We start from the raw sequence: 272,615 nt of genomic DNA, 5'->3' as shown, positions 1-272,615 counted from the left end.
AATACTCACGAAATCAGATTGTATGACTTGCATAGGGTCGCCTTTATGCTCATCATGGAGTACATTCAAGTCGAAGAAGGTCCATCCAAAGCAGTTGTCATCCCCAGAGCAAACATTGATAGCATTGGGAATGGTAACCTGATATTTGTCAATTTAGATAACATCTCATTAGTTGTCATTAGTAAGGGCATTTAGCACCTTACAAGGGAGGAACAAAATATCAACAGCTTTCCAAGACAGCCCGAAGAGAATGAGCATAATCTTGACCAAGACAGCTTAGTTCGAGTAATTACTATGCATTCAAGAGTTTTAGTATACTTCATAACATGCCCCTATTTAGCAAAAACAAGAAATCATCACACTTGGAGACCTTTGTTAATCATGTGAGGACTCTACTTGTCTTAATATCAAAGGCAGAATGCGATGCCGAGGGTGGACAAAATTCCCTAATTCACTGATTAACTGTCCATGTTTCCTCCCCTTTATTGGGTAACTTTTAATATAAATCAGAAATGTTAGCAGAAAGCTGGAGATTTTACAACGAAGAAATCTGTTAGCACTTACTTTCCCATCAAGTCGAAGCTTAACACTGAGTGCATCAACACCGGCCAAGTTCATGACTCTCAGAAACTCATTCCTTGTGCATAATACTGAGCTACACAGAACTCGACATGAAGTTAAAAAAAATCACAGAAGAATATAATGCTAAAATCAGAGATCCAACATGAATAGACTTACTTTAATTTATAATAGTGAAAGAATACGCATTATCTCAAGTAGCATTGATTTTGAAAACAAAGAGAACCGAGTTTTACAAAGCAAAACATGTTTGACTAGTTCTACGACATAGAAACTTTCGCTCATCTGTAAGAGTGAAGAGTTGAGTAATATTAACAGGGTCAGCTTATTAATGCTAACGAAATGACACAAACAGCAAAAAATTGCAGATTGAATGAGAAAAGGAGCAATATATGCTAAAAGTTCAGATAATTAATTGATTTGACTACCAAATATTTGAAGAGAGAACAAGAATCACCTGTTCTTAATAATCTCCTGAAGCGTGGAGATTCTGACGGCTAGGATGAATGCATCTGCATTAAGGGTCTCTCCCCCACAAGCTATTCCTGATATGCAGCCTGTCACCTCATCGAACAATAAGTCTGTCACCCTTCGACCCTCCAAAAACACACAACCTTGAGTCCTCATGAAATCCTTCCACGGCTTGAAGATCTTTTCTTTGACTGTCCCCTGACACCACACAGCATCAAAATCTTTCTGCATCCAAAACAAAAGGAGAGATTTACCCTTTGATGTGCCCAAAACATAAACATGAATGCAATTGTCCGTCAGAACGGCCTGGTGCACTTAGACACTATGTAAAAGCCCGGTTAAAGGACCACATCATCCATCTTGATAATAATTACACCAATGCTGCACAATCAATAGGCCAAGATGGCTGACAAATAGCTTCTTCTTCTTTTTCCAGTAACTTCACATAATAGGAGATATCTCGTATTTCCCTTGCTTCCAGATAATCATATTGAACTGCCCTTGATCAAGTGCACGTATTACAGATGAGGTCTAGAGAAGAGAGCCAAAAGACCTGGTGAGCAAGGATGAGGTAATAAAGCATTGCCAGAGTTGCAGCGGCACTGCACTGCTCCGGGGGCACAAAGAGACCCACTTGAAGCATTGGACGAAATACATTCTGATAAAGCTTTTCTGAGCAGCCAAACTGTCTGAAGAGCTCCCTGGCAGTAACTACCAGTTGAATATATCATAAGAATTTGTCTGATGAACTTTGGCTAGTGATGAAGTTCATCCATAGACAGATTTTCGTTTAACAAATGTGGTTGGATCTTTACTTGGATCATACTTTCTCCAGGCAGTATCAGTATTGTCAAAGTCCACCACTGCAAGCATTAGGCACACATTAGCTGTTGGATCTTTGTTTGGTGCTAACTTGTAGGTTGGGGGTGGGGAGAGGGGTAGAAGTCAAGGGAGATCTATCTGCAAATACTACAAATACACTTATGTCCCACGATAACTAGCTGGAAAGTTCTTCACAACCCAAACCGATGAAATTATGCAGTCCACAGAGTAAACATAATGTTATTAGCCAACGCACGCTGTAAATTAAATGCATGAGACTTAGCAGCGTATCGCATGCTCCATTTACTTTTTTCATTATTCATAGAAGAGGACATTACAATAGGTCAATCAAATCAAGTTGTTTCTTCATTAATTTGTTCACATATGCCATGCTATATGCTTCATTTACTCAAATACTTGACTGAGAAGCCTTAACATGCCTGCAGCCATTAGAGAAACTGACGTCAGTCTATCCACCAAGTCCAGTCGAAGAAACTGCGTGTCACAAAGAATGATTTAACATCAGCAGAGTCATCTGTTTGGTCAAGCTTTAATATATATTATATTAGGAAACAGTGTCACATAGCTTCATCATGATGCGTACTTGAGTATGAACTAAGGCTCCCAAGGGAGAAGGCAACTGAGGCAGATCTTGGTATATCGGAAACTCAACCTGCATGAGTATAAATTTTACATTGAGAAACCTAAAACTAAGGGTCTCCAGATATGCAAGACATATGCACTTGTCATACCCACTTAAGGACCACCAAAATTTAACAGCAGAGAAGCCAGTGCCACATGTAAATTTGAATGGCTCCATTCAATAGCATAAGATTTGCAGGAACTTCACCATCCAAAACATACAAAACGTATTTTTTCTTTTTTATGTCAAGTACCTCTAGCCCCTCACGTGAATAGAGAGCAGACTTCATCGAATTTGTAAAGGGCTTGATCCCGAGCTCATCGACGAGGCTGAAGATGTTCTGGTAAGGGTTCCAAAAGCCTGCATGTTCAAAGAACTCTGTTTATTTTCTTTTTCAACTACTAAGTTGAGGGAGACACCTCTGCATATGATGCAATTCGAAAGGCCATTTTGCTGGCCCAACCATGGATAGGACAAGTTGGTGCTTATCAATTCTTGATCATCCTTAGTGAATACTCACAAGTAATGGGGAGACATGGACGCCCACATGACATCTCTGCCTTTAGCAGAATTATCTCTTGAACTGACAGTATCCACTAACCATATAATCATTCACTTATATGAACAACAACAATAAACGTAAACAGCGTGCCTGAATATGCAATTCATATATTAATATCCAAATGAGTTTCCTTCTCTCATTTAGCAAATGAGTTTATACAATTGTACAAACATATAAAAAAAAACGTCTTAAACCAAATCTCACAACCAATCTAATTTGACTAGCCAGTCCAACCCGGTCCTACATTAGCATCTACGAGATTAGCATAAGCTATCAACATAATTACCAACAACCCAGACGAAGAACCAACTAAATTCTCTTCACACGAAAGAGTGACTTCAAGTACCCTGAATACCGATCTCGACGGGACTGCCATAACCATCCGCATCTTCAAGAACTGTCACATCAAAACCCTGAAAAAGAAGGAGGGAAAAAAACACGCAGAAGGCACTCCATTCGAATTCAAACCTAAAAAATTCCGCGCAATCACCAACTGAACACAATCTAAACCCAGTCACACATTCAATTCAACGACCGAAAGAAAGTATAAGATGAAGGAGGACCTGCTTGCAGAGATGGTGCGCCGCACCGAGGCCGGCCCAACCGGAGCCAACGATCACCACCTTCTTATTCCTTTTCTTCCCGTCCTCGCCATTGTCGTTGCTCTCTGTGGTACCATGGGCAACAAAAGACGAACCGGCTCTGTTCCGATTCGGTCTTTTGGAGAGATTAAATGGAGAAGAAGGTGAGAGTGTGGGACTCTGCCTCCAACTCCAAGGGGAAGATAACATGGTTCAACTGTTTTCACTTCACACACACACGCTCACTCACTCTCTCTCTCTCTCTTTCCTGGTAATTGGAAAACGGTTGAGGTCGGTTGATTGGCGGAGGTGGCAACCGGCAGACCAAGCGCGCCAGATTTTTCTTATTGGTGGCCTAAACTTGATCTTGGGCGGGCCTAGCCGCCCATTACACCGCATCCAGCCCGCCCAAGCCGGAAATGCCAATGGAGGGGTCGGGCTTGCAGGTTTTCCTTCTTAGGTCCGAAAAGCAACCCACCTTTTCTTTTTTCCAAATCTCACTCATACAATGGCTGGCTCGGGCCGGCGACGAGTCCAAATAAGCCCAAGTCCCGCAAACTACTTTACCTAAAAAATTAGGGGTGAGCATGGTCTACCCTGGAATCAGAAAACCGGACCGGTGAGAGCCTGTCCAGTTTAAGATTTTCGGTATGCATGACGGCTTTCAGGTTCCAAAAATTGGAAGATATGTTTTGACGAGTAGGTTCCATGTAGAACAAGTTTTTGTGTTTTTCTTGGTTCATGTCTTCGCAATCTTGTATATTCCATGACGTCTGATGATGAGTGTATAATTTAAAACCACTAGTCTGAGTTTCCGTTTTATGACCGACACTTTTACTATATTAATGTTTCATATTTTTCATGTCTAAATATAAGTTGTGGTTGCTGCATTATAGCATCAAGTGGTGATGATAAAAAGTAATTCACTGCAATATTTCAATTGATAATACAGGTAGAACCTGGATAAATTTTGGAACCGACTTTAAAACCTGTGACAAGATAGGTTACAGGTTCCAAAAAATGAATAACCTATTCTAATAGGTACGTTCCAGGATCCATGCGGAATCTAAAACCGCTCACCCCTACAAAAAAATTGGAGGAACTAATGTGAGAGAGAGAGAAGAAACATCTCTATAGAAATAACACTTCATCTTCTTGAGGGAGCTCCATCAGTAGATTTTCAGTTTGACCATCAACAAACAATAGCCCAACTTAGCTCAGATATATTTGCATGTAACAATGCCAGAGAGCAGGCAAAACTCTCCTAACACGTATTTGCCAATAAACAATTAACGAAGGGGTGGCCATAAGGGACCACCAAGGACATCTTAATAACCGTCCTTAACCAAGACCTACCAAGTAAAAAGAGAGAGAAAACAAGCACACAAATCAAGTCTCAGCAAGGCGCTTCGACTCGACCCGGTAATATACAGCCACAACCACGATAAGCTTAGACCTCCGATCGTCACTATTAAGTCCAACCATTATCTCCTTTCGCCGTCTCCTCCGGCTTGGGAGCCTTCTAGACGTGTTACGCTTTCGGCTTTCTCTGCTTGGGAGCCTTCTAGACATGTTATGCTTTCGGCTTTCTCTGCGCTCTCGCGGTAAGAAACAAGATCATTGTACAATTTCTGAGAAGCCTCGGAGAACTCCGTCAGGGACTTGAAGATCACCGAGAGCCCGGTCTGAAACCCGTTCAGAGTGATCCTCTGCGTTTCTTGCATGCAATTATGATGCCTCTCCTTCTCCGCTTCCAACTTCCTCCTCAACGTGTCCAAGTAGTCCCCCTTGTCTGTCGCGAGCTCGGGATGGTCGATTTCGAGCTCAGTTTTGTCCTCGCTCGGCCTGAACTCTAGAAACCGGGTCTCCGCCTTGTGGAATGATGGCGACATTGTCCTCCTCTCGACTTCCTTTGCCAGCGCATCCACTTTCCTCTTCTGGCGCTGCTCCTCCCCTTGTTGGGCCCAAAGAGCTCTCACGTCCTTTGCAAAGCTTTTCAATGCAAACACCACAGCCTTATCCGGCAACTTATCCAGAGAGGCCGACCAGTCGTGGCAGATCGGTAACAACAGGGGACCATTGACACGGTAAGGCGCGGAAGAACTCCTGCCGTTGGAGCAAAATTCGACTTCGGGCGCTAGGAACTTGGCAAGCCAACCATGAAGCGCTTCGACATATGCCTTTTGTGATGTGATGTAGTCGGTGAAGGATGAACGCCAGTTCTGGAGCTCAGCTTCGAGCTGGAGCGTCGCGAGCCGGTGGGAGTCATTGCAGAACTTTCCATACGTGGGGCAAGCAAAGTTACCGACTTCGAGAAGAATCTTATTCTGGGTCTCGTGAGACTCCAGCATAATTTTCCAGGTTTGAGTAAGGCTGCACGATGGGAACAGAATGACAAATCAAGGAGCGAGACCATGAAGTTCTGAAAATAGACTTAATTAAATTCATGTGACAGATGTCCATTGACGAGAATCAGAGCCAACACGAAAAGATGTACACTTTTGGAACTTGAAAACAGGGTTTTTCCTAGGTGTTCGCTTACCCTTTCAAAAGCTCAAGAATTTGAGGCTGCAGTTCGTCGTCGCAAAGCTTCTGAATCTTTTTAGAAATTGACTCGGCACTGCGAATCGCAACCAAGATCCTAGCATATAAATCTTTCACTGCAGCTCTGGTTTTGTCCATCATCAGTCCATCATCTCCTCTGACGTCTTGGTTTCTCAGACGCGTACACTTCCTCTCGTACAATTTTCTTATGTTGTCTCCAGCCTGGACATATAGGATTGAAATTATCAAGTCGAAATAAATGAAAGTAAACTAGATGAAAGTCCCTAATCATAATATACAGATAATACAGAAATCAACTCAATTGTCAAGATTTCATCTTTTAACACGAAGTAAGAGACATTTTCAAGGGCATACCATGTTCAGGTGAGACGTGAAGACATAGGAGATTTGCCTTTCACAGTATGAAACCAGGAAAGCAGGTAAAAAGTAGCTAATGAGCAAAAAGGAACCAGAAGATATCAAATACAGTGAGATTATATGATTTGAGTAGTTCTTATTTCTCAACTTCATCCATGACAATGCGGAGAACTCCTTCATAGTAGCTAATCAAGCGCGTGGAGTTTTGACAGATGCAGCTTTACCTTAACTTCTTCGTAGAGCTTCTTCTCCCATGCATATAGTCTTTCCAACGTGAGCGAATGGCTTCCTGAAACCATCCCTCCATAGTCATCAAACAATTCATTCGTATACGAGGTCCATGTAGAGGATCCCTTTGAACTTGAGGCCACCAGACTTTTGCATGATGTAGGCTTAGATGAAGTTGATCGGTGCCACGTTAACGATTGGATAAGTTTTGTGGAATTTTCTACATTAGAATTAGAAGTTAGAGAACGCCAATAGATCACCAAAATACAGAATATCGGATCCATGCACCAAATCCAAAAGATGTGGCACTTCTGATTTATCTCTTAAGGAAGAAAACAACGAGTCATTATCCCTCATCAAGAAAATGTTGCCTTACATAGTAAATAGAAATGAAGAAGGGTGAATGGTGAATGGTACGAAATTCTAGAACTTGCAAGAAAGAGGTTATTTAAAAGAGAGAACCTGAGAGAAAAGGCCGAGACTAAAATGATTTACAAAGCTCCTATAAGAACATGAATGGTGATCGTAAGAAATTCACTTATACAATAAAGAAATACAAAGAGCTTAATACAAATGTTAAAGACAATGTCCCCTGCAATATATTCAAAGACAAAGTAACTTCCAAATTGTTTCTCCTCTCCCTCTGGTTTGCATTGAAATGGGTTGAATCCACCAGAGTGAAATTAAGTTCTCCTCAGGTTGGTCCGGAGCGAGCACATTTTAAAGCCTAGGCAAAACTATAAGACAGCATTGTGGTCCTCATTAGCTACTGGGACAAGATAAGCCCTACCAACGATCTTTATTGAGAAGAGAAGAAAGAATGCAGCAACAACATGAAAGGGGCCACCAATAAAAGTGAAACCACAACACCCAGAAGATGTCGGGCGCCAATTTTGCGATTTATCCCGGCAAGTAAAACAACAACCTTTTGGGACCTAGGATAGAGATTTTCGAGATTAGATGAAAAATGCCAACTTTTTAGATGGGTTTAGAAATCCGAATCGCTGAAAGGAAGAAGGAAAAGTAAAGTTGAGTTACCTAGGTCACGACTGAACCAGCAAAACTAGCAAATCCGTTAATAGGAACGTGAGAACCCAAGGTCACAACAGAGACAGGATTACACAGCAAGTTCCCCCAACGCTTACCAGTTATACATGAACTAAGAAATTGGTCTGAAATGCATGCAAACAAGGTGACTTTATCTATGAAATGATTTTTAAGCTGCCTTCTGCTCATAATTTAGTAGGAGACAAAATAGTTACTTTGGGGTTGCAGTAAGATTTGATTCATTAACATTGTAACGTGGCAGTAAAATCTACCAACCCGGAAAACCCTAATCTCACCTTTTATTTCCTCTAATCCAGATTGCAGATGCACTCTGTTAGCTTCCAACATCCTAGAGACATCCTTGCCAGAATCATAAGCCCTTATGAAATGATCTTCAATGTCCTTCAATGCTTCCAAAAGCTCTCTACCCTTCTCAGGCATGTCAATCACTGTTAAGCCCTTGTGCTCACCCTGGCCCAAACAGCCGCCACCGTCCACCACCTTCACCATTTCAACCGAATCACTCTCTTCCTTAGCCTCCCCTCCACTCACAACATTCTCTTCAACAACCACCACCTTTTTCTCTTCTTCAACCCCATTCTCTTCAGCTTCTTCTTCCTCTTCTTCCAGCTCTGGTATTCCTTCCTGTTCCCTCACAACCCTCAGATCATCCTCAGAGTTCTGCCTATACCCACTCATGACGTCCGGCCGCATGCCATAGAAAGGGTTGAAGAAGTCCCACCCAAAATCCCTCTGAGGAGATGGCATGGGTGGTGGCATTTGCATATAATAGTACCCGCAGACTGGTTTTTGTTCTTCTGCGCTCACTCTCTTCTCAGTTTCTTCCTCTGAAGAGTCATCTGAAGGAGTGGAGGAATCACAGTGCTCACAAGGGATGGACTCTTTGGTGGACTCAGAAGGCCTCTGTTGGAGCAGCATGGTGTTGTTGGTGACATTCTCGGTTGGGGTTGATAGGGAGGCGCAAGGTGGAGAGAAAGTTATGAGGAAAGGTGAAGAAGGTGAAGAGTGTCTAGCAACAAAGAGCTTAATGGCAGCTGCGACTGCGTATAGAGATTGACAGTACCTAAAATGTGCTTCTGCGAGAGCATACCTTCTCTCAACGGCTAGCTTGAGCTGATGCTTTCTCTCCCTACATATGGATACTACTTCTTCTTCTTCACCTAGCTTAGAAGCAACACATCCCATCCTCTCTGCTTCTTTTTCTTCGTTCTTTTGATTAAACCTTAAGTTGGAGATAAATATGGGTTGCCAGAATGTAAAAAGGTCGGTTTTTTGGGGTATCTCTTCAACCTTTTCTGATAGAAAGGAGGTTGGGTTTCGCCAAGACAGAGAATGTAGTTGCTTGAGCCGCGTTTTCAAGAAAGCAGAGTCCAAAATGCTGATTCATTGGAAGTTTTAGGCCATACCCACATCAGGATTTGCTCTGGCACGCTGGCTTCTGGTGGAAACACATCTTTTGAAAAAGCTTCCAAACTTCCCATTTCCTTCTCCAAGCAAAAGAGCTTCAAGTAAGAGAGTGGAAAATACAAAGAGCTTCAAAGGAGCAAACACAGAGCAGTGAACTTTTCTGGAGAGAGAGAGTCTAGAAAGGCTGGAGGTAAAAGCAGCAAGAGTAGTTCTTTTCCCTTCCCCTTCTTCTTTTCCATTCTTTTCCCTAAGCCCGCCATTTTGTTTTAATAACCTGAAACCGCGAGAGACTGCGAAATAAGAGAATGGAGAGTTTTTCTTCTAATATAAAATTTTAGAAGGGAATATGGACAGAGAAAGAGAGATTACACTACAACAGGGGAAAACGCAGCCGGAGCATAGGTAGAGTAAGTAAAGGTAGGGGGCTCGAGAAAGAGCGGGAGCGAGACAGAGAAAGTCCTTGTGCTTGCTGTTTGGTAATTAGGAGGCATGAGTTAGCGAGTGCACAAGTACAACCATGGTTTATCATTCCATACGTGACTCTTAAAAAAAAAACGAGGAAAAAGAAAGTGAAATTATTAAAGGGCTCTGCTTGATTCTGCAGAGATTTTAGAGGGAACCAGCAGGGAGGGTCAGAGAGAGAAGCCAAACGTGGTCATTCATTCACTGTGACCAGTGCAGAGCGACTAGTCTAGTGAGAGCGTGAGAGAGAGAGAGAGAGAGAGAGGGGTGGTTCATTAATTGTCCTGTCTCTGGTGGTATTTTCTCCTGTCATTATACAAATCTGACTGCGTTACTTACCTCGTAAAACCACTCCTGACGTAGGGTGTAATTGTGCTTGTCCCAAGCATTATTTATTTCATATGTAGTGGAGAGTTTCTGGAGAAGCGAGAGTCACCTCGCCTCGCCGCATTACTGTGCCACACTGTCATTTTCTTGAGAGGCTGGCCAAAAAACTAACCCTATTCTGAAACTCCACAGCAAAACGGCACTGAGATTCTGAATCTAGTGCCGCATGACGATTCGTCATAGATTTGGAAGTGAATATATTGGCGTGTCATGTGAGGGAAGCTTTGATGGCCCATGAAAGGGATCAAGAAAGTACCCATTTGATTCTCGACTCTTTTTTATGCCTCTACCTACTACTACCAGCTTCTCACCTTGATTCTATCGGTTCTAATGACCTTAAGGAAAAACGAAAAATAGACAATCTCTCGGATTACTTTGCTATCCCTTTGGAGAAAACAGAAACAACTGGCATGTTCACAAAGGGGATAATCCGTTGTTGAAACATCATAGATTTGGATCAAAGACATTTTAGCTCTATGAGTTGTTTATATAGCATCCATTGTTGTTCACATCTTTCAAACTAGAGAGATTTTGAACGATTTCAATGTGTTTCAGAAATAATCCATTTTCGTTCCGAGTTTCACCTCATTTAAATAGCTCATCAAGTTATCGAACATGTTTTAAAATGCAGAGATTTATGATTGAATTACCATATCAAATTATTTTAGACTTTGTCACTTGTAAAAGAAAGTCTATCGATTGTCTCGGTCACGCGATTGGGCAAAATTATGTGATTATCAATTAGAAATAAGTTTATAGGTTAAAAACTGTGTATACTTCCCGATATCGTACCACTTTTTACGACTTCCCTTTTGCTTGCGAACATGGACAAGATACCAAAACAAAGAAGGCTAAGAAGTAGAATCAAACTAAATATAAAGAGGACTTGGGCTGGATGACCTCAAACTCTGCGCAGAAACTTCATTCTAGGCTCTTAAAAAGTACAGAGAACTCATTTACCCATGACGATGAGTCAAAGGGTCAAACCATCATTGAGATACGGTACAAAATTAAAATGCTAGTCAAACCTGTGCCCAAGAATAAGACCACCCATCTCATAACTAACTCCACCCTACGCTAGTAAGAGGGAGGCAGTCAAGGCACACGAAACACCAGACATTCACGACATTCATGACTTCAAGTTGAAAGAGAGAGAGAGAGAGAGACCAAGTTCTGGCTCGACATGGGAAAGTGAAGTGATATATGCTACTATTTTCCTTTTTCTTCCACATTTTTGGGTCAGAAAAAAAGGAGCATTTGTTCAATGGTCAATACTAATTACAAAGAGAGCTGATGAAGATTTTTGCATGGACAGAATGAACATGTTTTGCTGAATTTCAGTGAGGAGAAATTATCTGCTAAAAATGAGTGGATTGATGCGGAGTTGTCCCCATAACAGAGTATTTCCCTTTAATAACAGAAACGTCTTCTTTATGGAAGTCCAAAATGCTGCAGCCACTCTGCACTAGCTTTCAACCCATGAAAAATAAAAGGAAAGCAAAAAAATATGAAAGAAAAGGAGACACGAAAATCCTTCTATATTTTATATACTTAATCCCCACTTACTAGGTGCAGGCACATTGTTATGTAACACCACCATATGGAAGCTAAACTTCTGAAGCAAAGCTGACAATATGTTATATTCAGGTGGGCTCATGCAAATTTCTCTTTTGTCTACAGAAAAGTTCAACATCTGAGTAAATTGCGTTAGAAACTGCATGCATGCAACCCAAATTGCCATGTCTTTGACTAATCTTCTGGAGAAGAAATTTTATCACATACTTATTCTAATCTGCAGCGCACAGACCTTGTGCTAAGTTCACAGGGGAAAAAGTGTACTCGCCTTTGTAGTCAGAAAAATATGAGCTTGAAATACAAACTTATTCTTTGGATTATCAAGAACATAGAAACAAATTTTCCCTGTAATAACTGGTCTTATTCATTCACATATTTCTACTCCCAAAGAAAATTTAAAAGTACTTTGGGATGCCACACACACCTGCATTTTGGGCTCCCAATAGTGGCATGGAGGACCGTGCAAGTTAATCTAATGGCTGTGACTTGTTTAAGGACATGTAATAATAACAAATTGCAAATTAGACGACAAGATTTTGGTTTCTCGGTGACCGAGAATATGCTCTGACAGAGCCTGACCAGTGAGAGGGGGGGAAAAGACAAGTAGCCTTTCTCTTGCCTCGTAAAACCCCTACTCCCTCTGTACATACTCAAGTAAGTATTTAAAAATTTGTATAGTTTAAAGTATCTATTTTCTCTTGCTCTAATCTTATGCTCGCTATGTTCTTTTTACAAAGAATGTTCAAGGCCAGCCCATAGAAAAATCTTTTCTTAGGGATTGGCGGTCAGCACTTAAGATCACTAACCACATATGATACCCAGTTAATACACAGCATAACAACATCCATGACCATGACCAAGAGTCTGTACCTATTTCTCATAATAAGATTTACATGAACTGAAATGAGCATAGGACTGAAAGTCACTCTCTCCTGTTTTGGCATTGGGAATCATAACATCCCGAAAAGAACTCCCACTCATAAAAACCAGGTCAAAATACCCAACAGAACCTAAAAGAAAGGCAAATTAATTTCACAAGTAACATCATTTACAGAGCTGATATACAGCTAAACTAAACGAAGGCAAAAATTGCTAGTGAGAAAGGCTTGTAGAGGAGCTAGCTTACCGCACACAGTTGATAAAACTATAGTTACGGAGTTCTTTGCTTTCCAAAGACCACAGTTTCATTCTAAGTCCCAGTTCAGATGAAAGAGTTTTATGGCCATCTCCTCTTTATCTGCTAAGGAAGCTGCCCGGTATACAATAGAAATAAATCTAAAACGGCATAATGACAAATACAGAAATCCCAAGAGCAGCCTCTTCAATTATCGCTGGCCTCCGCAGGAGTAGACCAGGGAGCCAATGTATTGGGAGGCAAGTTGATGCCGCCTCCTCTAATTGATAATTTGGCTGACCTGACTGAGCTCGCTTTGCTCATCATATTCCAATCGAGAAACACGACAATGACCGTGATGTCGTCGTGGAAATGCCGGCGGACTCCCCGGTCGATCTTTTTCAAGTCCAAGTACCTCATTTCTCTTTTCCTTGCCGCTTCCTGCAAAGCAGCTTTCACTAGCCGCCTCGCACTTCCCTGCAGCGAAGGTCGGGGGGTTTAAGCGCACATATTTTTCCTAGTCAAATATGATATTGCATCTTTGTATCCTCTGTTCATGACTATGCTGGCGTGTTTCTTCAATGCAGATCAGTCCAGAAGTATACTAGAATAGAATATGATTTTTCTAAACAGCAAAAGTAATGCACCCATACTTTCCATGGACACCATGCTAATTGAATGCAAATTAGACGCTTAGGTTATTTTAATGGGAAAAAAGAAAAGGTAGCAAGTTAAACTTACATTGCGTGCGTGATTCTGAACTATATTTACTGCTTCCTGGTTGCTGAGGTGCTCCCAAAGTCCATCAGATGCAAAAATGACAAACCGATCATGTGGCTGAAGCTGTTGCACTGAGATTGATGGTTCTGAACTTAATATTGGTTTTTCGAAAGGTTCACGAAGGCGAAACTTCGCATACAAAGGCTCTCGGTTGAACTCAGCCTTCTTCAGATATACATCTCCAATAGATCTTGAAACCTGCAAAACCAAACGCCATGAACATAACTTTGAGACCTACAGATTTACCAGTCAAATTATAGCGAAAGAAATCTCATGAGCAAATGACAAATTTAGGAACCACTATATGTTGGTTTCTCAGGAAAGCACGTTATAATATGCATAAGACCAAAGCTGAAAACTTCAGACCATTTCCAATGACACTGAAAGGATAATATGAAAACTACTTATAGAGAGAGGGAGAGCAGAAGACAGGACAAGTAAGCTGCACGGCTACAGGCAGAATCAACTGATATTGATAAATCCAACTTTATTGTAACTTTTGGGCCAAAAATTTAATCTTTGCTAATATTTTCTTTCTATTGCCTTGCCAGAACAATTTTTCAAGTTTCTGCTTTTGTAATTGCAGAAGGTTGTAGGTTGCTGGCCAGACTTGTGCTAGGAAAAGCTCCTTAAACTTGTTCATGTTCCCACTGGAACTTGGTAGTGTTTGTTTTACCTTCAAGCAACCTTTTAGAAAGGCCACCATTTCAAGCGTAAAAATCCACTTCCTGATAACAAAAAACGTTTGCCAAAAGCAAGCACTAACCTAGCATGTACCATCAAAGATGTTAAATTGATGTAATCACTAACTAACATATACAAGCAGATTATCTACGGTAAGAGCATATTCCAATCGACGAAGTCCTACTGGCAATAACTTACCTGTATGAGACCCTTCACCCGCCATACATTGTGCTTTAGAACTACAATCTGTGAGTCTTCGGGATGCACGGAACACAACTCCTGTCTCACAGACTCTATACTTGCATTGTGCTCAGTCGACAGCTGAATGGCCAGTACCTCCCCTGTCGCCTTCACCGCTCTTCCCAGAACAGCTCTTGAGTCACCAAGATTTGCTATGTAAAGGGTATCGTCAGAAATAACGCCAGCGAGGCAACATGATCCGACTGCTGCAATCTGTGGTTTTACCGGCCAGAGGTTGGTAACAATAGACATAAACCCCTCTTCTGTTGCTTGAAATGCCTCCCGTATAACATCAGCAGACACCGATTGGTGCTCCGATATCAACCCTGAAAGATGAGGGCAATTAACCAATATAGAAGGGAGCTAGCTCTCTGACTACTTCAGGAAAATACGAGATCAATTGAAAAGCATTTAGTCAGTAAAAGAAATGAAGCATTTCCTCAGTCAAGCGTAGAACACGTATTTGCTTAAAATAGCAACACAAATTAAACATAATGAAATGATTAGAATCATTGTAATCAAGCTACTAGTCCTCTTGGCAATCGCATGCAGAGTGACAGCTCCTGCGAAGTCTGCTCAACTTCAACAAAAAGAATATTTTTCGTTAAATAAAATGTAGTTTATCAAAACAAAGGCGAATTATAGCAAACAATGGTTTAACTCTCCATAACACCCCCAAAGACTTTTCATCCACCACCAATGACCATCTAGCGATGGCAGTGACAATCGATAAATCTGATAATTTCTTTAAGTTTATATCCCCAGTACTCTGCCAAAGCCATAACCTTTTTAATATTTCCAATCGTCAATAACCTCGCTTCCTCAGAAGCAGCGAGCTTCGGAAAACATCAAACTACATCATTGTAGCTCAATTTAGAGTTAAAAGGAACTTTCTAGCGAAGTTCGAATCCACTTACTCTTGAGATGCTGAAAGAGGTGATCATTAACATATCGCGACGTCTCCGGTCCACCGTGCCCGTCATAGACGCCAACGAAGGTACCGTGGGGGCCGGACTCGAGGGAACTCAAATTGCCCGACTCGATCTGGCTTTGATCTTCTAGTAAATTATTGGCCTGGATAACAGCCATTGAGAATTCGCCACTCAAGTGCTGCCCCGAATCTTTGAACCATAGCAGCCCGTCTTGGCGGCCTCCAGCGTCCGAACCCGTGTGAACATATCGATCTGACCTCGAAAGGAAGCAGGACCTCAACAGATTTATCAGCTCTGAGAACATCCTTCATCTCAACCAAACAACCCCCAAATTACTCCACATCCGTTTACTGTCTATACACTCAACTCAACGCAACTATGATGACCCCAACAAGCCTCAAACAGCTATTTGCAGATTCTCAAAGTCACAACCCTGTCAGATAACAACCAAGAAAATAATGTATCCGTCAAAAGGATATAATGATATAAAAGGAAATCACAAAGGCCCTTTAACGCGGATGATAGTATACCTTGGATGAGTCTGACTCAGATATCCTTCCCACCTCTCATGTCAACTTGGAACAAGTTCTCAGACCACAGAAAACCCAATTGCTAAAAAAACAACACGATCAGGATGACCTACAAGAGCCAAAATAAGGTAGAATTGTTTGAAATTTGGCAACACCTTGGTTACCCTCAGACACAGGGAAGAAGAACAAACTGAACACGTGTATCGAGTGTTGAAAATCAGCCGGTCAAAGTCACTTTTTGCCCCCTCCTCGAACAAGAGTTTGGTCAGCGACTACAGTTGGGATTCCAGAAGGAAAGGCCTAGCCGTACCTTGCTCGTTAGTCTCCGTGTTGAAAAAGTTAAAGAACCCAAAAGCCCACCAAAACCCAGGATGGTTCGACTTCTTCTAGGCTCTGCACATTGCACCGATAGCATTAAGTGAGAGCTTTTGTCCAACGAAAGGAAGAAAATACAAACTAGCATTTACCCAGCAATCTTGGCAGAAAGAACGTGGAAAACGAAGCGAGCTGAGGATAGATGATGGTCACTGTGCTGTCGTTGGAACGGAGAATCAAAGGTTGGACTTCGGATTTTGGTGGGCTTTTTTGGGTTATCCTCTATCTCGCTGTCTGATGGAGAGCGGATGACAATATTGATCAAAGATGACCAGTTCAAAAGTAGCGAAGCGGAAGGACGTTGTTTTCGAAGAAGCGTCTGAAAGTCCGGCCTAGAAGCTAAAGGATAAAAAGAGCAGCGAGAGGTAGACAAGTTCCATGATAGACCAACTATGGAGAGCTTGGGAGACCGCAAAGCGGAGGTCCAGCTCTGGGCTCCACAATACCGCAAAACGCGAGATAGAGGGAGAGAGAGAGAGAGCCCATGAAGTAAATAAATTACTATGTAAAGTACAATATTAGATTTTCGACCAAAAACTAAAAGTACAATATTAGATTGGGTTTGTTTCATGAAAAATTTAATGTTAAAGAAAACAATTGTTTACTTGAAATTTATTTATTTTTTTCAAAGAAAATTTGGTCCGTCGCAAATCACCGCTATCGATCCATATGAAGTGCGCGTGATATTATACGTAATTTTCCCAATCAGTGATTAAAACCACGGACATACATGAGAAACCTCCGAAGCTCATTTGATTCTTTTCTTTTAAATTTTTGCCTTATAGTTTCTCATCTACATACTCAAAGACTTGTCACGGTAAGTCTAATTTAACGAATTTTGAATAAGATCATCGTAATTTAAAGTCAATATAGATAAGCGAAGAAATGGTTCGTGGCCCGTTAGGTTAATTTATGTCGTAGGTTAATCTTCTGATTTGCGAAATGGAAGTGACAATATCCAGATATGATCACGAATTGATTGAGACGCGGTTACGATCACGACATGTCGACATGAACCGTCCCACTTGATTGCGTCCAACGCAAATCTTCATCAAATAAGAACAGTTCTTCGAGCTACTGTCGCACGCACGGCGAATGAATCGAGTATGACACCTTGCTTCACGCACCGTGAACTCGAGGCGTCCACCGAAGGAAAAGAAATAGAAATCGAAGAGCTTCGTTCATGGGTGGGATAAGGTCTATCCGATGCCGAATCAGACAACGACGTTTTTAGGTAATACAGTTAAAAGCGATAAATGGGACAGTTCGATTGATCCGCACGAACACAAATCAGGACAAGCACTGCTTTCGTTTCGAGAGAAGGAGGGGGTCGAGGCCACGACAAAGAGACAGGCGAAAAGAGGTTGTTTCTGGTCCACAAATTCGCAAGGTTAGTTGCTGTTGCTGCTAGTGGATGGTGATTGCTTAGCGTAAGCAAATTGGAGAGCACCATCTGATAGATTTGATCATGTTATGTGCACTGCATTATTAGGACATGGGACGGTGCACATTGATCGCCAGCTGCAAAAATGTTTGGTCCATGTACCGGTGGAACAGACGGGGTCCGTTTCGAAGGCCGGTGTTCCGTTTGTATCCGGTCAAGATCGATGAGCGAACACCGGATGGGATCCCCATCTTAGAACTTGTGCTGGTCACAAGTTGCGTCAGGCAGACAGAAGGCCGGTGATTAAGGGTTCGGAACGATTTATAGTTAACTCCTGTAAACTTAGTCGAGCGGCGTCCTCCAGTGGGGTGCAAAACGTGTTCTTCGGATGCAATCGAGCGTGAATAGTAGAGACCCATTTTTTTTTAAGCACAAAATAAGCATCCCGATCGGCAAACATTGTCACGATAAGTTTCGTGTTCTCTCCTCCGTATCATGGATACGGGCAAAATTAATCTCCATCTTCCCTCCAATCATGCCACTGATGGGCTGGCTGCATCAATTCAGCGATGCCAATGTCCATAACTCATTAATAAGAAACATAGTGATTAGCACGAAACGTTCCGTCTTCGACTCGTGTTCGTCACGCGTAATCTTTCGGGTGAACTTAGGAGAAATTCATCCTCGTGACCCGTCTTTGAAGTTAGATCGAGGAGGTCAATCCCACTCGCTCGGGTACGCTCGTAGTGCGATGAAAGCAGCAAAAGAAACGACGCCCGCAGATAGTGCAAAGGCAAAACGATCGTTTTCCACGAAGAACGAGAATGAACATCCCTCTGCCATCGCATGTGACGATAAGCCCCCTCTCTCCTGTTGGCGAAGCAAAGGATCCGTCGCTTTCCACATTACGATTTGGCCCCCGACCTAATTCATCCACCAGGCGACGAGACACTTCCTCTTCCCCACTTGGATTCATCTTTTCTTGCATCTCACTTGCCCAAAAGTAGAACCAACTTGCCCATAATAATAGCTATTGTTTGTCCCACATTTCTTTATGTGATGCATCTGCCGTGTAGAAACTTATTGCAGTCGAGTACGATAGGGGGTCGCATTGAAGGAAGAGGAAGGGAAAGAAAAAATGACCCCGTAGCCTAAGAATCGTAATTTTTACGAGCCGGTAAACTTGCATGGAGATGTATCGAGTTCGAGATCGAACACCAAATGCCATCGATAGTCCGAGCATCGTTCCTCCTCTTAATGCAGAATATGGTCGATATGATGGGTGTGACTGTCTGATCGCGTGCTTGTGTGAATTTCTCTCCGTTCGTAAATGCACTTTTCAATCTCGAGTATTTATCGAAGGTATGGACGTTTTTATTGAAAGTAAACTGTTCTATTTTCAACCACCAAGAATTGTTCCAATGACCACTCTTCTTATTTGGAAAAGGAGAGGTGGAGAGTTCGATTCCTCACCTTCTTAGGGAGGCTAGGGATGAGGACGTTTAGTTTCAAATGTGGGATTCGACTCCCGCGATCTGCAAAGAGATATGACAAAAATCTGAGAATGAATTGAAAATTAAAATAGAAAAAAAGAAGAAGAAAAGACCGTTCTAAACAATGGACAGGCGGCGTTCCTAAATGGTCAATGTGAAAATGGTCGCTATCGTGCTATCCTATTAACCTTCTCGTGGACCTCTGAACTCAAATTGAATCTTCTCATCACCGCACAAAAAAACAATTCACATCATTCTGTACGGCAATGGAAATCACGCTTCTATTTCCTAACGTAGTCAAAACATTTCCTTCTTAAGCACGCGCGTGTGCTGACCGAATCCCAATTTTGACTCGTGATCATATTTGACCGGATGGATAAAATGATCCATAGGAGCAAAGGGAGTAACTAGTGTTTCTGTTATCCGGGGAGGGGGGCATTCCAAGACCGTGCCACGGGGAACTTTCCTAGAAAAAATGAAAGACGCGTTCGCAATATAGTAATACACGAATTAATCTTCCGATTTGTACACATTCTCGATGAATAGAACATGACACAAATGGTTCATGAGCTTTAACCGGATGTGCAACGTGATTCCTGAATTTTTAATTTGTTCAATGTGATCCTTGAACTTTAACACAATTTAGTCCATGGACCGCATGAGACTGTTCAATGGTGTCCTTAAACTTGGACAATATTGAACATTTTCATATAGTCTATGAATCAAATTGAGCATTAACCAAAAGTTCAGGGATCGTATTGAACAAATTGAAAGTTTAGAAACTATATTGCACGTTAGGATAAAGTTCAGGGATCACATTGAACAAGTTGAAAGTTTAGGGACCAAATTGCACATTAGAATAAAAATTCATATCATTTGTGTCATTATCCCTAACTAAAAAATTAACCTAGAAAGAAAATGAAGGGAAATAAGCTCGAATTTTATTTAATACAAAAGGTTAAAAGGACGTTGATCGGAAAATATTTGTACAAGGATATCAAAGCTGGAGGTTCCCTAGCATCCGTGCAAGAAATCAATCTAGGGCATGGCACGAGACACGAGGAAATCATTAAAGTTACGGAGGTTTTTAGTTATGAGATCGGCTTATTAAACGCCGTATCAAGCTACATGTTGGTGTTTGAATACGGCTCGGTTGCGTGAAAGCTCGCGATTCGCAGTTCAACGCGTCGTTTTAGCAATACTTATTTTACTATGCGGAGCTAACGTTGGCCTAGAAAGAGATAGCACGAGCTGAAGCCTTCCTCAGAAGAAGCGAACACGTTCGAGGAATCTTGGGACTCATTCGTCGACCGGGGTCTCGCGGGAATTCGGGCTATGCTTTTTGTCAATTCTTCGTTACATCGCCATTGACGGCTAACTTGGACCATGCATCCCCCCTCTTTAACGTATCTTTTGAGTGCCCCAAATTCCACAAGCCCTAAAATCTCTCTTTGACAGCTGCGTCTCCGACCCAATTCGCAATGCTGAACGTATAGAATTAGAATGCACGAAGGGGTAGCTTTCGTTTAGGTCTCATGGATGATGCAAGCTTTGATGTTGGCGATACGACTTTTTTAATTTTGGGTTCCTGTGGTAGAGAATAGTCGTCGGTCAAATGTTCCGAACGTCGAGCGTGACGTTCGGGCGTTCCTCACTTAGACATCGGGCAAATTAATCGAGATTCGTCGAGAAAATCTTGGTATGGATCCAAGCAAAAAGTCATCGGGGAATATGTTGTTTTGAATATCGAATTGAAGAATTGGGAATGATAGGTTTATATGGGGGGAAGAAGAGGTGATTGGAATGAAGGACTTCCCTCCCATGCACATTTCTCTTAGGGTTAATACCGTGAAGAAACCCCAAACCGGTATTCCCGTGACAAATATATCCAAAATTAATTTTTTGACAGCAAAAAATCTAAAACTGATACATTTGTGATAAATTTACCCTCCGTTAATTTTCGTTATATTTAATTAATACGATGAAAAACCACAATCAGGTGCGCACGTGATAAATTGAGGGCAAAACTCCAAACCGGTACATTCGTCAATTATCACATGTCATCCAATTCAATAATTTGACTGTAAAATTTAACGGAAACTAACAGAAGGTAAATTTATCACGGGTATATCAGTTTAGAGTTTTTTATAATAAAAAAATTAATTTTGGGCAAATCTGTTACAGATGTACCAATTTGAGATTTTGTGTAGTATTAATCCTTTATTATACAGGTTAAAGAGCGATGCGAAGCCCCATTTAGCTGACCAACGGGCAACAAACTCAATTAAGTTAATTGATTTATTGAGTGTCTATGCTTCACGTAGGTCAAAGTTTCCTTTAGAGGAACAATGATGGACCATTGACTTCGAAAGATCTAGATCTTATGATCCCGGGAAGATCCAGAAGCGATTTAAGAATTGGCTACGTTATTCCTCCAAACCCGACGACCGTACCTCTTTGATTAATGATTTACAGATATACACTTCACCCATTTTGAATTCGGGTTAAATTTGCACGTGGGGCAATGAATAGACTTTGTAAGCTACACACGAGAGTTATGGAAGGCCCGTAGGAGGAGACTATTGCCCTTCTAAAATTCTACCCGTCATGAAAAAAATATATCTCGCATCGCCGTTTTGTTAACAAGCAAATGTGTCCACGCATTATGTGTATAAAAAAAAATTGATATTTGGACGATTAAGGAAAAACACTTTATTACGAGATATTTGGATATTTGAATAATCGAAGGAAATCATTGACGAAAATGCACACAACAAAATAAAATTGGGCGATAAATAGATATGATAATTCGAGATTTTAAGGTTTTTTTATTAGAAAAGTTATATTATAAAAAGAGAGAGAGGATTCAAATTTTCATATAGAAATCATATAGGAGAAAGATAAGATTATCTACTTACGCATTGCTAGGTCCTTTTGCTTTAATATTTGATTATTAATTATTCAACTTCTCCATCGAACTACAATTTGTTTATTAGTGGGCGAGCGGTGCTTCCTTTGAAGCGACCGGCCTCGAGACACCAATCCGCATTACGTATTGCATGACGTCAAGATTTTTGTCGTGTTACTTCTGATTAGGGGTTTCTTAACTCGAGTAAAACTATGTGACAAGGGGTGTCAAAAAAAATCCCGAATCGGGGTCGGTTTTGTTTTTTGATTCGGTCAATAGATACGAAAAGGAAATTGGACTCGATGATTCAAATTACTCGAATTGAACCGAAACACGAAAGTGTATGGTTTTTTTCTTCGTCTTCTTCCTCGAAAGCAGAAACACTCGCTCACAATGTTCTGCCGGATATCCATTCATTTCACAGGGCTCGGCTCGGCCTAATTACGATCCGAAACTCTCCAACTACCTTTAATCAAGAACCAATCCGACAAAGCGATTAGGACGTGCCAATGTGCTCATTGAACTTTTCGATCGGCACTTCACCTTTCGAGAGCCTCGTTAAAGAAGCTTTGGGAAGCCTTTGGGTTTTTTTTTTTATTGTTGGAACCCCAGGAAGGCCAGTTGTAGATCCATTTTGCTAAGTGTTGTGAGAATGAGCTCGAGACTCCGACGAGATTTAATCAGCGATTACGTGAGATCAACTTGAGAAGAAGACAAGGGAAACTTCAATTGGCGAAGTCTTAGGGGATGGCAGTTTTGGTTGCCTCTGCGCGACGAAGAAGAAGAAGGAAAGAACCGAACCGAACTGAACCCACTCGAACCAAGTCATAAGAAGCTTATATTCTCCACGTTCGGTTCGATTCGGGGTACTAGTGAGGTTTGACCCGACTCGACACGACCTATTAATACCCCTTTCTGCAGTCACATTTAGGGGTAAGCGATTCCAGAGTTGATTTAGGTTCCACCTACAACCTACAATCTAGCATGTTTACCTTGAAACCTAAAACTTACCATGTCAATCGGTTCCCGAGTCTATTCGGGAACTGGCCCATTTTTTTTTAGTTTCTTTTTTTTTGTTTTCATTTTTAGTCAAGCAAGATGAAAGTGAACGCAATAACAACAAAAACAATCCATAAAAATAAAATAATATAAAAAAATAAAAAATAAGCAATTGTGATTCATTGGTTTTCGGTTTGATCCTTACCCAAGAATCAGGATTCGAATCTCACAGTATCAATTCCACCTTTTTTGGAACCAGGAAGCAGATCGGTAACCGTGGAAACTTGAAACCGGACAGGTTCTTATGATCGGTTTAGTTCGGATTCCGGTTTTATCCTGAACCCATACTCACCCCTAGTCACCTTCGTCTCAAAACACAATACAAATGACCATGTAGGGGCCAAAACATGCATCACTAGTTAAGGCCCGACATGTTCGGCTTGCTTTCCTAGCTGCCCCAAGCCTTGTCTGAACTTGGGCCCCGTTATCAATGGAAATGGGTCGAACCCGTTTCTCTTCGCGGGTCTTGCTCGCTCCAACTTCATGATCGTGCTTCTCTGTAGGCACTGGTTATGGCAAATTTGGGGAAATCGATCAGCTCCGATTAGGGTTTTCCGTCCTCCAGATCAAGGTCGAGGATGCTCTACATCTCTTCGTAGAGGAGGAAGAGATGGTGTTCTGGTATCGACTTCACCAGTCCAAGCTCCGTCACGCGTCGAGCTACATCAAGTCATGCTACGCTCAATCCGTCTACGCTTCGGCGCACGATTGCGCTGCTTCGAGTGCCTCCATCGGCGTGAAGCCGGCGCCTCTCGCCGATATCCGCCGGCGACCCACCGATTTCTGCAGCAACGTGAGGTTCTTCGCCGCGCCAGTTCAGGTAATGGAGGAAACTGCGTAATTCGGGTTTCTTCGATGACGTTTGGGACTGTTTTTGTTGTTTCGCGTGATCGAGAACTGCCAGATTCAGTTTTTCGAGTCGAAAGGGATTACTTTTGCTCCATATTGAGTGAGGCGCTTTTGCCTAGCTATTGGTATTAGTGTGCTTGGTTGGAACTATATCACTGTGTTGTGGAGGTTTCGTTTTTTGTGATAATAGCAATGCAGACATTGTTTATTTTTCATTTCTCGAGTACTTGCGTATTGACTGACTGACCATGCTTGTCGGACAAAATGGCAGGCTAGGCCGAAAGAGGATGCTAAGGACTCCAATGCGCCGTGCCTGAATGAGAAAATTAAAGCGAGCATAGTCAGGGTTGTAACAGACGAAGGTACATCTCTTAGGATCAAAGTTACAGTATTGCTTCTCGGTTGTTATATGAATGAGGAATATTTTGCCGGTTTATTTGGAGCATGCCTTCTACATAGGTTGCTTTCTCTGCAAAATTTTGCATGGAAGGTTTGTGTTAAAGGGTGTTGGCTCTAGTTCTTGGAGTGGATGAATTAGGGTATATCTAAGTCTGAGTCATTGTTGACGATGGAATGTACTCATGAAAGGCCTAAAATGGGTTTGGACATCATGAAAAAATGTCCATTCATTTTTTCATGGGCAAGTAAAGAAGAAGTCGATCTGGTCCTGCCAGATTATGTGTCGTCTCATTTTGCTTGCATATTTTTGTACTATCCTGAGCTTTTGATCTCCATGTCCACTTTTAGCAGCAGCAGGGGATTAAAACCCTGGAAACGTAATGACCAATTTACGCCTCACGAATGCCCCGTGATCTAGGTTTTGATGTCAATGATTAAGATGATAAAAATATTACTGCTTTGTACTGGTATTGCGAATTTTTGCATATGATTTTGTAGCTGGGTATTCATCTATTCTCTCTGGTGTTATTGTTAAACAATGTGACTGGATGTTCATTGTATGGTTTAAGATAGTGGTAATTCAAAGCTCTCATACGATCATTCTACATGTGCAGGGCATTTTGTAGTCTCAATCCATGAAGCACTTCAACGAGCCAGAAAACTCAATCTTGATCTAGTTGAGGTAAATTTGCCACTTCAAGTCTCATCGTTTGAAGTCATGGACATTGTAATTATCCAAATGAAGTTTCAAATGCGATAGGTTAATTAAGAGCTGGTGCAATCGACAGCATAGATATTCCTCTGATTGTTTAGTATCTTCTTTTTGTTTAGTTTATAATGATCATCAATGGGTCAAAAGAGATGTCCAAAAATGGCGGTCTATATGTGACAATGGCACTATCAGTCTTTAGCAATCGACAGTGAGTCACTTATCACAGCTTACTCCATAACCTTCTTGCCTGGCTAGACACCGTCTATAGTTCGTGGACTCAGTTGTCCATATGTCGAGGGGTGGACATTGGTTATCCTTGTCTAGATTTATGTGTCTTAGTATCTGTCCAACCTTTTATATTTGGTACTCAGCCCAGCCTAATGTTGGGAGTTAAAGAAAGGTCAATTTTGCAAGAATATTGTTACTTGCCTAGTCGGTCAAGTCTCCTGGAAGCATGTGGGCTTGGTTGAGCGAGCAAATGAGTGTACATATTTGCCGTTTTGGGGTACAAGAAAGACAAAGCGAGCTTCTAAATCCATGCAATATGCAGGTTCAGAAAAATGCCAATCCACCTGTTTGTAAAATTATGGACTTCCATAGGGAGAAGTACAAACAGCAGCTGAAGGAGAAGGACCGTGCTAAAAGTCAGGTAATTAGTTCCCTAAGAATTCTACAGCTTCTCTCTCCCAAGTTGGTTTGTCAGACATTTATTTCTCTCTCGGGACATACTACCTAGTTTGTAAATTCGTGTTTATGCAGTCAGGGGTGACTCTACGAAAAGGAGATTGCAAAGAAGTTCGTTTTACGGGAAAGACAGTGAGTCACTTTTTCTCTCTTACCCCGTACTGACAGATCATTGCCTTTTCTTATTTTCTGATCAGACTTGTTCCCACAGATCATGATAGCAATTTTACACACACAAGTGCATGCATGAGCGCACGCTCACACCCCTCCCTATTTAACTCTTGACTCTTCACTGACTATCCCATGTTATATGCGTGTGCATGCATATGTGAGCAATTCATGAATTATGAAGGAAGATTGACTCTGTGTTTCTCCTTGTTGCTTTCAGGAACAGAAGGACCTAAAGATGAAAGCAGAGACGGTTAAAAGGTTGATGGAACGTGGCTACCGTGTGAAGGTACCTAAGAGTGTTTGTCAGTGTGCCTTAATATACTCGTGCCACATTTTCTAGTTTATGGCACGTGATGCTTGTTGGCTCATTTTGCTCTCCAGTGTATGAGTCTGGATTAGTTTTTTCTTGGTTAAAGCATATAAACATGTCAACTGCACAATTATGTATGCTTTGTTTCTGGGATCATGCCAATTGAATTTCAGTTCCGGTAATTTTAGGCAATTGCGAGGGTTGCATGAGAGTTTGATTTGCATATGCTCTTGTGTTTCTTCATCAATTTGGAATAGCGGCCTGATGTTCTTGTGGATTCTGCTTCTGTGTGGAGAGTTCGACTTGTCTTGAAGCTTAGGAAGGCTTGTTTTTGCTGTGATGATTTATGAACCATGCTGGGTATTATTTGGAAAAGAGATTGTGAAGACATAAGTTTAGTGTTCTTCTCCTGCTTAAGAAGGATTCCAACAACATGTGCTGATTGTTTATCCTTGTTAGAAACATGCTATGGAAATAGCAGCAAGCCCCAATCTCACTTCTTAATGACAAATCTTAAATTGGGCAATATATTATTACAAGGACATGAATATGGAAGCATTCTCTTATCATTTTGTGCAGATCAGTTTGTTTGCGTGTGGTGTGTGTACTAGTAGCACTAGGAACCAAAAGGTTCCTACTTTGGTAAAATTCACATAAAGTCTTGTTTCATTCACATATTCACTGGATATGGGCTCTTGAAGTGTACAGACAAGGCTACACGGGATTTTCCCTCTGTCTTTATTAAAATGCTTGCTCACCTATGGCTCTTACAGTGTAGGGCAATGGGTACTGAAGATCAGGATTTGGGAGGATTGTTAACTCGACTTTCTGCATTGGTCAGCCATATATTCTTAAAGATTTTGATTCTCATTGGTTTTTAGATGTCATGCTCGTTCATTTTTAACTTGCTATCTGGTTGAAGTTTCTTGTACTAAATATCTGTGCAGATTGAGGATGTAGCGGTTGTAGAAAGTGGACCAAGGGTGGAAAAGCAACAGGCTTATGTCATTGTCAGGCATGCAAAGTTTGGTCCATCTAAGAGTGGTAAGAAGCTATTTGGAGATACGAAACAATACACGGTAGCTCGACCAAGTGGAGACTCTGAAGATGAGGACCTTGGCGAAAAAGGCTTGGAATCTGAGAAAGAGATGCTTTCTAACAATGGAAACGCTGCAGGCAGCTATGCTGGCTGGTCAACTGGTGGCGCGAACTATGGTTCCAAAGTGAACGATAGGCCTGGAAGAGCTCCCTCTTCATCAAACCCTAATTATTCAATGAACATGGGAGAGCCTTCCACAGAAACCGAGAACAGGTATGTGAGGGGAGGAGCAAATAATAGGTTTACACAATCTTGGAGCCAAGGGGCGAGAGACTCTGACAGGTTACAGCCTGAGGTTCCAAGGAGCCAAGAGGTCCCCAATCAAAGAAGGCAAGAGGTTCCATATCAAAGGAGGCAAGACGTTCCATATCAAAGGAGGCAATCGCCTTCTGATACACGTACCTCACATTTAACAGGAGAGTCTAAGCAAGTTGAGACTCCTCCCAGCCCCTCACGCTCGAGTTTTGGGTTATTTAGTGCCCCTAGAAACAATACTCCCGGCAATCACGGTGAGGCACCAAAAGCTTGAGAGAAGTAGCAACGGACAAGCTTCTAAATTACAGGGCGATCTTCTTGCTTGAGAGATATAGTTAGGGCTAGTAAGGACTTTTGTGAGGCGATTAGCTGCTTGTTGGTTATTCAAGTTATTAACCTATTCAATGCGCTGGAGGAGCAGGATGCAACTTGGTCTCTGGTGGCGCTTGCGTGTTGAGACTCCTTCCAAACTGCTGTGAAGACATTGCGGTGTTAAGATTAAGACAGCATTATTTAATTCTTAGGCTGATTATTCTTGTCATTCCCTGTTGTATGCTTCATAATTTTATTCTGCATGGGAATTTTGGGGAGGACTATTGTTGGTTCATTTTTGAGATTATCCTCTCAAGTTTTCCATGTATTTGGGTACGTGCAAGTGAATAAGGCTCACTCCCACATCTTTTCTTTTCCTCTGAGAGCCTCTGAGGTCTGATATTTTGTTGTAATCTGTTCTGGGATTGGTGTCGGATTGACCGGAAGAAAAAGATCGATTGAAATGATAATCTTGTCGATGTCGGGTTTGCCGGCAAAGGCTTTCGAACTCCCTTGTTGGTTCGTTGTATCAGACTTCTACATTGTTTATATATATTAGAAGTTAGAAAACAGCATCAAACATCTTACATCTTTATAATCATTCGGCCATTTGCATTTAAGTCAAATTTTAGCATTCTACTAAGGAAACGAAAGCAGAATTGAGAAACGAACTGGGATAATCCTCTGAAGTTGGTTTTTTGGCCTGAGGCGAAAAAAACTGAAATCATCTGAATTAGTCCAAATCGTAGCGTCATTAGTATACGTTAGGCAGCAAATCGTTGGCAAATTACGTTCATGCCCTTATAAAACCGATCTAGTTTTAGTTCGGGCTTCGGGTTTTCGGGTTCGGCGATTTGGTGTAAATCGATCTGTTAAAATGAGTCATAAATTTATTTCTTAATCTATATATGACGGGCTGAGTTATCATGTGAGTTAATTATATTCAGTAAATGAATTTAAACATAATATGAGTGTTAAATGAGTCATAAATGGTTTACAACTCACTTAAACTCGACTCACCTCTATGACGCTCTCTTCATTCTCTTTCACTCTTATTCGATCTTGCACTTACTTATTCCGCATTCTCACCTTAGTTTGGTTATGGATTTTTCTAGATTGGGTTAAATATAGAAGCGTTTTAACAATATGGGTCGGGATTGGATACGAATCAATAGATTTGCATTGTATCGAAAATTAAGTCAAAACAGGTTAAATTGGTCGAATCATTTTTAATTCGATCCGATCCATCCAATTGACAGGTCAAGATGCAAATCTGCAGCGATCCCCCCGGGGCCCGTTTGGATGGCGATGGGCTTCTCCCTGCGTAGCCAAAACAAAAAGCCCCGCGTGCGCGGGACACAGTTCGAGCGTGGGGAGTCCAAACCAAATGGCCTTTGCCCTAGCGAGCGATTCAGAGAGGGATTGGAGCCCTGGTCTTCGAAATTCCTGCTCGAACTTCTTCCTCTTCTCTCTCTCTCGCGGGACTCCATAGTCGTCGTCGTCGTCACCACCGCCACATCACTTTCTGCTCCAATCCCCTCGGATATCCTCTCAGTAACAAGGTTCGGGCTTCGCTTCGTCCCTTCCGGGTGGAGGGTTTCCTTCCTTCTTTTCATTTCTCGTGAAGTTTTGTTTGGTTGCTGCTGATTCCGGGGCAGAGGTTCGGGTTCCGCAATTGCTGCAGTTTAGCATTGGTGGGTCGTTTGTGTTTTTTTGCGGTTTTTTGCGCTATGGGTTTTGCACATTCGGTTTAGGTTGTGTCGGGCTTTGTGGCTCGTGTTTTTTTTTGTTTGTCTGGAACAAAATTTCTCGGCAAAACCTTTTTCCTGCGAAGTTTGATGTTAGTAAGAGGTTCCAAGGATTTGGCTTTCTGCAGCGACTTGTGCTCGGACACTTAGTTGTAGATTGTGCAGTTAGTTTCGCGATTGAATAGGGGTGGGTCGTAGGTGTTCCTTTTGGCCGATTGCTCTATTGTGTTTCGGCTTAAGCTTGGCGGCAACCCAATGGACTATTCATTGGTTTCCGAATCTCCTGCCTTACTTCTTCAACCTTTTCTTTTTTCAAAGAAATTAATGGCATGTAACTTTTTTCCCACATATTTTACAGACTCGGGCTGAGCTGAGCTGACTGAGGGCTTCCTTTAACTGACTAATTTAGACCATGGATTTCGATGAATATGAATACCTGGAGAAAACAGTTGAGAATCCAGAACCACACAAGGTGAAGGAAGTTGCGAATGGCGGTGAAGGAACCCTGAATTCAGGAGACAGGCGTAGAAGTCGGTCTTCAAAGCATAAGGATGAAGAGAATGAGGACGATGCTGATCATCTCTCCAAACGCTCGAAGTCTGGGGACAAACCCCGAGATAATGATAGGCGTGGTTCTTCACGGCACCGGTCGCGGTCAAGGGATGGAGAGAGGGAAGGGCATAAGAGTAGCCGGGAACGAAAAGAGAGGGAGAGAGGCAGGGAAAAGGATGGTGAGAGGGAGGACAGGAATGGGGGAGAGAGAGATAGAAATAGAGACAAGCGTCGCGATCGAGACAGGAGGGATCCCGACATCGGTTGGGTTAGGGAAAGGGAACAAGAGAAGTCACGGAGAAGCAGGAGCCCTTCTGGAAGGCATCGAGGTGGTCGAGAGGAAATGGGCAGAGAAAGGAATCGAGATTTGGAGCATAGAGAAAGAGATAAAGAGAGGCAAATGGGGGAACGAGAGAGAGAGAGCAGGTATTTCAAGTTTGTTTTCTTTTTAGTGGTTTCATTTGTGTTAGTTAATTATCGTCTGATGGTGTGAAGAAATTTTGACACTCTCTATCAAGGTTTTCTAGTGCTAATTAGTAATTGGATTTAATGTGTTGTTCTCTTCTCACAGCTCCCTTTTTATTTGTTTGGTCCTTTCTCTCAGATAGCCAGAGCGCTCAAATTGCTCTATACCTTTCTTCTATAAAAATAGTAAAGTACAACTATATGGAGGAAAAGAAGCTATCGGCCAATTATCTATCAGTACTCTAGTTATAGTTACCTAGGCTGATGTGTATGTCAGTAGGTCTAATGTAATGGGTGTGGGAGCAACCTGGTTCTAAACCTCGTGATCTATAGTTCTGTTTAGAGTGTCTTTAAATTTTACTTTTTACTTTTTCGAAAATCTTGCAGCCCTGAACTTTGATTTTTATTTGATGCAGAAATATGCACATATATATGGAATTTTATACAATATTCTCATAAAATTTAACGTTAAAATAGCATTTTTATGTTTTGACGAAAATGCAGCATTTTGTTTAAAAGAGGTGGACAGATGGGCCTTAATGTTGTCTTTAAGCCATTTGGAACCTGGTTTTGCTTGAAAGAGGGTTTTGCTCTATGCAGTTAAGAGCATTATGCCATTGCTCAATTTTGATAACGATGAGACAATTTTTGGATCCATATCTTTCAATGTTTAAGTTTGCAAGTATCGCTGCCTAAGTGGATCATGCTGATACTGAATTGGGGCAATATGTATTAATTTGTTAGCATGTTCATCATCTGTGGCAGCTTTTGTCTGTGTTGTTGTAGGACATGCTGAACTTTGGAAGGAATTATGACAAGTCTTTAGTTCCTTGTTCAACTAGATTATAGTTTGCTTAATTTGGAGTCTACCTGCATGTCTAGATCAGGTTCTTATATCTTTTTTTTTTTCCTGCTTTTTCTTGCGCCTTTTTGGTTTATCTGATAATCGGTATTGGATCTTGTACCTCATGAGAAATTAGCTGCCTCTCTTCCACTATCTCTTGGTTATTTTTTTGGTCTTATATATGCTTTATTATAATGTAATGTGTTCTGCTGGAATCTAAGATTAACAAGTTCCAAATTATGCTATTAGGTTCTTTGGCACGCCATCTATGCAACTTGATGACGCCGTTATCATTTAAGATTAAGTTGTTTATAGAAGGTACAATATTTGATGCTAATCTATTGCTTGAGGTCAGATTATGTACATAAATTACTTGGTCTCCATGTTAATGATCACATTTAAGATGACAAAGTCTTTTAGATACCAATCTGTGTGGGTTGTCCTCTCATAATAACTTTGTGTAGTTCCCTGCAGGACTAGGGCACATGGGTTCGGCCTTATATCATAAGCGGAGAAATTTTGGCTGCCATTTTGGGATAACTTTTGTTCTTTGGTTTAGCGATTTTTAACACTTCCACCATGTCAAAAATGGCTCTGCTTGACAGAGCAATATACTTCTGAAGTACATAATTGACTGGTCCTATGAAGGTCTGCTCTTTTATCTATGAAAACCATGATTGATGGTTTGAATTTTCTTCATTTCGCAGGCCGCATAAAGAAAAGAAGGAAGATGCCAAAGAGCCAGAGGTGGATCCTGAACGGGACCAGAGGACTGTATTTGCCTATCAGGTAATGTAAATGGGTTGTTCACATGGATTTGTATTTATGGTTGCTGCAAATATAAATCTTCTTTACTTGCAAATTTACTTAGTTGTACCAATATTTTACAGATTAACTTGAAAGCAGATGAAAGAGACGTTTATGAGTTCTTCTCAAGGGCTGGCAAGGTAACTTGCTTCCTTGTTGAATGTGGGAGGAGGTTATGGTTATGTTCTAAGTATATACTTTCACTTAACATCTTGGGAGCTCTCCTGATAAAGAAGAATTTCATCCCAATCTGTGTGTGTCATGTATGGTGAAAAATAGATGCTTCTTATGGATTTCGGTATTTCCTTACACTCTTCATTTCCTGCTGCTTTGACATGTCTGTGAGTGGACTGCTATAGGCATGCTGCACACCATAGACACAGCTCTCACTGGCGTTTGTTTGTGCATTGTTTGATTCACATCCCATATGATTTAATCTTTAGCTCAGGTTATTTGGCTTGGTAGATGAGCAATTGACTTCACTTGGTCATTTTATGTTTATATAAATCCTCCAACCCCTATCCCCCTCCCTCTCCCCGTCCAACTCTGAGATTAGAGGAACAGAAAAATCAGCACCAGCAGCTCCACAAATATGTATCTATGTATGTATTCGGATAAAACATCAACCATTATGCATCTCTTTATGACTGTCAAGTGGGTGACACATTTTCAGGTCCGAGATGTACGTTTGATCATGGATAGGATCTCAAGGCGCTCCAAAGGGGTTGGGTAAGATTTATATGGCATTGTGACAAAGCTGTGTCAATCTATGGGATCAGTATGCTTGTTTGTGTATTCTACGTTGAATTGTCGCGACAACTGTTATCTCGAAAGAACAGTGCATGCCGATCTTAGCTTGTTTACCAATTTAAGGTAGAAATTCACTTGGTTTTATAAAGTCCATGTATAATGAGTATTTTGTTGATTGAGTCTTGGTGTTTCTCTGGCAGGAGTGGACTGTCTTGACATCTCATAGATAGCTTAACTGATGAGAGTTAATAAGGCAATTATATATAAGTGCATTTTTTTGGTCATTGAGTTTTGTGTTATCTGTTAAGTAATTGCTATGCATGAAGTAATAATCATGAATAGATGTGAATACGACTTTTTGCAAATCATTCAGGGTTCAGTCTAAGCTTATTACACTGGGTATTACATTAATTACTCATACACTTCGACATGTTGATTGCTGATTTGAAAGTTGGATTTGTTGTTACCTTATGGATCACAAGATGTCAGGTCTAGTTGGAAATTGCATGGAATGTATGGATGGGGGACTTGTTAATTGATTTCCTTTTTACTGAGATAACGTTTTTCTTTTTGCTGAGTTATGCGAAATAACTTTGTTCTGCAGATATGTTGAGTTCTATGATGCAATGTCTGTTCCAATGGCTATAGCACTCTCTGGCCAGCCACTTCTTGGCATACCAGTGATGGTAAAACCATCAGAAGCTGAGAAAAACTTGGTTCAGTCAACTGCAGCTGCGGCTGGAGGACCAGGTGGATCAATCGGTCCTTATTCAGGAGGTGCTAGAAGGCTTTACGTTGGTAACCTGCACACAAACTTGACAACCGAGCAGCTGAAAAAGGTGAAGTCAATTAGTAAATATGCCATTCACATTATGTGTCTTATGAGGGATTCGTTTGACCTCTTTTACCGAAGATTTGGTTATTCAACTGAAGAAGCACACGTGCTTTCTGAAATAAACTTTTGGTTTATATTTGCAGTCAGTGATTTATGACTTTTTTCATTGGGCAGATCTTCTAGTTTTCTTTATTATATGTTGTATAAAGGTGATGTTTAGCTTTATGTAAGAATTGTCTATATTCATTCTATCTAATAAGCTTCAATCCTTGCTCTTTCGTGATGCTTAGATTTTTGAACCATTTGGTGAGGTGGAGCTTGTGCAGCTACCGCTTGATGAATCTGGTCATTGTAAGGGCTTTGGCTTTGTGCAGGTGAGTATGCTCAAATATATGATGCTTGGCTTCTATTTTGTGTGACTTTCTTTCTTTTTGTAGTTTTTGCTTTTCCTTTTTCTTGTGGTGTGTTGAATTTTTTTTTTTAAAGTTGGATTCCTGAATTTTTAAAAAATGTACAAAATATAGACATTTAGAGTCATTTAGAACTTCTTATGAACTTTTTAGAATTTTACATATATATTTTCTTTTTTATCCTTTTGAAAATTTAATGGGAAAGCAATAAGTGCTCTTTTAAGTCTAAATATATTTTGTGATAGGAAAAACGACTTATATTGATTAACATTGCAGTTGAATGTTAAATAAAAGAATTTCAAGAGGCTCTGATAGCAGAACTTACAGAACAACGATAGGCTTCATTACTGCAGAAATGGAAAGGAGGTTTTAAGGCAGGCAAAGAGGTTTCATAGATGACGAGTTGACTTCTTTTCATAATTACAGCAGACTTCTTTTCGTTACATTCTAAGCATGTTATTTGAGAAAGACTTGGAAGCGATGTAGTGGTATATTGGTATGTTAAACAAGAAGCAACACCTGTGGACTTTGAAACTTTAGTAATGGTTAGAATGACAACTTCCTTACTGTAATCTACCCTTTATTAATCACCTGTCAAAATCTGTTCTTAGAGATCGACTTCTTCTCGTGCAAAAATGTCCTATTTTGTTAGTTTCTTGAGATATTAATGTCTGCTTGCGAGGTTAGGAGTCCAATACTTTTGACTGAATAGGACATGTCTTGACTTGACTCTGAATGATGATATTAGAATCGCATTTGTCTCTGCACGAAAATTGCGATGGATTATTGCATAGGATGATTTTAATAGGTGTATTCTTTCGTTGCAGTTTGTGCGTCTCGAGGATGCCCGGAATGCACTAAGTCTGAACGGATTGGAAATTGCAGGACGGACTATCAAGGTTAGTTCACTTGTACTTGTGGAAATTGCTTTGCAGGTTAACAAACGGGTAATCAGGGATGGCGTGTGTAGGTTTTTGGTGCGAGCAAATACCTGTAGCTTATATCTGTAGTAAAATGCTTGCAAATACATCTTGAAATAATAATGCTTCAGTAAAGTCTTGAATGGTAAGTGGAGTTTCTTCCTCCATTTAGGTGTCAGCTGTTACTGATCAAGCAGGAACACAGGATGTTGGGACTAATGCTGGAGATTTTGATGATGATGAAGGTGGTGGCTTGGTGAGTAAAATCTTTGCATCTCTCATGTATAAGTAGTTTGTCAATTACTTGGGGCTTGCATAGATGTCCGTCGAATTACCTTTACCTTTGGTTCCCCTGTACAGCAGTTTATGATAATTAGATATTTGTGTTGCCTATGCCATGTGGACTTCCTCTAGTAACATCTTTTTGAATGTCATGCCTTTGGATTGGCTTTCATTCTTCCTTTTGTCACCATAGTATTTCATGCTTACAATGGTGGGGAGTACCTCCTGTTTTCTGTTCATCATTCTTGTCTTTTTTATGTAACTTAAGTCTTTATTCTTAAGCAAATGTAGGTTATTCTGTACGTTTCATTGTCAGCATCAACTCTCTCTTTTCATTTGGAGAAACAGATGGTTGGACCGCATTCATGTTTCAGCTTAAAAGGTTTTAAGCTGAATGCTCAGCAATTTGGCACATGGGTCTAATTGTGTTTTTCTTTCTTTTTTCTGTCTTCTCTTTTTTCTTTTTTGAAAAGGAGGGGGGTGGTGGGTGGGTTTTTGGGGCGGTGCATTCTTGAAATTGCAAGCACATCTTGCCTTGAATGTTGATTCATTTTGGCTCTGGATTGGGCTCATCAAGCTTAAGCTGAACAAATCATAACATTGCCTGTTTTGGCATTCTTTAAGTGGTGAGTTTTGTGAATGGCCAAAAAGAAGTGGCAACTTTCATGGCATGCAAATGATGAGGAGGAAGAGCTGCTGGAATATAAAAGCCATGAATCCTAGAGGCCTAGAAGAGTCCTTTTGCAATGCGAGTTATGATACAATTTCATTGGTTATTCTTGTATCAGATGAAAAGCAATTTTGACTTGTACACTACATACTTCATTTTTGGTTGGAAGGTAGTCGTAGAATCAGTACTGTATCAGAGCTATGTTTTGTTGATGGATTATTGCTTCAAGGAAAATAGCAATGATTTTTCTTTATTTCACAATCCCGTGCTACTGATTCTTCTTTTACCTGCCACACTTTTCTGTAACTCACAATAGTTTATTTGCGATGAATTTTTTTAACAGCTTTGTTTTGCATGATTTTTTCGTAATTTTTTCTTTGCTTATAATAGTCCTTGAATGCATCCTCTCGAGCAAGTCTTATGCTGAAGTTGGACCGCAGCGGAACTGCATCAAGGTTGATATGACACTTCAGCTTTAATTTTATGGAGTTACTGTGTTTGTTTGTCATTTGACAGTATCATCTGCTATCACAGCATTGCCAGTTCTGTGGGCACTCCTGCCATCAACAGCACAGGTGCTGCTCTTCCCACAGGACCAATTCTTGGTGCGGCCCCTGTGGTTTCTCCACTGGCTGCTTCTCTTATGCAGCCGAATATTCCAGCCCTTGCTGGACTTCCAGGATCAGGTCTTCAGGTCACAGCTACTACTGGTCCTACAATTGATACAGTTGGTGTCCCAAGTGAATGTTTGTTATTGAAGAACATGTTTGATCCAACTTTAGAGGTAAATTAGATTTTTAGGCTTGCGTTGGTGTTGTAATGTATTGCTCTTCTTCTCCTTGTTCTTGTTTGAAGCGTGATATTTCTTGGCAGACTGAACCAGATTTTGAGTTGGACATTAAGGAGGATGTTCAAGAAGAATGCTCGAAGTTCGGAAATTTGAAGCACATTTTTGTAGACAAGTAAGTTTTTGGCAATTTTACTGATCAGAATCTTTGGGGGAGTTAATCTTCTACGCCTGATGCACGTGCATGATTCTCAGCATGACTTAGAAGGTTATACCTTCTGGCTCGGATGTGTGCGGAGAAACCTCTCTGAAAAATTAGGACGAGTTTTAATATGCATAAGCCTGAATTGATACAATCCTTATTGTTATTGGTTTAACTTGATCATCCTGGCAATTGTTAATTCACACGATGTGAAGTATATGATACTCCTTACCTGTCAAAATATTGAAATTGGTCACCCTGGTTCTGTTGTTCAAGTTTTGTGGCTTGTGTCTCTTTTCTACCTAAAAACAGGAATAGCGCCGGTTTTGTATTTCTGAGGTTCGAGAATACGCAGTCTGCAAGTGATGCACAACGAGCTCTTCATGGAAGATGGTTTGCTGGGAAGATGATAACTGCGACGTTCATGGTATCATATTTCGAAGTGTTCTCTTTTATATGCAGGTTTATAATAGCACCCCACCTTTTCACCTTAGGGAAATTAAAAAAAGGAGGCATGAGTTTTTACTTCGCCGAATGCAGGTGCCCCAAACCTATGAAGCTAAGTTCCCTGACAGCAGATAGGATTCTGGAGTTGGCTGCTCAATTGCGTTGTTGCATTCATCGCATAACATGGACATCACTGGTCGAGGTTTTTGTCGGGGGAGTTGAGTTTCTTAGTTTACACAACCTATATAGGAAAGAGAAAGAGGACCTGTCTAATGTCTTGCTTCTCCTTTTCCTTTTGCTTTTCCTTGTCTCTTGTCTTTTTCTAATTTGATGGAAGCCTCTCCGTTTCTTGAACAAATGTCTGAGTTCCTGGACTCCCGATGGGCGGTCTTTCTGGGGATTTGTTGTACCATATGGAGTGAAATTTTCAGGTATATACTCCTAACGTTAGATAGAGTCGGTTTTCTGTCGCAATGTTTCTTCTGTCTCCCATGAACCTGTGAAGATTTCAAAGGTAAATGTGTGGTTTGTCCCTTAGAATCAGAATATCCCAGAACAGGGGCATTGAAGAATTGACAAAAAGTACTTGCAGTTCTATGGATTTTGAGGAATGGCACCAAGTGTTATGGTTTGTTCATTTCTACCATGAGCGAGCGAGGCCTCACTGATATAGGGAGACGTGTTCATTTGGAAAATAAGCGCATGGAGAAGACCGAAGGTCATACTGATACGGCAAATGTACGCGTTGTTTCACACCGTTGCGGCCCGTGGCCGTCACCCCTAGCTGGTGAGGGCCGTGATGTCATCACAGGCCCTAAATCCGAAAACTCCAAAAAATAAAGGTAAGGAAAAGGAAAGAAAAAGAAATTATAAAATATTATTAAAAAATGTTCACTTCATTGCCAGTCAGGTCACATAGGACGGTCGATGTTCATGTCAGCAATGTTTGGCCAAAATTGTATTTAATTGATAAAACGTGAAAAAGTTTAAAATTCAATTAAAATGTTTATGAATGAATTAACGAAAATGCAATAAATTTTCGTACTTTTTTGGTAATTTTTCCTTCAATAAGATTTCAAGCACACTTTTGTCGAATGAAGTTGGTTTAGAATTCTGAGTCTCCTTATTTCTCCTTAGACTAGAGTACTTTAAGAAAAAGGCCGACGCTCGTCGGCATTGGGCAATGGCTCGCAAGCCCTTGTTGTGGCCGGCAAGGGTTTGGCGGCCCTTGCCCGATGCCCTTGCCAGCCACAGAGAGGGCCATGATGAGCGATGCCATGCCCTCGCTTGCCAAAACAAGGGCGTGCAGGCTGTCGCCTAGATCTGGTGGGATCCGCGACGCCCTTGCCGGAACCAAAATGCAAATACACAAAGGAAAGAGAAATAGATTCAAAATGCCTTTTGCGTAGGCTTACACGGAGAACACACCTTTCATACAAGCTTTTTCTCTCTAAGCTCAACTCTCTCCCTCTCTATTTCTAAGGCTTTCCACTCACAAAATTACCAGTGTATCCACTAGACCTGTTAAACGGGTGGGTCGGGTCGGGTCATAAATGGTCCGACCCAAATTGACCCATTAACCCGTTTATGACCCATTTATTCAGTGTAAATATCTCGACCCATACCCGACCCGACCCATATTGCTAAAACACTTTTATATTTAACCTAATCTAGGAATATTTGTTTCTTATGATTTTTTTTTAAAATTATACTGCTAAAACATTTTATGCAATACAAAGCTAGTGAAAAAATTTTATAATTTTTTTTAAAATTGAGGTTCTGTTTGTTTTACGAAAAATGCGACATTTCTAAAAAATATTTTCCATAAAGTCATTATCCAAGAAAATAAAAAAAATTAATATTTTTTTTTATTTTTTAAATCGAATTTTTAATTATTTTTTAATTTTCCTTTATTTTTGGCCGATCGCCGGCCGCCGTGGCCGGCGACCAACCACAGGCGAGGACGAGCTCGCCGGAGGCCGGCGAAGCTCGTTCTCGCCGATCTGGCGAGGCCGAGGCCTCGCCGGCCTCAGGCGAGGCTCCAGCCTCGCCGATCTAGCGAGACTCGAGCTCGCCGGATCTGGCGAGGTGGAGCCTCGCCGAGGCCGGCGGAGCTCGAGCTCACCCGGCCTCGGGCGAGGTCGAGTTCGCCCGAGGCCGGCGAGCCTCGAGTCTCGCCGGCCTCGGCGAGGCTCCACCTCGCCGGAGGGGCGGGATGACCTCGCCGATCTGGCGAGCCTCGAGCTCGCCCGATTCCGGCGACCTCGAGGCTCCAGCCTCGCCGATCTGGCGAGACCTCGAGCTCGCCGGCCTCAGGCTAGCTCGACCTCGCCGGCCTCGGGCGAGCTCGACATCGCCGGATCCGGCGAGGCCGGAGCCTCGAGGTCGCCGGAATCGGGCGAGCTCGAGGCTCGCCAGATCGGCGAGGCTCGAGCCTCGCCCGAGGCCGGCGAGCTCGAGCTTCGCCGGCCTCCGGCGAGGTCGTCCCGCCCCGGTGGCCGGTCGCCGTGGCCGACCACCGGCCGGAATAAAAAAAAAAGAAAAAGAAAGAAGAGAAAAGAAAAAAGAAAAAATAAAAGAAAAAGAGAAAAAAAAATTAAATTTCGATTTTTTTAAAACATTTTTGTAAAGAGGGAGAGAGTGTGTGGATGGATCTAGTAGGTGGGTTGGATATGGGTTCTAAACTCAACCCATTTAGACCCATTTATCTTTAAGCTTTAAAATTTAAAACCCATTTAAGGTTGACTCTTTAAAATTAAAATGACCCATTTATGACCCATTTATTTTTAAATGAGTCATATATGGGTTTAAGACCCATTTTGACACCTCTAGTATTCACACATATTTAGAAGCATTTCCACCGCCTATGACTTCACCGCCTTTTAGGAAAGTTGTAATACAAGAAGAACTTTTCTTCTCAGCTGACTTTAATTTGTCAAAGAAAAGAACCCATGGTTTCGATGTTGGACTCTGCTTGCCTTCATGCAAGTTTTGGTCCAACTTTACAACTTGACCCTACTTGTCTTCATGCCAGCTGTGCTCTCCTCCGTGATTAAGTAGAAGGTCGGTTAAGAGTGGGAGTTCCACCACAATTCAATTCTTGCAGTCAACAGCCTATGCCAATTCCAAGTAGAATTGTTCTTCAATGTCAAAGTCAAAAATGTGAGCATCCTTATATATTCCATGTGGCTAAAAGAAGTCCTACTTGTTTTTTTGTTTTGTTTTATCTTCAACCAAAAATCAATTTTACTATTTTTAACGACCCTGCTAGATCTGGGCCATGCGAGGGCGTCTTGGCCCTTGCCTATGGCCGGTAAGGGTCAGCCAGTGGCCTTGCCGACCCTCTGCCTAAGAGAAATATAAAGAAAAAAGTATATAAAATTTAAAAAATATTAAATATTATTAAAAATGTTCACGTCAGCCCCTATCGTGCCTTGTAGAACGGTTGACATCCACGTCGGCGATTTCCGACCAAAATTGGCTTGAAGGACTCAATTGGGTAAAAATATTTAGGACTAAATTGGTCAAACTAAAATGTTTATAATTGAATTGGTACTAATGCAATATGTCTATGATTTTTTGGATACTTTTTCCCAAAAAAGAGCACCGAAATACATATATTTAACCACCGCCCGCAGCGGCTGCGTTGGCTTGCGCTCTAGTCCCCCCACGAAGGGATCATAGTTCGAACCCCAGCGTAGTCGTTACGGATTCTTAAGTGTGGCGCCGTGGTGGTGGGTCCTGCGCTAGTGTCACCCCAGGTTTATCCCTCCGGCTGTCGGCCGTGCGGGGGGTTCCTGAGTTATCAAAAAAAAAATACATATATTTATAGACAGGTAGATTTGACTTTCTCATCGCTAGAAGGAAGCATGTCTGCATCACTGATCATACTGAATAATGCATATGAAAGATATCTAAAAAGTTATAAATTTATCTTACGACGGTCAATTCAATCCTAAATCTTTCAAATTTGTCAATTTTTTTAATTAATTTATTCTTTTATTTTTTCATGATTGGCCAATTTAGTCATTCCAACTAATTTTGGTTGCAAATCACTGATGTGACAGTTTAGTCAATGCCAGTTGTTGTACGTGACATATGTCGTGACAAGATCGCTCTATGAGAACAACATATTATTTTATCTCCATGAGAACAACATATTATTTTACCAACCTATTATTATAAGCGATGGCTTTCCATAATTATGGTACCATTGGTCGTGACATCATCCTTCATTCGTTCGCCGTGACATCATCTTTCATTCATTCGTCTTCATCATTTTGCCTCTCGTCTTTCTTTATATATCATCCTGTCTGAACTCTGATACATCACCACCCCCTTTGAGAGAGAGAGAGAGAGAGAGAGAGAGAGAGAGAGAGAGAGAGAGAGAGAGAGAGAGAGAGAGAGAGAGAGAGAGTCGAATCAAGGTGCTGTGTCATGGAAATGGCTGCGGACGTAGTGATCGTTGGAGCCGGCATAGCAGGACTTACCACTGCTCTAGGACTTCATAGGTATCGCATTTTCAATGAAGGAGTCAAGACTTAAAAGAGATTGCTAGAAAGTTGTTTAGTCACCTTTTGCTTCCCTCTGGATGTTTCTTCACATGTTTTCCCGCTTGAATTGTGTTGCTGAATGATGCCATGTGCGCTGCAGGCAAGGCATTAGGAGCTTGGTCTTGGAATCCCATGATTCTTTGAGGATCATGGGTTTCGCGTTAGCAACATGGACAAATGCTTGGAAGGCCTTGGACGCGGTCGGGATCGCAAAATCGCTTCGTAGGCAGCACAGCAGGCTCCTTGGGTAACTAAGCAACTTCCTTCTCTTGCTGTAGCTGATATGATTATATTTCCTACGCTCACTTTAATATAATAGAGAACCAACTGCAATTTGCATGAACAGTGAGACATTACTTTGAACTCTAAAATAGAAAGCACGATTATAGAGCGATTAGTTTAGTCTACCGAGATAGTTGACAATCTGATATTTTTCCGACAATTAACCAAGCATGGAGAGCGATTCAAAAACTGATTTGACGGTTCAAAGAGACGTGGTGAGTCGCTAGTGGTATTTAAACACAAGCCACATATTCCAATATTTCGTGAGCATCCGCGACACCGAAAATCAACCTCACTGTTGACCCAATGACCACTTACATATCTCTATTGTTGCAGATAATATTTAGATATCTCTAAGCAAAACCCACCCTCATTACAAACTCATTTCTGCATCTTTCGTAGGGCTTGGGCGGGGTTTAGTTTTTAGGTAGTTTTGAGGATTTAGGGTGTGTAAGAATTGAGGATCGGAGGATGGGCACTTATGGACAATGACATTTTCGGTAAATAAGGACACGAGGGTATTTGATGTGAAGGTGTAATGTGGTCACCATAGATAAAACTCAGGCATGTAATTAGTAATTTCTCCATAGCACCATGCTACGTAATTGCACGAGCACAAGATGCATGATGACACCAAAATGGGACAAACGCCTGAACTTCAAATGAAAAGCTTTTCTGTCTTATTCTATCAACATCTAGTTCATGCCTCTGTTCATGCAAGTTCAATTGACATATCAGATGTTCTGGTTGCAGGGTGATGACCACTTCCACAATTTCGGGACTTTCTACAGGAGAGAGTCCATACAGTGCCATGGGAACACAGTTAATTCATTTAAGCTCGAAATTAGCTGGTCAATTAATTAGATACACCCCTTGTATTTCATGTGGAAAAATGAACACAATGCTTTCCCTTATGTAAATGGGTACAATATTGCAGGAGAGACCATGAAGTTCGTTGTGTGCAGAGGAAGATCTTGATGGAAACTCTAGTGAAAGAACTTCCAAGTGGCACCATAAAGTTTTCTTCCAATTAGGTTGTTTCGATTGAGCAATCAGGCAACCTTAATCTTATCCATCTTTCTGATGGTTCGATTCTCAAGGCAAAGGTATTGCATCATGATTTACCGTTAATTAGGAAGATTTACTTAGAATGACAGTGAGATATCTATGCTTGAGAACAGCCCCTTTGTCTGCGGAAAATGTGCTCGCTTTTGCAAGTAAAACGATGTCTTATGGTTTAACGGACCTTTCTGCTAATACTTTATCTCTAAATGCTAGGTGTTGATCGGGTGTGATGGAGTGAACTCGGTAGTGGCAAAATGGCTAGGCTTCAAGGCGCCTGCTTTCGTTGGCCGATGTGGCGTCAGGGGCTTTGCATATTACAAGAATGGTCATGGTTTCGAGCCCAAACTTTTCCAGTTAATTGGCGAAGGATTTAGATCTGGCTTTGTCGCCTGCGATGATAAGATTATGTATTGGTTCGCCACCTTTTCTACTTCCATGTCCAGTCAGGGTGAGTTTTTATATGCATTTTTTTCCTGCTGAAGAAAAACCCCTTTCCTTCATATGAGCCGGCATCGGCATATATTAAATTCTTCTTGTCAATCCCACATACTTTCTACAAGCGCATAATGTCATTTTCTGTGATGAAGAGATGGAAGAGAATCCGGCTAAGCTGAAGCAATTCGTGCTGAGCAAGCTCGGAAAAGTTGCTGACAACTTTAAAGCCGTTATACGCGACACAGAATTGGAAAACTTGGCATTAGCTCCACTCAGATTCAGACACCCATGGGACATTTTATGGGGGCGCATTAGCAAAAGCAACGTTTGTGTAGCTGGGGATGCATTCCACCCCATGACACCAGATATTGGCCAAGGAGGCTGTTCGGCTCTAGAAGATGGGGTCATCTTAGCAAGATGCCTCGGTGAAGCCTTGAGGGACAAGCAAGGCATTAGAAGTGAAGAGGACGAGAGGATTGAGATGGGTCTGCAGAATTATGCCAAAGAGAGAAGATGGAGAGCATTTGAGCTCATAAGTACAGCCTACATGGTGGGATACATCCAAACAAGCAATGGCAAGATATTGAGCTTCCTAAGGAGTAAAGTACTGGGCGGGTTCTTCGCCAGCCAGCAGCTGAGAATAGCGAGCTTCGATTGCGGGAAGCTGACCACCTCTTGAGTTCAGAGCTTACTCCTATGCTTTGTTGTGGCCTTTTCATGTTACACAGTGATGTCTCAACTTAGTTTTTATATGTTGACATAAAAAAAATAATACGTGTGAAATCTTTTTAATATGGAAGACAAATAAACATATTTTTTATTTTGTTTTTATGTATCGCCTACTATATTTTGCAATATATATATGTATGTATGTATGTATGTATGTATGTATGAATTCTCTTCCTTATATATTGTTAATTTTTTTTTTGCAACATCTAATGGATTGCTATAGAAATTCACAATCTATGCAATGTTACAACATGTCTGTAATCTTTCTATACTACAATCTATCTCTTCTATATATGTATTATTCAGCTATGTATAAACATAGCTGAATATTGGATTCCAGGCTCTAATTTTTAGAATATTAAATGTATAATTCTTTCATGTTTAATTAAATTTTAAATAAATATTTTTTATATTCTAACAGTTATATAATATGAATAGCATAATAAGTAAATTAATTTAAGGTGATTTTCTTGGTTCAATGATACCAGACTACAGAAATCATAGATATCAATTTAGTTTCCAGTGTATATGAAAGCACAAGTTTCGACTTTTGAAATGTTTTCAACCTTATACATCTTTGAAACCCTTTACGACCACGCTAAAATAAAATATGGGCGCAAGATCGTACTGGCATGAACCCTAATATCGAACTAATACTTCAAACGATAACGTGCTAATGCAATCCGCAATAATGCGACGCGATGGACAGAATAAAAACTAATTATCTTACTAGTTTAGACAGACGATTGTATTGAATTCAGTGGAGCACAAGCACTAGTCATGGTTACGATGGAAAGAAAAGCACATTTGATTTTGGCATCAAGTAATACATTAGACTAGAAAGAATAAGCCTATAGCCGGAGTGGATAGAGTGAGAACAAGAACTACAGACGCAATATTCTTATTTTAACATTCGCTAGTTACTATTTGACAGACCAATACACCATGGTGACTTCCGTCATTAGTGTCCTATTTGTCGTTGCATGCATTCTTCATCTTTGTGCAGTTTGTCTTCATTGTCTTTGCCTCTTTCGTCTTTCTTAATAAGAGACCTCACGCGAGAGAGAGAGAGAGAGAGAGAGAGAGAGAGAGAGAGAGAGAGAGAGAGAGAGAGAGAGAGAGAGAGAGCTGTTGATTCATGGAAGCAGTTGAAGACATAGTGATTGTTGGTGCCGGCATAGCAGGCCTCACTACAGCTTTAGGACTTCACAGGTGATTGTTCTGGAAGTGGAGTAGTTGGAACTTGAAAGAGTTGTTCTCTAAAAGTTTCTTGTTCTGCTCTGTCCCATTCTCACCCTCTTTCATGTTGGTAGTGCTGATAACTATGTATGTTGCAGGCTTGGCATTAAAAGCTTGGTTTTGGAGTCGTCTGACGGGTTGAGAACCACAGGGTTTGCCTTTACGACATGGACAAATGCTTGGCGGGCCTTGGATGCGGTCGGCATCGGCGAACCGCTCCGCCAACAGCACAACCAACTTTTTGGGTAACTGATGAAAATCCTCCTCCATTTGCTGTGGCTAAGATGAATATATTTGTTATTCTTACAATTACTGTGATTCATTATTCCAATTACAATTCAAATGTGGAGACATAGCTTTGTATGATTGGCTTGACCTACCTGGTTACTTGACCACATATTGTTTTTGACACGGCTGAGCCCGTGCCGATGGTATAGGGTGGACATGTCATTCTAATTTGGGGGTGATCAGGGAGAAACCATTCACACAATATCATAAAATGGCTTAGACTGACTATCCCTAAGGATTTTTTTTTTGGTCGAAGTCCCTTAGGATTCGAGCCTTTTATTGATGAGAATCATTTCCAAGCCTCATGATCGCGGAAAAGTGAGTGTCTTTGGATGGTGATGTTTCGTCTTAAGAGTTTGCCTTTTGTCCGGGTTTAAGAGAAGGAATGCATTAGGAGAGGGATTAGACAAATCCTGACATTGCAGAGTACCCATGCTAGGAGTGCACGAGCAACGTTACATGACATCTGATTTGCGACATAAATACATCAACTTTAGATGGAAAAAGAAACTTGCCATCATATCAATCCAACAGCCGGTTCTTTTTGTCATGGCTCTGTGCCCGACTTCAACTGATATTTGAGAGGTTCTGGTGCAGGTTGGTGACCTCTTCCCGAGCTTCTGGACTTTCTACAGCTGATAGACAACCTGATGCCACGAGGACACAGTTAGTCGTTTGGATTCATGAAGATCGACGTGACTTAAAATTGCATTCGGACTTAGCCATTCAATTAAAACAGATCCATTCCTCACATTTCTCGCGAAAATTCAAATGGATTCCTAATTTCCTTTGTTAATGGTTTTCCTTATGTATGGCATGTCTTCTTAACTTGGTGCGTCTACTGCAGACGTGTCCATGAAATTCGTTGCTTGCAGAGGAAAACCTTGTTGGAAACTCTTGAGAAAGAACTTCCTAGCGGCACTATAAGGTATTCCTCCAAGGTTGTGTTGATCGAGGAATTGGGCTACCCTAAGCTGGTCCATCTTTCTGATGGGTCAATTCTCAAGGCGAAGGTATGGCATCATAATTACCATAATTAGGAAATCTGCTTAGAGTGACAGAGAGATATTTTATGCTCGAGAGACGCCCCTTTGTCTGTGCAAAATTTGCTTGCTTGTCTGAACAAGATATCTATGGTTTAACTAATCTTTAAGCTTCTGACATAAAAAAACTAATCTTTAAGCTTATGCTCGATATGAAAATGCTAGGTGTTAATTGGGTGTGATGGAGTGAACTCAGCAGTGGCAAAATGGCTAGGCTTCAAGAAGCCTGCTTTTGTTGGCCGATCTGCCATCAGGGGCTCTGTGTATTATGAGCATGGTCATGGTTTCGAGCCTAAATTCTTCCAATACATTGCTGAAGGTGTTAGATCTGGTGTCGTCGCTTGCAATGACAAGTCTATATATTGGTTCTTCACTTTTTCTTCTTCCAGCAAGAGTGAGTTTCTGTACTTCCTTCGATATGAGTTGGCTTTTGGTAGCTATAAGATTCTTTTACTCTGCTTTTCATATGATCTACAAGCAAACAATGTCACTTTCATTGATGCAGATGAAGAGATGGAAGAGAGTCCGGCCAAGATGAAGCAATTCGTGCTGGCAAAGCTTGGAAAAACACCGGACAACGTGAGAGCTGTTATCGAGAAAACAGAACTGGATAACATAATATTGTCGCCGTTGATATTTCGACCCCCGTGGGAGATTCTGCTTGGAAACATAAGCAAAACCAATGTCTGCGTAGCCGGAGACGCATTCCACCCCATGACGCCAGACATCGGCCAGGGAGGCTGTGCGGCTCTAGAAGATGGCATTGTCCTAGCGAGATGCCTGGGCGAAGCCTTGAGCGACAAGCAAGGCGTGAGCAGTGAAGAAGAGCACAAGAGGATTGAGATGGGCTTGCAGAGTTATGCCAAAGAGAGAAGATGGAGAGCATTTGAGCTCATAAGCACAGCTTACATGATGGGATACATCGAACAGAGCAATGGCAGGGTATTGAACTTCTTGAGGGACAGAGTACTGGCCAGCTTCTTGGCCCGGCAGAGGCTCAAGATGGCGAGTTATGATTGCGGGAAGCTGAGCGCTTCTTGAATTACCCTATTTGTTTACTTATCAATGTGTTCTGTGCGAGCATTTATACGGGCCGACCTCATCATGCATCATATACAGAATACTAATAGGGGAGATAGTTATGTTAAGTTGTGATCGGTTTGCTTTGCCTCTCTCATGACATAAAAAAAAGAATAAAGGGATAAATGCATTGAAAATCCTAAAACATGTTATAAAAGTGCAATTGAGCCTTAAAACTTTCGAAAAGTTCAATTAAGTCCTAAAATTTATCACGAAAATGTAGTTGGGTTCTAAAACTTTAAAAAAAATGCAATAAAGTCCTAAATTTTTTGTAAAATTGGTCAAATCAAGTACTTCTGTTGTTGCACTTTTAAAAATTTTAGGACTCAATTGTACTTTTTGAAAGTTTTAGTACTCGATTGCACGTTTATTACAAGTTTTAGGACTTCCAGTGTAATTATCAAATGCCGAGAAACATTGTTCTTTTTGTTTGTATGTATCGCCTCAAAACATTGCAATAGAGATATATGTATGAATTCTCTTCCTTATATATCTCGATAACAAAAGTTTTGCAACATAACATAAATAATAAATATTAAGGTAAATTACTTGGTACAATGATTCTAGACTGTATAAATCATACATGTCAATGTAGTTTCTAAATGTATATGAAAACACAAGTTTCAACTTTTGAATTTTTTTTTAACTTTATACATCTTTGAAATACTTCACTTACAACCACATTAAAATAAGGGAAAAATTATACAAAAGTCTTAAACCTATTATACGGCCGCCAATTCAGTCCGAAACTTTTCAATTTAGCCAATATAATCCTAAATGTGTTGACAATTTTTTATAGTAGTCATTTCGGCCAATTTTAGTCGGATATTACTGATATGACGGTTCAGTCAGCGTTGGCCATTCTATATGATACGATCAGCGCTACCGTTGATGAAATTTGTAATTTCTTTAACTTTCTTAAATTTTTTTTTTCCGTTTTCTTTTCTCTACAATTTTTTCCTATTTCCCATTGTCGGGGCCTCGGCACTGGCCAGCGAGAGCCATAACGCCCTCGCTTGTGGCCCATGGCCATCGTCGAGACCCTGGTGATCGGCGGAGGGAAATAGAAAATAAAAATAAAAAGAAAAAGAAGAGAAAAGAAAAGGAAAATGAAAGAAAAAACTTAGAAAATTTCAAAAAATTTGCAAAAATCGTCCACGTCATCACTGGAAGCTGGTCGTTCCGACTATGCCACATAGGTAGACCGATGCTAACTAAATTGATCAAATTGGAAAATTTAGAATTGAATCGGCGTCCATATAATAGACTTAGGATTTTAGGGACAATTCTCCCTAAAAATAAGATATGTGTGCAAGTATGCACGGGTATGAACATTTGTATCCAACTAACACTTGAAATGACAATGTGCCAATGGGATCCTCAATAATGCGATGCGACGGACAAAATAGGAATTGACTGCGTTACAAGTTTAGACGGACAATTGTATTGAATTCAATCAAGTACAAGCCTTAGTCATTATCACAAAGGAAAAAAAGGAATATCTTCACTAGAAGTCCTAAAATTTATCATCAAAGTGTAATTGAGTCCTAAAACTTATAAAAAGTGTAATCGAATCCTAAAATTTATCAAATTGGTTCAATCGAATCCTAAAGTTAATACCGTCCAATTTGACTAAGAGAAAATGCCGAAATGGCTTTTTTTTTTATTTTTATATTCTACGTGGCAATGACATGGCTTTTTTTAATCATTATTTTAATATTAATTTTATTTGAATTAAATTTAAAAATAAGATAAAATAAAAAAAAAGGGAGGAGGAGGACAATCGGGGAGGGAGGGCTTGCCCTCCCCCCCGCCGCTGCCGTCGCCGCCGCCACCGTCCCACCATTGCCTGGAGGGGCCAACGAGGGTGGGGGGATGGCAGGTGAGGGCTTGCGGGCCCTCCCCCAGATCGGACGAGGGTCGTCGGCCCTCGCCCAGACCTGGCCGAGGGCCGAGGCCCGGCGACCCCCGCCTTTCGTCCCCCCACCCTCGCCGGCCCCTCCCGGCAATGGTGGGGCGGCGGCGGCGGGGAGGGCAAGCCCTCCCTCCCCGCCTGTCCTCCTCCTTTTTTTTATAATTAATTTTAGCTTTTTTTTAAAATTTAATTTATATAAAAGTAGTATTCAAAATCATATTTTGATTAAAACGATATCGTTTTAACCACGTCATTGCCGCATAGGAGAGAGAACAATATTAAAATAAGTTACGTCAGCGCCACGTCAGCATTTTCTATTAGTAAGTTTGATGTGTTAACTTTATGACTCAATTATATATTAGTGATAAATTTTAGGACTTCTAATGAGCATATTAAAAAAAAAACCAAGAAAAAGCACATTTGGTTTGTAACATTCGCTAGTTACTATTTGCTAGACCAATATGCGTAGTGGCTTACGTCATTGGAGTCCCATTTGTCGTTGCATACAGTCATCATCTTTCTACAGTTTGTCTTTATACTCTTTGCCACCTCCCTATCTTTCTTTATAAAAGACCTCACCCGAGAGAGAGAGAGAGAGCGAGAGAGAGAGGAGAGAGAGACATCAAGCTGTTGATTTATGGAAGCAGTTGAAGACATAGTGATTGTCGGTGCTGGCATAGCAGGCCTCACTACAGCTTTAGGACTTCACAGGTAATTGTTCTGGAATTGGAGCAGTTAGAACTTGAAGGAGTTGTTTTCTAAAAGTTTCTTGTTCTGCTCTTTCTCGTTATCACACTCCTTGTTAAATATATCTTGAATTTTATGTACTCGATCCGGTTCATCACTCGACTCGACATGACATATTTTTTGTGCGACTCAAAAGTGGAGAAAAATTGAGATTTAGTTCGTGACTTGAAGGGTTAGGCCGATAGGCCTATTTATACTGCGGCTAGGTTTTTTCATTGATTAAGAGAGATTTTCGTTTTGGGAGAGATTTGTGAGCCGTGAGGTTTTGTTAAGTCGTTTTTTCGACTTCTGAAAACTGTACTCTCTTTGATTATAATGGAATCTTATCTTGTCTCGCCCGTGGACGTAGATCACCTTGTGATCGAATCATGTAAATCCTTGTGTTCTGTATTTGTTTTTCCGCGTTTGTTTCGAACACTCCTTATGTTTATTCGTATGTCTCTGATATTCAAGTGAGTGCTGATAGTCTGTTGTGTGTTGCAGGCGTGGCATTAGAAGCTTGGTTCTGGAGTCGTCTGATGGGTTGAGAGCCACCGGGTTCGCCTTTACAACATGGACAAATGCTTGGCGGGCCTTGGACGCGGTCGGGATCGGCGAACCACTCCGTCCACAGCACTGCCAACTTTTTGGGTGACTGATGAAATCCTCCTCTTGCTGTGGCTAAGATGAATATATTTCTTATTCTTAGGATCACTGTGATTTGATAATTCCAATTGCAATTTGAATGTATAGTGCGACATAACATTGGACCCGCAAACGAAGATGTGAGCCCTTTAGTGATTTGGTTGGCCTACCGGGTTACTTGACAACCTATTGTTTTTCACAAGGCCGAGCCTGCATCAAGTTTATAGGGCGGACACGTCATTCTAATTTGGAATGAATGTGGAGAAACATTCTCGCATGATCTTGAAATGGCCTATACTGACTGCCCGTTAATATTTTAGCTTGTTATCGATGAGAATGATTTCCAAGCCTCATGTTATCGGAAGTGTAAGTATCTGTGGATGGTGATGTTTTCATCTAGAAAGTTTTCCTTTTGTTCGGGTTTTCAAGAAGGAATGCAATAGGAGTGGGACAAAACATATCCCAATATTGCTGAGTACCCACCCTAGAATTGAGTGAGAACCTTTACATGACATCTGATATGCAACATAGATCCATCAACTCTAGATGAAAAAGATATTTGCCATGATATTAATTCAACAGTTAGTTCTTTTTCTTACCGCTCCGTTCCCAATTTGAATTGATATTTGAGAGGTTTTGGTTCAGGTTGCAGACCACTTCCACAATTTCTGGACTTTCTACAGCTGACAGAAATTTTGATGCCACTGAGACACAGTTAAGTCGTTTAAATTCATGAAAATCTATGTGACGTAAAATTGCATGCGAAACTAGCCATTCAAATAAACCACATCCATTGCTCACGTTTCTCACGCAAATTTCAACGGATTCCTAATTTCCTTTTTTAATGGTTTGTGTTATGTATGGTGTGTCTTTTAACTTTGTGCATCAATTGCAGACGAGGCCATGAAATTCGTTGCGTGCAGAGGAGAACCTTGTTGGAAACTCTTGCGAATGAGCTTCCTAGCGGCACTATAAGGTATTCGTCCAAGGTTGTGTCGATCGAGGAATCGGGCTACCTTAAGCTGGTCCATCTTTCTGATGGGTCAATTCTCAAGGCGAAGGTATAGCATCATAATAACCATTAATTAGGAAAATCTGCTTAGAGTGACAGAGAGATATTTTATGCTCGAGAGAAGCCCCTTTGTCTGTGCAAAATTTTCTTGCCTGTCTGAACAAGATATCTATGGTTTAACTTATCTTTATGCTTATGCTCTATGTGAAAATGCTAGGTGTTAATTGGGTGTGATGGAGTGAACTCCGCAGTGGCAACATGGCTAGGCTTCAAAAAACCTGCTTTCGTTGGCCGATCTGCCATTAGGGGCTGTGTGTTTTACGAGCACGGTCATGGTTTCGAGCCTAAATTCTTCCAATACTTTGGTGAAGGAGTTAGATCTGGTGTCATCCCTTGCGATGACAAGTCTATTTACTGGTTCTTCACTTTTTCTTCTTCCCGCAAGAGTGAGTTTCTGTGCTTCATTCCATATGAGTTGGGCTTTTGGAAACTATTGAATTCTTTTACTCTGCTTTTCATATTATCTACAAGCAAAAAATGTCACTTTCGTCAATGCAGATGAAGAGATGGAAGAGAGTCCGGCCAAGATGAAGCAATTTGTGCTGGGCAAGCTCGGAAAAATACCCGACAACGTGAGAGCTGTTTTCGAGAAAACAGAACTGGATAACATTATACTGTCACCGCTGAGATTTCGACCCCCATGGGAGATTCTGTGGGGGAACATAAGCAAAACTAATGTCTGTGTAGCCGGAGACGCATTCCACCCCATGACGCCAGATCTTGGCCAGGGAGGCTGTGCGGCTCTAGAAGATGGCGTCGTCCTAGCAAGATGCCTCGGTGAAACCTTGAGGGAGAAGCAAGGCATGGGCAGTGAAGAAGAGTACAAGAGGATTGAGATGGGCTTGCAGAGTTATGCCAAAGAGAGAAGACGGAGAGCATTTGAGCTCATAAGCACAGCTTACATGGTGGGATACATCCAACAGAGCAATGGCGGGGTATTGAACTTCTTGAGGGACAGAGTGCTGCCCAGCTTCTTGGCCGGGCAGCTGCTGAAGATGACGAGTTACGATTGCGGGAAGCTGAGCGCTTCTTGAATTACCCTATTTGTTTACTTATCAATGTGTTTTGTGCGAGCATTTATATGGGCCGTTCTCATCATACATCATATACACAATACTAATAAGGGAGATAGGTATGTTAAGTCGTGATCGGTTTGCTTTGCCTCTCAAATATCAGAGAAAGGGTTCCTGTCTATGCAGAGACAGGTTTGTGAAGTGAAGGACAAAAAGTCCCATAAGGGCATTTTTATGTATGATTTCAGGAATGTCAAGGAGGAGTCTTGTTCACATAAATATCACCATTTATAGCTCAAGATTTTGTGTTTTTGGCAAATTTGCTAGTTTTTCATTGACGAAAAGCCTTAACTCGTCCTTTTATATGTTGGGCCGCTATAAAGTCAACACATCGAATTAACCATTCAAAATTCCAATTTTGCATCTAGAGAACTTCTTACACGAACATGAAGTTTGGTGCAATGGTATCAACTGTCATTCGTTATCTCATGCTGCATTTGCTTTAGAGTTCGAAAAGTGGAAATGTTTTTCACCATTTTAGATGAGTTTGAGCCCATTTAAAACTTGAATATAAATGTAAATTTTAGTTGGATGAAATAATAATACATTTTATCCCAACTAAAACATGACATAAGTTTGAAATGGTCAAATAAGAATGAGACCACAAAAAAAAAAATCTAAACATATAAAGCTTCATAAAACTTCTTAAACCATTTTAAATAATAAATAGGGTTGCAAATGCTCGATTCGAAGTTTTGTATCAAATATACTATAAATTTCACTTCTTCCTTTTAACAAAATCGCACTCTGTTCATAATAAATCTAATTCTTTTCATTTTCAAAATATGAGTTCACAAATTCAAAAAAGAAATAGCATTGCTCATTTGGGAATGTCCAAAACCAAATAATGTAGCTACAAGAGTTGACGATATCGTGATCCTATCAATTAAACGAGAATCGATGTCAAAATCAAGTAAAACACTACTTCAACTAATGACTCAACTAAACTATGCTATTTTGTAGTCAAAGTGCTCACTACGGGTCGATAAAAGACCTCAAGAACAGCGAATGCGGCAAATTTTAATGCGAAGAACAACCATTTGCATGACAAATGGCCACTCGCGCGACAAACTTCATCATGCCATAACTCTCTCCACTAAATCCCTTTTAAGCAACCTTACAGTTAAAAAAAAAACTCTTTTAAAGTACTAGAAGACTCATAGCTTGGCCAACCCAAAATTTAGTCTGCAACTGACGAAATTCGGCTCGAAGGCTGCTTGTCGAGTATTGTTCATCAAGCGCGCCCGACTTCGAAAATTCGTTGTTACAATAATTAAATACTAAATCATGTATTCATCTAACAGCTTAAGTTTTTAAAACAGTTGACAGTAGTCTATAAAATTTCATATGGTATCAGAGCCGGAGGTCTTGAATTCAAATCTTTCCAGGCTCTATTTTAAGTCACATCTCTTTCGGGCAAACGTAAACCTAAATCTAGTTCTGTAAAATCCCTTCTTTTCTTTCTTCCCATTTCTTTCTTTTCTCTAAGCGTTCCTTCTTCTTTCCTTCTTGTTGACCGGTTCTTTTTTTATTTTGTTTTTACGGGACCTGCTATTACGTAGTGGCTTCCGTCATTAGTGTCCTATTTGTCGTTGCATGCACCGTAAGCCTAAATCTAGTTCCGTAAAATCCCTTCTTTTCTTTCTCCCCATTTCTTTCTTTTCTCTAAGCGTCCCTTCTTCTTTCCTTCTTGTTGACCGGTCCTTTTTTGTTTTTGTTTTTGCGGACCCGCAATTACGTAGTGGCTTCCGTCGTTAGTGTCCTATTTGTCGTTGCATGCCGTCATCATCTTTCTAAAGTTTATCTACGTCGTCTTTGCCTCTTTTATCTTTCTTTATAAGAGACCTCACTCGAGATTGATCGAGAGAGAGAGAGAGAGCGGAGAGATAGAGAGAGCTGCCGATTAATGGAAGCAATTGAAGACATAGTGATTGTCGGTGCTGGCATAGCAGGCCTCACTACAGCTTTAGGACTTCACAGGTGATTGTACTTCAATCGGAGCAGTTACAACTTGAAAAGAGTCGTTCTCTAAAAGTTTCTTGTTCTGCTCTCTCTCATTCTCACCCTCCTTATGTTTGTTCGCATGTTTCTGATATACAAGTGAGGGTCGATGATCTGTGGTGTGTTGCAGGCTTGGCATTAGAAGCTTGGTTCTGGAGTCGTCTGATGGGCTGAGAACCACGGGGTTCGCCTTGGCAACATGGACAAATGCTTGGCGGGCCTTGGACGCGGTCGGGATCGGCGAACCACTCCGTCCACTGCACAACCAACTTTTTGGGTGACTGATGAAATCCTCCTCCTCTTGCTGTGGCTAAGATAATAATATTTCTTATTCTTAGGATCACTGTGATTTGAAAATTCCAATGGCAATTTGAATGGATATAAGTACACTAGAAATGTCAAAAGTTGTGTACGACGCTCATTTTGGTACAAAAAGTTTTTGCTATCTCACTTAAGTACAAAATCGGAGAAAAAAAATCACTGAAGTGCCTTCGACGAGAAATTCCGATAAAAAATATTATGTGACTTTTATAATAAAATGTTTAATCTGACATGGTATTTTTATATTAAAAACGAGTTTACGTGGCATGAAGTCCAGCCCAAAAAATGACGTCGCATGAGCTTCTCTCAAAGTAGGCGCACTGTGAAGCTTTGTTCTACCACCCTCACACTGTCGTTCAGTCACCGTCGCCGTCGGCTCGGTCGCATCACTTGCTTGCATGTCGTCTCTCACTTGAGGTTCGTCATCTTCTCTTAGTCGCTCAATTGGCTGAAAAAGTTCGGGCTTGGAGGGAATATTCAGCTTCTTCTTGGACTCGGTAGCCCACAATAATAATAATATTTAGCTTCTTCTTCATTTTGTTGAAACGAATTTGAATTTGCAAGATTGAACTGTTAATTTTTGGGGAAAATTGAATTAGGGTTTCGAATTTGGGAAAATGGTTGAATGGTCGATTAGGGTTTATATTTGGGCCAAAACATGTAGATGACGTCGTTTAGGGATATATATGATGATTGAGCACGCGGGTGAATCACGTAAGCTGGAGAAATTAATAAATATGGCATCGTTGGATTTCCAGTGACTCAAATCAGAGTTAGCACTAAAGTGATCCGAAAAAATCTTTTGGCACCAAATTGAGCGACGTACGAAACTTTTCACACTTCTAGTATCCTTATACCAATTTGAATGTATAGTGTGACATAACATTGGACCCACAAACGAAGATATGAGCCTTTTAGTGACTGGCTTGGCCTACCAGGTTACTTGACCACCTACTGTTTTTCACACGGCTGAGCCTGCATCAAGGGTATAGGGCGAACACGTCATTCCAATTTGGAATGATCGGGGAGAAACATTCTCACAGGATCATGAAATGGATTATACTGACTGTCCGTTAGAATTTGAGCTCGCGTCATGTTCCTAGAAGTGTGAGTGTCTGTGGATGGTGATGTTTTCATCTAGAGAGTTTGCCTTTTGTTCGGGTTTCTAAAGAAGGAATGCAACAGGAGAGGGATTAGACACATCCTGATATTGCCGAGTACCCACGCTAGAATTGAGTGAGCACCTTTATATGACATCTGATATGCAACATAGATCCATCAACTCTAGATGAAAATGATATTTGCCATGATATTAATTCCACAGCTAGTTCTTTTTCTCATGGTTCTGTGCCCGATCTGAATTGATATTTGAGAGATTCTCATTCAGGTTGCATACCGCTTCCACAGTTTCTAGCCTTTCTTCAGCCGAGAGACAATTCGATGCCATAGGAACACAGTTAAGTAGTTTAAATTCATGAAAATTTATGCGATGTAAAATTGCATGTGAAATTAGCCATTAAAAAAAACCAGATCCATTCCTCACGTTTCTTGCGCAAATTTCGGTGGATTCCTAATTTCCTTTTTCATTGGTTTGTGTTATGTATGGTGTGTCTTTTTAACTTTGTGTATCTATTGCAGACGAGGCCATGAAATTCGTTGCGTGCAGAGGAGAACCTTGTTGGAAACTCTTGTGAAGGAGCTTCCTAGCGGCACTATAAGGTATTCGTCCAGGGTTGTGTCGATCGAGGAGTCGGGCTACCTTAAGCTAGTCCATCTTTCTGATGGGTCAATTCTCAAGGCGAAGGTATAGCATCATAATAACCGTTAATTAGGAAAATCAACTTAGTGTGACAGAGAGATATTTTATGCTCGAGAGAAGCCCCTTTGTCTGCGCAAAATTTTCTTGCCTGTCTGAACAAGACATCTATGGTTTAACTTATCTTTATGCTTATGCTCTATGTGAAAATGCTAGGTGTTAATTGGGTGTGATGGAGTGAACTCCGCAGTGGCAACATGGCTAGGCTTCAAGAAACCTGCTTTCGTTGGCCGATCTGCCATCAGAGGCTGTGTGTATTACGAGCACGGTCACGGTTTCGAGCCTAAATCCTTCCGGTACATTGGTGAAGGAGTTAGATCTGGTGTCATCCCTTGCGATGACAAGTCTATTTATTGGTTCTTCACTTTTTCTTCTTCCAGCAAGAGTGAGTTTCTGTACTTCATTCCATATGAGTTGGGCTTTTGGAAACTATTAAATTCTTTTACTCTGCTTTTCATATTATCTACAAGCAAACAATCTCACTTTCCTTAGTGCAGATGAAGAGATGGAAGAGAGTCCGGCCAAGATGAAGCAATTCGTGCTGGGCAAGCTCGGAAAAATACCCGACAAAATGAGAGCTGTTATCGAGAAAACAGAACTGGATAACATTATATTGTCACCGCTGAGATTTCGACCCCCATGGGAGATTTTGTGGGGAAACATAAGCAAAACCAATGTATGCATAGCTGGAGACGCATTCCACCCCATGACGCCAGACATCGGCCAGGGAGGCTGTGCGGCTCTGGAAGATGGTGTTGTCCTAGCGAGATGCCTGGGCGCAGCCTTGAGGGAGAAGCAAGGCATGAGCAGTGAAGAAGAGTACAAGAGGATTGAAAAGGGCTTGCAGAGTTATGCCAAAGAGAGAAGATGGAGAGCATTTGAGCTCATAAGCACAGCTTACATGATGGGATACATCGAACAGAGCAATGGCAGGGTATTGAACTTCTTGAGGGACAGAGTACTGGCCAGCTTCTTGGCCCGGCAGAGGCTCAAGATGGCGAGTTACGATTGCGGGAAGCTGAGCGCTTCTTGAATTACCCTATTCGTTTACTTATCAAGGTGTTTTGTGCGAGCATTTATACGGGCCGACCTCATCATACATCATATACAGAATACTAATAGGGGAGATAGTTATGCTAAGTCATGATCGGTTTGCTTGGCCCGGTTTGCTTCGCCACTCAAATATCAGAGAAAGGGTTCCCGTCTATGCAGAGACAGGCTTGTGAAGTGAAGGACAAATAAGGGCACTTTTATGTATGATTTCAGGAATGTCATGGAGGAGTCTTGTTTACATAAATATCATCAACTGCCATTCATAACTCAAGATTTTGTGTTTTTGGCAAATTTGCTAGTTGTTCATTGACGAAAAGCCTTAACTCGTCCTTTTATATGTTGGGTTGCTATAAAGTCAACACATCAAATTAACCCTTCGAAATTTCAATTTTGCAACTAGAGAACTTCTCCCACGAACATGAAGTTTGGTGCAATGGTATCAACTGTCATTCATAATTTGATACTGCGTTTGCTTTAGGTTTGAAAAGTGGAAATGTTTTTCACCATTTCAGATGGGTTTGAGCCCATTTAAAACTTGAATATAAATGTAAACTTTAGTTGAATGAAATAATAATACATTTTATACCAATTAAAACTTGAAATGGCCAAAATAAGAATGAGACCACAAAATAAAAAAAATAATATCTAAACAAATAAAGTTTCATAAAACTTTTTAAACTATGTTAATTAATGAATAGGGTTGCAAATGCCCAATCCGAAGTTATGTATCAAATATACTATAAATATCACTTTTGCCTTTGAACAAAATCTCACCTTGCTCATAATGTCTAATTTTTTTCACTTTCAAAATATGAGTTTACAAATTCAAAGAAGAGATGGCATCGCTCATCTGGAAATGTCTAAGACCAAACAATGTAACTAGATGAGCCGACGATATTGTGATCCTATCAATTAAACAAGAATAGACCCATAACCAAGTAAACACAACTTTAAATAACGATTCGACTAAACTACGCTATTTCGTAGTTAAAGCGCTCACTACGGGTTGATAAAAGACCTCAAGAACGGCCAACGCGAAGAACAACCACTTGACCGACAAACGGCCACTCGTAGACAAACTTTATCGTGCCATAACTCTCTCCACTTAATCCCTTTTAAGCCACCTTATAGTCAAAAGTAGACTCTTTCAAAGTACTAGAAGACTCATAACTTGGCCAACCCAAAATTTAGCCAGCAACCAACAAAATTCGGCCCGAAAGCTGCTAGTCGAGTACTGTTCATCAAGCGTGCTCGACTTCGAAAATTTCTTTCGGACAAACCGTAAGCCTAAATTTAGTTTTGTAAAATCTACATCTTCACAACAACCTAAACTATCAATCCTCTATAATTTCTCAACTTAACAACTACTAAATCCAACCTCGCAATTTAAATATCACTTAGGCTCCGTTCGTTTCGCAAAAAATGTTACATTTATGGAAAATATTTTCCCGAAAGTCATTTTCCTAGAAAATGACATAATTTTCCGGTGTTCGGCTGAAATCTGAAAAAGTTTTGGAAAATATTTTTTAATTTTCCCGGAAGTCATTGAAAATATTTTTCTTTTTTCTTTTCTTTTTTTTTTCCTTCGTCTTCTTCTTCCTCAGCCGGTCGTCGGCCACGGCGGCGGCCGGTGATCGGCCAACTTGAGCCTCGCCACAGGCCAGCAAGGCTCGAGCTCGCCAGATTCCAGTGAGGTCAAGCTCGCCGGCCTGTGGCGAGGCTCCAGCTCGCCTAATCCGGCGCGGGCGAGCTCGCCCAAGGCCGGTCGGGCGAGCTCGGGCGAGGCCAATAGATCTAGCGAGCTGGGCGAGGCTCGAGCCTCGCTGACGTCTGGCAACCTCGGGCGAGGCGAGGAGAGCCTCGCCCAACTCGCCAGATTTGTCGAGACCCGAGCTCACCCGACCGGCCTTGGGCCAGCTCGCCCGCACCGGATTAGGTGAGTCGAAGCCTCGCCACAGGCCGACGAGAGCTCGAGCCTCGCCGGCTTGTGGCGAGGCTTGAGTTGGTCGGTCATCGACCGCCGCCGTGGCCGGCGACCGTATGAGGAAGGAGAAGGAAAAAAAAAAAGAAAAAGAAAATATTGAAAATAAAATGTTGAAAGAAGAAGAAGAAGAAGGTGAAAAGAGGAAATCCTTTTCCTCAAAAGTGAAGGCTTTTTGTCCATAGGAAGGAAAATATTTTCCGTGGAAAGTTAGTTTCCGTGAAACTGACGCAGAGAGAAGCGTAAATTTGGAACAACTCCAAAGAACTCGAAATTTTTATTCTATAATACTGTGTTTCTGATTACAAGACGGACATCTTATATATAGAGATAGGACTCCTAATACTAATGGAAACCGAATAATTAAAGAAACCGCCCGAATGGTAATATAGGAAACTCGCTTTACTTGGTAATATAGGAAACCGCCTAAATGATAATATAGGAAACTGCCTTACCGGGTAATATAGGAAACTCGCCTAAATGATAATATAGGAAATCGCTTGAATGGTTGTTTTCCCCAAAATCGAAAAACCGCCGAGATTTCCAAGTGATTACGGCGATCACATTGTTCAAGATAATCACAGCTAACTGTTTCTACATCATTCCCTCCCTCTTCGGAAAAACTCGCCTCGAGTTATGATCAGGATAGAGGGGTGTATCAGAAGCATGATACTCAAATAAGTCTGCCACATTAAATATAGGGGAAATGTTGAGATCACTAGGAAGTTCAACTACATAGGCATTGTCGTTGATCTTCTTCAGGATGCGGCAATGACCAATTTTCTTGTGCTTCAGTTTATTATAGGTACCTACAGGAAAACGCTCCTTTCGTAGGAAAACCATTACCTCATCGCCTACCTCAAAAATTTTCGAACGTCGCCGTTTGTCAGCATCCTCCTTATACTTTGAATTAGAAGCAGCCTATTGACTAGCCACAGCAGCTTGGACTTCATTAATTATGGTCGCCAAATTCTCTGCCGCGACACTATAGCCTGGAATCTTGGGTAAGGGAACCAAATCAAGAGTATGCTGTGGTGTACGCCCATAAACGACCTGAAAGGGAGATGTACTGGTAGAGCGGTTAACCGAGTTGTTGAAGGCGAACTCAGCAGGAGCAAGATACCGGTTCCACTGCTTAGGCATATCACTGCAGAGGTAGCGAATGATATCCGCCATCGTACGATTCACAATTTCCGTCTGACCATCCGTTTGGGGATGGAAAGAACTACTATACTGTAAATCAGTCCCAAACAAACGCCATAAAGTACGCCAAAAATGGCTCAGAAATTTCGTGTCACGATCGGAAGTGATTGTCTTCGGCACACCATGGAGACGGACTACTTCACGAAAGAATAAACTTGCCACATGCGAAGCATCCGAAGTTTTCTTACAAGGGATGAAGTGCGCCATCTTTGAAAATCGGTCAACCACCACGAAAACATAATCTAAACCCCGTTGAGTGCGAGGAAGTCCCAATACGAAGTCCATCGATATGTCTACCCAAGGACCCGAAGGAATATGCAATGGAGTATAAAGACCAGTGTTCTGAGAGTGGCCCTTAGCGGTCTGGCAAATGTAGCATTTACTGACAAATCGCCCCACGTCTCGCTTCAGTTGAGGCCAATAGTACCGTTCCTCCACCAAGGCTATAGATTTATCTCGCCCTAAATGTCCGCCGAGAGTACTACCATGAAGCTCTCGAATGAGTTGTTCACGTAAGAAACCACGTGGAATGCATAATCTATTGCCAAAGAACAAGAAATTTTCATGAATTATCATATCACCATAACAACTTGTTTCAGAACACTTCTCCCATATCTCACCAAAATCATCATCCTCAGGATAAAGAGAACATAGGTGATCAAAACCAATAACATCAGTGCGCATGGTCACGAGTGTCGCAGCACGTCGACTCAGCGCATCTGCCACTTTATTTAAATGGCCTGCTTTGTGATGAAGCACAAAATTAAATTGTTCCAGAAAAGAAACCCATCGTGCATGCATTCGATTTAAGTGCTTCTGACTCTTGATATATTTAAGAGCCTGATGATCGGTATTAAGAACAAATTCCTGCTGATAAAGATAGGACTGCCAATGCTTTATAGCTCGCACGACAGCATAATATTCCTGCTCATACGTCGACCAATGCTGGCGAATTTCATTAAGTTTTTCACTAAAGAAGGCTATAGGCTTACCTTCTTGGGAAAGGACAGCGCCAATCCCGACGCCGGAAGCATCACAATCCAGCTCGAACACTTTCTCAAAATCAGGGAGCATCAATACCGGCGCCGTGGAGAGCTTTTCTTTTATAAGAGCAAAACTGGCCGAAGCTTCATCTCCCCAATAGAATTTGCCCTTCTTTAAACAGTCAGTGATCGGGGCCATAATAGTACTGAAATCTCAAATGAAAACGCCTATAAAATGTTGCAAGGCCATGGAAACTTCGAGCCTCGACAACATTCTTGGGAACTGGCCAATTGCGAATCACGCCCACCTTATCTGCATCAACGTGAAGTCCATCCGCGCCAACAACAAAACCCAAAAACAAGAGGCGTTCTGTCATGAAACTGCACTTTTTCAGATTAATGAATAATTTATTTTGCTGCAAGGTTAGTAGGACATCCCTCAAGTGTTCCATGTGTTGACGCCCATCTGGACTATATATGAGTATATCATCAAAGAAAACTACCACAAACTTGCCAATAAAAGGTTTGAGAACCTGAGTCATCAAACGCATGAAAGTACTAGGTGCGTTAGTGAGTCCAAACGGCATGACAAGCCATTCGTACAATCCCGCACTTGTCTTGAAGGCCGTTTTCCATTCGTCGCCGGGGCGGATGCGAACTTGGTGGTATCCACTTCGAAGGTCGATCTTCGTAAAAATCCGTGATCCAGCAAGTCTGTCTAGCATATCATCAAGTCGTGGAATCGGAAACCTATACTTGACAGTAATCCGATTAATGGCACGACTGTCTACACACATACGCATGGTGCCGTCTTTCTTTGGCGTGAGAAGCGCAGGAACTGCACATGGACTTTTGCTTTCACGCAAGAAGCCCTTTCGAAGGAGCTTTCCCACCTGCTCCTGTAAAATCTGATTCTCCTTCGGATTCATTTGATAATGCGGCAAATTAGGAAGACTAGCACCTGGAAGAAAATCAATCTTATGCTGGATATTCCTCAAAGGAGGTAATCCGTTAGGTAAATCCTCAGGCATAACATCACTGAATACTTTTAATAAGGGCTTAAGAATGTCGGGAACACGAACCACAACTTGCTGGCCGCTCTTGTCCACAATCATATACATCCATTCACGCTTTCGGATATTCATCATAGCCCCTGCATTTTGCTTCTTCACAATCTGAGGGGAATTACTTTTTGGTCTCAAAGTAATTTTAGTCCTTTTCCACACAAAAGAATACGTATTCTCCCTAGCTCGGTGTGTAGCATCAACATCATATTGCCATGGCCGACCCAGTAAAACATGACACTCATCCATCTCCACAACATCATAGACAATAGTATCTTGATATAATTTCCCGATCGAAATAGGTAAACGGCATAATTGGTTTACCTTAAGTTCTGCTCCCTTACGTATCCACCCGATCGTGTAGGGCGCGGGATGCGGCTCCGTCTTTAGTTGCAAGTGATCCACCAAGGCCTTTGACACTATGTTCTCGCAACTTCCGCTGTCAATAATGATATCGCATACTTTGCCATTGACAGTACAGCGAGCGCGGAAAAGCTGATTCCGCTGGGTATCTTCTGTCCGCGGAGCAAACAATAGACGACGCACAACACAATTAACTTGCTCGCCCACTTCTTCTTCCTTTTCCCAATCTTCCTCATACACATCTTCGTCATGTTCAACGATATTGGCCATTCTACGACGAGGACAATCGCTGGAACGATGGCCCAACTCGTTACACTTGTAGCACCTGATCGGTTGGGGCTTGGCATATGGATTCTGGGTATTCTGATTGGGAGTGCGATTGCTTGCTGCGACTGCTTCCTTAGGCGTCCCACTAGTACCCCCTGGAACTCGGCTTGAATAAGGTGTTTGTTGACTAGAAGAACTTGCAACATCAGGCTGTCTTCCTTTCCCGAATGACCCACGACCCGAATGATTGCTACCACGAGTACTAGGGCTAGTCCTCTCCAATTGCACCTCAATTTTTCGTGCCATATCCTGGGCGTCTTCGACAGAGAATAGTCGATGCAAAGAAACCCGATCCTGGATATTAAGTCGTAAACCATTAATGTACCTAGCAGTTTGTTGTGCCTCGGACTCATCCAGGTTATTGCGAGCGGAGAGTCGAAGGAACTCTTCCGTATAAGCTTGGACCGATCTATTCGATTGTCGGCAATTCTGGAATTGCTGAAATAACAGTTGCTCATAGTCCGTTGGGAGGAACCTCTTCTCAAACTTCTGTTTCATCTGACCCCATGATAGAATAGGAGCCTTGCCTTGTCGACGTCGCGTCAATTGAGTCTGTTCCCACCAAGCTGAAGCGCCACCCTTCAACTTGTACGCCATAAGTTTCACTTGGTGATTCTCGTCAATATCCATAGCGTCGAAGAATTTTTCGACCTCCCAAAGCCAATCAAGGAAATCTTCAATATCCAAATTCCCATTAAAAGTAGGGAGATCTACCTTTAGTTGATACTGCTCAGGATCTCGTCGATATCCTCCCTGACGTTGATTCCCACGAACATGCTCCTCCTGGAATCCCCTGTATCGGTGACCACCATGAATCTGCATCTCTTGGAAATCATCGTCTTCGTCTTCCGTATCCTCGACATAGTCTTGACGCCTTTGTCGGGGAATTCCTCCACGCCCCATAGCATCTTCGGGATCACGAACGACAGGAATTCGCTCGGCTGGAAGATTGCCAGGCGCATGGTTTGTGGACAAACGCTGGATGGCATCAAGGATCTCTTGAAACCTCCGATCGGTTTGATCCACGAACTGATTGAACTCAGCCCGCGTAATAGGCTCGTTCTCACGGCCCTCAGCAGCGGGGAGATTGACATTCACGTTATTCACCATCGTCACAGGAGAAACCTGCTCTGATACCAAATGACGCAGAGAGAAGCGTAAATTTGGAACAACTCCAAAGAACTCGAAATTTTTATTCTATAATACTGTGTTTCTGATTACAAGACGGACATCTTATATATAGAGATATGACTCCTAATACTAATGGAAACCGAATAATTAAATAAACTGCCTGAATGGTAATATAGGAAACTGCCTTACTGGTAATATAGGAAACTGCCTAAATGATTATATAGGAAACTGCTTGAATGGTTGTTTTCCCCAAAATCAAAAAAACTGCCGAGATTTCCGGTGATTACGGCGATCATATTGTTCAAGATAATCACAGGCTAATTGTTCTACATCAGAAACGAACACCAGAAAACCCTGAAAATATTTTCCCGATAATTTTTTTCGTGAAACGAACGGAGTCTTAATTTCGAATTTGTGTCATAATTCAAAAATCCACTCCGATTAGAATAACAAATGGCTTGAATACTTATCGAGCATTTCAAATCAAAATAAATTCGGCAAGGCGTCCAAGAATAACCGCGAGTCCCTCCTGTTTTTTTCCCCTTTCTTCTTCTTTAATCTTTATCCCTTCTTTTCTTTCTCCCCATTTCTATGTTTTCTCTAAGCGCCCCTTTTTCTTTCCTTCTTGTTGACCGGTCTTTATATTTTTTTCGGACCTGCTTTTACGCAGTGGCTTCCGTCATTAGTGTCCTATTTGTCGTTGCATGCCGTCATCATCTTTCGAAGGTTTATCTTCATCTTCTTTGCCTCCTCCTTATCTTTCTTTATAAGAGACCTCACTCGAGAGAGAGAGAGTGAGAGAGAGAGAGAGAGAGAGGGGGGGAAGCGATAGAGAGAGCTGTTGTTTCATGGAAGCAGTTGAAGACATAGTGATTGTCGGTGCTGGCATAGCAGGCCTCACTACAGCTTTAGGACTTCACAGGTGATTGTACTGGAACTGGAGCGGTTAGAACTTGAAAGAGTTGTTCTCTAAAAGTTTCTTGCTCTGCTCTCTCTCATTCTCACCCTCCTTATGCTTGTCCGTATGTCTCTGATATTCAAGTGAGTGCTGATAATCTGTTGTGTGTTGCAGGCTTGGCATTAGATGCTTGGTTCTGGAGTCGTCTGATGGGTTGAGAACCACGGGGTTCGCCTTGACAACATGGACAAATGCTTGGCGGGCCTTGGACGCGGTCGGGATCGGCGAACCACTCCGTCCACTGCACAACCAACTTTTTGGGTGACTTACGAAATCCTCCTCCTCTTGCTGTGGCTAAGATAATCATATTTCTTATTCTTAGGATTACTGTGATTTGATAATTCCGACTGCAATTTGCATGGGCATATGTACACAAAAAGTGTCAAAAGTTTCGTACGATGCTTATTTTGATGTAAAAAGTTTTTGTCGTTTCACTTAAGTATCAAATTGGAGAAAAAAATCACTTAAGTCACTTAAGTGCCTTCAGCAAGAAATTCTGGCTAAAAATATTACGTGACTTTTGAAATAAAATGTTAATTCTGTCATGGCATTTTTATATTTAAAACGAGTCTTCATGGACTTCCTAAACGACGTCGCACGAAGTATAGCCCAAAAAACGACGTCGCACGAGCTTCTCTCAAAATAGGCGCACCGTGAAGCTTCGTTCTACCTCCCTCTCACTGTTGTTCAATTGCCGTCACCGTTGCTCGGTCGCAGTCCCTTGCTCGCTTGCATGTCGTCTCTCACTCAAGGTTGTCATCCTCTCTCTCACTCACTCAATTGGCCGAAAAAGTTAGGGCTTAGAGGGAATATTCAACTTCTTCTTGGACTTGGTAGCCTGCAATAACAGTAATATTTAGCTCCTTCGTATTGTTGAAATGAAATTGAGTCGCTTGTCATGCTACTGCTCTCAATGGACTGTTAATTTTTGGGAAAACTGAATTAGGGTTTTGAATTTGGGAAAATGGTTGAATGGTCGATTAGGGTTTATATTTGGGGCAAAACATGTAGACGACGTCGTTTAGGGGTATACATGATAGACTGGGTACGCGGGCAAGTCATGTAAGCAGGAGAAGTTAATAAAATAAGGCTACGTCAGATTTTCGGTAATCCAAATTAGAGTTGGATCTTAAGTGATTATTTTTTCAAGTGACACTTAAGCGATCCAAAAAAAGCTTTGGCACTAAACTGAGCACCATACCAAACTTTTAACACTTCTAGTGTTGTTATACCAATTTGAATGTATAGTGCGACATAACATTGAACGCACAAACGAAGACATGAGCTTTTCAGTGATTGGCTTGGCGTACCGGGTTACTTAACGACCTATTGTTTTTCACACGCCGAGGCTTCATCAAGGGTATAGGGCGGGCACGTCATTCCAATTTGGAATGATCATGGAGAAACATTCTCAGATGATCATGAAATGGCTTATACTAACTGTCCCTTAGAATTTGAGCTTGTTATCGACGAAAATGATTTCCAAACCTCATGTTGCTAGAAGTGTGTCTGTGGATGGTGATGTTTTCATCTAGAGAGTTTGCCTTTTGTTCAGGTTTTTAAAGAAGGAATGCAATAGGAGAGGGATTAGACACGTCCTGATATCGCTGAGGACCCACGCTAGAATTGAGGGAGCACCTATATATGACATCTGATATGCAACACAGATCCATCAACTCTAGATGAAAATGACATTTGCCATGATATTAATTCGACATCTAGTTCTTTTTCTCATAGCTCTGTGCCTGATTTGAATTGATATTTGAGAGATTCTCATTCAGGTTGCAGACCACTTCCACAGTTTCTGGCCTTTCTACAGCTAAGAGACAATTCGATGCCACGGGGACACAGTTAAGTAGTTTAAATTCATGAAAATTTATGTTACGTAAAATTGCATGCGAAATTAGCCATTCAAATAAACCAGATCCATTCCTCACGTTTCTTGCGCAAATTTCGACGGACTCCTAATTTCCTTTTTTAATGGTTTGTGTTATGTATGGTGTGTCTTTTTAACTTTGTGTATCTATTGCAGACGAGGCCATGAAATTCGTTGCGTGCAGAGGAGAACCTTGTTGGAAACTCTTGTGAATGAGCTTCCTAGCGGCACTATAAGGTATTCGTCCAGGGTTGTGTCGATCGAGGAATCGGGCTACCTTAAGCTGGTCCATCTTTCTGATGGGTCAATTCTCAAGGCGAAGGTATAGCATCATAATAACCGTTAATTAGGAAAATCAACTCAGTGTGACAGAGAGATATTTTATGCTCGAGAGAAGCCCCTTTGTCTGCGCAAAATTTTCTTGCCTGTCTGAACAAGATATCTATGGTTTAACTTATCTTTATGCTTATGCTCTATGTGAAAATGCTAGGTGTTAATCGGGTGTGATGGAGTGAACTCCGCAGTGGCAACATGGCTAGGCTTCAAGAAACCTGCTTTCGTTGGCCGATCTGCCGTCAGAGGCTGTGTGTATTACGAGCACGGTCACGGTTTCGAGCCTAAATCCTTCCGGTACTTTGGTGAAGGAGTTAGATCTGGTGTCATCCCTTGCGATGACAAGTCTATTTACTGGTTCTCCACTTTTTCTTCTTCCAGCAAGAGTGAGTTTCTGTACTTCATTCCATATGAGTTGGGCTTTTGGAAACTATTAAATTCTTTTACTCTGCTTTTCATATTATCTACAAGCAAACAATCTCATTTTCCTTAATGCAGATGAAGAGATGGAAGAGAGTCCGGCCAAGATGAAGCAATTCGTGCTGGGCAAGCTCGGAAAAATACCCGACAAAATGAGAGCTGTTATCGAGAAAACAGAACTGGATAACATTATATTGTCACCGCTAAGATTTCGACCCCCATGGGAGATTTTGTGGGGAAACATAAGCAAAACCAATGTTTGCATAGCCGGAGACGCATTCCACCCCATGACGCCAGACATCGGCCAGGGAGGCTGCGCAGCTCTGGAAGATGGTGTTGTCCTAGCGAGATGCCTGGGCGAAGCCTTGAGGGAGAAGCAAGGCATGAGCAGTGAAGAAGAGTACAAGAGGATTGAAAAGGGCTTGCAGAGTTATGCCAAAGAGAGAAGATGGAGAGCATTTGAGCTCATAAGCACAGCTTACATGATGGGATACATCGAACAGAGCAATGGCAGGGTATTGAACTTCTTGAGGGACAGAGTACTGGCCAGCTTCTTGGCTGGGCTGAGGCTCAAGATGGCGAGTTACGATTGCGGGAAGCTGAGCGCTTCTTGAATTACCCTATTCGTTTACTTATCAATGTGTTTTGTGCGAGCATTTATATGGGCCGATCATACATCATATACACAATACTAGTAGGGGAGATAGTTATGTTAAGTCGTGATCTTTTTGCTTCGCCACTCAAATATCAGAGAAAGGGTTCCTGTCTATGCAGAGACAGGCTTGTGAAGTGAAGGACAAATAAGGGCACTTTTATGTATGATTTCAGGAATGTCGGGGAGGAGTCTTGTTCACATAAATATCATCAACTTCCATTCATAACTCAAAATTTTGTTTTTTTGGCAAATTTGCTAGTTCTTCATTGATGAAAAGCCTTCACTCGTCCTTTTATATGTTGGGCTGCTATAAAGTCAACACATTGAATTAACCGTTCAAAATTTCAATTTTGCAACTAGAGAACTTCTTCCACGAACATGAAGTTTGGTGCAATAGTATCAACTGTCGTTCATTATTTTAGACGGCATTTGCTTTAGAGTTCGAAAAGTGGAAATATTTTCACCATTTCAGATGTGTTTGAGCACATTTAAAACTTGACTATAAATGTGAACTTTAGTTGAACGAATTAATAATACATTTTATCCCAATTAAAACTTGGCATAAGTTTGAAATGGCCAAAATAAGAATGGAACCACAAAATAAAAATAGATTAATATCTAAACATATAAAGGTTGAGTCCGATAAGAGGATGATGCATTAGAACTTGACACCATTGCATGGACACGCCAAAATAAGAGAAAGATAAAACAAAATAGTACGTAAATGTACAAATTTGACAATTGGAAACGTATTTATTGAAACTGGTAAATTGAAAGAATACTTCATTCCCTTCCATTTCTCTTCACATCACTTTGAAGCAATTACTTTTATACCAATAAGATAAAAAAAAAACTTAATTATTCCATTTATCCAACATTAATGTTACTTACAAATATTTTAAAATTGATTCATGTAATATGTAACGATGTCATTACTAATTTATTATACATGTGGAATAAATTTTAATTATTTAATTCTATATGTTGACATCAAAAAATAAAAATAAAAGATGTGAAATCTTTTTAGTATAGAACACAAAGAAACAACGTTCTTTTATATATATACATATATATATATATATATATGTATATGTATGTATGTATGTATGTATGTATGAATTCTCTTCCTTATATATCTCTTAAAAAAGGTTTTGCAACATAACAAGAATAATAAATATTAAGGTAATTTACTTGGTTCAATGTTGCTAGACTATATAAATCATACATATCAATGTAGTTTCTAATGTATATGAAAACATAAGTTTCAACTTTTGAAATGTTTTTAACCTTATATATCTTTGAAATACTCAACTTACAACCACATTAAACGAAGGGGAAAATTTTCCAAAAAGTCATAATTAGGTGGCTACCAATTCAGTCCTAAATTTTTCAATTTGACCAATATAGTTCTCAACATTTTGCAATTTTCTAAAATCATTCCGGCCAATTTTGGCCGGATATTGCCGATGTGGTGATCTAGTCAGCAGTGGCCATTCTATATGGTATAGATGGCTATGATTTTTGAAATTTTTTGAAATTTTCTTAATTTCTCTTATTTTCTTTTCTTTCCATTTTTTTTCCTACTTCCCTTCGCTGGGGCCTCGGTGATGGCCAACAAGGGCCATGACGCACTTGCTTGTGGCCCGCTGTCCATCGCCAAGGCCTCAGCGATCAATGGAGGGAAATAGGAAAAAAAAAGGAGAATAAAAAGGGAAAAGAAAGAAAAAATCCAAAAAATTTCAAAAAAATTGTAAAATTCATCCACGTCGGCATCGGTCTTCCTGACCGTGCCACGTAGGATAACCGGCACTGATTGGATTGCCACATCAGCGATTTCATGCCAAAATTGGAAGGAAGAATAATATTGAAAAATCGTCAAAAAGCTTAGGATCTAATTGATCAAATTAAAAAGTTTAGGAATGAATCGGCGGCTATACAATAGACTTGGGATTTTAAGGACAATTTTTCCTGAAAATAAGATATGTGTGCAAGGATGCACGGGCATGAACATTAGTAGCGAATTAACACTTGAAATGACAATGTGCTAATGGGATCGTCAATAACTCGATGCGACAAACAAAATACGAAGCATGCGTTACCAGTTTAGACAGACAATTGTATTGAATTCAATAAAGCACAAGCCTTAGTCATGATTACAAAGGGAAAAAAAAAACAAAAGAGCACATTTGGTTTGACTACCACCTAATACATTTAACTAGAAAGAACAAGGTGATCGCCGTGGCGGCTAGGTGAAGAACAAGAGCTACGGACACAACATACATATAGGGTTAATACCATGAAAAATCTAAATCGGTACATTTGTGATAAATTTACCCTAAATTATTTTTTTTACCATCAAAAACTCCAAACTGGAACACTTGTGATAATTTTATCCTGAACTATTTTTTTGACCACCAAAAACCCCAAACTGGTACACATGTAATAAATTTACCCTCCGTTAGTTTCCGTTAAATTTTACCGTTAAATTGCTAAATTTAATGACACGTGGTAATTGACAAGTGTACTGGTTTGGGGTTTTACCCCTCTATTTGTCACAAGTTTACCAATTTGTGATTTTTTGTGATATTAATCCAATTTAACGGACACTAATGAAGGGTAAATTTATCACAAATGTATCAGTTTAAGGTTTTTAGTGGTTAAAAAATTAGTTCAGAATTTACCAGTTTTGGATTTTTGGTGGTCAAAAATTCGAAGTAAATTTGTCACAGGTGTATCAATTTGAGATTTTTTATGGTAAAAAAATAATTCGAGATAAAATTATCATAAATATATCAGTTTGAAATTTTTTCGTAGTATTAACCCCACGTATTTTGACATGTGCTAGTTACTATTTGCCAGACCAATTTACGTAGTGACTTGCGTCATTAGTGTCCTATTTGTCGTTGCATGCCGTCATCATCTTTCTACAGTGTGTCTTCATCCTCTTTGCCTCCTCCTTATCTTTCTTTATAAAAGACCTCACCCGAGAGAGAGAGAGAGAGAGAGAGAGAGAGACATCAAGCTGTTGATTTATGGAATCAGTTGAAGACATAGTGATTGTCGGTGCTGGCATAGCAGGCCTCACTACGGCTTTAGGACTTCACAGGTTATTGTACTGGAATTGGAGCAGTTAGAACTTGAAAGAGTTGTTCTCTAAAAGTTTCTTGTTCTGCTCTCTCTCATTCTCACCCTCCTCATGTTTGTTCGCATGTTTCTGATATACAAGTGAGTGTCGATGATCTGTGGTGTGTTGCAGGCTTGGCATTAGAAGCTTGGTTCTGGAGTCGTCTGATGGGCTGAGAACCACGGGGTTCGCCTTGGCAACATGGACAAATGCTTGGCGGGCCTTGGACGCGGTCGGGATCGGCGAACCACTCCGTCCACTGCACAACCAACTTTTTGGGTGACTGATGAAATCCTCTTCTCTTGCTGTGGCTAAGATGAATATATTTCTTATTCTTAGGATTACTGTGATTTGATAAATCCCAAAATGCAATTTGAATGTATAGTGTGACATAACATTGAACCCACGAACGAAGACATGAGCTCTTGAGGATTGGCTTGGCCTACCGGGTTACTTGACCACCTACTGTTTTTCACACGGCTGGGCCTGCATCAAGGGTATAGGGCGGACACGTCATTTTAATTTGGAATGATCGTGGAGAAACATTCTCACATGATCATGAAATGGCTTATACTGACTGTCTGTTATAATTTGAGCTTGTTATCGACAAGAATAATTTCCAAGCGTCATGTTCCCAGAAGTTTGAGTATCTGTGGATGGTGATGTTTTCATCTAGAGAGTTTGCCTTTTGTTTGGGTTTTAAAGAAGGAATGCAATAAGAGAGGGATTAGACACATCCTAATATTGCTGAGTACCCACGCTAGAATTGAGTGAGCACCTTTACATGACATCTGATATGCAATATAGATCCATCGACTTTAGATGAAAAAGATATTTGCCATGATATTAATTCAATAGCTAGTTCTTATTCTCATGACTCTGTGCCAGATTTGAATTGAAATTTGAGAGGTTCTGGTTCAGGATGCAGATCATTTCCACAATTTCTGGACTTTGTACTGCTGAGAGGCAACTTGATGCCACAGACACACAGTTAAGTCTTTCAAATTCATGGAAATCCATGTGACTTAAAATTGCACGCGAAATTGGCCATTCAAATAAACCAGATCCATTCCTCATGGCATGTCTTTTTTACTTTGTGCATCTATTGCAGACGAGGCCATGAAATTCGTTGCGTGCAGAGGAGAACCTTGTTGGAAACTCTTGCAAATGAACTTCCCAGCAGCACTATAAGGTATTCGTCCAAGGTTGTGTCGATCGAGGAATCGGGCTACCTTAAGCTTGTCCATCTTTCTGATGGGTCAATTCTCAAGGCGAAGGTATTGCATCATAATAACCATTAATTAGGAAATCTGCTTAGAGTGACAGAGAGATATTTATGCTCAAGAGAAGCTCCTTTGTCTATGCAAAATTTGCTTGCTTGTCTGAACAAGATTTCTACGGTTTAACTTATCTTTATGCTTATGCTGTGTGTGAAAATGCTAGGTGTTAATTGGGTGTGATGGAGTGAACTCAGCAGTGGCAAAATGGTTAGGCTTCAAGAAGCCTGCTTTTGTTGGCCGATCTGCCATTAGGGGCTGTGTGTATTACGAGCACGGTCACAGTTTCGAGCCTAAATTCTCCCAGTACATTGGTGAAGGAGTTAGATCCGGTGTCATCCCTTGTGATGACAAGTCTATTTATTGGTTCTTCACTTTTTCTTCTTCCAGCAAGAGTGAGTATTTGTACTTCATTCGATATGAGTTGGCTTTTGTCAACTATTAAACTATTTTACTCTGCTTTTCATATTATCTACGAGCAAACAATCTCACTTTCCTTCATGCAGATGAAGAGATGGAAGAGAGTCCGGCCAAGATGAAGCAATTCGTGCTTGGCAAGCTCGGAAAAATGCCCGACAATGTGAGAGCTGTTTTCGAGAAAACAGAAGCGGATAACTTTATACTGTCACCACTGAGATTTCGACCCCCATGGGATATTCTGTGGGGGAACATAAGCAAAACCAATGTCTGTGTAGCCGGAGACGCATTCCACCCCATGACGCCAGATGTCGGCCAAGGAGGCTGTGCAGCTCTAGAAGATGGCGTCGTCCTAGCAAGATGCCTCGGTGAAGCCTTGAGGGAGAAGCAAGGCATGAGCAGTGAAGAAGCGTACAAGAGGATTGAAAAGGGCTTGCAGAATTATACCAAAGAGAGAAGATGGAGAGCAGTTGAGCTCGTAAGCACAGCTTACATGGTGGGATACATTGAAGAGAGCAATGGCAGGGTATGGAACTTCTTGAGGGACAAAGTACTGGCCAGCTTCTTGGCCGGGCAGAGGTTCAAGATGGCGAGTTACGATTGCGGGAAGCTGAGCGCTTCTTGAATTACCCTATTTGTTGACTTATCAATGTGTTTTGTGCGAGCATTTATATGGGCCAACCTCATCATACATCATATACACAATACTAATGGGGGAGATAGTTAAGTCGTGATCAGTTTGCTTCGCCTCTCAAATATCAGAGAAGAGTTCCTGTCTATGCAAAGACAGGCTTGTGAAGTGAAGGACAAATAAGGACACTTTTATGTATAATTTCAGAAATGTCAAGGAGGAGTCTTGTTCACATAAATATCATTCATAACTCAAGATTTTGTGTTTTTGGCAAATTTGCTAGTTCTTCATTGACGAAAAGCCTTAACTCGTCCTTTTATATGTTGGGCCGCTATAAAGTCGACACATCGAATTAACCATTCAAAATTCCAATTTTGCAACTAGAGAACTGCTTCCACGAACATAAAGTTTGGTGCAACGGTATCAACTGCCCTTCATTTTCTCAGACAGCATTTGCTTTAGAGTTCAAAAAGTGGAAATGTTTTTCACCAATTCAGATGGGTTTGAGCCCATTTAAAACTTGAATATAATGTAATTTTTAGTTGAATGAAATAATAATACATTTTATCCCAATTAAAACTTGACATAAGTTTTATGGAAGCAGTTGAAGACATAGTGATTGTTGGTGCAGGCATAGCAGGCCTCGCTACAGCTTTAGGACTTCACAGGTGATTGTACTGGATATGGAGCAGTCAAAGTTTCTTGCTCTGCTCCTTCTTATTCTCACCCTCCTTGTTTGTTCGCATGTCTCTGATATTCAAGTGAGTGCTGATAATCTGTTGTGTGTCGCAGGCTTGGCCTTAGAAGCTTGGTTCTGGAGTCGTCTGATGGGTTGAGAACCACGGGGTACTTTTCTACAACATGGACAAATGCTTGGATGCGGCCGGGATCAGCAAAACCACTCCGCCCACGGCACAACCAAGTCTTTGGGTGAGATGAATATATTTCTTATTCTTAGGATTACTGTGATTTGATAAATTCCAAATGCAATTTGAATGTATAGTGCGACATAGTATTGAACCCACAAACGAAGATATGAGCACGAGTGATTGGCTTGGCCTTCCGGGTTACTTGACAACCTATTGTTTTTCACACGGCGGAGGCTTCATCAAGGTTATAGGGCGGACACGTCATTCTAATTTGGAATGATCATGGAAAAAAATTCTCACAGGATCATGGAATGGATTATACTGACTGTCCGTTATAAATTGAGCTTGTTATCGACGAGAATGATTTCCAAGCCTCATGTTCCCTGAACTGTGAGTGTCTGTCGATGGTGATGTCTTAATCTAGAGAGTTTGCCGTTTGTTCGGGTTTTAAAGAAGGAATGCAATAAGACAGGGATTAGACACATCATGATATTGCCGAGTACCCACGCTAGAATTGAGTGAGCACCTTTACATGACAACTGATATTCAACATAGATCCATCAACTCTAGATGAAAGAGATATTCGCCATGATATTAATTCAACAGCCAGTTCTTTTTCTCATGGCTCTGTGCCCGATTTGAATTGATATTTGAGTGGTTCTGTTGGGAAAAATCAAGCAATCGGGAAGAAAAAAAAAATTAGACTTTCAGGCATGATAACACTTTTTTTAACGAATTATTTGTCCCATAACATTGCTAATGGTATATCCACACTTATATAGTGGCCCACACACTATTTTTAAGGAATTATTGAGGCACAAGCAAGGCATGAACAGTGAAGTAGAGTGCAAGAGGATTGAGATGGGCTTGCAGAGTTATGCCAAAGAGAGAAGATGGAGAGTTTTTGAGCTCATAAGTACATCTTACATGGTGGGATACATCCAACAGAGCAATGGGAAGGTATTGAACTTCTTGAGGGACAGAGTACTGGCCGCCTTCTTGGCCAGGCAGCTGGTGAAGATAGCGAGATACAATTGCGGGAAGCTGAGCGCTTCTTGAATCAACCTGTTTATTTACTTATCAATGTGTTTTGCGGGCATTTATATGAAAATGGTAATAGAGGAGATAGTTATGTTAAGTTGTGATTGGTTTGCTTCGCCTCTCAAATATCATAGAAAAGGTTCCTGTCTATGCGGAGACATCCCATTCAACTGGAGCGACCACAAAAGAGCTTGTGAAGTGAGGGATGGAAAAGTCTAAGAATGGCACATTTATGTATGGTTTCTGGGATTTTAAGGAATGACAACGTGCCATAATTGTCTTTGTTTGGGCAACATGCATTTCTTTTTGGTAAAACATCGCTTTTCATGTGAAGAGAATGATCGAGTAAAATTTAATTGTGTCCTCAAATGAATGGAACTATTTCTTCAATTTGTCTTGTTCTGGAACAAGATCTTGTAAAAATACATTCGAGGGGTCGTATTTGAGGCGGGTCATAAAACTTGCGCATCAACATTTGTCAGGATGACGGCATGAAAAAGCCAAAATAAGAAAAAGATTGAAGAAAATGTACAAATCTGACAATAGCAAATGAAAACATTGAAACTACTAAATTGAAAGCACGGGAGTTGTTTATGATTCCATACTCCCTTTGTATGCCAAAGTCTCAGCTGATATTAGTGCTCTTGATTGGGTGTGTCAAGGAGCTATATTTGATGAACTTTTCTCTGTTCAATCAGCAACTTTTGGAATTCTCTTTCGCTATTCTGCCATGAAGGACAGAGTTATCTGCATTGCTTCATCCTCTGGTTTTTTCTCAACTGCTGGTGCTTGGAATGCAGTTAGGAACAAAGGCACCAAAGTTGTGTGGCACAGGCTTGTCCGGCTTTCAACTAACATGCCCAGATTTTGTTCTTTTTCCTGGCTCGATTCTTGATAGGCAGCCTACACTAGAAAGAATTGGTTGGTGGTCTGCACCTGGTGTGTCTCTGTTGTGTTTACTTTGTTAGAAGTGTAATGATGCTCGATCTCATTTGTTCTTTGAATGTCGCTTTTCTGCTCAAGTATGGTGCAAAGTCCAAGCAGAATTTACTTTTCTTCTGCAAGTAGGGAAGGCCATGGGGGCTGCAGAAAGCTTTGGTGAAGTTCCTTTCGAATGCTTGCATTTATTTCGTTTGAAAGGCAAGGACTGCTTTGCTGCATGATGCTGCATCCGTGGAGGAGACCCTTCGTTTGATTAGATTTGCTGTAAAACATCGTTTTGAGGGCTGTGTCAGCATGAAGAGAAAGGTTACGCAAGATTTCCATAAGCTGTCTGTGTTCTATTTGGAATATTTGTCCATGAATGTCCAAGACTTGCCTCTGTATGAAGTACCCGTTATTCTCGACCCAAAAAAAGAGGTACCCCTTATTCAAGTCTTCAATTTAAGTAGCAGCACACCGCGGACTTAGACCGTCTTGTTCGATTGCTGTGTTGGGCTTGTTATGGCAGGAGATTCCGCCCACTTCTGTTTTTGTCGAAGGAAAATTGTATTTATTGCTCAAAAGGATGCATAAGATGTATATAGACTTGCATGCCAAAGCAAATGAAGCAAAGCAAAGTCAGAATACAACAAAACAAAGCAAAATCTAGAAAACAAGAAGAATCAACAGAGCACGGGCAAGGTTAGGCTCGCATTCGTTCCATAAAAACGGAACTGTCAAGCAAAATAATCAGTGGCTGATCACTGGATCTCATATCAGTGTTGCCAAGAGTCAGAATAAGAGCTACAGAAACAGACTGACACGCACGCGCACACGTAATTGAACCTATCATACCTCATCGCTTCCATTTGTATTTTATAGCTAATGGCTTCATTCATCATATCGGTGTTCACTTTCTGTTTGTCTTTGCACGCAATGCATTTCTTGGGCATCATATCTTTGCATAATTTAATGGTGACCCCTGAATCTGATCATCATCTTTGTCCCACTTATCTTTATATGCTTCATGTTGCGGTCTGAAGTGGAACCCCACTACTATTTGAAACCTCAGTCACTGATACTTCTAAAGCACGAGACATTCGTCTTCGGTCAGACTGTGCCATGGAAGCAGTTGAGGACATAGTCATTGTCGGAGCAGGGATAGCAGGACTTGCCACAGCTTTAGGACTTCATAGGTTCTGTACTTGAAAAAATTGAGAGTAGTTCGCCTCGGAAGTTTCTTACTCATCTTTTACGCCCTCTACGTGTTTGTTTATTTCTCCATATTACTGAAAATGCTGTGTGCTGCAGGCTGGGCATAAGAAACTTGGTTTTGGAGTCCCATGACCATTTGAGGACCACAGGGTTTGCTTTAGGAATATGGACAAATGGTTGGAAAGCCTTGGACGCAGTCGGGGTTGGCGAATCGCTCCGTCGGCAGCACAACCGACTTCTCAGGTAACTAAGAAACTCCCTTCTCTAGCTATAGCAATGTAGAAGACGTGTTGCGGTCAATTTTAATAGATTCAAACAATTTACAATCCGAATGAATAGTGAGACAAACACTGCACCCGCCAAAAGAAGACGTGAACTGATACCTAATATGGGACATAGGTACCATAAAGTTCTTTTTTTCATATCTCTGTGCCTGTTATTCAAATTGACATGCTGGAGGTTTTGGTTGCAGGGTGATGACATCTTCCACAATTTCTGGACTTTGCACAGCAGAGATACCGTTAAGTGCCATGGGGCCGCAGTTAAGTCGTTCATATTTGAAATTAGCCAGTCAATTTACCAGATGAGCTCCTCGTATCTTTTGTGGAAAGAAGAACATTATTCTATTTCCTTTATGTAATCTGGTCTGTGTATTGCAGGAGAGACCATGAATTTCGTTGCGTGCAGAGGAAGATCTTGTTGGAGACTCTTGAGAAAGAACTTCCAAGTGGCACTATTAAATTTTCTTCCAAGGTGGTTTCAATCGAGGAATCAGGTTACCTCAAGCTTATTCATCTTTCTGATGGTTCTATTCTCAAGGCGAAGGTATCACATTGTAATCTACCATTGATTACGAAAATTTGCTTGGAATGACAATTACAATTAATTCTTGAGAGGAGCCCCCTTTTATCTACTGAAAAATTCTCTCGCGTTTGAAACTTGAGGTTGTCTATGGTTTAACTGATCTTTATGCTTATACTCTGTTTGTACATGCTAGTTGTTGATTGGGTGTGATGGAGTGAACTCCGCAGTGGCCAAATGGCTAGGCTTCAAGAAGCCTGCTTTTGTTGCCCGATTCGGCATCAGGGCCTGTGTATATTATGAAAATGGTCATGGTCTCGAGCCCAAAATTTTCCTGTTCATGGGTGAAGGAGTTAGATACGGTGTCATTCCTTGCGACGATAAGACAATATACTGGTTCTTCAGTTTTTCTCCTTCCAACCAGGGTGAGTTTCGATATGCAATTTTTTCCTTTAAAGATAAAATCTTCATCTTCTTTTTTCTCTGATATAAACTGGGCTCAACATATATTAAATCCTTTTCGACTGATATGAATATTTTGTTCAAGCACTTGTGCCATTTTCCTTAATGTAGATGAAGAGATTATAGATAATCCGTCTAAGATGAAGCAATTTGTGCTGAGCAAGCTCGGAAAAGTTGCCGACAACATAAAAGCTGTTATAGATGACACGGAATTGGATGACATGATGTTATCTCCACTGAGATTTAGACACCCGTGGGAGATTTTATGGGGAAGCATAAGCAAAAGCAACGTTTGTGTAGCTGGAGACGCATTCCACCCCATGACACCAGATATTGCCCAAGGAGGCTGTGCGGCCCTAGAAGATGGCGTCATCTTAGCAAGATGCCTGGGTGAAGCAATGAGAGAAAGGCAAGTGATTAAATGTGAAGGAAAGGGTATGGAAGAGGAGGATGAGTACAAGAGGATGGAGATGGGTTTGCGGAATTATGCCAAAGAGCGGAGATGGAGAGCATTTCAGCTCATAACTACAGCTTATATGGTGGGATACATGGCACAAAGCAATGGCAAGATATGGAACTTCTTGAGTAATATAGTACTAGCCAGGTTCTTGGCCGGGCAGCTGCCGAGAATAGCGCGCTACAATTGCGGGAAGCTGAGAATTTCTTGAACTCAGAACTTGGTCCCATATGTTGCTATTTGCCTTTTCAGGTTACATAGCGAGTGTTTTCTCAATTTCTCGTTTCTCTTCTTCCCATGTAGAGTAAAATAAGGGAATGTTTGTGTTTGTGCTAGTAAAGTAAGGATGATGAGTGCGTGAGCTACAATGATGTCATTTTGACTGCCAGAATATGTTGCCCTCTTATGGCATCAATTTCAGATATGTAAGTGATCGGACTTTGGAGATATAAGTTGAATTGCTGGACTTCTTTGGTTGCCTTGTCAGTTGTCAGAGAATTCTACCATCCAGATGCAGATCAATTCCTTCCTCTCCTAGCTATCGTATTCAGCACTTCAAACAAGCACCACCGCCAGGAAATTACAATGCGCGGGTCTGCTGAACAATCCGACTGAGCAGATCACAGAAATGTTTGAGATTAGGAGGATGAGATGAAAATTAGGGGATTAAGTCATCGATCTGTAATATTTCGATTTTTTTAATACAATTCCTGAGGAGAAAAATACTCTCCCCAAGCAATGATTCATAAGGTCATGTTTGCAAATAAGAAATATAACGCTGAAGAGAGAAATATGAAATTTCTATTTATATTTTGATGTATCTTGAAGAAGAATATAGAGTCTAGGATTTATGAGATAAATATCTAAGATAACATATCAATCAAGTTAGCACAATTAAAAAGAGATATATGTACAATATTGAAAGATAAGAAGAATCAATAGAAATATCTTAATTATCTCAAATATCCTAGAAAATTATCTAATTATCTCTAAAAAATATGAAAACACCTAGGTTGTCATTAAGAAAATCCTAAGGCGGCGAGTTTGGTGGTGATGTCGATTCTTTGATATGAGCAGCGGATGTCGTGAATCAAAGGAAAGCATGGTCGATACGGTTGGCTTTGCTGACCAAAACAGTAACTGAACGAACGCGACCGATGCGGCTGGCGTTGTAATTGCAAACGGCTGATGTGGCTGGTTTTGCTTTCAAAACAGATATTAAATGACGTGGCCTATGCGGCTAGCGCCGTAATGACCAAGCTGAGAATTCGGAGGAAATAGCAACTGGCCAATACAGTTGACTTTGCTGACAGAATAGTAATTGGGCAATGGCACTTCCTCAAATGACAAGGCTTTGCAAACTATGCGATGACAGAACTCGTTGATGTTGGCAATCGGACAAGGCGATCAATGGAGGATATTACGACTTATTGAAAACAAAAATGATGAGATGTGAGATTAGCTCCGGATGCACACTCAGGTGTGCCCTTACACCTGATGCACTTTAGGATCGACTAACTCTAATATTATGTTAGATTATCCAAAACTATTAGATAAAGAAAGACCACATGAATATAAAGAGCATATAGAATTTGTTGTGAAGCATGTAAGACAATATTTCAACACCGCTCTCACTGTGCAAACCGAATTAAGAGCAACACATAGAATTTTGAACATATAATTTTGACTGATGTGTGTGGACGCACATATGCGAAAGAGATAGTATCTGATACCGTGTTAGATTTTGTAAGTACACCATCAACTGTTCTAAAAGTCTAAGTTGTTAAATAAAGGCGTAAATTTTATATTTAATTATTTTACAGTCTCTTCATGTGTAGACTGGACTTTGTCCTAAGCCTACTCCCCTCTCACGTAGGTCGTACTTTGATCCTATAATCTAATTTTTTTTTTGGGTCAAAGATCCTATAATCTAATGACATTAGATTTACATGTCATCCTATAATCTAATGATGTGTGAATTCTTGGGCATTCTTTGCACTAATTGCATTCTCATTAATTTCATGAAGTGATAGGACGAACAATTGTTGCGCAAAACTCCCTTAATTTATCTAGGGTTAATACCACGAAAAATCTTAAATTGGTACACATGTGACAATTTTACCAAAAACTAAATTTTTTATCACAAAAAATCCCAAACTGGTATACCTGTGATAAATTTATCCCAAACTAATATTTTGACCAGTAAAAACCCCAAACTAGTACATTTGCGACAAATTTACCCTTCATTAGTTTCCGTTAAATTGAATTAATACCACAAAAAATCACAAACTGGTACACCTGTGACAAACGGAAGATAAAACATAAAACTGATACATCAGTTAACTGTCGCGTGTCATTTAATAAAATAATTTGATAGAAAAATTTAACGGAAACAAACTAAGGATAAATTTGTCACAAGTGTACCAATTTTGGGTTTTTAGTGGTTAAAAAATTAATTTGGGGTAAAATTGTCATGGGTGTACCAGTTTGAGGTTTTTCGTGATATTAACCCATTTATCAATCTCCAGAATTATTTCTATTTTTTTTAAAGTCCTGTGATATCGAATTTGTTATGTATTCTGGTCGAAAATTTTGTCTCTCTCCCGAGCATAGTAAAACTAATGGTATTATCCATTAGATGTAGCTCAAAAGCTAAAAGTAAAATTAATGGTATTGTCCATTCCTGAAACAAATATGATCAGTAAAACATGGAATTAACAGAAGCTCAACCCTTTTCTGAGTAAGCAAGATATCACAACCCATTGCAGTTTCAGCAACAGCAGAAAAGTGGACAAAAAGTGTATCGTTCAGTGATAAGTTGCTTCAGCCAGCTGAACTTGAGCCAAATGCCTTCACAATGGTACTGACTCTCTCCGCAAATGTTCTGGAGGTTATCTTTTTACCGGGTACATGAAACGGATTCGAAACTGCATCCACGTATGCCGCATGAAACCTCCGGAAGAACTGTTCGTAAACAAAGCAATGAGACAGATTTCAATCACAGGCGAGATGATACAACTACCAGTAGGAGCAGAATGTACCTACTCAAGCATCCTAAAGATACAATCTGCATATTGCTATGTAATTACAAAATGGCAATGACCTCTTCATCTTACATGCCAGAAGAGATCATCATTACTAACTTACAAAACCAGCTACGCGCCAGTGATGCATAAGCAAAGCTAGACCTCGTATTATTCATAGTCCATTCATATCCAAGTACTGCTACATGCTCTCTTCTATAGCCTTAGACGATCTGTACACTCCCTCAAAGGAAGTAGATTGTTTCACATAATATTGCAAGGAGCAGGAGAGGAAACGGAAAGGAAGACAAAGTGCAAGTGTTGCAATCTGATCCATCACCTGTCAAATGATTCCTTTTTACTAGAATCAAAGTTTAAAAGATGCTTCTTATGCTTTACACTATCTCAACTACTTGCCATTTTTTTCTTCAAACGATGAGGATCTCCACTCGAGTAAGCTCTGCTTTATCAGATTTCCTCGCTATCTAAAGCTGGGTGCATTGATGGTCCACAAATACCCGACTGCCCTCAAGAGAATTGTAAGTTACTAACAAGAACAAGCATGAAATTTACGTTTTAGGCTTAGTCCCTTAGGCTCCACCAAGACACATGCCACCAGTCTGTTCCCTATGAGAGAATCTTTACCCTGAAGTTTACTAGTTACCACCACATTCAGCAGATCCCTATTCCAGGATCAGCAAACTCAAACCTCTATTATTTACCATCACATCCAGGATACATTTTCAACTTGGCAACAATGGAAAGTTTATAGCAAAGCCTAGGATCAACAGCCGACATGCAACTGTATAAGGATACTGATGTAAGAGTTCACTGAAGAGTTCGGAAAATTACACCAGAAACAACTGTATTTACTTAAGTTTACTCACATTTCTCACATCGGCATCTTTGACATCTAAATCTGTTGTGACTAGGATAAACTTCACTTTTGTATTAGTCAGATAGCCATACCTGCAAGCAGAACGACCGCATCAACCAAAAACTCGCTTACTAAATCACAGAGCACTAACCATTACTGGTCGACACAAGTTTCTACTCATCAAGTAAGCAAAAGAGGACTTACACTTTGTAGTTTTCGGTCGGATAAAGAAGACCCAGAAAAGTCTCATTCAGCAGTGGCCCTGATTTTTTCGGATTGTTCACTGAACATATTCAAACAGAGCAACCACAACACCATAAGAATTCACCAATAGGAAACCGCAACGTGACGTTAGCCTCAAAATCACAATATGTGCCAAGATCTAAACTTTGCTATGAGAAATTTCCCCACTCCCTACCACTAGCTAAAGAACAAATGCAATTTCTGAATCACCGCTAAAATCAGAATCAACCGGATGCTAGCAACCTTGTTATTACAGCCCTTAAGAAGAAAACATTCTCAACATTAGCCAAATGAAGTGACACGGATCAAAGTTCGGGCAACGAGCTACGCGTGCAGATACGTGTAAGAGGGAACTACGAACTACCTCGCTCGTCGACGACGTCGAGAGAGCAGTGGACTATGTGGTGAAGCTTGAGCGCATCGTCCGCCTCCGTGAAGCTCTGTATGTACAGCGGGTTGTTCTGATCCCGATCGGAGATCAAAAGCCGCGCGAATCAAAACACAAAAAGACGAACAGCCATAAGATGGATTCAGGCGATCTGGAAAAATCGAAGACGAATCGCACGAGGGCGCATCCCGGGCACCGGCGTGCACCGCGGGGGCGGAGGCGTACCTGGTGGCCGACGACGGCGACGCAGACGATCATCTTTCTCCGATCGCGTTGCTTCAACCGCTGGAGCTGACGCTGCTGAGGAGGAGTCGAGTTCTTCATTTGCAGGTAACGGGTCGGGCACGGGTTTTGTTCGGTTGCACCGGATCGAAATGGGTGTCCGGCCCGGTAAGGCCCATACCTTTTTTTAATCCGGCGGGCCTGACGAGTGGTTTCCAAGCTCGGGATCGGGCCCGACCGGCCCAAGCTTTTGACCCGATTCGATTGCGGAGTCTGTTGGGTTTCCCTTGCCTTGTCGCCGCGGACTCGACTCTTTTATCACGTTACATTACGTTTCATAATAGCCCAAGAAAGCATCCCTCCTTTCTTGACTTCCACGATGCTCGTTTCATTGCTTAGTAATCTCAATCACCCCCAACAAAATGGATCACGTTAAGGACGAATAAAAGGGATAAGTATAATGTGGAAACTTGTCAGAGAGTGCAATTGAGTTCTACAATTTTCAAAAAGTGCAATCGAGTTCTTAAAATTTGTCAAATTGGTACAATCAAATCTTTTCATTAATTCTATCTAACTTGACAAATGAAAAATGTTAACAAATTTTGAGACTTGTTTGTGCAAACTTGACAAGTTTCAAGACTTAATTGCACATTTTGAAAGTTTTATGGCTTAATTATTCTTTTGGGATAAGTTTTAGGACTTGATTGCACTTTTTGAAAATTTTTAAGATTCAATTGCATTTTCGTGACAAATTTATAGGCGAAACTTTCAAATAATGGCTTGAATTGAGGCGACTTTTTTTAAGAGAGGTCCGAGTGAATCTTGCTTCAATAAGGGACTTGAACAAGGTCGCTTTCAAATTTTTCCAGGCCCCTTTTTAAGAAAAAGAAAACCGGCTTCACTTCGGATTCCTATTCGAAATTCTCCCGTAAAACATATTCCTGTGGATTATTTTTGGTCGGAAATGGAAAAAATTGGAAAACGAAGGAACGAAAGGGTAGGGGCAATCTGGGCCTTTCGCCAGCAAATCCGTCCCCACGATTGCCCTCGCCTCCGCCTCCAGCACGAGCCGGTCGCGCGGGGTCCGAATTACGATTATGCCCCTCTCTCCGTATCCGGGATCGAGCCATCGAAGCTCCCCCGGTCCCCCCTGTCGAGGTCGCAGACATTCACGTTTCTCTCCCCATCGCTAAACAAAAAAGCCGAAGGGCCGCTCGTTCGAAAATATATATTCAGACAAGAACGTCTCCGACGTACATCTTCCTCTCTGCATCTCTCTCCTCCATTCCTCCGAAACTGATCTTCCCTTACGAGGTGACTGTTCCTTGGGTTTCTTGGGTTTGTCCTTGATTGTCTCGGTTCCGTCTCGCGACATGATCTTGTGGGGAGGCGGCGGATGATTCATGGGTAGCTTGCTTTGGATCGATCGTGTGGGTGTATGATTGGATTCGTCGACGATCGATTGGATGGGTAGCTGATTGGAGCTCCTTCGCGCGCGCGTGTTTTTTGTTTTAGTTCATTTCTTGGTCTTCTGGGTCTTGTCTGCGGCTTGTTCTTCAGCTGCTTTAGGGTTATGATAAGCTGGGATGAGCTCCGTGGGATGAAGATGGGTAGCTCGTGTTGTTGATATCTGCATTTATTGATTGTGTTTCGATGGGTCATTGGGTGGGTTCTGTTTGAAGCTGGCAATCGTTCGTTGTTCATTGGAGGCGCGCTTGGCTTGTTTGCACCTGATGCCTGATTGAATGCCGTTCGTTCTGGTGGCTTAAAAGATTTAATCTATTTGAATCTTTCGAGGGTTTAATCCGCTCAATAGCTGCCTGTTGCTAAAAGATTTGTTTTTTTCTCTCTTTTAAATTCTTACGAATTGTGTCTTCTCATTTCCGAAACGCGAAGGTGATGGTATTCCGTAGAGAAATCATATTTTTCGTCACTCCTGAATCTCAGAGGTTTGGAAGACATGGCCTGTAGAGATTTTTAGGACTTAGTGTTCCATTGCGACACTAAAAAGAGCTCCTGTTTGTAATCTTGTTGTGAATGGCCGACATTGTCTGGGAATTCGAGCCTAGGGGAACATACGGTGCATACATATATTTGGGCTACGAGGGCATATGATCTTATTTCCCTTTATTCGTTCTTTCTGCAAATCCTTTGTGATGCACTTTTATATGTTCTTTTGGCGGTGTTTATAAGATATCATGATTGGTTTGTGATTTGGGTGACAATTTGTTCGAAGGTGATGTTAAATTTGGATTTTATGAATGGTCAGATGGCATTGCAACAGAAGAATATTGCTGCTGAGGAACCAACCACAAGTGGGCACGACGCGACTCTGGAGGAAGCTGATTCTGCTATCGGTGGTTGTCTTTCTGACGTGAATAACAATGGTGACAGCAATGGAATGGCAGAAGCAGATAGAAACATCAAGGAAACTCAGAGTTTCCCTGGCATATATAGGCAAGATGTGGTGAGGAGCAAAAAAAATGGAACGATCGGTATAGTGACTGAAGTTGCTGGGGACTCTGATTCAGATGGCAGCATTACTGATGAGGAGGATGAAGACGAAGACGATGAAGACGATGCTGAAGACAGTGCAAATGAGGAGACTGATGGTGATAGAATCAAATTATCTCGGGAAAATTGTGCCGGAAGCCAAGGTGATGAGAAACCAGGTCCTCTATCTGCCGACCAAGTTCGAGTGCTCTGGATGAATGACATTGAGAGTACTCAAAGTCTTAATGAAGTAACAGTCATTGATCGGGGATTCTTACACGGGGATTATGTGGCTTCAGCCTTAGACCCTACAGGTCAAATTGGTGTCGTGGTGGATGTTAGTATAAATGTGGATGTATCAACTTATAGTGGATCTACTATAGAAGATATACCATCGAGAGAACTAAAGCGTGTGACGGAATTTTCTATTGGAGATTATGTTGTCCTCGGTCCGTGGCTGGGTAGAGTAGATGGTGTTCTAGATAATGTGACTGTGCAGTTTGATGATGGTTCTGTCTGTAAAGTAATGAAGGCTGAGCCACATCGCCTCAAACCTATCACCAAGAATCTACTTGAAGATGAGCATTGTACTTATTTTCCTGGTCAACGTGTCAAGGCTAGCTCTTCTTCGATTTTCAAGAATTCGAGATGGCTATCTGGGTTGTGGAAAGCTAATAAGTTGGAGGGTACCGTAACCAAAGTCACGATAGGCTCGGTGTTTATATATTGGATAGCGTCCGCTGGACACGGGCCTGATTCTTCGACTGCTCCAGCGGAAGAACAGAGCCCGAAGAAACTGAAATTACTGTCTTGCTTTTCCCATGCAAATTGGCAGCTAGGTGACTGGTGTCTTCTTCCATCTTCAACACCAGCTTCGTCTCTATTATACAAGGGTTTGTCAAGACTAGAACTTGATGACTCGCTCAACAGTGAGTTAGATAGCTCTCAACCGGAAAAGGAGGTTGCATTGGATGAGTCAATTGACAACAGAGAGTTCATGGATACTGATGCAGACACTGTATTGGACCCAAAGGCTCCATTGGAATCAATTACACGATACGCAGCCTCATCTGAGTCTAGCTCATGTAGCAGTTCATTGTCGGTTGCCAAGGAAACTCTTCATGAACCTTGGCCTCTTCATCGGAAAAAGATTCGTAAAGTTGTTCTGAAGAGGGACAAGAAGATTCGAAGGAAAGAGGAAAATTTTGAAAAAGCTCTTCAAATTGTCAATACCAGAACAAAAGTTGATGTGGCGTGGCAGGACGGTCAGATTGAACGCTGTCTGGACTCAACAAAATTGATTCCAATTGAGACGCCTGGTGATCATGAATTTGTTGCTGAACAGTATGTGGTCGAAAAGGCTGCTGATGACGAGGATTATGCTGGTGAAGTTCGGCGTGTTGGGGTAGTGAAAAGTGTAAATGCCAAAGAGCGAACAGCTCGTGTCAACTGGTTAAAACCAGTTGCCAGGCCAGAAGATACTCGTGAGTTTGAGAAAGAGGAAGTTGTTAGTGTCTATGAGCTGGAGGGACATCCAGATTATGACTATTGTTATGGTGACGTCGTTGTACGTTTGTCCCCAGTTTCTGCTTCTTTGCAAATGGATTCTGGTATGAAATCTATCGAGACAGGAATGCAACAAAGCGTGCCAGATGAGGATACAACAGATAACGAAGAAGACAGCTTGGGGACTCAAAAGGTCGAGGAAGTCACCGACAATGAAGCTACCTCTACCTTTACAGATCTTTCATGGGTCGGTAATATAACCGGGCTTAAAGATGGTGACATTGAAGTTACATGGGCTGACGGGATGGTTTCAACGGTATGCATGACAGCCTATAGCTATTTATATCTTCCTTTATTTATAGTTACACTTATGTACTCTTTTAGCACTAGTCTGACAATGGTCTGTGCGCAGTTGGCATGCTTACCATTGTTGACATTAACACCTCTTTTGTTTTTTCTTCTTTTTGCTTTCAACCGCAAAAGCAATTGATGGAAGAAGGTTGGAGCCCTTCTATTTTTTGCATGAACTTTCTCAATGTGGTGGTAAATCTGGTGATTAACAGTTAGAAACTCTACTTGAGCTGGAACAGCTGCTGGCTTTAACCAGTGAGAAATTACTTGTGAATCATTTGAATAATGAGCTCGAAAAGAAATAATTCCAAAGATTCGTCATGTCTAAAGCTCCACGTGTTACTAGGTTGGATACAGGCCAGGCCTAAATCTTTATTGCTCTGTTCCTCCCTCTGGACAAAAAATGACCTTCAATCAATTCCACTCATTTTTTCAGTTTTGTTACAATAATGTGACTCGTTCTCGCTCGCTTTCTCCTTTTATAGACTAGATTTAATATCTGGCCTTTTGTTGTCTCTTCTTTGTGGTTTATAGGTCGGACCGCAGGCCATATATGTTGTCGGTCGAGATGATGACGATGCGTCGATTGCTTCTGGCAGCGGGGTTAGCGATGCTGCAAGTTGGGAAACTGTAGATGATGATGAAATGGACGCTGTAGCAAATGACAAAGAGGTTTGTTTCTCCTTATGCCTAGAGCACAATTTGATGAATGTAAATGCAGAGACAACCTTCCGGCCTGGCGATGTGAGGCACGTGCACTTAGCACGATTGTCACAAAAAGTACAAGGAGGAGATTTTATCATGAACAATTTGGACTCATTTAATTTAATAATAACACAAGTTAACATGCTATTAGAATTATCTGGTGTAATGGATGATATTCGCATTTAGTGGAGTGGATACTGAAGAGAAGAAATACAAAGGTTGGTTTACAAAACTGGTTTATAAAGTCATGTAGCAGAACCCTGTCGGGCGTTTAAATGTGGCCTACTTGTTTAATGAGGCACTAACAATTTGCTGTTTGACTTCATAAATATTTCTAGCCCTGAAGTGAAGTTACATGGACGTTAAATAGCTTGTTATGCTGAAAAAACAATCAATTTATGACTAAAGTAGATGGCTTTCTTAGAAATCAACTTTTTTGTTTTTATAGATTTCGTAAGTGCTTTGCATGGTCGCAAAGTTGATGTTTGCGATGTCTACCTTGAACATATCTTGAGCCAGACTGCATTACAACTCTGTTCAATATTTTAGAACTTACACAGTTGATTGAATCGAGAGACCTCTCTTGGACTTTGAAGCAGGATCAGTGGTAGCTCTAATGAAACGATCTTGTAAATAAAATGTCATTGAACTTTATTTGTACTCTTGCTGTAAACAATATCTACAGGAATTTTTCCTTTATATGGTGTATGTTAATTGCCCCTTCTCTGAGTAACGACGCCGAATTATTTCTAGGAGGTTGGACTTGCAAATGATGATGACAATGATTCTGGAGAAGAGAGTGTGGAAAACCATACTGGAATGAATTCAGCACTTTCTTTTCCTTTGGCTGCGATTGGATTTGTAACCAGATTGGCAACTGGAATATTTTCACGAGGCCGGAAAAATCTGGACTCTGGTTTGGATTCTGAAGCTGAAAATGACAGTCATTCCCAGATGTTGATGCAAAGTTCCGATGGATTATATTCTAGTGACGAGTGTAGCTCGCAGAAATCTAACATCATGGACTGTACGGGTACAGACACGACTTATCTTATTGGGGATCAAGATATTTCTGGGATAGTTCCTGATCCAGTGGATGCAGCTGAAAGTTTATGCAATACGAGGCCTCAGGAAGTAGATGCTCCAGCCTCCTATGAAGAAACTACTTGCACTTTTAAACGTTTTGATACGGCTAGAGATCCTCTAGATCACTATTTCATTGGCACGAATGGACAGGTAATGCTGCGAGTCTCATTTAAAAAAATTACGGTTCCCTTATTTTAAATTAAATGATATTGAGGGGATAAATGAAAGGTTGCAGTTCCCTTATTTTAAATTATATGATATTGAGGGGATAAATGAAAGGCTGATACTCAGTGCTTAAAAGGGCAGTCCAAGTGTAGAACCCGTTGCCCCCTTTTTCTCTGCATCCAGTGAGAGAATAAATGGAGGTGCGTGCGTGTGTGTGTGTGCGTGTGTGTGTGGGGGGGCGGGGGGGTGTGGGGGTGTTGTTGGACCTTTATTTTCTGATCGTAAGCCTATCATGGATAGAGTTGAAATCTGAACTTTGTAATAATGTTATCTACAGGTCAATGGTGGAAGAAAGTGGTTCAAGAAGGTACAGCAAGACTGGAATATCCTTCAGAATAACCTCCCTGGTAATCATAATTGTGTTAGATGTGTAGAGTCAATGGAATTTGTAGATATCATCTCAAGTCAAATGGCCTTGGATCTCATTGTAAATGAATTCAACAGATGGGATTTATGTACGAGTCTATGAAGACCGAATGGATCTTGTGAGGGCAGTAATTGTCGGGGCGTATGCGACACCCTACCAAGATGGTCTTTTTTTCTTTGACTTTCACCTTCCCCCAGAGTATCCCGATGTTCCACCAGTAAGAAATTCTGAAATTTTTGACAATGCATTTCTAATTTCTGAAATTATGTCTCTTATCTGGTTATATTAAAGGTTTAATTTCATTTCCTTTGAAGTGGGCTTTTCTGTAACATTGTACCTCAAACCTGCAGTCAGCATATTATCATTCTGGCGGATGGCGGATTAATCCCAACTTGTATGAGGAGGGGAAAGTTTGCCTTAGCCTTTTGAACACCTGGACTGGCAGAGGGAATGAAGTGTGGGATCCCTTATCTTCTAGCATTCTTCAAGTGTTGGTTTCACTCCAAGGATTGGTGCTCAATTCTAAACCATACTTCAATGAGGCAGGGTATGATAAGCAAATTGGGACAGCTGAAGGAGAGAAAAACTCGTTGGCCTATAATGAGAACACTTTCTTGCTGAATTGTAAGACAATGCTGAATCTAATGCGAAAGCCCCCCAAGGTAAAATCACATTCAATGCGCCCTGTGATTCTATTTTCTTCTTTGTATCGAATCTGTCATCCACTGATATTCACTTCACACTTGCCTGGTCCTACTGTCTTTTTCTGCTTTAAGGGCGAGGGCATGGAACCAACTATGATGGTTTATTCTCTGTGAGCTTTACAGATTCAATGGCTAAAGCATAATTGACTAAGGAGATCGATGCTATATTTAAGAAAAAGAAAATTTATGATACTTCACTGTTCTCTCTGCAATCCTCCTCATCGGCTTTGATGCTGTGGGGTCATGGATATCTTGAAGATTAACTTTCAACTCATGCATTACAGACTATCGCTTAGGATGTAAGCAATGCATGCTCCTTTTTTCGGGGATATTTGGTTACTTGTTAAATCCTCTAGAAGTTCGTCCACGTTTTTTTGTTCTGAGAAATTTCGTGTTTAATTGGTTGATGTTCTTTCAGGCTACTAGGCTGATGCTTTAAATATTTCAATTCTCTATTTAGTGTTAAACCAGAGAAGTTGCATGTTAAAACAACTCAGGCAACTCTTACATCAAGTTAGGCTTCTTCATTCTCTAATCGTAGACGCATTTGCTGCTAAAATGTCATAACCGGAATATTTTTGAACTTTTTCCTGGAACATATAGGACTTCGAAGACCTTGTCAAGGAGCATTTTCAGAAGCGTGGCTTTTACATCCTCAAGGCTTGTGATGCATATATGAAGGGATATTTAATCGGATCTCTCACGAAGGATGCCTCTGTAAGCAGTGAAAACAATGCAAATTCAACATCGGTTGGCTTCAAGCTTATGTTAGCCAAGATTGTACCAAAGCTTCTCTTGGCTTTGGATGAAGCTGGAGCTGATTGCAATGAATTCAGACATTTGGGAGAACCATAGCAGATTCTGAAGTCTAAGCCTCTGCCTCTTTCTAGTCAAAGAGGTTAGCTTTGCGATTCACTACGATTTCGTTCACCAACAGATATTTGTTGATGTAAAGACTTCCATTCCTGTGCAAATGAAGAACAGTCGATTTGCGCAGCAACATTCTTTGCTGATTGGTGAATGACATGTTTTAGAAGCTTGGTTTCCTTTTGAGCAAAAAATGCGCGTTTCCTTGTGATTGTTCCAACACTAGTGCCAAATGTATATTTTGGGGTGGCCACATCAATTTTTTTTCTGCGGAAGTTGGCCTCCGTGTGTACTGACTTCATTTTTTTTTATAGGAAAAGTTTTGGATCTTGGAACGTATAATCTATCTTATTCATTGTCAAGTGTTAAAAAGTGTACATTTGATTTCCTTCTGTACTAATCACAATCGTTGGCATCTGAATAGACATTGATCACTTGCTGTTTGCCGGTCAAGCCCTAATAGGCTAATACTAGTGTTAATTTGGCTTTCATGGCCACCATGTCATGAAGGCTATTGCATTTTTCATGTGATTGCTCATCAATCAAATGGAACTCCAAATAGGCTGAGCAAACCAGGTACAGAGTTACTATTATGGACAAATTGGCTATTCACTGCTAACAACATCATAAAAGCAACAAAAAAAATGTGATTGCAAAGGGAAATCTCATGCCGATCGAGCCATGAGGTAACAGAGCGAAGGCCTTCTCAAGAGTGAGTATCGCTGTCCATGTCAAGCCATCCCCCGCGACATGCCTGCAAGTATCTATTCTCTTATAGTTTTGGATACCGTTGGACTTGGTGTATTCGTCCACAAAAAGACTTGGTCGTGCATTTTGGGTGGTGCTGTGAGGCGAGAGCAACACTTGGGGTGTACTTTAATCATATTTGGGGGGTAGACTTTTGGCTGTCATTTGAGACCCCAATAATTTTAATTCGCACACAATGTATGCACAGCGTGCAATGAGAAAGCGATCCTCCTCCATTGCTTGCACAGGAGTCCTTGTCCGTGACACATTTGTCATAAAGTCCACTTGCCTGGGTAGTTCTGAAGACTGGACTAAGTCCAATCAAACCATCAATAAATTCGTATCCAACTCATTAGCGGACACCCACCCGTTACAGAGCCATAATATACAAGAGACTGGAGGTTCCTTCGTCTCTTTCCATTCTTTCCAGAGCAAATATGGAGGAAACGAAGCTGTGCAGATACGTTAGCTCCTGCGTGATCCTCACCATCCTCGGTTTGCTTGTGGATGGTGCCGTGTCGGAGGTTTACACGGTCGGCGACAGCGACGAATGGAACAGCGGCGTAGATTACGGCGTGTGGTCTCAGAAATACAATTTCAGCATCGGCGATGTTCTTGGTGCGTCCGGGCTTCATCTCTCTTCTTACCTGAATCTATCAGTATAGCAAGTATCCGTTAAACTGATATCATTAAAATCCTGATGAAGCTTTTAGATGCGTGCCTTAGAATTTTGCACATATTCTTGCATGATGGGGTGATATATTCAACAAACAGTGATTTAACACCTAGGAATGATGGTGATGTAATAAAAGAAGGAACCTTTGTCATTTTCTTATGAGAAAAAAAGGAGTTGCTGCGAGGTTTCTTGATTAAACCAACTTTGAAGATCGCTATCCTGCTCAATGGTAAATCATGTCTCTCTCGACAGTAACGTTTATCCTGCAAGCCTACAGCTTGTAATCTTGGCTTGCTTCCTTCCTAATGTCAGTGTAGTCTTCAAGTACATAAAGGGCCAACACAACGTGTATGAAGTGACCGAGTCGACGTTCCGGTCATGTGACCCGAGCACCGGCGTGCTGGCCAAGTACACAAGTGGCAACGACCAGGTCACTCTCACCGAAACCAAGAAGTACTGGTTCGTCTGCAATGTGCCCGGTCATTGCCTCGGTGGAATGAGGTTCGGCGTCGTCGCGAAAGTATCAAACAACACTGGTACCCCAGCTTTGGTTCCGCAATTGGGGCCTCCGCCGCCCCCGCAAATCAGCAAAAATGGAGCTTATGCCTTAAGGGGATTAAGCACGTGGGATTATCTGATCCTGTTTGGCGTTTCATTTCGGTTGTGTTTGGTATGGTGATCAAGATTTTGGGACCAAACGGTGGGTGTTAGATGAAGATGTCTGATCTATTCTTGAGTTTACATCTGACTCTTTCTTTCTCTCTTTTTTGATAAGTCAATAATTTCATTGAACAAGAACAAGGAGCAAAATGCTGGAAGCACACTAGTTAAGCCTTTTCAACCTGCTGATCGCACTAGTTACACCAACTCAACAAGTCCCCCAGTTCATGTAAAGAACTTCATGCCCATCCAATGATATTTTCCTTCTAACATCAGCACAATTAGCTAATCCACCTCCAACAGCATCCTTCAATCCTCACCATGATCAGATCGGCATTAACCGTAGAAGAAGATATGCATGGCTCTCATTGTGTACTGCGATCTAAACGAAAGAGAGGCGACTGTTGATGATGATTAATGTATAAGGTTTAGTAGTAAAGGTTGTCTTGGAGCAGCATCTTTTTCTTCAAAGTTAAATCATCGAACTTGTTTTTTTACGGGAAACTGACAAAGCATTATCAGAAGCATAGACACTGATATTTCTTTGTCCTTCGATATACAAGTACTCCTCCCCTTGTCGAAATCCAACATGTCTTAGTACGCAATCAATACTCACAATCTGTCTTTACTTCGTTTACTTGATGACTCTGCTGTATTACTGCCGACCAACTTAAAAGGCTCCTCTTTGTCGCAATGGTCCAAACACTTGCTCATCAACATCGGCCCGAGTCAATGAATATAGTTGATGTATAGTTTAATAGCATCAATTGCTTATAAATTATAAAGTACAGCTCTTTGACATCAAAATTGGCATTTACAGGATGTCAACAGTTTCTCACTGGGTTCTTGTTCTTGTTCCGAGTGTCCTGGGTCTCATGGGTTGCGTTTCTGGTTGTGGTGCTATAGGTATGGGCTTCCATGGTCTTGTTCTCGTTATGTTGTCCTGGGCCTATTCACTCTTGCTCATGTATCTAGAACATGGTCTTTATTCTGCTTTGGTTTCTGCAATTTACGTCAATTCGTCATCGTCTAAGGATTGATCAACTCCAACACGTCGATCTAAAAGGAGGACACTTTGAATGGTCAGATGCGTAAAAATTGGTACTCAAGGACAGTGACAACTTTTCGACCAAGAAAAAAAAAGGACAGTGACAACTTTAACCAAAAATAAAAAGTACAATGACAACCAAAGCTACACTGACCAAAAAAAACCAAAGCTACAAAAACGACGTCGAATTGTGAAATGAAAGTCCTTAAGGGTGCGCCTTTTCAAGAAAATTATCTAAAAAATCTTAAATTTATTATACCTAGTATACTCAGTCATAAATATCTCAATTTTATTAATTGAGTTCCAAACATTTTCATTACCAATCAAGTCCATCTAGCCAAATTGATCGGAATATCGCCGATGTGGACACTAGCCGTGCCACATAGACCGGCCGGTGGTAACGTGAATAATTTTTAATAATATAATTTTTAAAATTTTATTTATTATTTTCTTTTTCCTTTTCCTCTTTTTTTCCTTTTCTTTCATTTTTTTCCCTTCTTCCTCTTCTAGCCGGTCGCTGGGCATTAGCGACGGCCGATGATCGGCTAGAGGCGAGAGCCGGCCGGCCAGCCAAGTCGAGGAAGAAGGAAAGAAAAAAAAGAAAGAGAAAGAAAGAAAAGAAAAAACAAAAAATTATAATATTATTAAAAATTGTTCACGTCAGCGTCAGCCGTACCATGTAGGACGGCTGGCATCTATGTCAGCGATTTTCCGGCTAAAATTGGCCGGATGGATTTAATTGGCAAATCTCGAAAACGTTTATGACTCAATTGGCAAAAATTGAAAGGTTTGGGACTGAATCAGCAAAAGCGCAACGAATTTAGGACTTTTTGGATAATTAAGCCCCCTTTTCCGGGGCATTCGGAGATTAAACTAATCGTGCGGGAGAAGTATCTTCTTATCAGTATGTGGCCTGCCGTGATCCCCTTGTCACGTTCAAGAATGGACCTGAAAGTTTTTGTCTTTCCGGAGAAAACGTTGTCGCTGTCCTCCAACCAATCGGAAGTCTATTGCAGAGAAAAGAGAGAGAGCAAACGAAGCAAGAAGTCGTTTTCTCCTACTGTATTTGTGCGGTGTCGTGGACATTCCAATTACTGGGCACTTTGAACCATTTTCTCAATGACAATAACGTTTTCCCGCAACTGATAGCGCACTAACGACGATCGAAACAAAATAGAAAGTCCTGGTATTTCGAGGACAGACCCTATTTCTGATCGATTCTCGCCCAATTTCAAGAGGGATCGTGATTTTTCCAGGCCTAATAATTTCTGAAGACCACATTTTTTGCATCCTAACTCTTGATAGTCCGATCGAAATCGAAGATGGCGATGGCATTTTTGACGTAAATGTTCAGCCGGTAGCAAGTCGGCCACGATGGTTTTAACTGGTGTTTGCACTCGCTGCAAGTTTCGAGAGCGAATTGCTGAAGTTGCGGATGCCATTTTTGTCAAAAATATCATTTGGACAAAGTGGTGGGGGGGAGTTGGAAACTGTCAAAAGATGCTGGAGGAATCTTCCAGCATGAAGTCTGCAGATCCTAAACCATTTTCAGATCTCTTATGGGCTTTCTAGAATGGTCGGCAAATTCCGACGCCGCGCCCTACCTTGACGTCAACCCATTTGAGAGTTTCAAGTTTGACAGTACGTCGCAAATTGTCTTCGTCTTCCTTGTAAACCGGGGCAAAGGATCCTCGTATAAGATGCCAAAACTTCAATCGGTGTCCTGACGATGGTCTGACGTTTTCCCTTTCTGATAGGAACGAATTGGAGGGTGTGAGGAACATACGCGTGCGAGGCACTCTCCGCAGAACTCAACACACGGTACTTTGTTCTTTTGAATGATGTCCGAGAGACTTTTCAAGCAAGATCTTCCGTTTGAGTTTGGCTTGTCCGTATCATAATAGGACGTCGATAACGCCATTAGGGTTGGCTCCTTCGAAACTGATTCGTTTAACCCGATATTTCGTTTTCGATGAGTCGGAGCTTATTGTTGGAAGATATGCGATATCGTTTGAGGTGATATGCAAAGATCAAGTGGGATTGTATTTGATTTGTAAAATATTTTATTTCCTTTATTCATTTATGCATTGTATTATAAATTTGTACATCATGTATTGAGCAATACAGAGAAAATATACACTGAATTTTCTCCCAAAGCCATCTCTCCTTGTCTTCGATCTTGCTTTCTTTCATGGTATCAGAGCGGCTTCGCTCCTGATTTAGCTTCCGCAAGTCCTCAACGATTGCCTGCCGAGAATTTGGACCTGAAAAAACAAGGTACCCTTCCGGCGAAGGAATCAGATTTTAAGCAGACGAAGAAAGGCTAAAGGCTACACACTTACCCTCATCATGAATCAGAAACAACCATCATCTTCGGATCCGTCTTCCCCAGAAGATGTTACGGATCAACATGCCTCGGAGGATGTTACTAATCAACATGCCTCGGAGGGAGTTAACCCACAAATTCCACAGACTCTGGATCCACAGGCTGTGTTTTCCGGAGGCCAGGCCCAGCCCTTTTTTTGGCAACCCTATCAGGCTCAGACAAATACAGGGCAGCTCCTACCGGGACAAATACAGGGCAGCTCCTACCGGGCCCGCCCATCGTGGGCCAGCCAATCGGGGGCCAGCCTTTCCAATGGATACCGAATCCATGGTACCTTGGGCCGAACCCAAATGCATCATTGCCTGGGGCGAGCCAAGAAAATGCCCAGCCCAACAGCGGCCCACCAGCCGCAAGCGGAGTGGGCCCAACCGAAGGATCTGGAACAATCAATGCGGGGGTATCAAGCGGGTCAGGGAATCCGGGTTTGGGTCAAAATACCTACCCGGTTCTGCCACCCGGTTACTTGCCGTATCCAACGGCGTCCCTCACTGGCCGACCAGAGCCCGGCGACGTTCTCTACGTATCCACCGCCGATGGACCGGAGTTGCGGCTCATTAGCCACCTTCTCACGGGTTCTGGAAATTACTCGATCTGGGCACAAGATTTCCGACGAGCTCTGGTGACGAAGGACAAAGACGGTTTCATAGACGGATCTGTTCCGATCCCGACTGACGAGAGAATGGGAAGACAATGGAGAAAATGCAACCAGCTCGTTAGAACATGGATCGGGAACTGTATTAGCCTAGAAATAGCCGTCGGACTTCCCCCCACAGAAGATGCAAAGAAGATGTGGGATAATTGGACTGTGCGAGGATTTTTTCTCTCACCCAGGAGCTTTCAGAGCTAAAGCAAGGGAATATGAGCATAACCGCTTGCTTCAACAAGCTGTCGGCCCTCTGGAATGAGCTCGAATCAGTCGAAGAAAAGCTCGAGGGGCCCGAAACCACGCTACAACAGTATAAGGCGATAAAAGACAGGGAGAAAACCACGCGATTTCTCTTGATTTTGAATGAATCCTATCTCACCTTTAGATCGCAGATCCTCGCCATGGACCCGGTGCCACCGCTCGGACGCATCTTTCAACTGGCGGTACAGGAAGAGAGCCAACGACTCGCCTCGCCGGAACATGCAAGGGGAGCAGAAAGCATCGCCCTCGCGACCCGCGGCGAGCGTCGCGAATCGAGTTCCAGAACCCTAGACCGAGAGAAGGAGCGGCGAGGGTTTGTGGGGAACGATCTGCAGCAGCAGATTAAAGGAAATGGGATGGACGGTGGAGATCGCACCTCGCGATCTGATGGCTGGAAAGGCACCGATTCCATTAAGGAATCGGACGGTGGGCATCAAACCCATTCAAAGACATCCAACGATCCAGGCTTTTCGGGTGCACAAAAATTTTTCGAGCAAAATTTAAAAGGAAAAAAATTTTGTGAATATTGCAAGCGGCCCCATCACACAATCGACAACTGCTGGAAATTGCATGGTAAACCCGGGGAAAAAGGAAAGAAAGGAAAGGAATCCTCGGCTGCGGCTTATCAAGTCACTGGTCCAAATAATGATCAGCCCATCACATATGGACAATATCAGCAAATTATGCAGGCATTACAAAAATTAGACACTTCCAACAAGGGAAGTAGTTTTTCAGGTATTACTCATTGCCTGATAAATTCTATTTCCAGAAATGCTTGGATAATTGACTCAGGGGCAAGTGATCATATTATCTGTGATAAGGGATTATTCTCCATTATTCATAGAAAATTAAGTATTCCTATCTCTGTGAAATTGCCGAATGGGAATGTTACTCATGTCACTACGACAGGGACAGTAAATCTTAGTTCTCAAATCACACTAAAAAATGTCCTTTATGTCCCAGACTTCCAGTTCAACCTCATATCTGTGTCTAGAGCCTGTGAAGAAAATTCCTGTCGAATTTTTTTCGATTCTGATACTTGTTTCTTTCAGGCCCTTTCGACTGGCAGACTGATGGGCTTGGGTAATCTCTCTGAAGTATTATATTTTTGGACCAGCTTTCCCAGAAATTTCGATTTATCATGCATTCCTTTCAATAAACAATCATTGTGTAATTCGACTGCCAATGATAAAAATTTCCTTATGCATTCTAGAATGGGACATAGTGCCTTATTTCCTTATTCTCAGTGTCATATTTGCCCACTTGCAAAACAATCTCGTATACCTTTTTCTCTTAGCAAGAGTCGTGCTACCGATATTTTTTCTCTAATTCACATTGATGTGTGGGGGCCATATCACACACCGAACCATGATGGATCTCGGTTCTTTCTTACTATTGTGGATGATTATTCCAGAGCTACATGGGTTTTCCTTATGCAGTCTAAAGCTCAAGTTTTCCATAACTTGAAGACATTCATTTCCTTATCAAAGACACAATTCGGAAAATCTATTCGACGCATCCGAACAGATAATGGAAGGGAATTCTTCAACCGTGAGTGCGACAATTTTTTCTCATCTCATGGAATTTTACATGAAAGCTCATGTATTTATACCCCACAACAAAATGGGGTGGTTGAGAGAAAACACCGCCATCTCTTGGAGGTAGCACGGGCGTTAAAGTTTCAAGCTTCTATCCCAGAAACTTTTTGGGGAGATTGCGTGATAACGGCGGCCTACTTAATTAATCGGATGCCATCGAAGGTACTCAATGGACAATCACCATTCGAGCTCCTATTTAAAAAAAGGTCAGATCTGGACCATTTGCGAATTTTTTGATGCTTATGTTACGCCACTTCTACAGGCCCTCGGGACAAGATGGGTCCTCGTGCTCGGCGATGTATATTCATGGGATACCCGAATCTACAAAAGGGTTATCGTCTTTTTGACACATCCACAGGAGAATTTTTCGTAAGTAGGGATGTCGTATTTCACGAAAACACCTTTCCTTTTGAAGATGACTCCTCCAAGGAAGATGTAGGGGTAAAAAACGCTCCTCGTATTTTTTCCACTGAAGAAGAAAGTTTCAAGGATCCCACCTATGTTCCGACTATTCGAGGTTCTCCAATACCTGACATAGTTCCCACTGACGATGCTTCTCCATTATCATCATTGGAACCAATGGAAGACGATGCGACCACTGAATATCTTCCATATGCCGAAGCATTATCACCTATTATGGAGGAAACTTCACCCTCACCTGCAAGAGACCCTCCACGACGTTCCGGGAGAATCACACGTCCACCCACGTGGTCTAAATACTATGTCTGTGCTACTCACAATTCACCAGGTATTCGATAACCCATCTCAGCTTATGTTTCATTCAATAAACTCTCGTCGGAACATAGATGCTGCATTAGCCGAATATCTGAAGATCGGGAACCTTCCAACTATAATGAAGCCTCCACTGATCCACGATGGCAAAAGGCTATGGCAACTGAGTTGCAAGCCTCGATTGAGAATAACACATGGGAGCTTGTGCCACTACCCCTCATCGGAAGCCGATTGGGTGCAAATGGGTGTACAAAATCAAGTATCGATCAGACGGATCCATTGAACGGTACAAGGCTCGTTTGGTGGCTAAGGGTTTTACACAACGAGAAGGTTTTGATTACCACGAAACATTCTCCCCAGTAGCCAAAGATGTCACTGTCCGATCTTTCATGTCGGTTGCGGCATTCCAAAACTGGAATTTACACCAAATGGATGTCCATAATGCTTTCCTTCATGGTGATTTGGATGAGGAGATTTATATGGAGGTTCCTCAGGGCTTTCGGAGACAGGGGGAGGATAAAGTATGTCGTCTCCGTAAATCCCTATATGGTCTTAAACAAGCTTCCCGGCAATGGTATGCCAAATTTGCGAATGCACTCATAGCTGCAGGATTCAAGCAATCCCGTTTTGACTATGCCCTTTTTACGTGGACAAAAGGTATGTCATCCATTTATTTAATGATATATGTTGATGATATACTTATTATGGGCAATGATGAAAATGCCATAAAGAGTTTCAAGCAGTATCTGCATTCCACATTCCATATAAAAGACCTGGGATCACCCAAGTACTTTCTGGGAATTGAAATTGCCCGTCCGATCAAGGAATTTCCCTCAGTCAACGGAAATTTGTGTTGGAAATTATATCAGAAGCAGGTCTGTCAGGATGCAAGCCAGTTGTTGTTCCGATCGAACAGAATATCAAGTTGACCACGACGGAATATGATGAGGGATCTTCTCAAGAAGATGATCCCATACTCAAAGATCCAGCAGGCTACCAGAAACTTGTTGGGAAGCTCATATACTTGACTATGACCAGGCCAGACATATGTTATGCGGTACAGACGCTCAGCCAATTTATGCACAAACCAAAACAGTCTCACATGAATGCTACACTGAAGATTGTCAAGTATTTAAAGAAATGCCCAGGACTTGGAATACTTCTTTCTAGAAAGTGCAACATGGAAATGATGGCTTATTGTGATGCAGATTATGCAACCTGTCCAATGAGCAGAAGATCTGTCACAGGTTTTTGCATTAAGCTAGGAGACTCGTTGCTCTCATGGAAGACAAAAAAACAGCCGACTGTCTCACTATCTTCAGCAGAAGCAGAATATCGGGCAATGGCGAAAACTACTTGCGAGATAGTATGGCTGCGAGGCTTACTGCAAGATCTTGGGGTACAAATTAAGGGCCCAACCAGACTATTTTGTGACAATGATGCCGCTATCAAGCTTGCGGCTAATCCTATGGTGCATGAGAGAACGAAACACATAGAAGTAGATTGTCACTTCACACGAGAGAAGATTCAAGAAGGGGTAATTGAAACAAGAGGGATAGGGACTGCAGAACAACCCGCGGATGTTTTCACCAAACCCCTCTGTCAGAAACAACACGCATATCTACTGAGCAAGCTAAGTGTCTTGGACATCTACAAGCCACCAGCTTGAGGGGGAGTGTTGGAAGATATGCGATATCGTTTGAGGTGATATGCAAAGATCAAGTGGGATTGTATTTGATTTGTAAAATATTTTATTTCCTTTATTCATTTATGCATTGTATTATAAATTTGTACATCATGTATTGAGCAATACAGAGAAAATATACACTGAATTTTCTCCCAAAGCCATCTCTCCTTGTCTTCGATCTTGCTTTCTTTCACTTATTGCAAAGGAGCAAGAGCAGTTGGGCAGCCTGCTACCTGCTCAAGAAGCTCAACACCAGTGAAGCTAGAACCCTATCACGACAAAGAGCTCTAAGGCTATCAACGTTGACCTTTTTTCTCAATCTCAACACCATAATGCAACCTCCCCTAATCCTCTGTACAATTAGATCAGTATCTACAATGAAAGAAGAAGAATCATGAATGCATTTGTTCCTAATGTGATGACAGATACGCGTTCCATGAAAGCTTACGCAACGGACATCGAAAGGGTTTTCTTTTAGAACCAGAAACGGCCCAGGTTGCCTCGGTAAAGAATGATAACGCGGAAGAGAGAAAAAGTGGAATTTGTGTATATTTCGATGTACGTTGAAGAAGAATACATGAATTCCACATTTTCTCTCTTATGTATACCGTATACAGAAATTCCATATTTCTCTCTTCCGCATATTATTTTCTTAACTTGGTATCAGAGCTAGTCGATCTTGAAGCACATCGAGTGCGTCACCCAAGTGTGCATCTAGAGCTAATCTTGCTTCTTTGTCATTTTTTTTCCCATTAAGTCCTAATCAGTCAACATTGATTTCAACATTATTTGTCTCGTCCGATAATCAACGTCAGTCTGTACTATTGTCGCATAGTCTGCAGAGCCCTGTCATCTCAGGAAGCGCTATCGAGTTACTGTTTTATAGCAAAGCCAGCCGCATCAGCCGCTTACTGTTTCTCTCCGATTCCCAGCTTGGTCATTACGATGCCAGCCGCACATGCCGTGTTGTTCGGGAACTATTTTAAAAGCAAAGCCAGTCACATCGGCCGCTTACTATTGCGACGCCAACCACAAAACTCCAGCGACCAGGTCATCGGGAGACTAGGTTCCATTGCAACACAACAGTCCCCACTTCCACCTAAACAAAACAACCAAGAAAACAAACTGGTATCTGTCTTCCGACCCCACATTGCGCCAAACCACAAACAGGACAGATTTGCATGTGCCGTCAAGATGATCTGTCATGGAGGTAAAATAATTTTGTGGGACTTGTTAAGGTCAATGGCGGGGTAATAATTCAAGGAGAATCTCCAAGGCTGTTGGTCAAGCTGTCTATATTCACAGGACATCGACACTTCACTTCGTGACATTTCTTTGCAATGCTTGCATGGTCACCAATATTCAATAGATATAGGCCAAAGCTTGAGTCTCTTTCAAAGACGGTTCTAGCTTTGCATAATGAACAGAATATAGTAGATATAGAACAGAGCTTGAGCATCTTTCGTGGAGGAATCTAGGTAGAGCTTCTTTCCAATGGGGCGAATTCAATCCCTCGTTGTAGATGATTTTGATCGGATTTTCCTCCTCTTTTTTTCCGTTATGAGAAAATTCAGCCTAAATAGCGACTTTCTAACTCATAAAGTATACTTTTTGACAAAACAAAAACTCATAAAGTATACTTCATATGGATTGTAGTCGATTAGTATAAATTTATCAAGTTGGATTAGAATTTGTGACTGCTGAAGAATTCATCAGCAAATCAAGATCTACATTCGTGTACGAAGAAAAAAGGGGAAATACCATAAAAGTTCTAAACATATTGCATTGGTACCAATTTAGTCCTAAACATTTTAATTGAACCAATTTGATCCTAAACATTTTCACATTAATACCAATCGAGTCCATCCGGCCAATTTAGGCTAGAAATCGTTGATATGTACGTTGGTCGTCCTACGTAGTATAACTGACTCTAACATTGATATTTTTAAATTTTAAATATTTTTTTGAATTTTTTATAATTTTTTCTTCTCTTTACCTTCTTTCCTTTTTCTTTTCCACTATGACGGGTGAGGGTTGTCGGCGCTCGCTAGCCACTAGGCGAGGGCTTCACGGCCCTCGCCCACGGCCGATGAGGCAGCCTTGCCTAAGGCCATTGCCAGGCGGCCATGGCCTCGCCGACCACGAGCGAAGCCACCTTCACCCACGGCCAGCTAGGCCAACCAAGTCTAGAGAAGGGTCAACCACGGCTCATCTAAGATTTATATGAGGAGTTGCTCGGCCATGGCTCGATCGAGATCCAAAGGGGAAGTTGCTTGGCCATGGCTCAGCTGAGTTCTGGAGAAGGCTTGGCCGTGGCAATGGTGGCAAAGAAGGTTCTGAGGGTATCGCTTGCAGCGAGCGACCGTGCAATGAGGTAACTAGGGTCGGTGTCGAGGCTCTCGATGAGCGCTCAAGCCTGCAGGAGATGTTGCAGGTTAGGGCTATGGCAAAGCTATGCCTGAAGGCTTGGACAAGCTCAACAAGCATGAAGGAAGAGTGTTGAGTTCCCAGAGATGGCGAGGCCGGCCTCGCCCGAGGGCAAGGGCTGTGACCCTCACGAGGGCCCGGCCATAGTGGAAAAATGAAAAAAGGAAAAGAATGAATAGAAAAAATTAATAAAAAAATAAAAAATTTCTAAAAAAAATAATAATATATTATTTTTAAAAAAATATATCAAAATCAACATCATTCGTGCCACATAAGACAGCCAGCAGTCACGTCAGTAATTTCCAACCTAAATTGGTCAGATAGAATTAATTTGCACCAATGTGAAAATGTTAAGGACTAAATTGATCAAATCGAAAGGGTTAAGACTAAATTGATACCAATGCAATAGGTCGGAATTTTTTCGATACTTTTCTCCCGAAGAAAAGTGCTAAGTAATAGAAAATACGAAAGCAAACTGCAGAAGCAACGGGACGACGAACCACGAAATTCAGATTTCTCATTTATGGTTTTTGTGACCGTTGGATTGTCAAAAGCAGAAGAACCAGCTTTATATCTATAAAATATGGATATCCAAGTGTATTGCGGTCCAAATTTGTGGACTAATCTGTTTGATTGAAGGCTTTAAATATTGAGTACGTTCGTTTCCCAAAAAACGAGTAATTTGAAAAATATTTTTCGAAAAATAAATTGGTTATATCGCTTAGATAAATTAGTCAACGGAAAATATTTACATCATCGATAACAATTTATGCATAACTATTTTCGTGGGCGATAAAAAAAATTTCATTTATTTATTTTTGTAAGCTATACAAGCGATTATTTCCAAATCACTTATTTTTCACGAAACGAACGCACCCATTATTCCTTAGGACTTTCCACAAGATTTTTTTTTTATCAATAGACAGATGAACGTAATGGCTAGTAGATGCAAGTTCAAAGTTCGAATATAGAGGCCTATAAGAAAATTTAAACGACGAGCGGAACTGAGTCTGTAGCCAAATGCTTGAAACCAAGAAATGGAAGAACTTTTAGAAAATTGTTTGAGTCTGTCTTTGTATTTTCGCATTCTATTCAGATGGCTATTGTTTCTTATAGTTAGCGAGAATGGCAAACTCATTTGTAAACAAACGGGTGAGTGATTGTACTTAGGAGTTAGGAGAAAGGCATTCGTCCAAGTGAGAGAGACAGAGTGCACGAAACACCCTTTTTAAACGCTAGATGTGTGGTTTGTAGTTTGATTAATGCGTTCTACCGTGCTGAGAGCAACTACCGGAAGAGGGTTCCGAATCTGATAGCGGCCAGATCTATGGCGAGGTAGCCGTAGGAGTCTAACCGTGCGCGGCAGAAGCTTTTCTACCTGTAGCGAGGCAGTATCAGACACTTGGCATAGCTAGCGGTACATAACTGGGCTGCGACAGCTGAAAGTGAGGACGTAGACGCGCAGCGCCCTATCTTAAATTTCATTTATTTCAATGATTGCGATTTGGCTCTGTACATTTTGTGATCTCGTCTCCTTGTTTGATGAATAGCGATCAATGTACAAAAGCTGGAAACTTCACGAAGAGGAAGTTGTTGTTCGCTTGAGAATTTTGACAACCCCGGATGTCAAAATGTTCACGTTAGTATCACGGATTATCTATCTAAAGATACGGATCTGATTATGCTCTTAAGCTTTCTTAATCACACGTTGACCTTTCTTCCCTTGGCAATAATGACACCTTGACCTTTAGCCGCTCAACCATCCATATACGTGGCATAGGCATCATGGTGAAGTGGTCTCGCCTATTCAAATCAATCACTGCGCATATATTATCGACGAGGAAATCAATTAAACATTGCCGAATAATCAAATTTTCCAATTTTAATACATTTATAATTTCACGCTTCACTAAAACGATTAATGTTTTAGAAATTGTAACTATTTTTTTTTCATTAATCACTTCAAACGTGCTCCATGGACACCCGTTAACATATAGATCAATAGATAAATGTTGTTTTTGAAAATAATTTTTGTCTAATTATCCATAGCGTAAAATTTGTTAATCACAAATCGTGAAAAAGCAACCAAGAATTTTGATAACACAACAATATGAATATGGTAAGATGAAGTTAATGGGTGGTTTGATCATGCCACAATGGTAAGCCAATTAATTTCAAAGGCTTGTGATAACAAGTCCCCTCTCGATATACCTGTCAAGTATATTTTATTGGAATTACTCAAGTTTGAAAAGATTGATTGTGAATGCAAAATAATTTTAATCAGTTGGTTACCCAATGCTCATGGGATATTCGTTAACAAAATCTATCATTAAATTGTATCTTCTAAACATGCGACATACGTAGAAACGATATTTATAAAAAAAGTCAAAATGTAAGACACGGCACTTGTTAAATAATCAAATAAAGAAGACCCCAATTGATAATATATATATATATATATATATATATATATATATATATATATATATAAATATGCAATCGCTACTTTGAGGAATCGAGCATTTTCTTGTCATATATACTCACAAGTGCTAAAAGATATTTATTAACACGATCCTATAAGAGTATAGTATCGGATACATTTGAAGAAGGGAAGGATTTCTACCTAACTAGCAAGAACAAAAGAATATCGATATTTTCTATGAGAATCGGAAGATTCACCGAGTTTTGTTTGCGAGTGACTCGAGACATCTATTTTTATATTTAACTTTTAAAATATTGATTACGCATAAAATGATCTAGATCGATGCAGTAAGAGTCACAAAGTCGTATTGATCGGCGATGGGTCGTGTTTCGAGACCACCTAAAGAGTCGGCATGCATCATCGTATTTCCCCGCCTCCCACCGGCTACGGTTAGGTCAAGATTAAGACCTCGCGATGGTAAAACTTCGTGCGGCGCCGATTGGTCACACACGGCGCGCCGGGGCGTGGACCCCACCACGCATCCCGGCTGTCATCCACAGAAACGACCCGCGGGCCACGTGTCATAATCAGAGCGAGCCGATATTTTTATTGTATTCTCCTTTAAAACGATTTTCTCCGTTTCTCCATATTAAGCCGTATCGTCTCGTCGTCGCTTTTAACGGAATTTTCAAAGCTTCGAGCCGGCTCCTCCTCTTCCTCCTCCTTCCCCATCGCCATTTGCACGGTACAAAAGCAGGCGTCGGAGCAGGATATCGCACTTGGGTTTGCCGCACGTTCTTCAAGCTCCCGGATGACGAGTTGAATGGTCTCTGTACCAGAGGGCGCGCCAGAGAGAGCGGGCGGTTTGATTTGACCCGGGACTACTTCGCTTCTCTTCAGCAGGTTTGGTTTTGATTCCTGCGTTTCGTCTCTTTGGCTTCTGGGTTTTCTGTTTCCATCTTGTAGTTTGGTTGTTGAACCCTCGCGCGCTTTTCTGGCCTTGGCTTGATCTTCGCCTGCTTCCTTCTCTGCGTTAGCGAATCTTGTGTTCTTCTCGCGCGTGCTGTGCATGGTTTCTGTTTCTTTGCTGGGAAAACAAGATGTGCTCGCATGTCGTGAGTACTAAAAAAGCTTCTTCGGACGTATCGATCCGGGTGGGACGGTTTCATGCCATTGAGCACGGAAATGGGTCGGTAGAAAGTATAAAAAATTTGTTTGTTTTCCTGTTTTTGGCAATCCTTTTACGATGATTATAAGTTCAAGATTATAAGCTTTTACTCTCAGAGCTGCCCAACAGAGCATAAGCATATAAGAATTTCATCCCAAAAAAAAAGCTCTAGATCTGGTTATGTCTGTTATGGTTCTAAGAATGATCAAGAAAAGAATAATTTGGAGAAGTTAAATCTTTTTGATCTAATAATCAGTTAGAGGTGTTTCTTGAATTGCAGGGTGGCTTTCCTTTCCTTGTTACTTGCTGAACTAGCAATTTCGCACTTGAACGTGCAATTTCAACTAGCGATTTCCCACTTGAACGCAGCGACGTTATGGCCGAGAGGAAAGTGCATCCGGATTGCGTAAACGCCTCCAATCCGTATCACGAGTGCGTCGAAGCTTGCTTGAAAAAGATAGCCGAAGGACAGACGACAAAGAAGTTGTCTAAGAAGAATTCCGGTTAGTATCGTCGCGAAATTCGATGTTTGGTCAGGTCGCTGCTTTAATTGGTTAAGTTTAAGTACGAAAGCATTAGCTTAATGTGCTCGTGAACTTGTTGAAGGATTAGACAGTTTCCCATTAGTTGCTGAATCACAGGAGACCTCAACTGATTAGGATGCATCGCTATGTATAGTACAGCAGTATTTTCATGCTCTCTGATTTCCTCTTCACTTTTACGCTTTCGAGTCAATGGTTCTTACATGTCATGCCAGGATCCTTCATCGTCTTTCTTCCCAGAAAACTCAGCATGACGAAGAAAAAGGAATTGGATCGGAAGCCCTCCAACGAATCCATCCTGAAGAATTTCAACCTCTCCGATAACCTATCCCCGAAAGATCTGTCTTTCAAGAAGGTGGAGTCATGGGATGCCGAACTCATGTTTCCAAGGGCTCGTTTCAAAGCAAATGAACTTAAAGATTCAGGAGACCTCCAATCTCCTTCTTCTGAGCCTCCGCAAAAGCCCTCAAAGCATGAAAAATCTCTTAAACAATCCAATCCTACAGAGCTCGATGAAGACAAGGTGGATTCCGCTGCAATTGACCGCACTGCAGAACATGGAAGGGATGGAGCATTTGGGTCCATGGCTTCCACTATCACGGTTGTTGACCATCCTTCTGAAGCGAGCGACGAGGTTAATGAGCAAGACCACGAACCCGTCGTTTCTGATTCACACATCCTCAGTAAGTACCGTGTGCAAGAAAGCCTCTCCCCGGTCCTGAAGTCGGTTATTGCCAAGTATGGAGATATAGCAGCCAACTGCCACCTCAAGTCGGCTGCGATGCGCTCTTACTTTGTAGAGTGCGTCTGTTCCGTGATCCAAGAGCTGCGGTGCACCGAGATCTTGCAGCTGAGCAAGTCGAAAATCAAAGAGATGCAGGCCATTGTTAGGGATGTGGAAGCTGCAGGGATCGATGTGGGCTGGCTCCACGACGTGCTAGATGAGATTGCTGAAGCGATTGAGCTCAAGAAGCAGTGCCGTGAAATCGAGGTCATGAAGAGAAACCGTGATGCAGACATAGGATCAACTAGGCAAGAGCTGGAACTTCAATTGGAAGATTTGGCCGAGAAGGAGAAGGCAGTGGAAGCTGCCAAGGCGCGAGTTGCCGAAACCAGGGCCCGGCTCAGCGTGCTCGAGCAAGAATCGTCTAAATTGCAAGAAACAATGCTTTCCATCCAGTCTAAGGCCGATAGCGTCAACTGCAAATCATTGGTAGCTGAAATCTTGTAAGCTAGAAAATGGTAACTGCTTTGAGGACATCCTCGAGTACCTTATGTGTGTCCAATTTGCTAGTTGTTGAAGCATTACTACTGTACATGATGACATTTTAATCGTAGGGTGCGTAGTGTGTGTGTTTGTTTGAGTGAGAGAATTTTTTATGAATTAGTTTTTGAAACTTTCATGCGTTCGATTTGTCGAAAATGATCGGTCAATGAAAAATGATTTACGGTAAAAAAATATCCATGTCTAATGTTAGGAAAATGAATTTCCTAACCTGAAAATGGGAAAATATATCATGAAATTTTCTTGTAGTCTCGAGTGAATTTCCGGGAAATTTCCAGCATTGTACATAGAAATGGATGAATCTATGTACTAAAAGACTTTGCTTAGTGCTCTGAGAGGCGTGTTTTCGTACGCAAAGAGTCCTCTACTAAATTCCAAGTCAACCGAGAATTACTCGAATGTTTCATGACCAAGCGCACTGAAAATTATCAATTTGTCAATCATTCTAGAATCTGGATACCATCATATCTATGATTTTCACGGAACGTGATCCATGGAACGCTGGAAAGGAAAAAAAAACATATTCTTTCTGTTTTTTTTCTGGCCAGCATCCACTGACGACTATGAACCTATGCAAGGTGGTCCAAAATGGATAGCGCAGAAGCAGAAGGCTTCGTGAGGTAGCTTTGGTGAAAGCCGATTCATCTCTTTCTGGGTCAAGAAAGAGCAGCTGCTCCAATTCCTTTATTATAATCCATACTTGCAGAAAAGTTAGCAGTAGGGTTTCCTGTCCTTGTCACAGCCACTATCATCAACTGCCGAAACAGTTCATACCAAAGACAGAAAGCAAAACCCATGACCAAACGTGCTTTTGGGGGTAATTCTACTGAAATTCAAACAGTTACGATCACTGTGCTTTTGATGGCTCCTTTAGCCATGGGTTTGGTTTGCACTGTCTTGCTTTTGTAGTTGTGGGGGTGACTACACCTGATCATTAACCGGGCATGAGCCGCCTCAACCCCCTCCCCCCCCCCCCCCCACACCCCCGGGCTAATTGGCCCAAGGAGCTAAATGTTCGGGCTCGGGCGAGCTAGTCCTTTCTTGAGCTCGGCCTTCCCAAAAACACCTAAGTCTTTTCAAATTTTCATATAAGACTTAGATATATGTTCAATCACGGGTCGTCGTGGGCTAGGATTGTAGGCATTGGTACTTGGCCCGATTAGCCCATCACTCAGGTCTAGCTGTGAAGCCATCTATCTTCCGTGTTTGGACTTTGGGGATACATGGTTTAAAGTCGCGGTACCTTTAAACTGAGTCGGGTATGATTTGCTAGGAGCTGTTACAGCTTTGAAAGTACTATAATTATGAGATGTCTGCTCAGCATCTCATAGCTATGCGAAATACAATTCCATACTAGAGAATCGGTGCAAAAGCAATATCAAACGATATTCGCTACCATTCAGCTATTAGTTTGAGAGGCTAGAGTCTTTAACAAGAGATGGAATGATGAAATATGATGATTAAAATTGGTGAAATTGGAGTGGTGATGACACTTTGCCCGCGAGAGCAGAAATGTAGGTAATTCTTTATAAAATTAAGCTGCTGTGGCATATGTTCTTTGTCTATTGACCAAAATCGATTTGCTGTCAAAAGCCAAATATTCATATAGACGGACAAAAGAGTTAGGTGAACTGATCCAAATAAGGAGGAATTGAAACGATTTGGTCGACGATTCCAATATAGAAGTCCAACATGGGCTGTTTGCCACCATAAACTCAAAGATGTCAGGCATACTCATTTTGGTTATTTTAAGTTGGTAGGTGCCACGCGATGGCAAGTATAGAACTCGAATTGGAAAATAGTGCGGGGACATATAAGAGAGTACGTCCACACACACTCTCCACTTGGAGGACAAATTGGCATGCTCAATTTACAATGAATTTCGATAAAGGTTTCCATGAAATTAGAAATTATCAAGAACAAAGTTTTTATCCTCATATTTCGTTTTCGCTCGAAGAGATAAAGAGAAACAACGCCATGTTTGGATAGTCTTGTTTTTGTCAGCAAGGCACCTAACAAAATGTACTACATTTGAACTTCCTACCGACCTATTCTCCTTTTATTTTTTTGATTAGAAACCTAACTTCCTAAAAAATCCCTAACTTTAGGCTCCATTCTCAAACTTTTATGTGTTTAAAAGGATCCACAACTTTCAATATAATCTCAAATTTGCCTTCGCATCCAAAAATCACCATTATTTTTTTCAAGATTATCAATATCAAGACTAGTCAAAGATTCATTACGATAACTTGCATCTTCATCAACACCTTTGCCCGCATCAATATCAGCCTCTCAATACTAATAATTTCGAAGAAATCGGTGGCGATTTCGAGACTCACGAAAAGATTTGGGAATAGAACGAAAGTTTTGGATTTTTTTCCTTTTTTTTTTGTAATCGAGATTGGACTAAAGAGAAATTAGACCACGACCTGCGAAAACAAGAACAACATCCACGTGTGACAATGTGATTGGCGTGCTACGAGCAAAGGATGCCTATTAATGTGAATGACCCGCGAGAGAGGGATGAAGAGTGAACAGACAAAAAAGTCCCACCAAACAATTCCGCGCGTGCGGGGTCCACACTACGGCACACCCATTTGGGCCACGTGTCTGACCTTGGTCAGAAGCTTCTGTTGCGACTTTTATGTCGAAGAGAGAAAAGACAGAATTTTTTTATTTATTTGTATTCTGCGCATAAAATATGGGACTTTGTGATGAAAAGGATCGACGTTGAATATTTTTACCTTTCAACGGACGTCAGTCAAATTTTGCAAGCCCCCCGAGAAAGCATTAAAAGGGCAGCAACTTTTCCCGGCACCAACCTCTTCCAGATTGAGACTCCTCCGTTCCGTTCGTACTTCGTAGCTCTCTCTCTCTCTCTCTCTCTCTCTCCCTGCCTCTACTCTGGTAATCTCCTCGTTTCTCTTGCGGTGTACTTGTCAGTTTTGTCTCTCTGGCTCTACCTTCGTGCGTGTGTTCTTTGATTTGGCTGAAGTGGGTTTCTCTGGCTTATCTTGACCACCTCTGTTTTGGGATTGTTACGCATGTGCTGCAACGATTTTCTTTCTTTTGGGTTCATGGGGGCGAAGATGGTTTTTTGTTTTTGTGAATTTGGGATGTGATGTTTGCTTGTTTCTGATCAGTTGGATTGACTGTCAAGTTAGATCGGGCAATTTCGTTTTGGGGTGGAAAGTGAAGGAAAGGTGCTTGATCTGGCGACTCTGTCGGGGTGATTGATTATATTAGTGATTCTATTCGCGGAAAAAAGATTTGGGTTTCGGCTTGATGAGAGTTACCTCCAGGTCATAAGATGCAAATGAGTTTGAGATTTCTTCTGTTGATAATGGAGATGTCTGTGGCTCTTGATCATGTTGTTGGTGAAGGAAAGGGCTCATTGGTCAATTGTTTTGCATCTGATTGAGCATAATCTTGCATGCACTCCTGCTTGACAGAACGGACATTTTGGTATGACCCTGAAAGAAAAAAGTGATTTTTCACTGCTGTGAAACTTCAGGACAGCCTTTCGCTTCGAGTTCAGTAAAGATTAAATTACTCTGGATAATCATCGGTAGGACAAAACGGAGCCTTTGTTTGTAATAGCTGGAAAGCATAGTTATGTACATTGAGAATACTGCAAACTTGAAAACATCTGACTATAATTCTTAGTGTGATAGGATATTTATTGATTTAGTTCCTATTCTACAGTTGCCTCTGTGATCTCTGACGAGATGTCTGAGAGGGGAAAAGTACACCCGGGTTGCGTAAATGCGTCCAATCCTTATCATCAATGTGTCGAAGAGTGTTATCGGAAGATTGCCGGAGGCAAGCCTCACAAGAGCAAAAATCAATCAGGTGACATATTTTTTTTTTATTTTTCTTGGTTTCATTGGTTTTCCTAGGTAGAGCATGTAAACTTCAAAATTTGTATCTTTCATCCTTTTCTTATTGGGCTAATTGTCTCGTGTTATCACTGTGCATGCTAGATCAGGAAAGTGATGCCAGAGAAACATGTGATTGTTATATGTGAAGTATGGAAGGGCAACCTCTTCATAGTGTTCCTTAAAACCCTGTGGGAATTTATATTTATCGGATACTTGTAAAGTAATTCATTCTTGGCCATAATGATAGAGAACCGTTGCTCCATTGCCTGATGATTCTTTAAGTGAACATACTCCATTTAATGATTAAGCAACTTATAGTGATGGAGACAACTGACCATGATACTATCCATGATAAAGTTGGAAAATCAATCATATTGTGTCCATAAGACACTTGGCAACTTTGGTGAGAGTTGAGAAACTTTAGATGGAAGTAATTTTGCATATTTGGCCAAAAGATTGCCATCCAGTCTTTTTCTCTCTTCCTTGCTGCATTTGAGGATGGGAAATGTCTAGAAGATTAATCTGACACCTTTCAATATGGTTCCCTGGAAAGAGATCATGTTTAGCTGATTCTTCTGTACTAACTCACAGCGCACTGACTGATCCTCGTGTTAAATAATTTTGAACTTTGAACTGGTGCTAATGTTGTCTTGAACCACTTTGATGGGACTTTGACCACACATGGTGAATATGTCTATGTCTGAATCACATATCATTTTTTCTTTTCTCTGAAACCTGCTCAGACTATCGTGGTGCTGGAGAGGAGCGTAGCAAAATTGTCCAGAGAGAGAGAAGGGTGAATGGTGCTTGTCCTAAGGCATCAAATCCTTACCATGAATGTGGTGAATCCTGCTCACAAAAGGGAGCTCACACAGAGGCCAGGCGGTACAAGAAAGAAGCAGGTTATTCTCAGTATAAATGACTTGCGAATGGAGGAAATCTAGAAGAAACATGTCCTTTTTTCCCTTCCATAGCAGAGCAGTTTGTTTTGTCTTTCTTAATTTGGTTAGCAGAATTCGACAACACTTTTGATGATTATTAAATGAATGTGAAGAAATGAGTGTTAGTACCAGAGGAAGTTACTTAACAGATGACTGTTGTTGGCCCCAAAAAGAGAAAGACATCATCAGAGGAGAATCCTCTCTTTATATCTCCCGTTGTTTAGGACACATGCTCATGTGGTCACACCTTGTTGAAATTATGGTGCATATATCTGCAATATTCAAATATTTGAATCCAGTCCAAATTCTGAGTGTCCAATTCTACTGCTGCATGGCTGAATCCGGAGATATTTTCCTCAATTGCAGGATCTAATGGGGTTGATGCTTCCCAGACTTTGAGCAGGAGAACAAAAAAGGATCCAGATCCTCGGCCCAACTCTTCCCACATGCAGGACAAAGTCACTAGGCCTGTTGTTTCTACAACCTCGACTGTTGCTCCATCATCTCCTCTACACCACACTTCTGAAAAGAGGCACTTGGAGGACAACAACTCGATTTCTCCTATTCCTTATTCTGGAGAAATTCACCCTGAAGATTTCTCTTTCCTTAAGGGCCAAGTCAGGTCTTCTCCTTCAATGCCAACTTCTGGAAATGTCACCCCGGTGCTTCACCTCTCGGTCCGTCCTCTCTCTCTCTCTCTGGATGCATATGTATTTTGTACAGGCAATTCTTTCTGATACTGTGGATTTGTTTTTCTTTCTGCTTCCTGAGCAGCCTGATCGTGCCAAGGGCCCTCCAATGGAAAGCTTAGAATATGCTGCAAAATTTACACCCTCCAAAGAGATAGAGGAGGAAAACTTTAATGGTACACTCAGACACGAAATTGTTCCAAGTACCGTCATTGATGACCCAGCAGAAGGCGCTCCGCACTCCAATCGTGGTTCAATGAGCTCTAGCATCTCAGATGTGGGTCACTCCTTTGAAGACAGCGATGATGAAGATGTCCAGTCCGTGATGTCCGAAACCCGTGTCCCAGTTGGTAAATACCATGTGAAGTCCAGCATGTCCTCCATTCTGCAAGCGATTCTCGAGAAGTATGGAGATATAGCAGAAAATTGTGTGTTGGAGTCAATCTCGATGCGGTCTTATTATTTGGAGTCCGTCTGTTTCGTCGTTCAGGAGCTGCAATCCACTTCATTCATGCACCTGACCAAGTCCAAGGTCAAAGAGATGCTGGCTATTCTCAAGGACTTGGAGACTTCACATATTAAGGTTGGGTGGTTGCGAAAGATACTCGATGAAATCTCAGAGGTCATTGAGGTGATTACTCAGCATCAGACAGTCAAGGCAGCGAAGACCAAGTGTGATCAAGGCCTCGAGTCTATGAAGAATTTACTGGAGTTCCAGACAGAAGATCTGGCTACGAAAGAAGCCGAGCTTGCTGAAGCAAAGTCAAAACTAGCTGAAACCAGAAACCGTTTGCGCGAGCTCGAGGTCGAGTCCTCCGAGTTGAACAAGTCCGTTTTGTCCTTGAGCTCCCAAGTCGACAGCTACCATTTTAAGTCATTGTTGGAGGAACTCCTATGAGCCTGAAGATTCTGTGACTCCCTGGAATGTGATGTACTATGAGCAGCATAAAACTACTTGGGATATAGGTTAAACTTTCGGTCTTCTGATTCTTTTTCTTCATACTTATGCCGCAAAATATACAACATCACTGTACTTAAACCAACGTTTCTTTTCTGGTTTTGTACTGTTTTGTTCATTCGGTTACTTCCGCGTGAATAAGTGTTTTCATATATATATCTTTCTTCTCTTACACTCACTCTCTCTTTGGTTCATTTCATTCCGATGGCCTTCCTTTTCTTTTATGTGGTTCTCAATCTGCGAAATGGAGATGCCCTCGCATACTATGCAGGATTATAACATAACTTAATTAGCTCATGGTTATGGAGCATCAAAGTGCAAAAGCAAATTGGATCGGTCAAATTCAGTGTGTTACTTTGCATGACTGGTCCACAAAGCATCTTGTGCTAAACAGATTCAGCAGCTGAATCTTATTGGTGCTTCTAGAATTTGGGGAACAGATTGATAATGGGAAAATCTCCCCATTATGGATTTTCTCAAACACTCTTGATTTATATTGAAACAGGATACTTCCTGTATCCCACCCATTTTCTCGGCCTATATCCAACCCATTAACCCTAGTAAGTCCAAGAACTGTCCCTCTCATGAGCCCAAGGCTCATGGATCAAGGAACCAGGGATAGCAATTGGGAAGAAGAAGATAAGAACAAGAAATCTTGCTTTGCTTGTTTCACTAAAAATGAATAATTTTGAAAAAAAAAATACTTGTATCGCTTGAAATAATTAGTTAATAATAAATGTTTCATTGTCGACAGCAATTTATATCTCAATATTTTTCATAGATGATGGTAATATTTTAAAGACAAGAAAATTATATCTTTGAATTGTATAAAAACAATACTAAGAGATGATGGACGGAGGAGCGGATAGCCTGCCCAAATCAAAGAGAACCAAAAGGAAAATGGGCGGGTTGGCCCGTGCAACACATCAATCTGACCTTCCACCCGACATGCGCCCGCTCAATGACCATGTCTAGTATAAGACGTATTCATATAATATGAAAATTATAAATAAATAAAATTAGGATATGAATAATAACAATGGGCACCGTTGTTGGGCCTTTTTATTTGTTTTTCTCATAGTTATATAGGTGGGTTTAGGTTAGATCTGAGTTGGGTGAATATTGATCATTTAAATTGCTTAATAAATAAATGAGTCAATATAGGTTAAATGGGCAGATTTGGGTTGAACCCTTTATAACCCACCCAAACTCACTCAATTTATCCATTTGCCACCTCTATCTATAAGAGGTAATTAAAAGAAATTAGTATCCGAATACTTGACGATTCCATGATTAGTAAGCTAGTCAGTAAAGCGATTTTTCTCCTAAAATTGGGATTCGAGGGCGTCTACCTCAGCCCTGACAACAGCGCCCCAAAGACGGTGGCCCTGAAGACAGCAGCCTCTAACGGTATCAAAAGCAGGCAAATCACAGGCCTCAAGCATCCAAGCGCTTCATCCCTTGAATATCTCCTAGCAAGAACCGTCGTACATTGTCAATTCGAAACTCTAATAATAGATGAAGGACTCGACGAAGTAATCGCAGGGTTGACCAAAGGCGATGAAATCGAACCAAGGCTTCCGCTTCACTTCGAGAATCTGGTAAGAGCGGACGGAGATCGGGGAGGTCCATTGGAAGAGAGAGAAGGTGAGGAAGATGGAGATGAAGCAAAAGAGAGAGAGAGGACAAGAAGCACAGAGTTGAATAAATGGATTGGAAATGGGTTTGTAAAGGTGCATTTAGCAACCATTCTATTCTTGAAAATAATTTTTGTTCAAAAATAATTCTTTTTTATTCTGTACCCGGAATAATTTCTAAGCATTTGAAAATATTTGGTAATTACCCAAAATTTAGAAAAAGAACATAAATGCGTTTAATAACTGCACAAAAATTCTTTTTATTAATAATATTTTAAATTTTTTAATATTTCTTTCTTTCTTTTTTCTTTTTTTTCTTCTTCTTTCCCTTCTTAGGCCATGGCTAGGTCACCGGCGACTGGCCACAGGCCAGGGCCTGCGAGGGCATCGTGGCCCTCGCTGGCTCCGGACAAGGCTAGACCCTTGCCGTCTGGGCGAGGGTGGCTCGCGGCTTGGGCGAGTGTAGCCCTCCCCAAATTTGGCGAGAGCTAGACCCTCGCCGCCGCTCTCGCCAGATCCGTTGAGGGTGGCTAGCGGCCTGGGCGAGGGCCGTCCTCGGTAGCCTAGGCAAGGGTGGCGGCGAGAGTCACCAACGCCAGATCCGACAAGGGCCGCAACGCCCTCGCCGGCCCTGGCCTATGGCCGGTCGCCGGTGGCCGACAGCCGGCCAAGAAGAAGAAGAAGAAGAAAAAAAAAATTCTTTTTCATTTTTGATTCTTGTTCCCAGAATCAAGAAGCAATTTTTTTTTGCTTCTTGATTCTATTCCAAAACTAATTCTGAAAACAAATTTTTGCAAATTTGTGCCTGGGAAAAAAAAATTTATCAAACGGATTTCTGTTCCAAAACTGATTCTGACAATAAAAAAATAGAAATAGTTATTGTTTGACCGGTTGCCAAACGCACTTTAAAAGACCCAAATAAAACCCATTTTCTTCGGGCTTTTTTTCTTAAACCCATTTATAACTCATACCTTAAAATTAAGGTAATTCTTATACGAATAATTTTCATTTGTGACCCATTTTGACGCCCTACCTATAAATAGTTACTTTCATGTTTTATTTCTTGCGTTCCTTCTTCTCTCCCTTTCCACGTCAGAACCGCCGCACTCGGCGAGACAGAACGGCGGCGATCGTGGGCCGACGAGCGATTTCGGTAGCCCTGCGAGTCTTGCTTTTGAGGAAGCTCGGCAGGAGCCCGGGAGTATGTCTGAAGAGAGGAGGGTCCACCCGCATTGCAGGAACGCGCCGAATCCGTACCATGCATGCAGTGCGTATTGCTTCAGAATCATCGTCGCTGAGGCCAAAGCCCGTGATAGGAGAGATTCGGGTAGGTGTTCACTGCATGTGCTTCTGAGTTTTCCGCCATATCCAGTGGCTCAACGTCGATCACTCTTCTTTTGAGCTTGTGTCGAGTCAAAATCCATCATGGTGCAACCTTTGCTGATGGGGCTGGACAGGTGTATATAGGGTTTTGTCTTTTGGAGAATTTCCTAAGTGTCGTGTTTTGTGATTTTTTGGGCAATAGAAAGTTTTCCGCGCCTTCTGTTCCTTGAATAACGAATCGTTCTAGCCCTGTCGCATGTAATCATGCCCAAGTTGCTTCTGTTTTGAATACTCTTTCGCTAGGGACCGCACGATGATCGTACTTTCGTTCTAGTATAATTCCGGTTTTGAGTCCCTGCAACTATGAGGGTAATTTCGATTCCTTCAGTGATGTCAAACTGAGTCTATTTGATTTGATTGCAGAAGCTAGCGCGAAGGGCAGCCATTCCAAACTACATTATCATGAGGCTGCAGCTTCGCATGATGAGATAGATGCTGACGATGATAAAAAACCGCCGGTTGAGGGAAATGTGGAGGGGGACATCACTCAACTTACGGGAAGGAAGAAGAAATTGTTTGAGTTAAGGCCTAAGATGGTGTGTAACTTTACTGGAACAAAAGCCAATCTCTTTTCCAACATAAATTATTTAAGTTTTCTTTGTTTTATATATTAGTATTGTACTCTAACGAAATCAAATGCCTCTCTTATGTCTTTCTTTTGTTTGGTAGAATGAGGCGAGGAAGGCTAATCAAACTGCAATGGCCCACCCGGACTGCAGGAACACATCGAATCCGTACCATGAATGCAGTGCATATTGCTTCAGAATCATCGCTGAGGCCAAAGCTCGTGATCAGAGAGATTCAGGTAGGTGTTCTCTGCATGCGCTTCTGAGTTTTCTGCCATGTCCAGTAGCTCACTGTCAATCACTCTTCTTTTGAGCTTGTTTCAAGTTAATATCCATCATGGTGCAATCTTTGCTGATGGGGTTGTACAGGTGTATATAGGGTTTTGTCTTTTGGAGAATTTCAGAGGTGTCGTGTTTTGTGATCAGTTGGGCAATAGAAAGTTTCCGTGTCTCCTGTTCCTTGAATAACGAATTGTTCTAGCCCTGTCGCATGTAATCATGTCCAAGTTGCTTCTGTTTTGAATAATTTTTCTCTAGGGACCACGCGATGATCATACTTTCATTCTTGCGATTCCAGTTTTGAGTACCTGCAACTTTGAGGGTCATTTCGATTTCTTCAGTGATATCAAACTGAGTCTATTTGATTGCAGAAGTAGAAGAAGCTAGCAAAGAGGGCAGCCATTCTAAGCTACCTTATCATGAGGTTGCAGCTTCGCGTAATTTGATAGATTATGCTGAAGAGCCTGCTGACGATGATAACAAACCGCCGGTACAGGAAAATGTGGAGGGGGACATCACTAAACTTACAGGAAGGAAGAAGAAATTGTTGGAATTAAGGCCTAAGATGGTGTGTAATTTAACTTAAACAAAAACCAATCTCTTTTCCATCATAAATGATTTAAGTTTTGTTTGTTTTATTTTTCAGTATTGTACTCTAACGAAATCAACTGCCTCTCTTATGTCTTTCTTTTGTCTGTTAGAATGAGGGAAGGAGGGCTAATCAAACTACAATGGCCCACCCGGACTGCAGAAACACGTCGAATCCATACCACGAATGCAGTGCATATTGCTTCAGAATCATCGCTGAGGCCAAAGCTCGTGATAGGAGAGATTCGGGTTGGTGTTCTCTGTATGTGCTTCTGAGTTTTCCTCCATATCCAGTAGCTCAGTGTCAGTCACTCTTCTTTTGAGCTTGTATTTGATTAAAAAATGAAAATCCATCATGGTGCAACCTTTGCTAATGGGGCTGTACAGGTATGTAGGTTTTTGTCTTTTGGACAATTTCGAAAGTGTCATATCTTGTGGTTGGTTGGGCAATAGAAAGTTTTCCGCGTCTTCTGTTCCTTGAATAACAAATTGTTCTAGCCCTGTCGCATGTAATCATGTCCTAGTTGATTCTGTTTTGAATACTTTTTCGTTAGGGACCGCACGATGATCGTACTTTCATTCCAGTGATTCCTGATTTGAGTCCCTGCAATTTTGAGGGTCATTTCGATTTCTTCAGTGATATCAAACTGAATCTATTCGGTTGCAGAAGTAGCGGACGCTAACGCAGAGGGCAGCCACTCTAAGCTACCTTATCATGAGGTTGCAGCTTCGCGTGATGAGATATATGATGCTGAAGAGCTTGCTAACGATGATAACAAACCGCCAGTTGAGGAAAATGTGGAGGGGGACATCGCTAAACTTACAGGAAGGAAGAAGAAATTGTTTGATTTAAGCCCTAAGATGGTGTGTAATTTAACTTAAACAAAAGCCAATCTCTTTTCGAACATAAATGATTTAAGTTTTGTTTGTTTTATTTTTCAGTATTGAACTCCAATGAAATCAACAGCCTCTCTTATGTCTTTCTTTTGTTCTGTAGAATGAGGCGAGGAAGGCTAATCAAACTGCAGTGGCCTACCTGGACTGCAGGAATGTGTCGAATCCGTACCACGAATGCAGTGCATATTGCTTCAGAATCATCGCTGAGGCCAAAGCTCATGATAAGAGAGGTTCGGGTTGGTGTTCTCTGTATGTGCTTCTGAGTTTTCCGCCATATCCAGTTGCTCAATGTCAATCACTCTTCTTTTGAGCTTGTATGTGATTAACAAATGAAATTCTGTCATGGTGCGTCCTTTGCTGATGGGCTGTGCAGGTATGTAGGTTTTTGTCTTTTGGAGAATTTGAGAAGTGTCATGGCTTGTGATCAGTTGGGCAATAGAAAGTTTCCGCGTCTTCTGTTCCTTGAATATCGAATTGTTCTAGCCCTGTCACATGTAATCATGTCCAAGTTGATTCAGTTTTGACTCTTTCGCTAGGGATCGCACAATGATCATACCTTCGTTCTATTAATTCCGGTTTTGAGTCCCCGCAACTTTGAGGGTCTTTTCAATTTCTTCGGTGATATCCTATTTGATTGCAGAAGTAACAGAAGCTAGCGCAGAGGGAAGCCATTCTAAGCTATCTTATCATGAGGTTGCAGCTTCGCGTGATGAGATAGATGCTGAAGATGATAACAAACCGCCGGTTGAGGAAAATGTGGAGGGGGACATCACTAAACTTACAGGAAGGAAGAGGAAATTGTTTGAGTTAAGGTCTAAGATGGTGTGTAATTTAACTTAAACAAAAGCCAATCTCTTTTCCAACATAAACGATTTAAGTTTTGTTTGTTTTATTTGTCAGTATTGAACTCCAACGAAATGAATAGCCTCTCTTATGTCTTTCTTTTGTTCGGTAGAATGAGGCGAGGAAGGCTAATCAAACTGCAATGACCCACCCAGACTGCAGGAACGCTTCGAATCCATACCATGAATGCAGTGCATATTGCTTCAGAATCATCACTGAGGCCAAAGCTCGTGATAGGAGAGATTCGGGTAGGTGTTCTCTGTATGTGCTTCTGAGTTTTCTGCCATAACCAGTAGCTTAATGTCAGTCACTCTTCTTTAGAGCTTGTATTTGATTAACAAATGAAAATCCATCATGGTGCAACCTTTGCTGATGGGGCTGTGCAGGTATGTAGGTTTTTGTCTTATGGAGAATTTCGTAAGTGTCATGTCTTGTGATCAATTGGGCAATAGAGAGTTTCCGCGTCTTCTGTTCCTTGAATAACGAATTGTTCTAGCCCTGTCGCATGTAATCATATCCAAGTTGATTCTGTTTTGAGTACTTTTTCGCTAAGGACCGCACGATGATCATATACTTATGTTCTAGTAATTCCGGTTTTGAGTCCTTGCAACTTTGAGGGTCATTTCGATTTCTTCAGTGATATCAAATTGAGTCTATTTGATTGCAGAAGTATCAGAAGCTAGTGCAGAGAGCAGCCATTGTAAGCTACCTTATCATGAGGTTGGAGCTTCGCGTGATGAGATAGATGATGCTGAAGAGCCTGCTGACGATGATAACAAACCGCCGGTGCAGGAAACTGTGGAGGGGCACATCACTAAACTTACAGGAAGGAAGAAGAAATTGTTTGAGTTAAGGCCTAAGATGGTGTGTAATTTAACTTGAACTAAAGCCAATCTCTTTTCCAACATAAACGATTTAAGTTTTGTTTGTTTGATTTTTCAGTATTGTACTTTAAGGAAATCGATAGCCTCTCTTATGTCTTTCTTTTGTTCGGTGGAATGAGGCGAGGAAGGCTAATCAAACTACATTGGTGGCTGAAAATAAAAAGTTGGAAGCTCCAACTGAGTTGAGGGGTATCTCTAAGCAAAAGTGGCTAGACGATAGGAAGAAAAAGATTGGGAAACTTCTTGATGCTAGTGGTCTTGATGTGTCAAAGGCATATACACTAGATACACAGGAGATGGCCGCGACTAAATATATGAATGGGAAAAGGATCCTGCTCCTTACGGTTGGGTTGGTACGTATTCAATCTGCTGATGAACCTGGTATGTTTGTGCTTCTCTTTGCTTATTGCGTGCGTGCATTTGTTACATACTAGTTTCTGTCCTACGTACTCTAGTAGCTTCCTTCTTTTTGTTTTCGTTGTTTCGAGCCATGGGGTGGTTGCTTGGTGAAATTTGATGTATGTAGTGCTAATAAGAGTGGGTGATGTGCTGTATTTCCTTTTTCCCTATTAGTTTTAGTTGAAGCACATAACTTTATTTTACCTGCAGTTGCATGAAATGTCATCAAAGATATTTACTTTACCTAGAGCGTTTAGGCTTGGTCATTTGTCCTGATACAGGGGATCGTCACTGAAAAACAAAATGCAAGATGGAGCATTTTTATTATAGAGAGACATGTGTCCTAGCTAGATATGATGTATTTGTTCTTAAAGGACTAATGCAGTTTCTCCAACAGTCTTCAACCAGAAGATTCCTTATATTGCATTCAAGAAGCGCACGAAGAATATAGATATTGACTTAGACGAATATAACAAAATGAAAGAAGCTGATCCCAAGTCTTCAATATGGCAAGGTAAATCAAGGATAATTTTTCCCCGCCGCTGGTTATATGCTCATTTGAAGTTTAACTAGCTCATGTTACCTTATTGTGCCGGCACCTAAGGTTTCCGAGGATAAGATTGACAAAATGGTACAGCAACTCAAAGACTGGGATGAAAAGCGCAAGTCCTTTAGTAGGGAGAGGAGATTCCATGACGAGAAAGACATTGACTCTACCAATGACCGCAATGAGCACTTCAACAAGAAGATTGAACGTGCCTTTGGGAAATACACCCTTGAGATTAAAAACAACCTTGAGCGAGGAATTGCTTTGCCTGACTGAGAGGTACTTGATGGTTTGTTGCCTTGGATTTTGTCCTGGATCTTATTTCTAGTGGTGTAAGTGCACTGAATCGAAGCAAAGAACTTCTGCTGCTTTTCTCTGCTATTGCAGAGTCATAAATTGTAGAATTATCTGGTGTAAAAGATGCGCTTTTAGATTACTTCGACTGCAGCTTGCCGTGAATGGCACGTAGGTTCTGTTCACGTGATACAAAAAAGTTGCTCGTGGCGACTGAGATTCATTCTGGATATTTCTTTTTGCAGCAACTTGACAGGCGGGGTGCTTTTGCATCTGAATGGAACTTGGAAATCCCTTAGGTTACACGTCCGAATAGAGCATAAGCAGAGTTACGTGGAACCTTGGTGAATGAATCCACATGCCTTGGTGGGTATGAAATAGAGTTACACGTCCGAATTATTCTAGAGGTTCTCACACTGGTTTTCGAGAGTGTGGTCTAGTTAGTACTTTGGCAAATTATAATGGACTAGTTGAGCAAGAAGACCATAATCAAGCATACGACAGTAAATCGACTGAGCTGAAATGCATTCACCCAGTAAATCGACTGACCAGTAAATCAAACAGGTGCTTGGATAGACCCTTGAATCGGACCAGGAAAATAGGGTAGGCTCCATAATCGAATCTAGGCAAACAGGGTAGGTAAAAATTGGGGCCTAGAACTTACTCATTCCGGAACCAATCATCCCTAAGCCTCACTATATCAGAGACTCAAACACTTTGCTGTACCTATTCTGGAACCGATTACTCCTGAGCCTCACTGCATCAAAGACTTGAGCACTTTACCGTGCATCAAAGACTTGAGCACTTTACCGACCAAAGAGTCCTTCTGGCACGGGGAACTCTCTCTCTCTCTGGAGAGGTCACAATTTTGTCTTTGGGCTTGGGACGAATTGGCCCCCTGATTGCAAAGAAAGGGACCCTTTTACTTACATGGCGGCGGCGGTCATGACTGATGGGTGGTAAACTTTGTTAAAAGAAGGGAAAAGAGACCCCTTTTCACCATTTTCTTCAACCTCTTCGTGCCACTGACCCCGAAGAACGCAAAAGCAAAAAGAGAAAAAGAGGATTTACAGGTACAGAAATGAAGTCACTCTCTCTCTCTCTTCTGGCCCTCCACCCCCTTTGGGAATCGGATCCCCACACCCTCTTTTTCTTTTCTGGTCTGTCTACTTTGACGTCCTATTGGCTGGGTGGAGGTTTTGAGTCCCCCAAAGTAGGACAGCACTTGTCCTTTCACCTCTTGTCACCCTGGCTTTCTTTGCAAAGATCAAATAGCAATTCAGCCCTCAGTGGAGACACTATAACGTTTCAAAATCTGACGAGACCAAGACGCCAACTCAAAACCTCATCAGTTTAGACCCAAAAAAAAAAAAACCTCATCAGTATACTTATCAGTACCAGGTGTGTTTCCTAGATACACGTGGAAATGTTCATCCTCCTATTGATCACGCGTGTTCCTAGTCCAATTCTAGTTTCTACTGAATGTCTCTCTGCTCATCGTTAGGGTCTTGGTTGAAGGATTTAAGTCCCCCTACAGTCTACACACTCGTCTTGATCAGGGTTGGGTGGTGTGTTATTTCTTTGGATTATTTGTCGGGTTGATTTTTTTACAGGAATGTGCGCAATCTTAGGGGATAGAATACGAAAGAAAAGATGGGAACACTTCCACCACTAATCATGAACAATAATAACAATAATAACAGCAGCAATAATAATGATACAAGGTCTAAATATTACCCACCCACATATAACGAAGCATCAATAAGTAAAGAGGGGGTCCATCATCATAGTGTTCTCTCTCATTCACACAAACAAGCAAATGGAAAAAAAATTAAAAAGAAAAATTTTAGTTGGTGGGATTACTGCAGAAGAATTGGAGAGCCTTGATGGCAGATGCTCTAAGGAAGAATTGGAGAGCCCTGATGGCAGATCCTCTGATGATGTACTGGTGATATGCTCTTGCTGCTAGTGCCCCACAAATGGTCCAACCCAGAAGATCCACTGCTCATGAAATTCCACATCCACACACATCAATTATTACTAGCCTAAAATCATTATCTTAGCACACTAATATCAAATCCAAACTCGCACGTAACATTTTTTAATGAAAGGGTCATCAAAGCCAGAAGAACCAAAGTTCTTGCTGCCATAAATGCAAATGATTAGCATAGTTTTTAGCTGTCTCCAAATGTGTTAATTCATGTAATAAAGCTTAGTTTATGGGGAGAGAGAGGCTATACCTGGTCATCCCAGACTTTGTTATTGTTGTAGATAACAGCAGCACCAAAGCTCCTAGCCAGGTTAATACCAGTGCCGGTGATGGGGATGGTGGCCAGGTGAAACACTGCAAAACCAATTGGCAAAGGAGACAAAATCTGCACACCCAAACACATATCCATCTCATTAGAAAAGTTACTTCATTTGTCAAACGAACAGCTACTCCGTTTGCACTGGGGAAGGAAGAGCCTGGTTATTAGTAGCTGCAGCAACTAGTAAGTAGCACGTACCGGCCCGTGAATGTTTCGAGCATCCCTCTTTGAGGAGTCACTGGCCGAGAACACAGTGTAAACCAGCACGAAAGTGCCGACAATCTCCGCTCCCAGAGCCGTGCCCGTGCTGTAGCCCCAGAGCCACTGAGTTGGCACCACCTCCGAGCGTGTCGTAGTAGGGCTTCATGAATGCCTTCACCAACCCTACACCACAGATCGCGCCCGAGCACTGAGCGATCATGTATGACACTGCCCTGTTCAAGCTCACCCTCTTTGCCCAAAATAGCCCGAATGTCACCGCCGGGTTGACGTGGCCACCTGTATTGAAACAAAAAAAAAACATTACAAAAAACACATCAAACCCCTGAAGACCTTGATAAATGCGAACTTTCATGAGTTCTAGAGCAATCACTCGAAGGAACGACACTTTAAGGACTAGAGCATGAAAGTGAAAGAAGCTTGTGAACATGAGACCACTACAAATGAAACAAACAGTGTCGAGATTATCCCACGTCAGGCCATCAACGAAAGATGCAGATTTTGAAGAGTTCTTGAGCTACCTATTCACAAACAAAGGAGCGAACTTTGAGGACTGGAGCACGAAAAAACTAGAGAGACTGAACGTGGGAGAGCCGTAGAACGTACCAGATATGCCGGTGGTGCAGTAAACGAGGATGAAGATCATGCCGCCAAAGGCCCAGGCAATGTCGAGGAGGCTGACACCATCACAGGGCCCAGACTGCTTCTTGTGGCCGATGACGGTGGCGACGGTTACGTAGAGGAGGAGGAAGGCGATGAACTCTGCAATGAGGGCTCTGTAGAAGGACCAGTACTTGACCTCGGCCATGTTCAGGAGAGGAGCTGGTGGACGGTCCACGTAGTCCTTCTCTTCTCTCCACACCACATGGTAATACATCTGTCCGTCTTCTCTCACTTCCTCTGACATCTTCTTCGCACTTCGAAGAGCTCGGTTATCAGCAGCAGCTGCAGCAGCACTGACAACAACAACAAGAGCGAGGAAGAAGATGGGGGCAGATGGCGGAATATGTGTATAAAGAAAGGGGTAGTTTGGGAACGGCAGACGCTTTTCATTTTTTTAGCGTGTTATTGCTTAAGGAAAGACAAAAGGCTTAATATCGCGAAAAATCCTAAAATGATATATTTGTGATAAATTTATCCCAAATTAAAGCTCCAGACTAGTACACATAAATTTAACCCCCATTAATTTTCATTAAATTTTAACTTAGGATTTTTTAGTCGAATGATATGTGATAGTTTGATAGGTATACCGGTTTGGGATTTTACCATCCGTTTGTTACAGGTGTACCAGTTTGTGATTTTCTTAATATTAATTCAATTTAATGAAAAGTAAATTTGTCATAAATATACTAGTTTAAAGTTTTTCGTGATCAAAAAATTAATTTATAATAAATTTATTACAGATATATCAGTTTAGAATTTTTCGTGATATTAATCTTTAGTACGTTGGTCCGGTATATTATGATTAATTAAAGCATTTTGGCTCTTCGGTGGGTGGGGACTTTGGAGGTCCTTTTGAGTTGTAAAGAAGAATCAAATCATCGCCAAGCATGCCTTTTAGCCGGGATTTTCTTTGATTACTTGTTTTCACGGGTAATTGCGAAAATCATTATCGACTTTTACTCTCCATATCAGACACTTTTATTATATTTCAAAACCTATATTTTGCATCCCTCCCATCAAAAAAGAGACCGTTGTCCTCGTGCATGTAAAAAATCTTCACCGAAACCCCTCCTCTCCTACTCTCTTACCCCGCCATTTTTCTATCCTCACGCACAGTGGCACAGCATGACAACCATCTAGAGCCATCGCCATAGCCCAACCCCGATGCCATCATCCTTTTCTTTGTTTGTGGAGGAGGGATCCTTCGCAACTCGCGACGGTGAGGCGACGCTAGCTTCGCCACGAGCCTGTGGCTCCCGATCGCCGAGGTCACGTGAGGTTGGCCTTGAGCTCGTGAGCACTGCAGACAGCTTCGAGCCCGTGCCACAGGCTTGCAAGCCACCGAGCCCTATAGTAGAGCTCGACCCCAGCTGTCAGGACCTCAATGTGGCCTTCCGAAAAAGAGCAATGGTGGCGCGTGTAACGAGGATGTTGAGTTTTTTTTTTTTAGGGATGAGGGTAGTCCGGGAGATTCTGTGACGCGAAAGACATCGACTCTATCAATGACTGCAATGACGAGCACTTCAACAAGAAGATTGAACGTGCCTTTGGTAAATACACCCTTGAGATTAAAAACAACATTGAGAGGAGGTACTCGATGATTGTTGCCTTGGATTTTGTTAAAAATATGTCTCGAATTTGAGCCCGAAGTAAAAATCTAAATATTTCAAATTGGATATTTTACAGACGTCCGAATATATATTTTCTATTCAGTGTCAGAGTCCAAGTTGGATAAAGATTCCAAGGAAAAAAAACAGGGAAAAGGAAATATACGAAATTAGCTGTCCTAATATGTGTTGGAGTTCGGCCATTGAAAAGTCTTAAATTGGAAAGTCCACATGGACTTTGAATTTGACCTTGATTCGGACATACTTGGAGTTTATATATAAGTTTCCCGTTGAAGTTGGAGTTCTTGTCTTGAAGCGCCTTTTCGTGAGTGCTTGTGTGCCATGGGCATTGTTGATGAGGGCAGACCTGGTCTTCGTGTCGTCCATGTCCAGAGAAGAACTGAAGTGCCGAACCGAGTGCTTGACGTGAGTCTTCGTGAAATTACATCCCGGCGTTTTCTTTGTGCGTGAGATCGAAGAAAAAGTACGAGTGATTTAGCAGATTAAATCTTGTGATAGGATTTGTGAATAATTCCTTCGCGAGATTGAGTGATTATTTCATGAGAAATTGTGGGGCTAAATACTAATAAACTATTGGGTGTAATTGGGGTTTGGGAAATATTAAGAGCATTTGAGTGACTCGAGTGTGGTTGTAATCTCCGTTGTATCGTTTGATCTATAGTGAAATTCCGTGCTGCTCTCCCTGTGGATGTAGGTCACTACGATCGAACCACGTAAATCTGGTGTCCGATTTATTTTCTTATTCTGTCAAATTTATTGTTCAATCACTTGGCTTCCGCAGCAGATTTTGTCCTGGATCTTATTCCTAGTGGTGTAAGTTCACTGAATCGAAGCAAAGAACTTCTGCTGCTTTTCTCTGCTATTGCAGATTCATAAATTGTAGAATTATCTGGTGTAAAAGATTCATTTGCAGATTACTTCAACTGCAGCTTGACGTGAATTCTTAAAGTATAAATGAACGTGAAGAAATGATTGTTAGTACCAAAGGAAGTTACTAAAACAGATTTGGACTGTTGTTGGCCCCAAAAAGAGAAACACAGCATCAGATGAGAATCCTCTCTCTGTATCTCCCCTTGTTTACGACACATGCTCTCATGTGGTCACACCTTATTGAAATTATGGTGCATATATCTGCAATATTTGAATACTGAGAGTCCAATTCTACTGCTGCATGGCCGGATCCTGAGATATTTTCCTCAATTGCAGGATCTAATGGGGTTGATGCTTCCCAGACTTTGATCAGGAGAACAAAAAAGGCTCCGGAATCTCAGCCAAACTCTTCCAACATGCAGGACAAAGTCAATAGCCCTGTTGTTTCTACAACCCCAGCGATTGCTCCATCATCTCCTCTACACCACACTTCTGAAAAGAGGGACTTGGAGGACAACAACTTGATTCTCCTATTCCGTATTCCGGAAAAATTCACCCTGAAGATTTCTCTTTCCTTAAGGGACAAGTCAGGTCTTCTCATTCAATGCCAACTTCTGGAAATGTCACTGCGGTGCTTCACCTCTCGGTCCATCCTCTCTCTCTCTCTCTCTGGATGCATATGTATTTTGTACAGGTGATTCTTTCTGATAGTCTGGATTTGTTTTTCTCTCTGCTTCCTGAGCAGCCTGATCGTGCCAAGGACCCTCCGACGGAAAGCTTAGAATATGCTGCCAATTCTATACCCTTTAAAGAGATAGAGGGCGAAAACTTTCACGGTTCACTCACGCCCAAAATTGTTCCAAGTACTGTCATTGATGACCCAGCAGAAGGCGCTCTGCACTCCAATCGTGGTTCAATGAGCTCTAGCATCTCAGATGTAGGTCACTCCTTTGAAGACAGCGATGAAGAAGAAGTCCAGTCCGTGATGTCCGAAACCCGTGTCCTGGTTGGTAAATACCATGTGACGTTTAGCGTGTCCTCCATTATGCAAGCGATTCTCAAGAAATATGGGGATACACTACAAAAAAAACATCTTTTTTCCAACGAAAAATTGGGAAAAATTCGTTGGAAAACGAATTTCCAACGAAAAAAAATTCGTTGGTAATTCTTCGTCGCAAATTTTTCCAATGAAAAATTTCAATTTTCGTTAGAAATTTGCGACGAAATTTTTTTCGTTGGAAAATTTGTGGCTAAATTCGTTGGAAACACTACAAAAAAACAACTTTTTTCTAACGAAAAATTTGGAAATCCAACGAAATTTTTTTTTGGTCGAAAAATCGTGGCAAAATTAGTTTCGTCGTGACAAAAATCGTGCGGGCGAGGGCCAGCCTCGCCGCCGGCGAGCTCGCCGGCCATGGCGAGCTCGGCCCTCGCCATGGCCGACGAGGGCCAGCCTCGTCGCCGGCGAGCTCGAGGTTTCCCAGATCTAGGTGAGCTCGAGCTCGCCTAGATCTGGGCGAGTTCTGGGCGACCTCGAGCTCGCCGGCCATGGCGAGCTCGGCCCTCGCCATGACCGGCGAGGGCTAGCCTCGTCGCCGGTGAGCTCAAGGTCGCCCAGATCTGGGCGACCTCGAGCTTGCCGGCCATGGCGAGCGTTCTGGGCGAGCTCGAGGTCGCCCAGATCTGGTCGAGTTCTGGGCGAGGCCCAGCCTCGTCGCCGGCGAGCTCGAGGTCGCCCAGAACTCGCCCGCCATGGCCAGGGCCTGGCTCACGGCGATCGCGCTCGGCCTCGCCGCCGCGAACGCGACGGACACCGCCCCCTTCATCGGCCGGATGCTCGGCGGCGGTGGGGGGAGCTTGGGCCCTGTGGTGGAGCAGTGCCTCAGCGAGTGCGCTGACCAATACGCGGACGCGGTGGAGCAGGTGGAGGCGTCGATCGCAGAGAGAGAGAGAGAGAGAGAGAGAGAGAGAGAGAGAGAGAGAGAGAGAGAGAGAGAGAGAGAGAGAGAAAATGTGAAAATTGAGAATCGTTGCGGGAATAAAGAGCGCGAAAATGTTGAATAAGGAAGGAGTAGGGTTTTCGTTGCAAAATTCGTGGGAAATTTCCCATGAATTTTGCAACGAAAATTGTACACACTAAAATAATTGCCTGGAAAATTGAAATTCGTGGGAAAATTCGTTGGAAATTTCCAACGAATTTTCTCACGAATTTAAAAAATACCGAACAATACCGGGTTTTTTTGAATTCGTCGCAAATGGAATTTTGCGACAAAAAATTTTTCGTCGTTAATTTCCGACGAAAATTTTTCGTCGCAAATTTGCGACGAAAATTTTTTCGTCGCAAATTTTCGTGGCAAAAATCCAGTTTTTTTGTAGTGATATAGTAGACAATTGTTGGATATATTATTAATATAGCCCAAAGAATATGTTCACATACAAGCCCAATATGTTTAAAGCATGGTTATTTTGGGCCCATATGGGCTGGAGCCCAATAGCTTATATATAAACTCTAGGGTTTACCTACGCTGGAGGTAATACTGTTGAGCGTTCCAAACTTGACGTCTCTTGGTGTAATACTTCAAGCAAAACACTATCTACTCTCTCAAACCCATAACCTTCAACAATCTTGAAGTATTAGATTCGTGTGTTGGATTTGAGCAAGAAAGATGTCTACTTGAAGATCTCGTCGAGACGAACTCGCAGGTATTATTTATTTTCGATTTCGACGGTGGGATCAGCCGAAATCTTTGATTCAAGAACCCATAAATTATAGCCAATTTCAGACGGTGAAACCACTTGGGTCTTGTTCTACTCGTCGATACGAGCGTTTTGAGTGGTCACTCGCATTGAACGGAGGTCGGACGGCTGAGATACGACAACTGGAAGTCCGGCGATTTTTCGGCTTCCAGCGAATTTCCGGCGACTTCTCGGCTTCCAGCAACAAGAGCAATCCATCTTAAGGTTTTAAGGTGCACTCTTTCTACGTCTTTGCTCTGATTAAAATGGCAAAACATAGTTCCTATGATATTATCAAGCTGCAATCATTTGATGTCACTGAATTTCATGGTTGGAAATTGCATGTTCAATTTGGCATGAAAGAACGTGAAATATTCTACACTGTACTGAGTGATTTTGCATCTACCACTAAAGATGTTGATGAATATCAATGGAACAAAGATGAAGATTTTTGTAGAGATTACTTGTTGACCTCTTTAAATCCTCGTCTAGCTATGACTTATAGTGAGTTTAAGACAGCGAAAGAGATATAGGATCACTTGAACGCTCAGTTCCAAAAACAAGAGGGGCTCTCTAAAACTCTTCTAGCGGAGAAGTTCTTTGACTTTAAATTCAATATGAATTCGAGTATCACCTCTCAATTAATTGAACTTGAGAACATGAGAACAAGGTTGAAAGAGGATAACTCGATATGTCCGATAATCTCTTTGTTGGTCTTGTGTTGAGTAAGCTACTGTTGAATGGAGTTCTTTCAAGACTCGAAATGCATGACGAAAAGAACGAGATGAGACTTGGATGAATTAAAGAGGTATATTCACATTAAAGATCAAAACATATCTAGGAAGAGTTTGGAACAAGAAGGACAACAAAAGTCAGTTGCCAACTTAGTTTCACATTCCAATAAACCTCAGAAAAGGTTCAAGTCATCAAAAGGTGAATCCTCTTCACAGTTAGAGACCAAAAAGACTATCTTCAAAAGGAAGAAGAAAGGCAAGTGCCATAACTGTGGAAAGTGGGGTCACTGGGCAGCAGAGTGTAAGCTACAAAAGAAGCCAAAGAATGACACACCACAAACTGCGACTAATATGTTAATTAGTAAATCTAAGCCTCAAGCCTTCATTGGAATGATGAAGAATGGAAAGGCCAGCGTCTCCTCTGAGTGGTGGTTAGATAGTGGCACTACTTGTCATGCTACAAATGACAAGAACTCACTCACTGAGGTCATAGAAGTGAAAGATACCGTAGAAAATTGTAATGGTGGTGAGGCAGAGGTGACTCACGCTGGAACTGCAAATTTGGTGCTTTCTTCAAGTAAATTACTAACTCTGAAACATGTTAGAGTAGTACATTTACTTAAAAAGAATTTGATATCTATGAGTTTACTTGATAAAGCTGGTATGTCCTTTTCAACTATGAATGGTAAAATAACTTTATCTGTTAACTCATGTTATTTCGGTTGTGCGTTCATGGTTAATGGTATGTATAGGTTGAGTTTAGATACTGATAGCATCAACCATATGAATTCTACTTTGATTGATCCAAAGTTATTACACAATAGACTTAGACATGTGAATTACAGGAAAATGCAACATGTAGCTAAAACTCACAACATTCCATTAGATACTTCTATTCGATTTGACAAATGTGAAGTGTGTGCACAGGCTAAGATCACTAGAAAACCTTTTAAGTCAGTTTCTAAAAGCACACAACTTCTTGAGCTAATATATTCTGACCTTTGTGACTTCAGAAATTACGTTACTAAAGGTGGTTGGAAGTATCTACTAACATTCATAGACGATTTCTCTCGATATTGTCATGTTTATTTGTTGAAATCGAAAGATGAGGTTTTTGAAAAGTTTAAGATTTTCAAGTCTAGAGTAGAAAATCAACTCAACTTGAAAATTAAGAGGTTTATAAGTGATAGAGGAGGAGAATATACAATGATAGGGTTCAAGGACTTTTGTGCTTCAGAGGGCATAATACTTGAAACCACAGCTCCTTACTCACCCCAATCAAATGGTGTTGCCGAGCATAAGAATAGAACGTTAACTGAAATGTTAAATTCCATGTTACTTACAGCTGGCATGTCCTCCTCCTACTGGGGAGAAGCAGTTCTAACTGCTAATCACATCCTAAACAGGTTGCCGCACTCTAAGTTGTCTATGACACCTTATGAGATATGGCATAAGTGTCCTTGTAGATATGATACTCTTAAGACTTGGGGTTGTGTTGCTTATGTAAGAATACAAGATCCTAAAAGACCTAAAGTGGGACCTAGAACCATTACTTGTGTATATCTAGGTTGTGCGGAAGATAGTTCTGCAAATAAATTTTTAGATCTATCTACTAATACAGTGATAGAATCTAGAGATGCAGAATTTTTCAAAAACAAGTTTCTCAGAGATCATGACTTGAATGTTTCTGGATCTACAGATATAATTTCAGAGTCTCCTGTAGAATTTGAAGCAAGCTCTTCTGACACTAATTCCCCACGGCTGACTGTTGAACGAGTTCCAATTAGAGTATCTACAAGAGATAGAGTTCCCAAAAGTTTTGGTGAGGACTTTGTTACTTACCATCTAGAGGATGATCCATTCTCCTATCAGGAAGCAATGAGATCTAGGGAATCCCTACTGTGGGCAGAAGCCATAGATGATGAAATGAGCTCTCTGCTGCAGAACCACACTTGGCAACTAGTCCATTTGCCAAAAGGGGCTAAGGCTATAGGCTCTAAGTGGGTATTGAAGAAGAAACTGAATAGTGATGGATCAATAGCCAGATACAAAGCACGTTTAGTAGCTAAAGGCTATAAACAGCTAAGTGGAATAGACTATTTTGATGTCTATTCACTTGTGTGTCATCTATCAACTATAAGAATTCTTCTTGCTTTGGCATTTATTGAACACTTTGTAGTGCATCAAATGGATGTAAAGAGAGCTTTCCTAAATGAAAAGTTAAATGAGGAAATCTACGTGGAACAACCGGAAGGGTATGTCATGAAAGGTCTTGAGGACAAAGTTTGTAAATTGGACAAATCTTTGTATGGTCTTAAACAAGCACCTAAGATGTGGCATCTTAAATTTAACAAAGTGGTAAAGAGTTATGGCTTTCAGTCTAGTTATTCAGATAAATGCCTTTACAATCGTCCTATGTCAAATAAGATAGTCATCATTTGTGTGTATGTTGATGACATGTTAATTCTTGGTTCCGATCATTCTGTAGTGAGTGACGTGAAAGCTACTTTAGCTAAAGAATTTGACATGAAAGATCTTGGTATTGCGAATACAATTCTTGGTACGAAAGTAAGCTTTGAAAGGCAAGTCATCTCCCTTAGCCAGACTCATTATATGGAGCAACTACTTTCTACCTGGGGATACAGTAAGTGTAAACCAAGTGCGACACCATGTGATTATAATAAAAGACTGAGTCCTAATGAAGGGACCAATGTCGATCAGTTAAAGTACTCGAAACTGATTGGTAGTCTCATGTATGCTATGAGTTGCACTAGACCTGACATAGCCTTTACGGTTGGCATGCTGAGTCGTTTCACTAGTAATCCTAGTAAAGAGCATTGGGATGCCATCAGTAGGCTGATGAGATACCTTAAAGGTACTAAAGATTATGCTCTATGTTATTCTGGTTATCCTCCAACTATGGATGGATATTCTGATGCCTCATGGTGCTCAGAAATTGGAAATAGTAAGTCCACTAGTGGATATGTATTCACTTTGGGTGGAGCTGCTATTACTTGGGAATCCAAAAGACAGACTTGTATTGCATTGTCGTCTATGGAATCAGAACTTTTTTCTTTAGTCTCAGCCGGCGAAGAGGCAGAGTGGATAAAGAATCTGATTATGAATATTCCTTTGACTCAGTTAAAGATTAATTCTTTAAACTTGTTTTGTGATAATCAAGCCGCTGTCCAAGTCGTCAAGAATGCTCTCTTTAATTCCAAGAGAAGGCATGTGAGACTGAGACATGCGTTGTTGAATTATCTGCACGAACAAGGAGTTATCACCTTGCTCGATGTGCGATCGACGGATAACATGGCCGATGCTCTCACGAAGGGTATGCCTACAGATCGATTATTCAAAACAGTAGGGGAAATGGGGTTAAAGACTATGTAGATATGTCTTAATTACCATTTACTTACCTTCTAATTGTATGTTTTGCATTATCGAATCTTCCTTTGTTGGCCACAATGATAAGCACAGTTTATGTGTTTCATCGATGTTCATGGTTGCTGATTAATTTGAAAAGGGTGAGTTGTCTTATTCCAAACTTGATGAAAATGACGTTAACCTAATTCAAAGGTTCTATCTGGGGAGCTTGTGTCATTCCAAACTTGATGATACAATCCAACTAGGTTGGACTATCTTTTGGTTAAATGATCTCATTCCAAACTTGATGCTAGATTATTTGACTTTAAGAAATTAATAATTGTGACATTCCAAATTGAAATATAAAGATAGTTGTTTGCATAAGAAGCCTGTTGGTTATTGTAAGTGACATGACTATTGGTCATGTTCTTTGAAACTAGACAATGGTTATTCACTTACAAATAAACCAAAGTTGATGGCTCTTTGTAATTCAAACTGTTTAGGCCTTGTTCATAATTTATGAAACTGGCTTGATGCTTATGAACATGATATCATGATGCTTTATGACATTAATATATGTTCTTCTCTGCCTGATTGAATTCATAATAATATGAAATTCATATTTGACATTCTACAGGGGATGGCAGAGATGGAGGAGAGCTTACTAGGTGGGATCCTGACCAAGATGATCTACTAGATGAATGAATATATCATTTAGAGTATGTAGAGACTTGACAAGTCATCTGCTATTGCCCATTTTGATGGAGTCCATTTACTTGAGACTTCCATTTTGCTATCTCTATTTTGTGAACATTATTGTGCTTGGTTCTTGTATTTATAAGGCTTTGGATTATTTTGGATGGCCTATTTATAATTGACTGTTATGCATATGTTGGTTGTGAACTGATTCTGAGATTTATTTTGGGATTTGGATGAGTTTAGACTGAATCTGAAACTCTTTATATTTAATTTTATGTGCTGATCTCAGAACAGATTCATGATAAGGATGATTCACTTATTTAGATTGCAAATTATGATTGAGTTTAATATTTAGTGCTAAAACTCTTTGACCGATCCAAGTTGATTGTCTTGGACTGAATGTGGATGATTCATATTTGTTTGAACATTACACTGACCACCGTATTAGATTGTGCTGTATGGTGAACATAGGAGGAGATTGTTGGATATATTATTAATATAGTCCAAATAATATGTTCACATACAAGCCCAATAGGTTTAAAGCATGATTATTTTGGGCCCATATGGGCTGGAGCCCAATAACTTACATATAAACTCTAGGGTTTACCTACGCTGGAGGTAACACTGTTGAGCGTTCCAAACTTGACGTCTCTTAGTGTAATACTTCAAGCAAAACACTATCTACTCTCTCAGACCCATAACCTTCAACAACAATTGTGCATTTGAGTCAATCTCAATGCGCTCTTATTAGTTGAAGTCCGTCTGCTTCGTCGTTCAGGAGCTGCAATCCACTTCATTCATGCACCTGGCCAAGTCCAAGGTCAAAGAGATGCTGGCTATTCTCAAGTACTTGGAGATTTCGCATATTAACGTTGGATGGTTGCGAAAGATGCTCGATGACATCTCAATGGTCAATGAGGTGATTACTCAGCATCAGACAGTCAAGGCAGCAAAGACCAAGTGTGACTAAGGCCACGAGTCTATGAAGAATTTGCTAGAGTTCCACACCAAAGATCTGACCGAGAAAGAAGCCGGGCTTGCTGAAGCAAAGTCAAAACTAGCTGAAACCAGAAACCGCATGCATGAGCTCGAGGTCGAGTCCTTCAAGTTGCACAAATCCGCCTTGTCCGTGAGCTCCCAAGTCGACAGCTACCATTTTAAGTCATAGTTGGAGGAACTCCTATGAGCCTGCAGATTCTGCGACTAGCCGACTCCCTGGAATGTTATGTACAATGAGCCGTATAAAACTACTTGGGAATTGGGGTATAGGTTAAACTTTTAATCTTCTGATTCTTTTCCTTCATACTAATGCCGCAAAATATACAACATCATTGTACTTAAACCAACGTTTCCTTTCTGGTTTTGTACTGTTTTGTTCATTCGGTTAGTGCCGTATGATCAAGTGTATTCATATATATCTCTCTTCTTTTGCACTCTCTCTCTTTGGTTCATTCCATTCCGATCGCCTTCCTTTCCTTCCATGTGGTTCTCAATCTGCGAAATGAAGGATGCCCTCACATGCTATGCAGGATTGTCAGATTACTTGATTAACGTTCTGCTCATGGTTGTGGTGCATCAGAGTGCAAAAGAAAAATGGATCAGTCAAATTCAGTGTGTTAATTTGCATGAGGTGCTAAACAGATTCAGCAGCTGAATCTCATTGGTGCTTCTAAAATTGGGGAACAGGTTGATAATGAGAAAATCTCCCCATGATGGATTTTCTCCAGCACTCTTGATTTTGATTGAAACGGGATACGAATAACAATGATGTGATAATACGACGATTAACGTTAATCACAGATTTTCGTTAACGTTAATACAAGATGTTTTGCAAAAAGTACGCAAAATTTTATGCATATGTTGATGTTATATCATTTTACAATATTGAGCTACTGAATGAAATTTGAATACGTAAATTTTGAACGGATGCCGACGCAGGATCTGCAATTAGTGGGGTTTAATGTTAATCGCAGAATGATAACAGAGTTTCTGTATATTTTTGGTCAAAGAAAAACAAAAAATGCCCAACTTTTTTTTCACTAAAAAATACAATAATTTGCAACGCTTATCTTAAACTTACAAGGAAAAAAGGCCACAAAATCCCCAATTATGTTCACTGATATAAAAAAAACCTCAAACTATACCTATTATTTATCATGAACTTTTTTTATGATATAAAATATTTTAAATTTATACGTATCTAACACATTTATCTTTCGTTAAAGTCCGTTAGATATTTTTGTTGGTTTGCCCAAACTTAAAACGTTAAAAACAGAGCCCAAACACGAGAGGTGGTCTTCCTCTTCCGTCAGCTAGGGCTTCGAATCACTTTCTTCCATCCCTTCTTCTCTCGCTTTCGACATCGGAATCGCCGGTACAGCGCCTCACCCGGCGACCCAGATCGGCGGCGATCGAGGTCTGACGGAGCGATTTTGGTAGCCCCGCGAGCCTTGCCCTGGAGGGAGTTCGACAGGAGCCCAGGAGCATGTCTGAGGAGAGGAGGGTCCACCCGGACTGCAGGAACGCGCCGAATCCGTACCATGAATGCAGCGAATATTGCTTCGGAATCATCGCTGAGGCCAAAGCTCGCGATAGGAGGGATTCGGGTAGGTGTTCTCCGTATGTGCTTCTGAGTTTTCCGCCATACCCAGTAGCTCACTGTCAATCACTCTTCTTTTTGAGCTTGTATCGAATTGAAATCCATCAAGGTGCAATCTTTGCTGATGGGGTTGTGCAGTTACACATAGGGTTTTGTCTCTTTGGAGAATTTAGGCGGAGGTGTCGTGTTTTGTGATCAATTGGGCAATGGAAAGTTTCCGCGTCTTCTGTTCCTTGAATAGCGAATTGTTCTAGCCCTGTCGCATGTAATTATGTCCATGTCGATTCTGTTTTGTATACTTTTTCGCTAGGGACTGCGGGATTGATCATGCTTTCGTTCTAGTGATTCCGGTTTTGAGTTCCTGCAACTTTCAGGGTCATTTTCGATTCCTTCAGTGATATAGAACCGAGTCTATTTGATTGCAGAAGTAGCGGAAGCTAGCACAGAGGGCAGCCGATCCAAGTTACCTTATCATGAGGTTGCAGCTTCGCGTGATGAGACTGATGATGCTGAAGAACCTGCTGACGATGATTACAAACCACCGGCTGAGGAAAATTTGGAAGGGGACATCACTAAACTTACAGGAAGGAAGAAGAAATTGTTTGAGTTAAGGCTTAAGATGGTGTGTGATTTAACTTGAACCAAAAGCCAATCTCTTTTCCAACATAAATGATTTAAGTTTTGTTGGTTTTATTTTTCAGTATCGCACTCTAACGAAATCAATAGCCTCTCTTATGTCTTTCTTTTGTTTGGTAGAATGAGGCGAGGAAGGCTAATCAAACTGCAATGGTGGCTGAAAATAAAAGGTTGGAAGCTCCAACTGAGTCGAGGGGTATCTCTAAGCAAAAGTGGCTTGAGGATAGGAAGAAAAAGATTGGGAAACTTCTTGATGCTAATGGTCTTGATATGTCAAAGGCATATATGCTTGATACGCAGGAGATGGCTGAGACTAAATATAAGAAATGGGAAAAGGATCCTGCTCCTTACGGTTGGGATGGTAGGTATTCAATTTGCCGATGAACCTGTTATGTTTGTGCTTCTCTTTTGTTTATCGCATGCATGTCTTTGTAACATACTAGTTTTCATCCTACATACTCTAGTAGCTTCCTTCTTTTTTTTTTCTTTTTTTTTTGTTGTTATCGAGCCATGTGCTGGTGCTTGGTGAAATTCGATGTATGCAGTACTAATAAGAGTGGATGATGTGCTGCATTTCCTTTTTCCCTATGAGTTGTGGTTGAAGCACGGAACTTTGTTTTACCTGCGTTTGCATGAAATGTCATCAGAGTTGGTTTTTTTACCTAGAGCATTTAGACTTGGTCATTCGTCCTGATTCAAGGGATCGTCACTGAAAAACAAAAAGCAAAATGGAGCATTTTTATTATAGAGAGACATGTGTCCTAGCTAGATATGACATATTTGTTCTTAAAGGACTAATCCAGTTTCTATGACAGTTTTCAACCAGAAGACTCTGTATGATGCATACCAGAAGCGCACGAAGAATATAGATATTGACTTAGACGAATATAACAAAATGAAAGAAGCTGATCCCGAGTTCTATCGTGAAGCTTCAAGTCTTCAATATGGCAAGGTAATGTTTCATCGAGGATGATCATCGCCTTTTTTTCCCCGCCGCTGCTTATGTGCTCATTTGAAGTTTGATTAGCTCATGTTACCTTATTGTGCAGGCACCTAAGGTTTCCGAGGATAAGATTGACAAAATGGTACAGGAACTCAAAGATCGGGATGAAAAGCGCAATTCCTTTAGTAGGAGGAGGAGGTTCCGTGACGAGAAAGATGTCGACTCTATCAATGACCGCAATGAGCACTTCAACAAGAAGATTGAACGTGCCTTTGGTAAATACACCCTTGAGATTAAAAACAACCTTGAGCGAGGAACTGCTTTGCCTGACTGAGAGGTTCTTGATGGTGGTTGCCTTGGATTTTCTCCTGGATCTTATTCCTAGTGGCAAAAGTGCACTGAATCGAAGCAAAGAACTTCTGCTGCTTTTCTCTGCTATCGCAGTCATAAATTGTAGGATTATCTGGTGTAAAAGATTCATTTGTAGATTACTTCGACTGCAGCTTGCCGTGAATGGTACGTAGGTTCTGTTCATATGATACAAAAAAGTTGCTCATGCGGGCCAGGATTCATTCTGTATATTTATTTGAGCAGCAACTTGACAGGCGGGGGGTGCTTTTACATCTGAATGGAACTTGGAAATCCCTTAGGTTTTCTCGGTAGGTAGTGCGCCTGATGTTGGATTTTGAGTTGAAGGCCCATCTTTTGAAATGTGATAATAGAACATAAGCAGAGTGATTTGGAACCTTGGTGAATGAATCCACATGCCTTGGTGGGTATGAAATAGAGTTACATGTCTGAATTACTCAAGAGGTTCTCAGACTGGTTTTCGAAAGTGTGGTCTAGTAGTACTTAGGCAAATTATGATGGGCTAGTTGAGCAAGAAGACAATAGTCAAGCATCCAACCAGAATCTGTGTTCTGTCACAAATCATTTTTGTGAATCAATCTTAGTATCTCTAATGTGACTCGTATAGGCGTAAGTCCCAAAGTTTCAGCATAGTGAATAGGTGGCTGATCTTTGTCTTTGCAACGGCATGTGAAAGAAATGCTCGGGTCCAGATCTTTTGAAGTAATCGAGTACGAAAGTTACGGGGTGAAAGCATTTCAACTCAGTTGATTTACTGGGTCTGGAATTTTGAAAGTGGAGCCAATTTGAGGTGATATTTGAATACAGATCTTTGAAATGAAGTCGACGAATTGGGAAGGATTCATCGCTGCCGGTGATCCAAAGAGTTACCAAATCGGGGAAAACGAACAAAGTTCTTTTCCGGTGTAGGGATGGGATTCACGTGGTGGATAGGGAATTATTGGCTTCAAGGGTTGGTGCTAGCCCTTTGGATCGTCTCTTCTTCTTCATTTACCAACGTGTGCCTGGTTGTGTGTGTGGAAGTGAAACAAATCATACAGAACCGAATGAGCCTGTGTGGTTGTTCGACCCAAATATACACTGCCTCTCCCTTGTTACCGGACGGCCCCACTGGGGGTGTGCAACTGGACCAATTCTACCCAGAAACTGGACCGAACTGCTCGAAAAATAGGTCCGGGAATCGGATCCTGTTAAAAACGGTCCAGGAACCTGTTCCAGGTGAAACCCATTCAGGAACCAAACCGGATCGCCTTGTTTTGGAACTGGTTTTATAAGCTAAAAGAAAATAAAAAGAAAAAAGAAAACTCTAATCAGCAAGAAAAGCTCAGATCAATTACAATAGATCTCTACTTGTTTACTCATAAATCCATTAATTTAGTTGAGCCCCTTATTTCCGTTAGAATATGAACTTGGATTCTGAAATTGATCTAAAAAAAGTTGAAACAACAGTAGAGTTCGGATTCTACTGTGAAGAGAAGAAATAGAAGAGAAGAAAATCTCGATGACAGATTCTCCGTGTAAGCGTCCGCATGGATGAGACGAGTTGTTTTTTCAAGTGTGTGCGTTTCCTTTATTGTAAGTAATTTTTTGTTTTTTCGATAACAAAACATGTGAATATGAAAAATGAATTTCCATCGATCTAAACAAAACCTTAATAGGAATTTAGCTCGGAGACGCAAGGAGCACTTGGAGAAGAGGAAAGGACAAATCTTGTTATTCCAAGAATATGCGATATTTGGATTATACTTTGAAAATGCAAGATTCCGTAATTGACATAGGTAATACTTTCCTAGAGAGAGACTAAAAAAATCAGTTTTCAGGTAGAATCTCAAACCGGACTGAAAAAATAGGACAGGTTCCAGAACCGAATCCAGGAAAACATGATAGTTTCCATGGTCCAAAAACTGAGAACCGGTTATAACAGGACTTAAAATCTACTCAGCTTGAAACCGATCTCCCCTAAGCCCGTTGCATCAGAAACTCGAATGCTTTGCCGAACAAAGACTCTTTCAGGCACGGAGATCTCTCTCTCTCTCTCTCGCTGGAGAGGTCACAATTTTGAGTCTAAGGCTTAGGACGATTTGGCCCCTCGATGAGCAAAGAAAGGGCCTCTTTTTACCCACATGGTGGTGGTGGTCATGACTGGTAGGTGGTAAACTTTGTTAAAAGAGGGGAAAAGAGACCCTTTTCACCATTTTCCTTCAACCTCTTCATGCCACTGACCCCGAAGAACACAAAAGCAAAAAAGAGAAAAAGACGATTTACAGGTACAAAAAGTGAAGTCACTCTCTCTCTCTCTCTCTCTCTCTTCTTCTGGCCCTCCTCCCCTCTTTGGGCAGTGCACACTCTGCAGGGGGGCAACCCCAAGGAGGGGAGGGGGGAGGGGGGGACCACCAACCCATGTGATGAAATGGCCTGCGACCCCTCTCGTGAGTGAGTGGAGAACGCGTGGCACATGGGTTGCTGCTGGCAGCTCATCGGATCCCCCCACGCCCGTCTTTTTCTTGTTTTAAGGTCTTTGTCTACCTTGACGTCCTATTGGCCGGATGGAGGGTTTGAGTCGCCCAAAGTAAGACCGACTCAAGCACTTTGTCGTTTCACCTCTTGTCACCCTGGCTTTCTTTCCAAAGGTCAGTAGTAATTCAGCCCCATAATGTTTCATAATCTGGAGAGACAGAGACGCCAACTCAAAACCTCAGGTCCTCAACAGTACACTTATCAGTACCAAGTGTGTTTCCTAGAGACACATGGCTTGTCCATCCTCCTGTTGATCACGCGTGGTCCTAGTCCAATTCTAGTTATACCGAATGTCCGCTCATCGTTAGGGTCTTGGTTGAAGGAGTTCAGTCCCCCTACAGTCTACACACTTTGTCGTTTCACCTCTTCACCCTGGCTTTCTTTCCAAAGATCAGCAGCAATTCAGCCCTATAATGTTTCATAATCTGAAGAGACAAAGACGCCAACTCAAAACCTCAACAGTATCCTTATCAGTACCAGGTGTGTTTCCTACATGGCTTGTCCATCCTCCTGTTGATCACGCGTGTTCCTAGTCCAATTCTAGTTATACTGAATGTCCGCTCATCGTTAGGGTCTTGGTTGAAGGAGTTAAGTCCCCCTACAGTCTACACACTTTGATTAGGGTTGGGTGGCGTGTCGTTTCTGTGGATTATTTGTCGGGTTGGTTTTCAGAGGAGTGTGCGTAATCATAAGGGAGGAGATAGAATACGAAAGAAAAGAAGGGAAACACTTCCACCACTAATCACGAACAATAATAACAGCAGCAATAATAATGATACAAGGTCCAAATTCTACCCACCCACAGATAACGAAGCATCAATAAATTAAGAGGGGGTCCATCATCACCACCATCACCATCCATCATCATAGTGTTCTCTCTCTTTCACACAAACAAACAAATGGGATAAAATTTTAAAAAAAATATTAGTTGGTGGGGTTGCTGCGGAAGGATCCGAGAGCCTTGATGGCAGCTGCTCTGAGAATGTACTGGTGGTATGCTGCTGCTGCTAATGCCCCCACAAATGGTCCAACCCAGAAGATCCACTGATCATGAACATCCAAATCCACAAACATCAATTACTACTAGCCTAAAATCATTATCACTGCACAATAACATCAAAAATCCAAATGCGCACATATCATCTTTGAATATATAGGGTCATTAAACCAGCAGATCCAAAGTTCTGGCTGCCATAAATGCAAATAATTCACATGTTTTTTTGCCTATCTCATAACGTGTTATTCGTGTAGTAAAGCCGGGTTTACAAATAGAGAGGCTATACCTGGTCATCCCAAATTTTTTTGTTGTTGAAGATAACCGCGGCACCAAAGCTCCTAGCCGGGTTGATGCCGGTGCCAGTGATGGGGATGGTGGCCAAGTGAACCATGAACACCGCAAAACCAATGGGCAGTGGAGCCAAAACCTGCAAACCCGACACAAACCCATCTCATCAGAAAAGTAACTTCATTTGTCAAACGAACAGGTACTCCATTTGCACTGGGGAAGGAAGAGCATGGTTATTAGTAGTAGCAGCAGCTAGTGAGCAGTACATACAGGCACGTGAGAGTCACGAGCGCTCCTCTTCGGGTCAGTGGCCGAGAACACGGTGTAAACCAGCACGAAAGTGCCGATGATCTCAGCTCCCAGAGCCGTGCCCGTGCTGTAGCCCGAAGCCACCGAGTTGGCACCACCTCCGAGCGTGTTGTAGTAGGGCTTCATGAATGCCTTCACCAACCCTACACCACAGATCGCGCCCAAGCACTGGGCGATCATGTACGAGACTGCCCTGATCAAGCTCACCTTCCTTGCCAAAAATAGCCCGAATGTCACAGCCGGGTTAATGTGGCCACCTGCGTTGAAACAACAAAAACATTACAGAAAACACATAAAACCCCTGAAGACCCATCAACGTAAAAATGCGAACCGTCATGAGTTCTAGAGCTGATCACTTAAAGGAACGAACTTTAAGAACTAGAGCATGAAATTGAGAGAAGGGTTGTGAACATGAGACCACTACAAATGAAACAGAAAGAAAGTCTCAAACCCTATCAACAAAAGATGCAAACTTCTTGAGCGGTTATTCACAAAAAAGGAGCGAACTTTGACGATCAGAGCACGAAAAAACCAGAGAGACTGAACGTGGGAGAGCCGTAGAACGTACCAGATATGCCGGCGGTGCAGTAAACGAGGATGAAGATCATGCCGCCGAAGGCCCAGGCGATGCCGAGGAGGCCGACGCCGTCGCAGGGCCCGGACTGCTTCTTGTGGCCGATGACGGTGGCGACGGTGATGTAGAGGAAGAGGAGGGTGGCGATGAACTCCGCAATGAGGGCCCTGTAGAAGGACCAGAGCTTGACCTCGGCCATGTCGAGGAGAGGAGCAGGTGGGGGGTCCACATAGTCCTTCCGGGTCTGCCCTTCCTCGCTCACTTCCTTCGACATCTTCTCCGCTCTCTCGGTTAACAGCAACAGCAACAGCAGCAGCACCAACAACAACAACAAGAGCTGCTCTGGTCTCTAGGCTTTTCTGCAGCTGGGTGAGGTCCTGTCTTAGCTGTGAGGTTGGGGGTGACACCTAGGGACTGTCCCTTTTTAAAGGGCGAGGAAGAAGAAGGTGTGGGGGTGGAGATGGCGGACTACGTGGACAAAGAGAGGGGTAGTTTGGGAACGGAGGAGGGCTTTTCATTTTTCCAAGTGTATTATTGCTTAAGAAAAGAAGGAAAAAGAGGGGGTACCAAACCTACCAATAATTTGAAGAATTGCAAAAACAAAAAGCGAGAATAATGGTCAATTACAATTTCCCTCTCTACCAAATTACGAAAAACAACTCTCATTTCATTCCTAAACATTCAATCGGTTATCACACGATATCAGTACGGCAAGAAGAGAGTATCCCATTGTGTATGTACGATTTCTCAACCGGTTACTGTATATTTAGTTCCGAGATTTTTTTGTTTTTATCACGGGCGGCCAAACGGAATTTCAATCAATTATAATCCTAATTATTCTTTCCCCCCCCCATTATCATCACATGTCGCCGTACATATGATTGATCACGTGGGAGTCTTTAACTTTACTTGCTACTGCAGAAACAGTGATTAAGGAGAGGGAAAGGGGCACAGCCAGCGAGACCATGTGGGAGGATCCAATCAATCATCGGGTCGGCCCGGATGATGAGAGTCGACTGGATCGGTCAGCCTGGCAATGTTGTGTTGTAACCCACAAACCCACCCCCCCCCCCCAAAAAGCTCCCCAACGGTTATGTGTTGTCTTCTTTTGTTTCTGTCCTTGTTTTGCTTAGGTGGGGGATTTGTTCAATCTTTCTGTGCAACGTTCGAAAGATTTCGGCGCTGTCCGCCAATTCCGGATATCATCATATAAAATATTTTTGATTTGAAATGATACGCTGATATATTAACGCAGTAGGTCGTGTTGTAACACTTAACATGCTTTGGATCAACATGATATCCGAGCCACGTTCTGCCCCGATTTTATTATGCATGTGCGTCCGCCTCGTTCGCCATATTTCACGTGAGGTTTGCACTTGAAAGAGGAGACGATATTGAAACAAGTTCATATACTCTTTATATACGTGTGACATCAGGGCTAGATTTCGGTCCGGTTTATTTCGGGTATGTATCCGTTCCGTTAGTCGAATCTCAAGTGTCGTTTCTAATCCGGCAAATTTCTCTATGCCTGAAACATTAAATCGCGCCGAAATTGGAATTATCAGTTACTTTGTCCGACAAAGTGTTTCTACCTATATTTAGAAAATTTGAGTGGTGATGAAGGAATGTAATTTCTTGGTAATGCGGACTCGAAGGACGAAGTGTTAGCGTTTGAATAAAGTGAATTTAAGGTGTCAACTTTAATGAAATAATGTTAGTGGGGTGCTTATGTTGGGGGACAGAGGAAATAATTTCAAGTGGTAACGGTAGGAAGAATGTGTACATGACTTTCCATCATCGACAAAATTAAAATGCCTGGGACATACGTCCCGTGCATATCGTGATTTGTTAAAGAATTTTTGCTTTTTGGTGCGTGGGGACATTGGAGGTCCTTTTGAGTTGTTGAGAAGAATCAAATCACCGTTAAACATGTCTTTTAGCCGGGGACTTTCTTTGATTATTTGTTTTGACGGGTAATTGCGAAAATCATTATCGACTTTGCTCTCCATATCAAATACTTTTTTTTATATTTCAAAACCTATAATTATCATCTTTTTGATCCAAAAAAGACCCCGTTGTACTCGTATATATCGAAAATCTATATTGAAACCCCTCTCCTACTCTCTTCCCTCGCCCTTTCTCTCATCCTCGCATATAGCGGCACGGCGCGACAACCATCTAGAGCCATCACCATAGCCCAATCCCGATGCCAACATCCTTTTCTTTGTTTGTGGAGGAGGGATCCTTCGCAACTCGCGACGGTGAGGCGACGCTAGCTTCGCCACGAGCCTGTGGCTCTGCCAAGGTCGCGTGAGGTTTGGCCTTGAGCCCGTGAGTGCTGCCAACATAATTCGACCCCTCTGCCACAAGCTTTGCAAGCCCCCTTAAGCCCCTATAGCAGAGCTCGCCCATAACTGTGGCCTTAAGGCCGGCACTATCGCGACGGCTCCCAAAAAAAGAGCAACGGCGGCGTGCGTAATGAGTAGGGTAGTTTGGGAAATATAAAATGGTGATTCATAAATTATACGTGGGCGAGAATGCAACTTTAAAATATATTAAAAATAACTAGGGATGGTAATTTTAGGTTTCGAATTGCGAATAGGGCATTTAATATGAAAAATTAAGTTAAAAAAACTGTTTTTTTAGTTTCCTTCAATTCTTATCCGTCAACGATTCTCTCTTTTTTTTTTCTTTTTTTTTTTTTCATTCATCGAAATGAAAAGGAGCAGCTCGATTCCACGTCGAGAACGTGAGGGACATTCTCTGAAACGGGGATTTTTCTTACCTTCTTCTTCTGATCATTATTATTATCGTCATCATCATCATTATTATAATTATCCATTATTTATATAGTTAAGGTGGTTAATGTTTGTCTTGATTTTTATATAGTGGGGGTTTAGGGTGACGAGGTAAAAACACGACAATGCATGCGGGCAAAGGAGTCTTGTCAGCAATCACGTGGGTGCCAGCTGGCAAGTAATCCCGGTTTCCGATGCACAGGCGGGGCACATTCCGGTGGTCCCACTTTTGCCTCACGCCCCCCTCCGTTGTTGGATAGATATGCAAGTCCCACCTCACCCCTTCTTTTTCCTAATTTTACATTTTTCTCCCCCAAGGACTTCTCTCGTTTTCTTCTGGATTAATACAAAAAAAAAAACACCCGAGCTATGCCCGCACAAATACACCAAACTGTTTTTTTTTTCGTAGCAATCGAAAATCCTAAGCTTACCCCGAACCTTTGAGGTATTGAAATAAGGGCATAAAAAACCATGAACTAATATAAGAGCATATATATATCGCAAATGTATAGGTTTGGATTTTTTCGCGATACAAAAAAAAATTTAAGGTATTTTTATCACGGTAGGGAAGATTGGCATTTTTGGTGCCACAAAAAAAATGTTAGATATTTGTGTCATAATGGACATAGTTTGAGCTTTTTTTGGTTGTATTTGACGTTTTCTTTTTAAATATCGTTTCAATATAAATTGCTAACCCAAGTATCTAATGCGAGTGCCCATTATAAGAAAGATTATGCTTTTTTATCGTGCCATAGAGAACATAATTAAGAAGTTCCCGTTATTCATCCGAAACTCGAAACATATTAGATGGCGATCGAGTAGATGCTAATCGACATAAGATATATACTATTTCGTAGCATTTGAGGGTCGCGATTCCCCGTTGTCTAGCCAGTGTAAACGAAGTGATTTGCCCTTTTCTTTTGCACAGTGATAGCCTTTGACGAGCAGAAGAAGTAATGTTCGGTTAGGTGAACATCCCGCTTTTTGGCTAATAAAAACAACCAACTTTACAAAATAAGATCTCATAGATTGTGCAATTCAAGAACCTAGTCAATGTCTCGACAAAACTAGTAACACCATCTATAGCGGAAACCAAGGAAAAGGAAACCATAAAATCACCCAAAATTTTAAGTTCTGCAATTTATGGTTCTATTCACTCCGGAATCATCTTTCTTCTCTCAACCAAGATGTTTTCGGACTAGGCCTGTTAAACGGGTGGGTTGGGTCGGGTTTGGGTCGGGTCATAAATGGTCCGATCCAAATTGACCCATTAACCCGTTTATGATCCATTTATTCATAGTGTAAATATCTCAACCCATACCCGACCCGACCCATACCCAACCCATACCCGACCCGACCCATATTGCTAAAACACTTTTATATTTAACCTAATTTAGGAATACTTGTTTCTTATGATTTTTTTTTAAAAATTATACTGCTAAAACATTTTATGCAATACAAAGCTAGTGAAAAAAATTTATAAATTTTTTTAAATTTGAGGTTCTGTTTGTTTTGCGAAAAATGCGGCATTTCTAGAAAATATTTTTCATAAAGTCATTATCCAAGAAAATAAAAAAAAATTAATATTTTTTTTATTTTTTAAATCGAATTTTTAATTATTTTTCTTTTTTTCTTTTTCCTTTATTTTTGGCCGATCGCCGGCCGCCGTGGCCGGCGATCGACCACAGCGAGGACGAGCTCGCGGAGGCCTAGCGGCTCGTTCTCGCCGATCTGGCGAGGCCGAGGCCTCGCCGGCCTCGAGCGAGGCTCCGGCCTCGCCACGTGCCTCAGCGAGGCCGGAGCTTTGCGGGATCGGGCGAGCCTCGAGGTCGCCAGAATCGGGCGAGCTCGAGGCTCGCCGAAATCGGGCGAGCTCGAGGCTCGCCGGATCGACGAGGCTCGAGCCTCGCTGGAGGCCGGCGAGCTCGAGCTTCGCCGGCCTCCGGCGAGGTCGTCCCGCCCCGGTGGCCGGTCGCCGTGGCCGACCACCGGCCGGAATAAAAAAAAAAAGAAAAAGAAAAAGAAAGAAGAGAAAAGAAAAAAGAAAAAGAGAAAAAATAAAAATAATTAAATTTCGATTTTTTTTAAACATCTTTGTAAAAGAGGAAGAGAGTGTGTGGATGGGTCTAGTAGGTGGGTTAGACATGGGTTCCAAACTCAACCCATTTAGACCCATTTATCTTTAAGTTTTAAAATTTAAAATCTATTTAAGGTTGACTCTTTAAAATTAAGTGATCCATATATGACCCATTTATTTTTAAATGGGTCATATATGGATTTAAGACCCATTTTGACACCTCTATTCCAGACTAATCTTGCATCATCATTATTCAACCGTTGGAATTTGTTCGTGCCCGTGTCCCTCGTTTCATGTCATCTTTCCTCTCTCCCTTTCTCTTTCTTCTGTGCTAAATAGCTTTTATCCATTGCCACAACGGTCATGAAATTGTGGGCCGTGGCTGCAAAATCTGCCAGCTTAGATGCGTGGCGCACCACCCTCTCTCGCCAACCTTTTCGAAAGCAACCCCTCGTTTTTGGCATGGTCTTATCTCGAAAGAATTCCGAGGACACCAACTCCGTCGATTACAATTATAGTTCTGTCTTGGAGATGGGACAGACGATTCCCCCCCCCCGTCTTTCGAGAAAGGGGGCCTTTTGCTCGCGTTCGATTTTTGAGGTGACGATACTGACCTTATCGTTATCCTTAGCGCCCCCCCCCTGCGCGTAATCTCTGTCTTTCCTTCCAAGACAGTACGTGCTTTGGACAGAACAACGAGATGGAACTGGCCATTGTCATTTACCTACTCGCTCTTTTGCTTCTTTGCATCTCTTTTGCTGTGGCGGGAAACTTGGTGGGAGGGTTCTTTATTCTCAAGCGAAAAGAGCCCTGTTGCGTGCTGGTTCTTGTGCCTTGCTTGAAGAATCGAGATGGGCGGTATGCTTGTATTGTAAGTGCGACGAAAATAGAAGAGCGAGACAGTTCTGTTTAACTAACCAGTTTACCACAACTCTAGAAGCGGGGTGTTGCGAGTTCAATTCCTGTCGAGAGATGTGCGCGACGCACTGATCAAGAAGTTATTTCTGTATGTTGAGTGATGTTGCCTATGGACTTATGAATTTGTTATAACGGATGAGCCTCGGAAAACACATTGTGATCATAGAAAAAAAAAAATTCTACCGACTCTTATGGGACTACTGTCTATTACCAGGTCAATATGTCATGAACATCAGAGCACGTTCATCTTCGGCATGGTATCGAGCATGGAGGTTTTTAGTATTGAACCGCGATTTCGCTAATTTCATTCGACTGTTCTCTCGCTCTTGCTCGTTAAGCCCTTTTGGGAGGCGCATGCAAGTTTTTAAATTTGCTGCATTAATTTCGAAACAATGTTCGATCCCTAGATGAACTTTTCACTGCGTCCAAGGACACGAAAGAACCAAAAACCTTGGAACCTAGCTATGCTCGGCTCGCCAAATTTTCAAAGAGCAAGACAAAGTCTGAGGGTACGACACCACAGTTTTTTTTTTTTTTTTTGGTCGAAAGTACGATACCACAGTTCGCGAGGTCGATTATCCAGCGTTGTTAAGCGAAGACGTCGAAGTACAAAAGCATCGCAATTTTTTTTGTTCATTTTTGGGCCAAATACAACCATGACAATTGGTCCCCCAAAGAAGGTACAAGCATCATAAACACAAAGCCTCTACTTCAGTAACAAAACAGCCAGGAAATGATTAAAAAAAGAAAGGACAGTACAGTACAGCACAGCACAGCTGATATAGCAGGGACTCCAGTACTAGTAGCACTGCACTCCCGAACGATTTGTTTGGCTTGGTATAAAGCAAAAGCATAGACACGAGTTATCGCCAATGCATTATGATTTCCTAGTGGTGGAATATATAACATTGTATCTTCCTCACCGCTCAACCTAACAGCGGAGCAAAACCAGCGGTCCTATGTATTCTCAGTAGATTTTCTTTGCTAGTGCCACTAACGTGAAAATGCAAACACAACAAACACCTTTACACGCTTGCATGCTACGCACAGAGATAAGCGAGAACTGGAGAAACTGATGTGTACACTAACCTCAGCAAATACAACATGGAGTCAAAGATAGTTCAGGAAATAAGAGCAGCCTGGTAGCATCTGTTGTTCATGTCCGAGATTTAACGAAAAAAATACTTCCCCATATGAAAGACTAACTAGACTTTAACATCACCGACAAAATTGCACCTACTTCAACTGTTGGCCGCAACGAAGGCAATCAGCCGCTTGATTGATACATTACTGTTGCAAATTAACATATATAATCAGTGGAAAGATTAGTTGCCTAGATTTGCTTGGGAAGCAAGTCGTACGACATAAAATAGAGCTTACCATGCAGACGAACTCCCCAAAAACGTCATGCACGCACTACGAGTGTCACAATCCAGTGAATCTGTCATACAAGAGTGTGTAAGTTCACAGGGAAAAGGGTTTTTTCGTCTAGCTAGTGACATGAATAAACTTTATCTGCTACTACAAATTTTACTTCTCCGCACGCAAGAATGCAACTGCAAACAATGTATATGGTGTGTCCTGAATGTAGCAGAAAATACTTATTGTCACTCACAATGTTATTTTCAGGGACCTTCCAATAAAATCCCTGAAGGGCTATAACTGCAACATTTGAAGTTACGAGAACGAAGATGCTCAGAGAATGCTTTCCCATCCACTCTAACAAAGAAGTCAACCACCTGTAACCATGAACATCCACCTGTCCAAACAGATAGGACATGAAGTTTGAAAAGGTACAACAGCACTTTGAACGAAGTATTGTTCGGGTTAGTGTAAAATTCATCAGAAATGTGTCTTATGAGTCATGATAAGTATTCAGATATGGTAACACTTGTTGCATCACAGATGCCCTATTCACAAAGTTTGAATTATAGAAACCACATATAACCACATTTCCTTCCTCCACCCAAAAAGGGAAAAAAAAACTCACCAGCAGATATAAAGCACAAAATGTGAGTCCCGCAGCTGAAGAAGTAATCAACATGTAGCTGATCGTATACAGCGATTTGTTCACTGGAACTCCTGTGATGACAGAGACTTTCCCAAATTAGAAAGCACAGTTATTTAGTGCCATCTCATTCATAAAGAAAAAAATTGTTTCAGCAGGTGAGCGTCCTGTGCATCAGAACTTACTGAAGGGTCCTAATTTTATGTACAGTTCACTTAAACATAAGTTCAAATGTTTTCTATCTAGTTAGTTCGGAGAAGCATACACCATTTAATAAATTTCATACCTACTAAAGCAAGGACAATCCCTGGGCCAAACAATGAAGCTGAAAACAGGAACCAGTTGTCTAATCTCCTTTTAGGTTCCTGACAAACACGCAAACAAAAATTGCTGATCAAATACACACTTAAAAAAATTACAAGCTCTAGAATCTCCCAAGAAACTATCATCATCAACTGGATTTCAGACCCTTTACAGGCCCTCAACATGCTTACCCAAAGGAACGGCTAATAAACACAGAACAATTAGAAATTGACACCAAGAAAAAGGTTAATGGGACATATAACAATAACGTCTACTGTATTGAAGAAATACAAGAGATGTGATGAGGAATAGAAAGTATACTAAGCAACGGATGTGCGCCTTACCCATACATTTGCTAGGACATGACCATATTGGAGTCCAATAATGCAAGTTACGGCAGCAGTTAGGGAGCTGTCAGTAAGAGATGATAATGTAAATAGGACATCGCAGAACTGTGATGGAGAAAGGATGCACATAAGGACATCTCTAAAATGGATCAGATGCAAGATCTACCAAGTATTGTTTACCTCGGTGTAAGCAACTAATTGTGTAACTGTAAGGAAGAGAAACTGAAGAAGATAATAGGGTAACCAAACAAGTTCAAATTTTATATTCTTAACGACATCTAGTAGACCTAAAGATTGTTGAACTGACTTGTGAATTTTCTCTTATAGCTTCATTAGTTAGCCACGTTATTGGTTACTCTAATGCATAATCCTTCTCTAAAGTGCCTTACCATTTCTCCCAGTAGTCAAGCTACTAAATATTCGACCTAGCACCTACCATCACTAAATGGGAAAAAAGGAATTTGCCAACTTGGGATGAAGTTTCGGTTTTTCAAGCGCAGATTGCTCCTTCGCAAGCCTTGCATACACTCGTCAACAGCTTTTCAAAAAACAAACCAGTTTTTTTATGTTGCCATGTGTTGAGTATTACTAAGATATATGGTTGCATATGGGAAATGGAATAGCCCGTCATAACAAAAGGCCGACATTGAGGTAAATGCTAAGACATAACATGATGACACAGTATACAAGACCACTATAACAGGATACACCAGAGAGGAAAGTTGAGCACCTTAAAATACCTTCAGGGTCAAAAGGAGCATGGCACCATGATGGTGAATTCTCAGAAACTTGGCCACCGGTAGACATGTTACAGTCCTGTATTTAAATATCAGAATAAGGCAATAATGCACATTATAATTAAGTATTCAAAATAGCATCAGCAGGCAGATACCTTCAAATTCCGGTAGACCGGTTTCGCATAAAGATGATTAATGCCAATAACATATCGATCAATCATTCCAGCTGCATTGCAAGCTGGTCCAAGATCACCTCTGACAGAGCAATTCACCTGTGTAAGACATAGCCAAGGTAATGTAAGAAATGGTCATAGCAGAAAATCCAGTGAATCGCTACTTTCTTGAAAGGTTGATTCGGCAAAGGAACATGCTTTCACTTCTATCGAGTAATTGTCTACTCTCTGTATGCACCCAGTCTGAAAGAGTCATAACCAGAATAGAGATTTATGCTGCTTGTAAAGGTGCATTTTTCCACCCAAGTCACATATAGAACTCTGACAAGATGTAGTATACAGGCTTGAAGGAAAAAAGAAAAACTTACACAGACAATCAGCTAGTCAAACTTAAACTGGTCTAGACAAGATATGGACCTCTACTCTTGACAAAAGCTGGAAAATAATTTCAAGACACAGCAGGGACATTAGGGGCTGTTTGTTTAGAGAAAAGTTTTCATATATCCATTTTCATTTACAATTGAGAAGGAAAATCACATGAAAATGTTTTTGGTGCATTTCGAAAGGGGTGTTTTCCTTTTCACAGTGAGAAGAGTGAAAACAGCTTTTAGTTGTTTTGACTTTTCTTAACTCACAAAAAAAGGGCTTTTTCTGTCGATCTCTCTCCTCTTCAATAATTCATCTTTTTATTCAGAATTCTAAAACTATCCATTGCATGATAAAGCTTCACTTGAAGTACAGGAGCTTCAAGCTTCAATAAAATTGTAGATCCGCTTCAACCAATGAAGCTTTCAAATATGACGAAAAGCGAACATGTTTTCGCCTACCAACGGGCCCCCAGTGACATGACTCCAAAAGTTTGTTTCAATTACCATTTTACAAGCTAAAAGATTCCCCACAACCCAATAAAGCTATTTTTAAGTGCGAGAATGTATTGCATGACTCTGTGAGGCAAAAGCATAAAATCCACTAATGCAGGTCTTGCCAGGAGACAAAAGCATGTAATAAGTAGTAGAACTCTTCATCCAGATAAGTTGCTTCACCACTATGGATAAGCACAGACCCTAAACTACCAAACCTGCTTGCAAGAAATGGCCTAATGATGAAAAGGTTTCAATGAAATTTATTTCACTATTAATGATTTGATGAAACTGGATAAGACAAACAAATGTCCATGTGTTAAGCTGGAAGCGTCTCACTACAGGGAAGGGAAAGAGAAGAAAGTAGAAAAGGGCTAAGCATGCTCTCACAGAGTAAAAAGTGCTAGCATCCGTTGCCAGCAAAGAATCTGGTAAGGATGAAACCTCGAACTGCCAATCTGGAACATACAAACCATATGATAAAGCCACGTATATCACTGAAAGAAATATTGCAAGAGACCTGCAAGACACATGGCAAAGTTACTTCACATTTAAGAAATTAAACTGTGCTTCTTAACAAAAAAAGAAGGGCAGAAAAATATAGAGAGAAAGTTGACAGACAGAAAATTTTCTGAGGCCCAATCAACCCACATCTCTATAGGACACTGATATTGCTATTTAAATCCAACTGTCTGCTCTTATTCTACATTGATTGCAAACTATATGTCCGGGTAAGAGGCTACATCAGCCAATTGATCTATGTCAAGTAGATTGACCAAGTTGTAAAATCCACATGCTGATTGGGGGCAGGCCATTTGTAAGCTTGCTATTCTAACTAATGCAGGAATGAGTATATTCAATGTTCAGGAAGATGCATTTGTCCCCAAAGTACCAAATTGGCATTCTTTCATTTGTAAGAGAAACAACTTTTGTGGCAATATATTTCTTATGAAGATTTGCTAACCGATTACATAACTTTCAAACTAGCAGCAGCAAAGTCGAAGTGTACAGTTATTAACCAGATGAATTGCTATCTCCCAAAAGTAGCTAAATATTGCTAGCACATGGCCTTACTAAAGAATTGCAAATGCCACTCTATTCCGCATATCTTGGAATATGAATATAATTTATAGTTATAATGAAGAAAATTTTCGTCTGTGAAGGAATTGTGAGCTGGTAAAAGGACATGACCATAAAATCTAAAGAATGGACCTTACCAATGCCAATAATAATTCTTTACGAAATGCCATTGTTGCCATGTCCTTTGTGAAAGCCAAATCTCGCAGAGAGCCGTGACAATGTAGCCAATGGAGATTCTCTGATATTGATGGTAATTGAAAATAATGCTCCCTCATTAGCATTTCCTTCGAAAATATGCTTTACAGAGGCTATGTTCTTAGACTTATTTTACCACGAGCATTGTGATCAATGAATACAAACGGCTTTAATTTTTCATAAATACGACTGGAAGACCTATTGATAAAGGAACTCTAAAAAGAACACACTTGCTACAATATTGACCAATATTTTTCCCGCCAGCTTCATATATTTTTGAAGCAGTTGTCCCTAATTAACAGTCTATCAGTTAAAACTAGCCCAATATGGCAAAGCCAGACTCCAGTGAAATAAAGCAGTGAAAGCATTTCTAGAAGAATGTCAACTGCATTACAAGCGACAAAGTTCCAGATAAGTTCAACCGTCCAATAATTAGATCTGTATTATGTTTATTTCTAAACTCAAAGAATTATATAACACAGAGTATCCAACAGACAGACCTGCAAAATCCCAAACCACCGTATTCTTTCAACATCAACTCCGTATGTCAGGGAAGATATCCCATGCAAATAACCACCTGAAAATTAATCACATCATTTCAATGCTTTGGCATGTGAATCAACATAAGTTTTTCGCAATCCTGTTAGCACCCCTACAAGAAGTTTTAATGTTATGGAAAACTTCAATGTACCTCTAGCAAATAAACCTACACCTGCTAGCTTAAATCATGAGTAGCCCCAGAGGCTGTCAACAAGCTAAGGTATTTCCCAAAGTGCAGCCGGAAGCTATAATACGTTACCTTGAAGGAGAACACCCAGAAGAAAAAGTTTCGCCGCTTTCACAGCCGCTTTCCACATAGCTTCTACCCGGTTCGTTACTTTCTGGAATCATGAAAGTGGCACACTCTCAACACCAATAGCATCAACCGACTTGCATATTGAGGAATGTCAAATCCATGAATGCAGCCACAGACCATTTGGTGCAGAATTACTCAGTTTTCAGTAATTCAGCACAGAAGCTCGGTAATTTGCTTGAGAGAACCAATCACGTGGCGGGAGAAGTCAGGGTTCGTACCTTATAGACAAGAGCAAGAGACACTCCGACAATGAAAAGGAAGAAAGGCATCACAAAGTCGGCCAAGTGGAGGCCGTTCCATGGAGAATGAGCAATGATTGGGAAAATTGATCCGCCATAGTCAACAAGCATCATTAGCTGGAAACGAAAGACGATAAACACAATCAGCACTACTGCAAATTCTCACAGAACAATGCTAGGAATAAACAGAAACGCCGCCAGGGTCATCAGAACAAAGAAAATCAGCACAGTCAAACCAGAGTCCCGAGCAAATCAACAAATGCTGACTCGAGCGGAAAAGGAGAAGGCGAAGACGAAACGACGCAAGAAACTTTGCGACAAAGCGGCGAGACAGTGAACGTAGACGTGAGATGGGAACTCACGAAGACGCTGAGGCCGCGAAACACGTCGAGCGAAGCGACGCGCGGGCTGCGCCGACTGGCGGATGGCTCTTCGCCGCCGTTGCTCAGGAGAGGGACCTGATCGTCGGCCATCGTTCGGCCGGACGGGCGGCGGCCGCGGCCGCCGAGCGATCGGAGGCGCGGCGGAGGTGGGAGGAACGGGAGCTTTTTTCCGCCGGAGAGAGGAGACTGTCTGGTGGTGGAGGGAGAGAGGAGAGAGAGAGGAACAGGTTGCGCCCGGCGATGTCGAGCTGGTGTCTCGCGAGGGGATCGGTGACGTGGAGTCAGGGCCCCACCATTTGGGCCAATCAGGGATCGAGTGGCGTCCACGCGCGCTCCTAGGTTAGGTCTCTCGTTGTCTGAAGGCGAAGAGGGCGCGTTGACTTTGAAAGGCCGTTGGAGGAAGGCGACAGGAGAGGTGCGATGCAACCTTAGGGACAAAATTATCCGTTGGAAACCTTTAGACCTATTATTTGCAAGGGTTAATACACGAAAAACCCCAAACTGATACATTTATGATAATTTTATATTGAACTAATTTTTTGATTACCACAAATTCCAAACTGGTACACTTATGACAAATTTTGCCCAAATTATTTTTTTAACTACCAAAAACCCCATACCGGTACATTTATGATAATTTTACCCCAAACTAATTTTTTTACCACCAAAAACCCCAAACTGGTACACCTGTGACAATTTTACCCCAAATTAATTTTTTAATCACTAAAAACCCAAAATTAGTACGTTTGTGACAATTTTACCCTCCATTATTGTCTGTTAAATTGGATTAACATCACGAAAAATCACAAATTGGTAAACTTGTGACAAACACAGGGTTAAAACCCCAAACCGGTACACCCTTCAACTCCCACCTGTAATCAAACTTAGCAATTTGATATTAAAATTTAACGGAAACTAATATAGGGTAAATTTGTCACAGGTGTACCGGTTTGGGATTTTTGGTGATCAAAAAATTAATTCGGGGTAAATTTATCATAGGTGTACCAGTTTGAAACTTTTTATGATCAAAAAAATAATTTGGGGTAAATTTGTCATAGATGTACCAGTTTAGGATTTTTCGTGGTATTAACCCTATTTGCAATGAAGATCATTATTGTTACATCAATTTCACACATTCCCTACCGTTTGAAAAGTGACATTTGATTTCCGTAACCAATCAATTGAATATTGATTAATACGTAATCGATCAAAGACTACTTGAAGGGGGCATGTTTCTCCACGTACAGACTGTGTAGACCCTGCCCGAAATACCTCGAACGCTCATTAACCTCCGGTGGCCTTACATCTTAGAGCTTATCAAAGAAAACGTGGAGTGCACATGAAAGGTTTTTATTTTTCCTTTGCACAAAGAAGAAGGCCTAATATCCTAAAAAACCTCAAATTTTAGTTTTTATCCCAAGTTTACCTTTTGTCTCATAAAAACCTCAAACTTTAGGCAATGTCTTAATATTTTTTGTTCCCTAAAAACTCCACAACTTTAGGTCTAGTCCCAATTTTTCCCTAAACTTTTTTTTGTCTAATAAAAAACCCTTAACTTTAGGTTCAATACTAATTCTACCTTAAACTTTTTTTGTATCATAAAAAATTCTAGCTTTAGGCCCAGTTTCAATTTAACTCTAATTTTTTGTCTCATAAAATATCGTAAACTTTTACATGAGTCCCAAATCTGCTTTCCATTAACCCTCCACCAAAATCATCCTTAGTGATTTTGCACTCAGTCTTCGATCTCATGTGCTTTATCTCGCAGTCGGAGATCTTGCACTCGGGACGCTCAAACAACTCGTGCTTTGGAGTTTTTCATCTCTCGGTTGTCAATGAGAAATTTTGGACGAAGGGTTAACGGAGGCAGATTTGTGACTCAAGTAAATTTTGTGATTTTTTATAAATATGCAAAAATTTTAGGGTAAAATTGGGATTGAACGGTAAAATTGAGACAAGACCAAAAGTTAGAGATTTTTCATAGGACAAAAAAAAGTTTAGGGTAAAATTGGGACAAGAACTAAAGTTGAAGGTTTTTTATGGAATCAAAAAAGTTTATAATAGAATTGGGATATGACCAAAAAGTTTGAGGTTTTTTATGAGATAAAAGGTAAAAGCGTGACAAAAGCTAAAATTTGAGGTTTTTTAATGTATTAGGCCAAAGGCAGAAGCGCCCTCGATGCCAAAGGCTTCATTAGAATGCCCATGGATTCTTCCTACACATCTCTTATTGGAAGAGAGGACAAGTCAGTAATGATAATCAATAAGAGTACCGATTGAAAAGATCGATGAGCTACCAAAGTATTGGAAGAGAGGACGCATCGGGATATGATCGCGAGTTTGAAGCCATTGGAGAACGGAGTGACTGCGATCATGGGACAGTTAACATGCATTTTCATAAGAACATCTGCTTGGAAACAAGATCAAGGCATCGTCAGAACGTGGGTGCAAGAATTTTCGGAATGGAAGAACATGGGCACAGTCGCCGAGGACCGCTCAAAAGCAGATATGGTATAACCACTATAAACACAATCGCCAATCTACTGAGCCCTCGCACAAATCAAACAAATTATTTTTTGATACATTTACTTTCCTACACTGTACTTTCACTTTTTACACCCACGTCGTCGATTAAATTCCGGCGTATTTCTTAGCTGTAGATTCCATATTTGCGTCGCCGATTAAATTTTAGCGTGTATCTTTATCCTGAGTGTTGCGTTATCAATTAAAGTTCAGCATAATATCTCAAAGTTCTCAGGATGTGTCGTTGATTAAATTTGGGCATAGTTTGTTTTAGTTGTGAAGTCTGTATTTCCCAAGCCTTATCATCGATTAAATTGTGAAGTTTGTATTTCCCAAACTTTATCATCGATTAAATTTCAACACGATCGATATCTATACAGTCCTATTGAAATTTAAGTTGTTGATTTCCTGCTCACTTGTGATATTTCCTATCTAGAATCGCCGCAAAACCTGTCTCCTTCAATTAAAAGCCGAAAAACGACTTTTGGTGAAAGCGGCGAAATATCTTTTTTGCATGCCCAATGGGACCACTAAAGCTAATTTGAGTCGTCAACAACACTCCCGGTGGCGAATCAAGCTCAAGGTGAGAATGTTGACATCCCAAGACAACTCATCAACAAGCAAAGGAGGCAGTTGAACCTACATTTACTCAAAAAATTAGCTTTAAGCTAATGAATTATAAGCCAATTATAATATATTAACTACTTCCCATCAAACTAATTATCTAATGTGAGACTTTTCTTTTAACACAACTTACACGTGCATCTCAACACTTCTACATCACAGACTCGTCGGATACAAGAATATGCTGAAAGATCAAACCTTCCCTAAGTATTGAATCCGTGAAATTTGTTACTTGAACATTCGTCCATATCATGTCAGAAAAACTCACATGAGAGTTCACTTTGCCAGGACCAAACATTTAACAAGCCAATGTCTCATCCGTAGTAAGGCAGCAAAAGAAACAGAACTTCATAATATTAACAACAGACAAGACCCGGAATTCTCTAAGGCTTCATTCAAATGCCCACTGGTTCTCCCTACGCACCTCTTCTTCCTCTTCCCGTGTGAATGCGGATTTGATATTGAAAATTTTGTGTATCTCATCCGGAGTCTTACCCTTGATCATGTCTGCCACACTCTGGCAGGCCAAGTTCAGCAAGGTTGGAATTTCCAGGAAATTTGCCGCCTGAATGGATGCAAGGAAAAACTGATGAGCACAAACATAAAAAAAGCAAGCTTTAACCGTCAAGTCATGAATCACATCTAAAAGCTCTTTGAAGGTGCAGCTCGATTGGAAATAAGCACGTCTTGGACCTTATGTTTGCCATTCATGTTGAGTTATCTGGGTATGAATACTTGTACATTATAAGAGCAAAACATAACCAAATCTTCCCATTGAAGATAAAACTACTTACCTTGATTCACCTGCCAAACAGAATGAGATCCATTTCGAACAAAGCTGATGCTGAACTACAATAACCAACTATTTGAGGCCTAGGACTGCCCTCAAGGCAAAGCTCATGGATTGTGCAGATGATAAAAGCAAGATTTGTAGTAATGTCAGACCAACCAAGGCCCTCCTGACTAAATCCAAACCCGAATCCGGATCCAATAACCTGTTTGTTCATATGGGCTTTGTATCTTAAAGTTCCGAAGAGGGCTTCAAAGGCAATTTAATGTTCTAAAATAAATCAAGAAATTGAAATTAAAAGGAAGGGATAAGTTCAACAGAACTAGTTCACCTAACTCAAGGTTTTGCAGGAGCAGAAGGCGTGTTTTTTAAAAGGGAGAAGACGATGGGGTCTTTCGGTTTTTGTCAGTTTCCTCCATCATCAAGCAGGGTTTTCGGAATATGACAGTCGAATTGGACTCTCATTGTTTAGCGGAGCTGTTCAAGGGAACGAAAGAATCAGAGAATGATGCAATGCCCAAGAGACGAAATTCATCAGCCGAGCCATGAGTTCATGACCTCAGCAAACGCAGGTACGGGATGCTTACAGAGAAGGGTATAAAGCTGCCTAATTGCTCGCCAGCCATGGAAGAGTCTCTGAGGCGGAGGATTGCATGATTCTGCAAACCCATCAAGCTGTGTCTCATCTTTTGACCGGAGACAAAGTTTTAGTCTAGAAAGTCTTAACATGCAATCTCCTTCGGCTGTTTTGGCCCTCTTAGAAGAGAGGGCTCTCATCATTTTCCTTTCACCATCGTCCCTTCGTCAGCTCCTCCGACTTCTGATCGTACGCTATGCACCCAATCGAACAAACACTTCACGCATTCTTATAAAGATAGAAAAACGAAAATTCCAAGATGGAGCATCGATCGATCGCTCCTCAGAAACCAAAAGATGCAGCAAAACAAACACTATGACTAATACGAAGCAGGACTCCACCGCGAAGAAAGCCATCGAAATCGAGAAACGGAGATGGAAGTACGGACCAGGATGTAGTCAAAGAGGGTGGGGTGATCGACGCTGACGAACTCGGCGTCCCAAGCGCGGAGGCTCTCGGCGTCGGCGCCGACCTCGGCGTGCTTGGTGCAGTACTCCACCACCTTGGCCAGGATCTTGCCGGTGATGTTCGGCAGCGGGACCGGAGTGCTGGCGCAGTTCTCGTCGATCATGTTCTCGAGGGTCTTGGACTGCAGGGCGGCGATCTCCTCGATCTCGAAGGTCTCGCCGTCGGAGCTCTTCAGGGTGATCATCTTCTTCGGGCACGACGGCGAGGACGAGGAAGAAGACGACGACATGGTCGGTTCGTTTCGTCGTTGAGAGAGAGACTTGCAGAGAAAGTTGTTGAGAGAGAGAGAGAGAGAGAGAGAGAGAGAGTGTCTGAACTCGCGTTGTTGACTCGGTTAATATTGGTGAAGAAGAATTTTGACTCCTTTTGTTTTCGCGAAAAACGTTTTCTTTGAAGATGATTATTTGTATTCTTTTGAAATAATTAATTAATAAAAAATATTTATTTATTTATTTATTTTTGCAGGTGGTACCGGCAATCATGTTTAGGGAAATATTTTTCAAATTATTCAGTTTCCATGAAACAAACGAAGCCTCTGTATATGAAAATTTTCTTTCCGACAAAATCAATAGAAAGATGAGTTAGGGTTGTTTACATTTTTTTCTGCCTTCCACCATTAAAGTTCAATAAATTTTAAAATCATGAAAAATATATATTTAAACTTACGCGTTAATATTTATATCTTGCTAAAATAACGTTTTGCAAATTTAGAGAAGTTTAAATGTGCGATAGAGTCACGAGGTTTCAGTTAAACATAAAAAGTGAAATAAACCCTGACGGACATCTAACATGTTATACCTTTTTCGTTCTTCTCTAGCTTAACCACATTGTGATCAGGCAAAGAACTTTACGAGTGATACATAGATCACACATCTCTTAGTTATGTATCTAATTCTTAATGAGGTAATTGCTTGAGAAATATATGATGTCGTGAAGAATTACCCCCTCAACATAGCCTCTTGAGGTGGTCATGATATCTTCAAATTATAATTCCAAGGTGTGCATAGTTTAGGTGCAACCTTTGATCGAACCCAAGACAATGAGAATGCGTGCAATCATTCGTCAGCTATGTTACCAGAGTTTACACTTCAAGGTGAGAATACCAAACTGCATGACATCCGAGCCAAATCTGGTTATGTAGCACCTAGTACAATGTCATCGTGTCTAACTAGAGAGTGTCCTTACCGGCTTCGGCCTATGTTGCCCATCGCAATCCTGCAACGCGAGGTGGATTTTGATAACGATCCATCGCTATGGGACATCGCTCGATAGTCACAATTTAGTCCATGACCGGAAAAGGGGCTACTCGAAGGGCTTTGCGGGGATAGATGCCAACCGTTACCAACATGTCCAGAGCCCCAAACCTGAAACACTAGGGTTTCATAATTCAGTCACCTTGCATAAGTCACCTAGGTAGTTTAATTTCTCTATAGCTGCTTAGGTATTTATGGTGTCCAGTCAGCCTAAGTCATATTAAAACTGATTGGTGCCGACTCCTTTATGTTTTTTCTTAAGAAAGAATTTGTACGAGTCAATTTAGTAGCCGACTCAAATCCGGCATTCGAGATAATCCAAGGAATTGAGGTGCCCCAGACAAGAGATCCCTAGTTGCAAAATTTAGAGGTGTTACAGTGTTTAGATCACATGTGGCGTGCTTGACCTGATACGTGAATGTAATCAATGCACGATTATGCCACCCAAGATTATGGTCACTGAGGGCGCATATGCTAAACTCGAAACTTAAGTAGTGGAAATTTAATTAGAAATATTTAAGTGCTGGCCGTTTTAAATGCTGAAAATAAAAATAAAATGTTGTTTGATCATAGTGGAACATAGAGTATTGAACGATCCTTTTCGCCAAACAAAGAATTTTGGCTATGATCAGTTGGTTCCAGGCTTTTTACCAATGTTATAGACAAAATGTTGTTAAACAACAGTTTATCATCGGATCGATCGTTAGTATAAAACTACTAGTCACTGTTGGATGAGCGACATAGTGTTAGATTCAATTTCGTAACCGCGTTCTTCAATTGTGCCAAACATAGACGGTGATAAGTAGATTATTTTTCACATTGCTAGTAGGTCTACTAAGGGTGCGCATGAATACCATTCCGTGCCCGGGCGCTATTTCTGAACAGAAATGATTTTTTTTTATTCTGTGCCCGGAAATAATTTCTAAGTATTTGAAGGCGTTTGATAAATGTCCAAAATTTCTATTCCTAGAGTAGAAAAAAACATAAATGCGTTTGGTAACTATACAAAATTTCTGTTCCCAAATAATATTTAAATAATATTTTGAATTGTTTAATTTTTTTTTCTTTTTACTTTCTTCTTTGGCCATGGCCGGTCGCCGCGACCGGCCACAGCCCCGTGGCCGGCGAGGGCGTCACGGACCTCGCCGGCGGAGGCGAGGGCGAGGCTGGACCCTCGCCGCGGGCGAGGCGGCCTCGCCCGAGACGGCGAGGCTCGGCCTCGCTAGAGCTAGGCGAGGCCGAGCCTCGCCGTCCGCGACCCACCTGGCGAAGCCGACCTCGCCGTGGGTCGCGACGGCGAGGCTCGGCCTCGCCAGATCCGAGCGAGGCCGAGCCTCGCCGTCTCGGGCGAGCCGACCTCGCCGTCACGACCGACTGCGAGGCTCGGCTGGCTCGATCTGGGCGAGGCGGCCTCGCCCGGGCGGCGAGGGTCCGGCCCTCGCCCTCGCGCGAGGGCGACCCTCGCCTCCGGGCGAGGGCCGTGACGCCCTCACCGGCCTGGGGCGTGGCCGATCGCCGACCGCCGGCGGCCGTGGCCACTCGGCCAGGGAACAACACACAAAATAAGAAATGAAAAAAAGAAAAAGAAGAAAAAAAAACTGATTCTCAAAATTGTGCCGAGAAACAAGAAGCAACTTTTTTTTACTTCTTGTTTCTCTTTCAAAACTGTTTCTCGGCACAAATTTTTGCAAAAATATGCCGAGGAACAAAAAGTTTACCAAACGCAGTTCTGTTCCCAAACTCTTTCTGGGAACAAAAGAACAGAAATTTTCACTATTTGGCACGTTACCAAACGGGCCCTAAATATCCCCAAAACAAGTACAGACCATCAAATCTGATGGAACTCATATTGGCTTTACTTCGGCTAAGCAACTCATATTCTTCTACTTCACAGAGTCCTCACTAAGATGCAAAGGATATGCTGGAAGATCAAACCTCCGCTACTAACTATTAAATCTGCGAAATTTTCGTTTGAATGTTCGTCTGTATTACGTCGGAATAATTCACATAAGAGTCCACCGTGCGCGAAGTAAACAACAGTTCAAAAGCCCATGTCTGATCAGTAGGAAGGCAGGAAAAAGAAACGGAACTCCTTCACACTAGAAACACAAGAGAAAGGACACGGGAATTCGCCGAGGCTTTCATTCGAATGCCCACTGGTTCTGCCTACGCACGTCTTCTTCCTCTTCCGGTGAGAATGCGTTATTGATATTGAAAAATTTGCGTATCTCATCTGGAGTCTTGCCCTTGATCATCTCTGCCACAGACTCGCATGCCAAGTCCAGCAAGGTTGGAATTTCCAGGAAATTTGCTGCCTGAATGGATGCAAGGAAAAACTGAGTGAGCACAGATATAAAAAACCAAGCTTTAGCCTTCACGTCGTAAATCACAATTACAAGCTCTTTGGAAGGTGCAGGTTGATTGGAAATAAGCACATCTTGGACCTTATGTTTGCCATTCATGTCGAGTTATCTGGGTGTAAATACTTGTACATGATAAGAGCAAAAAATAAACAATAGATCTGACTTGATTCATCTACCAAATAGAATGAGATCCATTCCAAACAAAGCTGACGCTAAACTAGAAACACCAACTATTCGAGGCCGAGCACAGCCAGCAAGGCAAAGCTCATGGATTGCGCAGATGATAAAAGCAAGATTTGTAGTAATATCAGACCAACCTAACTGAATTTGCGAGTAGCAATGTCGGACCTACCTAACAGAATTGAGGAAAAGGAAACCCGTTGGCATTGACAAGGCCAAAGTGAGAACTCACCTGACTAAATCCAAAGCTGAATCCGGATCCAATATCCCATTTGTTTGTATGGGCTGTAAATCTTAAGGTTCCAAAGAGGGCTTCAGGGCAATCTAATGTTCTAATATAAATCAAGAACTTGAAATTTAAAGGTGTAAGTTCAACAGAACTAGTTCACTTAACGAGGCAATCCAGGTTTTGCAGGAGCAGAAGGCGTGTTTTCAAAAGGGAGCAAATGATGTGGTTATACATTTTTCTTTCTGTTCCTCCATCATCGTGCAGGCAGGTCTATAGCTCTCCAGTTCGGACTTACCCATGTCCGGTGTTTGGGTTTTACAAGGATTATCGTCAAATGCAATGCTCGTTTGTCGAAATTCATCAGCGGAGCCATGAATCCATGACCTCAGCAAATGCAGATTCGCTTTGCTTACAGAGAAGGAAACAAACAGAGCTGCCCAATGGCTCGCCGCTCGCCAAGTATAGAATAGTCTCTGAAGCAGAGGATTGCAAGCTTTCTGCAAACCCCTGAAGGTGTATCTCATCTTTCGTCCGGAGACAAAGTTGGTATCTTCTTACGTTAGTTCAGAACGTCTCGGTATGAAATCTCCTTTGGCTGTTTGGCCCTCTAATCTACCAAAAGAAGAGAAGGGTCTCATCGTTTTCTTTTCACTATTGTCCCATTGTCAGCTCCTCTTGAGTTCTGATCGTATGTTATGCACAAGAGAGAGGCTTTTGGACAACCAAACGATAATCAAGAAAAAAGAATCAGATGCACAGAGGTTAGCACGCAAAGGCTGCACCAATTGCCAAGTCCTAGCACCAAATTTGAACAGTACTTCGCCGGCTCCCTAGAGACAGACGATAAAAATCAAAACTTTCCAAAATTGAGCATCGATCGTCCCTCAGAAACCAAAAGAGCAGCGAAACAAACGTCATCACCAATACGAAGCGGGAACTCAACCCCCAAAGAAAACCATCGAAATCGAGAAGAGGAGATAGGAGCACGGACCAGGATGTAGTCGAAGACGATGGCGTGCTCGACGCCGACGAACTCGGCGTCCCAAGCGCGGAGGGTCTCGGCGTCGGCGCCGGCCTCAGCGTGCTTGGTGCAGAACTCCACCACCTTGGCCAGGATTTTGCCCTTGACGTTCGGCAACGGGATCGGGGTGCTGGCGCAGTTCTCGTCGATCATGTTCTCGAGGGTCTTGGACTGCAGGGCGGCGATCTCCTCGATCTCGAAGGTCTCCCCGTCGGAGCTCTTCAGGGTGATCATCTTCTTCGGGCACGGCGGCGAGGAGGACGAGGAAGAAGACGACGACATGGTCGGCTCGTTTCGTCGTTGAGAGAGAGAACTTGCAGAGAAAGTTGTTGAGAGAGAGAGAGAGAGAGAGTCTGAGCTCGCGTTGTTGATGACTCGTTCAGAACTCTAAAAAAATCAATCAAGAGTTTTATACGCAGAAACGTCTTCCAATGCGCTCAAAATAGAGATTAATCTGGTCGCATTTGTTAGGATTAGGCACACAAAAATAATAATTTAGAGAGTAAAAGCAAAGACATAAAGATTTATCCAAATTCACCCTTAAACTAAAGTAACATCCAATAGAGGATTTCTGTATCGTTAATACTTAATACTTCTCTGTTACGGCTCTTAATTATAAGGAAAAAAGGTTTTATATATATATAAGATAAAAAAAAGATTATGTATAGACAGCACCTATTCATTGACTCAAGCACAAATTACTAATAAAATACAACTCCAAACATGGACTAAAAACATAAGAAAATAAAAATTCACATATAGAGAGAAGGTGTGAAAGGATAAGCTAGACTGTGGTGGCGATAGCATCGCTTCCCAGCCACCGGCGAGGGTCCAACGTCCCTCACCGCGCTCGGGCAAAGCCGCCATCAAATTTCTTTTCTGTTTCGCTGCTTTTTACGGAGTTTCAGAAGTGGTTTCTTTTGGCTCAATCAAGTCTTTCATCTTTGGCATCATGCCCTAGAAAGATATGCACACTTCGAGAAGTTGAGTGGTCTTTGGGTAACGATTCATTGTTTTTGTGAAGGGTTCGACCCTCCGTGTTGAGGACTTGTTCATTGTTTACGCAGCAATGTTTGAGGTGCGAAGATCTATATCGTCAGGACGGTCATCACGATGCAGTTCCTGTGCCATGAACGGAAAAAATGCCGTCTAATGGGATCGAATGACTGTATATGATAATACCAATCAGTCTGTCACAAGCCTCAGTTGTGTGCAGATATCACAGAGGGCCAAGCATACATCACTCCCATAGAACCATGACTTCAATATTAGGATCAACTGGATCAGAAAAAAGCATTTATAAGCTCTTGAATGGACAGAAACTTGCATCTGCATTACGGTAGAAATGGAGTATATGCTTATCAGCACTTCTTGCGAGAGAGGACTCATATGCAACGACATTCCCTAGCACTATTAACCCTCGTACCCTGTCCATCATATGATTCTCTCGGGAAGGCCGTCAAGGATTGAGCTTCAGTCTCATAGTTTTGAAACAGGCAAACCTGCAACGATTTACAAGACTATCAGCAGATTAAACTTAAAAAAGGTATCACCTTTCACTTAAGTTCCAAAGAGGGCGACTTCATACTTAAGGCTTTCGCATTGACAATGCTTGGAGATGCGGCCGGAGGTGGCGCATTCTCATTCAGAAACGGTTCAACTCGGTTTGAATCCGACCAAACTGGATACCCTTTAATCTTTCCCTGAATGCATAGAATTGGTCGGCATCTCAGTGAATTCATCAAGTCAAATGCGGTCGAGCAAGCAGATAGCGAGGTTGTGTTACCAGTTTACGTACCAGGACGTTCAGAGCAGCCAAGGTAGCCATGCCTTCACGAGTCCACTGCACAATTACCAGGAAAAGCCTTAGATGGTCATTGCAAAAGAATGGGCGCTGAGATTTGTCGTTACCAGTCATTACCTTAGAAGCGGAAGCAATGTGAGGTACCACAATGGCATTCTTCATGTCCGAAAGTCCTGGCTTCATGTAAGGCTCATCCTGCCCAGATCATGTTTACGAATGAATAGTGAGTGTATCAGCATATCAGTGGTGATGATAGTAGAGAGTAGAGATGGAGTTTAGAATGAACGAGGAGGGATTTTAGTTACCTCAAAGACATCAAGACCAACCCGGAACATGGGATTCTGTTTCAAATGCTCCACGAGTGCTACTTCATCAACAACTGGTCCCCTACTACAGTTCACAAGAATCGCTTCCTGTAATGAGGGAAGAAATTAAATTCTTGCATAACCAAATTATAAGAAGAAGAAGAAGAAGAAGAAAGGGGATAAACAAACTATAGTAACCTTCTTCATGGTCGCGAGGCTTTCCTTGTTGATGAGATGATAAGTGGTTTTGTCCAGGATTGGGTGAAGACTTATCTAGAAACACAATCCAATTTCATGATCCAATGTAGATCGATGGAAATTGATACAGTAATCCAGAAGTAAAGTTTTGGCAACGAAATCCCACCACATCGGCTTCCCGGAGAACCTCATCCATGCTTGCAGCTCTTCTCCAGGTAACTGGTTGTTCGCCCTTAGCTTTTAGAAACTCACCATAAGCTGAAACCACAAATTATGTTAGCAAAAATTAGAGTCTACGGATAGAACTTGAGTGGCATCAATAGATTAGTTCGCTACGTGCCTGTAACAAACTTCTCGAGGCGAGTTGATTGGTAAAGATCATAGTAAATGAGGTTCATCTTAAATCCTTCGATCTGTAAAGGAAAAAATCACGACAAGCTAAGTAAACCCATCCAAACGACTTCTTGTATTATATGCGAGCGGCTAAGATCACTTTATAGTCATATGAGATTAAGCAGAAAACCAACTCAGTGATGGGACAGAAACATTCGGAAAAGAACTCTTATTTAACTATAAAGAAAAGGGAAGATCAAATCCATTTTAAGAGTTTAGAAGAAAAATGGACTAATAAAGGGAATTAAATTAGCTGGATACCATCATTCTTGCATATGCAGATCCGATACGACCAGCTCCAATCACTCCAACGGTCTGCCCCTTAAGCAAATTGCCGACAAACCTACCACATGAAATGAAAAATGTGAGGATGTAAGTAAATAATTAAAACTTTGAGAAGTGAGGATCGCGATAGTACAGATGAGGGAGCCATCCATCGTATAAGCCCGCCCTCATGAACTCATCTGCCTCAACGATTCTTCTCGCAGCTGCTAAAGAGAGCGAAGCTGCCAGCTCTGCGGTTGTCTCTGTAAGCACACCCTATCCAAGAAGTGGACAAATACTTACATTGTATTGATAAGCAATAATTGGCGATCATAGTTTAGACGAGTTCACAATCTATAAGGTGCTTTGCTTATATGAAGAACTCTAAATCACATATACTTCAAGATATCTCATTTACCCTTCTTATGGTATGTCTAAACAATCAACCCTGTAAAGGTAGAGCCAAGGTTTGTAAAATCTGGTGATCTGATATATCTTTGGGTATTTCAGGACGTAGCAGCCATCACCATATCACGGAACATTAAGAATGTTCCCTCAAGTAGATGCCAAGAGAATCGTACTCATACCATGCTCTAATTCCATGATCCAAGCTTTATCAGTCTAATCCTCGTATTCTAGCTTCGAAAAAACGTGTGCTGATTGATTAGTACACCCCAATTGCAGCATTCTCCATCTTGCAACTTAGTTCATGAATCGCTATCCGATGAAATCAAGAATGATGACAACAATGCATAACCATTTCCTACGAGTGATCACCAAGCCATGAACACACTGCTGAACTAGTACCTCATCCAACCAGACAAGTAAGAAGAAAACAAAGGAAGATGAGTAGTCTCTCAATCAAGTGAGCAACATAAAACTTACCGGAGTGTTTCCAACAGCAACACCGTACTTGTTCGCAGCATTGACATCCACGTTGTTGTAACCGACCGCCATGTTACTAAATGCTTTTCCTCCTGCTCTGCTCAGCGCAGAGAACAGCGTCTCTCCCCAATCCTCCGTTAACTTCGACACAGCAAAAACCCAAAAACAAACACCACAGACTCATTTCAGAAAATTACGGGAAACAAGCGAATAACCCCAAAATCGACCCAGACAGGAAGGGATAGACAGACAGACAGACAGACAGAAAGACAGAGAAATTACCTGCCCAATGACTCCATCGCACTTATCGCCGATGAGGGCGATGATGTCTTCCACGGACAAGATGGTCTTCTTCTGCGTGCATATCTGATCAAGAACGCAAAACAAGAAATGCCCGTTAACGATGGGAAAAAGGCATGATCGCTACATGGTACGAACGAGCTAGAAGGTCACAAGATTTTCCACTGGGTTCAATCTACTACCTCGACGCGACAGTCCTGCTCGATCAAGAGATTGATCCACCGGGTCCCGGGCATGGGCTTCGTGCTGACCACCCTGTACTTCCCATTCGGGTTCCACACTTCGATCGAAACCGGCTTCGCCATGCCCAGCCTCTCTGCTTCTACTTCAGCTGTTCTTCACTTCCCACTGCGAAAGACAGCAAAGCCATTCAAACGTCAGGCCACTCGTTTTTATGTTTCGCGGCCGAATCCGGCGGGACGCACCGTTTTTGGCGCTCGCGAATCACGGCCGTCGATCGGTGAGACCGTTGACCCGGGGTCTTCGGATTTGACGGCGTTAACCAGGTTTTGTTTTGGGCGATGGTGATTGGATGGATGTTTTATCTGGAATGTGTGATGCAATTGAAGGGGGCTACTTGGGCGTTGGGGAGGGTCGGCGCTTTTGGTCCTCACGTTCGTGCAAGGGATTAGGAGCTGAGGTGGCTTCGCGCGAGGGCGACACGTGTGGGCGCATCTATCCTCCTCTTGCGATCCAAAATTGTCCTTGTGGAAACCATTGGTACGGTGAGATTGCCATCCATGATCATAATTCTAGTTCCTAGATCAAGCTCTGTTTAAACTAAACAATCGTTGTGCATTGCTCTTTATATCATGATGAGGGTGTTTTGACGACTTGTATTTATACTTTTCATTGAGGAATTTTGCCTTTGGGAGACCCTCTAAAAGTTTCGTGTGATTGGGTGATGGAATATCTTTGATTGCCCAAGTTTCGAGCTAGAGCTTTATTCCCTTTTAATGTAATAAATCGGGTGGATCGAGGACCCATGTGGACTGGGAATCGGGTCACTGTCTGATTAGTGGCGCCCGAAAAGTTTAGCCCGACCCGATGGTGTTCGGTTGCCCGATGCCTCCGGTCCTAATCCGAGGAAGTTTCGGCATAGCGGGCCGTCCGGAATTCAAAGCAATCGGGTCCGCCCGGCCCATATTCCTAAGAATAATGGGCCGGTCTTTCAATGCCAAGGCCCGTACAGTGTATGGGCTTGTCGTCGGAGCTCAGATCGTTCGTAGACGGGCTTGCTCTTCTCGAGCAAGGCCCAACGAACGAGGCCCCCGCGAAGAGCGTCTCCGGCACGTGTCGGGCACAAGCCACCATGAGGGGTCCACGTGTTTGCGCTGGCCGAGCACGCGAAGGGCACGTGCCTCTTGGGGGATCTGGCCTGAGGGTTAGGGTTGGGGTTGGTAAGAGTTGTTGAAGAAAAAGGCTTCGCCAGAAAATGCCCACGATCACTAAATTCGTCAAAAATGAAAAATGAAATTCGAAATTCGTGACTTAAACCCTTTTTTTTTTTCATGGAAAAAGTCCGAGGAAGATAATCATCCAAATCCTATCAACACACGATTAAATGGAGAAGATCAACGAAAGACGTGAAAAAAGTGAATTCAAATATGATTTTCAGTCGACAGTCACTGACCTAATTAGTCTATACGCGATGAATTCGTAGATTTCCCTTTCAAGTAATGATTGTCTATTGAAAGACTCGGAAAATTCAAAGAGAGGTTTGATGAGAATTGAGACGTGGGAGGCTCAATTTTGGTGTTGTGGCTACAATTGAGACCGCAAGTTTTGGGTCAATAGACTAAGAGACCAATGTGAATGGACAAGCCCTACCATGTGCTTGGGGTGACGATCTTGACCTAAACTCCTTCACCAAATCCGGTCGAAACGTGCAATCAACATGCTCTTATTTTAAGTGCGATTCGCTAAGAATAGGAGGAATCCTTCTCCCTCGCCAACCTTTAACCCAAGGGGACTCGGCAATGAGCCAATGGCGAAAGGAACAAGCTGGTACGACTTGTTTGGAAAGGCAATATGCTGTGAAAAGTTCTACAATGGTTCCGAAAGTTTATACCGCCAAATCTACTTTATATTCATAATTATCTTACGAGATTACATGAGATTGACAGGACTTAAACATGATGTAGATCGTTGATGTACGATTAGCATCCGTCATTCATGTTAATAACCTGCGCATCAATATAGCCGCTGAGGTCTCTATAATACGTGATATGATTTGTGGTTCATCGTAAATCTGTTTAGATCCGGTACTCCGCTATGTATTCCTAACTCGTATCAGATTGTATTTTTGATCATAAAGAACGAAAAGGTCGAGGTATCTTGTAATAATTGTTATTTTATTAATCAACTATATGCTAAGCACCCAACCACCGGTGAGAAATTAAACAATGCTTATCAATACTATCTATTTACCGGTGGACCACTATGGTCAGTCAAGACAAATTTTGGCATTTTCCCTTGGTTGAGAGCATATACCATTCCATCTCCCGGGTCGAAACAGGACAAATTGAAACTCAAATCCCCCAAATCCAATCTTCTGGGTCTCAAACTCAACCAAGCACTAAACCTAACCAACCAAACACCAATTAAGCTTCACAAAAACACACACATGCACACACTTAAAAAGATCTCCGATCGTCACCTTTAATAATAATCACCGTAAAAACCCCAAACGAAAGGGAATCGCAGAAAGGGGAAAATCTCTTGTGATTTTGACCAGTAATCCCAGATTAGGGCCAAAACTAATCATGCTTTAATCCCAATTAAGCAGAAAATCTTTGACTGCCCTAAAAACCTTTTATCCTCAACCTCCTCTCCCTCTCCCTCCCTCTCTCTCTCTCTCTCTCTCTCTCTGGGAATCTGCAAAAGTCTCTTCTTTACCTCTGAAACCCGATTCAGATAACACGGGGATAGATAGCCATGGAGAGGCTCATCTATTCCTCTTCTCCTTCCCTCCCTTCCCGAATCCACCGCCGCGCCCCTTCCCCCTCGCTCCGCCGGCTCGGCCGTCTCGGCCCGCCGTGGCTCGGCCTCTCCTCGCCGGCGCGGAGGCTGATGGGCCCCACCATCTCGTGCCACGTTGGGAAGTCGCCGCCGTCACCGTCCCTTCCCTCGAGACCCCTGGATGGATCGCCGTCCCCGTCGATCCGCTCGCCGGAGGAGCCGCCGCCGACCGCAATTGGAGATTCCCAGAAGCTCAAGGTAATGAATTTCGGTGGAGAGTCAATGTTTGGTTCGCCTCTCCTGTTCGATTCTCTCTCGTGAGCATGGTCAATTTTGGGAGGTTCAGGGCTGAATATTGTTTGATTTTGGAAGCTGCGATACGGATTCAGCCTTCCTCTGTTCATGTCCGAATGAATCGTTAGCTGCTAGGAAAATGAAGAAACGGCTTATGTTTTGGATTTTGCTCTCTGTCTTCTCTTGGCATTTTGGAGGAGCTCCAAAATGGCATGGAGACTATTTCCAGACAATTAACCTAGTTTTATACGTTAAGAAGACAGCCGTAATATCCGATTTACGAAGGATAGAGTTTAGATGTTCTTTAAATTATTTCTTACAAGGAATTCTGGGCATAGCTATGGATAGTTACATTGTAGTGTTCAACAGTGTACACACGCCTAGCTGTTCAATTGGAATAAAGAGCTATTATGGAATTGAATTTGCAGTTGGTAGGAATTTTGGGGTGCAATGATGGTTGCTGTTGATTAGCTATGCGAAGCGAGGGAGGAGTGATATTTGCAGTGGAAGTGAGGTGAAGCAATGATGCCGTAGAACAGGAAGTCCTTGAGCAGTAGTTCGAAGTTTGTTTTTTTCGCACTCCTTTGTTACAATTAGATTTGCGATTGGATAAGATGATTTGATGCTTCTAATTTGTGGAAAAGATTTGAAGTGGAAGCTAGGCTCGAAGCAGCGATTCTTAGATGCTCCAGCATTCAGAGCTAGCCACAAGGAAAGGAATGAGGCCAACTTCAGAGGCTTGTTTTTCATGATTTTCCGTAGCATTTTGGACATTGTTGATATCTGCTCCGGCACAACCATTGTGATATGAAAATTGTCAATAAGGTCCAGAAACTTGGTGTTTTTCAACTTAACTTGCTATGGGAAACCAAGGTCGAATTGTAAGGACATTGAGCAAGTACTACAGGTTGTTCAACACCTCTCAAACCTGCTTATTTTTAGTCACATCATAACTCCAGCAAAGAACATATGATTATGTGGAAAGTACCAACTGTCATGCAATGCTTGCTCAGTTCCCGAAGGAACAAAAAAGGAAGTTTATTCTGATGCTGACATGGTGCTAAATGCTACATTAGCTTCTAATTTGGAGTGCTCTGGTTGTTTCAGCTAAGATTATCGCAGACATTGGCTTTAAAATGGACTGCTTTTAGTTGTCAGAGCCCGTGGTTTTATCTATAATGATACCTTCTGGTCAGGAGGAAAAGATGTTCACAATAACTTGTGTGGAACTATATTTTCTTATTGATTGCAGGCTACTCCCGAGTAATGACGTTCCTTTTGTCGTGTTCTCATATAAAATTTTAAGGGGGCTGAAATCTTTGCTATGGACTGTTTGGACTACTTCCTTCCAATTTCCTATTCAAAGTTCTATCGTCTCATCTGCATGAAAGAAAGCTCAAAATCAGTTTCATTTTTTCAGGGATTAACTGCTGGAACTTTTGTGCTACTCTCTGCCCTTATTGTGGCCTTAATTCACCCATTCTTCGCATCACCCGCCTTTGCAACCTTTCAAAGCGCTGCTAAGACAGGAGGACCTGCATCAGCTGCTGCTGTTGGGACGAGACTTATTCGCACGGAATTACTTAGTAGTGCCTGGACAGGTTTCTTCGCCGGGTGCTTGCACACTCTATCAGGGCCCGACCACCTTGCTGCACTGGCCCCACTCTCTATTGGTCGAACCCGCATGGAAAGTGCTGCTGTTGGAGCCCTTTGGGGCTGTGGTCATGATGCGGGACAGGTACTATTCGGCTTGTTGTTTCTACTACTGAAAGATCGGCTGCATATTGAAATAATCAGAACGTGGGGCACGAGAGTTGTGGGCTTCACGCTACTTGTTATTGGTGCTATGGGAATTAGGGAGGCTTCAGAAGTCCCCACCCCCTGCGTTGCCTTAGAAAATGGGGAGTGTGATGTTAGTCTCTATGAAACACTCGAAAACCCGAAGTTGGGGAAGAAGAAGAAGATTGGATTTGCTACTTTTGCCACAGGGATTGTTCACGGTCTACAACCTGACGCGTTGATGATGGTCTTGCCTGCACTTGCTTTGCCTTCTCGCTTGGCCGGTGCAGCATTTCTACTTATGTTCTTGGTCGGGACGGTGTTTGCAATGGGAAGTTACACGGTGTTTATAGGCTCATGCAGTCAGGCACTAAAGGAACGGGTTCCTAGGATAACTGAAAAGCTCACTTGGGCCTCTTCCCTAGTTGCGATTGCCCTCGGACTTGCAATCATCGTTAGCCAGTTTTTTGGTTACAGCCTGTATTGATCCACCGGTCTCTTAGTGGCGCGGGCTTAGAAGCTTCTTCTGTAGCACTAGAAATATCTGAGAAAGGTTCAATTTGTTTTCGGCGGAAATTCATCATGGCATCATATTATTTAACAAGCAGTTGGCATTCTAGCTTTTGATTGTTGTGATCTCAGTATAGAAGTAAATTTACCAATCTATGTTCTTTATTTCGGTGCGTCGACATGCTTGGTTGTAATCGTTATTCCTTGCCTCTGAAGATGGTTCATGTAACAGCAAATGATTGCAATGCAATCTACCGAGTGTCATTGTAATCAATACGAATTTAATTTAATCGGGCACAGATTCTATATGTACAGAGACATTGAAGAGCACACTCTGTAGTGTTCTATCTATCTTGCCACTCATTGTCTTTCCAAACTCAAGCTTCCCATGAGACAATATCCTCCGCCTCTGACGTTGCTCTTATACCATGTAAAATGTAACGTACTAATTTTCTGCACGAACCCCACGGTTTGAACCAAGCTAAAAAACTGCACTGAGAGGATAGTTCATGCGGCGTTCTCATATTTACGTCGTTAACTTAGTGTCATAATTATATAGTGTTAATTTGAGCCAGTTTCAAGTTAACCGTGTTGGATTGGGCTTAGCATTTCTCTTAATAACTTTGTCGCGGTGGGGATTGTCACCCATAGGTGTAGTCAACTCTTGCTGCACATTCTCTATTTGCATCCACTTCATTCAACAGCAGTTCCCAGTTTTCTACAAGTGTTTTAGTCTTTCACAGAAACTAACGTTGCATCTCATATCTCGTCTGATACAACTGAAGAATAGCACCTGCAGAAGGTTTGAATCAGTGTGCCCTCACTTTCCTATCGGGACCTCTGGAGGCATATGAAAACGTCTAGTTGGAGCATTTTTACTTGAACTCAAGTCTCCATTATAGGCAACTTTGTCAAAAAGGCTCACCAAGCAATAGACAATGAACCAATGCACGAGGGTTCAAATTGACTGAACCACCTAGAAGGGCCTTCCACTGTTTAGAAGGGGATAAGATTACACAACCTTTGATTATTGATGTGACCTACAGAATCTGAGCTCCCTAGAGCAAAAACTACTAAAAAGAGAAGATGCAAAAGGCGCAATATAAAAACCCCTCAAAAGCTTCGTGTCTTGATACTATTGTAAGTTCATGAGTTTTCCAGACGACAGAAGCAAAGAAACACATGACACAGGAAAGTTCACAGTTGCGATATGAATGAGGCAATTAAAAAGGATGACTATACTCATAAGTATGGGGACTTGTGACATCTGTACCACATCTATCTGGTTATAATCGTATGTAATTGAAGGACAGTAAAATATAGAGCATTCCAAAAGGAAGTTGTAACAGCCGATGCTTCCAAAAAGAAAGGAATCTGTACCAAAACAAAGCTCAGTATTCACAACAGTGGACATTGTCAAGTTGCTAATTATGCAATTAGCAGGCTATTGACTACACGAGAAAGGCGTGTGTTATGCAAGACTGAGTAATCTGTTTCCGAAGCTTTTTGAAGCATACAAGTTTTTTGGCCAAGCAGAAGCATACAAGATAAACGGTTGTTACAAGTCTGCTCTCTAATGGGCAAAATTGAGCACGGATCAGGCGTAAGCTTTAGAAAGCTGCTCCCATCATGCAGAGAAAAGAACTAAGAACCCTGCTTTTTGTTGATGTCATAAAGCACACAAACGTCTGCTGCCGTCTTCATCTACATCGGACAGACAAAAGGACAAGAATTTCAAACGACAAAGATTAGTCAAAACTACATGAAAAAAAAAAAAAAAGATTGGCGTAATTTCTCATATCATGCTATCACAGCTTAAATACAACCGGATTAGAAGGAACGGAAAGAAAAGAATATACTGCCAGTAGAATTGGCTTATGACTGCTAAAGAGACAATTCCACTTAGCTGCAGAGTCAGGTGATGAAAATAGACTGGTAATGTGCAATTGAATTGTGATGCAGACACTAGTCCAGGACCATGTATACATGCAAAGGTCCATAAAAAGGAAAGGAACAGCCAAACAAATCGGATAACGTAATAACTCCAGGAAATAATCTACCTAGGATTGTTTGGACTTTGAGAAGAAAACAGAAATATTAACACACAGGATAAAGTTCTGGCATGTCGCAAAAATACAGAGGAACCGAAAACAATGACTTGCATAGTCAACAAACAAGAATGAAGTTGCATTACTTTATCATAAAACAATTGCGGAAATCGCAAATGATTTGGAGAAATCCCATTCTACCTGTATAACATTGACAGTTTGTTTTATTGTCCATCCAAAAAAGCTTAGAGCCAGTAAAACGAAGAGAAATGGACTTTGTCTGGCTGAGGTCATAAGTACCTGAAAAAACAAATACCAAAGCTTGGAAATAGAAGAATGGCATCAAGAAAGTTTAGTGCAACTGACAAGGCAAGGACATACATCTATCAAATCTTCAGTTTCTTTCTCCGCACGAAGGAATAAAAGGATGTAAAGCACCTACATGATTTTGCAGAAGCAAATCAGGAAATTCAGATATTATTTGTCTAAATCAAATCACAAACCCATCACAAGTACCTCACATGCCACACAACAAAATGCCATAAACATTCGATTTCCATAGTAAGCTTTGAAAAGCCAGTTAGTGCTGTCCTTCACATCCTTGTGACTAACTTTTCCTGTCAAGAAAGTACTGCAGTCCAAAGAATGAGAAAACGGCAAAAACAGCAACCATTGCACAATACCATAAGACATCTCAAGGTAGCCCAAATTAAGAAGATGAATAATTACCTGTACATTTGCAGCCAATGGCTAGCAATATCTAGTGCAAGCAATAACAGGAAAGTCAAACCAGGCCTGCGTAAACATCCCACCAGCAATCCCGATGCTTTCCCCAATTAGTTACTCATAGCTTTTGTAGCAAAGAAAATCAGAACAAAGAAAATCCGCTTTTTCTTTATTTCTCACAGCGAGATGTTTGGGTTCAATTACCTGTACACTTGAGAAAGAATTACCAGCAGACAAGCAGTGCTAATCCTGGAGTAAAAAAGATGATCAAGCCAAACAGCATAATACAGTAAAATGAAGAAAACTAATCAAACCTTCCAGTTCTAAGGACAGGATAGGACAAAATTAATGAATTAGTTGCTCAGAAGAAAATCGTATCATTGGAGGAAAGAGCATTAACCTGTCGGTTACCATGTCCAAAACAGCTCCAAAAGTCGAAACTGTATATTAACAAACAAAATGAATGCACTAATAAAAGTAATGTTTTAAGAACTTCTGAAGCACGTAAAACTTTAGGCAGGGTGAGATCATCATGATATAAGTGTTTCAGGAACATGCACACTAAGCCTCAAGCAATATCCCCCCCCCCCAAAAAAAAAAAGAAACGAAGAAAGAAAACAAATACACTGCGCTCAACATGCACAAATAAATGAAAAGGGAACAGGGAGTAAAATAAAGAGACATCCAGATAGCGAGATCTTGATACTGCAAGGAAATGCTCTGAGTATGACTATTCAAAATGTATTAGCAAAAAGGCATATATCCAATCTTATGGCTAAAAGAGACAATTTTACTTCAAAACAAGACCAGGAACTCCATTCCAGGAATGGAATGCGAAGGAAACTTTCCAAGGACAGATCCTAATATGAGTAGCAGTTTAATAGGTAACATGGCAACCACTTTATCACTTTGAAATTACATTGAGCAAACATTATATCTCAATTTGCAATAATGGAATAATAAAATCAAAAGCAGGAAACTCCAAGAGTGAGCACCTTGGTTGAATTTGCGAGCGCACCAACCATCCACGCCATCACATACAAAGCTGAAACAACAGGCTTGTCAATTCACTCCAACCTTTTGAGTTCTAATTACGCCTTCAAACATAAACACCACATTTAAATTCAAGAAGGCCAACCTTATAAAATAGAGAACCGAGAATATCCTTTTGTTGGAGAAGCATATCGCAAATGCCACACAGTTCATGAGCACTCTTATATAACCTGGCATTTGCACCAACGGGAGTCACTTAAAAAGTCCATTCTTCCAAGCTCTCATAGACCACTTCAGACTTAAGAATCTAAACCAGCAATCAAAATTTACTGAACATCAAAATCAACAAAAAGCGACAACCACCCACCGATTACGTTCGGAATGTAAAGGTACACAGACAATTTCCTCGGTCTCGCCGCCGATTTTCCCGCCATCGGAGCCTCTCCACCGTGACTAAGACGGCATAAAACGGGTCCTGCACTAACATAACCCGTATCACAGCGCCAATCAACAGCACCCTCAACACACACTTCAGCATCGAATCAATCCCGAAGCACACGCGAGACGATACTGCGAATACGCAGGCGCGGGCAATCGCGAAATGCAGATAAAACATCACATCAGCACAGAAGCCCATCAGAACCTCCGCGCCGGATGCGACCCACGAGCAAATTCAAAGCACCCGGTCCAACGGAAGTGACGGGAGCTCGCTCCGTGCTCGATAGATACAGTAAAAATTTCAACTTTCGCGCGGTGACCCAGTTCGGAGAAGGCGCCGAAGAAGAAGAAGAGGAAGAAGAAGAGGAATGGAAGTACCTGAGACGGGGGAGAAACTCAGATTTCGAGAGCCGATTGAAGGAAGAAGAACTCCCGATGCCCCTCTCTCTCTCTCTCTACTGCGCAAGTATTTGTGTACAACTATCATTATTCCTTGCGTGAGACTTAAGGAATTTGATTCGTGACCCCGGATTCCTCGTTATTTGTAAAATGTACCCAAAATGATAGATGAATTTTGCATATAAACCCCCCCCCCCCCTCCGGGTCCGAGGAGGAAGTGTTTTTCTAGCATCGGGGCATGCGTGCGAAACATGCCATGTCATTCGTAGGTTAAGAGCTTTTAAACCTTCAACCCTGAGCTTGATTACATGTAATTCATATGAGTAATCATAAAACTAACCGTGGCACATTTCGATCATGCAACTGATTTATTACTAAAAAGATATTGCGGTATTATACAGATTGAGCATTCAGATTGAATAACTCCTCTTTGATCTAATTCATTTCTTTCAAATATATTTTCTCGAGTTTTTGGTACGGGACAAAATAGATTTTAGATAACTGCATATCTTTCTAATGATTATCAATGAACATATGCGCTCGCACAAAAAAAAAAAGGGTGTATCTAAGATTCGAGGGGTTAGGTGTTTAACGTTTGGTACAAGGGAAAAAAAAATATTGCATTTTTGGCCACACCCACTAGTCCAAATCAAAATGTTCGAGGATGCATTCTAGTATAGAGAAATAAGATCGACATAGACACGGGGTGTGCTTGTTTTTTTTGGGGGTATAATGCAACCATGTCATTACTTTAAGGACCATCACCATTCTAAAGTCTGATGGCAACATTTGATGGTTGACGTGGCAATCAGGAACCCTAGGTATGTGCCTGAAATTAAGAATCAAAGACACTGGGAGCAATCCCGAAGTCAAAAAGTCTGTCTGGAAATAAGACTTCAGAACGACATTGCTGCCAACAAAATCCTTTGCTGATGGAGGTCTCAATGTCGATGTGTGTTCGTAAGCAGTGCAACCAGGTTGAGGCCGGACATTCTGCGTATGTCGAGATAAGTGTAACGAGGAGAGAAGGTTATGGAGCAACAGAGCCGTTCTCGATCCTGAACCTTCGTCTTTAAATCTTTGCTGACTTCTGGCTTGTCGAGTCTGCATAATCTTGCGGCTGAAGATGGATGATGGCACGAGTCAAACACGGATGGAGCTGTGAATGAGGAGCAAGAGACTGCCGGAATAGGAGGACGGATCCGCGGCTACAGGTCGACTAGCTAAGGCCTATGCACCGCGAGATGGAATTAAAGCAGTGTCGAGAGTGTTCTATCAACTGTTCGGGAATCAAAACGGACTCGTTTTGCTCTCCATTTCGACGTCGGATCAGCCTTCGCCGAGTTCCACCGCTCATCATCGAGAACACGTCTCAATTGAACGAGGGGAGCCCAGCATGTCGTGCGTATCTGCGGGAATTAGAATCGAGCATGTGGGAACGTGGCCTGATTGCACGACTTGGTTCTTTCTTTTGTCCTTGCTGCAGGTTTTGCAGCTAATTGCATCCGACACAGAGCTGAATCAGCGCGATTCTATTCTATCAAATCTGGACTTTTCGCTGGTACTATTTCAAAATAATGTCGTATCGGGCCTAACGGGACCTTTCGTATTGGGCCAAGAGGGGCCCAAATTGGTTCTGCCGAAATTCCTCGAAGTTGAATTCGGGTCGAAATTAGAATAAACAAACGAAGAACACATGAACCACCAGCCCCACTTGATTGCCCACTTAGAACTTTGATTGGTCAAATGTAGGACTCCCCATCTTCATCGGATCTCGTCGTGTTAGACGTGCATCCACTCGTGCTGGGTCGACGAATGGAATAGCTCCTAGAAACAATGTATGCGTTTTAGTCACGAACGCGTCAACATGGATCTTTGTTATTATAGCAGGCGATTGATATCAGGACATTACTGATAAATCATCCAAATTCACGTTCTTTAATGAAAAGTAATTCCGCTGCACATATGTCAGTTAGCAAACCCGAACAATAGCTTCGATTTCATGAAAGTGCACGTGTAGTATCGAGATACAGTATGATCCGACATAACCAAGAAAGGGACGGAATCATATACTATTAAAACGAGTTTTAAAATGACCGAAATGAAATCTAATATTTTAAATTACCAGTTGCTCGCAAATTTGAATTTCAACTTTTTTTTTTGGGAAAAAACCACCAAAAACCCCAAACCTTGCCATCTGTGACACATTTACCCCAAACTTTTTTTTGTGACACCAAAAACCCCCAACTTTGCTTTTTGTGACACATTTACCCCAATGTATTTAGTCCATGGGCATTTTCGTCTTTTCTGCTTTTTCTTTTTTTTCCTTTCCGGCGAGGGTCGACCTCCGCCCGAGTCGGGCGAGGGCCGCCCTCGCTCGCCCGTGCGAGGGCTACCCTCGCCGTATCGCGCGAGGGTCGACCTCGCTCGAGTTGGGCGAGGGCCGCCCTCGCTCGCCCAGCGAGGGCGACCCTTGCCGGCGTCGGGCGAGGTCCGCCCTCGCACGGGCGAGCGAGGGCGGCCCTCGCCCGACTCGGTGCGAGGTCGACCCTCGCCGGCGCCAGCGAGGGTCGACCTCGCTCGAGCCCGGGCGAGGGCCGCCTTGCTCGCCCAGCGAGGGCGGACCTCGCCGCCGCCGCGAGGGCCGCCCTCGCCGACGCCGGCGAGGGCCCCCTCGCCGGATCCGGCGAGGGCGACCTCGCCGACGCCGGCGAGGCCCCCTCACGGAAAGGAAAAAAAAAAAAAGCGAAAAGACGAAAATGCCTATGGACTAAATACATTTGGGTAAATGTGTCACAAAAAGCAAAATTAGGGGTTTTTGGTATCACAAAAAAAAGTTCGGGGTAAATGTGTCACAGATGGCAAAATTTGGGATTTTTGGTGATTTTTTCCCTTTTTTTTTTTTTTTTTTGTCTACGTCTTTCTTTTCTTTCCCTAACACATTTTAGGTTTCTGATTTTTTTCCCCCATCGAAGACAAACCAACCATTAATGTCTCCCACCGTACGTTATTATTATTTTTTTAATCGGGGTGCTGTTTTCAATAGTGTCGGTTCTATTAAATCCCGAAATTGCCGGGGGGGCGCCGACGTGGCATTTCCCGGTTTTTCCACGTCGGCCGCGATTTCCCGGAATCCCTCAGCCACCCATCGACGCGGTGAAGAAAAGAGGAAAGACATCACGAGGAAACGCAACCCCCGCCCCCGCCACCGCCACCGCCACCGTCGATCGAAGCGCCGCAGAACAATCCAAAATTCCTGCGCCGTGGGCCCCCCACGGAGAACGCGAAACAGCAGCATCATCCGTCAGCCGCCCACGTCGGATCAAAATCGGGAAAATAGAAAAATAAGGAAAAAAGAAGAAGAAGAAGGACACGAGAGATTTGTACGGAGCGGCAGAAAATAAGGATCGCCGGTCTTTTCCCCCCGTACTCTCTCTCCCCCCCATCAAAACAAGAACAACATCATCATCATCATCATCATCATCATCTCTCTCCGTGTCTCTCTCGCTCAAATCTCGATTCAATGCCCCAACAGCTGATCACAGCCCTTGTTGAGATGCATAGGTGTTCGTAGGGTTGCACCCAAATAAGGACCTGAAGCCCCTCCGTTAATGGTGGTTTGCTCTGTCCTGCATTATCATCTGGCTCCGTCAGAGCATTACTCATCGATCTGTGTTCCCTGCGTGTGTGGATTTAATGGGGGGAAAGAGAGATAAGTCTTCTGCGATTTTAAGAAGTCGGGTCAGATTTTTCTAGCCGCTTTGTTCATTATCATTGACGGGTCTTCATTAATTTGGCAGCTTTGCTCATTTGCTTTTCAGAAGATCACGACCTTTTTTCCGCCCCTTCCCTCTGGACCAGCAGCAGCTCCATTAATGGGATGGGGGAGATGTGGCAAGAAGAGAAAAGCTGGAGACTTTTTTGTATTTTTGGAGTTAGATTATTTAAGTGTGATGTGCCTGTCGACTCACCCGCATCCGGCGCTGCTGTTTGCTCTGTGATCTGCCCTTCCTCTGCTGTCACACTGAGAAAGGCGAAGTGTCGCCGAGTAATCAAATCACCTCCAAAAACGTAAAAAACCAGAGTAGAGAAATGGCAATGAATCCTGGAAAAGGAAAAGATGCTCTCTGTCCTAGAATTCTGTTCATTGATTTTGTCCCCTTTCTTTTTAACTAACACATTTTTCACTCCCTAGAAAGCAGTGACATCAAAAATTTGCCTCCCACCATCACAAAACCAAAAAAGGAAGAAGAAACAAAAGAAGGGAAAATCCACGCACTGCCATTACATTACTGCCACTGAAATTTGGGGTGTCCCCTAGCCCTCTCTCAACCGTCGTCGCCGTCGTCGCCTCCGCTTTTACCTTTCCGAGGGAAGGGCGCGAAAATCAGAGCAGAGCCTCCACAGTGCCCTCCTTAGCCGTTGCGCAGAGAGGGCAGCGATCGAGGAAGCCCTTGCAGGCGTTGCATGAGCACAGGTGCCTGCAAGGCAGGAACATCACGCACGCCGCTCGAGAATTGCACGCCTTACAAGCCATCGTCGTCGTCGTCCTTCTCTCTCTTCTCCATCCTCCTTCGACCCCACTAGTTGTTGTCACTGCCCTGTTCTCTTGTTCCTGCACCTCCCCTGTTCCGGTCCCGTCCCTGTTCGCGCCGCAGCAATAGGACTGTGCGTCCTCTGCTCCGTCGCCGTCGTTGGAACCGCAAGAGGCCCTTTCTCTGAGCTGCTGCTCCAGGGCGATCTTGAGGGACGCGACCACGGCCTCGTTTTCTTGCGCTATCCTCTGCCACGTCTGGGACTCGAACTCGAGCTTCTTCAGGAGCTCCTCGAGCTCCGCCGTCCTCTGCGACGCTTGCGCCATTTCTTGATCCTTCTGAAGCAGCAGGGCCTGCGCTCTTGATTCGAGCCTCTTGACGAGCGTCAGCATCTGGAGCCTCCTCTGTTCTTGCAACACCAATCTCAGCCTCTCGTTCTGCGAGTAGTCCCCAAAATTGAAAGTGAATCCAAAAACTTTCTCCACAAGGAAAAAAATCTACGATGGAACGAAACAAACTGTCGGGCTTCAAATTAACCAACCTGTGATCGGAGAAACTGCTGTATTTCTTGACCCTGCCGATCAATCAGCGTCGCGATGCCTTGAGGATGCGCCATCTTTCTCTCGATCAAGCTCTTCTCCACGCCGTCCTCCGACGTGGGCACGCTCGGGAAGCAAGGACCGTGATGATACTGCTGCAACTGCTGCATGTAGAGCTGTTCTTGCCCTTGCACTTGCCGTCGCTGTAGCTGCACTCTCTGTTGAATGCCGAGACCAAACTGGTTGAACCCGCCACGCCCATTCTGACTCTCCACGATATCCTGCGATCCGAACAACGGAAAGCCCAGATTTTCCTGGTACAGCTGCGCTTGAATCGCCATGTAACAACCCCCCAAGAACCAGAAACCCAACAAAAACGAAAGCAACCAACTGATCACACACGTCCAGCACAAATCTTGCACCAACAAGCCAAGCCCAGCCCTCGAAAACTCCCCGAGAGAACGTGAATGTGGTGGGATGAGAAAACCGCCGACCCCTTCGCTTTAAAGCGAGAGAGCCCCCTTCATATGCATTGCCTGGTCCAACCAACTATCGATGCATGAGAACGTACGGGGGTGGGCTCTGTTTTGCGAGCAGTAGCAGATGCGCTATGACTCCTCCAAGGAACGCATGACAAAAGGGAAAGTTGGAGGATGTGAATGGGGGGGAGTGCGGTATATATAGTAGAAGCAATGATGTTTAGGATCAAACGTAGAGGAGAGAAAATTATAAATGTTGCGTCTTGAAAAGTGCGAGCGAGCTTAGAGAGAGAGAGAGAGAGAGAGAGAGAGAGATAGTGACCTTCTCTGTCGCTACTTTTTCGTCCACTTTTTTCTGCATTGTGGAAAAGGAGTAAAGCAAAGAACGAACGTACGTACGCATGCAGAATTCGTGATTAAACTATCGGGTCAGAGATTTCGCACAGAGAGAGCGACAGAGAGAGAGAGAGAGGCAGTGGCTATCTTTGAACGAGGAAAATTTCCTCACCTTCGATTCAATTCCAAGTGGGTGAGCGAGAAAACTTGCGAGAAAAATTTGGAAAATCTTCATTTTTCTCTGCCACGTCGGGTCACCAAAAAATTAAATATAAATCCCGATCGAAAATCTTTCTAGGGAATTTTTTATGGGGATAATAAAACATTTGTTTAAGGTTGTACGATAGTTTTAGGACAATGAGGGGGGGGGTGTGCTCTCACTGTTAAGACGAGAGGAAGAGTGGGTGGACAAGGCCCCCCAGATTTTGTCAGTTCTGTTTTGTCTTCTTTCCAGTCCTTTTCAACTCTGAATTTCTCCTTTTTTTCCCCCCACCAATTCGTAGTTTTCGCCATGACACCCTTCTTTTCCCACTCTCGGGACAAAACCAAAGTTCAGTTCAGTCGTACCCCATCAAGTGCAAGATAATGATGGTAATTGTTAGCAGTAATGGTAATAAATGGGCCACCGCGTCTTGTTTCTTTTAGGCCATTAGGTTGTTGATAAATAATGGTTAGAGTCATGGAGCCTACCTAGTATGACAAACTTGACCTAATTATTAACTTCCACATAGTGTTAGGCTTATAAGTTATCAACACGATAATGTCAACATGCGCGTGTGCTTCCTAGAACGTCGCAACTCGACCCCAAATTGGGCACGGGGTTAGCATGGAACGGGTTCCGGTCAAAGACCATCTTGTTGTTGCGATTGAATGAAGAAGAAGAAAATCGATTGATTTGCTTGTGCTTTGGAATAACCGGTTTTAGGGATGACGGTCAACCACACCATGCCCACATCGTGTAAAGATTTGTGTTACATGAAATGATTAATGTGTGACTTAGCTAACAACAATGAAACTTGATCCGAACGAGTACATTAACGTGTGTGAATTCGGGCTTCCTTCGGATCTTTCCTTCGTATCGAGGTTAGGTCGACTGGATGAGCTTTCTAAGGCATATCATTCATGCACGGATGTCCTCTTGAAATGAACCTCGTATCTCGTCGTCAAGGACTCTCCATACGGTTCAGTCCGCAGCAATGGAGACCTCGAGTAAAAAATTAGGGTTTGATGGGACACGACAACTAGGTCAACGAGCAGGCCAAACATTGCCTTCAAACGCTGGCTGTCTCTGGCAATACTTATTCAGAGCCCCATTAGTCTGAAGCGCTTCGGAAATGTCCTGGCAACTACAGATATGCTCGTGAGCACTCTGCAAAGAATAATAGAACCAAACCAAAAGGAGTTGGAAAGTCAAGCTTGGAGCTATCCCTTTGACGAGCAATAATAACTCATGTGGAGTCATAGGACAGATCTGATCTTTTTGCAGCTGGAAGTTTAACATAATGTCCGATCATAATAATTATAGAGGCATTAATGGATCAAACATACACACATCTAGCACAAAGCCAGTAGCGACTGGCGTGGCACCTCTACAGGCAGTTTTTATGGCCTTTCCGATACCTAATAATGGCGTTTGTTCGGTGGTTGTGCGCTTAATTTAGACCTAATCTCATTTCCAGCATGTGGGTATGTGGGCTATGATATGATTCTTAGATTCACTTTTATGTAGATTGATGTTTTCATAGTTTTGTTGGCAGAAGGTAACATACATCCCCTTGCGACGCCGGCTCTACTGAAAAAATAAGAATGATTTTTTGCTTTGGTTTTCGGCTAAATGAAGCCGTGATGTCTGGACCTTGAGGAGAAGAAAACCATCCATCCAAACTATTTTACGAGAGTTGTGGTGACGAGTGCCTCAAGGGAAATCAACAGACATCCTGAAAACCATCCTGCGCATCAAAACACGGTTGAGTTCTTTTAAACGATGTTCTTTAAATATGAGTAATAATAGTTATCGAAATGAATGTGCATCTCCCAGGACATTCCTCGACAACAGCCAAATTTTGATTAAAAAGATTGCATCTCGTCCAAAGGTGACGGCCGCTGGATATACAATTTATTTACATTGATAATGCTCGGAATAGATGTGGTCAAGAAGCACTTTTTGGAAGGTTTGAGGATCCTAAAATCATGGCAACATCTCCCCCATCAGCCAAAATGCTTCAGTCCTGTCGAAATTCCTATTCTGCAATCTACTTTTCCAATGTTTATCCCCTTTGCTTTTGGAAAGTGTACGAAGAGACCCCTTTTGATTATCTGACCATAAAAACCAAATTATATACACATATATATAATTAGCAATTATATATGTGTGTGTGTACACTCGTACCCAAAAGTCACTTATCCAAGCGGCATCTTGGAAAGAGCAATTCTTGCTTGCTCCCGAAGAATATGAGAATTTTCTCTTCTACAACCCCCTTCTTGATCTTGGTTACGACTTCCCATCTGTTTTAAATAATTTTCTCCATTGATACATTACTTTTTTATTTATTTCTGTTATCAAATAACAAAAGCCTTTCAAAATTTGAATATTGACACATAAAATCATTTAACATATTCATCGTTTGAGAATCTCGAAGAGAAGCAAAAACCGCTTACGAAAAGCTTGAAATACAGAGATCAATAATGGGTGTAACTATTCCGAGAACCCAAAAGTAAGAGGTTTAACTATTCTGCATTGACTTTTGTCTAAAACATAGGAATGTACGAAAGAGTGTCATAATATGTTCAAGGATTTCGCAACTGATGATTTTCTTCATCAACTATTTAATCAAGAGTCCAAATACATTCATCAACGAAATTCGAAGGATCATTATTTCTTGGACGAATAACTTTGTAATCTCTCTAGCAAATTCAAGAAGCACTCCGGAAGATGATGGTGTTCGTGTCGTGAACGTGGCAGTGGCAGTGGCAATGGTGGTGGCGGGCCATGCAGTGCCCCCCCATTAAAATTCCCACCGCCACCGCGCAGTCGTGGGCGGCTCCTCGGCGGCGAATGGCGCGATCCATGTGAACGCACGAAAAGAGAAGCCTCGCGACAACCACCGTCACGTTCCGCCAACACCTCTCGCCCTCATTGACTTGCTATTTTGTCTTTTGTTATCACGATAACCACCGAGGTTTCTCTCGAGGGCGCAACTACGGCTTTGAAAAAGGAAACGAGAACACGCCGATTTCTAAAAGGACGCCCGAAAGTCTTCCCTCGTGTAAACTTCTCAACCACTTTCTCGTTGACGCATTGCTCGAGTCGTCTCCTCTGGAGTCTCTATCCCCATCGCCCGAGTGAGGAAAAATGAGGAAGAACACCCACGTAGAATTACTACTCTTTATCCTATGATTCCATGTTGTTGTTCACTGGCCCTTTTGACCTGATGAACCCACGAGGAAAAAGAAATGGTTCGTGATGCGTCCCTCTCCATTGTGAATTCGAGAGAGTGGGTTTGAAATCCGCTTTTCGATTAGTCTTGATTCGAAAAGATGCAGGCATTGTTCCCTCACGAGTCGCACTTTGCAAGATCGACCCTCTCATTCTAGGGTGACGGAGGGATCGTGCCGTTCGAGCCTCTCTTTTTTTTTCCATGCTTTTTGATTCTTGCTTGAGGACCGATGTGAATGTTTTGGAACGGGGATGTTTGCCCGAATCTACTTTAAACTGGCTCGACTTACATTACGAAAGACCGATCGCGGAGTTCGAGGAGCGGCATGCCCATCGCATCACTCCTATTGGCCTAGTTTTGGAATCAAAGGTTTGTACAAAACGCTACAGGAAAATCTGTTGCGATGGTCGAAAACTCGAAAGTAATCAATTTATGTCGTCAACGTTGGGTCATGCACACGATGTTCCTTCCCTGTTTCCCCTTTTTCTTTTTCTAACATGGCAAAGATCCTTTGGGATTATAGTCTTAGCTTAGCTGGATTCTCGCTTTGCCCCGCAGCATGGAAAAATAGGGTTGTGTTGTGAGGTTTGACGGTCTTCAGATCTTAATGCAGCTTGTGATTAGTACTGTTTTCCTCCGACGTACGTAATTAAGTATTAAACTTCAGAAATGCTACCTACTTAGTCAAGATCAACGACAGATTGAGGGGGGTCTTACAAGTTATGTACTAAACCCCTAAGTTTTCATGTGAATGATCTCGTGATATCTAAGCTTCTGCTGCACCTGCCACTATTGTTGAAGGCTCCCCTCCCCTCATGTGCTCTCGGCTTCTTGACTTTAGACTGTGGCTTTGATTTTCCCGATTTCACTTCACTCCCCTTCAAGGACAGGACATGGATTTCTCGGTGTCTGACAGAACTTGTCAAATGAATCTAGGCCATTGGTTGACCTTGACCCCATAAAGGCGAAAAGCTAGAATCAAACGACCGCACAAACTTTTCCCTTCGGTCCAAACAACCGCGTGGAGACTCTATCTTGGGAGACCAGTGATTTTCGATTCGCAATGTCTTTAACTTTTTATAGAAGGTGAGCTGTTCCATCCGGTTGGTGTCGTTCAAGGACTTTGGTGTTTGGTGTTTGCTCATCGGTTTTAGTGGCTCCGAAAGAGACCGGAGATGGTGGAGTGACCGGAGGATCGGGAAGGGGATTAGGGACCGCGGCCCGTGCGTGATACGGAGTTTGATTGATGCACCCAGCGATGTGACCCCGGTCTTATTTGTTAATACACGTCTCTTGAGAAGGAAAAATTATGGGGTGATCGGAAGAGATAAGCGCCAAGTAGGTCCCATGGAATCCAACGGTGCCATGCATTGGGTTTTACATGCATCAAGATCACGCAACAACGTCTCCTTCGGAATTTAGCATGTAGACTTTGTCTATGCAGAACTATTTGGCCACGTTAACATGATTATCATTCGCTAACTCGATGCTAAAGAGTAATCTCCCATTTTGTCGGCCAATGACGGAAAGTGTGACCGACGTCGACCGTATTTTTTTTTACCGACACGAGCAAAAAAACCTAGATTTTATTTTTCTTTCTCTTCGCTTTCCTACTTTTGATTCATCGGGTTTTTATAATATAACAAGCCGAACCTAACTTTTTCTACCGGGGGCCATCTCATCTTTTAATGAAGTCTATCTCCCGATCTTGGGTTCGTCACCCGGAAAGGAAAAGGAAAGAAGACGACATGGCAGACAAACAAGGCAGACGCTTTGACCACGCACTAACCCCGCTCGACGGGTCGGATGGTGCGAAGAAATTTCACTCCATCTTCCTCGCGATTTTCTGATACGATTTGCTGGATCGAGTGGCCTTTCACCAATTCCCAATTCTCGCTGCTGCAAAGCACACACGTGGAAGCAGTTCCAGGCCCTGAGTCACGAGTTCGTAAGGGAGGAAAGTGGACAGAAGACGTGGTGAAGATGATGGTAGAACCCCCCTCCACCACCACCCTCCATAACTTCATCTCTCCTGCATTGAATAATGACGAAATGGGGTGATGAAATGGGGTGGAGAAGATAATGGGGAAGGTGCATGATATGGATAATTTAATCGACTGGTGCGTGTGGATCATTTAAGGGCACGAGTGAGAAAGTTCCAGCATGAAAGTGTGATGCCATTAGCTGGAAAAAACCAAAGAGAACTTTCCACTTCTGGCTTTCGCTGCCGCCTCGCACATACATAATTTTATAGAAATAATTGTCTAAAATATCATAAACATATTATACGGCCTCCAATTTGATCATACAATTTCCAATTCGGTCGATGTAATAACCTTTTGACAATTGTCCAGTGTAATCCGTCCAGTCAAATTTAGTTCGGAAATCACTTACATGATTGTCTAGTTAGTATCAGCCGGCGGCTGACGTGGACGATATTAAATGAAATGAGGTTGTTCGCAATTTTTTAGATTTTCTTCGCTTTTTCTTTTATTTCCTATTCTTCTTTGCCAATCGTCAGCCATGAGCAAGGATTGCAATGCTCACCTAGATCCTCGCCGGCCAATCCGGTAAGTAAAAGGAAGAAAGGGAAAGGATAAACATTATGAAAAAATTCCTCGAATAACGTAATTTTGAGCCCCGTCGGATCGCTGGTCATGCCCCCATAGACCTGCTAGTGCTAACTGGACCACCACGTCAGCAGTTATTAGCTTAAATTGGCCGAAATGTTTATAATGAATAATCATCAAAAGTCACGTTTGGCCAAATCAAAAAATTTAGAGCTGAATCAGCGGAATCTCTGACTTTTCAAACCATACGCATCTCCGCACGACCCAGCATAACGCTGTTATCATGATCATTATCATTACTACACGACCCGTCGTGTTGATAACGGGAGGAGACAAAGGTCTTCCATTTCCTTGTTCTTTTTGAAGGAGGGTCATCATGACAAGACAGTGTAAACGAAGGGAAAATAGTGGCGATAATGCTTCCGTCTTTTTCCAACTTCAACGCTCGCGCATGATTGGGCCCAAAAACAAGAACACGCACAAACACAGACACGTTCCTGACCCCGATACACGAAGAGGGAAGAGAAAGGAGTGTCGAAGAAGCCGGGTCGACGTGCAATCCGTGGCGAACGTGACCGGTGCGAACAGACCCACGTCACCGTCGTCATCGTTCTGAGTCGGACACCGACACACGCTACACTACATTACTGTTGGTCGTGAAATCCGCCATTTTGTTTTATACTTTTAACAGTTCGATACGGGTACTGTCTTCCTTTTTGGTTTGGCGCTCTTTCGTTCAATGTCGTACGAGAAAGCAGCAAGCGAATCCGTTTCGTGTTTCTCTTTTTTGACCGCTTTGGGATGCGGTAAAGACCGCGTGGCTGACCCCCCCAATAGCATGCAAGTCTCTTGCACTTTTTGGTCTGTCGTTGGGGTATGGTGTGTCTGGTTTTGTCCTGCGATTTTTTTTCTATTGCTTGGCTTGTCTTTCAAGCAAAGATTCATCAGAGAGGAGTTTTCTTCGTTCTCGACCTGCTGTGCTGTTTCCCATGTCCTTCGTCAGCTTCGGAGAAAGCTCCAAGCTCGCTCCAAGCTCCACTGTTACATGCACTGACCATTCACTGTTCTTGTCCCGTTTTCTTGTCATTTGGGAAAAAGGCTTTTTGCTGCTTCTCCTGTTTTTACGGAGGAAGAACGGATTTCACTTGCGTTTTTCACCTCGTCGTGTACGAAAAGGAATGCGAATACCAAGAACTGCAAACTGATGATGATGAGGATCCCACGGATTGAATTTTAAGTCCAGCGTCGTAATAGATCTTGTAATATCAGGCAGGAACGGTTCCATTCGTACCCGAAATTGCCCGCTCGACCTTCGCAATTCTGGCAACGTAAACGTTTCGATCGGGTGGGCTTCTCAAGCTTAGGCAGACTTTCCCGAGGCTTTCAAGCCCATTTATGGGGTCGCGTCTTGGGCCTGAGATTGGGCCTGGGCCTTCTTTGCCGCAGAATTCCCTAACCCAACCGAATGACTAACGGCAAATAACGCTTGTTTATCAAATTTAGGGGGGGGGGGGGGGAAACAAAAATAAAATTGAAAAATTCCTCGAGCAAAACTAAAAATGAGCGTTCACTCGACCACGCTCTTCCAGTTCCAGAAATGGGCTAGACCCGGCCACCACAATTGGATTGCTACTTAGATTTTTTGCCCCCTCAATTTCCTGTAGTCACTTGTACGATCGTTGAAAAAGTATATACGTATTAATCTAGTATATTATTATGTATTCGCTTCGCGATTACTACTCATCGCCCGATACTTTCGCCTAGGAAGGAAAGTGCAACGGAAGCCCAATACCTTCACCATGAGCTTAAGTCTGAATCTATCAATAAATCCAGTTGAACTCACATTCGTTAAAAAAAAAATTCAATGAGTTATGAGTCAATTTTGATATATTAACTACTCTACAACACATAAATTATTCGATGTGGGATTCTTTTAACACAACTCACAAATGCATCTCCACACATCTGTACATAGCTTTTTGTTGATTTAGAGACATTGTTTGTAAGTTTCGCTGGAGTTTTGACACATAGTCGACTTGTTTCGGTAAAATAAAAGGTTTGAAAATAGAATTCCTCTTGAATTTAGGGCAAATGCCATCGAAAACCCTAAACTATGCCTATTGTGATATGTTTATCATAAATGTTTTTTTGTGACACCAAAAATCTCAAACTTATACATGTGTAACGCATTTATCTATCCGTCAAATATATGTCAACGAGAACCGTTAAAAATATGCTTGCATGGATGCCGGAAGGCAAATAGTGTTGACGCGGCGCCCGTGCGACATAAATGAAATAAAAATGACGTTATTTTGTCTAAAAAATCATCTATCGGAACCTTAACGGAAGGTAAATGTGTCACGTATGTACAAGTTTAGGGTTTTTTATGATACAAGAAAAAATTTTAAAGTAAATGTGTCATGGTGGATATAATTTAGGGTTTTTTGTGACTTTTTCTCCCACATTTAAATGAGAGCGGTCATGAAATGTAAAGCAAATACGAGGCTAAAGGGATGGGTCGTAATTATTACGGAGAACCCACATGGCCTATCTAACTTTTATATATTTTTTCAGTAGTACCGTTGCATGTTTGCGACTAAGTACGATAGAAACTAATGGAGGCCCGTGTGGGAGTTACGACTTTCGCGGAGCACAAGAAGTTGAGAGATGCATATATGAAGACAATGGCTCGTTAGTTACGGACGGTGACCGCTCGAGCATTGACTCCTCCTCACCTCCTTTCTATGATTCTATCTCGGCTACCTTTGGCTTTCACGTTTCGTCCACATATTATCTATCTACCAACAGTAAGCGCTAGTCCCCATCTGCAAAATCGATGTGGAACATTTTGGTTTGTTCGATTTGACAACGGAGAGGTAGGGTTTGCTGTTTGAGGTTGAGGGAAAGGGATCCTAGAAACAGTGGAGAAGAAAGGCAATAGATTGACGAAGATAACGCGTGAAAGGAAGCCCGGCCGACAGGAAACAAAAGGATCGGATCACACCGAGAGTTGTTCAGTGTATAATGATGACAGCAATATGTATGGTTTTTCTCGGCATCGTCAGTGAAGTAATAATTATGGATAAGCGAGATTTGGCGTTGATGATCTCTGTCCTAAGTTGACACTTAGGTCCGAGAAAGAAGAAACATTTGGAGATGATAACGGTCTAGCAGGGTAGGCACCGATAAATTACAGGTGACAACACTTGTTTATTTTTTAGGAGTGTGCATGCATGACATTGTTCCGAGAACTATTTCCTTGCTGTCAAAATTTTTAGCGTGTGTTCTCGACATTTTCTATGTGGTCGTGCGCGTGTGAGGGTTTGACATGGTTTGGATCCGATCACAATGCATGAATGCACGCACCTAGAATAAAAAATACGGGGAGATTGCTATGGTTGTATAACGAGAGTCCAGTTGCCGACGATGACATGACTGCTATATCGGCAATTTCCAGCTAAAATTAGTTGTAAGGTTTACATTTGGATTTCGTACAAGGGTGCAGAACTAAATTGTCGGGATTTTGAAAGTTTACGAATGAATTGAATCCGCACAATAGATTTTCTGATCGATTTGGGTGGTTTTCCTCGAAATAGTGCCATGTACCTAGTTTTGGTGATGGGTTCTCTGATGGCTTAATGGGAGTGGGGAGACAGGACTCGCCTGCTTCGGACATATTGGTTGGGAGTGGTGACGGGCGACGGCTTCTTTGCAATCTTAAATCTAGATATCTCGCGATAGGTATAAGACTCTCGTTATAATATCTTAATAGAGTAGTAGCATCTGTCATCGCATCCAACCCTTTTTAAGGGATAATACAAAAAGGTTATAATCAGAGAGTTTTATATGATATATAGGTCGCGAAACTTTCTTTTTTCGTCGCGAACCATCTTGACCATCGCCGATGTGCTTAGTCAGTTAACTACTGAAAAAAAAAAAACTACCTACGTCGCGTTAATAAAGGCGACCTCTGTAAGTTAAAAATCGCGCAATCTTTATTTATCCGGAAATGCAATCATTAACATCGGAAGAAAAAACGGGAAATAATACATCTATGAATATATTGAGACTGAATCAAGCGCCACCATTACCACAATTGAACGTACAAGAACCAAATGCGCTGTGGAATACGTTATGTAAACCTAGCAAATATTTTCGAAGATTCTCTAAATGTGCAACTAACCATTTTCAATTGAAAAAGGGATCCTAGAATAATTAAAAGAGGGCCCGGCCGAAAAGTTAAGTGAGAGTTACATTTCGATTTCGATTTCAATTTCAATTCCAATTTCGATTTCGATTCCCTCGTGGGACCGACCCGCATCCGAAGGAGAGACAGGTAACGACGCGCTATCTGAACGCGCGTGACAGCGAGCGTGGGCGCCACCTTCCATTTCCCTCCAAAAACGACCGGGGACCCACTGACCCACTCCCCGCTTTGGGCGGTGCCATGGCCATGTGCTTGACATCTCGAAATCCATCCCTCCGAGGAGGACACGTGGCGCGCGACCCACCAGGCCCCAGCCGGGCAGGGACGGACGGCCCAGATCCGTGCGTGTTCCGACTCGTGAGAGTGCAGAGCTCTGCTGAACTTCCCTATAAAGCACGGAGGGACCCCCTCCTCCAGAGTTGAAAGAAAGAGCCAGTGTCTTTGCGCTTCATCATTGCTTCGAGCTTCGCGTCTTCACTGTGAATTGATAGGCACTTGAAAGTTGGGATATTTTTCGGTGGTGTTGGTGTTGGGTTGTCATCGATTGGTCTCGTTTCGAGAAGTAAGATTTGCGCAAACACAAGCGCGCCCGCGTTTGAGCAGAAGAACGCGAGAGAAATGGGAGCTCTGGATCACTTCTCCGACCTCTTCGACTGCTCCGGCGGCAGCTCCAAGCTCAAGAAGCGCAGGCAGTTGCAGGTATACTCGCAGCCCTCGACACTTTCTTCTTGTTACCAAGTTACACGTGTGTTCGTTTATGACGATGTTATGAAAGTAGAAGAGCTCAGTTTTTCAGTTTCTTTGAGCTTGGTTGATGGATCTTGACGAGCTCAGCTGTTCAGTTTCTTTGTTTGTGTTGATGTGCTCTCGATCAGTAGATCTAGGGACTGTCTGTTGATCTGGACTGGAGATTTAAAAACGATCGGTGATCTTGCTGAATCTGGTTTTGTTGTGCCAGTGAAGTGAGTCCAGAATCTTTGATGATATGTGTCGCCTTTCCTGGGTTTGATCTCTTTCTTGGTTCGCATCTAGGCCAACCCATTAACGCAACGCGAGAAACAACTGCCCACGAGCTTGCCACTTTCCTTCCACTCGGAAACTCAAGAGACTTTCCGACCACGTTGCTGGTCTCAGATTGGCTTTTGGGATCAACTGTTTGGGCAAGTGCCGCTTAGATTATGTTTCCATGCCTTGAAAAAAAAGAAAGAAAAAGAAGCATGAGTTTCCCCCTTTTTAACACACAAAAGCAAAAGCAAAACTTCCACCGCTGTAGATGTTTTCGTCCACTGGACAGAGCCTGAGCAGGAGCAGAGTCCACCTGAATGGAATTAGATTAATCCTCTCCCCAGTTTTAAATATATATTACTCGATACTAAAGTATCTCGTGCCATGTGCACTTGCGGTTTGCAGTTCTGTTGTTGTCTGGTAAAATGGATGCTTCTTTTCCTTATGTATCTGTAGCAATTGTCAAACATGACTTTGGATTCAAAAGTTAGTCCTTCACGATTAACCCTGAAAAACAAATATATCGAGCACTCCACTAGCATTTTGGCGTTGGAAGTTCTTGGGATGTAGAAACTCAGATGCAACTGCATCGATAGCATTTCATTGTTCAATATACTGAGCCGGGTTTGTGCGTTTGCTGCAATTTGAATCAGACCGTGGAGGTCAAGGTGAAGATGGACTGCGAGGGGTGCGAGAGGCGGGTGCAGCGCGCGGTGGAGGGGATGAAGGGTGTCCAGCAGGTGGACATCGAGCGCAAGGCGAACAAGGTCACGGTGGTCGGGTACGTGGACCCGGGCAAGGTGGTGGCGCGCATCAGCCACCGGACGGGCAAGAGGGCCGAGTTGTGGCCGTACGTGCCGTACGACGTGGTCGAGCACCCGTACGCGCAGGGGGTGTACGACAAGAAGGCGCCGGCGGGCTACGTGAGGTACTCGCAGGATCCGCAGACGAACCAGCTGGCCCGTGCGAGCTCCACCGAGGTCCGCTACACCACCGCGTTCAGCGACGAAAACCCGACCGCTTGCGCCGTCATGTGAACGTGATCCCTGAAATCAGATGCCGCTCATACTTTGCTTTCCTCGCGGTCAAGCTGTGCGAATCTGTAAATTGGTAATCGTGTGATGTGTTGCTGGTTTGTCTTTTGCCCTTTGTTTCTGTTCTGCCATTACTAGGTTATGTAGGATTGAGATACTGAACAAGCTCGTCTATTACTTAAACGGGGTCCTCTGCAAATGACATATATATGTTTTGGCATTATCTTCACATCAATGACGTCCATGGCTTTTACCTCTTCCAAAGATTGGCACCATCTCATGGAATGTTGGGTAGCAATGGGAAATATCTCGTCGCTTTTCATTTGGCCAAATCTGACGAAACCCGTGTGCGTCAACCTCCTAATCCCGACATAAGTACTACTTGGAAATTGCCACGTCAAATTTTTTTAATTTCGTATCGTGCCATCAAACACGCATTTGATAAGATTAAGAATGTTGAATGATAGACGTACCCTTTCAACACGAGTGGTTTCCCTCGTGACGATAGTTTAAAAAAATTGTTTGAAGGGATAATAAGTACCCAAAAGCACGAGAAAATAATATTGTGTACACAAGTGATTTTCACATCATATTTACACTAGCCCATTTAGTGAGCCATACGTGTCGTTCTTGGGCTCACCCGTCATAACTTGGCAAAGTCTCTCTCCTCTCTCTTTGCGGTCTCTCTATCTCCTTAAGTCATGTGCTCTGCTCTGCTCTTTTTCCCTCCCGACTCTCAACAAAAACTTGGAGGATAGATGAGCAGGAATTTGGAAAATATGATATAGGCGATGGGGGAGGCAACGGACGAGGCGGAGGCAACAGCGTGGTTCACCGGCGAGGGTCGCCGAAGCTGGCTAGCCATCAGGCATGGCCAAGCCTTCTTCGGATGTCTCAATCGAGCCAAGGCCAAGCAACTCCTCCTCCATATCTCGGCAAAGCCACGGCCGAGCCTTCTTCAAATCCTTGCCGAGCCATGGTCGAGCCTTTAGAAAAAAATGCAACTAGGGTTGCAAAGTCCTCGCCCATCTTGGGCAAGGCGTAGGCGGCCGCCTTGCCCAAATCTGGACGAGGCGAGCCTTGCAATGGCCTAGCCGGCCACGAGCGAAGGCAACCTTGCTCGTGGCTGGCGAGGCCGTGGCCGCCTTCGCCCGCGGCATCGCTTGCTCGAGAGAGCAGAGCGTGTAAGTCAGGAGGGAGAGAGAGGCCGTGAAGAGAGAGGAGAGACTTTGCCAAATTTTGATGGGCGGGCCCAAGAGTACCACTCATTGAATGGGCTAGTGTAAAATATGACGTGATGTCACTTGTGTACACATTATTTTCCCAAAACCACAAGTGCTTTGATATGAATGCATTAGAATTGCGATATAGAATTTAAGAGTACGTTTTGCTTTACGAAAAATGAATGATTTGAAAAATATTTTTCTAAAAATGACTGCTCGTATTACTTACAAAAAAGAATGAAGGAAAAAATATTTTCGTCTTTTCATGAAAAATATTTAAACGTAAATCGTTGTCAATAATGAAAATAGTTTTTATCGACTAATTATTTCAAGCGATCTTGAAAAAGTATTTTTCAAATCGTTCATTTTCGTTTCACGAAACAAACGGAGCCTGAAAAGGCTCAATCAATATGAAAATGATCAAAAGGAATAATCGCGATTTAGAATTTAAGTTCTCAATCAAATGAAAATAAGTCAACAAGTTTTCCATGCTAGAAAGTCAAAAAAAAATAAAGGTGGAAAAAAAAAAGAAAAAGCAAGATGATACCGGGAGGTGCTGGGCCTTAGTAGCCGAACAGTCGGCCCATCATCCCCGGTCAGCATAAAGCCCTCACCAACAAGTTTTGGCGGGAAAAAGCGGCGCCACAAGAAGCGCGAACACAGGAGAGAGAGATAGAGAGAGAGAGAGAGAGAGAGAGAGAGAGAGAGAGAGAGAGAGAGGGAGCATCCATGGCGGAAGAGGAAAGCGCGGAGCTGCAGCAGCTGGAGGAGGAGTTCGCGGTGTGGAAGAAGAACACCCCGATCCTCTACGACCTCGTCATCTCCCACGCCCTCGAGTGGCCGTCCCTCACCGTCCACTGGGCCCCGCTCCCTCCCCGCCCCTCTTCCGCCGGCGACCACCCTCCCCTCGCCGTCCACCGCCTCATCCTCGGCACCCACACCTCCGACGGCGTCCCCAACTTCCTCGTCCTCGCCGACGCCCTCCTCCCTTCCCAATCCGATGGCTCCGGCGAGGAGGACGCCGCCGCGATCCCCAAGGTCGGTCCCCTCGGCACCGCGAAAATTTTATTCGGCTCTTTTCGGTTGAACAATTATGCGGGCATTGCTTTGCTGAATCACGTGGTGTTCGGTGGAACTGTTGATTTTGTGTTGTTTTATCTGGAGTTGGTTGGTGCGTTCTAAGTGTTCGATGTAATTCCCACCTTTATAATTCCTCTCGTTGTTCTAATGAGTGTCGAGCTGCCGCAGTTTCACGACTGTTTCTCTATGTAAAGCTGCTGTATGCCGCCGGTTTTAAGAATGTGGTCAATCTCGCTGTCGACCATGCTGGAGATTCTTGAATAGTACTGTCTGATGTTTTTCCCTATCTTTCTCACTGGTTTTAGGTGGAGATATCGCAAAAGATTCGCGTGGATGGGGAAGTGAACAGGGCGCGGTTCATGCCGCAGAATCATGATATTGTGGGTGCTAAGACAAATGGTTGCGAGGTTTATGTTTTTGATTGTTCTAAGCAGGCTGCGAAGCAGCAGGAGGGTGGGTTTGATCCGGATTTGAGGTTGACGGGTCATGATGGAGAAGGCTATGGATTGTCTTGGAGCCCCTTGAAAGAAGGCTACCTTTTAAGCGCGTCCCATGATAAAAAGATTTGTCTCTGGAATATATCTGCTGCGGCACAGGATAAAGTGCTCAGTGCAATGCATGTTTTCGAGGTAATATATGATAGATAGGAGTTTGGGCTTACCAATCGTCGTATGACTTTGGTAGTTTTACCAAGTATTTATGTGGAGATGGAACTGTCATTTTTAGGCTCATGAGACTGCGGTTGGAGATGTGTCTTGGCACTTGAAGAATGACAGCTTATTTGGGTCTGTCGGTGATGATTGTCAATTGATGATCTGGGACTTGCGAACGAATAAACCCCAGCAATGTGTCAAAGCACATGAGAAAGAGGTTAGACAGCCATGAATTTCCTTCAATTCATTGGTTTTTGCTCTTGGTTTTTTTGCAAAACACCTTATGTTTATTGTTAATACCCTGACACATGTAATTGGATTTCTTAGTGATTATATATGTTTACGTTGTGATCGTTGCGTAGCTAATAGATTTGCAATTAAAGTATCTTTCTCATGCTTTGTTCCCAGGTGAATTCTGTATCTTTCAACTCGTATAATGACTGGATTCTAGCAACCGCGTCTTCAGACACAACAGTTGGACTGTTTGACATGCGGAAGCTCTCCACACCATTGCATGTCTTTAGTAGCCATGAGTATGTTCTTTGCCCACGTGATGGATCTGAGACTTTACTGTATCATTAGTTTTCAAAAGATTGCAGTTTTTATGTGCAGCCTATAGAACTTAAAAGCAGATTTAGATACTTCGTATTGGAGCTGTAGAGGGTGTCGTGTTTCTTTAAGATTGATTTTACCATGACTAGCTTCATCCTCAATACGCTAATGTTCTACGTGATGGCAAGAGACTAGGGCTTGATGTCTCCTTTTCACTTGGAACTGTATCTTGCAGAGGAGAGGTCTTGCAAGTAGAATGGGATCCTAATCATGAGGCTGTGTTAGCCTCTTCCTCGGAGGACAGAAGGGTGATGGTCTGGGACTTCAACAGGTACACTATCCACGTGTTGGTTCTCAACCTAAAAGTTACTCATATTACTCTCTCTCTCTCTCACACACACACAAAAGCACGCACTCACACACTCTTCCCGCACGAGATTATTACTACTGGTTGATTAGCTATTAGCAGTAGCAGCAGCAACTCATATTTATCTAATTGCTTTGAATGAGTAGTACAGAATTGTCACATTTGCATGTTCAATTTAGGATTGGAGATGAACAGCAAGAGGGAGATGCAAGCGATGGCCCTGCCGAACTGCTTTTTTCTCATGGGGGTCATAAAGCTAAGATCTCAGATTTCTCATGGAACAAGAACGAACCATGGGTTATCTCAAGTGTGGCTGAAGACAACGCTGTTCAGGTTTGGCAAATGGCTGAGAGTATCTGTGGAGATGATGACGACATCCAGGCCATGGATGGATATGTATGACATTAGGTACAAATGCTTCATAGAAGTTTCTTGGTTTGATTTTGTTTCGGGGCCAAGGGAGAATTTTTACTTAACTTGCTAATTCTACAATGCTTCACGAAGCATTTTTTTTCAGTCCTTTTAGCAGCTTAGATGGAAGATATACTCACTGGCATGATCGGTTTGGTGTAAATCAGCTTATGTGTGAAAGGACGAGCTCTTTGGATGTGGTTGAAGTACGTTCTTGACCATTTTCTGTAGTAATTGGTTGAGTGCGGCGGATAACTTGAATAGTGACGTGTTTCCTTTGAGATGGCCTGGAAGGTGTTATGTCTCAGACAATTGGAATTGGATGAGTGGAGGAACCTTATAATTAACCTTTCTCTCCCTTGATTGCCTAAACATGAATTTTGTCAAAGAGGCTATGATCAAATATGGCATGAGAGAGCGACCTCTAGATTAACGTGATGAAAAATGGATCTAAACAGATTTTATGTGGTTGCTTGAACTTAGCAACATGTCCAATGAAACTGATTGACGAACTTTTTTTGAACTCGACCGCACTCCTAATCCGACGAGACCTTGGACAGATAGCGTGAAGGAGGATGCATCTTACGGTGACTTGATAGCGTTTATCTTCACAAAGAAACTGATAGGCTGCCTAAGAATTCTTGTTACATATTAGCACATATGATCTGCCCCAAATAGTTTTTAAGTTCGTTGCAAGCAAAGACCTAGCGTTCAGATAGTTCCTTTGTCGGACATAACCTAGTCCACTCTTTCCTGCTGTCACGCTCGGTCCACTCGACAAGCCGTACCCATTCATGAGTCATCCTCCTAGTATTTTAGTTCTATCGCCAGCTCGATCAGCCAAGCAACTGTACTGAAATCTCGGGTCGGAGTGAAATAGATACCATCTGACCCTACGACATCATCGGTGGGAACGCCAGTTTCCCTTTGCCTGTGGGTTGATGCCCATTTGTCTAATTTCAACTAACTAATGCAGGATCGTAGTCCTAGAGAACACACTTGGAATATTATATCCCCCTCCAAAATGATCTACCTACGGACCATGTTGGCTCTTGGTTATTTGTCAGATTTCAATTCAGAACGAGAACGAGCTCGAACAAGCTCCTCACCCTTCATTCGATGCATTAACGTAGCCAAAACTTTTACAGATTTCCTCGGCAAATCAGCGAATATACACCTTCACTTCTCTCGACTCTCTCTTTGCTAAAATGCCGTACTTGCACCAATGGCAGGGGCAGGTTCACCAGCTTAGCTCCATCACATAAGTTAGAAGATGAACATCATCATCATTTGCATAATGTAATATGGAAGGCAACTTCTGGAACCAAACAGATGATGTTCGTCATACAGTGCTACCGCCCCACATCTCTATCGCAAAATGCTGCTCGCAAAGATCATTCAGAAGATTCCCACGCCAGTTATGTTTCTTCAAACAAGCAAACCTAATTTCAGTCCACAGATGGAAGAGCTCGACCCCTCAAGAGTGATAGAGTTCGCTCTCCCACATTAGGAGATTAATGGTTCTTGGAACAACCCCCGTCTTCCCTAAATTTATGCATTTCAACAATCAAGAATTCATCATCAAGCATACAAAAATGAAGCGTTTCTACTAATCAGAAGCAGCACTACTTCCGCCACAGAGAAAGTGACCTTGTGACACTGAACTGCAAAAGTAATAGGTCTTAAAGCCTCATAAGAAACCAAGTTGTCCTCCATTAGAAGGTCCACTGGCTATTCATCCATCGAGGTCCAGCTTAAGTAACAGTCTAAAATGGAGCATATTAAGACATTACCCTTCGAAAACATAACTGAGCCATGCCAGCTCTTTGATCCCAAGTTCGTTGAGAGACTAAATAATAAACAATCAGACACAAGCCACCTCTGCCGCTCATGAAGACCACTTATTGAATTATAGGTCTTCTTGAAAGATGGAGGTGATTACACAAACAATTCTCATCCAGCCGTTGCTGCACGAGACCCTCCTATAATAAAAAGCAAGATGAAGTCAAATGGTAGCAAAGAAATATATTCAGCATATTTCAGAGAAATTAAATACCAGAAGACCGATGGCACAGAAGCCAACATTATTACGATCGTCTAGCAAAGAGAGAGAGACATAATCATCAAAAAGATCTTGTCCTTAATTCAACAGAACCCATCGTTCTAAACTACTACTGTGGAAGGAGAGGGTGAACTCAAGCGTAAAAGAGAAGAATGATGCGTTCACTCATCTTGGACAAATGGCGTGTGTGAAATGGAAAGCGAAAATTTTTGTCCCTCATATTCCTATGAAAATATGCAAAGTAAATTTGCAACAATGCCACAGAACATCAGCACCATGAGCATCGCACATCCGTCTGTGTAGTGCATATTAACAACAAATCTTCATCGGAGGGCAAAGAATTAACTTCAAGCCCAGACCAGAAGTTCAATTGCATAACTAAAACAGCCTAATCTGACAACAGGGAAGGCAACATTCGCGACATTTCTAAGATTAACATTCAGGAATACATACATTCGTTTCCAAAATAGATCTACAAATTGATATGGCTAACTTTAAGCGGGTATTCCAAAAAGGGGACCATCCATACTTCCAATAAAAATGCACCAACATAATTTTGTTAACCAATATGTATCTCTTGACATTCTTCTTTTTAAAACAAACAACACGACATCAGAAGACTGCAGAAAACAGAGGAGCACAAACAACATACGCAACCGGGTTGGATAATCAACAGATTATGAGCTGGTAACAAAGGCAAACAAGTGATCCAGTTTTCACCTTTTTTCTTACTTCCACCAGAAGAAGCCGCATTTGATGCTATGTTCTCGTTTCCACATCCAGGAAGTATTTTGGGCCCTGAACCGTTCTGATTTGCTAGGCATTGGAGATTCTCAAATTCACAACCACTATATCCCTGCCCATCCATGCTTGTACCATCTCCACTCTTACCCTCCGCTCTCGGATGAAGGCAATATACCTGATCGTTACACTGCATGTTACAAGGATTCACCACATAAGCACTGCCAGGCATTGCTGATCTCTGATACGGAAAAGCTCCTATCTCTCCTTCAATCCTGCCCCTTATATCCACAAGCAAACACTTCAGTCTAGCAATCTCGGCCTCCAATACAGCCTGACCCTGGAGCCTCTTCACCAATTGCTGATTCACGGCCCTCAATCTAGTGACCTCATCTTCTAACGAGGCAGCACGGGCCTTCTTCTTCTCGCGGTATTTCCTTACCGCCTCCCGATTGCCGAGCGGGCGCTTCTTCGATTTCTTCTCCGTCGACTCTGCAGTGTCATCAGTAGAAACCTTCTCCTCGCTGGCGGCGGGGACGATTTTGGTGTGCACATGAAAACACGTGTGGGTATGCGAAGAGTCCGGTCCCGGCGGATTACAAGTGTGAGTGTGGGTACAAGCATGGGTATCCCTGAAAATTTCGTCGAATAAACTATCCATCGAGCGGCAACCGGGAACTTCTCCTAAAGTCGAACTTGAGAACACGTCAGTGTTCCCAAACACTTCCTGATTCGAGAAATCGAGCTCCCCATCATCCATCTCGGAACACGAATCAGCTCGAGGAACCCCAAAATCTGACGGCGCTCGATATCTGACGACAACGGGAAGAAAAGGCGAAATTTTTCGAATTAGAACCGACAACACCAGACGCGTCGAAGGCTCACGGGAACGGCACGACCAATCAATGCCCTAGATTCCCACGATCCCAGAATACGATGAATCGGAAACAAAAAAAAAAAAATCGAACGCCCACCCCCACCACCCGCCACGCGGAGACGGCAACAAATTCAGGCGAAATCCATCAAATGCAAAGCGTCGGACGTCAAAGCAAGGACCGAATTAGACGACGAGAATCGGAAATTAGACGGAGAAGAAAACAAGGAGAAAGAAAAAACCCTAGAAAATTCGGGGAACCCTCAAAAATGGCACCTTTTCGGAGGAATCGAAACGAGCAAAATTCACAGAGGCGAGACGATTCCGGCGGCGGCGGCGGCGGAGAACGAACGAAAGAAAGGAAGAAAGAAAAACGAACGAACGAACGAACCAGAGAAGAGAGCGAACGTGCGCCGGAAGTTTCCGCCCAACCACCGCGAAAGGAATGCGCGGCGTCGCTTCCGGGGTCCCCTTTTTGGAGAATTTGGGCAGTGCGTGGTGCGTGCGAGCGAGCGAGCGACAGAGATCAAAAGAGACGCAGGAAAAGTCTGACAGTGTGAAGAGGTGTCTCGTCACGATATGTGCGGGCAGCAGCGATATTCCCCCCTCCCACGCCCCCACCCCCCTACCCTTTTATGCGAGCGATTAATATGGTGGCGCGGAAAAAACTGTACTCGGGCCAAATCGACAATTATGAAATTTTGGACCGATCCTGGACCCTTCAAAGTTGGAATTTTGCGGCGAAAAATTGACAGTTTCTTATTAAATTGTTTTGAGACCCGGATCCAAGTAAATCGAGATCTGCTCTATCTATTTATGGCCTTTTCTTTTCTGGGTCTCCTCTCCATCGCTCATTTGGGTTCCCCATCTCTCTTTCTCTCTCTCTCTCTCTCTTCCTTTTTTTTCTCCATGCTTGAGATTTTCTTTTGACCGCGGCCGGCACGTGTTCTGTTCTTATCTTATGCTCGACGAATTTGAGCTCCAAGAAGGGTGAATTGTCATCTTTTTCATGGTCCTCTCGGTCCCCTCTCTCTCTCTCTCTCTCTCTCTCTCTCTCTCTCTCTCTCTCTCTCTCTATCTCTGATACGAATTTTTTATCCTCGAAACCAGAAATGGCCGTTTGATACCCGCTCCAGCGACGGTAATGGCTGCTGCCATCATATTTGTAATCATTCGATGATGACCGATGAGTTGACCCCCGAGCAACAGGTCGCTCAAAACTATTCCGTTTGACATTCTCGGGGGAGCAAAAGTCAAATCGATTCCCGAGGTTTTTTTGAGTTCCCTTGGGATCCTTTTCAGACAGTATAGTTCTCCTCTTCGTTTGCCCTGCGTCGTCTCTCCTTTTTTTATGGCTTCATCCATCCGGGTGACCATGTCTTAAACTGAAGTGTTCGAGGAAATGCGCATTCTGTTCTGGGCCAACACCGCATTCTGTGCTGGGCTGACACTGTTTATCATTAGATATACGTAGGTTGACTGACCCATCAGTATAAAACTAGAAAGATGATCTCGTGCACATTTTGTTTTGATCCGCTGAATGGATCCTCCAGTCATTTTAAGCTGCTGGGCCTCCCTAACTGGAGGCATAATGTTTGAGCTTTTATTCAGTTGGGGACATTCGAAATCCATCGGGACATGGACATTGCCAGAATTGATTTACACTATAATGAACATCCATGAGTTTACTTACACCAGGGATTTTTTTTTCCTATTGTAACAGTGTACATAATAAGTCAATCGAAGCTCGATGATCGGCTCCATCTTCCCTTCATGTATTCATCCACTGAAATGCTGTTGCGCTGTTCCGTGCTGCTGAACGATGTATAATCATCAAAAACATCCAGCAAGGCGAGGCTCAGGTGCAACTCCGCACTTGAATTCGGATAAACTTCATCGTCGTTGCCATCCGAAATTTCGGAATCCACCCAATGACTGGTTTTAGAGTCTAGCCACTCGTCAGCATTAATGTCCCCGTTTAGGATCTTCAGAATCTGAAAACGCAAATAAGGCTCACGATTCATTCAAGGGAACTGTTTCGAATCCACTAATAAACATGATATGCGCCGGTATCTCGAAAGGCATCGCCCAAATGTAATTTTTCTTTTACCTGGTTCATGTTAGGGCGAAGCCTAGCTGACCGTGTGATGCAAAGTCTAGCTGCAAGAACCATTCTTTGCGTTTGAACCTCGTCCACGTGTCCACCGAGATCTGGGTCCAGAATGCTTCTTGAATCCCCGCTCTCTATGATGGGCTTTGCCTAAAGTTGCAAAATTTGGGTGTTCATTCAAAATACCAATGCAGTGTGAGAATATGCATAAGGAAGGCTTCTTACCCACATGACCAAACTTTCTTGTCCCTTGGGGGCGTCGGAACTTATCGGTTTTCTTCCTGATAAGAGTTCGAGCAACACCACACCAAAAGCATAGACATCAACCTTATCACTCAATTTGCCATACATGAAGTATTCCGGTGCAAGATACCCAAATGTTCCAACTACATCGACTTTGGTCAGAAAAGCTGAAGCTGGCGGTCCCCATATTGCAAGCCCGAAATCAGACAACTGCCACAGAAAGAAACATCAGTCATTTATTGCAAAATTTTATTTGCTTCAACATCCTAGCTAATCTTACACGAGCTGTAAGCATACCTGCGGCTCAAACTCATTCGTGAGAAGAATGTTCGATGTCTTGACATCTCTATGAATAACGGGCCGAGCACATTCGTTGTGCAAATAATTTAAGGCTTCTGCAACTCCCGAGGCAATGTTATACCTTACAGCCCACGACAGTGCATGCTTGTTTCTTCCATCACCTGCATCGCATGCTAATGTCGTCTCAGCACAGAAGCAAATTGAGATGAAATAAACAAGGGTGTTATTCTCACCGAAGGCATTACCGTGTAGGTTTTCCTCCAGGCTCCCCCGGGAAAGGAAATTATAAACGGATATTAAACTGTTACGTTGGACACTGATTCCACGAAGGGGTGTGATGTTTTTTTGCTTCATCGAGGAGATAATGTCCATCTCCAGCAAAAAATCTTTCGAATTTGCTTTGACTGATGACTTCAAGACCTTTACTGCCACTGTTGTGCCATCTGGAAAAATGCCTTTATATACACAGTTCGAGCCGCCTTTTCCAATCAGATGCTCTGCTTGAAAGGAAAAAAGAGATGAGGAGTGGATCTTGCTTGCAATGGAAACTGGAGACAAAAAACTAAATCCAATAGAATGAAAAGGCGAACCTGATGAGAAATGCAAAGTCGAGTCTCTAAGGGCATCATAATCAAACAATTCACAATCTGACGATTTTGTTCTCAACAAAAGCTCTATCTGTTTCAGTAGCTTGCTTGCCTTTGATGAAGTACTTTTATGGCTTCCATCCACAGTCTCGGTATGATATTTCGGTGGTGGGCTCTCTCTAGTATCAGGGTGTAGAGAGTTCAGGTAGAGAGACCTATCTGGCAGGCTCATGACCCACTGAACAACAGAAACGCTCCTTCCGTTCAGAGTCCGTGGAGGATCAGAAGTAGCTCTCCTTAGCAGGGGCCAACCGGGTCTCTGCTCCAAGTGGCTTCCAGCAAGTTCAGAAGCCGATCTCGACAGAACTATCCTATTTTCGCGTGCGACACCGATTTTCACATCTTTATAATTAGCACGCAATTCCTCTCTCCGGCTCTGAATCCTTTCCGTGGTCGAAATATCAGACTCAGCTTCGGATTCACCAAACTCAGACGAGGTTTCTTGAGTGCTGGCCTTTCCTCTTTGACACAGACTGGGTCTAGGATCTCCTCTGACTCCTGTAGTTAAACTAAATCGGATGAAGTTTGAAGTACTAAACTAAAAGGTATTGGTTTCAACAGCACTAGCAGCTAACCTGGAAGCTGAATATTGGTACACCTCCTGAAGACTATTTTCCCGTTATGGATGGCCAGCACATCAGTAGAAGACGGCAACCGCTTGGCACAATATTTGGCCGTTGAAGTATGTACCCTAAACAGATAAAATCCATTTAGAGTGACGACGAGAGGGAAAAGAAAAGATCCCAACAACTACAACTTATTGAAATGAGTTCATCGCTCAATCATATAGTACCCGAGAGCACCTTGCTTGTCTATCCCAACGAGTAGGGCCACAGCAGCATAATTCTTGGTCTCTCTCACCAGGACCTTCCTAAACGAGCTCCCTCTCAGCACCTGGCCTGTGAGATTCACCTACAGTTTAAAACAAACATTCAGCAACACACTCCTAAGCATCAAGAAAGAGTTGCAAAATTTTTACATATTAGGTCCATACCTTCTTTGCATTGCATAAACCTGCATAAACCTCCAGATAGTTATCCAACATGGACCCATCTCGTGAAGCATCATCTGGACAGCATATTGTAAGTACCCTCAACTCCAGATATTCGAGATATGAATTTAAAACTAGAATTTCACTCGCTAACATAATACTGAGAAGGCTTTGCACGATATACGAACCTCGACAAACATGGATAGCCAGTACCCTATCTCCCGGTTCAGCCACTTTCACGATAGCCCAACTCAGTAGCTCTCTGCTATGGCCGTCGAGCCGGACACCAACCAACACATACTTCTGCGTCACGGCCTTAACTGTCTCAACAGTCATCGTTCCTTCCTTCGCAATAACCTCACACCCTCGGTCTTTTTACACGGAAACACCAGAGATCTATCCTGGCGCAACAACTCTCCAAGCTCTACCACATGTCATTCGGTTCTCTGCAGCATTGAATCAGGCATGTTGACCACTCAGGACTCGTACTAGACATAAAAGAAGCCCCAAATGCCCCCACTTTCTTTACTTGTGCACTTGCAGAAAGCAACACCATCAGCGAATTTAAGCCCCACGAATCCCCAAGAAAAATTCGCGTGCCCGCATAAACACCCCAAAAAAAGAATAAGAACACAAGCCATCCCCGCACACACACACACCACTGTTATATCCGGACGAAACGGGCAGAACCCATGACGCGATAAGGGGAAGAGGACAATCGAGAATGGTACCTAAACTTTGTGGCCATCCGGGGCTCAATCCCACCATGTCCATTTTAAAATCTGCGAAATTGCCGCCAACACAACACCGGCCTACCTAACGCCACCCTCTTCTGGGCTCGTCAACGAAACTTAAAAAAAAGGGAAAGAATGGTATTCAAAGCAAGACAGGGAGAGGATGTGACATCAATCCGATGAACCGTGAAGAAATGCCGGGCCGTGTGGGGAAGAGTTTCGCACGGCTAAGCAAACGGGTTCTTGTCTGCTTTCGTTTGAACGTTTGAAGAGACGAGAGGGGAAACTCCGAGGTCAAAATCCTTGGGGAGGAAAGTGTCGGCGACGCAAAAGGAATTTTACCATGGAAAGAAAAGCGTGCGCTGCCTTGTCGTTTGGGCCATTGGGAAAGAGAGAGAGAGAGAGAGAGAGAGACGCGGACGTGTTTTAGTGGAGCAGTTTAACTTCGTTGGAGTCCCCGTCAACGGGAAACCGGCACTTTTCGCGGGAAACCCCTGATGTCCGGTCATTTTGCGGGGGGCCGATGCGGTGGGCCGAGGGAGCTTGCCACCGGCTATTGCGGGTCGACCGACAGGAGGCCCCTTCTCGTTGCATGCGATATTGAAAGAGAAAAGCTCTTCAGTCAACGCCGGGTTGATTGACTTACGGGCGATCATGTTAGGACCAGAAGCAACGATAATAATAAAACGAGGATAATTAGGGGTTTCATGATGAGTAAAATACTAATGACTAGATGAGACGCAAAGTGGTTCGATTCGATATACCCAATTTTAGTCCACGAGTCATGTACTTGAGATTTTCGACGGATTTGATGGCGGCGACAAGGTGCACGCAACGGGTTCGCTAGCAACCGTGATAATGATTGAAATGACATGAATTATCATAATTGATTGTGACATATCGATAACGAAACTTATAATCCGACCAAGTCGCGGTAGAATTAATCTGCGGAATCAACACGCTAGCAACAGTATCTTTTCATTGATTCGTATGGGAGTCTAGATTGAAGCCACACTTTTTTCTATGTAAAAATAGTTGCTATGGTCATGATTAGCGTGCTAATTATCTAGCTATAGGACAAGAACCTTTGGATTGCCAATCTCGTGCGAATCCGATACTATATTTCGTTCGTACGTAGAGGCATATGCATTATGCCGGCGAGAAAACACATTTCGATCATTTCTAAGAACAACTAAATCGTTTGTCCACTAACCGATCAGCCAATCGAATTTTTTTTTTTTGGGTCGAAATGGGCCAATCAATTGAAAAGATCGAGTTTCCTGATTGTTCGACGTCACGAGTTTTCGGATACTTGGGCTAGGAATACGTAGCCGTAGACAAGTCGTAGCTTGCTCAACTTCCTCGAGAGGGACACGTAGAGTAGAGATGCCCTACGTTGTCCGAAAAGAGGTAATGTGATTGATCCTGGCTTTTAACATTGAATAATTAGTTGGTGCACCGGGAATTAACGAGGAAAATCATTCTCAATCAGGCTTAATTTCGACCCCTCGCCAACCAAATTAAGCGAAAGAAGATCAACCGTACGAGGGTTCATCGTTATCGCCCGGTCATGCGAATCATCATCGTAGATCCACGCGCATAAAAGATATGCACAAATTGTTTAGGACGTCACAATCGCATGACCAAAAAGTTATTGATTCCCCTAGACATTTCTTTCCCCCCTTAGGCCAAAAATAATTTAATTCCTTCTTATGTACTAAAGTTAATTTAATGAATATATTCGCATGTTTTATTTTTATTCGTTTTCCTTTTATTCCAAGGTAAGGAGTGGTCCAAAAAGCAAAAAGCAGCCACGGACTGACCTGTCTTTCATCCTCTTATTGGAAGGCATGGATCATTGGGATCGTGATCGCTCCAAAGTTAAGAATATTCAAAGCGTGTCAGCCTCTAATTATTCTTTAAATAAAAAAAATCTCTAATTATTCTGTTAAAATATTCTATTGATCTTCGGGTCAAAAATGGAATTTCCGGGTAATTTCAACTTCCCCGTTTTTGACCACCTCCCAATAAAAAAGAAGGGTTAAATTGGACTCTCGAGTAGTCCATGAAACGAATCTAGAATTATTAAGAAATGTTGAAGATGTTGATTGCTCGTTAGTGTGGGGCATAATTGACCGGACTCTAATAATGCTAAGGAAGTACCCCGTGTTTTATTGCTCCGTCCTAGGATTTTACGATGGAGGAATTTGCCGAGCTTTTGTCTTGAACCCGTGATTTAGCATTTTGAGATAAATGATCCCTGAACTTTGATTATATGTGCAATGTGATTCATGAAATTTTAATTTATTTAATATTGTCACTGAAATTTATCTCAATATACAATGTGATCCATAAACTTTGAATTTGTTCAATGCGGTCTCTAAATATTTGGTACATGTTCAATTTAGTCCCCTTCTACATTGAACATTTTTGTATAATACAAATTAAAAATTTTGGGAATCATATTATATATTGGAGTAAAGTTCAAAGATCATCTGTGTCGTTTTTCCTAGCATATTATAGCATTGTCTACAATCAAAGGTTCTTGTCTATGGACATAGGTGAGATCTTTTGCATCAGCAAAATCTACCGACGCATCAGTTGTGGATTGTGGCGGGACACTTGGCCAAGGGATGACATGTGATCACTGTTCGAGTTCTTGCGAGGCCAAAGGACGCTGAGATCACTGGAAACCAAGCTTTTTCGATGCAAACAGAATAAAGAGAGGAAAAAGGAAGAATACCCATCTTATCTAAAGTTGCCACTTTCAAGAAAAAAATGCAGGGAAAACGAGAGGAGCTGATGAGTCCTTTCCGTTTTAAATTTCAAAGACGAGAAGGAACCTTTGGGTGGGAAGGCGAATGAGTGGCCTACCACACTCTACTCTTTTTTTTCTCTACAAAAATTATTCACGTCAGAGCCGGTCATATCATGTAGGATGACCGACTCCAATTTTCGGCCAATTTTTGTTAATCGTTAAAAGGTTTAAGGTTTAAGGTTTAAGACTGAATTGACACGATTGAAGGAGTTGAGACTGAATTGGATCGCCGTACAATAGGTTTATGACTTTTTTGGACAATCATGCTTATCATGTAATTATGCATGCACATGTAAAATGGAAGTAGGTCTCACTCGCTCGCTCACTCCGATCTACTTGTCATGGAGTGAGGAATCGCATCTCTCTTGGATGCGTTTGGGGGCCATCGCTTCGTTTGGCCAACGACAGCAATCATCATCAGCCTCTGGTCCTCTCTTTGGAAAGATGATCATATCTGCACTCCATTGCACTTTCAATTGCTTATACATCAATGATTGAAGTGAAGTAGCGTTTGGTCCTCGTAAAACTCTTTGGTCACATTTTTCAAGCTGCACAATTGTTGACATACCAACCACTCTGATTCAGTTGGTGACTCACAAATCTAAACTGCCTCTTGGGAGAAACTGCTGACTGGGGCCCTGCTGACATTGCAGATAGCGATGTAGATTTTGATGCAGGAGACGCTCTCATTCATACATTTGAAACGTTGATCGCCCCCAATTAGAGGAAGTCCACTGTCCAGACTCGTTTGAATTTCAGATACATAAAGTTTTCATCTCCTTTTTCTGACTCGTAATTGTCATATTGGAATGTCGATTGATTCATTTCATTGCATCGGCAATGTGCTTAGACACGACGCGACGAGTTTCTTTCACAGGCGACGGCGGAGGAATTGAAGTCCTCCAAATTTCGTGCGGATGGTCTTTCGAAGAGGGAGTGGAGATCTTTCTTTATGCTTAATCACTTTCACTCCAATTGTTTGGTGCAAGAAAGCTTCCAAAAGTTTTTAGACACGAAGCATGTACTCTCATCATTAATCCTTGAACTGTAGAGTTTTGTGATCTGCACTGGTGCATGTTGCTCGGAATATTATGATAGGTGGACGGCCAAGCACATCTATCTTCCCACTCAGTTCTATATACTCAGACTTGAAGGTACTGGGATGAAGTAACTCAAGATTACAGACACAATCCTTCGTGACAAGACAGATTCATGGCCACAAAATAGCCTGTGCGGTGCCTGATGAGCCGAAAATATCATACCAGCCTTCCTTTTATAGCTATTCTTAAAAACAATATAACGAATAACATCCTCATATCGGATCGTACTATGCCCAATTTAGCTTGGACATCTAATCTCTCAAGCAAGACACACAGAACACTTGGGCACAACAACTGATTTCGGCCTGCCATGGCTTCATCAGAAGAGTGACATTAGCTCCCAACCAGTTTGTGTACGTCAGGCCAATCCCGCCTTCAGAGCTCCTCAAAGTTATAACCATTATATTATAGAACTCCTAGCACACGCCCTAACGCCACTCCTGCGAATAAGTTGTATCGTTCATTCTAAATCACTCACTCTTCACTCCAACGCCACTAGCTCTACTCACAAGGGTATGCGTATACGGGAGAATTCTTGCATCACTCCAATCTATGACATTCTCCCTCACTCAATTCCACAATGTCCTCGTTGCGGGTTATTCTGTCGTTTCCCTGCATTCTTCAACCATTAACATCCTACCTTGGGTACATAGAATGCTCGCCCAACAGAACAGGACACTGCACTCCATTGGTGGCTCCCCGATCAAAATTGTTCGGGTATCTTCGGTCTCTTGTGCTTTTCTTGACAAGTGTGGCATTTGGAACCAACTACGCTTTTTGTAGTACCCTCTTTCGCCTACTAAGCTTCTCTTGATCTCAGTAAACCAATGGAGGTTTCTCTCCTTGTTAAAAACGTGGTAGCAGACCTATCTTGAGATGGGATGTTTTCCCTATTCAGTGAGCAACATTATCATCCTAGAAGCAAGTCAAGAGCTGCACTTTGTCAGCCCTCACATGTGCCCCCATTGTGCCACGTACCATTCATGCCATGTTGGATGATCGGCGTCTATGTCAGTGATTTCCAACCAAATAGACTATATTGATAAATCGTAAAAAGGTTTAGGACTCAATTGGTACAGTCGAAAAGTTTAAGACTAAATTGGTATAAGTACAATAGGTTTATGACTTTCTTGGTACTTTTCCTGAGATCTAGTAGACTCATATGCACCCGATTCATGCAAATATTGCTCCTTGGTAGGCTTGGGATGCATTTCATGAATGGCCTCGGGCTCATGCTTGACCATTACGAGGCGCGGCTGAAGCCCCGTCCAGGCCCCGTCCATCAGTATCAACGAATCGTTATAGCCAATGACTTGGACCGTTCATTTAACGTGAAGTTCTTGACAGGTGATTGTGCGCGGGCGGGGGAATGCCCGGGCACCAAGCGGCAAGAGATAAGGACTTGGATCAACATGTTTGCATGACTTGGTGTTTAAGGTTGAGGTTGATAGAACGAGATTGACATGTCTGCCCAGTGTTTGGCCAACGGTTGAACATCTTTCAGTGATATGCACAGTGCCTGTGATTGAGCGAACATATGCAGAACCTGTATCACAGCTCATTCTTTCGAAGCCATCCAACAATTGCATCTTTTCCGAACCATTCCTTTAATAAATTAAAGCTAAGAGAAAATGAATGAAACCAGACTAATGCTGCAAAATTAGATGAAATGAAGAGGGCTAGTCTTGCATACATGGCCATGGGCAATGACAGAGAGCACAATTTTAACCATATGAAGAGAAAAAAAGACGGGAACAAGTTGATCATTAGGTCTTAGCAATCTGGGTAAAGTAGATTACACAATGCGTCGAGTTTCACAATAGTTGTCTAGTGCAGTAGGAGATCGAATTACATAACCACATATATGACCATGCCTTAACAATCTGGGAAACAGTAATTTTACGCAATGTGAAACACGAGCTAAACATGTGCGGGTTACAGAACATGTAACCAAACTAATATACAGTCCACATCATAAAACTAACAACCATTAAACGAACAAGTTCAGCGCCTATGGCAGACATATATCTTTATCTGGTTGTCAGTGGAGATTCCTAACTGTAGCCATCTTGCTTCTTCAAATTTTGGTCGAAAAACTTACTAATTTCTTCAGGATCGTAGCTTTGATTTTTTTCGATTTTCTTCGAGATCATAGTATAGAGCATGCCTTCTGAGACTTTCTCTTCTTCTTCTTCCTCTGCTTCGGTGGTTGGAGAACCACCTTAATGGCAGCATCAAAGACAGCTTTCACATTCTGTAATTATAAACAAGAAAACAAGAGAACTAAGAGAAATGGGTATTGAAAGTTCTGTTCCGATCATCCAAATAACGGGGAAAATATCTAAAAACCTGCTGAGTCTTTGAACTACACTCAATATAAGCAGCAGCTCCAATAAGCTTCTTTAGTTCCTCACCCTACCAAAACGGGAACATTAACAGCTCCATTTTAGTGGTGGGACACCAACCAAGACTGACGAGGAGGATAAAAATGGGTAATATTTAACAACAAAGAATGATCACCCACCTGTGCTGTGGTAATGGGAACTGCACCAGGATGGTCTATGAAGAACTGCTTGTCATCTCGAAGATCTGCAAGAAGTGAAATATAGTTGTCATAAGATCAAATTCCAGTTCATGATTCATGGGGTCACAAGAGATAATATCAGTTAAGTAGGTCTATGAATTAGTATCCCTAGACAGAAATCAATAATGCTTGGACCGCGGACACAACAAGAAAGCACCTTTTCCTGCCTAATCGTGACATTTCATTTCAATATTATGCTAAAATAAGTATGGACGTAGACACATTGTTCCTGCAAAGCTGGAAACACAGCGATAGAAATCAATGTGATATCTGAAAAAAGTCTCGCTCACAGATCGGGTCACTACCTTGTTTGTCTCCTCATAGAAATCAATTTTCACACTCTATGACTGGGCCGATATGCAGTTTACAAGCGGAGAGGAGTGCTAATGTATAAGAAATTAAACATTTGCATCTCCATGTAGTTTAGCATATGGTAAAACACCAGGGATATAGATGGAATAGATCTTCGAAGAAAAATTTGATTCACATCTGCAAATTATTATTACAAATTAAATATCTAAACTCTCCTATAAAAGGAGCAGGGAAGACAAGAAAATTTTTTTTGTTCACAATGTCAATTCAAGTCACATGCCAGCCCGTACGAAAACAGGTAATTTTGTTCTCCATGTCAATTCCAGTAGCCAGGGAACTATCTTGTCCTTTTCCTCTTATACAGGCTTTTTTGCAAGGGAATTATTTGCAGTAGAAGCCTTAATAGAATGAAACGATTGTCATACAAAAGAACATTATCTACATGTCCTATCACACAAGTCGAGAGCACCGCAAAATCATTACTTAGGCCATTAGTAAAATAAGCAATGTATCTGAGAAGCAGACAGAAACTTCTCCCCGTGAAAGTTGATCAGAGACCAACAGCCTTAAGTCGGAACAGATATGCTTTGCTAAAACGTGAGAACAAAGCAAGGTAATCCAGTTGTAGACACTAACCAAGTTTTGTACCAACGAGAATAATTGGAACGCCAGGTGCATAGTGCCGCAACTCAGGAATCCACTAAACATCCAAACAGAAAAGGAAAAAGAAAAAGTTTTCATCAAGAGTCTGAGGAACCAGCAACGGGATATTATGTGTTGGCTGAAAGAATACTGAAAAGGTAAAACAGATATCAAATCGATACGACTCACCTTTTTGGCAACATTTTCATAGCTGGCCTTGCTAATGAGAGAGAAAGCGAGCAGGAAAACATCAGCCCCACGGTAGCTAAGAGGTCTTAGCCTATTATAGTCTTCCTGTCCTGTTTTATTAGAATTAAAGTGTTATACCAACCCAAAAGAAAACTCTAGCAAGATAGAGGAGGATTCATCTGAAATCAAGAGAATGTACCGGCTGTATCCCACAAACCCAGATTAACAGTGCTTCCATCCACTACAACATTTGCACTGAAATTGTCGAACACAGTTGGTACATAGTCCTGTCCCAAAAATAAATAGCAATGGCCACAATAATTATCTTTCCAATGACCCATCAGAATGACAAGGCACTGAAGAGGTTATCAAAAGATGTGTTCCCTCAGTTTGGTTCATGGAAACTGATATCATAACACGAGATGACAATTTCCCATATCTCATGCCAGACAGAGAATTAATGTCACATCCAGCCGCACAGATTGGATGGTCCCATGGAAGAGCATTTCAGAGACAAGAAATGCTATCTCAATTTGCTACAGCATATCCAATTGTCTCATGGAAAGATTAAACAGTGGTCTGAAGCTTTGCAACAATAATGGACTGCAAACATTAAAAGATAACTAGGTACCACTTCTTTCTTTTAAAGCAAAGTTAACAAGCTGAAGTTGTTCCTAATACTGAGAATAAAAACGAATTTTGGCCACTTTCAGCACCACATTCCCAAATTCAACTTCAAAGATTTTCTATTGTTCTTCACCTCATCCCACAACTAAGAACAAAAAGGAAGTTGTGTACTCCAAGGCACTGAAAAGAATTTAAATTGCTATCTACAGCAAACCCCGAAGATACCCATATAGTCCCTTGACACAGCTTTAAATCAAAAGAATATCTCACCTTTCACCGAATACCAAAACTTAACTTTGGAAACCACTTTGTACCATCAGAGATTTTCCTCGTCTTTCTATTTACGAAAATATCATTTTCTTTTAAAAAATGCCCATCCCCAAATCCTGAATTCTCACAACCCTCAAAATACTCAAAATCAGCTAAAAACCAAACCACCCAAACCCTAAGCAAGATCCTAAAATGAGTTTGCAAGGAGAGCCAATTTGATCTTTTCAATGTGGGGTTTTGTTAAAGATATGTAAATGATACTTGTAAAAATAGAGGTATGTCCATTGGGTCTAAAGTTAGCTATGTTTTTCGTATTTTGCCTTGCATTTCACAAACCCATTACAAAAAGGTTTTGAAGCAGAGTATTATAGGGCGCAAATTTTTCACAAACCCGTCACAAAAAGGTTGGCTTTTTCATGAACAATATGCCAAATTCAATAGGCCAGAAATCAACGTTTCATCTTCAAGAATGCTCCTCGACCAAAAAAAAAAAAAAAAAATCTTCAAGAATGCTCGACTCGATTTCAAGAACCGACCCAGAAAGCACTACCTATCTTTCTTGACTCTCTTCCTTTCTCCAGATAAGGAGTAACTCAAATTGGGCACCAATTTATTCGCACAGCAACGAAACGAACTCAAGAACCCAACTGATAAGCATTCGTTTTTGCCTCTAATTGAAAACCCAGCACAGCCCGAGTCAACCCAGTTGCTCAGAGCCCCAGAAAGAAGCCGAATTCTTCCAGCGGCCCACCATTTCCCGGGGGAAAACAAGAGGACGGGCAGGGGCTTGAAGGGAGCAAAAGGGCGTACCGTGGGGAAGGTGTTGCTGGTGTAGGAGATGAGCATGCAAGTCTTGCCGACGGCTCCGTCGCCGACGGTGACGCACTTGATGAACCTCGACGCACTCATGGTCTCTCTCCCCCCCTCCTCCTACCACGTCGGAAACGTCCCCCTGCACCGGCTAGTCTTGAGCAGAGACGGCGAAGCTCTGCGACCGCGAAACGAGGCGCATTGAAAACCGGGGGAAACGGAGCGGAAGTGGGTCGTCCGGGAAGAAAACGCACTCTGACTACCCACTACCCAGAGAGAGAGAGAGAGAGAGAGAGAGAGATTTTCTTTCTTGTTTTCTTTATAAGGGGGGCAGGATGGAGAGAGACAACTCTTGCCAGCTGCGATGAAGGATATGTTTAAGGCGAGCTCACGGTGGCAAAAGCTTTACTTGACTAGCAACACACCCTGAATCGCCTACATATATTCTCTCAAGTGGAAAAAAGCAAGAACCTTTCCAAACTCCATAGCTCCTTGTAAATCATCTCAACGAGGACGATGGATGGATGGATGGATGGATGGAAGGATGGATTATATAGATTTACATCATGTGAGTAGTTTAATCATGTGTGATTATGTATAGTCGATAATTTTTTGATGATGTTGAGTTGTATGATTTTATAGATCATGTAATAATTTCTCGCCGTCGAGAGACTTGGAGAACTGTTTCATTTTCGAAAGAATTTTTGCAACACAAACACGAAAAATAACCCATGGGTCGGGGAAAAGTTCCTTTGTTTGATTGTTCAGCAAGTGTTCCGGGGTCACTCTTCAGCAAAATTCATTTTTTGATGAGTAAAAGAATGGAAAGAGGCTACGGCATAATAATACAAGTTTCACATCCGTGACGAAATGCTTAATTTGAGCCACATTTACGATTTATTAGAACAAACGTGTCGTCATGCCTACTATAATGCCAGTCGATGTAAAGCTGCAATTATCCCGTGCCCAATCAAGCCGAAGCAACACCATAGATAAATTAAGGTTTTTTTTTTATATTAAATAACAATTGAGCAAATCGAACCTGTGACAAAAGGGACTTCAAACTATATGGGAATGAACTCTACACAATTAAGTCAACTACCACGATAGTTTTTAACTCTCGCTAGCTTTGAAGCAGGAATTGCTAAGTAATTGCGGGGATGTCATGTGGCTTCAAATCCGTTCTTGGTTCTTGTACACATTGTCCATCACTCACATTACTATCGCAGTGATGGATGGACCGGTAGGATAAATCGATTGTCTTAGAACAAGGTCACAAGATTGAAGTTGCTCGAAACAATCGTGTGTTTTGAGTTTAGGCATTGAGCATCTCAATGGGCCTATTAACAAAGGTCGCCGACCTCGAACCAATAAGTTAGGATTAACATTAGTGCCGAGCATTCTCTCTGTAGTCCACAATTCGAACCAGGAAGTTTGTGAAGTATTTCATTAGTATGTTCAAGCAAAAGGTGAGCAATGCATGTTGCCATCCCATGTTAACTTTGCTCCATGCTTGGTTAGGAGTATAGTCACTTGAAGAATCTCGCGGCATGATTCAGAATCCTTAAACGAATCAAAACTACGATCGCTCCCCGCGCAAACTGCCAGCAAAACACAACCCGATCGAGCATGTTCTCTTCGCACTCCATCTCCATGTCAGACAAAAAAATGAGCACTGAAACAGGTGCTGGTGCAACACTCGACAGTGATTGATCATGACATCATAACATGTTGATGTTTCTCAAATCTCATGCTCACCTGTGAAGAAATATTCTATCTCAATTGATCAAGATGTAGAAACGAAACAGATTGCGTTTCTTGACATACCCTAAAGTAATCGGGACAGGAGGCATGCAATGAAGTAGTGTATATATCCCAATATAGGTTGACCTAACATAACTAAAAAATCTAGCTCTAGGTACAACACCTAACAAAAGCCATTCTCTCCTTTTCTTTCCCCACCCAAAAAAAGAGAGCTTCTTGATGATTAACATAAACGAGCAAATCTTAGTTTGTTTGGATTTCGGATCACATTTCTAAATTCTCGATTAAAAGAAATCGAGGTACTATAAACGGTAACCTTTTCTTTTCTTTTTTTATATTTCAGGGGCACGGGCATGGAGAACGAGTTTCTAAAGGCTTATGGAACAATTTATAAGAAAAAATAAAACGTTTGATGGGACGTAAAATAAAAAGCACGAAATAATAAAAGAAAAAACTAAAAGTAGTTAAAGTAGGTTATGCTTCAAGATATGAATAATCAAAAGAGCCTTCCCTTAATTATTTATTCACGTTGACATAAGTGAGTGATCAAGTCCCTCTTCCTTGCATGGAGGTTCGCATCTGCTCTAATCAGCTCTAACTTGGGGAAAATTATCTAATCAGTCCTAAACTTATAGTACGGATGATAATTTAGTCCTAAACTTTTCAATTTCGCCACTTTAGTCCTGCACCTTTGCTTCAAATTTTGATATAGTTCTTCTAGTCTATTTTTTGTGGAAATCGTTGACTTGATAGTCCAATCATCATGGACCTTCCTACATGGCGTACCAGCCAGATGTTTCGTATAGTGTTAAAACCAAACGAGATTGGAGTAGGAAGAACATGAGCGATTCTTTTCCCGAGCCCTTCTTAGAAAGTCCTCCACAATCTTTGTTTTGAGTTCGATTTCTTATACAATTAGGAGTGAGGTATGCTGGCGGGAAGTCCGAAACATATATAAATCCCTTACTTTTATTTCTTCCTAATGTTGCGCAAAGATTTAGGACTCAATTGATGAAATTTAAAAATTTTAGAACTAGAATGGCATCCATACAATAATTCTAAGACAAATTGGGCGATTTCCCGGCTCTAACTTCCTGGTTAAGGAAGCACCAACAATAATAGTGATCAATAATAAGTACATAGAAAAATCAAAATTTGTAGGTGTGGGTTCTCTTTGTACTTATTAAGTGGTGTGGGTTGGCACCAAGAATTGACGCCTCGTTTAGAAGCAATTCATTTGGTGAGATGGGGGGCTCACTTCTTTTATTGTGTACAGGCCCAATTGATACCCCTCACATTCATCATGCCATAATGCAATGTACGTGGAAAAGAAATAAAGTGGTTGTTGTAGTTGGTGAAGGAACCATCATCACTCTACCGAATCATACTATTTAAAAAACGATTTTGACCCTAACTTGGGGACACACATCACTTGTGCTGACGGGGTCAGGTCGGATCGATTTCCTCGCGGATTTCTTAGGGTTCGCATAGACATTTGGCTTAAAGTCCGACATCCCATTATGTTTCGGAGAAAGTATAAGATATTAAAGGTATCACGCACGTCATGCATGGTTAATCAGAGACGTCGCTTCACTAACTAAGCATCGCTCATTGATCATCTTCACGATTAATCAACAGCACTAGATATCGCGAAGATATCAAAAGTAATTGACCAATGTATAATAGCGGTACATCATTGCCATCTGGTTCATTTCTTGGTCAAATGATATCCTCCTGACAGTGGCCTAATCCAAATAGTTTGAGAATATCATCAACACCTCAGTCCAAGTACTAAGACAGGAGTCTCAAACTCTCGGTGCTCGACGACCACATCGTGATCAGCCATCCGCTGCGCGATGCCGGGACTAGGAGTTCAATCTCGCCATCTTCAAGTCCCAAAAATATCGCACCAAGGCAGGGCTGACCAATGGTTGTTTTCCGCTAGTTTCGGAGTCGCCGCTCCCAACCATCAAGAGTTCACATTTAAAAGTACTCCAACTGGTGGCATGCTACTAGACCTCGGCTCAATTGACTATGTTCATATTTCGTCATCTGAGCTGAAGAGTTCTAGTTCAATCAGCTTCCCAGTGCCCAGCTTAGTTTTGTTAGCGGAATCTTCTTCTGTTTTGCTCCTCTTCACGCCCGTTCGTTCATTTCTTTGGAATAAAGATGGATCCACTTTGACAGCAGATGATTTCCTGACGAGTTAAACAAACAATATCGGTTCGACCAAAAGTTGAGCCTTGCATGGCACCTTTTAGTAAATTCAAAAATCAAGACTTGAGATTGGTTGAAGTAAACCTTTTGTCCTTGCTGGCCACGGGTTCAGATTTCAGAGAAGATTCCTTATTCGAACTTCTTGGCTCCATTTTTGCTGGCACACAGGAGGGAATTGGATAAGATTATCGGCTTATAAAGAGTCTACACCAAAGAGGCTAATTATCTCTAACCTGTTACTTCAGACAGAAATCTTATTCCCTGTGAATGTGTGTTTGTCGTCACCTTCCCTGCACCACTAGTTATTCATGGTATTTGTCGGTATGATCACATTAAGAAGAAAAATAAAGAACACACGATGATTAATAAGCTATAGTATGCAAAGAGATCATTAAACTGCTTTATTAGGTCTTAAAATCACAATAAGCAATGCAACATATGAAACAATCAGCGCTATTTTTTGTTTTCCTGACCACGCAACCTTCTAAATTGTCAGTCACACAGAACATTTCTCATATTATCGCTGTCAGAATTCAGGTCATCTATACCCAATGTGGATCGAATCATAAAATGTATTCTACTTTTTTCAAATGCCAAAACAAGATTAAAGTCAATGCAAGTAATTTGACTTTCATGATAATTGTGTAAGGACTATCAGGTTTAACAGGAAGTAAAAAGGCAGAGAAAGAGCACTCAAAATTTATAATTCTCAAAATTCGAGTATGATCATATGTACCTTAAAGCTTTTTTCAGCCCTTCCACCGATAACAGTTTCACTGGCTGTGTTGCCTTTTTAACGTTTGTTCTGTCAGAAAGACGATCAACGACATAGATTCCCTCGGCATTAAGGTGGTTCCTAAATGCTGTTCTGATATTCCTGCCAAAATAAGGGAAAGAAGGGGAAAAAAGGGAACATTAGTCGAAGTAGTTTGGTCTTCTCCCTATCCTGCCATTTTGAAACGAGTAGAAGTCATCTAAGTCTTGTCTAAACAATTGGAAGTCTTGAGAGCTAGTTCTCAGGAAGGCTATAGCTTACCCCCCAATGAGCTGAGTTCGTGTGCTGGAATATTTCTCCGAAGCCTTCTGTTGTATGTAACAGTATGAAGAATCAGATATGGAGATTATTTTGAAATAAATTCGCCAAAGAAAATAGTTCACAGAATCACTCACCGACTTATGGTACCTGCAATATATCCCACGGTGCCTGAAAATACACATTTACAAGGTTAAATAGACAATGCAATTTAGAGAACAAGGAATAACATACAACACATAATGCCATAAATTACCCAGTATAGAGACAGCAGCAGAAGAAGCATAAACATATGGAAATTAGTCGTCATGTCGGCATATTAAGCAATGATTAGAGATGCCTTGAAAGTTCGCAAACATCTAGAGCACTTCAAAATTCAAATTTGCTAGATTCTTAGTTTTAAAAGCGCTTTAAGAAGCTATATCTGGAACCTCATTCAATGAACTGAAAAGATTGGAAAGACACCAAATGGTAGAAAATCCCAAGACGTGCTCAAACAAAATGAAGCACGGAACAAAGCCACTGCAAAGCAGTTCCTGGATGTCTGGTATGAGCATTGACTGCTGCCCTCAATGGCAAGGAATCCATGGGGGGTGAGCCATGTCACTCTCATGTGCTAGTGGAATAAGACTCCATAGGACGACACTTGGTTCATGTGTGCTGAAGGTGGATGAGAAACTCATGCCTCGGCCTTATCCACTAGGTCCATCACTTTGGTGGTTCGCATATCTGAATCTTGTTCATCAGAACATAGCAGTTCTCCTTTCTTCATGCTGCGGATAGTCCACATTTCAGGTAGGCTATCTAGAAGATCACTAGCCTCTGAGAATGAATTTTCTTGCTTGTCTTGTTACCAGATTTATTTGAATACAAAGAAAATATAAGTTTGAAATCTAGAAAACTGTCAGCAATAGAGACAGAATGAAAGAACAAGACTTTGTCAGCCAATGGGAACGTTTTCAGGCTAGCATATAAGTAAACTAATTCGGATCAAACATCAAGTATTGTGTATCCATTAACCAAGAAGAATCAGACACGATTTTTTTCGGTTGATAGTAAGAATTCCTTATTAGCCTTTCCCTCGACTGGGTGGGGATAGTTAAATAATAACTCAATCACCATATTTAGGGAATTCTTCATTTCCACAAAGCCATTTATGCTCCAGAACAGCTTTTGTTTGAATCCCTTATTTTTTTTTTGGGTAAGGCATTGTTTGAATCCCTTATTTCTCATTCCTTTTCCAAAGAAAAGAACTTAATGGTATAATGCTGAGGTTCACAAGGAAACTATAATTAAAAACACACATTTTACACATCCTCTTCCAGTATATGAACATTAGTCTGCAACATAGACCACAATTTGGACCAGGGAAAAGCCAGACACCTTCAGTGCAAACTGCACAACCTCACGGTTAGAAACCATGAAGATGGATAAGGCCACAAAAACGTTAGAGACCCATAGAAGGAAATTTTGCCAATGTATATCATTTTGCTGATATACAAGAAAAATTAAGTGAAGATCATTTCCAGAGAAAAACTGAAATGACATCAAAAATCTATAGATTTTGCTGTTTGCATTATCCACAAACTTTATCTTCATATTATAGGGAAATTGTGGGACACGTATCATACTTGTTTATGACCAATGTACAAGCCATTCCATCCTTCCGTTTCCCCTTGCAAACTCCATAATCAGCTGATGTACCGATTTTCAATATTTGGCTAGGAGAATATATGCTTAGAGAAAACCCTCCCTGAAAAAACAGAAAAAAGGAGAACAGAAAGGAGATGTACCTCATAATATCCTTCTATTGAAAGAAAAAATGGCACGATGTACCAATCTTAATATTCTGTACCATGGAGTCCTTTCGAACATTGCAGTTGAACAGGGCAAAGGTGGAACCGACCTTCTCATCTGAATTTCTTTGATAAGCATCACCAAATAAGAAAAGGGAAATGGCATCTTCATTTAGGCTTCCAATTTTCCATATACAATAGTTCTTCCCTGTAGAACTAGTCTTTGGACTCCCCTTCTCAGTCAGCACAGCAACAGTTGCCCAGCAACCAGAAAGAGTATCCCCCGCCAACAAATTCCTGGGCAACCAAACACAGAAATTACTAATGATGTTGCCCTAATAACTTGAATAAACCAGAAATCTTTAGTCAGCCTTTCGAAGAAAAAACTAGAAATCATAAAGGTTTGAGGTGGAAATAGATTTGCTTCCAAAAATGAAATAGAAAAATGTCAAAAAGTGAAATAAAAAGATGTCATTTATAGAGTACATTGATAAGAGAACACGTTACTTTATCACTGGTAAGCGAACAAATCTGATGTCCGAAAAATGATCATGAAGCTCTGTTGGGGTGATCAACTGATTCCTGAAGGACAAAAGAAGATGTCAACACGAAAATCTCTTTGAAGAAGACTTCTACAAATTAAAACTGAGTAACTCCATTCAGTGCTTCAGGGATGAAAAGTTCACAAAGGACAAAACAAAAAAAAAGAATCCAAAAGCCCCTTCTATGTATTAGCAACACAAGCAGCAGATATCCAATTCTTTGCAATTTGTAACCCTGATACTTTTCCTGAGTTAATAATGTAGAGTGCGAAGTAACCATTCAAGCATTGCAGTAGAAAATTTAGCAAATATCTCCGGAGTAAAGCTAGAGCTACACAATGTAAAGTCCAAAAGAACTTCCAAAAGGAGATATTGTATCCGAGCAAGAAAGTGTCGAAAATGAAGGAACATACAAGCACGAACTAGAAAATCCAACAAAACATTGAGGCAATGAAGCCACCTTATGCGCAGACCCGAGAACTTCTCAACATCAGGCTCTGCAGCTGCCCTCGACGGGTTTAAGTTACCAGATCCTTTAGTGGGTTCAGGCTTGTAATCCAAGCAATCTTCAACTGCATCTCGGAACACAGACATATCTACCTGTTCCCGTCTCTTCGGCATTCCATCATCCGAAAGGTATCCTGGGCATTACTGATTAAGATGAGCTAAAAAAAGGCTGCAGAGTTCAACTAACAAGCAAATTCTACTTCAATTGCAGTACCACCCATGAGCATCGATCGAGAAAAAAAGCGAATTTGTGAGAGCTCAATCACAAACACGAAAAAGATGGAATTTTTTTTAAACCCCAGATCGAACCTGGGGAAGAAGGGGAGTGAGGGTGCGAAGGAGAAGCCGGAGGGGTTTCCAAAACCCTATCTTGGAGAGAGAGGAGGAGGTCGAGATCATCCTGGTTGCTCTTCGACATGGCATGAGATTCACTCATTTCTTGAGTTCTTTCTTTGGTAAAGAAGACGATTTGGTTTCGATTTCCTCGAACTTGAGCAAAAATTGTTTGGAGGGAGGCTTCAATCTTTTTGGAGGGAAATGCTATGCTAACCCAAAAGTATAGGTGTGTGCGCATGCATTTATATACATTTTTGTTCTTGAAGAGCATATCGAGGCTGTGTGTGCAGGCCCATCCCATTTGAATTGGGCCTGACCACTCGGTCTCAAGAAAACATCAAGAAGTGAAGAACCGAAACCCGCCATTTCCGAATTTCGGTTGTATACAGTTATAAGGCTATCCATGCAAGAGAAAAAGATTATAGCAGCTTTCGAAGGAGAGAGAAAGAGGCAAACCATGTTTCAGTTCAAGAAAACAGAACCGAAGGAGAGAGAGAGCACAGGTAGAAACATCTGTAACAAAGACAACCTCAACCAGTGAACTGAAACAGCGGAAAAAAGGAAATTAAGAAGATGGAAGAGCTGTCTTCTCTCCGAGCTTTCCTCCGGGTCCTCATTTTTACCCGTTCATTCTCTTATAACGCTGAATTTTCATGGATTTCCCAATTCAGCTTCTGGGCACCTCCTCCCTGTAAAGGAAGAGGCCCCATCTGAGTTCCAGGCTTTAGTTTTTCGTTCATTTCAATCGGAAAAAAAGAAAAAAAAAACAGCCTTGTTCGCTGCCTCGTTGTCCTCGTCGAATTGAAAAAAAAATGAGGATAGAAATGAAGAGACTGGTGATTTTGTCAGCCCTTTTCTCATTGATGCTCGCGGTGGCATGTGCAAAGAAGAAAGTGCAGGGAGTCGCGTATGACGGAACGTCTTTGATCATCAATGGGAAGAGAGAGCTTCTGTTTTCCGGCTCTATTCATTACCCTCGTAGCACACCAGAAGTATGTCATTTTGGACACCATGAACAAAATTCTGGCCATATTCATGTTCTTTTGACATGTTTTTTGTTTTCATCGGTTTCATTAGGCTGTTCTGTTTGAGGGATAACAATGCCATTGGATTGGTATTGCAGATGTGGCCAGACCTCATTCGGAAGGCGAAACAAGGAGGCTTGAATGTGATCCAGACGTACGTTTTCTGGAATGCTCACGAACCTGTTCAAGGCCAGGTAATTGGTGCTCTAATATTGATGCAAACTTTAAAGATTCGTGATATGCCAAGCTAGCTAAGTTTTGGGCTTTATAGACCAAGATGATGAAAGGACTGTACGTTTTGATTTTGCAGTTCAACTTTGAAGGGAATTACGATTTGGTGAAATTCATCAAATTGATTGGAGAGAACAAAATGTATGTAACTCTCAGGGTTGGACCTTTCATTCAGGCCGAATGGAATCATGGGTACTGTTTTCTCCTGTGTCTTTCTTTATCCTCAAAGATATAGTGTCTGCATCGCGCATGCATGCCCGTGGCTGACATTGCCCGTGTCATTTTCTTGTTAAATTGGAATCCAGAGGGCTTCCCTATTGGCTGAGAGAGGTTCAAAATATCACATTCCGTTCCGACAACCCACCATTCAAGGTAATGTGCCTCACCGAATTCAGGAAATCATACGTTCTTCAGGAAAAAGAATCAAAAGTGCTCTGCTAACTGGTCTATGCCTCCTATTCTGCAGTATCACATGAAAAAGTACGTCAAGATGATTGTACAAAAGATGAAAGATGAGAAGCTATTTGCTTCTCAAGGGGGTCCCATCATTCTATCTCAGGTATAGACCTTACTTCAATTTCGCCACCTAGAAGCATGTAAGGCATTTATTGAAGATAAATGCCGATCAATTTCTAATTTGCAGTCGTAGTGAGTTTCTAGCCTTGCCATGCAGATTGAGAATGAGTACAATAGCATCCAACTTGCATACAGAGATGCAGGAACCCGATATGTTCAATGGGCTGGAAACATGGCCGTAGGGCTAAAAACAGGAGTTCCGTGGATCATGTGCAAGCAGAAGGACGCTCCTGATCCAGTCGTACGTATTTAAGTGCATTCACAACATATTAACACTCACTACATATGAAAGGACTTGCTTATTGTGCACTCAATGTGTCCTAAGATTAATCACGCGCATGGGTTACACCGTCTTTGTAGATTAATGCATGCAATGGAAGGCACTGCGGTGATACCTTCACAGGCCCAAATAGGCCCTACAAGCCAACTTTATGGACTGAGAATTGGACTGCTCAGTAAGCATACTGCACCAGTGTCATCTCAAACCTCCGTTTGATTATCATCAATAAACTTGACAAATATATGACAGACTATGTCAGCTCTTCGTATTTGGCTAATGATGCCTGTTGTTTGCTTTATTCTTAAATGATTGCAGGTACCGAGTATTCGGAGATCCACCATCCCAAAGATCAGCAGAAGATCTTGCATTCTCCGTTGCTCGTTTCTTTGCAAAGAATGGGACTTTGACTAACTACTACATGGTATGGAGTGGCTTCTCTTCTGCTCTGTCTCAAACATCAGCATTTAATTTCCTCACTTTTGGTTGATAGCATTCGTTACCATGTAATAAAACTGTCCACCATATGTTCTGCAGTACCATGGCGGAACAAATCTCGGTAGAACAAGCGCTGTATTCACGACAACTCGCTACTACGATGAAGCTCCTCTTGATGAATATGGTAGGAATAAAATTTTCCTTGTCCCTGAGAATTATCTCTTGTGATTACTCTTGTAAATATGTGACTGACCAACATTGCTTAAAGGCCTCCAAAGGGAACCTAAATGGGGCCATCTCAAAGATCTGCACAGGGCTTTAAGGCTATGTAGGAAGCCTTTGCTCTGGGGAAGTCCCAATGTCCAACGTTTGTCTAAGGATCTCGAGGTAATAGCCTAAGATGATGTTACAGCAGCACTAGGGAGTTTGATCAGTAACATGTAGTCTGCAAGAAGGGTTCTTCTCACTATCGACCAAATAAAATTGCTCCATGCAGGCCAGGTACTACGAGATTCCAGGGACTAAAGTCTGTGCTGCTTTCTTGACAAACAACAACACTGTGTTGCCTCAGGCGGTTAACTTTAGGGGAGAGCAGTACTATCTCCCCCCACATTCTATCAGCATTCTTCCCGACTGCAAAACCGTGGTTTACAACACTCAAAATGTGAGCGTTGCTTGTCTATTCTTTATCTCAGCCTTGCACTGATTGATTAAATAAGGAGACCTTGTATTCTTGTAGCTATCAGCCATTGAACGGCCGAGCGCCTGATGTGTGTTCTTCTGTAATTGGCATGAGCAGATTGTATCGCAACACAATTCGAGGAACTACGTCAAATCAGAGAAGGCAAACAAGCTCAAGTGGGAGATGTCACCAGAAATCATTCCAGACACCAGCCGAGTGCCTGTCAATTCCAAGACACCAGCTGAGCTCTACAGTTTGACTAAAGATACCACAGATTATGCTTGGTTTACGACAAGGTGAGTATTGATGCTTTTCCTTCAGTCAAGAGAGCAAAATTTTGGTAATAGCAATTCACTGAAGTGAAAAATTGGAATGCTGCACCAACTCACTGCAGCATAGAGTTGGAAACCCGTGATCTCCCGATGCGAAAAGATATAAAGCCGGTTCTGCGCGTTGCCAGTCTCGGTCATGCAATGCTTGCATTTGTAAATGGAGAATTTGTCGGTAACCAATCTCACTCTCAGCATAACAATTGACTTATTAAACACTCAAGAGTAGCAACTGTTAGCCATTCCTAGGCAAATTAATAGAGCCCATCGATGATATTGTTCAGGATCTTCCCATGGCAGTCACATCGATAAGAGCTTTGTCCTGCAAAAGCCTATCGTCTTGAAGCCTGGAGTGAACCACATTTCTCTGTTGGGTTCAACAGTGGGATTCCCTGTAAGGAGCTAATTGATTCTAACTGTGCTTTTTCCTCCAACTCAAGAACTAGGCTGATGAAGCTTACCAAGTCGTGCAGGATAGCGGAGCCTACATGGAGCACCGATTCGCAGGGCCTCGTCTAGTGACAATCCTAGGTTTGAACACCGGGACACTGGATTTAACCCTTAATGGCTGGGGTCATCAGGTACAGATTAAAATTTTGAGAGGGATCATATGTCAAATACATGACTCAAGAAAGTAACATTGGCTGTGGTGAAAAGTAGACAAACCATCCTGTTTTCACAAATGATATTGATTGAAATGAAATGGGATTTGTGATACAGGTGGGCTTGGATGGAGAGAAGGTCCGCGTATACACGCAGGGAGGGTCGCACAGAGTGCAATGGACCAAAGCTACTCAGGGAGTCGGGCGTGCTCTTACATGGTACAAGGTAAGGCATAAATGATCTCTCTCTCTCTCTCTCTCTCTCTCTCTCTCTCTCTCTCTCTCTCTCTCTCTCTCTCTCTCTCTCTCTCTCTCTCTCTCTCTCTCTCTCTCTCTCTCTCTCTAACAACATACCACGATCGTTTCGCGGCATCCTGAATTATCGCACTGCAGATCATCATGAGATTGGAATTTTACTAGTAAATGCAGAGAGTATGACAATAGATCCAACATTAGCATCCCATCAACACTCGGCTAGTTTCTGAATTCCTGAGGAGATTCCATGAAAACTTCAGTGTAAATTTGACTAGCTACAGTTTTCGAATCGTCTGAAAACTTGATTGTCTTGTATAAGACCGTCTAATGCGCCGCCTATGGATCATTGCTTTTGCAGACATACTTCGATGCTCCAGAAGGAAATCAACCCGTCGCCATTCGCTTGCCTCAAATGACCAAGGGAATGGTTTGGGTCAATGGCAAGAGCATTGGCCGCTACTGGTACACTTACCTTTCTCCTCTCGGACAGCCTAGTCAGTCGGAGTAAGTACCTATGAAACTTCACCCAAGAAAGATACTGCCAAGTAAGGTGACACGTTTGTGATTTATCCGGTTTGCTCCTTGCTTTGTCAGGTACCATATCCCAAGATCCTTCATAAAGCCGACCGACAATCTACTCGTCGTGCTGGACGAAGACGGAGGCAACCCTGGTTCAGTAGAGATCCTAAATGTGGACAGAGACACCATCTGCAGTTACATCACCGAGTACCATCCCCCTAGCGTGAAGTCATGGGCAAGAAAGAACAACCACTTCCGCCCGGTTGTGGAGGATGCGAAACCCGCGGCGCACTTGAAGTGTGCAAACCACAAGAAGATCGTGGCCATCGAGTTTGCGAGCTTCGGCAACCCATACGGCATCTGCGGAAACTTCAACTACGGAAAGTGCACTTCACCCATTTCCAAGGACGTCGTCGAGAAACATTGCCTGGGGAAAACTAGCTGCGCGGTTCCGATCGAGCGAGGGCTCTTCAACAAGGGCAATGACGGCTGTCCCAGCATCATGAAGACGTTAGCTATCCAGGCCAAGTGCTCCCACTAGAAGCACGGAGGGTCCTACAAGTTTCCTTTACAGATGGTTTTAAAAGCATTACTTAGCTAACATTTGTAATTTTTCACCACGCATCAATAAATTTTCATCCTCTGTATGTACCCGGAGACTTCATCCTGAATGAAGTAAAATCCATGCTCCACGCTTTTCGAGATGTGCATCCGTGAAGATTTGGAGGAATGGTGCTAAAATTGCATCAGATTCAGTCCAAGTAATGTCTCAAATACTTGAGCTTGATGAATGCAGATGAGAGTTCACGAAAGAGAAAAGGCTGGCATGATGCTGTTCATAAGAGGAGAGACCCCAAGATATCCAAATCCTTCAATTGGGGCACAATGGACCATATCAGGGGTACAAAGTAGATCTTTTCACCTCCAAAAGGAAAATTTGCAAAGTGGGCCGACATAGGTCGGGACTACCAAAGCACTCGAAATCCGCGAATTAATATGAACAATTATTGGTCAATCTAGTCATAATCGTGGAATTGGACTAGGTGATGCATTGTTTGTTGACAGAAAGAGAGATAGAAAGGTCCTATTTCCTACCACTTCTTTTTTGCCGGTATCCTTCCAGAACCTGGTTATGTTATCAGAGGGTTCATATTCAGTTCATTTTCATGTATTTGAGCATAAATTTAGGTGACAAGATGAGGGTAGGACAAGTTCAATTGTGCACGTAACAATTTTGTCAACAGCAAAGGCTGGGAAGGACAACTTTTGCTCCAAACTGAGATGGGTTTTATCCTTCCTTCAAAGGCCTACCATCTAACGTGAACCTTGTGCAAACATCCTAATGCGAAAATGTTCGAACACACCACCACAAACTGGCTTTAAAGACTAGATCTTCTGGCTCATAGGAGGGGATCCAAGCGGCGTATTCTCTCCATCGGAAACCACAGAAGCATCTCAGGTAAGAACAGTTTGCACAAAGATTAAACTCGCCCGCAGTACATTTTTCAAACATGAAATGGCAAAACATCAAACATAATTAGCACGGATGGTTCCCTGATCCTCATGGTTCCACCAAACTCTCTTCTTTCTACATCAGAAACCACATGTGCAGACACTACATATCCTCAAGCAAACCAATTGAACGAAATCACTTCCATTCGATCATGCAATAATAGAATAAACATTGAAAATAGGTATAGAAGAGGATAAAGCTATTTGTGTTGTTTCTTATTCCCTTCAAATCCATCTTTTATGACATACATGTATGATAGTTAAACAGAGCAAGTTAACAGGAAAGGGGGCAAAAACAAATGGGCACTATTTATTTACACGCTCTAGCAGGCTGCAAGGGCAGGCTTCAAATTCTCTCTCCTCACAGCTCCAGGCTTCCTGAATAGATTCCAATCAAAATCTGAAAGAAGAAGATGCAAAGACTCAGTAAAAGTTGCCGAGAAAAACAGAAGCTGCCAACAAAACCAGACTGCAAAACCTTACATGGGATGGCAGAGCTGACCTTAGGATTGCCTCTATTTAGGACAAAAAATGAGGCCATTTCTTGGGAAAACTGCAGAACATGATGCTACTTCCAACACCAATATCATCAAAGACCAGATATTGACCCTATGTTCTAATATACACAGACCTTTTTGTTAGTCTTAAAATCTCACGATAAATCAAAAGATCCTTGCCCTTCATTGATAGCGTAAAGCAATTTCTTGTACATAATCTCCTGTTTAGGTTGCAGCAAATAGTTAGCGATAGATGCAAATGACTAATGACAGTAAACAGATGCACAATAAACTTCTACAATTATATATGGTACCTTTGAAGAATATGGCGGAAGTTTTAAGTAATTAGCACAAGTCATCACGCTTGGCAAGTCATCATCTGCTGACTCTGAAGGACCAGTTCCATTAGATGGTACAGTACTGGCCGTAGAAGAATGCTGCATAAATGAGTACAAAATGATTACGGCTTGGATTTACTTGGTGATCCACAACTAAATCGGCACATGCAGCTAGATCGTCATAAAATTGAGTCATTGAAGAAGCATGCCTATAGAATTCCAACAGTATCCACATGAGCTAGGAGCCAAATTACACAAAATGCTAAGTGTACTTGTAAATCCATATCTGATGCTACTTGGCAAGTTCATGAAGTAATGCAAAAATCAAGAGAGCCCCTTCGATATGAATCCATGTTATCTAATACTTTTCATACCTTCCGCACAATTGTTAGCTTTGGATTCAGTACAGCCAGACCACCTGGTGGAAGTCTTGGAGCCCCGGTAACAAACTGGCAGAAGGCCCGCTGCTGCTCAGGTGTGAACTCTCCCATGATCTCAAGTAACTATTGATGAAAACGAAAAAAATCTGTGAGCTATTAATAAGATAATAACCACAACCAAAACAGAGCTCCAGAGCTACTGAAGAAACACACATATAAAATTGCTGGGCTCTTAGCATTGTAGCCGTGATCAAATTTGATGTGCTCCGCAAGTGTATCCGCCTGGGATAGAAGACAAGGAGAGAGAGGTGAGACAATTTCTATGGACAACTAAAATACATTGCCATCTGTCTTGTAAAGCTTGATGACAATGCCAATGCAAAATTTACCTCCCACATCTCTCTACGGCCACAGAGAAGATAGTCCAGTTCATGTGGAGTAAATATTTGTAGAGATGAGATGTCAAAAACCTGATCACCGTGAACCACAAATCAGGTACAAGTCTAAAGAGAGAAAAGAGAATCGTGCTTCCCATTATATTTTTAGTTTTAAAGCATGAGTCAACTGAGTTGCAATGCAAGAATAAAGCCACAACAGAAACTTCAAATCAAGATATTTGGTATAACTGCACAATACTTTATGCCATTCTTATCAAAGCTGTATGGCCATAGCCCTCTTGTTTTCACATCACATAATTTTTTTTATAAAGGATTGTCTCTTTCAGGCAACAAAGTTGATGAAGTTATTATAACAATGGTTCCATTGCACATAAACTTATTTCATCAAAGACCACAAAGGCACTTAACCTGATTGAACCCTGCTCTGAATGCTTCCATCTGTCGAGCAATTCCCGTTTTGACTGTCGCATCAACCACCAAGGATAAGTATTCCTCCAGGTTATTTACGTCAACCTGAAAAAAACAAGGAATTAAATTCCAAATAAAGAACAAAAGCTCTAGATACATTAGTAGTGTAAGTCATAATCCCATACGGTTTCGTCCCCCGACTTCAGGATGCAGTCCGGATAACCAGGAAGTGTAAAATCTAAACAGAGATCTTCAACTCGAGCCCCGCGAAAACGTAAATCAGCAATTGCATCTTGATTGTTGTCACTGCTTGATTCCAGAAATTGTTTACGGCAAACAAGAGCATGCAACTCTTCCAATACCTTCCCAACCTCGGCGTCGAAAGAGATGATATCATGCAAATCAAGCTCCTGGATAAAATGAAACGGAATTATATCACTTTATGCGAAATGCGGCTTTCATGAAAGAGATTACGAGGAAGGTGCCTACTTGTCCGAGCACTAGCTTATAGAATGCTGGAGACATTGGCAAGTCCAAAAGCCGTCCATCTTGAAGAGCTTTAGCCATTACACGTCCCACCAACCGGAAATACTCAAGTACCTTGGAGAATTTACTGCCATCGGAAATATCAGCATTAAGAGGCCAAGGCCGAGGGAACAACCCGAGAGGAGCCACAACTGTATCTCTATCTTCCACGGCAGAATCTGTACTGATGCTTTTACCATTGCTCTGTTCATTCAGATCAACATCCACTGCAGGCTTCTCTGATGAACTTGATCTCCACATCTCCAACCCCACTTTTTGCAGGTCGTGACTTAAGAGAGTGTAGAACTCCAGGGTTGGACCCAAACCAGTTCCAACTTCACCAAAATACTCAACTTCAAGCACAGCTTTCTGGCTAGAATACATCTCCATTACTTTCGCAGCAGAATCCAAGATGCGGTTCCGAGATACACGAACCTTCTGGCGCTGTAATCTCCCAACTCTTACCTCTCGCTCATTTGCTGATCCGTGCCCATCAGCACCTTGTTGCTGTTGCAGACGATATAATGCCCGGGATAATCCAAAAGCAGTCGAATAGAAGTACTGCCTACGGGTCTCAAAAGGAAACAAGAATGGGCAAGCTTTTGTCAACTGGGAGCACCACGATGGAAGACTCCCACTACACAATGCAAGGGCATCTTGTATTTGCCGGGACAATTTAGGCGTAAGTTTGCTATTCATAAATTCTTCAGGAGAAACTTTAGCACCAGATGTACTAAGTCGATCTAGACTAGATGTTCTTCCTTCAGCAAAGTCATTGCGAGCGATCTCAGCCCTCAAACGAGGTGCTAATTGATTTAATCCCTCCAATACCCGTAAAAGTGCCAGAATATTGTATGTCGAATTAGATTTTTCTAGATCACAAGGAAGCTCCCCTTGCAATATGCTGTCCAAAAGGGACATTCGCTGTGACTGGACATCGGAATAGGAGGTGGAAGAACCAGATTTTGCAGACTTCGAAGGGGCACTACCACCAGATGCCCTGTCGACCTGCCCATCAGCTTTCTGGTAGGTAATTGTGTATATATCACTCCACAACCTGCTTCCATCACCAGATGCAAAATCGCTGCCAGCAAACCTTTCATCGTCATCCTCATCCAACACGAGCTGTCGTTGGATGGCCTGATAAATGGTCAAATGCCTATTAAGCTGCTTCCCTCCCGCTGTGAAGATCAATTTTGGAGGTTCACTATTACTAGGGAAAGGACGTCCATGACGATCTCTGCCTCCCCTAAAACCTCTACCATTAGCAGATCCAAGCCCAGCCATTGCAGCAGCAGCGAAAGACATTGCTCCTCTAGTACCAAAGGTATTACCACCTCTAAAATCAGCAGAATCGGAGGGCCGAGAAGCAGCAGCTCTACTGCTAGAACCAGAAGGGTTGGTCTGGCTATCACTTGTAGCTGGGTTTGTAGCACTATCATCAGCAGAATCGCCCAATTTGACATCGTGTACTTTGTCAGTCAAGCAAACAGGAAGAGAATCATCTCTTAGAACCTAAGACAAAGGAAATGGCTGCCTCAGCGCAAAATCAGAAAACTAATTAATGAGCCTCATAATTGCAAGTACATTATTGCATCATTGAGGTGCCATCTTCCACATGCAGCAAGTACAGACCCGTAAAAGTTACTACATCACTAAATCTTTCATAAAAGGGCTTGTTTTTTCTGTGTAAACCAAAAAGGCTAATTCAGATATTTATAACCAAGCCATAATCTGGTATGCAAATGAGAAAAACAAAAATTAACATCTGCGAAGAATAACAAGGATGAACAAATGAAAGATTCGAATGACATACATCTTCATGGTCGTCATCGTCATCGTCAGATATATCATCATCTTCAATAACCAACGCATCATCAATCTCAACAGGGGATATGTCCAGATCCTCATCCTACCAAAAAACAAGGCATTAAAGTTGAGATTAACAGACTGAAGAATTGCAAAGTTTCTCCGGTAAATGATAATATCAAGACACTGAACATCTGAGAATCATATAAGATAGCATAGAATCTCGAGAAAGAGAGGATCAACAGACTCAACCTTCACAAACTTCTTGGACACCACTAGCATATCAATTGTGCAATAAATCCAGAAAAGAAAAATAATTAATCGGACAACCCAAAATTACACTGACACCCTCCTTTTTGAAGAACTAATACGATGATTTAAACAATTATTAAAGAATATTAATTTGGAAAATACTGGATGTGGCCACATCAGCCCCAATAAGCAAAAGATGAAAGACCAATATCAGACTTACTAAAAGACCATCAAAAAAATAGAAGAACAAAAAAAGCAAGAAGGGGGGGACCACAGAGAGCCCCTTTTTAGCCGCCGCCGGCGCATAGGATAGCAACCCTCCATCCATGGTTATGGAGGGTCATGCCACCCTCTGCCCAACATGGCATTGGGTTGTGATGCCCTCAGCCACGGCCATACAGGACCGCTCAACTCTCTGCCTCCATTGCACTACATCCCACGATGCCGCTGTGAAAAGGTTAGCACGTCACTCTGCCACCATGGAGCCACCACCACATCGGCAAGCAACTCTACCCTTTTCAAAAAATTTACCTTTCCCATGTTTGTGATGTCTAGTTGATTCTCAGATTAAAGTTGATGTGGCAACAACATCAGCACCATATTACGACTGCATCAGCCATTTGCCACACCAGTATTATTCATTTAATTTACCTGTTGACAGGATCATGGTAAATTTTCAGAATAGAGGGTGTGGGAATACTTTGCCCAAACACAGGGGATATCCCAAGTGACAACGGATCAAGAAACTCATTTCACTTCCCTTTCGTGGAAAGACTTCCGAAGACGATGCTTGTTCTAATGGTACCAACGCCACAGAGGTCTATTTTTTCTCAAGCCAGCTGCTCTAGAGATTCTAAGATCATAAGCTTCGAAAGGAGAGGACTAATCAGGAAATAGAACTTATGTAAATTCCACCAATGATTCTCAATTAGACTGCCTGCCAGTTATATACAGTCAGCTATGCTAGCCTGTACAAATTAATTTCCTTCAGGAGCTTTATTGAAATAGTTTCACTACTCAAACATCAAGAATATATCTACTCCATAATTGAAGACAAACCGTCCACTGCATAAATATGATTATTATGAACCCAAGAACCTCAAGCTCAAGTTCACAGCACCTTGCATCCATCACAGATAGAAAAGTCTCACGCTTCTGTTATTTACCTCAGAGCTAGATTCCCCATTTTCAGGTTTCATCTGAGCATCTTTATCCAAAGCAGCCCTCCTGCGAGCAGCATTTCTTGTTTGTGGTCCTCTTCCATCCTCCTGAGTGGGCTTCAGAACAGCTTTACCTTTCCCCTTTGATGAACTTGAGCTTTTCTCTTGAGCCGTCTCTTTTTTGGCTGTGTCCCCTATATTGACAGATGATCTAGATCTAGTTGAATGACGACGAGTGGCGGATGCAGGCGTAGACGAGGAAGGAGATGAAGCACCAGCACCAGCACCAGCAGGAGTTGCCCCTGATTCTGAGTTACCTCCAGACGGTGAGGGCTTCTGACCGGAATCACTTCGCTGAACTCGAGGCCAGAGAAATTCTTCAACAGCTGCCAAACTTGCCAAGGGATCGATGAGCACCACATTTGAAGAATAATCTCGAAGAGATTTTTCTCCTTGGGCACGGCAAAGACGCAGCTTGAATGGCTGAGATAATGCACTGAGCCCAGAAGAGATGCGACCACTTCCACTAGATGACCTTGATGAATGACTTAGGACCACCGGAAAGCGTTCTAAAGATGACAAAGCATTTTGAAGCTTCTGCACTAAAACAGTCATAGAAGCTACAGCCGCCTCACCATTACCATATGGAAGAGCAACCGACACGAATGACTTATATCTCCTCAATGCTTGCTGGCGAAGTCTGGAAAGATTAGCTTCTGTAATTCTGTCCTTCGAATAATAGCCACAGGAGAAGTAATGAAGCAAAGCTCCAACAACACCACTCCCTATAAACTCAAAAGTAGATACACCATCTCCTTTGCTTAGCTCTGCCAGCATCTCAGATATGATCCCAGTCAAGTATTCATCCTTGTTAGCAGAATTATCAGGTAATCGAGATCCAGAATTTTTTGATTTTCCCTTGGCTTCCATCTTCTGATCATCAATGCCGGCATTTAGTTTCATACAAAGATTTTTCAAGTGCAAGAGATCATCTGTTACTCCAACATCGGTGGCTCCGGGATCCGAAGGGAAGTATTTGTCTTTAAATGCTTTTGCACATGCACTAACTGTCGTGCGAAGATTGGAATTAGCATTCGGAATTTCTATAGAGCCTGGAGGTGATCCAACATTTATGGAAAGTGAATTTCTAGATTCTTCCACTGAAGTCCCCTCAGGGTTCGAGCTACCACTTCGTCGTCTATATCGCCTAGAGCGTGATGATCCAGTAACAGAGTCATTATCCTTCTCAGCAGAAGCAGAACCAGAATTTGGATTCCCTGCCAAGATCAATTGATCTACCGCATGAACAACGCCTTCCCTGACAAACATCTTGGAGAAAGTCTCGGGAAGCTTCTCCATAAGAATGTCCGCAATCTGTAACGCAGGAACCAAGACATGCGGATCTTTCCATGCTAGGATACCAGCTAGAAAACTACAGAAGGTGTAAAACTCTGTGTTAGGATTACTTAAGGAAGAGCGCATTGCAAATCCTCTTGTGAAAAATAAAATACCTTGATATGTTAGTCACACTTAAAAGTGATTGGATCATCTCAGAAGTACTGAAGTACATCAACTTCGCTATGACAGAGAGACACTTGTGACGAACAGGACCATTCACGCTAGAACCATAGATCTGCTAAGCATGTCAAAGCAACTATTTATTAATAACCAAAGCAAACATTATCCGAACAATAAGTACACTAAAACCTGACCTGTATCAGGACAGGAAGCAGATCCATCCCAAATTGCCTCAACAGCTCAGGCTGCTCATTCAATAATTTCTCTCGAGTTGAAACCTCCACAGCATTACCATTAGATTCTTCTTGCTTCCCTGAATTGCTGGTAGGGGACTTTCTCAACATCGGCCCTTTCACAAATAAGTACGAACTAACAGGAAGGGAAATCGTTCCTAGAGGCAGCGGTGGAAGAAGCTCATTGGCCAGGTTTACAATCTCAAAAATCTGCACAACAATGTATATCAGCAGGACAAAGTGATGATAAATCTGTACATAATCAAGTGATCCGTATACAAAGATCATAACAATTTGACAAGAAGAAAGTGCACGACAATCCTCCTAGGGGCCATGTCTAGTGCCAAGGACACCCAAAAGTAGCATAGAGCAGAGCCTGCCCTCGTGAAGAATGAAGGGGAGTAGATACCAGAAAAGCCATAATTTGGACAATTAAGATGTAAATGACGATAAACAGAAGAGTTGTAAGTCAAAATTGACAAGGAAAACAACATCATTGAAACAATTAGCGAGGTGATTTTCAGCTAATTGCAAATGATAGAAGAGTCCCTTAAATATAAGTTGGATTTCGATCTAAAAAAATGATGGTTTAAACCACATGAGGCTGGAATAACTTGTTGCACCGTAATTACCTCCCTATTTTGCTAAGCAACTAAGATACGGGTTTGAGTCAAAAATTAAAAAACCTCCTCCATTCATTTCTCCAACACGAACTTCCACATTGTTCTCCAGGTAATAGAGAGCGGGATGGTTACTTCACTGACTATCAAGCTACAGCACACCTCCCCAATTGAAGTACCAACCTGACAACACAAGGAGGCACTGCGCAAGTCGATGCATTGTCTCGTGCCGAGGAGACAAGTGGTACCACAGTGAAGGCGACCCAATTGGAGTATACTTAAGTTATGTGGATCCCATGTCCATGCGCATAGCAGTAACTAGACTATGTCTACGGTTAACTTATTGATAGTCATGAGAACCGGCAGAAATCATGCTCAGTCTGAAAAACGAACTCGAAAATGATCGATCAAACAGAAACCTGAAACTAGGATGAAATGGAGACAACCAAATATAAACACAATATATATTGATTACTATTTTGCAGTAACTTCAATGAAGAACTCGCAAGAACCAGAAGCTTATTTAGGGGAATGTTGAAATTTACCTGCTCAGGTGGTCTAGTCAATGCAGGCGGAACAGAACCATTAGCAGACACACCAGATCCTGACAGAATATCTCTAAGGATGCCACTTATTCCTAGGAGAAGCAATGTTTTAGCTCCTAAATGGGAGCCACTTGAACAAGTTGAAAGCAGCCGGATCAATCCCTGCACACAGCATAGATCAAGATTTGCACAAACTGAGCATAGAAAGTGGAAGCAGAGGCAGTTACTGAGCTAACCGTGTACGTAGGCGTGCTGAGAGATGCCTGGGCACCACCAGAATTATTAGTTGAGATAAGTGACGCAGCTTGTGTTACTAGTCCATGGTTGCACAGATCGTCTAGCTTATCTGGAGATGAGGCGAATGCTTCTGCAATCCGAGTCAAGCATACAGAAGCATGCTCTAGCACCTGTTAACATTAAAAGTGGAGATGAAGGAACCGACCATTAACACTGTTGAGGGATTTCATATCCTTTTCATTATGCTACCTAATTAAAAAGGATAGAAAGTGATGTAATGGGCAATTGAACAAAAACACAACTTTCTTCACCCGTCATGTAAAGAATAAGCTGTTACCTTGGCGTCATGGTATTGAAGAAGGTTTGTCAATAATGGAACTGCTTCCATCACAAAATCAGCCGCATCAGACGGGAGTTTCTTACACATGTTGGCAGCAGTAGACAATGCCACTCGCTAAAAAACAACACACGCAGACGTGTTTTGATTAGATCTAAAGAAGTACAAATGGCGCCACTATCACCTCAAAGTTAGAAGCTTCAGTTAATCAATCACCTGCACTCCAGTGGAGAAGAAATCCAGATACGAAAGCACCGCCATGAGAGCACCGGCTCGTAAGCAGGCAGTAGGGTGCTCTTGCGAGATCTTCTTAAGGGCTTGGAGAGACTGCCTCATTTATAAAGACCATAGTGTCAATATAAATTACACAAAGCAAACAAATTTCACAAAGGCAAAGCAATTATCAAGCAGACTTAATTAAGGCCCTAACCAACATGGGTGGCACTTTGCCACGCGCGACAAATTACCAGACATATTCCATCTATTGATGCTTTTATCAAACCACAACTAACCTGCTCAGCTAGGTCCATGTACTCTATAGTAAGCAGCCTGGCACAAAAGCATGAAACAGCACCATAATGCACCACGGCGGCACAAGATGAGGGCAGCACATCACATAAATGCGTAAGAGCTCTCGCGGCAAGGAGCATGATGTCTGGATTACTCTCGTGATTAAGCAACCCGACAAGTACCGGAACAAAGGAATCCACGGAGAAAGTGCTGAGCGAGTCCTCGGTCCCAATTGACAGCATCTCACACAACTGTGTCAATGCCTCCACCTGCCTCCCTTCCTCGCCATCCGCACGCAACCCAGATAAAATCTTCTTGAGCCGACCGCTCTGATGCGACGAAGAAGCAGACGCAATGGCAGATGACGGAAGCAGGTCATCCAATCCAGCACCCAATTTCCTTAAAAGCCCTTGAAGGGCACTACTGGCCGAAGTCAGATTCTGGTGCAAAATGCCAACTCCGCCTTCGCTGTCGTTATCATCATCCTCAACCCCGCCGTCGCGGTCCATATTCAGCCCTAGGCTTCTCTCTGCCTCCCTCTCCCTCTCCCTCTCCCTCTCCCTGACCCTGACCTCGTGCTCTTTCTCTTTACCTTTATCGGAATTATCCGTATTGTTCCTCCTGCGGTCGCGGCGGGACCCCGAAGATTCGGTGGACTCCATCGGGGCAGGGGCGGCGGGGGGCGGGGGCGGCGGGGGGAGGGCGTCGCGGGCGCGGGTGGTGCGGGAGCGGGTGGACACGGAAGGGACGGAGGATGACGAGGAGGAGGCGGTGGCGTTGGAGACGCGGGCGCGCTTGGCGGAGCGGGTGGCGGGACCGGACTGAGAAGACGAAGAAGGGGCTGATGAGGTGGCCTCCGCCCGCTTCCGGCTCCGAGTTTCCATACAATTACAAAACCACCCCTCAAAACGGATGGCTCGCGCAATCACCCGGTCGCGCACGATCGGATCCCGGCCTTCATCTCACCGCGCCGGATCCTACAAAAAAAACAAAACCAGCAACAACAACAATCACGACCCACGTCGCATCGAAACCGCACGAGCGAGAAACCCCAATCCCCCCCCCCCCCCCAAAAAAAAAAAAAACCTAAGAAGAAGTTGAGAAATTTGGCAATCGCCCACCAGATATCAAAAGAATCCCATCAAATCGCGCTCGACGAAAAAGACCCGGGCGAGCGCTCCGTACCTGCGAATCGGGGAGAGTACGAGGGGTGCCCTTACGCGACTCCGAATCGATGGAGGCTGATGCGAGGGTGAGAGAGAGACAGTGTGTGCAGAGGAGCTCGGGTGTGAGCGAGAGCGAGAGAGAAAGGAGGGGGGTGAAGGCGAAAACCCTAATCGGGAGGGAGGAAGGAAGGGGGGGAATAAAGCGAGATGGGAAGAGGGGAGGGAGGAAGCGAAGCGAAGCGAGGCGAGATTTATTCGCTTGTCAGAGAGGAGGTGAGTGGGAGGGGAGAATATAATAAGGCGAGGGAGCTTCCATGGCGGTGGTGAATTTCGCCTCTTCCCCCGTCCAGCTTTTTGGTCCGTCTCGTTCGTCGTGGGGCGGTAGGGACTATAGGGAGTGAAATTTTGTAACGTGCCACGATGGTCTTATTCTTTATCATTATTGTTTTCCTTGTCCCTCTTCTTTTCTTTTCTTTTCTTTTCTTTTTTTGGCCCTTTTTCGCCGGGTTCCTTGTTTTTTTTTCTTCTTGACAAGGTAGCGTTTCGTGGGGTTTGTTCTGTTTTTCCCCCGAAAAAACTTTTTTTGGCTATTTGGCTTTTCGAGGTTTCACACTCGTCTCGTGGAATTGGGTAACCTCGGAAATTTCACTTTGCGTGGGGAGACTTGATTGTAGTGACCGGGGTCCAGTCGACATTAGTCGCATGAACAGATGGTTTCGTGCCAGCGGATCGGCCTAGGTGCTTGGAAAAAATTGAAAATACGGATGGAGACGGTATTGATTTTCGAACGTTTGGTGAGAACGTACGATCAAGTCTTCGAATTCTTTTTTTTGTTTAATTAGGTCCCTCGATTGAATATCTTTTTTATTTTTTTCTATGGATATGGAAATAATAATACGGGTGTAGGTTGTCGTGCCGAATCGGCATAACCTTAATATCAATTGGATCAATTCACGTTGATATGAGACTTCTTTTGTAGATACGATGATCGCTTAGATCACAATATATGAAAGCTCGAGAAAAATGCCGTTCAAACACCCGCGAAAACACGGAAGGTTGGGTATGGCTACAGGGTAGTTCGCCGAACCACCAGCGAATTTTTTATGTTCTTTATCGAGCTCTTGCGAAATCGTCAGTGTTGCCAAATTTGGGCAATGCACAGTCACAAAATACTACGTTGGAAGTGCACAAACACCATATAGGTTAAACATAATCATTGGACAAGCTCGTTTAAATTGAGTCGAAATTTTTGCCCAGACTTTATTACCATAAAAATCCATATTCAAATCTTCGTTTTAGGTCACACTTTTTCTCACTAAATGCCATTTCCCAAGCCCATCCAAAAATGTCTTCTGCCCTAGTGGCATGGGCCATGCCTAGGTCCACCGACGACCGTCATACCATGACCAAATTTAATAGGGTTAATATTACGAAAAATCTCAAACTTATACGCTCATGATAAATCACAAACTAATTTTTGAGTCACCATAAACTCCAAACTAGTAAACCCCCAAACTAATTTTTGAGTCACCAAATACTTCAAATTGGTATACCCGCGACAAATTTACTTCAAATTAATAAGAATTTCTACGTGGATTTGTCATGTTAATTGAGTTATTGTCACATGTCATTTAGCTCGGAAATTTTATGGTAAAATTTATCGAAAGCTAACAGATAGTAAATATATCATGAGCGTTATCAGCTTGAGGTTTTGGGTGACCCCAAAATTTAGTTTTGAACAAATTTGTCATGGGTCTACCCAAAACTTAATTTATGACGACCCAAAACTTGATTTATGATTACCCAAAACTTAATTTATGGTAAATTTGTCACGGGTATATAAGTTTAGGATTTTTAATGGTAATAACCCAATCTAATACAATACATGAAATGTCAATCTCAAGTAAATTAATGGTGACACTCGTTGCGAAGCATTACCTTGACCCCATTGCACAGCCAACAATCTCCCTTCCATTTTCTCTCTCTGTTTTGCTTAATTCTTTGGGAAAAAGGTTATAAAAATTTCTGAGACTATACCCATTATGATATATTTACTTTGAAATATTTTTTTTATGACATCAAAAACTTTAAACTATACTACTGTAACATGTCTACCATACACCTTTTCTTGTAATATAAAAAATCCAAAACTTGTACTATGTGTCTTTAAGAACAAATAACATCCTATTCTAAAGCCCCAAAGGCTCATTCAATTTTGAGTAAAGAAAATCTTTCTGATCAAGGATTTTCGCACATTTTAAAAGATAACTACTCAAAATCTAATTTCTTGGGTTTTTCCTAATTTCTAGACAATATAATATTTTTCGGAATTTTTTTATAAATATTTTTTAATCTGGAAAAGGGATCTGAGTCGGGTTGGGATGGACCCGAGTCCTCTACCTCGGGCCTTTAGCTAGACTAGGCCTAATACGCGAGGCCAGTCCACCTCAAAGGAAACCTAACCCCCTAAAAAATCTAATTAAACTAAGCCCAACGCACAACTAAATAAACCCTAATCTATAACCTAATCAAGCGAGCATGAAGGAAAACAAATTGCATTCGGTAAAAAATCATTTGTAAAGCTATTTTGAACTAAGTAGTGTTTGGCAATTTTTTTTGTAAAGGGATTTTGGTTTTATTTTTTTATTAAACCCTAATCTACTAAGTAGTGTTAGAGCTTGCAAAGGGCTACGGTCGCCGGCGAGCGAGATCCGACACAAGCGGCCCTTGCCCAAGGTCACGCGATCCAAGGTTGCACAATGAGATTTGAGGTCGCGTGACCCAGGCAACCATCATGGGAGTCGCACGACCCAAGCGACGAAGCCTAGGTGACTATCGCCTGGGCAATCGTGCGACCTCAAGTAGCCATCACTGGGGTCATGTGACCTCACTGTCCTCTCGCTGTCCCGATCTAGCCTCGTTGACTCTGGCCGATCGCCCTCGCGCAAAGAGGATGAATGGTAACAACTCGGGGGGGGCGGGAACCAGAAAATTAAAGAATTAGTGAGAATAGTTTTGGAACAAAAAAATTAGTTTCGTCATTTTGCCCAATACTGAAAACCCAAAACTAGTCGTGATTTTCAACCTTCCCAATGTTAGCTTTCACTTGAAAGACCCTTGAGAATACTTGCCAAACGCCTCAGCATTTTCCTAAGAGACTTTAGAGGCTGAAAGCCTCTTAGAAAAGCTAAACCAATAGTGCCTTAATCCGTGCTTGACCCATTTCTAGATTAGATGGTGTGTTTAGATAGGCCTAACTCGGCAAACTGAGCCAAGAAAAAATAGCCTATCCACAATTCCTCGAATGCATGTGGATCCAACCATATGCCAAGCTTAAAGGTGTACTTTGTTTCGCTGTGTAATAAAGGAAAAAAAAATTCACGGAAATCATTTCCATGAAAATCGTCATCAAGGAATATGGTTAGTTTTAATTCGTTTTGAGGTTTAGAAAAGTGATTTCTTTCTGTTAGAATCGGAAATCGTTTTCCTCAAATCTAAATTTGTTGGTTTTAGTTCATGAAAGGGTTTTTCCATAAATCGATCGGTGTTCCGTCATCCAAGTATTAGAAAATTCGAAAAATAATTTTCCGAAAATAGTTTTTCTTTTAAATAAACGGATCATTAAATTGGCTTTGGATGACATTGGTGAAAGGCGCACATCTTCTTCCTATTTCGCATCAATTTAATTGCTCGTCTTTCAATGTATAGTCATGTCAGAGTATCGTTCACGAAGACGAGTATATCCTAATCACCAGTGTAGTTTGACACCGGTCGAAATCGAGGATGTATTCACGTATGGAATTATGAGATTATTGTCTTGGTGACATTTCTTTTAATCCAACTTTTCGGATGACTATTAGGCTGCGCATGACAACGATTTTGTGTCCGGGAACAGATTCTGCTCAGAAATGATTCTTTTTGATTCTGTGCCCGGAATTGATTCTGAGCATTTTAAGGCGTTTGTTAACGGCCCAAAATTCCATCCCTGGAATAGAAAAAGAACAGAAATGCGTTTGGTAACGTCACAAAATTTCTTTTTATTAATAATATTTTTAAATATTTTAATATTTCTTTCTTTTTTTTCTTTTCTTTTTTTCTTTTCCTCCTTTTTGGCCATAGCCTGCTCGCCGGCCATGACCGGTAAAATATTTTTTTATTAAAAGTATTTTTTCTTTTTTTGGCCATGGCCTGGTCGCCGCCATGACCGGTAAAATATTTTTATTAAAAAATATATATTTATTTTTTTGGCCATGGCCGGTAAAATATTTTTTTATTAATAATATTTTTTATTAAAATATTTTTATTAAAAATATACATTTTTATTTTTTTGGGCCATGGCCTGGTTGCCGGCCATGGCCGGTAAAATATTTTTTTTATTATAATATTTTTATTTTTTTTTTGCCATGGCCTGGTCGCCGACCATGGCTGGTAAAATAATTTTTTTATTAAAATATTTTTATTAAAAATATATATTTTTTCTTTTTTTTTGCCATGGCCTGATCGCCGGCTATGGCCTGTAAAATATTTTTTTTAGTAATAATTTTTTTATTAAAAATATACATTTTTTTTTGCCATAGCCTAGTCGCTGGCCATGGCCGGTAAAATATTTTTTTTATTAATAATATTTTTTATTAAAATTTTTTTTATTAAAAATATATATATTTTTCTTTTTTTGCCATGGCCTGGTTACCGGCCATGGCAGGTAAAATATTTTTTTTATTAATAATATTTTTTATTAAAAATATATATTTTTTCTTTTTTATGGCCATGGCCGGTAAAATATTTTTTATTAATAATATTTTATTCTCGTCAGATCCGGCGACGGCGGTCCTCGGGCCGGACATTAGAAGCTAAATTAAAAACCAAGAAAAGGAAGTAGAAAAAAAAATTGATTCTCAAAATTGTTCCCAGAATCAAGAAGCTAATTTTTTTTTATTCTTGATTCTGCTCCAAAACTGATTCTGGGAATAATTTTTGACAAAATTGTGCCCAGAATCAAAAAATTAAACAAACGCATTTTCGTTCAAAGCCGATTACAAGAACAAAAGAACGTAATCAAACACTTTGTTTGGCAGTTGTCAAATGCAGCGCCTTTAGTTGTCCCGTTGAATTCCTCACGACCTACGTGGCCAAGATAATGAAACCTACTTCATAATATCACACGGCAGATAAATCGAAATTTCAAATCACAACGACTTAACCGAATTCCACTTTAAGGATCAAACAAATTCGCCTCGAAGAAAAGTAGAAATCGGACCCGGTAAACCCGAAAAGCGTGTCCAGCCGACATACGAATCGGTCGGGTGGAATCTTCAAAAAAAAAAAAATCCGTGTCTGACCCGGGGCGTCCGCTTTTTTAGCGTGCTTTTTCCCGGGCGGGCGAACCAAAGTCCGCGCGGTCGCGGATGTTGACCCTCTAGCCCGACCCGATCGTTTCGGACCCACATCTCCAACGGGCCTTGCATCGACCCCCAGGCCAGGCGATTCCCACGCAAAAATTCGAAATTTTACCCGAACAGGCGAATCAGCCCTTTCAAATCAAGCAGGACCCGACGCCTCGGACGGGGCACCGCCACGCGTCGGCACGGGAATCCCGCCAAGTATCGGGTCAGGACCCGGGCCCACCGCCGGCGGAAGGGGGAAGCTCCGCCGAAATAACGAACCGAACCCACGTCGCGCAGTTCGACGAGGAAAAGTATATCAAAAGATCCCCCTCTGCGCATCGTCTCTTGCTTTCTCTGTGCGTCAACTCCCATTCCCTCTCTCTTCTGTCCAAAGCTTCGTCATCGATCCTGCCGACTTTTGCGCAAAAGCGTCGCGGCGACTTCTCAGATCCGCGACGACGCCGGCGATCCGGCGGTCCGTTTCGCTCTCTATCCACATCTCCGTTTTCGTCGTCATCTTCTTCCTCTTCTGCTTCTCCTTCTCCTTTGGCTGTTCTCGTTTTCTGTTTCGTCGCCGCCTGCGTTTTGCTCGGATTTGCGATCCGGAGAGGGGCGGCCCGTCCGCTCATCTTCGTCGGCGCGAGTTCCGAGCGGGATTGGTCGTCGGAGGAGTTTTGGTTTTTGCTATATATCAGCGAGGGAGCTCGATTTGGGAAATGGGGTTCTTCAGTACCATACTGGGGTTCTGCGGGTTCGGGGTTGGAGTTTCTCTCGGCCTCGTGGTCGGGTACTACCTCTTCATATACTTCCAGCCCGACGATGTTAAGGTTCGTTCTGTCGCTGTTACGGATGCTGGTTTTGAATATCGTAGCGGATTGTTTCGATCGCTTGGTTGAATGAATAGATGTCCAACTGCAGTTAGTAGTCAGCGACTTGCTTGCACGCTGCTCGCTATTCTCTCGTCGACTGTTCGTTTTTTTTCTACATTTTGCTGGAGTTCTAGACTGGTTTGTTTCGTTTTGGCTGTTGGTGGCGGTTCAGGTGCTCATCTATGGTTTCGGGTAATTTCCGTGCCTGAGTAATACCAGCAAGTCTGAGATTTCGTTCCGAGGTTTTATTTTTTTTTCTTTTTTGGTGTCGGAAACCGGAAATGAAATCGAGCTATAGAGTTATGATATTGGACCTCTTCTGATTCGGAGTGTACATTGACGTGAAGCTTCATTCCTGCAGAATTGGCCCTAGTGCTACATTGAAAGCAATGAGTTTATAGTTTATTTGGGGCGGAAGATTTAGGCTGCATACACTGGTGGCTATATTGTCGAGATATGTAATGCATGCTTTGAGGTTGATGTGTCCTAGAAATGGCAGGACGCAGGAGACCAATTAATGGAATCTGGATGTTTAGTAAAACTCGTTTTTTTTTGGGTCATGGTTAAAATTTGAGCTTATCACACAAGGACCATACTTTCCGAAGGATCAGGTTGCATCAAAAGGTTGTGTCTTCACCCTAAGAAGTAGAGGTGGTCAGCGATCGAAGAGAGTTTTGCGTGCTACAATATTTACTTTTTGGTGATAAAAATGGAACTCAATTAATCGATTAAGAAATTTTGGCTAGTTCAATTTTGTTGATCCTTGCGTGCTGCGTATTGTCATGTTCAGGATCCCATCATCCGTCCTCTGGTCGAGCAAGATACAGAAAGTCTGCAGCGATTGCTTCCTGAGATACCCCTTTGGGTGAAGAGTCCTGATTATGATCGGGTATGATCTGGGTTTAACAATATAAACTGCTTAAGTGCGTTGGACAGCTTCCTAGATTTTTAAAAAAGAAGCAGCATTCGATGAGTATATTTTCACTGTGTTTCTTTTTATAGGTTGATTGGCTGAACACATTTTTGCGATATATGTGGCCTTATCTCGACAAGGTTTGTTACTATGATGTTTTTGAGTTCTGCATTTCTTTTCCCTCTTGCTTGTGTTATTATTTATCTAACTTCTCTGCCTCTGTTTTTTACTTCAAGCAGGCAATCTGCAAGACTGCAAAGAATATTGCAAAACCTATAATAGAAGAACAAATTCCCAAGTACAAGATTGACTCTGTTGAATTTGAAAAACTCACATTAGGGACACTACCACCAACTTTTCAAGGTGAGTATCTCTATATACTTTGCATATGTTTACTTTCCGGTGCAAACTTGCCTTTTCAGCCTCTCAGCTTTCTGGGGGCTAATTCCTTTTGTTGACAGTCACTGCTGGAAAATTCTCACTTAGATGGTATTTACACACTTCCAGCAATTTCCACTGAGAATCAGGAATTCTCTTTCGGGTTTTTCTTAAGGCATGACCTAGGGGAAACAGCTAATTTACCTGCTAGTTTGCTAGATGTGTGCTTATGAGAAATCATATATGCTGTGCTTTTACCTTTACTGAGTTATTTATTAGGGGAACACTTTTCAAAGATATATAGTGTGGCAAAGAATAAAATAGTGTCCTTCCCATAATTATTGAATGGTCAGACGATTTTTGTTCGCTTTTCCATGAACAGAGACTCACTAATAACTAGTAGGTCAATTTCTTTTATTGGAGTGTAAAAATCCAACCCGTCAATGAATCTGTGCTATGAAGAGGTGTAAAAACATTACGCATCCTGGCAACTATGAATGTTTCTTCCTTGGTGGTTATTATCTGTTCAATAGATTCTTTATGGCTCTTTCCATACCAAAGAATTCCTGTTTATGAGATGATTTAGCAGCTTTTTGGCTGTAATAGATCTAGTTAGCAATTTTTTGGGTGTAGATCTGTTTTCTTGTATTAACTCTCAGAGGTAAATTTTGGAAGTTGTCAAAACACTTTCTGTTTTCGTTCCATTGAGATAATATATCCCTTTTAGGTATGAAAGTTTATGTCACTGATGAGAAGGAGCTGATTATGGAACCATCCTTGAAATGGGCTGGAAATCCTGATATCACTGTTGCTGCTAAAGCATTTGGCTTGAAGGCAACTGTTCAGGTAAGTGACTTGTCTCCATGTAAAGGAAATATTAGTTCCGTAAAGACAAATCTCCAATCTTTTTCATCTCATCTTTGGTGGTGCTGAGAAGTTGATCCTTTTGTGGTTACCTTACAGGTAGTTGATTTGCAAGTATTTGCTTCACCACGAATTACTCTGAAGCCCTTGGTTCCCAGCTTTCCTTGTTTTGCCAATATATTCGTGTCTCTCATGGAAAAGGTTAGTTGATGCATGGGTGTGTCCTCATGTAGGATTTGTTGTGAACATGCAGATAATTGGGTACATATAATATTTCTCTTAAATTATGTCTGGACTTTCTCTCTGAAGTATCTGTTCTTTTGCAGCCACACGTTGATTTTGGGCTGAAGCTCGTTGGTGCTGATCTCATGTCAATACCCGGTCTTTATAGATTTGTTCAGGTGCTGTATAATGTCCTAACAAATTTTATGACCCCATTTGGTCAAATCTCTCTCTCCCCCCTCCCTCCTCCCCCATAATAAAAATAGAGAAAAAAATAACTCGTCTGTTGGTTCTTTTTTCCTTTTTGGGGGGTGGGGGAGCAGAACCCTGTCCCTTATTTGTTTTTGTATGCAAAGTGATGTTTAGGAAAAGAGACCGGTGACTATTTGATGATCTAGATGGCTAGCATTTCTTTGCTGTATGCACTCCCGGTTGCATGTTGGAATGAAAAAAAACAGATAGGTAAATAAGGTCAGAGGACTAAAGTTTAATTCATTAATAAGGAACTTGCAAAAGAGTAGAAGGCTGATATCTTCTGAGGTTTCCTGTGGTTTTTCAAGTCTTCTTTCGCCACTTCTACACCAGGTGACAACATTTTATGCATGACTTTGAGCTTTTTAATCTCGACATGGGACATTTACTTGACTAAGTAATGAAGTGAGTTACTTTTTGTTGTTGTAACCCTAGTGAAGGCTTTGTGACATCTTGCAGCTTGTTTGTTGTTGCCGTTTGTTGTTCTTGTTCTATGTATTTGTACGTTGTACTTATCAAATACAACCATTCTTTGTTTCTTAGTCAACTTTATGTTCTTAACAAGGTTCATGGAGGTGTAATTTTTGCCTTTTTTTTGTGAGACAGAATTTAATGGGGTGTCTACATGTCGATCTCATTTTTTAGAAATTTTTTTTATGCTTATCTGCAGGAGCTCATAAAAGATCAGGTTGCGAACATGTATCTTTGGCCCAAGACACTTGAAATACCGATACTGGACTTAACAAAGTATGCACATCTGAGCTTATGTGATATGCATATATGTGATCATGACTAGGTTGATTTAATGAAATTTGAATTTGCAGGGCGATGAAGAGGCCTGTAGGAATTCTGCATGTGAAGGTTGTGAAGGCAATTAAGCTGAAGAAGAAAGATTTGCTGGGTGCATCAGATCCTTATGTGAAATTGAAGCTTACGGAGGATAAGCTTCCTTCAAAGAAAACCACTGTGAAGCATAGGAACTTGAACCCTGAGTGGAATCAGGAATTCAATCTTGTTGTTAAAGATCCAGAGTCACAGGCCTTGGAACTTAATGTATATGATTGGGAGCAGGTAGAGATACGTGGAGATACTAGGGGTACTCATCTTTCCTTTTTTTTTTTGTTATGCGCTGGATACTGAAACTGTCTTGTATCTTGTCTAGGTAGGCAAACATGAAAAAATGGGTATGTACGTTATTCCACTGAAGGAATTACCCCCTGACGAGCCAAAAGAGATGACTCTTAACCTCCTCAAAACAATGGATCCTAATGATCCTATAAATGATAAATCACGAGGGCAGCTTGTGGTGGAGCTTACATATAAGCCTTTCAAAGAAGAGGAGATACCTGTGGGTTTTGACGAATCAAACACGGTTCAGAATGCCCCTGAAGGAACTCCAGCTGGTGGAGGTCTGCTTGCTGTTATAGTTCATGAAGCGCAAGATGTTGAAGGAAAGCATCACACCAATCCATATGCGCGGATACTTTTCAGAGGAGAGGATAGAAAAACTAAGGTGGAATGCCCTTCCCAACCTCATTTGAAATACAGTTTCTGACTTTGAGAGGGAAGCATGTTCCAAGTTCCTATTGTTGATTGATCGATTCATTCTGTACCTTGGAAATCTTCGTCTAATATTTCTCGTGCTCTGTGGAAAAACAATAGTTGTGATATTGATACTGAGGCAGGAGACTCTCTTCACGAACAGAGAACTCCTTTCTGTTCAGTGCAACAAATTATGAAGTTCTACATAGCTGCACTTATTAACTGGAAAAATATTTCATGCCTTGATTAGTTTTGTCAATCTTACTGGTCCCCATTTAGAATTACAAAGTTCATGTTCGACTATGTGTGGTCCATAGATACTGATTTTAATTGGAACTTGCACAGCCCGTGAAGAAGAACAGAGATCCAAGGTGGGAGGAGGAGTTCCATTTCACACTGGATGAACCTCCTACCAATGAGAAGATGCATATTGAAGTTCTCAGCGCCTCGTCAAGGATAGGTCTGCTACATCCTAAGGTATATATAGACTACAAACATTTACCAAGGCATTTTATACTTTGGTCAAATCATGACATGGAATTCCTATCTCTGGCTCTGGTGCTTCTAGTCTTTGAAGGATATCTAAAGTTGGGGTTGCAATCTCCTAAAAATTGGCAATAGGAGATGAGAATAACGCATGTCTCGAGTCAGCATCATATCATGATCTTGAAAGATTGGAGGATGCCGTTGTAATCTGAGCTTGATTTTAAGCGTTTGAGTAGCTTCCATTAAAAGCATGGTGGAGTATGTGATTCTCATGCTGTTGAAGTTATTTAACCCTCTTCTGGAAGTATGATTTTGATCATTATCTAAGGAACGAAGAAGCAAAAGCCCTTTCTGTAAGATGATTGATCACTTAATAGTATAATTACTAACCTGAATATGTGGTTGGAAGTACACGAGCCGTTCAAAGTCTCCGGTTAAAGGTAATAAATGCCAGCATCACCCACAGCTTATGCTTTCCAGGAAGCTGCACAAATGTGTAATAGTGATTTATCAGGAGTCTGAAACAGCATAATTCATGGCTATGCTCCTTTTATTCTGAGTTAGCCATATTGCATGTTTGGGTTGAGAAAAGGCTTGTAATTTGTTAGAAGGTTTCCATTTGTAGGCAGTGGATAGCTTATGTTAGAAAAACGAAGAGTTTTATGCAGTTTGTGCATCCTAGCCTTATATGCTGATGGAACCAATAAAAAACGTCTGTAACTCAGCTGAATGCAAATCACGAGACAATATTTGTCTTTTTTCTTTAGTTTGATAGAAGTAGTTGGAGTATCTATGCAGATTTCTTCAGTGATCTTCATTTATCATTATTACATGTGACTAAACTTGATCGTCTGGCTAATGTGGTTGAATTGCTCGTTTCCTTTTCTCTTACCAGGAATCGCTGGGCTATGTCGACATAAGCCTTGCTGATGTTGTGAGCAACAAAAGAATCAATGAGAAGTACCATCTTATTGACTCGAAAAATGGGCGGATCCAAATAGAGATGCAATGGAGGACTTCCTGAGTTGCTGTTCGTTTTCTGTTCTCGATATGCTTTGGCTTCAGAATCACAATGACAGCAAAAACGATTTCAGTCACCATAGAAACCGTACAGAATTGTTTGTTTGTTATACACATCAAAGAAATAAAATCTGCAAACAACATGCAACCTTTGATTTTGCTTGCCCGGCATTCTTTTCTCCAATGTAAATTAGCTATCCGTACCAGGTGGACTTTTCTAGCCGGCGAAACGCAGATTATGCTGTGGCGTTCTCTGCTGTTACCTGGGGGAAAGAAATAGGAGAAAGTTGTTATGGCGATGCTGTTTTTTGTGCTTGTCCGAGGCCTCATGACAGATTCGTCGAAGTCGCAGCTGGGCGGCATACTGCATGTGCCTGGTGAAACGGTTGTCGACTTATATTCGATATTGGACCGTGCCGTTCTCTTGAATTATCGATAGTTTGTTGTCTGATGTCCATGATTCTCTCCATTCTCGATACGGTTGTGGAATTCTCGCCAGGGATATGGTCAACCACCAGATTACTCTATAATCGCGAGACTAGAACCGGATGCTGGTTCATGTGCTCCCTCCGTTCCTATCCATTTCCGACATTCCTCCTCCAGCAGGATATCTCCTAAAATCAGGGTCAAACGATTCATGATAAAACTCCCTCCCTTGTGCCTCTCCACGATTTGTGGATCTCCTCACCTGGCACCTGCGCCCATTTCGGCACGACCTGGCACCAAAGGTTATTGTGCCATTGCCCTCTATCGTCATTTCCTATTTAGACGTGCATGTATACGCATCGTCACGTAATTATTGACAAAAACTCCCGAATGCTCGGGTATAAATAACATGTTGATTATGTCAATCTACGTGCCTAATCACTAGATCTATCAAAATGGGTTATAGACTCATTTAATACTTCATATTTGATGGGCGGAGTTGTTATATAGGTTAGTTATAGTGAAAAAATGAATCATAAATGAGTTTAAACATAATATGGATGTTGTTTTTTTTTGTTGGATTATAGATGTTAAATGAGTTCATTTATCTATATCCAAACTCAATTCACCTCTATAACTCTCTCTCACCATAACTCTATAACGCATTTGTTCACTCCATGTTCTATAGGTTTTCATGGATTGAGTTATATATGGATGTGCTTTAATAATATAGATTAGGTCGGATATGAGTAATTTAATTTGTATTGCATGAATTGGGTTCAAACGGGTTAAATGAGTCAATTTAAGTCAAACCATTTTCGATCCGATTCGCCCGTTTAACGCATATACTAGTCTAATCGTCCCAAGAAGCAGATATAATTATAAATCTCGCATATTTATTTTCGTCGCTCCTCCAAGATTAATTATCTAATATTCCATTAGTAACCCATCGCACTGCATCTTCTTATTTTTTATTTTTTATTTATTTTTGCCCCTCTCGCCCTTTCTCTCTTTACAAATAGGTTCATTAGAATAAAAGATGACGCGTGAGAAGTTGGGACGTTGAAGTGCGTGCAATACCTCCGAAAAGATTTAAAAAAACCCCCCAAAAAAAAAAAAGACGACCTTATCTGACGACTCTTTTTCATCGCTTTCTCCACGTGGCCGCCTCGCGAGCGAGGAGCACACGCGACACCGGAAAACTCCCCCCCCCCCGGGCAGTTATCTCTTAGCCGAAAAAAGAAAAAAACAAAATAAAAACGAATTTGCTAAAAATCAAAATCGCCAATTGGTTTATCTCTTCTGTTCCGAACCTGCTCTCTCTACCAGTCACCCCTTCACTTCCTCCATCGTTCGCTCCCATTTCGCTCCCGCACAGACGCCGCAGGCAGAGCTCGGCCTTCGATGGCGCTACCGGTGGTCGACACGGAGTACCTGAAGGAGATCGACAAGGCCCGCCGCCACCTCCGCGCTCTCATCGCCTCCAAGAACTGCGCTCCGATCATGCTCCGGCTGGCGTAAGTTTTTTTTCCCCCGCCTCGATCGGCCGGCGACGGGAGTCCGTCGATCGGATTTTTGGCCCCCGCGGTTCCTGACGTCCGGCGGGGTTTCTGGCCGATTCGTCTTTGCAGGTGGCACGACGCCGGGACTTACGACGCGAGGACGAAGACCGCCGGTCCGAACGGCTCGATTCGGAACAAGGAAGAGTACTCCCACGGCGCCAATGCTGGCTTGAAGATCGCTCTTGATTTCTGTGGTGAGCGCGCTCCCTGCTCTTTCTGAGCTTACCTGCCTCTAGGTTTTCTCTGCCTTCGCGGCCTTGATTCCGTGCCTGACGTAGTTTCTGGAGTTCATCTATTCATGCATCGACGGCAGTTTGGAGGACGAGCATGCGATTGTAGGTTGTGATTGTGCAAGTCCCGTTGCATGCTCATTTGATGCTAAATAGATGTAGGTGCATCGAGCTGTCCTTCATTTGCTGCTGTAGGAGGCCTTTCGCTTTTGCTTATGTTTTGTGTTATTTGATGAGCAATGGTTGACTTAATCAGTTATCTTACAATGTTTAGTGCCTGCGCGCGCGCGGCGGCACGCATGTTGTCTGTTATGTCGAAGACAGTTAACAAGTTTGTTAACATGATGCTATGTACTTACAAGTTCTTGAAGGGCCAAGCAGTGCGTTTGCAATTTTAATTGGCTTAACCGTATACCCTGGACTTATCAACGGGACTTAATCTGCATACTCTGATTTACTTTTCTTACTTGCCTGTGGCATAGTGCTAGGTTCATCTAACCAAGTTTAGATATATTTCCAATATTCATCAGTATAGAATGCATGAAGATAGTTATTGCTTTAGACATTGATACTTTCTTTAAAGAAATCCCTACAGTCTTCATAAAGTTGAGGTATATGTATTATCTTATGTTCAGTTTATGAGAGATGCTAAGATGGGTGGTTTAGTATTCGGTCTAATGCTTCCATGATTGTCGACCAAGGAAATCCTAAGACCGTTGCATATGTTTTGCATGAGTCAACCTGTAGATATGTTATGATTCTAAGAGTTTCAACTATACAACTGTAGGAACCCATTATGGATAATGTCATAGCTTTGATGAATAGAGTTCTTTTGCGAATGGAGTTGAGATATAACTTCAGTCAGTATATTTACATTTGCTTTTCTGTTGGATGCAGAGGAGGTGAAGTCCAAATGTCCGAAGATTACATACGCAGATCTATACCAGGTGAAAAGACTGTTTAAAGGACTTGTTCTTCCTTCTTACATATTACGAGTCCCCTCCCCCAATAGGTGGACGAAATCTTTGTTGATATGACTAGCTTAGTTTGAAAAAGACTTCGAATTCTTGCCATTTAATTTTGAAGTTTTATGCCCTCCAGCATGCAACATCTTTAAAACTAATATGCATGCACGTATTGAAGCCCTTAATTGGCATAACCCACGTATTCTCTATATTCAGATGGTTTAGGAGCAAATCTTTATCTATCTTCTTTTCAATCCCCTGGGCATTTAGTTCTCAGTTGCTTATAGGAAATCTCCTCTGTCTAGTTCAACTGGTGTTGTTCTTGGTTGATTAGCGGTTGGATAATGTTATATATAGCTGATCGATTCTAGAGGTTACTATTAAAAATGATTTATCAATTTGCAAGTATTGATCATTATGAGCGAAATGCCTGTTTCAGCTAGCAGGAGTTGTTGCAGCAGAAGTCACTGGAGGTCCCACTGTTGACTTTGTTCCTGGAAGAAAGGTACTTTGTTTTAGCTGTATGTGAGCAAGATAATTCTTACAAGTGCCTTATTCATTAAGTTGTTTTCTACCTGCAGGATTCAAAAGTTTCTCCAAACGAAGGAAGACTTCCAGATGCTAATCAAGGTATTTTGTTGTGTCAACTTTCCCTTTGTTGTCTGGCCTCCCTTCATTTCCCTCCATCCCTCCCTCCAAATATTGTGGGCCACTGTGCTTCTTATTGCTCCAGGCAAAACGTTAAATAGCTATTTATTGTTTTCCTTAAGGATTGCTGCCTGTTAATCTCGAAATGTATGTCCATCTCATCTGAATGTCAATTAGTAAGTTTCCAGGGGAATGATTTGAATAAGATAAGAAGCACAGTGAATACAAGGTATCGGAGCTAACCGACAGTCAGATGTTGTCCATCTCATCTGAATGTCAGTTAGTAAGTTTCCAGATTAAGAGCCCCACATGCAAAATGGGCACAGTGCCTATTTCGTATGAGTCAGCCATTAAGGACCCACCACGAGGAATGAGTTGAAAGAAAAGTGCTGGGAAATGAACTCTTGATCTGTCATCTGAAACAGTGCTAAAATATCCAACCTATAAGCTTAAGCCATGATATGGAGAGAGACAACACGTAAATAAGAAAACTTGAGCCATTAGGTGAGAGAGACTATATGTGTATGAGACTCATTATAAGCACGTGGTTAATAGATGTATGATTATACTTGAGAACAATATTACTACTCATGCAAACCCAGTTTGATATTTCACATGATATTTTACATCTGCAATTCACTCTAGCTGAGTGAAAGGAGACTCAAATGAAAGGAGGCTTTCAACAGCAGCTTAGTTAAGCTTATTGATTTGTAATATTCATGTTTAACTCTCCGCTGCCTACCCAATCTTATCATAGCTCTAAATCCAGAGGAGATTTTATGCATTATAATTCTCTTACTGGTGAAATACATGTACATTTTGCTTAAAAGGGTATTCGAAAGTTTTTCTAAACTTGTCATTGCTGGATGTAGGTCCTTCACATCTAAGGGACATCTTTTACAGGATGGGTCTCTCAGATAAGGACATAGTGGCCTTATCAGGGGCTCATACATTGGTAATTTCTATTTCTGCTTGGATTTACATTCAAGGTCAGCTGGGGATGCACAACCGAATTTGTTATTTTTTTTATTCTTGTTTCTAGGGAAGGGCACACCCGGAAAGATCTGGATTTGATGGTCCTTGGACTCAGGAACCCCTTAAGTTTGATAATTCCTATTTTGTGTAAGATTTCATCTTTTCACCGGATGCATTTTCTAAGTTTCATTTGGAGCATTATAGAGCCAGATACTAATTGATCATTTTGACACAGCGAGTTGTTGAAAGGGGAATCAGAGGGGCTGCTGAAACTGCCAACTGACAAGGCATTGTTGGAAGATCCTGCGTTTCGTCCTTATGTTGAGTTGTATGCCAAGGTAATACAGGCTTTTCGAGTATTATGGTGACTTCATCAATAAATCAATAAAATCGAAATGCAGTTGCATGGTTTCCTTTTCTAAATTTGGTTTTGATGAAACTAAAACTTTGGCTGCCCGCCTGCACCAACATATAGTTTCCTTATGCACACGGTCTACAACCCTTTGATGCTACTGTCCTTGGTTTTGCGGAGACCGAAAAGAGATGGAAAGTGCTTTTGATGGAATTTGTGCTGCATAGGCTTGTGATGCTACCTAGGAAGTATCCAGTCTGTTCCATCACCATTGTCTATTCAGAGACCAGGAAATCTTCTTAATGAGACCGCACGTCAGACTTTGGGTAGATGTATACATGTGTTGGGATAGATATAATTACGTGGTTCCCTGAAACCTCTAGGCTAGAGCATCATCTGTATGCAACCGGGAACACCTGATATGATATTTGAATTGGTGGTTGTTCCCGCAACTCTCTCACGGTGGTTGGCACGACCTTGAAAGAGACAATCGCACAATTTGCTACTCTGCTTCTCTTGTTCTTTGTTTTGTTTTGCTGTACTCTCTTCTTTCCCTAATGTTGTCAAGCATGTGGCAGGATGAGGATGTATTTTTCAGGGATTATGCAATCTCGCATAAGAAGCTCTCTGAACTGGGGTTCACGCCAAGTTCTTCAGGCAGCAAGGCAGTAGCGAATGGTGCCGTATTGGCACAAGGGGCTGTTGGAGTGGCAGTGGCTGCGGCTGTGGTGATCTTGAGCTACTTCTATGAAGTACGCAAGAAAATGAAGTGAATGCTGCTTTTCGATTTCCCTTTGTGTACCTTCCATATGTTTTAGCAGCTTAGTAGCGCTGCACGCTCCATATCTCTTACTCCACGATAATAGTCGGGGCATTACGTTTTCCAGTTGGTTAGTACACAAACATGCTGCCTTGAGTGCGGAGTTACATATATACGTATAACCCCCTGGTATATGCATGCATTTTATGTGGTGCTCGTATACAAGTGGGTAGCCGTGCAGGCAGACCGACTTCCGATTCACTCGAGCTATTCCTTCAACCTAGAAATCCAGAATGTGTGATTCACTTATTCATTCTTTTACAGCAAAGACCCTCCCAAGCATACATTCGCCATTTGAAATCAGACTTTCACGGGCAGGCTTATTTTTTTTCATCTATTGGTACTTTCGCGCATTGAATCATCACTCCAGTTCTTCATTCGTTATGTATATAGCAAGTTCCATTATCTGAGGTCGGCTTTCAAATTTTCCATATATTTGATTTTTCTCTTCCTAATAATTTTTTTTCTTACATATATAAATATATATTTCACCCAAACGGGGAGCTTTTTGTTCGCTTTTCGCTCACGTGCATTCTTCATTTTGGACAAATTCACAATGAACCGTCAGAAAATGAAATTAATAAATCCAAAGTTCACAATGATCCATAATCTGCGATATACTAAATAATATCTTTTTCTTATAAAAATAGATTGTAAATGTATAGATTGAGAATTAAATAGTATCATTTGTTTTATATTGGACATTGTTTCTCATTTAAAAGCAAATAATTTTGTGAGTGAATTATGGAGATTTCTATGAAAATGAACATGGAATTATCAAATTAAAATTGAAAGCACAAACTAGCCACTTTAACACGTTATATATTAATTATAAAAATACCTGAACGACAACATTTTTATGGTCCACAATGAAGTATAGATATAAATTGTTATCAATAATGAATACTTTCTTTTGTTAATTATTTCAAATGATATAACAAATTATTTTAAAAAGTATGTTAAAATTATTTATTTTCGGAGAGCGGCTATTTGAAACGTAAAACCCAAACCCTAAATTGGAAAAATAGCCTCTCTCTCCCCTCTTGCCTCCCCTCTCCTCTCTCGAACACAGCCTCTCTCTCACCTCTTGTTGATGAGGTCAGTTGGAAAAAAGAATTTTAAAAAAAAGCGAACTCCTTACACTTGA

General features: G+C 42.0%; 35 protein-coding genes, 1 long non-coding RNA gene and 2 pseudogenes across 50 annotated transcripts in view; 21 read left to right on the top strand and 17 right to left on the bottom strand.

Moving 5' to 3' along the window:
- LOC115672430 (uncharacterized) overlaps window positions 1-3,963 on the bottom strand; it is a 5,052-nt gene extending 1,089 nt beyond the window's left edge. The window contains exons 1-10 of the mRNA XM_030594236.2: window positions 3,641-3,963; window positions 3,424-3,490; window positions 2,769-2,875; window positions 2,477-2,545; window positions 2,313-2,367; window positions 1,866-1,913; window positions 1,604-1,761; window positions 1,037-1,275; window positions 565-655; window positions 10-138 (exon numbers count right to left, since the gene is read on the bottom strand). Of these exons, the coding sequence (XP_030450096.1) occupies window positions 10-138; window positions 565-655; window positions 1,037-1,275; window positions 1,604-1,761; window positions 1,866-1,913; window positions 2,313-2,367; window positions 2,477-2,545; window positions 2,769-2,875; window positions 3,424-3,490; window positions 3,641-3,868 (1,191 nt within the window). The 5' untranslated portion in view covers window positions 3,869-3,963. The remainder of the gene's footprint in view (window positions 1-9; window positions 139-564; window positions 656-1,036; window positions 1,276-1,603; window positions 1,762-1,865; window positions 1,914-2,312; window positions 2,368-2,476; window positions 2,546-2,768; window positions 2,876-3,423; window positions 3,491-3,640) is intronic.
- Window positions 3,964-4,830: 867 nt separating this feature from the next.
- LOC115672494 (protein ALTERED PHOSPHATE STARVATION RESPONSE 1-like) lies at window positions 4,831-9,567 on the bottom strand. Its single transcript, XM_030594301.2, has 4 exons — window positions 8,152-9,567; window positions 6,805-7,028; window positions 6,201-6,424; window positions 4,831-6,031 (listed from the first exon to the last, which is right to left on the bottom strand). The coding sequence occupies exons 1-4, from the start codon at window positions 9,059-9,061 to the stop codon at window positions 5,143-5,145; spliced, it is 2,247 nt and encodes a 748-aa protein (XP_030450161.2). The 5' UTR covers window positions 9,062-9,567; the 3' UTR covers window positions 4,831-5,142.
- A 3,146-nt stretch (window positions 9,568-12,713) lies between these two features.
- Window positions 12,714-16,798, bottom strand: LOC115672834 (probable protein phosphatase 2C 60). 2 transcript variants are annotated; one of them, XM_030594792.2, is made up of 7 exons: window positions 16,455-16,798; window positions 16,298-16,380; window positions 15,988-16,096; window positions 15,443-15,890; window positions 14,484-14,851; window positions 13,563-13,799; window positions 12,714-13,298 (listed from the first exon to the last, which is right to left on the bottom strand). In XM_030594792.2, exons 4-7 carry the CDS (start codon window positions 15,759-15,761, stop codon window positions 13,029-13,031), a joined length of 1,194 nt encoding a protein of 397 aa, XP_030450652.2. In that variant the 5' UTR covers window positions 15,762-15,890; window positions 15,988-16,096; window positions 16,298-16,380; window positions 16,455-16,798; the 3' UTR covers window positions 12,714-13,028. The 2 variants fall into 2 exon arrangements, with proteins under 2 accessions (XP_030450652.2, XP_056170124.1); XM_056314149.1 differs by lacking the exon at window positions 16,455-16,798 and having other exon boundaries at window positions 16,298-16,439.
- A 6,885-nt stretch (window positions 16,799-23,683) lies between these two features.
- On the top strand, window positions 23,684-28,505 carry LOC130134441 (translation initiation factor IF3-1, mitochondrial-like). Of its 2 annotated transcripts, none has more exons than XM_056314147.1 (8): window positions 23,684-24,026; window positions 24,327-24,417; window positions 25,069-25,136; window positions 25,717-25,815; window positions 25,926-25,982; window positions 26,239-26,319; window positions 27,105-27,167; window positions 27,279-28,505. In XM_056314147.1, exons 1-8 carry the CDS (start codon window positions 23,817-23,819, stop codon window positions 27,957-27,959), a joined length of 1,350 nt encoding a protein of 449 aa, XP_056170122.1. In that variant the 5' UTR covers window positions 23,684-23,816; the 3' UTR covers window positions 27,960-28,505. The 2 variants fall into 2 exon arrangements, with proteins under 2 accessions (XP_056170122.1, XP_056170123.1); XM_056314148.1 differs by having other exon boundaries at window positions 23,685-24,026; window positions 26,239-26,307.
- An 839-nt stretch (window positions 28,506-29,344) lies between these two features.
- Window positions 29,345-38,190, top strand: LOC130134442 (uncharacterized). 3 transcript variants are annotated; one of them, XM_056314146.1, is made up of 14 exons: window positions 29,345-29,559; window positions 30,104-30,723; window positions 32,314-32,395; window positions 32,497-32,553; window positions 33,087-33,142; window positions 33,768-34,002; window positions 34,289-34,372; window positions 35,236-35,307; window positions 35,501-35,584; window positions 36,671-36,735; window positions 36,824-37,064; window positions 37,154-37,242; window positions 37,582-37,696; window positions 37,810-38,190. In XM_056314146.1, the coding sequence occupies exons 2-14, from the start codon at window positions 30,158-30,160 to the stop codon at window positions 37,849-37,851; spliced, it is 1,788 nt and encodes a 595-aa protein (XP_056170121.1). In that variant the 5' UTR covers window positions 29,345-29,559; window positions 30,104-30,157; the 3' UTR covers window positions 37,852-38,190. The 3 variants fall into 3 exon arrangements, with proteins under 3 accessions (XP_056170121.1, XP_056170119.1, XP_056170120.1); XM_056314144.1 differs by having other exon boundaries at window positions 29,347-29,559; window positions 36,815-37,064; XM_056314145.1 differs by having other exon boundaries at window positions 29,549-29,691; window positions 36,815-37,064.
- A 3,886-nt stretch (window positions 38,191-42,076) lies between these two features.
- Window positions 42,077-44,880, top strand: LOC115672904 (monooxygenase 2-like; annotated as a pseudogene).
- A 510-nt stretch (window positions 44,881-45,390) lies between these two features.
- Window positions 45,391-48,518, top strand: LOC130138829 (monooxygenase 2-like). Its single transcript, XM_056314041.1, has 6 exons — window positions 45,391-45,992; window positions 46,118-46,264; window positions 46,905-46,973; window positions 47,155-47,320; window positions 47,516-47,744; window positions 47,856-48,518. The coding sequence occupies exons 1-6, from the start codon at window positions 45,919-45,921 to the stop codon at window positions 48,389-48,391; spliced, it is 1,221 nt and encodes a 406-aa protein (XP_056170016.1). The 5' UTR covers window positions 45,391-45,918; the 3' UTR covers window positions 48,392-48,518.
- Window positions 48,519-50,923: 2,405 nt separating this feature from the next.
- Window positions 50,924-54,100, top strand: LOC115672903 (monooxygenase 2-like). Its single transcript, XM_030594900.2, has 6 exons — window positions 50,924-51,056; window positions 51,576-51,722; window positions 52,362-52,430; window positions 52,612-52,777; window positions 52,946-53,174; window positions 53,287-54,100. The coding sequence occupies exons 1-6, from the start codon at window positions 50,983-50,985 to the stop codon at window positions 53,820-53,822; spliced, it is 1,221 nt and encodes a 406-aa protein (XP_030450760.1). The 5' UTR covers window positions 50,924-50,982; the 3' UTR covers window positions 53,823-54,100.
- Window positions 54,101-55,613: 1,513 nt separating this feature from the next.
- LOC115668790 (monooxygenase 2-like) lies at window positions 55,614-59,074 on the top strand. The gene is made up of 6 exons (XM_056313980.1): window positions 55,614-55,841; window positions 55,993-56,139; window positions 57,571-57,639; window positions 57,822-57,987; window positions 58,156-58,384; window positions 58,497-59,074. Exons 1-6 carry the CDS (start codon window positions 55,768-55,770, stop codon window positions 59,030-59,032), a joined length of 1,221 nt encoding a protein of 406 aa, XP_056169955.1. The 5' UTR covers window positions 55,614-55,767; the 3' UTR covers window positions 59,033-59,074.
- Window positions 59,075-66,880: 7,806 nt separating this feature from the next.
- On the top strand, window positions 66,881-70,597 carry LOC115668852 (monooxygenase 2-like). Its single transcript, XM_056314016.1, has 6 exons — window positions 66,881-67,026; window positions 67,177-67,323; window positions 68,844-68,912; window positions 69,095-69,260; window positions 69,429-69,657; window positions 69,770-70,597. Exons 1-6 carry the CDS (start codon window positions 66,953-66,955, stop codon window positions 70,303-70,305), a joined length of 1,221 nt encoding a protein of 406 aa, XP_056169991.1. The 5' UTR covers window positions 66,881-66,952; the 3' UTR covers window positions 70,306-70,597.
- A 2,708-nt stretch (window positions 70,598-73,305) lies between these two features.
- On the top strand, window positions 73,306-75,901 carry LOC115672902 (monooxygenase 2-like). The gene is made up of 6 exons (XM_030594897.2): window positions 73,306-73,452; window positions 73,603-73,749; window positions 74,392-74,460; window positions 74,582-74,747; window positions 74,914-75,142; window positions 75,254-75,901. The coding sequence occupies exons 1-6, from the start codon at window positions 73,379-73,381 to the stop codon at window positions 75,787-75,789; spliced, it is 1,221 nt and encodes a 406-aa protein (XP_030450757.1). The 5' UTR covers window positions 73,306-73,378; the 3' UTR covers window positions 75,790-75,901.
- Window positions 75,902-78,315: 2,414 nt separating this feature from the next.
- LOC115672900 (monooxygenase 2-like) lies at window positions 78,316-82,048 on the top strand. Its single transcript, XM_030594895.2, has 6 exons — window positions 78,316-79,822; window positions 79,938-80,084; window positions 80,314-80,382; window positions 80,501-80,666; window positions 80,839-81,067; window positions 81,216-82,048. The coding sequence occupies exons 1-6, from the start codon at window positions 79,749-79,751 to the stop codon at window positions 81,770-81,772; spliced, it is 1,242 nt and encodes a 413-aa protein (XP_030450755.1). The 5' UTR covers window positions 78,316-79,748; the 3' UTR covers window positions 81,773-82,048.
- A 2,166-nt stretch (window positions 82,049-84,214) lies between these two features.
- Window positions 84,215-86,431, bottom strand: LOC115672441 (uncharacterized). The gene is made up of 5 exons (XM_030594248.2): window positions 86,318-86,431; window positions 86,069-86,165; window positions 85,666-85,744; window positions 85,472-85,553; window positions 84,215-84,525 (listed from the first exon to the last, which is right to left on the bottom strand). Exons 1-5 carry the CDS (start codon window positions 86,414-86,416, stop codon window positions 84,385-84,387), a joined length of 498 nt encoding a protein of 165 aa, XP_030450108.1. The 5' UTR covers window positions 86,417-86,431; the 3' UTR covers window positions 84,215-84,384.
- Window positions 86,432-87,321: 890 nt separating this feature from the next.
- Window positions 87,322-94,980, top strand: LOC130138818 (probable ubiquitin-conjugating enzyme E2 23). 4 transcript variants are annotated; one of them, XM_056314012.1, is made up of 9 exons: window positions 87,322-87,628; window positions 88,584-90,629; window positions 91,199-91,336; window positions 92,123-92,402; window positions 92,472-92,605; window positions 92,958-93,027; window positions 93,125-93,264; window positions 93,398-93,709; window positions 94,355-94,980. In XM_056314012.1, the coding sequence occupies exons 2-9, from the start codon at window positions 88,584-88,586 to the stop codon at window positions 94,604-94,606; spliced, it is 3,372 nt and encodes a 1,123-aa protein (XP_056169987.1). In that variant the 5' UTR covers window positions 87,322-87,628; the 3' UTR covers window positions 94,607-94,980. The 4 variants fall into 4 exon arrangements, with proteins under 4 accessions (XP_056169987.1, XP_056169988.1, XP_056169989.1 ...); XM_056314011.1 differs by having other exon boundaries at window positions 87,498-87,628; window positions 92,123-92,605; XM_056314013.1 differs by lacking the exon at window positions 94,355-94,980 and having other exon boundaries at window positions 92,123-92,605; window positions 93,362-93,499.
- Window positions 94,981-95,087: 107 nt separating this feature from the next.
- LOC130138819 (basic blue protein-like) lies at window positions 95,088-96,861 on the top strand. Of its 2 annotated transcripts, none has more exons than XM_056314017.1 (2): window positions 95,088-95,983; window positions 96,359-96,861. In XM_056314017.1, exons 1-2 carry the CDS (start codon window positions 95,803-95,805, stop codon window positions 96,718-96,720), a joined length of 543 nt encoding a protein of 180 aa, XP_056169992.1. In that variant the 5' UTR covers window positions 95,088-95,802; the 3' UTR covers window positions 96,721-96,861. The 2 variants fall into 2 exon arrangements, with proteins under 2 accessions (XP_056169992.1, XP_056169993.1); XM_056314018.1 differs by having other exon boundaries at window positions 96,354-96,861.
- Window positions 96,862-99,799: 2,938 nt separating this feature from the next.
- LOC130138820 (uncharacterized) lies at window positions 99,800-100,224 on the bottom strand. Its single transcript, XR_008817094.1, has 2 exons — window positions 100,092-100,224; window positions 99,800-99,996 (listed from the first exon to the last, which is right to left on the bottom strand). It is a non-coding gene; the product is annotated as an uncharacterized LOC130138820 (long non-coding RNA).
- Window positions 100,225-110,612: 10,388 nt separating this feature from the next.
- On the top strand, window positions 110,613-113,016 carry LOC130138831 (uncharacterized). The gene is made up of 3 exons (XM_056314058.1): window positions 110,613-110,811; window positions 111,446-111,579; window positions 111,834-113,016. Exons 2-3 carry the CDS (start codon window positions 111,453-111,455, stop codon window positions 112,847-112,849), a joined length of 1,143 nt encoding a protein of 380 aa, XP_056170033.1. The 5' UTR covers window positions 110,613-110,811; window positions 111,446-111,452; the 3' UTR covers window positions 112,850-113,016.
- Window positions 113,017-116,608: 3,592 nt separating this feature from the next.
- On the top strand, window positions 116,609-119,550 carry LOC130134664 (uncharacterized). The gene is made up of 4 exons (XM_056314126.1): window positions 116,609-116,755; window positions 117,528-117,686; window positions 118,092-118,402; window positions 118,500-119,550. The coding sequence occupies exons 1-4, from the start codon at window positions 116,632-116,634 to the stop codon at window positions 119,310-119,312; spliced, it is 1,407 nt and encodes a 468-aa protein (XP_056170101.1). The 5' UTR covers window positions 116,609-116,631; the 3' UTR covers window positions 119,313-119,550.
- A 2,833-nt stretch (window positions 119,551-122,383) lies between these two features.
- Window positions 122,384-127,831, top strand: LOC115672495 (uncharacterized). The gene is made up of 10 exons (XM_056314127.1): window positions 122,384-122,466; window positions 122,756-122,928; window positions 123,062-123,197; window positions 123,609-123,805; window positions 123,939-124,074; window positions 124,493-124,689; window positions 124,823-124,958; window positions 125,363-125,544; window positions 125,678-125,813; window positions 126,233-127,831. The coding sequence occupies exons 2-10, from the start codon at window positions 122,926-122,928 to the stop codon at window positions 126,445-126,447; spliced, it is 1,338 nt and encodes a 445-aa protein (XP_056170102.1). The 5' UTR covers window positions 122,384-122,466; window positions 122,756-122,925; the 3' UTR covers window positions 126,448-127,831.
- A 1,530-nt stretch (window positions 127,832-129,361) lies between these two features.
- On the bottom strand, window positions 129,362-131,199 carry LOC115672644 (probable aquaporin PIP2-8; annotated as a pseudogene).
- Window positions 131,200-143,176: 11,977 nt separating this feature from the next.
- LOC115672643 (uncharacterized) lies at window positions 143,177-145,647 on the top strand. Of its 2 annotated transcripts, none has more exons than XM_056314129.1 (5): window positions 143,177-143,519; window positions 143,941-144,134; window positions 144,269-144,509; window positions 144,964-145,100; window positions 145,198-145,647. In XM_056314129.1, the coding sequence occupies exons 1-5, from the start codon at window positions 143,399-143,401 to the stop codon at window positions 145,423-145,425; spliced, it is 921 nt and encodes a 306-aa protein (XP_056170104.1). In that variant the 5' UTR covers window positions 143,177-143,398; the 3' UTR covers window positions 145,426-145,647. The 2 variants fall into 2 exon arrangements, with proteins under 2 accessions (XP_056170104.1, XP_056170103.1); XM_056314128.1 differs by having other exon boundaries at window positions 143,178-143,519; window positions 143,938-144,134.
- A 3,060-nt stretch (window positions 145,648-148,707) lies between these two features.
- Window positions 148,708-163,224, bottom strand: LOC115672645 (uncharacterized). The gene is made up of 16 exons (XM_056313861.1): window positions 163,099-163,224; window positions 162,716-162,853; window positions 162,441-162,522; window positions 162,142-162,218; window positions 161,584-161,684; window positions 160,757-160,886; window positions 159,489-159,605; window positions 159,327-159,412; window positions 158,594-158,660; window positions 158,233-158,311; window positions 157,929-158,020; window positions 157,554-157,697; window positions 150,140-150,494; window positions 149,533-149,828; window positions 149,261-149,401; window positions 148,708-149,021 (listed from the first exon to the last, which is right to left on the bottom strand). Exons 1-16 carry the CDS (start codon window positions 163,207-163,209, stop codon window positions 148,902-148,904), a joined length of 2,136 nt encoding a protein of 711 aa, XP_056169836.1. The 5' UTR covers window positions 163,210-163,224; the 3' UTR covers window positions 148,708-148,901.
- A 3,224-nt stretch (window positions 163,225-166,448) lies between these two features.
- On the bottom strand, window positions 166,449-168,498 carry LOC130138759 (SKP1-like protein 1). Its single transcript, XM_056313772.1, has 2 exons — window positions 168,082-168,498; window positions 166,449-166,831 (listed from the first exon to the last, which is right to left on the bottom strand). The coding sequence occupies exons 1-2, from the start codon at window positions 168,388-168,390 to the stop codon at window positions 166,658-166,660; spliced, it is 483 nt and encodes a 160-aa protein (XP_056169747.1). The 5' UTR covers window positions 168,391-168,498; the 3' UTR covers window positions 166,449-166,657.
- A 2,880-nt stretch (window positions 168,499-171,378) lies between these two features.
- LOC130138758 (SKP1-like protein 1) lies at window positions 171,379-173,582 on the bottom strand. Its single transcript, XM_056313771.1, has 2 exons — window positions 173,178-173,582; window positions 171,379-171,729 (listed from the first exon to the last, which is right to left on the bottom strand). The coding sequence occupies exons 1-2, from the start codon at window positions 173,487-173,489 to the stop codon at window positions 171,556-171,558; spliced, it is 486 nt and encodes a 161-aa protein (XP_056169746.1). The 5' UTR covers window positions 173,490-173,582; the 3' UTR covers window positions 171,379-171,555.
- Window positions 173,583-174,451: 869 nt separating this feature from the next.
- LOC115672563 (glycerate dehydrogenase) lies at window positions 174,452-177,734 on the bottom strand. Its single transcript, XM_030594379.2, has 13 exons — window positions 177,539-177,734; window positions 177,339-177,422; window positions 177,057-177,197; window positions 176,326-176,447; window positions 176,169-176,250; window positions 175,855-175,927; window positions 175,681-175,772; window positions 175,515-175,589; window positions 175,317-175,424; window positions 175,129-175,206; window positions 175,006-175,050; window positions 174,796-174,910; window positions 174,452-174,709 (listed from the first exon to the last, which is right to left on the bottom strand). The coding sequence occupies exons 1-13, from the start codon at window positions 177,659-177,661 to the stop codon at window positions 174,687-174,689; spliced, it is 1,161 nt and encodes a 386-aa protein (XP_030450239.1). The 5' UTR covers window positions 177,662-177,734; the 3' UTR covers window positions 174,452-174,686.
- A 2,295-nt stretch (window positions 177,735-180,029) lies between these two features.
- Window positions 180,030-183,208, top strand: LOC130138811 (chloroplast protein FOR GROWTH AND FERTILITY 2-like). Its single transcript, XM_056313982.1, has 2 exons — window positions 180,030-180,575; window positions 182,032-183,208. Exons 1-2 carry the CDS (start codon window positions 180,294-180,296, stop codon window positions 182,875-182,877), a joined length of 1,128 nt encoding a protein of 375 aa, XP_056169957.1. The 5' UTR covers window positions 180,030-180,293; the 3' UTR covers window positions 182,878-183,208.
- A 1,028-nt stretch (window positions 183,209-184,236) lies between these two features.
- On the bottom strand, window positions 184,237-187,556 carry LOC115672918 (probable CDP-diacylglycerol--inositol 3-phosphatidyltransferase 2). Of its 2 annotated transcripts, XM_030594919.2 has the most exons (11): window positions 187,484-187,556; window positions 187,035-187,142; window positions 186,813-186,897; window positions 186,670-186,719; window positions 186,075-186,114; window positions 185,879-185,923; window positions 185,678-185,743; window positions 185,465-185,579; window positions 185,330-185,386; window positions 185,150-185,248; window positions 184,237-184,604 (listed from the first exon to the last, which is right to left on the bottom strand). In XM_030594919.2, the coding sequence occupies exons 2-11, from the start codon at window positions 187,099-187,101 to the stop codon at window positions 184,545-184,547; spliced, it is 684 nt and encodes a 227-aa protein (XP_030450779.1). In that variant the 5' UTR covers window positions 187,102-187,142; window positions 187,484-187,556; the 3' UTR covers window positions 184,237-184,544. The 2 variants fall into 2 exon arrangements, with proteins under 2 accessions (XP_030450779.1, XP_056169562.1); XM_056313587.1 differs by lacking the exon at window positions 185,150-185,248.
- Window positions 187,557-191,632: 4,076 nt separating this feature from the next.
- On the bottom strand, window positions 191,633-193,242 carry LOC130134402 (probable BOI-related E3 ubiquitin-protein ligase 3). Its single transcript, XM_056313624.1, has 2 exons — window positions 192,581-193,242; window positions 191,633-192,476 (listed from the first exon to the last, which is right to left on the bottom strand). The coding sequence occupies exons 1-2, from the start codon at window positions 192,917-192,919 to the stop codon at window positions 191,892-191,894; spliced, it is 924 nt and encodes a 307-aa protein (XP_056169599.1). The 5' UTR covers window positions 192,920-193,242; the 3' UTR covers window positions 191,633-191,891.
- A 10,795-nt stretch (window positions 193,243-204,037) lies between these two features.
- LOC115672462 (heavy metal-associated isoprenylated plant protein 26-like) lies at window positions 204,038-205,875 on the top strand. Its single transcript, XM_030594275.2, has 2 exons — window positions 204,038-204,306; window positions 205,266-205,875. The coding sequence occupies exons 1-2, from the start codon at window positions 204,226-204,228 to the stop codon at window positions 205,647-205,649; spliced, it is 465 nt and encodes a 154-aa protein (XP_030450135.1). The 5' UTR covers window positions 204,038-204,225; the 3' UTR covers window positions 205,650-205,875.
- Window positions 205,876-207,553: 1,678 nt separating this feature from the next.
- On the top strand, window positions 207,554-210,213 carry LOC130138774 (WD-40 repeat-containing protein MSI2-like). Its single transcript, XM_056313848.1, has 6 exons — window positions 207,554-207,907; window positions 208,255-208,578; window positions 208,676-208,819; window positions 209,011-209,135; window positions 209,390-209,485; window positions 209,701-210,213. The coding sequence occupies exons 1-6, from the start codon at window positions 207,599-207,601 to the stop codon at window positions 209,921-209,923; spliced, it is 1,221 nt and encodes a 406-aa protein (XP_056169823.1). The 5' UTR covers window positions 207,554-207,598; the 3' UTR covers window positions 209,924-210,213.
- A 1,478-nt stretch (window positions 210,214-211,691) lies between these two features.
- Window positions 211,692-214,203, bottom strand: LOC130138775 (basic leucine zipper 23-like). Of its 2 annotated transcripts, none has more exons than XM_056313850.1 (3): window positions 214,001-214,203; window positions 212,715-213,547; window positions 211,692-211,914 (listed from the first exon to the last, which is right to left on the bottom strand). In XM_056313850.1, the coding sequence occupies exons 2-3, from the start codon at window positions 213,493-213,495 to the stop codon at window positions 211,886-211,888; spliced, it is 810 nt and encodes a 269-aa protein (XP_056169825.1). In that variant the 5' UTR covers window positions 213,496-213,547; window positions 214,001-214,203; the 3' UTR covers window positions 211,692-211,885. The 2 variants fall into 2 exon arrangements, with proteins under 2 accessions (XP_056169825.1, XP_056169826.1); XM_056313851.1 differs by lacking the exon at window positions 214,001-214,203 and adding an exon at window positions 213,886-213,997.
- Window positions 214,204-215,254: 1,051 nt separating this feature from the next.
- On the bottom strand, window positions 215,255-218,915 carry LOC130138858 (protein kinase STUNTED-like). Of its 3 annotated transcripts, XM_056314189.1 has the most exons (11): window positions 218,632-218,915; window positions 218,089-218,346; window positions 217,904-217,977; window positions 217,703-217,821; window positions 217,485-217,600; window positions 216,853-217,407; window positions 216,508-216,759; window positions 216,260-216,423; window positions 215,945-216,172; window positions 215,720-215,869; window positions 215,255-215,603 (listed from the first exon to the last, which is right to left on the bottom strand). In XM_056314189.1, exons 2-11 carry the CDS (start codon window positions 218,234-218,236, stop codon window positions 215,346-215,348), a joined length of 2,064 nt encoding a protein of 687 aa, XP_056170164.1. In that variant the 5' UTR covers window positions 218,237-218,346; window positions 218,632-218,915; the 3' UTR covers window positions 215,255-215,345. The 3 variants fall into 3 exon arrangements, with proteins under 3 accessions (XP_056170164.1, XP_056170165.1, XP_056170166.1); XM_056314190.1 differs by lacking the exon at window positions 218,632-218,915 and having other exon boundaries at window positions 218,089-218,609; XM_056314191.1 differs by lacking the exons at window positions 217,904-217,977; window positions 218,089-218,346; window positions 218,632-218,915 and having other exon boundaries at window positions 217,713-217,740.
- Window positions 218,916-224,302: 5,387 nt separating this feature from the next.
- Window positions 224,303-228,360, bottom strand: LOC115672732 (rac-like GTP-binding protein 5). Its single transcript, XM_030594650.2, has 7 exons — window positions 227,987-228,360; window positions 226,479-226,566; window positions 226,280-226,389; window positions 226,085-226,148; window positions 225,077-225,141; window positions 224,902-224,967; window positions 224,303-224,806 (listed from the first exon to the last, which is right to left on the bottom strand). The coding sequence occupies exons 1-7, from the start codon at window positions 228,083-228,085 to the stop codon at window positions 224,702-224,704; spliced, it is 597 nt and encodes a 198-aa protein (XP_030450510.1). The 5' UTR covers window positions 228,086-228,360; the 3' UTR covers window positions 224,303-224,701.
- A 2,987-nt stretch (window positions 228,361-231,347) lies between these two features.
- Window positions 231,348-236,423, bottom strand: LOC130138703 (uncharacterized). Its single transcript, XM_056313586.1, has 11 exons — window positions 236,155-236,423; window positions 235,799-235,979; window positions 235,304-235,378; window positions 234,856-235,093; window positions 234,632-234,753; window positions 233,138-233,171; window positions 233,004-233,050; window positions 232,704-232,844; window positions 232,201-232,265; window positions 232,052-232,124; window positions 231,348-231,948 (listed from the first exon to the last, which is right to left on the bottom strand). The coding sequence occupies exons 1-11, from the start codon at window positions 236,417-236,419 to the stop codon at window positions 231,789-231,791; spliced, it is 1,401 nt and encodes a 466-aa protein (XP_056169561.1). The 5' UTR covers window positions 236,420-236,423; the 3' UTR covers window positions 231,348-231,788.
- A 193-nt stretch (window positions 236,424-236,616) lies between these two features.
- On the top strand, window positions 236,617-241,764 carry LOC130138702 (beta-galactosidase 11-like). The gene is made up of 18 exons (XM_056313585.1): window positions 236,617-237,173; window positions 237,305-237,400; window positions 237,517-237,629; window positions 237,743-237,809; window positions 237,904-237,996; window positions 238,111-238,254; window positions 238,374-238,468; window positions 238,609-238,714; window positions 238,828-238,912; window positions 238,997-239,115; window positions 239,225-239,392; window positions 239,528-239,706; window positions 239,805-239,914; window positions 240,024-240,133; window positions 240,213-240,320; window positions 240,460-240,567; window positions 240,955-241,100; window positions 241,191-241,764. Exons 1-18 carry the CDS (start codon window positions 236,994-236,996, stop codon window positions 241,654-241,656), a joined length of 2,493 nt encoding a protein of 830 aa, XP_056169560.1. The 5' UTR covers window positions 236,617-236,993; the 3' UTR covers window positions 241,657-241,764.
- Window positions 241,765-242,818: 1,054 nt separating this feature from the next.
- LOC115672498 (E3 ubiquitin-protein ligase UPL3-like) lies at window positions 242,819-253,681 on the bottom strand. Of its 2 annotated transcripts, none has more exons than XM_056313579.1 (19): window positions 253,580-253,681; window positions 252,397-253,371; window positions 252,101-252,211; window positions 251,885-252,001; window positions 251,547-251,717; window positions 251,311-251,472; window positions 250,107-250,355; window positions 249,906-250,027; window positions 248,401-249,826; window positions 246,990-247,085; window positions 245,138-246,688; window positions 244,834-245,058; window positions 244,649-244,753; window positions 244,232-244,312; window positions 244,056-244,124; window positions 243,837-243,965; window positions 243,439-243,561; window positions 243,111-243,345; window positions 242,819-243,027 (listed from the first exon to the last, which is right to left on the bottom strand). In XM_056313579.1, the coding sequence occupies exons 2-18, from the start codon at window positions 253,276-253,278 to the stop codon at window positions 243,280-243,282; spliced, it is 5,685 nt and encodes a 1,894-aa protein (XP_056169554.1). In that variant the 5' UTR covers window positions 253,279-253,371; window positions 253,580-253,681; the 3' UTR covers window positions 242,819-243,027; window positions 243,111-243,279. The 2 variants fall into 2 exon arrangements, with proteins under 2 accessions (XP_056169554.1, XP_056169555.1); XM_056313580.1 differs by having other exon boundaries at window positions 243,130-243,345.
- Window positions 253,682-259,458: 5,777 nt separating this feature from the next.
- LOC115672439 (synaptotagmin-1-like) lies at window positions 259,459-265,674 on the top strand. Its single transcript, XM_030594246.2, has 12 exons — window positions 259,459-259,771; window positions 260,604-260,702; window positions 260,816-260,866; window positions 260,966-261,089; window positions 261,832-261,950; window positions 262,068-262,169; window positions 262,295-262,369; window positions 263,113-263,189; window positions 263,267-263,513; window positions 263,605-263,955; window positions 264,330-264,461; window positions 265,366-265,674. Exons 1-12 carry the CDS (start codon window positions 259,661-259,663, stop codon window positions 265,492-265,494), a joined length of 1,617 nt encoding a protein of 538 aa, XP_030450106.1. The 5' UTR covers window positions 259,459-259,660; the 3' UTR covers window positions 265,495-265,674.
- A 1,528-nt stretch (window positions 265,675-267,202) lies between these two features.
- LOC115672514 (L-ascorbate peroxidase 3) lies at window positions 267,203-271,801 on the top strand. The gene is made up of 9 exons (XM_030594325.2): window positions 267,203-267,433; window positions 267,548-267,672; window positions 268,606-268,655; window positions 269,113-269,178; window positions 269,255-269,303; window positions 270,194-270,276; window positions 270,364-270,443; window positions 270,532-270,634; window positions 271,227-271,801. The coding sequence occupies exons 1-9, from the start codon at window positions 267,321-267,323 to the stop codon at window positions 271,419-271,421; spliced, it is 864 nt and encodes a 287-aa protein (XP_030450185.2). The 5' UTR covers window positions 267,203-267,320; the 3' UTR covers window positions 271,422-271,801.
- The last annotated feature ends 814 nt before the right edge of the window (window positions 271,802-272,615 follow it).

This window comes from Syzygium oleosum, unplaced genomic scaffold (assembly GCF_021117445.2).
Source record: "Syzygium oleosum isolate NSW1041296 unplaced genomic scaffold, Sole_v2.1 Sole_v2.08, whole genome shotgun sequence".
Taxonomy (NCBI): Eukaryota; Viridiplantae; Streptophyta; class Magnoliopsida; order Myrtales; family Myrtaceae; genus Syzygium; species Syzygium oleosum.
This window is presented reverse-complemented; position numbering and strand designations above follow the sequence as displayed.

Coding starts and splice junctions, on each gene's coding strand:
- LOC115672902 (XM_030594897.2), top strand. CDS start 73,379: ATGGAATCAGTTGAAGACATAGTGATTGTCGGTGCTGGCATAGCAGGC. Junction 73,750..74,391: donor CTGCACAACCAACTTTTTGG/GTGACTGATGAA, acceptor GTTCTGGTTCAG/GATGCAGATCATTTCCACAA. Junction 74,461..74,581: donor CTTGATGCCACAGACACACA/GTTAAGTCTTTC, acceptor CATCTATTGCAG/ACGAGGCCATGAAATTCGTT.
- LOC130138703 (XM_056313586.1), bottom strand. CDS start 236,419: ATGCGCACACACCTATACTTTTGGGTTAGCATAGCATTTCCCTCCAAA. Junction 234,754..234,855: donor ATGTTCGAAAGGACTCCATG/GTACAGAATATT, acceptor CTGTTTTTTCAG/GGAGGGTTTTCTCTAAGCAT. Junction 231,949..232,051: donor GTGGCCAGCAAGGACAAAAG/GTTTACTTCAAC, acceptor TTAACTCGTCAG/GAAATCATCTGCTGTCAAAG.
- LOC130138819 (XM_056314017.1), top strand. CDS start 95,803: ATGGAGGAAACGAAGCTGTGCAGATACGTTAGCTCCTGCGTGATCCTC. Junction 95,984..96,358: donor CAGCATCGGCGATGTTCTTG/GTGCGTCCGGGC, acceptor ATGTCAGTGTAG/TCTTCAAGTACATAAAGGGC.
- LOC130138829 (XM_056314041.1), top strand. CDS start 45,919: ATGGAAGCAGTTGAAGACATAGTGATTGTTGGTGCCGGCATAGCAGGC. Junction 45,993..46,117: donor ACAGCTTTAGGACTTCACAG/GTGATTGTTCTG, acceptor TGTATGTTGCAG/GCTTGGCATTAAAAGCTTGG. Junction 46,265..46,904: donor CAGCACAACCAACTTTTTGG/GTAACTGATGAA, acceptor GTTCTGGTGCAG/GTTGGTGACCTCTTCCCGAG.
- LOC130138758 (XM_056313771.1), bottom strand. CDS start 173,489: ATGTCGTCGTCTTCTTCCTCGTCCTCCTCGCCGCCGTGCCCGAAGAAG. Junction 171,730..173,177: donor TCGTCTTCGACTACATCCTG/GTCCGTGCTCCT, acceptor GCATCCATTCAG/GCAGCAAATTTCCTGGAAAT.
- LOC115672439 (XM_030594246.2), top strand. CDS start 259,661: ATGGGGTTCTTCAGTACCATACTGGGGTTCTGCGGGTTCGGGGTTGGA. Junction 261,951..262,067: donor GCTTGAAGGCAACTGTTCAG/GTAAGTGACTTG, acceptor GTTACCTTACAG/GTAGTTGATTTGCAAGTATT. Junction 263,956..264,329: donor GAGAGGATAGAAAAACTAAG/GTGGAATGCCCT, acceptor GAACTTGCACAG/CCCGTGAAGAAGAACAGAGA.
- LOC130134442 (XM_056314144.1), top strand. CDS start 30,158: ATGGATTTCGATGAATATGAATACCTGGAGAAAACAGTTGAGAATCCA. Junction 30,724..32,313: donor GAACGAGAGAGAGAGAGCAG/GTATTTCAAGTT, acceptor TTCATTTCGCAG/GCCGCATAAAGAAAAGAAGG. Junction 36,736..36,814: donor CGCAGCGGAACTGCATCAAG/GTTGATATGACA, acceptor CTGCTATCACAG/CATTGCCAGTTCTGTGGGCA.
- LOC130138858 (XM_056314189.1), bottom strand. CDS start 218,236: ATGACTGTTGAGACAGTTAAGGCCGTGACGCAGAAGTATGTGTTGGTT. Junction 216,760..216,852: donor GACTTTGCATTTCTCATCAG/GTTCGCCTTTTC, acceptor CCTTTCAAGCAG/AGCATCTGATTGGAAAAGGC. Junction 216,173..216,259: donor CGAATGAGTTTGAGCCGCAG/GTATGCTTACAG, acceptor TTTCTGTGGCAG/TTGTCTGATTTCGGGCTTGC.
- LOC130134402 (XM_056313624.1), bottom strand. CDS start 192,919: ATGGCGATTCAAGCGCAGCTGTACCAGGAAAATCTGGGCTTTCCGTTG. Junction 192,477..192,580: donor AGCAGTTTCTCCGATCACAG/GTTGGTTAATTT, acceptor GACTACTCGCAG/AACGAGAGGCTGAGATTGGT.
- LOC130138774 (XM_056313848.1), top strand. CDS start 207,599: ATGGCGGAAGAGGAAAGCGCGGAGCTGCAGCAGCTGGAGGAGGAGTTC. Junction 207,908..208,254: donor ACGCCGCCGCGATCCCCAAG/GTCGGTCCCCTC, acceptor CACTGGTTTTAG/GTGGAGATATCGCAAAAGAT. Junction 208,820..209,010: donor TCAAAGCACATGAGAAAGAG/GTTAGACAGCCA, acceptor CTTTGTTCCCAG/GTGAATTCTGTATCTTTCAA.
- LOC130138702 (XM_056313585.1), top strand. CDS start 236,994: ATGAGGATAGAAATGAAGAGACTGGTGATTTTGTCAGCCCTTTTCTCA. Junction 238,913..238,996: donor AGCTCCTCTTGATGAATATG/GTAGGAATAAAA, acceptor CATTGCTTAAAG/GCCTCCAAAGGGAACCTAAA. Junction 241,101..241,190: donor GGACAGCCTAGTCAGTCGGA/GTAAGTACCTAT, acceptor TTGCTTTGTCAG/GTACCATATCCCAAGATCCT.
- LOC115672732 (XM_030594650.2), bottom strand. CDS start 228,085: ATGAGTGCGTCGAGGTTCATCAAGTGCGTCACCGTCGGCGACGGAGCC. Junction 226,567..227,986: donor CCAGCAACACCTTCCCCACG/GTACGCCCTTTT, acceptor TTTTTGGGACAG/GACTATGTACCAACTGTGTT. Junction 226,390..226,478: donor GGGTTTGTGGGATACAGCCG/GTACATTCTCTT, acceptor CTAATAAAACAG/GACAGGAAGACTATAATAGG.
- LOC130134664 (XM_056314126.1), top strand. CDS start 116,632: ATGTCTGAGAGGGGAAAAGTACACCCGGGTTGCGTAAATGCGTCCAAT. Junction 117,687..118,091: donor GCGGTACAAGAAAGAAGCAG/GTTATTCTCAGT, acceptor CCTCAATTGCAG/GATCTAATGGGGTTGATGCT. Junction 118,403..118,499: donor CCCCGGTGCTTCACCTCTCG/GTCCGTCCTCTC, acceptor CTTCCTGAGCAG/CCTGATCGTGCCAAGGGCCC.
- LOC130138811 (XM_056313982.1), top strand. CDS start 180,294: ATGGAGAGGCTCATCTATTCCTCTTCTCCTTCCCTCCCTTCCCGAATC. Junction 180,576..182,031: donor GAGATTCCCAGAAGCTCAAG/GTAATGAATTTC, acceptor TCATTTTTTCAG/GGATTAACTGCTGGAACTTT.
- LOC115672498 (XM_056313579.1), bottom strand. CDS start 253,278: ATGGAAACTCGGAGCCGGAAGCGGGCGGAGGCCACCTCATCAGCCCCT. Junction 252,212..252,396: donor ACATGGACCTAGCTGAGCAG/GTTAGTTGTGGT, acceptor TAAATGAGGCAG/TCTCTCCAAGCCCTTAAGAA. Junction 251,718..251,884: donor TTCAATACCATGACGCCAAG/GTAACAGCTTAT, acceptor TAATGTTAACAG/GTGCTAGAGCATGCTTCTGT.
- LOC130138831 (XM_056314058.1), top strand. CDS start 111,453: ATGGCCGAGAGGAAAGTGCATCCGGATTGCGTAAACGCCTCCAATCCG. Junction 111,580..111,833: donor GTTGTCTAAGAAGAATTCCG/GTTAGTATCGTC, acceptor ATGTCATGCCAG/GATCCTTCATCGTCTTTCTT.
- LOC115668790 (XM_056313980.1), top strand. CDS start 55,768: ATGGAAGCAATTGAAGACATAGTGATTGTCGGTGCTGGCATAGCAGGC. Junction 56,140..57,570: donor CTGCACAACCAACTTTTTGG/GTGACTGATGAA, acceptor ATTCTCATTCAG/GTTGCATACCGCTTCCACAG. Junction 57,988..58,155: donor GGTCAATTCTCAAGGCGAAG/GTATAGCATCAT, acceptor TGAAAATGCTAG/GTGTTAATTGGGTGTGATGG.
- LOC115672834 (XM_030594792.2), bottom strand. CDS start 15,761: ATGTTCTCAGAGCTGATAAATCTGTTGAGGTCCTGCTTCCTTTCGAGG. Junction 14,852..15,442: donor CCTCTTTCAGCATCTCAAGA/GTAAGTGGATTC, acceptor CTCATCTTTCAG/GGTTGATATCGGAGCACCAA. Junction 13,299..13,562: donor TTCAGAATCACGCACGCAAT/GTAAGTTTAACT, acceptor CCTTCGCTGCAG/GGAAGTGCGAGGCGGCTAGT.
- LOC115672645 (XM_056313861.1), bottom strand. CDS start 163,209: ATGGCCGACGATCAGGTCCCTCTCCTGAGCAACGGCGGCGAAGAGCCA. Junction 161,685..162,141: donor GGTGGTTTGGGATTTTGCAG/GTCTGTCTGTTG, acceptor CATCAATATCAG/AGAATCTCCATTGGCTACAT. Junction 157,698..157,928: donor TTTGTGCTTTATATCTGCTG/GTGAGTTTTTTT, acceptor CTGTTTGGACAG/GTGGATGTTCATGGTTACAG.
- LOC115672495 (XM_056314127.1), top strand. Junction 123,198..123,608: donor TCGTGATCAGAGAGATTCAG/GTAGGTGTTCTC, acceptor ATTTGATTGCAG/AAGTAGAAGAAGCTAGCAAA. Junction 124,075..124,492: donor TCGTGATAGGAGAGATTCGG/GTTGGTGTTCTC, acceptor ATTCGGTTGCAG/AAGTAGCGGACGCTAACGCA.
- LOC115672903 (XM_030594900.2), top strand. CDS start 50,983: ATGGAAGCAGTTGAAGACATAGTGATTGTCGGTGCTGGCATAGCAGGC. Junction 51,057..51,575: donor ACAGCTTTAGGACTTCACAG/GTAATTGTTCTG, acceptor TGTGTGTTGCAG/GCGTGGCATTAGAAGCTTGG. Junction 53,175..53,286: donor TTTTTCTTCTTCCCGCAAGA/GTGAGTTTCTGT, acceptor TCGTCAATGCAG/ATGAAGAGATGGAAGAGAGT.
- LOC130138818 (XM_056314011.1), top strand. CDS start 88,584: ATGGCATTGCAACAGAAGAATATTGCTGCTGAGGAACCAACCACAAGT. Junction 93,265..93,397: donor AGTATCCCGATGTTCCACCA/GTAAGAAATTCT, acceptor TCAAACCTGCAG/TCAGCATATTATCATTCTGG. Junction 93,710..94,354: donor TAATGCGAAAGCCCCCCAAG/GTAAAATCACAT, acceptor TGGAACATATAG/GACTTCGAAGACCTTGTCAA.
- LOC130138759 (XM_056313772.1), bottom strand. CDS start 168,390: ATGTCGTCGTCTTCTTCCTCGTCCTCGCCGTCGTGCCCGAAGAAGATG. Junction 166,832..168,081: donor CCCTCTTTGACTACATCCTG/GTCCGTACTTCC, acceptor GCATCCATTCAG/GCGGCAAATTTCCTGGAAAT.
- LOC130134441 (XM_056314147.1), top strand. CDS start 23,817: ATGGTGTTCTGGTATCGACTTCACCAGTCCAAGCTCCGTCACGCGTCG. Junction 24,418..25,068: donor CAGGGTTGTAACAGACGAAG/GTACATCTCTTA, acceptor CTACATGTGCAG/GGCATTTTGTAGTCTCAATC. Junction 27,168..27,278: donor TAACTCGACTTTCTGCATTG/GTCAGCCATATA, acceptor ATATCTGTGCAG/ATTGAGGATGTAGCGGTTGT.
- LOC115672462 (XM_030594275.2), top strand. CDS start 204,226: ATGGGAGCTCTGGATCACTTCTCCGACCTCTTCGACTGCTCCGGCGGC. Junction 204,307..205,265: donor AGAAGCGCAGGCAGTTGCAG/GTATACTCGCAG, acceptor AATTTGAATCAG/ACCGTGGAGGTCAAGGTGAA.
- LOC115668852 (XM_056314016.1), top strand. CDS start 66,953: ATGGAAGCAGTTGAAGACATAGTGATTGTCGGTGCTGGCATAGCAGGC. Junction 67,027..67,176: donor ACAGCTTTAGGACTTCACAG/GTGATTGTACTG, acceptor TGTGTGTTGCAG/GCTTGGCATTAGATGCTTGG. Junction 67,324..68,843: donor CTGCACAACCAACTTTTTGG/GTGACTTACGAA, acceptor ATTCTCATTCAG/GTTGCAGACCACTTCCACAG.
- LOC115672494 (XM_030594301.2), bottom strand. CDS start 9,061: ATGGGATGTGTTGCTTCTAAGCTAGGTGAAGAAGAAGAAGTAGTATCC. Junction 6,425..6,804: donor AGCTCTACGAAGAAGTTAAG/GTAAAGCTGCAT, acceptor CTATATGTCCAG/GCTGGAGACAACATAAGAAA. Junction 6,032..6,200: donor ATTCTTGAGCTTTTGAAAGG/GTAAGCGAACAC, acceptor CCCATCGTGCAG/CCTTACTCAAACCTGGAAAA.
- LOC115672643 (XM_056314128.1), top strand. CDS start 143,399: ATGTCTGAGGAGAGGAGGGTCCACCCGGACTGCAGGAACGCGCCGAAT. Junction 143,520..143,937: donor TCGCGATAGGAGGGATTCGG/GTAGGTGTTCTC, acceptor ATTTGATTGCAG/AAGTAGCGGAAGCTAGCACA. Junction 145,101..145,197: donor CAAGTCTTCAATATGGCAAG/GTAATGTTTCAT, acceptor CTTATTGTGCAG/GCACCTAAGGTTTCCGAGGA.
- LOC115672514 (XM_030594325.2), top strand. CDS start 267,321: ATGGCGCTACCGGTGGTCGACACGGAGTACCTGAAGGAGATCGACAAG. Junction 267,673..268,605: donor GATCGCTCTTGATTTCTGTG/GTGAGCGCGCTC, acceptor TGTTGGATGCAG/AGGAGGTGAAGTCCAAATGT. Junction 269,179..269,254: donor ACTTTGTTCCTGGAAGAAAG/GTACTTTGTTTT, acceptor TTCTACCTGCAG/GATTCAAAAGTTTCTCCAAA.
- LOC130138775 (XM_056313850.1), bottom strand. CDS start 213,495: ATGGATGATGGGGAGCTCGATTTCTCGAATCAGGAAGTGTTTGGGAAC. Junction 211,915..212,714: donor TGGTGGAAGTAAGAAAAAAG/GTGAAAACTGGA, acceptor TTTTTATTATAG/GAGGGTCTCGTGCAGCAACG.
- LOC115672918 (XM_030594919.2), bottom strand. CDS start 187,101: ATGGCGGGAAAATCGGCGGCGAGACCGAGGAAATTGTCTGTGTACCTT. Junction 185,924..186,074: donor TTGGACATGGTAACCGACAG/GTTAATGCTCTT, acceptor TTTTTACTCCAG/GATTAGCACTGCTTGTCTGC. Junction 185,387..185,464: donor TTTGTTGTGTGGCATGTGAG/GTACTTGTGATG, acceptor AAAATCATGTAG/GTGCTTTACATCCTTTTATT.
- LOC115672563 (XM_030594379.2), bottom strand. CDS start 177,661: ATGGCGAAGCCGGTTTCGATCGAAGTGTGGAACCCGAATGGGAAGTAC. Junction 175,425..175,514: donor GCCTCGCGACCATGAAGAAG/GTTACTATAGTT, acceptor CCCTCATTACAG/GAAGCGATTCTTGTGAACTG. Junction 175,051..175,128: donor ACATTGCTTCCGCTTCTAAG/GTAATGACTGGT, acceptor GTAATTGTGCAG/TGGACTCGTGAAGGCATGGC.
- LOC115672441 (XM_030594248.2), bottom strand. CDS start 86,416: ATGAAGAACTCGACTCCTCCTCAGCAGCGTCAGCTCCAGCGGTTGAAG. Junction 86,166..86,317: donor TCGCCGTCGTCGGCCACCAG/GTACGCCTCCGC, acceptor GATCGGGATCAG/AACAACCCGCTGTACATACA. Junction 84,526..85,471: donor AAGATGCCGATGTGAGAAAT/GTGAGTAAACTT, acceptor GTTTACGAACAG/TTCTTCCGGAGGTTTCATGC.
- LOC115672900 (XM_030594895.2), top strand. CDS start 79,749: ATGGAAGCAGTTGAGGACATAGTCATTGTCGGAGCAGGGATAGCAGGA. Junction 79,823..79,937: donor ACAGCTTTAGGACTTCATAG/GTTCTGTACTTG, acceptor TGTGTGCTGCAG/GCTGGGCATAAGAAACTTGG. Junction 80,085..80,313: donor CAGCACAACCGACTTCTCAG/GTAACTAAGAAA, acceptor TTTTGGTTGCAG/GGTGATGACATCTTCCACAA.